The sequence below is a fragment of the Canis lupus genome, chromosome 20 (assembly GCF_003254725.2).
Source record: "Canis lupus dingo isolate Sandy chromosome 20, ASM325472v2, whole genome shotgun sequence".
NCBI lineage: Eukaryota > Metazoa > Chordata > Mammalia > Carnivora > Canidae > Canis > Canis lupus.
The window spans coordinates 41705745-41965744 of record NC_064262.1 but is presented as its reverse complement, the minus strand read 5'-3'; the positions used below and the strand labels follow the sequence as shown (position 1 = coordinate 41965744).

At 45.4% G+C, this 260000-nt stretch overlaps 5 protein-coding genes and 1 non-coding gene across 34 annotated transcripts in view; 2 read left to right on the top strand and 4 right to left on the bottom strand.

The window, feature by feature from the left end:
• Positions 1-25711, bottom strand: part of SETD2 (SET domain containing 2, histone lysine methyltransferase) — a 125261-nt gene extending 99550 nt beyond the window's left edge. For 5 of the 10 annotated variants that reach the window (XR_007404257.1, XR_003140985.3, XR_007404259.1 and 2 more), the window contains exon 1: positions 25487-25711. Coding sequence is in view for 3 of the 10 variants with exons in the window: in XM_049098041.1 (XP_048953998.1) it covers positions 25487-25557 (71 nt within the window). In the remaining 7 variants the exon portion in view is untranslated. The remainder of the gene's footprint in view (positions 1-25486) is intronic. The other 5 variants (XR_003140981.3, XR_003140982.3, XM_025458317.3 and 2 more) reach the window with 3 other exon arrangements.
• On the bottom strand, positions 9238-9310 carry TRNAK-CUU (transfer RNA lysine (anticodon CUU)). The gene has a single exon. It is a non-coding gene; the product is annotated as a tRNA-Lys (tRNA).
• A 33901-nt stretch (positions 25712-59612) lies between the features above and the next one.
• Positions 59613-113545, bottom strand: KIF9 (kinesin family member 9). Of its 12 annotated transcripts, none has more exons than XM_049098044.1 (22): positions 113406-113545; positions 109173-109266; positions 106905-107070; positions 104649-104755; positions 101842-102066; positions 95421-95504; positions 95218-95310; positions 93915-94062; positions 92784-92848; positions 90181-90258; positions 83553-83621; positions 82683-82787; positions 81134-81189; positions 80308-80398; positions 79681-79814; positions 78173-78364; positions 76123-76337; positions 72280-72456; positions 71866-71981; positions 71361-71465; positions 70626-70754; positions 59613-63670 (listed from the first exon to the last, which is right to left on the bottom strand). In XM_049098044.1, exons 2-22 carry the CDS (start codon positions 109263-109265, stop codon positions 63620-63622), a joined length of 2499 nt encoding a protein of 832 aa, XP_048954001.1. In that variant the 5' UTR covers position 109266; positions 113406-113545; the 3' UTR covers positions 59613-63619. The 12 variants fall into 12 exon arrangements, with proteins under 12 accessions (XP_048954001.1, XP_048954000.1, XP_048953999.1 ...); XM_049098043.1 differs by having other exon boundaries at positions 109173-109270; positions 113406-113540; XM_049098042.1 differs by lacking the exon at positions 113406-113545 and adding an exon at positions 112633-112767 and having other exon boundaries at positions 109173-109270.
• Positions 113546-114159: 614 nt separating this feature from the next.
• KLHL18 (kelch like family member 18) lies at positions 114160-169807 on the top strand. 6 transcript variants are annotated; one of them, XM_025458332.3, is made up of 11 exons: positions 114412-114441; positions 120753-120857; positions 147901-148031; positions 150741-150881; positions 155428-155626; positions 157402-157562; positions 158777-158913; positions 160342-160579; positions 163943-164047; positions 165535-165646; positions 166606-169807. In XM_025458332.3, the coding sequence occupies exons 3-11, from the start codon at positions 147967-147969 to the stop codon at positions 166990-166992; spliced, it is 1545 nt and encodes a 514-aa protein (XP_025314117.1). In that variant the 5' UTR covers positions 114412-114441; positions 120753-120857; positions 147901-147966; the 3' UTR covers positions 166993-169807. The 6 variants fall into 6 exon arrangements, with proteins under 6 accessions (XP_025314116.1, XP_025314115.1, XP_048954006.1 ...); XM_025458331.3 differs by lacking the exon at positions 120753-120857 and having other exon boundaries at positions 114160-114441; positions 160357-160579; XM_025458330.3 differs by lacking the exon at positions 120753-120857 and having other exon boundaries at positions 114160-114441.
• A 19940-nt stretch (positions 169808-189747) lies between these two features.
• On the top strand, positions 189748-214930 carry PTPN23 (protein tyrosine phosphatase non-receptor type 23). Of its 4 annotated transcripts, XM_049097453.1 has the most exons (26): positions 189788-189921; positions 190540-190619; positions 197191-197265; positions 206058-206185; positions 206449-206525; positions 207196-207245; positions 207409-207540; positions 207803-207883; positions 207984-208115; positions 208203-208250; positions 208655-208711; positions 208804-208862; positions 209001-209080; positions 209197-209311; positions 209405-209470; positions 209837-209982; positions 210251-210562; positions 210649-210803; positions 210902-211053; positions 211142-211321; positions 211416-213204; positions 213299-213483; positions 213573-213677; positions 213764-213902; positions 214016-214129; positions 214215-214930. In XM_049097453.1, exons 4-26 carry the CDS (start codon positions 206148-206150, stop codon positions 214692-214694), a joined length of 4692 nt encoding a protein of 1563 aa, XP_048953410.1. In that variant the 5' UTR covers positions 189788-189921; positions 190540-190619; positions 197191-197265; positions 206058-206147; the 3' UTR covers positions 214695-214930. The 4 variants fall into 4 exon arrangements, with proteins under 4 accessions (XP_025314123.1, XP_025314122.1, XP_048953410.1 ...); XM_025458338.3 differs by lacking the exon at positions 190540-190619 and having other exon boundaries at positions 189748-189921; positions 210905-211053; XM_025458337.3 differs by lacking the exon at positions 190540-190619 and having other exon boundaries at positions 189748-189921.
• Positions 214931-215209: 279 nt separating this feature from the next.
• Positions 215210-260000, bottom strand: part of LOC112666858 (SREBF chaperone) — a 67116-nt gene continuing 22325 nt past the window's right edge. The window contains exons 2-23 of the mRNA XM_025458340.3: positions 249575-249784; positions 236898-237027; positions 228064-228221; positions 227045-227265; positions 226756-226861; positions 225974-226146; positions 225448-225574; positions 223991-224103; positions 222907-223001; positions 221618-221716; positions 221278-221496; positions 219874-220250; positions 219260-219448; positions 218984-219185; positions 218789-218904; positions 218180-218696; positions 218007-218092; positions 216553-216635; positions 216288-216454; positions 216050-216130; positions 215641-215847; positions 215210-215556 (exon numbers count right to left, since the gene is read on the bottom strand). Of these exons, the coding sequence (XP_025314125.1) occupies positions 215311-215556; positions 215641-215847; positions 216050-216130; positions 216288-216454; positions 216553-216635; positions 218007-218092; positions 218180-218696; positions 218789-218904; positions 218984-219185; positions 219260-219448; positions 219874-220250; positions 221278-221496; positions 221618-221716; positions 222907-223001; positions 223991-224103; positions 225448-225574; positions 225974-226146; positions 226756-226861; positions 227045-227265; positions 228064-228221; positions 236898-237027; positions 249575-249696 (3834 nt within the window). The 5' untranslated portion in view covers positions 249697-249784 and the 3' untranslated portion in view covers positions 215210-215310. The remainder of the gene's footprint in view (positions 215557-215640; positions 215848-216049; positions 216131-216287; positions 216455-216552; positions 216636-218006; positions 218093-218179; positions 218697-218788; positions 218905-218983; positions 219186-219259; positions 219449-219873; positions 220251-221277; positions 221497-221617; positions 221717-222906; positions 223002-223990; positions 224104-225447; positions 225575-225973; positions 226147-226755; positions 226862-227044; positions 227266-228063; positions 228222-236897; positions 237028-249574; positions 249785-260000) is intronic.

The window sequence follows — 260000 nt, the reverse complement described above, 5'->3', positions numbered from 1 at the left end:
AAGGTCAAGGTTTTTGTAGGAAATAGGTATCCTAGCTAACTACCATGAGTTAGGTAAACTTACGGCAAAAGTGGAGACCACATCATGTTTTTCAACAGCTTACAACCACATTGATGGATTGCCCAATGACTTATTTTAGAAAGGCAACAGTATTAATAACATATATCAGAACTTGTATCAATCACAAGACTATTTGTTCAACAATTATTTAAGGTTCTACCCTTCTGAAGCAGTATTAACTCTATTAGGGCAAGATGTCAAGTTCACTGAATTTCTCCCTTTGCTTGAGGTAAGATGGCACAGAGGTATACCAAATAACCACAATACAAGGTAATAAGTAATAATTGCCATAAATGGGAAAGCTAATGAGGGTCTTTCTTTTTCTTTTCTTTTTTTTTTTTTTTTTTGGTTCAACCTCATCCTACTTTCCTGACTGTCCATGAAAGCACACCTTTAGCATTTATAATTTTATTAGGATGGCAATATAACACAGCAAAAAGATCAAACTTCGATGATTTCTACATTGAAATCCTGCCATGTCTCTACTACTCACTCGTACTCTATGACTTGTGCCACTCAATTCCCTTTCTTACTCTCCGAGATGCCTGTTTCACAAATCTTCCTACCCATAATCTTTAACACTATCATCACCCTGACCAATCTCAATTGATCCCATCACTTTACTCAGTGCCCTATCCTCTTGCCTTCTCATAGACTTCCATTTCCTATTTCTTTCCTTTCCTCTATTATCAGTGTCTGTTTCTCTTTATCTTCATTCTCAAACAGCTTTAAAGATACTTTATCTTAAAAAAAAAAAAAAAAAAAGGCAAGAGTGGAGGTGGGCTGTTATTAGGGACCAACATCTTTTTTTTTTTTTTTAAGATGTTATTTATTCATTCATGAAAGACACAGAGAGGCAGAGACATAGGCAGAGGGAAAACCCTCCTTCTTTCCCACAGGAAGCCTGATGTGGGTGGGACTCCACTCCAAGACCCCAGGATCATGACCTGAGCCAAAGGCAGATACTCAACCACTGAGCCACCCAGGCGTCCCACTAGAGACCAATATCTTAAAAGCCAATGGTCAATTTCATTCCAGGGACCACATTCTCCTGTTTTCCTCCTACCCTTACTGGCTATTCCCTCCTTAATCTTATTGCTCTTTCTATTCTACTGGATGTCTTCAAGTTGGAATACCCCAAAATCTGATCCCTGCTTGGCTCTCCTTCTTCTCTTCTCCATCTTATCTTTTCCCTCTTCCCTTATCTCATCCAGATTCATGGCTTTCAGTATCATCTATACTGGTAACTCCCCCATCTCCAAATCCAACCACTATGTACATACTTACCCAAGTACTCAATGGACAAATGGACATCTCTACTTGAATATCTCCTATATATCTCAAATATAACATGGTCAAAATGGAGCTAATGATGATTATTACATACATGTGTATACACCAATTATAATGATCATTATACACATTATAAATTTACTGAACAGCCAGATGATCTTTCAAAACCATAAATCAGATCATGGCACATACCTGCCTACTCTCTCTCTCTAACCTCTTTTCACAGTCCTTCCTCATTCCCTAGGTTCTAGCCCACATAAGCCCTCTTTCTGTACCTCAAACATTCCAAACTAATTTCTGACCTTTTCACCTGAAGGTGTCTTCTTAGAATACCATTTCCTCTAGATCTTCAACAGATTGCTCCTTCTCAGTAACAGGATGACAGCTCAAATGTTATCTCCAAGATTCTCCCATCACTCTATCGCATTTTAGTCCTTAGTTTATTCCTAGTATTATCAATATGGGATTTTTTTACTTTCCTTTTTCTTCTTAATCTTTTTTTATAATGTAGTGCCTATTTCCTTTCACTAGAAACAAGCTCCTTTTGAGCACGAGTTTGTTTTATCTTGCTGCCAGCAGCATTTAAGTGCCAAAAACAGGGACACCTAGCTGGCTCAGAGGTTGAGCATCTATCTGCCTTTGGATCAGGTTGTGATCCCAGATTCCTGGGATCAAGTCCCGCAGGGAGTCTGCTTCTCCCTCTGCCTATGTCTCTGCCTTTTTATCTTATGAATAAATAAAATCCTTTACAAAAAAATGCCAAAAACACTACTCAGAACAAAGGGAAGTACTCAGTAAATGTCTGACACCATCATTCCCACTTTCCTATCTAGCTAAACTTGCTTTACACTACTCCCCAGAAGAATTTCAATGGTTAAGATGGTCTCCAAATTCAAACATAGATAGTCTCAACCTCAAGTCATTTTTCATACTGCTTTTTTAAAAAAGATTTATTTATTCATGAGAAACACACAGAGAGAAAGGCAGAGGTATAGGCAGAGGGAGAAGCAGGCTCCCCACAAGGACCTCAATGTGGGACTCAATCCTAGAACCTGGGATCATGCCCTGGGCCGAAGGCAGAAGCTCAACCGCTGAGCCACCCAGGCGTCCCCATACTGCTCTTCATTCTACCATCCTCCTCCCTCTCTCCCAGCCTCCTCCATACACACATTTCATCCCCCCTAAACCCATCTTAATCTCCTCAGCTACTTTGGTCTTTCATTTATTTGGCAATTACCTAGTAATGCACTCAGTACCATATTGTCTTTTCCTATCCCCTTCCTTACTATTCCAGGCACTACTACTAAACTCAACCCCTACACCATGTACTTTCCAGACTGACAATCACTTACAACCTTGACCTTCTATTTACTGTTTCAGCCTCCCAGCTAGGGTTTCAGTACAAAGAGACAAAGGCAACATTTAGCCCTTATTGTATAATCTCCCTGGCTTTACCATTTCCATTCCTAGCATAAATTCTCATCACTTTTTGAATTAAAAAAATCCTTAATAATAGTACCATGTTTTAACTTTCTCATTTCAAGCAATTCTCAAAGAAAAAGACACACCTAAAAAGTGACTTGAGAAAAAAAAAAAAAAAAAGCCATTCAGAATGACCATAAATTAATTTATAACATCTGCCATACTTTCTCATACAAAACACAGGACCCAGGAGGACAAGTGAATTAAAACATCCATGAGAAATATATGTGATTTATGTAGACAATGAAGCCATGAATACCACCCCGCTTTTTATGAAAGGCCTGGAAACTTTAGGCAAAGCACTTTGAATGAATTCGCTAACCTGAACCAGTGCCAATGGACCTGATAAACAGAAGCACTGTTACTCATTTGCTTAAGTCCACATCTTCAACTAGCATAGTATCTAAAATATACAGAGAGCTCTTAATAGAGGCTTATATATACAGATTAAATCTAGAAAAAAATTAATGAAATGTTATTAAATTTCAGGCAAGAATATTCTCACAGGAAATAATTTGATCCAAACACTATCTTATATATGTATATATACACATACATACATAAATATGTATATATATATAGTGTGTGTGTATACACACACACACACACACACACACACACACATCAAAATAACAGCTCTCTCCCCCAACGTCACATCCATCAACCATTCTCAGGCCCCAAGAGTTGAAACTTTAACATAGTATCCACATATGATACTGAGTAAAACTAAGTTATTTTCTTTAAACAAGCAATCACTTTGTAAACAAACACAGATGATCTCAAATGTAACCCTGTAGAGTTCCACAGTCAGTGAGGAAAGGTAAGAATATCATTCCAAATGTTAACAATTGTATATTTACCTGACATGGCTAAATTTGTCTTCTAACCTGGTTTGCAGGCACACCTACATGAAGTGAATTGCGTTCTCCTCTTCAAGCAATCTGCTTTTTCCAAAAGTATGTGGTGATCTAATTTGAACATTTTAGGGCCTGTTATATACAAATGAGTTTCACTACTTTTATTCACTATTGTAAGTTAAGTCTCTTAAGTTTTATCTGTTTTATTTATTTATTTATTTATTTATTTTATCTGTTTTATTTTCCTCATTGGGTAGATGTGGGAGGGGGATCCCCATAAACAAATAACCTTCAAAAGACAGAAATGTGTTAATGCTGAAATCCAATTTTAGTACCAGCCAATGAATCACCGCAGAAGGAATTGAGTATAAGTTCTTAGTGAGCTGGTCACATTGTACTACCGTCGTATAGCCCCCATTACAAGACTACCATCCCCACTATAAGCAGCTACCAGAATATTTTCTATTTGTGGGTTACTAGAATAAATGCTTTACATACAACTAGTCCTTCTGCAATCCTCAAACCTATAAAGGGTATACTATTTGTATTCCCATTTTGTAAATGAAGAAACCTAACATTGCTAACAAAGTGACAGAGCCAAGTATCCAGGCTTTTTGGTTGCAGAGCCCTTGCTCTTTAAATCAAATATTAGCTATTACACAGAACTAGGAGCAAAGGGCAAAAAAGTTCCAGAGAAACATATTTTGACTCAGTGTACTAGTAAATTATCTGCTTAGCAACAGAAGGGGCTGTATAATGAAATAAAGAGTAACAGTCCTGATGGTCATGTGTCTCAAGAAACTCCTAGTCTGTATGCAAGAAATCTAGTCCACTGCGTATCTAAAGAAACTCCTAAACTGTATGCAAGAAATCACTAGGTTTTTTGGTCTCCCTCACTGCCACAACTTCACAGAGTAGACTCTTCTATGAGGAAATACTCTACTGAAATCAGTGAGGAATACTGAGTCTGAGGGAGATGGCTTGCTATAGATAAATTGTAGGATATAAAGTAGTGAGTGTTTAAAAGCTGCACCAACCCTGTATTTTATCAGACTGAATACTTATACCAACCAACCTTCTAGTCCTACTCTTAGCCACATTAAACAGAAACATGAAAATAGATGGTGGTCACTTCCTTCATGTGGTTATAGACTCTGATGCAAATTAGCTCTTTAAAACTCACCTTCAAAATTAAAACAATGAAAGTAAAACACGTGATGTGATTAAACCTACACACATGAGATAGAAGACGATTCTCTTTTTATACGCAAAGATAATAATTCAGAATCTTTCTCTTTCATAAATACCTGCTTTCTTTGGTGTTAATATTAAAAACGCTTCTGAAAATAACTTCATTCTTTCATGTTTCACAAGCAAGTTTTTTTCTGTTATATTTTAAAAAATCTACATGGGCTGCATTTAAATTTTGGTAACACAATGAATACAGCAACTCAGAATGTTCCTAGAATAAATCACCTCCAGACCCAAATCAAAACACACAGAAAAGGAATGAAACTCAGTTTAAAAAGAGAGAGAGAAAGAGAAAGAAAAATTCAGTTTTCTTCAGGAGCAACAGCTAAAACACAATAAAATAGCCATCATTTACTTTCTAGTTATTAAGCATTTTCCAAAAATAGCAAATTAATGTTTGAGGTGTGAAAGAGAAAGGTTTCAAGTCAACTAATAAAAGGACAGTATGATAAAGATAACCATGCCTCAAAACAAACCAACCCTGAAACACTTACTCTTACAAGGCAGAGCCAATGATAATATAAGATCACTGTGAATCACAATGCACTGAACACACCACCCCTCACCATTTCGTGCACGGAAAAATGAAGGTTAAAATAAAATGCAAAGGTTATCCACGTGATAGCAAAAGACTGGAACTAGCCTAAATGTTCATCAAAAGAGTGGCTGAATAACTCTGGTACATCCATTCAATAAAGCAGTATACCGCAAAATAAAGCAATGATGAGGAGCTCTGTATACTGCTCTGGTAGGATCTCCAGAATATATTGATAAGTGAAACAGCAAGACACAAAACAGTGGAAAACAGGAGACTCAACCAAAATTAAACATAATGAGTATATATTAAAGGAAATGGTGACAGGAGATCAAGGATGAAAAGTTATTCCTCTTCCCTCAACCGCTGAGCCACCCAGGCATCCCAAAGTTATTCCTCTTCAAACATTCTTTTATTCCAGTAACTTTTTTTTTAAATGAGAAAGTTAAAAAAAATAATAATTTCTAGAAATTCAAACTATAAAAACTATACCAAATTGATGATTGGCATAAACACAAAAACTAAAGTATTTTGACTACAAATACCTTACTGAACTATATCCTGGGGGAGGGGGGGGAACAAATCTTAAACTGTTGGTGGTCTTACTATAATAATACTGGTATCATTACCGAAACTGTCACATATAAATAGATTAAGTTATTCCATGAATGTCATTAGGAACTAAGATTTTCTACATAAAAGTGATATAAGTTTCAACACAGGGACGCCTGGGTGGCTCAGTGGTTGAGTGCCTGCCTTTGGCTCAAGGTGTGATCCTGGATTCCGAGGTTCAAGTCCCACATCAGGCTCCTTGCATGCAGCCTGCTTCTCTGTCTGCCTGTGTCTCTGCCTCTCTCTCTCATGAATAAACAAAATCTAAAAAAAAAAAAAAAAAATAGTTTCAACATAAAAACTCTTAAATAGGGCAGCCCGGGTGGTTCAGCAGTTTAGCACTGCCTTCAGCCCAGGACCTGATCCTGGAGACCAAGGATCAAGCCCTGCTTGGGGCTCCCTGCATGGAGCCTGCTTCTCCCTCTGCCTGTGTCTCTGCCTCTGTGTATGTGTGTCTGTCTCTAATAAATAAATAAAATAAATAAATAAAATCTTAAAAAAAAAAAACCTTAAATACGAATTGGAAAAATCAGTATGATTTTCTTTTTCTAAAAAATACATATATCTTAACTATCCAATGAAAAGGCCTAAGCATTGACAACCCAGTAGCCATGAGTACCACGACTAGTATATAGATTATGGTATCTAAATACTATTTTCACTAGAAGGAACCAAGACTCACAGAAGAAATGGCTGACTCTAGACTGCGATAAAAAGTGTATAAATGAGCTGGGGCCAAGGAAGTTATCAAAGATTACCAGGATCATACAAAAGATCACAGAAGCCAATCTGAAAAGGCTTCCACTGGACAACAATGAGGCAATCTGAGCAACAATAAGAACAAAAAATGAGTGCAATGTACTGAAGTACAACACCTAAAGATAAACTCATAAAAAAATAAGTCCCCATTGATCATCTTTGGAGATTAGATTACCAATAAGATACCCACTCATTACCTGAAAATTGACAAAGAATTCTGTATTTTTCCTATCTTTCCATATGAACTGTATTTCAGCACAGTCAGTAGGAGAATTCGATCTAGTAAACTCAACAATCATCAACAGCAACTAAAATCAGTAGGTGAAAGGTTGATGGGGAACTTTGTAACAGACGGATCAGGATGACTATACCAAAATCCACTGGTTAATTTTGCCATCACTAAAATAAGTGATACAATAGGTAATCAATAAAAAGCTGCGGTGGGGAGTCTGATGTAACTACCAGTCTCTAAAAAATACAGGTAATAGAAAAACATGTTAAAGGATACCACAAGGACGCACAGAGCCAATAAACGTAACAGGCTACTATTACTTATTGAGAGATCTGAAATCTGGTAATCACATGCTTATTTAGATCCTAACTTCAAAAAAAATGAAATTAAGTAACATTAAAGAATTACTGCCAATTGTACTAGGCATGATAATGCTATTGTGGTTACTTTTTTTTTTTAAGATTTTATTTGAGAGAGAGGAGAGCAAACACAAAACAGAGCAAGCACCAGTGAGGACAGAGGCAGAGGTAGAAGGAGAAGGAGGCTCCCCACTGAGCAGGGAGCCCAACTCAGAACTTGATCCCAGGACCCTGAGAAATCAGATGCCCAGGTGGTTACTTTTTAAAAAGCCTTTATCTCAGGGTGCCTGGGTGGCTCAGTCAGTTAAGCACCCAGCTCTTGGTTTCAGCTCAGGTCATTATCTCATGGTTGTAGGACTGAGCCCTGGGTAGGGCTCTACACTCAGAGCAGAGTCTGCTTCAGAGACTCTCTCCCTATCCTCCTCCTTCCTGCTCATTCACACACATTCTCTCTCTCTCTCAAATAAATAACATCTTTAAAAATAAATAAAAATAAAAAGGCTTTATCTCGTAAAGATACAAAAGCATGAAAAAAAATACCTGGAGTGCTTCAAAGTATTCCAGTAACAACAACAACAACAAAAATGGGAGACAGATAAAAACCAAAATGGCAAAGTATTAGTAACTGTTAAAGCTGGATGAGTATACTGGGCAGGGAGGGCATTCATTGTACTATATATTCTCTCCCGTATGAATATTTGAAATTTTTCATAATAAAAAAGTTAATGTTTAATTGCAATACAAGGGAGGATAACCAATCCCCAAACAAGTAAACCTCAAGGGACCATGTGTCCACATGCAGCAAGTGAAGGTGGGTGGTTAGAAGTGTTCTGGCAAAACTTATATATTCCGGTTACCATTCAATCACGCATCTACCCACAATCAGAGCTCATTCACCTGGCTATGGCTGAGCATTAATCCATTTACCCAAGCAGAAACAATCCAGGATTTACCATCTGATTTAAACTTTATTTAGAATTTCACTCCCCAACAGTAATAAAAAACACACAGATCACAAATATGTAACGACAGTGAACATTATGCCATGATGGGAAATATATTCTATAAATTAACTTCTGATAAGTAGCATCAACACACAGTTCTACTTTAGGGATCATTTAATTAAAAAAGACTCATGGTTGAGAAAATTTTTTAAAAAAGCAAAAATTCAGTAACAGTAGATATTTTGTTTGGGAAGGAGATCATTAATATTCTTAATACCTAAATCTATTTTTTACCAATCTGCCAATCTTTTAGGGTAAGTCACCAGAGTGCTGTATTTCCATTTCTTGAGAAAAATCTTGTGTTCTTAAGGTAAACATAAAAACAACAGGGTATTTTGTACATCATTTTGCAAATTAGAAATCTGGTTACAATTTTCACTTCCAGATACCAAATTCCAGATGTGTAAGATTTATAAAATAATGCAGAATATAAAGTTGGTTCATCTATAAAACAGAAATGTATCAAAACTCCTATCCTATGGGATTTTTTGTTTATGTCTCAAATGTCAAGTTATACTACACAAGAATTTAAGAAAATGCAGTTGGTCCACAGACCTAGCCAACAAGCCCCTAGCCACTTAAAAATATTCCAGTAATCACAAAGAGATGTGAAGTACCATCAAAAGCTCACTAGAAGAGGTCAAATCTTATTCTCTATGACAGAAAAATATTACAAACTGACAAGGTAGATGCATCCCTCATGGAAACAACCAAGGGTAAAATGATAGGACTAGGACTTGAAATTAACAACATTAGCCAGTATCTTTTTATTTATTTTTTAAAATATGCTCTATGCCCAACATGGGGTTTGAACTCATGACCATGAGATCAAGAGTCACATGCTCTACCAACTGAGCCAGCCAGGCACCCCAACAACAGCTAATATCGTAAAGAAGAGTCAAAGTAGGCAGTTGGTTTTCATATCTACATCTATACTGATGAGAGCACTGAAAACCAAAATGGACACTTGTAAACACCGTAACTAGTATGATGAAAAAGATGTAAGAATGCCTGGGCAGCTCAGTCCATTGCGCATCCGACTCTTGGTTCTGGCTCAGGGTCCTGTGATCAAGACCCACTCAGGGGATCCCTGGGTGGCGCAGCGGTTTGGCGCCTGCCTTTGGCCCAGGGCGCGATCCTGGAGACCCGGGATCGAATCCCACATCGGGCTCCCGGTGCATGGAGCCTGTTTCTCCCTCTGCCTGTGTCTCTGCCTCTCTCGCTCTCTCTGTGTGACTATCATAAATAATTAAAAATTAAAAAAAAAAAAAAAAAAAGACCCACTCAGGCTCCACACTCAGCAGAATCTGCTTGCCCCTCCCCCTCCGTTCCCCTTCCCCCCTGCTCACTTGGTTCACTCTAATAAATAAAATCTTAAATAGATAAAATCTTAAAGAAAGAAAGAAAGAAAAGAGAAAAAAAGAAAAGAAAAAAAGAAAAAGAAAAAGAAACCTACATAGTTTAGCATAAGTTTTCCACTCTAGGGCCTTTCTAGTGCCTACGAACTAAAAGGCATGCCCCTATCCCTTTACTCCTCCCATTATGTGTTTTCAAAATACAAGATGGAGAGGCATTTTAGTATAAAAGGTTAAAGCAAAACCCTGAAAGTCAGTCAACCTGGATTTGAATATCAACTGCAGTACTTTTTAACACTTAAGAAAAATAGTGGCCAGAGAGTTTATCTATAAAACTGAAATAGTAGTACTATATTTACTTCAAAGAGAGGATCAAAGGAGAGTATCTATTTAAAATCCTCCATATAGTGCCTGGCACATAGTACTCAATATATGGGAACTGTAAGCAATATGAATTACATATTTGTAAGATTCTTTCACTAGCAACAGTCTTTACTCATAATGTATAAATATATGAATCACTATGAAATACCTAAAAGATATTGTGTATCGATTATACCTCAATTTTAAAAAGTCTCCACTTCTAGAAAATAAGCATAAATAGTGAGGACTTTGCTCATTTTTATATCCCCAGGTCTTGGCACTAAAAAGGTGCACAATAAAAAATTTTGAACAGGGACACCTGGGTGGCTCAGCAGTTGAACATCTGCCTTCAGCTCAGGGTGTGGTCCCGCGGTTCCGGGATCGAGTCCCACATCGGGCTCCCTAAATGGAACCTGCTTCTCCCTCTATGTCTCTGCCTCTCTTGTGTGTCACTCATGAATAAATAAAATATTTTTAAAAAATTTTTTGAACAAATGAGTACAGAAGTAGAGGTAGAAGATGAAAGGTAGAGATTGAAGAAAATGGTAAAAATACAGAGTAGCTGCAGAAGGAAAAGGGAGTTAACACTTATCTGTAGTCTTTTGGCCAGCGCCAATTGGCTAAGTATGTTACATATCCACAAGTACAGAAATTGAGACTAGAGTTTGCAAACTTTTATAGCAATTTGACCTTGATCAGTAATCAGTGGGCTTATAGTTTTTTAAGCTTTTTATTTTGAAATAATTACAGATTGACAGGAAGTTGCAAAAATAGTACAAAGAGTCTCTGTACACCTCACCCAGCCCCTTCCGCTGGTGACATCTCATATAGCTGGAGTCCAATATCAAAACTAGGAAATTCACATTGGTACATTACTATTAACCAGACTAGACCTAATTCACTTTTCACCATTCTTCTCAACCTGCATTCATATTCATTTACGTGTGCATGTAGTTCTAGGCAAAATTATTCCATACATAGATTCACATAACTACTACCACAATGAATACACGTAACTGTTTAACCAGTGGTACTGGATTCTGAATGTCTAGCTTTTCACTTCATTTTTCTAGGACTTAATTTTTAGTGTATGTTTAAAATATATCAATCCATGACAGACTAGCAGGTAGTTTAAAAAGAACTAGAAGAGGGATCCCTGGGTGCCTCCGTGGTTGAGTATCTGCCTTTGGCCCAGGGTGTGATCCTGGAGTCTGGGATCGAGTTCCACATCAGGCTCCCTGCATGGAGCCTGGTTCTCCCTCTGCCTGTGTCTCTGTCTGTCTCTCTGTGTGTGTCTCTCATGAATAAATAAAATATTTTTTAAAAAAAGGAACTAGAAGTTCAAATTTGCTTTCTCCTATTTGGAACCCCTTATTTCCTAAATAACTGATAACTGGATTTATTTTTCTCCTGTTGGATAGTAGAAAATCCAAAATGAAACATATAAAGTCCCCACTTTTTATATATTGGGGTTTTACTGCTATCTAACATAGTTCAGATATTCTTCACTTCTCAATCTTTTACTCTAATTGGTCTGTTGGATACAAGGTAAACAAAAGCCAGGATCTCACCTTAAAACAATTCCTCCAAAAGAATGCATAGGAAACATTATCATATAGGAAACATTATGAACTAAAAAAAAAAAAAAAAAAGGAAGAAGAAGAAGAAAGGTCTCCAGACGCTTCACAATGCTCATCCAAAAATCTTCCTTTTGGATTTTTTTACCTTCCCAGATTCCTGAAAATACACTAGAATCATTTCCTATCTAGAGCTTAGAGAAATATTTCAGTATGTTTAGACCACCAGTCCTTTATTAAGATACTTTCCTTCAGCTCCCAGCATACACTTTCTACACTCTCTTGTTTGTGACAGTATGATTAAGACCCTGTAAACTACTTTTTCCTTTGGCACAAATAGCATGTGCTATGGCACAAATAGCATGTGCTAGCCAGAAGACTAAAAGGCTGGAAGACTAGGAGGGAATCTGTTCCTTCCTGTTGGTCGCAGTTCCTACACATACTGACCTACCAATACAGTTCACCCTGGTGATTCCAGTTTCCACCTCCCCGCCCTCCCCCCCACACCCCACAATCCCAGACCAGTCTGACTGCAACCCCTCAGACACCAGCACCAGTTGTCACATACCCCTTCCTCAGAGGTCTCAGCTCCAGAGGGCCTCTACTTTAAGGTCCTGGGTTGTGGGAACCACATCCTCTTCCCTTTTTCCTCCAGCCCTAGGATGGGCAGCTACTTCCTGCCTTTCCGTTCCTGTTACCTTCAGCATCCCCTTTTCATTTTCTTAATTCTCCAGGAGCCCTTTCAACCCATTGTTTACATTTAATTTTACTTTCTGATAGAGAAAAACAGCCTGAAAGCTTAAGCTCCTTTCTTAAAAGTCAATAAAATAGAAGTAATTATTCTAATGTAACTGTGAGATTCACCAAATGCCAGACTGGGGTACAGTGAGCTTCTTACCAAGAAACTCTAAAAAGCATGAAACTTTGCACCATGCCTTCCTGAAAATTTAACACATTTTAAAACTGTACATAAGCAATCTTGGAAATTAGACAATATATTTTTCATCAGTGCCCTGGGGCAAGCACAAGCAAATTTCTTTTCTATAAAGAGCCACAAAATAAATATTTCAGGCTTCCAGGCCATGCAGTCTCTGTTAGAACTACTCAACACCAATGTTTTTGTGTGAAAGCAGCCATATACAATAAATATGTCTGTGCTCCAGTAACTATCTACAGACACAAAAACTTCAATGTCATATCACTTTCACATGTCACAAAATACTATTCTTTCAATTTTTTTAACCATTTAAAGGATATAAAATCATACTTAATTCACAGGCTATACTAAAACATCCAAGCACGCTGGGTCTGACCCATTGGCTAGTTTGTCAACCCCCACCCTACACGATACCTATTACAAAAATCAAAGTATGTTATTCATTGATAGGCTCAAAAAAAGTTCATTTTAAACCTAGGTTTAAACCATAACCAACCTGAAAACTTCAATGAGACAAAACAATGTTGTAACATTCATCAAACTTTCTTTTGATGAAGACAAAAAAATTAGGAAATTTACTAACCAAGAAATTTCAAAGTATGAACTAGGCTCAATTTAAGCATTCATCAATCTTTTACATCTTCTTTCTACTTCTATAATACTATAAAAATAAGCATTAGCTTTTATTTTTATTTGGTTTGTGTTCCACTAAAACTTCACTTATGAGTAGTGAAATTTCAATTTCATATAATTTTCATGTCATGAAGTAGTCTTCTTCTGATTTTATCCCCCACCATTAAAAAATGTAAAAACCACTCTTAGCTCATAGGTACAAAACAGGTGGTCAGTCAGATTTGGCCTGTAGGCCATAGTTAACCAACCCATTTTATTTGTTTATTTTTTACTATTCATCTCCAAGACTTAAGCATTGTTGTTGGTTGTTGTTTTCTGAGACAGGAGCTTGAGGAAGAAGTAGGGGAAGAATCTTAAGCAGGTTCCATGCCCAGTGCAAGCCAGACACAGGGCTCAATTCTGATGACCCTGAGATCATGACCTGAATCAAAATCGAGTCTTATGCTTAAGCAACTGAGCCACCCAGGCACCCTCAAGCATTGGTTTTTAAATTAACATTGAGGGGATCCCTGGGTGGCTCAGCGGTTTGGCGCCTGCCTTTGGCCCAGGGCACGATCCTGGAGTCCCGGGATCGAATCCCACGTCGGGCTCCAGGCATGGAGCCTGCTTCTCCCTCCTCCTGTGTCTCTGCCTCTCTCTCTCTCTCTCTCTCTCTCTCTCTCTCTCTCTTTCTCTATCATAAATAAGTAAATAAATCTTTAAAAAAAAAAAACTTAAAATAAAATACAAAATAAATTAACATTGAGTAATATAAATTTCCGAATCAGAGAATCATTAAGTTAGGGTCTTGATGTTCAACTTAGAACAAGTTAGAGCAATAATGATCTCATTTCCCAAACAATTCAAATAGGAAAAATATCTACAGACATCCAAGCAAGTTAGGTACAAGTTTATTTCAAAGTAACCATGATTACATAGCCTTTCCTATTAATCTACAACTACTTTGATTCCCTAGTATCAGTATGGAGGAGTGATGTCTCTGGCATCTTATGCTCTCACACATTATGTTCATTATTACTTGTGAGCTCTGTCCATTTGTCCAAAATCCAGGATTAGAACCCTTGAACTAGAACTACTTCATCATGTGGACAGAACATGAACCAGTAAGACAGAAGGAACACAAGCAGCAATGCAATTTTATGCAGGACATGAATTAAAGCAAAAATAAACATTAGCCCTCCTAACAAAAGGCAAGTTATCTACCTATGTACCTCTCCTGGTTTTCCTTAATATATGGAATGACAACAAACCGAGGCTGGAGTCTCATATGGGATCAAAAATTCCTAGAAGTTCATTTCCAATGAAGATTTCAGACTATTTAAGGTATCTGGCCAAAGGAGCAGATCTGGATGCTCCACACATCCAGGGTAGCTTTTGCTGCAATGATGTTCAGCCATCTAATCCTCTAGCATACATATATGCAAAGTCAGAGAAAAGAGTTTTCTCTGCATCCTCCAAATTAAACTATTGTAAGCAACTCAAAACTAATCCAGAAGATCCCTAGGAAAACAAGTTAACTCAGAATACAGGAATCCAGCTGATTATAAATGGCAGCTATCATGTTATTCCTTAGTATCATTAAAAAGTTAGTCCTGGGCCACTCGAGTGGCTCAGTTGGTTAAGTGCCTGCCTCTTGATTTCAGCTCAGGTCATGATCTCAGGGTCATGAAAAAGAGCTCCTCCTAGGGCTCCATGCTGGGCATGGGGCCTACTTGAGATTCTCTTCCTCTGCCCCACCCCCACCCCACTTTTTTTTTTTTTTTTTAAAAGGCAGTCTTTCACAAATTGGGTACTCAAAAGACCCTTGGCTCAGGTTGTGGTACTGTCACTAAACTAGCTAGTGAGCATAGCTTGAACTTCTCTGGGTCTTCTTTTCCTCCCTTATTCATAAAATCAGAGGCACTATCTTCCATTCCCTATAAATCACAGCCATGGTAAACCATGGTAATGATTGAGAGGAAAGAAAGTGGGAAGCCACAGGAATGAGAAGTCATTAGGTAAAGTAATAAGGCCTTCCTCCATGAAATAAGTCTTATGCTGCTCAGCAATTCACACTGGAGCAAATACAGGGGAATCTAACTGGAAATGGACATAGGGACAATTTTCCCTATGTACCCTACCCTTCAGTGTGGCCCTTGAGTATCCTCCATCCACCCTTTCTGCCTAACTCCCATTCTTTTAGCCTAAGTATACATCCTCCGGGCAGCCCTCCCTGACTCCCCACCCCTCTACTCCACCAGTCTGGGATAAGTGCCCCTGCTATAGCTCCCTGTACTTACTTCTGTATCCTTATCACAAGGTAGGAATTCAACAAATGTTAATTGATTAGTCAAAAGTTCAATTCAGCTAGTTTTTCTTAACATCAGGTTTAAAAGTTTTGATTATGAAAAAAAAAAACTTTGAATATAATTTTATAATTGCTTCATAGAGTTTAAGGTTTAGCATGTAAGTTTTTTTACGTTTCCTAGGTATAAAAAGCATCAGCTACCTAGAGAACAAAAGCCTCAATTTTAGAATATCAAGTTTTCTACCATTTTTCAGTGTCACAGCCTTATGGTATACCTCCAAACATCCCTTGATTTACCACTGCATCTGTATTTGCCTTACTTCCTTTTGGCCCTTAATATCCATAAAGAGATAAATGAAGCTACTGATTGAAGGATCTGAACAGAAAGACAATTAACAAGGGTGAACAGGTATAATTTAAAGAGGATTCTGGAAAAAACACAAATACAAAGCAACTAAAAACTGGTCTAGCACTGGGGGAAAACTGGTCTAGCACAAAATACTTCCTACCTTAGGAAGCACTCATGTTCTCTCTCAGACCACCATTATGAGGTCTCCAATTTTCTTCAGTTTGTCTCCAGAAGGACCAACAGAAGAAGCATAAAAACTTTTCTCAGCACCAATCACATTCATTAGCCCAATTCATATCACTCAATTCTCTTTCTCTATCCTAATGTAATATTTAAGAATGTCTTATGATAGATGCCAATAATTATTAATGCTGCTATTCACTATCAAAAAATCAAAATGACAGTTAAGAAGGATCAAGTCAACTTAAACATTTCTTAAGCACATACTACTATGTACCCAACTGCTAGTGACTGGGATTCCTCCATCTAAAAGAATAAGGCTCTATAAAATATTCATCGTGTTCCTTGGATTTGCTAGTACATGGGACAAAATCCCTTAGGTCCTAGCAATATATAGAACCAAACAAGTTTAAATGGTGCAAGATGATGATGGATAAATGCTCAGACAGACAGGGTCCAAGGAAATGGTTAGCCATTCTTCAATACGTCATATTAGTAACCACCTAAGGGATCTTAGAAGTTGGAGAATTATAAAAATACACATGCATGCAAATATATCATATAAAATAATAATGTGGAAAAATAGTAATGATGGAAATAAAAGTTTTAAGCAACAGGTACATTTCACAAAAGCACAGAGGTAACAAATTTTACAGCTATCATATGCACAGACAAAAAAAAAATGTCCTATCACAGCCAGGTTCCAATTCCTGTCCCAATTTTTTATCTTCTAACACTATCATTATCTTCTCTAATAAATAAGAAAAGTAGTCAAAGAAAGATAGATGGACATCAAGTATTTCTTGGTAGTCTGTCTAATGACATAAACAACATTATAAATGGGGAGAACGATTTTATATTTAACTACCATTGTTTCAATGTGTTGATATTCAGTTATTAACATTACTTTCTTAGACAAATTGCTATCAATATGCCAGAAAGACTATATTTTTCATGATTCCGGCAACTGGTTTTTATTTCTTAATGGACATGGTAAATTTAACCTAAAGAGTGTACCTGCTAAGGTTGTCTTGGTGAAAACTTCAGTAGTACATATTCACCTATTTCTAACAAAACGAATTTTGTTGAGGTACAATAAAACATCTCTCTATAGTTAATTTTTAGCACAGAAGCAGTACCATAAGGCAGCGCTTCTCCCTCTGTCTGTGTCTATCTCTCATAAGCAAATAAATAAAATCTTAAAAAAAAAAAAAAGCAGTACCATAAAACGTGTAGCTTGTGTTTTAGAGTTGATACAGATATAAAATAATGGAAGAGGTAGATCTTTAACCAAGTAAGTTTAGAAAATCTGTGTGTGCTCCAGGATCAGAATAAATGGACTTCCATAAAAAGGGTCTGCAGGGACGCCTGGGTGGCTCAGCAGTTGGGCGCCTGCCTTCGGCCCAGGGCGTGATCCTGGAGTCCCGGGATCGAGTCCCACATTGGGCTCCCTGCATGGAGCCTGCTTCTTTCTCTGCCTGTGTCTCTGCCTCTCTGTCTCTCATGAATAAATAAAATCTTTAAAAAAAAAAGGGGGGGGGGGCGCCCTGCAGCCAAATACATAATTTATGAAAAACAATGTTAGCTCTACTTTACATTCACACAAAATTCATAAAAATTTTAAGCTTGACATCATCTGCCTACTAAAGTAGACAGTATGTAATTAATAACTATTCACTAAGAGGCCAAATATCAAAGACTCAAAGTACAAGTTACTCCGTGAGCTAATCATGAAGCAAATATTGGTGATTACTATGCAACCAACCCTTCCCAAAGAGACGATTTAAATGCATATGGTAGGAAGTGGGCAGCAGGAAGAGCTACTGTCAGAAACCACCACTTGCTCCAGGATCTTGCAAGCCCATAAGCAATGCTCCCAGTATGCAGACCTCCCAGCAGCCTGCCAACATGATCACACTCCTATCAACTCCCACACCATCCCAAGGATATTTTTCACTTGTGAGATGTTAGCATCTGACAGAAAAAGCACTCTAAAATAAAAAGCATCTACAAGAATTTAGACCAACTTTAAACTCCCAGCTCAATGACCAATATATTCACTTAGCTGGAAAAGACACTAAAGTAACCACAAGTTTGATTTAAAAAACCCAAAACTATCAAATTAAAATACATTATACTTGAGGGGTGGTGCCTGGGTGGCTTAGTCGGTTGGATATCTGCCTTCAGCTCAGGTCATGACCCCAGGGTCCTGAAATGGAGTCCAGCACTGGGCTCTGTGCCCGGTAGGGAGCCTGCTTTTCCCTCTCCTTCTGCTCCTGTTGTCTCTTGGTATTTCTGTCACTATCTCTCTCAAATAATAAATAAAACCTTTTTAAAAAAATACATTACACTTGAATTCCAAACCTAAAAGACTCAAATACAACAATTTTACTAGCATATAATAACCAAAAGTTACATAAGGTAAACTGCTTCCCATCTGAATTCATGAAAGTAAACTTCCAAATATAGATCTTATTATGAAAAACAACAAACCTATTGAATTTTCACTTGGCCAGCTTGTCGGCCAGCGTCAAACCAAGTATTTTCAAAAAAACTATACTTAAATGCCTTGAGTTTTCTTTTCAAAATAACTAAGCAACTAATCAAAGTAGGGCAGGAATAAAAACTACTTAATCCAGGGTGCCCGACTGGCTCAGTCAATGGAGCATGTGATTGAGTCTTGATCTCTGGGTTGTAAGTTCAAGCCCCATGTTGGGTGTAGAAATTACTTAAAATCTTAAAAATAAAAAAAAAACAAAATCTACTTAATCCACCTGACAGGACAAACAGAAATAAATACATATACAATATATTTTTAAAAGGAAAAAAAAGTACAGGAGTCAAAGTCCAAACAAAATCGTGAAAACACAATCATAAATTACCAAATATACTCACCCTGTGTGGAAACATATTTGTAAAGAGACACCTTCCACACAGCACATGTCCTAAGGTCTGTTTAAACTGTTTAACATGACAACCAGACACCTTAAGAAAATAAAGCAACTCAATAGTGTCTGTTAAAAAAGATGAGTACCTCATATAATATATATATATATGCAAATATGCAGAGAACACAATTTATAGAAAAAAGGTAGAATGATATATGTAGTATGACTCCACTTATATAAAAATAAAAAAGGAAAAGTTCTGGAAGGTCTACACTAAATTGTTAGTAGTAGTTACCCTCTTGGATGTGGGATTTAGAGAGGTAGAGCAGGGAAAAGATGTTAAGGGTGGATTACTTTTAATTCTATAAATATCTGCATTATCTTACCCTTCTGCAATAAGCATTTATTGTTTTGGTAATTAAAAAAAGAAACCATTTAAAACATACTACCAGACACTTATTATTCTTAAAATATCACAATTGTGGTAAATCCAAAGACAATAGTAAAGTAATGATCCAACACTTGAATTTAAAGCTCTATCCTCAGGGACTAAAGAGGTCTAAGAGACATCACAATTAAATGCAACGTGTAATCCTAGACCAAAAAGAGGACATTTTTGAGACAACTGGCAAAATTTAAATATGACAGTCTAAGAGTTAACAGTACCATTACAAATGTTAAATTGCCTGAATTTGATTATTATACGTTGGTTATCCAAGAGAATGCCTTCTCTTAGGTAATACTATGAAATATTTAGGGGTAAAGGGGTAAAGTTGATGTCTGCAACTTGATTCAGTCAAAAATAAAAGATGTATTTTTTTTATATATAGAAAGATAAACCAAATGTGACAAAATTTCAATTAAGTCGTTAATGTGGATAAATAGTATTGTGGACATTCTATTATACTATTCTTGCAAATTCTCTGCAAGTTATTTTTTCAAAATAAAATGCCTCCCCTGCTCCTACTCTGGCTCCCCACCCCTGGCTCTCTCAAAGGAAGGAAGGATTCTAAACCTAATGTTTGGTGACTCCAGATGTAATGGTTCAGTTTCTAATATGAATGGTCTCTCAGGGCCTTACAAAAGCTCTTAGTGCATTACAAAATAAGGTACTCTACAGTACTCTGGAAAAATTAGCAGAAATTAAGCTGGATGCTGGTCACCTTTTGATTCTGTAACCTAGGCTAGTCATCCTTTACCATCTCACATATGACTATTCTAGCTTCTCTGCAAAAACTGACAATACTCACAGAATACCATCAATTATCAAGTCAAGAAAAATTATAAATCTGTCAAAGAGTACACTATAATACATTTCAATTTTTTAAAAAAGGAATAGATTAAATCAATTAGTCAGTACAGTAAAAAGTGGCAGAAAAGATTTGGGAATACCAAAGTTCCACTGAGGAAACTAAGTAGGTATGACTGGTAGATAATCTTACATGTAAAAGTATGTCTTGGCAGTTTAAAGGTTTCTTAGTAAAACACAACGTATCAACAGTTGCTTGATACCTTTCTAAAGACATAATGTGTCAGTAGAGGAATGCTCGGCCTGAAATCTAGAAAAGAGCAAAGAGAAATATGAATACTGGAAAGGTATACTCTCTCTTAAGTACTAGGATAGTCCATTATGCTTTCTAGTCAGGAAACCCTCCCAGCAGTATTTTCTCTTAGTTGGCTTCATACACTGTAACTAAGGTGAATTATGAGAATTTTATGAGAACTCGACTAACATCACTGCTTTATATTTTATTAGAATATGTACAAATATTTTTTCCCAGTCAATAACTTTATTTTGGCCAAATTCACTGCCTTTCCTATCATGGTGCCTTGTACTCTTCTAACTGCAGCTTTCCAACCAATACTAATAATAAAAGAGCTAACACGGTCCTAATTCTTAAATCCTCATAAAACTCTTTGCAGAAAATACTATTATGATCCCCACTTTATAAATAATGACACAAAAGCACATCGTAATTACAAAACCTGCTCAGGTTCATAAAGCTATTAAGTAAAAAAGAGGTGAGATTCTAAACCCTAGCTACAGAGCCCAGGATTTAACTTTTGTGTGCGTGTGTGTGTGCGCGCGCGCGCACTTTGGACAAAAAATTTTTGACATTCTGATGAAGCCTGTGGATTTCTTCTCAGCTTAATATTTTTAAATGCATAAAATACAAAGATTACAAATGAGACCAATTATATCGAGGACAAAAATACCAAATGTGAGATACAGTAATACATATGCTTAACAATGTGGTGGTAGATCTCTTCTGTACTATAATTTTGATGTAATGATACACATAAATAATATTTTGAGATATCTACAAGCACAGCATATTATAAAAAATATTTGACTTGTACTAATAGTAAAATCACAATTACTGTTAGTAGTACTATAGTTTGCTATTTACATTGGTAATTAAAAGAAATGCTAACTTACAATTAGAGAATAGTGAAGTTATTTTCCCCTCTAAGTTTATGGATACCATCCATGTTAAGACCCCTACACTGCACACTATAATAAAAGCCTCTTAATACTGTAATTTAAAGGGACCACTCCCAAGTCCTTATCTCTTTCTACACAGGCTCCCTTGGTGATCTCTTCCAGTGATGTGGTTCTAATACTAAGATGACCATAAAATATATCTCTAGTCCAGACCTTTCCCCTGAACTCCAGAGGATTGAATTAGATATCAATTTAACCTCAATGTCTAACAAGCATCTCAAATTTAACCATGTCTAAAACTGAACTCCTAATCTATTTCTCAAACTTGCTCTTGTCACAGTCATACCTACTACCTTGGTTGATGGCAACTCCACGTTTCTAATTACTCAGACAAAAAACCTTGGACTTCTCCTTGGCTCCTCTTACATGGCAATTTGACCTATCAACAAATCATATTGGTTTATTCTTCAGTGTATATCCAGAATCCAATCATTTCTCACCATTTCCTGGTTAACACCTTTACAAGTCACCAGCAACTCTCTCCCAGATTGTTAATTTCCTTTTAAGTCTCCCTGCTTCTTCTGTCCTCCCCTGCACAGAAGGTGATCCTTCTGAAGCTAAAAGAGTATCATGTCATTCCTCTGTTGAAAACTCTGAGCAAGGTCCTTATAATGACTCTACAAAGCACTGTGAAATCTGCACCCCATCCCTACCCAAGTTACTATTTATTGCTCTTTTTTGTTCATTCCATTTTAGCCATAACAGGCAGAATTCACTAGGTCTGCCTCGGCACCTTGGAACTATTCCCTCTACTTGGAAAGCTTTCACCTCAGATATTAAAATGGCTAACTCCCTCCCCTTTAAGTCTTTATATCTATATGTAAGTCTAAATATCATTCTCAGAAAGGTTCACTCAGTCTATTTTAAATTGTCACATCATCCCCAGAAATTCTGGATCCCCCTTACCTTGCTCTATTTTTCAAAGCACGTACCTTTGAACATTCTATATTATGCATTACTACCCATTACTAGGAGTACCACCCTGAAGGGCAAATTTTGTTTATTTTGTACACCACTTACCTCTAGTGCAACTATGTTTGCCACAAAATAGACGTGCATATGTTCCAAGAACAGCACTTCTATGGCTGTTAAGTACTTCTCTCATTAGAAGAGTTCCTTAAAGACTTTAACTGGATCTAATTTGCAGTGTCCTCAACACCTGGCCCCAATAGCAGACACCTAATGCACAGATACTCAGGTGATTACAGCTATTTTCACCTGAAACACAATCCTATATGCCACAGGAAAAAAAAGCCAGGTCTCACAGCTGTGACTCATTAAAAGAGTGAGTACAAGACAAACAGAACATCAGGTTCAAACTGTTACTTCAATCAAACTGAATTTATGTTTCGTGCCTCAATTTCTTCATGTGTCTAAGAACCATTCCAAAGTACCTAAGTCTAAAAGGGCACTTGGTCATTCTTTCCCCCAGTCTGGTCGCCCTCTCAAGCCCACCTAATCTTTCCAAGCTTCACTTAAAAGCCTACCTCTTAAGTTTTCCCTGATGACTCCAGCTAGAAGCATTTATATATGCTACATTCTGCGCCAAGTGCTTTTCACCCATTCTCATTCAATCCTCCCCCAAAGCCCTATGAGGTTGCTACCATCATAATCCCTATTTCCAAGATGTTTGGAAAACCCAGGCTTAGAGAGATGAAGAAGACACTTGTCCAAGGTTCAACTAGTGTTCAAACCTTGGGATGTCTGACTCTGAAATCCAAGTTCTTTAAATCCTTTAAACACTGTACTGCTTTTCCTTCTCCAGTAGTATAATGACTAGCATCTACATAGTACCTCAGAGTGTCTCCTGTCACTTCATTTCTCTTGGCTTCAGTTTCTGCATTGAAAAACTGGTGATGTTGTCCAGGATGCCTACTAAATTCCTTCTAGTTCTTACAGTATTATCAGAAAATATTTCATAATTCTATACTCCATGCAGGTTAATATACACACAACACACACACACATACTTTGGAACTTAGTCACTTAGAAATGCAAAGCAGTGGTGACAGAAAAGCAGTAGAAATAACTTCAAGACCTTGTGTAAAACAAGCATTCTTAATTCCTCCCCACTCCGTCCCATCAAAGATGCACTTCTGAGTCCATTTTCCCACAATATGAAAAATTATGTTTTCCCCAAGAAGTGTGATCCTTAAGGCTCTGGACTTCACCACACAACCTGGTAAAAAGAACCATATGCAAGCACTTAGTCCAGCCAGGGGGCTAGCTTGTTATTTTGTACAGGACAACTGTTCAATGTTCATTGGATCAGGATACAGAATTGTCTGAGGTTCTCCAAGTCTCTCATCAAAACCCTACACAACATGAGCTTTCTAACTGCACTGATGATTGTGCAGTAAATAAAAAACAATCTAATCAAGGTAATGTAAACTTAAAAGCAAAGAACCTATGAAAGGATAAAGCCATGTTGAGAGAACTTACATCAAAAATAAGAATCAGGTTTTGTCTACAAAGGTAGAATAATTATTTCTCTTTGTGTGCGGAAACAACCATCAATACCCCAACGGAATCCTTCTGTCTTGCAACTGAATCTGATAACTATCAAAAAAGATCCAGATATTTCTGGACCAAGTTGAAAAGCTTTGCCAAAGGGCTTAAAAAAAAAAAAAAAAAAAAAGAGCACTAGCAGAGCTAAGATAAAATGTATCAAAAGAGCAAATCCTTGGAATCATTCTGCTCATAAAAAGTGACAGTTTCATCTGAAATCCCTACCAACCGTTAAGTTTGAAATGAGTCGTGTATTCGTAGGTCTAGACTTCAACCAACACCAGCAAATGGAGTTTCAGAATAGTTTTTTAAAACAATAGTCTTGTGAGGGCATAGAGAAAGAAGTGAATCCAGGCTCTGGAGTGGAAGCTCTCGGAGGTAGCAGATACAGTAGCAGATACAGCTCTCTCCACAGAAATGTTAAAAAAAGAAAAAAGAAAAAAAAGAAAAAGAAAAAGAAAAAAGAAAGAAAGAAGAAAAAAAAAAAAATGTCCAAGGCTGAAAAAAATACTACCGGGAAAAACTCTATTTCACTTTTCTAGAATGCTGTCTCTTTAGAGAATCCTCAAACGATCCTTGATTTTTAAGTAAGTATGAGAAGTAGAAAGTCATCCATTTAGGGTAAAAGGTTCCTGTTACCAAGGAAGTAGTGTCCGAAAGTGTGCAAATCCCACAATCTGGAAGAGAACGTCTGCCCCTCCGAAGGCTTTCATTTTCAGGCGTTAAAACAAACCCGGTGTCACCTCAACATCGGGGCCACACAAACCTCGCCACCATTACAAAACCGAAGTGCCAAAGGTGCAGAATCTGAAGCCGGAAGCACTACGAGGCCAGGATCGAGTTCCAGGAGAAAAGAAAAAAGAAAAAAAAAAAAAAAAAAATCAAACCCGAGAGTGCAGCGCGGACCCAACGCGGCCCCGGGCTGAGGGAGGCACGCTAGGCCCTTCCGGTCCGAGCCGCCGTCGCCGGGAAGCCGGGCGACAGGCCGGGCGACGGGCCGGGCTTCCACCCGAGCCCGGGGATTCGCGGCCTACCCTCGCCGGTGCCGTCTCGCTAACTCCGACACCAGCGGCTCCTCCGCTTCGGCCCCTTCGCCTGCGGTGCGGGCTCCGCGGGCCGCGGGGAGCCGGAGGAGCCGGCCGAGCCTCGGGCGGGCCGGGTCGGTGCGGACGCGGCGGCGGCGGCGGAGGCCGTGGCCGCCCCTCCCCCACCGGCCCGGCCCAACCGCCGCTGCGACGCGAGCGGCCGCGCCAACGCCGGGCCCAACCGCCGACCGGCCGCGGCCCGGGCGAAGCGGCGGCGGCGGCGCGGGCCTGCTCCTCACGCCGCCCGCGCGAGTCCACCGCGGGCCCGTTACTCCTCGCGCCGGCCCGCGCCGCCGCCCGTCAGGACGCGCCACCCTCGGGGCTCCGGGCTCGGGCCGAGGGCGGCCGCGGGGAGCCGCGGAGCAGATACTTACTCAGGGGTCGGGTGCTCGGGGTCGTAGAAATCCCCCATTTTCGGAGGTGGCTGCGGCGGCAGCTGCTTCATCGGGAGCGGCTGGAGGCGGCGACGCGAGCCCCCTCCCCGCGGCAGGGCGACGCGCGCGGGAGGGGAGGGGAGGGGAGGGGAGGGGAGGAGGCCGCTGGTCCGACCGCGGCGGCGGCGGCGGCGGCGGCAGGGGCGGCCCGCGTCGCTCGCTCGCTCGCTCGCTGGTTCCCTCCCTCCCTCCCTCCGGCGCCCGCCCGCCCGCCGCTCTCTCCCCCACACACTCACACGGGGAGCGACGCGCACCCCGCCAGCCCCTCCGCCGCACAGGCCCGGCCCCTTAAAGGGACACGCACGGGCCGCGCGTCCGCCGCCAGTCGGCGCTCCCGCAGCTGCGGGGCGACCCCAGGCGGGGGCGAGTCGGCTGGCCCGAGTCCGCCCGCCGCCTCCCGGAACAATGAGCGCGGGACCCCTCCGTCGGGCCCACCGGGGCGGCCGGGGGCCGCGGGCAGGCGCCGTCGGGGAGCGGCCCGAGCCCGCGGGGACTCTACCCTCCCGGCGGGCAGCGGCGTCCCGGGCCTCGGAGCTCGGAGGTGCCGCGGCCGCCCCTCTTTATTTCGACTCCTCGCTGTCTCTCCCCCCTCGGCAGGTACGGAGACAGGGCCCGGCCGGGGAACCGCCGGGACGCCCCCTCCTCCCCCGCCTCCCCCTCCTCCCCCGCCTCCCTCTGGGTCTAGTGCCCCCGCCCCGCCCCCCCCGCCCCCCCCCCAGGCTGCCGGGCGCCGGCCTTCCGCGGGGCTCCTAAGGCCTGGGAGCAGACGTCCTTGTCGGAAGGCTGTGAATCCCTCTCCTGCGAAAATGAGGTGAGAGTAAATAGGACAACCCGAAAGGGCTACGGTTTTTAGTTATCTTTGGAAGGAGAAACAAGAATGCCTAAGGCCTTCTTGCTAAACGCTCAGGACGTTTAAGGTGTTTATAGCAATTGATCGTTTCGAAACTGGGAGTCCACAGGATCAGCTTGGGGACGGAGGTGGGGGGGGGGGTCACTATAATTTTAAAGAGGATTTTACCAGCCAACAGTGGCATATTAGTCTGTGTTGCGGCCTGGATGTTTGTGTGCCTCCCACCCACCCGGTTTAGGTTAAAAGTCCTTACCTCCCGGGTATTAGAAGGTAGGGCCTTAGGGTGATTAAGTCATGAGGGTGGAGCCCTCCTGAATGGGATTAGTGCCCTTATAAAAGAGACCCCTTTGAGGAAGAGACCTAGAGAAAAGGGCGGGCTACGCTCCAGAAGAGCTCTCCCACCAGATCTCAGTCTTGCCTGCACCCTGCTCTCGGATTTCCAGCCTCCAGAACTGTCCGAAATAAATTTCAGTTGTTTATAGCCACCCAGTCTACATGGTATTCTGTTACAGCAGCCTAAACCAAGACAGTATGTGTCCTGATTACTGAAATGTGATCTAAGTGAGCAGACGTCCTTTACTAGCTATTTTTTATATCCTGTAAGTGTATATGCGTGTGTGCATGCACATATGCCTCCGCCTGCAGTGTCTATTAGCATTTTATCATCATTGTTTTTCATTTGGGGATTTTTTTTTTTTTTTGGCGGGGGGGGGGGGGTTCTGTTGCCTTTAGGCATAGAATCTAGGTACAGGGCCCATCTGATTCCCTAGGTTCAAGTCTCCCTTGATGGCTTCTTTAAGGACCATGAATGTTACATAATTTCTCTGTGCTTTTTTTCTCATTGTAATGTGGATGGGACCTCTTACTGTTGTAAGGATTAAAAGAGAGAATATCTGTAAAGCTCTAAACTTTGACTAAATGTCAGCAGTTAATCAGACATTTTAGAGCAGTGGTTAAGAGCTGTCTCTACTAGCCCTGCCACTTTCTAGTATGTGACACTGGGCATGGTTACTTTTCATGAAATGAAAGTTGGAAGATTGAATACTACTAAATGCCCTCATCCGTTATTGTACTAGGGTTTCTTGTGCACATATTTTAAAGTCAAAGAGAATGCATCCTCCAAACATATTCTTGGGCCTGGCCTCTTGAGCAAAGCTGTGGAATAATTTGGTCTTTAGCATTATTGGATATTGGCTGTCTCCTACTTTGTTACATAAGCTTCCTGCAAATGTGTATGAAGTCAGAAAGTCTTAAGGTGAAACATAAGAGGCATTCATTCCTACCTAGAGTGCCGAAAACCATAAAAAAACTTCATAATTGCTCCTGCCATTACTGCTTCCTGTTGACCCACACCACCCCATTTCATGGGACCCCAGAGTAGCCTTTAGTGACTTTGAAACAAAGTTGATTCGGGCATCTCTTGCCTTAGGGGAGATAAAAGGCCAAAAGCTGAAGAGTTGATCTCTTGAGCACAATCTCCAAACTACTCTTTGTAAACATTTTTAAGGTAATATATTGGCAAGACAGTTTCTAGAACTGACACACACAAAAGCAATACAATCAATAGTGAGATACTCTAAAGTGCCACTGGATGTATCTTTTTTTTTCTTTCTTTTTTTTTTTTTTCTTTTTTCTAATGTACCCAGGCCAAGGCTCTGCTACCTCATATGGGAACCTGGCGAAAGCTCTAGGAAAGAGGGAAATGGTCATTCTTCCTTGAACCCAAACCTGGAGATGAATGGGAAAGCCACTCCTACCCACTTACTCTTGCCTCTTCCCATTCCACTCCTCCTTAACCAAATTTCTTCTCTCCTCATGAGGATTATCAGAGGACTGGCTGCACTCCTCAAGACATGCCAATTTGTTTTTGTTTTTGTGTTTTTTTTTTTAAGATTTTTTATTTATTTATTTATTTATTCATGAGAGAGAGAGAGAGAGGCAGAGACACAGGCAGAGGGAGAAGCAGGCTCCATGCAGGGAGCCTGACGTGGGACTCTATCCCTGGTCTCCAGGATCACGCCCCGGGCTGTAGGCAGCACTAAACCGCTAAACCGCTGCGCCACCTGGGCTGCCCAAGACATGCCAATTTGGAAGAGACAAGCAAGCTCTAGGCCTCTAGTGCTAGGACTCCTCAAAGTTCCTTGCTTTGCCAAGCGGGGGCAGAGTGGCAACAAGGCCAACGTTGGAAGTGTGAGCGTGAGTGGGGCAGTGTGGGAAATTGTATCTCTACCCACAAAAAAAATTGTATACTCCCACAAAAACTCTCACCTTGGCAGAGTCAGGCCTATTCCTGGCAGCCATAGCCTGGAATTAATAGTCATCTGCTGATATATGAAAGTATATATCAGAGAGCCAGTTTGGGAGTACACGTGAATAATATACTGCAAGGCTGGGTTATATCAGGATCAAATGTTTTAAAGTTCAAGCTTGCCAGTACAAGACTCATGTAAATCACAACAGTTTGTGAGATACTTACTCAATCTACTTGATTATTTAAACACTATCTTGAATGTATTCCCACCTGTCAATGATCCTTAACAGCTATTTGTTCTTTTCTCCCCTAGTGTACTTTTGAATAGAGCAATGGTCTGTATTACATATTCCAAAAATGTATTTTTCTTTATTTGGTCTCTAGGAACCCAAAATTGCCTGTTGCTATAACTGTATATTAACCATAAAATCATAAATACATGCAAGTCCGTTCTAGCATTAGAATAGAAACATGATTAGTCACAGAGCCTACTTAAGATTCTCTTTCTCCCTCTGCTCCTCCTCACGCTCACACTTGTGTGCACGCTCAAAAAACAAAAGAAAGAAAGAAAGAACAAAAGAAAGATAAATGATTTAGGTATTTAAAAGCTGTTTATATACAGTTTTTAATGGTGATTTACTGCTTAGTTTTAAGAGACCAACAAATTATTCTAACTAAAATGAATTTCTTTCCATTAATTAAAAATACAAGATAGTTTTTAGAACAGTGTGTATTACTCTACAAATGAAAAACTTGGATCTAGTGGTTTAAATATGTATTTACTTCTTTGTAGGATAGAAATATATCCAACCAACATATTAGCATTTAGGAAACATGACATGTGATAATGTCTGAGAAAGTACCTAGTACATGTAAACTAATAGCCATGCACTAAAAAATTAGCTACCTTACAAATATGTAGCTACATGTGGCACAATATACTTGAAAGCTATTTTAGATTTAATCAATATACAAAAGAATGGTAGTATCATTTAGAATAATGGTTATTGTAACTGTTTTACACTAATCTGTTACACTCTTTGGCTCTGGAATACCTTAGAGAAAAAAAAGTATAATTACAATTGATTTTTAATCATGTTCAATCTGCATACCTCAACACAAGTTAAGAAAAATCTAGAAAACAATGACCAAATTGAACCCCATAACATATTATTTGTATCAAGTCAGCACCCTCCTATAGAGTAGTAATATACTCTGTAGTTGTCTTTTCTCTTCCACACTTCTTTGTTAACTGACTTTCATTACTTAAGTCTATCTTCCCAACTCTAAGTTCATTGTAGGCAGAAGCATTATTGTCTTTAGTATTTTATAGTGTTTGGCCCTGTATGTGCCGGGTGTTTAATGAATACTTACTTTGCTACTCTTTTGAAAACCTTTTCTTTTTATGCCTTTTCTTTTAGAAACTCTAAAGAATTCACATTGGATTTTTCTGTCAAGACTAGATGATTGAGCAGCTAATAAGCTACTGACATCCAGGTAAGCCCTGTCTTCTGTGAGGACTCCTTCATAATCTACTAGGAGCCAAACATTTCATTGGGCTTGAAATGCTGACTCAAAAGAACCATACGCTTAACCCTCAAGTACGCAGGAATATTATTAATTTCTTTTCAATATGTGTTAATCTTGTCTTCCCTACGAGAGTATCAAACACTCAGGGGAGTGATTATAGGGTTGGTTTTGTTGTGTTTTGGATCTTGGCACCCTTCCAGACAATTCATCTCAGGAGCTGCTTATTGCATCTTCCTTCCAAGCCTTGGCTCTCCCAGCAAAGGATGAAACTCCGTTTTACAGATTAATAAACCAAAGATCCCAGAGGTTAAAGTACTTATTTAGAGTCACATGACTAAGGAAAGGTAGAGTCAGGATTTGAACCAGGCTATCTGATTCAAGACATTTCAGACAAAAAAATATGGAGTTTACCACCAACAGAAAATATTCTCTGATACAAGAAGGAACAATGAGCAAAGAAATTGGTAAATAGGTGGTTAAAACTAAAAGTAATAAAGTACTAATACATAATTTGTTGGTTAATAAAATAATGCAAGAAAGAACTAATATCTTGGATTTTTAAAAAATCATAATTTGGAGTGGGAAGGATGGAGTGATGACTGGAGTTAAATTTTCCAACATTCTTATATTATTTGGAAGAGGGTAAAAATATAGATTAAGCTTTATTATTTTAAGTATCCGAGTTAAAATATCTCAAGTAACTACTAAGAGATCTTTAATTTCTAAGTTCATAGGAGAAAATAAAATAAAATTACAAAAAAATCAACATATGGAATAGAAAAAAGACAAGGCAATAGTGAAACAAATAGAAATTACAAATAATATGGTAGGGATCCCTGGGTGGCACAGCGGTTTGGCGCCTGCCTTTGGCCCAGGGCGTGATCCTGGAGACCCAGGATCAAATCCCACGTTGGGCTCCCGGTGCATGGAGCCTGCTTCTCCCTCTGCCTATGTCTCTGCCTCTCTCTCTCTGTGTGTGTGACTATCATAAAAAAAATAAATAAATAAAAATTTAAAAAAAACAAATAATATGGTAAAAAATAAATGCAAATATTTCAGTAACTATAGTAAGTGTAAATTAAAGTCTCCAGTTTTAAAAAAAAATGTAAGATAGACAAGGAAACAAAATCCAACCATATACTATTTTTGAGACATTCTTAAAACCAAGAACATAAAAAAATGTAAAAGGATAGAAAAACATGTCAGGCTAATATATCAGTAGAAAGCTGGTAACATCAGAAGGTTACTAAATAATGGTAAGTTCAGATCCCTAGGACTTCAGAATTCTAAACATGTATGCACATAATCACATGTCCTTAAAATACAGAAAACAAAATAAAATTTGACAGAACTATAAGAAAAATGTATAAATTTCCCACTATAGTGGAAATTTTAACACACCTCAAAATAACGGATAGATCTTATATACAAGAATCAGAAGATATGAACAACATAATTTAAAAGATTGAATTAATAGACATATATAGGGATGCCTGGGTGGCTCAGTGGTTGAGCGTCTACCTTCAGCCCAGGGCATGATCCTGGAGTCCTGGGATCGAGTCTCAAGTTGGGCTTCCTGCATGGAGCCTGCTTCTCTCTCTGCCTGTGTCTCTGCCTCTCTCTGTCTCTAATGAATAAATAAATAAAATCTTTTAAAAAAAATAGACATATATAAAGTGTTGCACTCAACACAGCACTCATAGCCTTCTAATGTGCATTTGTGGAATATTTATGAAAATGGACCATATGTATGTGCATGTGGTAATTTTCTTTCTTTTTTTTTTGCATGTAGTAATTTCAACAAATTTCAGATGATTTGATGATGCATAAGTCATGCTCTCTGACAAATATGCAAAACATTTATTTTTTTTACAAATATGCAATTAAGTTAGAAATTGCTAAGGGGGGAAACATTTTATTTATTTATTAAAGATTTTATTTATTCATGAGAAACACAGAGAGAGAGAGGCAGAGACACAGGCAGAGGGAGAAGCAGGCTCCATGCAGGGAGCCTGACATGGGACTCGATCCCAGGTCTCCAGGATCAGGCCCTGGACTGAATGCAGTGCTAAACTGCTGAGCCACCCAGGCTGCCAGGGGGTGGGGGGTGGGGGGGTGGGCAACATTTTAATATTCAAAAGCACGCTTCTAAATAACTCCTTGGTCAGAAAAAAAAATAATGTCAGTCTCAAAATAATTGGAACTAAAGAACAATGAAATGTAAATGCTAGATTCTCATGACTAGGAAAAAATTTTTTCCTTTTTTGTATCTATATGAGAAGATGAATGTTAGCAGAACCTACTGTGGTAATCACAATATATGTAAATGAAACCATCATGCTGTATGCCTTAAACTCGTACAGTGATTTATATCAATTATTTCTTAATAAAACTGGAGAAAAATAGTGAAATAACTACCAAAATTGTAGAATATAGCTAAAGCAGTAAGTAGAGGGAAGTTAGGAATTTTTTTTTTAATTTTACCTATTTATTCATGAGAGACACAGAGAGAGAGAGGCAGAGACATAGGCAGAGTGAGAAACAGGCTCCCCCTGGGGAGCCTGTTGCAGGACTCTGATCCCAGGACCCTAGGATCACAACCTGAGCCAAAGGCATACACTCAACCACTGAGCCTAACCAGGTGCCCCAGAAATTAGGAATTTAAGCATGTATGCACATAATTATGTTACAGGGGGAAAAAAGACAAAATTAACAGATGATATGTCAAACTTAAAAACTAAAGTAGAGATAAATAAAAAGACCAGAATATAATATTAATGAAAGAGAAAGCATGCAATGGAGAAGATATACAAAGCCAACAATTATTTTATTTAAAAAAATCTATTGACCAACTTAAGACAAACTGGGGAAAAAATAGAAGATACAAATGAATAATGTAAAGAAAATACAAATAAGGAAAAGAGGGACAGAATTATGGATCATGGAAACTACAAAGATTATAAAATTAACCTAAAAAGAACAGTTTGATACCAACAAATTTGAAAATTTAGATCAACTTGGACAACTTTCTAAGACAATAAAAATTAGCAAAACTGACTCAATGAGAAATGGAAAACCTGTCTGGTCCTAAAACCATTAAAAAAATGAATCAGTAGTCAATTTTCCCTCAAAAAGAAAGGAAGGATGAACAGATGGACAGACAGACCCAGACAATCAAGGGTAAGCTAAGAAAGGAAAAGTTACAAGCTGTTCTCCTTCTTGAACAAAGATGGAATAATCCTCAACAAAAAAATCCAGCAATTTGCTAAAAAGATAAAAATCAGGGTCAAGTTGAATTTATTTCAGAAATGAAAGTTAAAGTTCAATATTGCAAACTTTTTAAAGTAACTCACTGTATTAAATTATGATGGTGTGGTAAGCAGAATAGCTCCCCAAAGATGTCCACTTCCTAATCCCTGGAACCTGCGAATGTTTCTTTTGGCAAAGACCTTGGGAGGGAGAGGTTATCTTGGATTATCTGGGCCCAGTCTAATCACAAATCCTTAAAAAAATGGAAGAGGAAGGCAAAAGACTTGGTCAGAGAGATGCTAAAGAAAAAAGACTCAGGGCACTTTGATGGCTCAGTGGTTAAGAGACTGCCTTTGGCTTGGGTCATGATCCCAGGGTTGTGGGATCCCAGGCTCCCTGTGGGAGCCTGCTTCTCCCTTTGCCTATGTCTCTGCCTCTCTCTGTGTGTCTCTCATGAATAAATTAATAAAATCTTAAAAAAAAAAAAAAAGTCTCTAGCTGCCTGTTGCTGGCTTTGAAAATGGAGGAAAAGGGCCATGAGCCAAGGAACGTGGCTGCCTCTGCAAGATGAGAATGACCCTCTCTCATTTTACAGCCAGCAAGAAAACAGGGACTGTGGTCCTACAACTTCTAGGAACTGAATCCTGCTAGTAACCCAAATGACCAAGAAATAGATTTTCTCCCAGAGCCTCCAGAATGGAATGTGGCCTGCCAACACTGTTTTCAGTTTAATTAGACCCATACTGGACTTCTGATGTGCAGAACTGTAAAAAATAAATGTGCTGTGGGTACATTACTAAGGTTGTAGTAATTTGTTACAGTAGCAATTGAAAGCTAATACAGGGGATCCCTGGGTGGCCGGGTGGTTGTGCATCTGCATTTGGCTCAGGTTGTAATCCCAGGGTCCTGGGATCAAGTCCTGAATTGGGTTCCCCTCAGGGAGCCTGCTTCTGCCTATTCTCTGCCTGTGTCTCTCTCATGAATAAATAAATAAAATCTTAAAAAAATAAATAAATAAAATAAAATAGGGATCCCTGGGTGGCGCAGCGGTTTAGTGCCTGCCTTTGGCCCAGGGCACGATCCTGGAGACCTGGGATCGAATCCCACGTCAGGCTCCCGGTGCATGGAGCCTGCTTCTCCCTCTGCCTGTGTCTCTGCCTCTCCCTCTGCCTGTGTCTCTGCCCCTCTCTCTCTCTGTGTGACTATCATAAATAAATAAAAATTAAAAAAAATAAAAAATAAAATAAATAAAATAAAATAAAATTCAGTAACCAGGGGCACCTGGGTGACTCAGTCAGTTGAGTGTCTACCTTTAGGTCCTGGGATTGTGCCCTGCAGCAGGCTCCCTGCTCAGTGGGGAGTCTGCTTCTTTCTCTCCGTCTGCCCCTCATGCTGGCTCTCTCTCCTTCTCTCTCATAAATAAAAATCTTTTAAAAAATAAAATTCAGGGCAGCCCTGGTGGCTCAGTGCTTTAGCGCCGCCTTCAGTCCAGGGTGTGATCCCAGAGACCTGGGATCGAGTCCCACGTCGGGCTCCCTGCATGGAGCCTGCTTCTCCCGCTGCCTGTGTTTCTGCCTCTCTCTCTCTCTGTCTCTATGAATAAATAAATAAAATGTTTAAAAAAATAAAATAAAAAAAATTTAGTAACCATTCTTAATTTTAAAAAAAGAAAAGAAAGAAGAAAACCTTTAACAAATCAGGAATAGAAGAAAACTTCTTTAATCTGATAAAGACCTAGAGCAAACATTATATATAAGTGTGAAATAAAGCATTTCTTTTGAAATTATAAATAAAACAAAATATTTGCTATCACCATTTCTATTCAACATCGTATTTGAATCCTCGCCAGCCAAATAAAACAATGAAAGAAATAAAACATGTAATGGGCTACTGGGTGGCTCAATCAGTTAAGCCTCCAACTCTTGGTTTGCTCAGGTCATGACCTCAGGTCATAAGATTGAGCCCAGCTCTGTGCTCAGTGTGGAGTCTGCTGGAGATTATCTCCCTCTCCCTCCCCCTCTGCTCCTCCTCTCTTCCTTCTATCAAATAAGTAAATAATAAAATCTTACAAAAAAAAAAAAAAAGGGCAGCCCTGGTGGCACAACAGTTTAGCGCTGCCTGCAGCCCGGGGTGTGATCCTGGGGACCTGGGATCGAGTCCCGCGTCAGGCTCCCTGCATGGAGCCTGCTTCTCCCTCTGCCTGTGTCTCTGCCTCTCTCTCTCTCTCTCTCTCTCTCTGAATAAATAAATAAGAAGAAGAAGAAGAAGAAGAAGAAGAAGAAGAAGAAGAAGAAGAAGAAGAAGAAGAAGGAGAAGAAGAAATGTAAGGAATGAAAAGGACAGTTGTTATTTACAGGTAATGTGATTGTCTATTTAGAAAACCCAAAATAATTTACAGAATAATACAACTAATGACAATTCTTCAAGTTTTTCAGATAAAAAATCAACTGCATTTCTATAATACAGCAGTTAGAATGCACAAACAAAACATACCATTAGCAGAAACAACATCAACACCAAACTATTATAGGTGGGTTATCTTATCCATCTGGAGAGAAAGTAAAAATGGATCCTTATTTCATATTGAAAAGTCAATTCCAGATGGATTAACGACTTCAATATAAAAGGCAAATCATGAAAAGATTTAGAATAAAATATAGAGGGCAGCCCGGGTGGCTCGGCGGTTTAGCGCCACCTTCAGCCCAGGGCCTGATCCTGGAGATCCAGGATCGAGTCCCATGTCAGGCTCCCTGCATGGAGCCTGCTTCTCCCTCTGCCTGTGTCTCTCATGAATAAATAAATAAAATCTTAAAAAAAAAAAAAAAAAAAAAAAGAATAAGGACAGCCGAGATGGCTCAGTGGTTTAGCACCGCCTTCAGCCCAGGTGTAATCCTGGAGACCCAGGATCGAGTCCCACGTCGGGCTCCTGCATGAAGCCTGCTTCTCCCTCTGCCTGTGTCTCTGCCTCTCTCTCTGTGAGTGTGTCTCTCATGAATAAATAAATAAAATCTTTTTTAAAGGCTTAAAAAAGAATAAAATATAGAATAATACAATATCTTTGGGACATGCCCATGTGATAGAAAAAAATGTTCTTAAATTCAAAGTGCAGGGCAGCCCTTGTGGCGCAGCAGTTTAGCACTGCCTGCAGCCCAGGTCGTGATCCTGGAGACCCTGAATCGAGTCCCGCATCAGGCTCTCTGCATGGAGCCTGCTTCTCCCTCTGCCTGTGTCTCTGCTACTCTCTCTCTCTCTGCATCTCTATGAATGAATAAATAAATAAAATCTTTAAAAAAATAAAAAAAGAATATTTAAAATAAATAAATTCAAAGTGCAAACCAAAGAAGTCAAAATTCAGCTTCCTTGAAACTTTGTAATCAAAAGACAAAAAGTGAAAGGAAGAATCATAAATTAGAAGGAAAGATGTGCAACACACATAACTAAAAACAATAACAAAAGTATCTAGAGCTATATACCCCAGTACAGTAGGTACTAAACACCTGTGTCTGTTGAGTACTTAAAATGTAACTAGGCCAGGGCAGCCCGGGTGGCTCAAAGGTTTAGCTCCACCTTCAGCCCAGGGCATGATCCTGGTGACCCGGAATCAAGTCCTGTGTCGGACTCCCTGCATGAAGCCTCCTTCTCTCTCTGCATATCAAAATGATTAACTCTTAGGAACATGATGATCGGGTGAAAAGGACATAAAAGAATATATAATTGTGGGGATCCCTGGGTGGTGCAGCGGTTTGGCGCCTGTCTTTGGCCTGGGGCGCGATCCTGGAGACCCGGGATCGAATCCCATGTTGGGCTCCCGGTGCATGGAGCCTGCTTCTCCCTCTGCCTGTGTCTCTGGCTCTGTCTCTCCTTCTCTCTCTCAAGAATAAATAAATAAAATCTTTTAAAAAAAAAAGAATATATAATTGTTTTCCATTTATGTGAAGTTTTATAAGTCTCTCTCAGTGAGTTTCCATTTATGTGAAGTTTTATAAGTCTCTCTCAGCAAATTAACAGATTATGCAGGGAATTAAGCATGACAAAACTCAAAGGGAAAAGTAAAAAAAGTCAGGATTTTTTTTCTAAAGGGGGAAAGGAATCATGTGGAAGCACCGAGGAGGCTTCAGAGGATCACTAAAGCTCTATTTCTTAAACTAGGTGGTAAATCCACAGGTATTTGTTTTATTGTTATTTTGTCTACCCTCTATTTGATTAATAATTATATCTATTTACTATTTAATAAAAACTTGTGTGTATCCTTTGACAAGCAAATTCTATTTCTCAAATTCTAGTTTATAGAAATAAAAGTACTTGTACAGGGACTCCTGCGTGGCTCAGCAATTGAATGTGTGTCTGCCTTTGGCTCGGGGAGTGATCCCAGAGTCCCAGGATAAAGTCCTGCATCGGGCTCCCTGCATGGAGCCTGCTTCTCCCTCTGCCTGTGTCTCTGCCTCTCTCTCTCTCTCTCTCTCCCTCTCCCTCTCCCTCTCCCTGTCTCATGAATAAATAAATAAAATCTTTAAAAAAAAATAAAAGTACATGTACATAGAATAAATATACAAAGATATTAATTGTATCATTACCTTTACCTGTGTGGGGGAAATAATGAGAATTCTGCTCATAAATGAATGGAGGAAGGCATTTTATAATATCCATAGGAATATTACACTGTCATTTAAAAGAATGAATTTTCACTATACTAAAAGTTCTGGAGGACTTCCCATGAAATTTTGGGGTTTGTTGAATGGGAAAAGCAAGACACTTAAACTTGTATGTACATGCATATATTTGTTTGACTTTAGGAATATGGGGCAAGATATGAGTGGGTATACACCATTTAGTTGAGTTATCAACTAAATGATTTGAGAGTGGGGAGAAATGAAGGAAGAAGTGACAGAAAAAAAGAAGGGGAGGGACACCTTGGTGGCTCAGTCCGTTAAGCATCCAACTTTGGCTCAAGTCATGATGTCAGGTCCTGGGATTGAGCCCCTTGTCAGGCTCCGCCCTCATTGGGGAGTCTGCCTCTCACCCTCTACCTCTCCCTCTGCCCTCCTCCCAACTCATGTGTACATATCCACGCTCTCTCTCAAATCTTTTTTTTTTTTTTTTTTTGATGATTCTGGGGACACCTTGGTGGCTCAGCGGTTGAGCATCTGCCTTCAGCTCAGGGCACGATCCTGGTTGGGGGATTGAGTCCCACATCGAGCTCTCTGTGAGGAGCCTGCTTTTCCCTCTGTCTATGTCTCTGCCTCTCTGTGTCTTTTTTTTTTTTTTTTCTCTGTGTCTTTCATGAATAAATAAATAAATCTGGTTTGAACATATTAAGTTAGAGTATGCTGTGGTGCCTGAGTGGCTCAGTTGGTTAAGTGTCTCCCTTTGACTCAGGTCATGCTCTCCAGGTCCTGGGATCAAGCCCCATGTCAGGCTCCCTGTTCCATGGGAAGTTGGCAGGATTAAGCATTTGGGAACATTAGTATTTACAGGTCATAAAGAATGATAAGCCAGCAAAGGGACAAAGGTGAAGTTGAAAACAAACAAGAGAGTGTGGTCTGTGGAAGGCATGAGAAGAAAGCTTTTAAATGAATGGAGAAATTCAGAAGCAGTATGCTTCCCACTCAACTACTTTTCAGATTTATCTTTGTATCAGTTAACAATTGCTGCATAACAAAACAGTGACTTAGAACAGAAATAGTCATTTATTGTGCTCACAAATTTTCAATCTGGTCAGGACTCAGGCAGGAAGGTTCATCTCTGTTCCACATGGAATCAGCTGGGACACCTCTACTGAGAGCCAGCAGATTTGTTTTCAAGGTGGCTCACACATGTTTCTGGCAAGTTGCTATAGACTGTTGGCTGGCAGCTCAGCCAGGGCTGAGGACTAAGGTCCTTAGTTCTTTCTGTTAGACCTCTTCATGTGGCCTGGGCTTTTTCATAGTATAGTGGTTATTTCTATTAGAAATAGCCAGTGAGCCTCCTAAGAAAGAGCCAAGTGAAAATTGCATTGACTTTTATGACCTAGCCTTTGAAGTCACATTGCATTTACTTCCACTGTACTCTATTATTTGAAGCAATCACAAGGCCCACCAAAGCTCAAGGGGAAGGAACATAACTCCACCTCTTAATGGGAGAGTGGCAAGATTTTGGAAGAGCACTTTGGATAGGAAAAACTGTTGTTACCATTTGGGGAAAATATCTACCTAAATTTGGTCAGACTTGATAGCTAAAAAGCAAAGCCTAGAGATGTCTGCACAGATGGGTACCAAATTTATGGACAGAGTATTTTAGAAAGAAATGTTGCAACCAAGTGTATAAGAATCACATTTAATGCAGTACCTCAGGGTTCTGGGCAATATATATTTCATAATTGAGGAAAAGCCTGGATATATGAGGAGACATAGATGGAACTTTGACCAACACCCAGCAATAATGAGCTACAATTACTATTATGTAATTGTCGTACCTAACAAGTCACCCCCACCTTCCCAACGAAGATACTGTCAAGCATAGTAGGAGCCAAGATATCCAACTTTCATACAAAGGAACAAGGCACCAATGTATTGCTTCCCTCTGAAGTGTCAAGAAGGTCAAATGGAAAGTCCAGAATTTCACCCTCATCTGGTAGAAAGGAGGTGAATATCCCATTCCTCTTTGGCATGGTGTCAGAAAGAATGTGCTAAAGTAGAAGACTTATATATAAGACCCAGAGTCTTGTGTCTCTTAAGTGTCTAGGATACAATTTTAACATTTTATTTATTTATTTATTTATTTATTTATTTGTTTGTTTGTTTGTTTATTTAAGAGAGCGAGTGCAAGAGCAAGCAAGGGGAGGGAGAAAGACAAGCAGACTGCACTGAGCATATAGCTTAATGCAGAGCTTTGATCTCAGGACCCTGAAATCATGACCTGAGCTGAAATCAAGAGTCAGACACTAAACCAACTGAGCCACCCAGGCACCCTTGTCCGGGATACAATTAAAAAAGAAAAATCACTCATCATACCAAGAACCAGGAAAATTTCAACTTGAATGACAAAATGCATTTTTAATAATGCTGACGCTGAAATGAATTAGGTATCAGAATTATCTGAGAAGGATTTTAAAACAACCATCATAAAACTGCTTCACCAAGCATTTATGAGCACATTTGAAACATACATAAAGTATCAGCAAAGAAATAGAATATAAAGTAGAACTAAAAAGAAATGTTCTTTTCAGTGGGTGAGTTCAACAACTGAATGGAGAAGACAGAGGAAAGAACCAGTGAACATGAAGATAAGACAAAGTTACCCAATCTGAACCACAAAGAGAAAATAAACTGAAAAAAAGAATGAACTGGTCCTCAGGAACCAGTGGAACTATAACGAAAGATATCCATTTATGTAATCAGAGCCCCAAAAGAAGAGAAAGAGTGAGATGGAAAAAGTATTCAAAGAAATGATGGCTGAAATTTTTCAAATTTGTCAAAATACATAAACCTATAGAGTCAAGAAGCTGGACAAATCACAAATAGGAGAGACCCAAAGAAATCACTCCAAGGTACATCATACTTCTTAAAACTAAAAGAAAAAAATCTTGAAAGCAATGACAGAAATAACACCTATAGGGGAATTTTTTTTAATGACATCAGATTTCTCATGAAAAACCATGGATTTCAAAAGAAAGTGGCATGTTTTCCAAGTACTCAAGGGAAAGAACTATCAATCCCAAATTCTACATCTAGTGAAATTATCCTTCAAAAATGAAGGGAAACTACAGAAAACTTAGAAGAACTAAGAATTTGTCACCACTAGACCTACTCTAAAAATTGCTAAAGAATGTTCTTAAAATATAAAGAAGATGATAAAAGATGAAAACTTAGAATATCAGGAAGAATTAAAACATAACAAATAGTGAAAATGTTGGCAAATTCTTTCTAGTTTTTAAAATTATGTTTGACAGTTGAAGCTCAAAATACAACATTGTCTGATGTTCTCAGTGTATATAGGAGAAACATTTAAGACAATTATAAATAGGGGAGAGTAAAGGAGTTAAAGGGAGGTAAGGTTTTTATACTTCACTTGAACTAGCAAAATATTAAAACCAGTAGACTGTAGGGGCACTTGGGTGCCTCAGTGGTTGAGCATCTGCCTTTGGCTCAGGTCCTGGTCCCAAGGTCTGGGATCGAGTCCCATATCAGGCTCTTTTCAGGGAGCCTGGTTCTCCCTCTGCCTATGTTTTTGCCTCTCTCTCTCTCTGTGTCTCTCATGAATAAAAACATTGTTTTAAATGAGGGAATCCCACCACAACTACATATTATATGATCATATTCATGTGAAATCTGTGAATGGACAATCTATGGAGACTATCTAAAAATGTTTTTTATAGAAGAAGCCACAGGGAAAAATGTCAATTGTATTTTTATATGCTAGCAATGAATAATTGGATATTGAAATTTAAAATATAATTTCACTAATAACAAATATGAACTACTTAGGAATAAACTTACAAAGGATATGAAAGATCTGCTGAGAAAAAGAAAACCTTATAAATGGAAAGATATACCTTCTTTATGGTTAAAAGACTCATTATTGTTAAGGTGTCAATTTTTTCCAAACTTATCTATAGAGTCAGTGCAATACCAATCAAAATCCCAGCAAGCTTTTTGGAAAACGTTGACTTACCAATTCTAAAATTCACAGAAATAGAACCATCAAAACAACTCAGAAAAAGAAAAAACAATGTTGGAAGGCTAATAATATGTAAAATCACAACAGTTATTATAAAGGTACAATAAAACAGTTGGTTTTATCATAAAGCTAAGAACACATATATCAAAGGAATAGAGGAATCCTTGCTCTTCAAATGACATTGTTAAGAAAATGAAAAGATAAAGCATGAACTAGGAGAAAATCTTTGCAAGGCATTTGTCTGATAAAGGACTTGAATCCAGAATATGTCAACAACTCTCAAAAATCAACAATAAAAAACAACACAATTTTAATCATTAAAATATTTGAACAGGCACTTCATCAAAGAAGATATCTAGATGGCAAGTGAGAACATGAAAAGATGTTCAACGTCATGCAAATTAATTATTGCAAATTCAAAATGGAACAAAAAACCACCACACAACTATTACAATAACTGAAGTTAAAGAGACTGACCATACTAAATATTGGCAAGGATGTATTCTGCTTTCTTATTGGTGGTAGGAGGTGCAAGATGCAATAATTTGTCTTTCATTCTAGAGGTGATGGCCCAGACTACTAGACTCCTAAAAAAATTACTGAATGTGATGGACCCCTGAATCTTCATAGGATTTATCCCTCAGCCAGTGTAGCACATGAGTCTTACCAAGGACTTTACAATGCTATCCATTTATTGCTTATTTGGTTCAATTAGCATGATGTCATCAACATGGCACCAATGTGATATTCTAGCAGATATCTAGATTGTTTCATCTCTCCATTTTGTAATTCAGCAGAAGTCAGGAGAGTTAAGACAGCTTTGGGCCAAACTATAAATGTATACTGTTGTATACATTTATAGTCCGTTCCAAATCAATGTGAATTATTTTTGAGATTAGAGATTAGTTAATATTTATAAATGCTATCTTTTAACACTATTGTAATATGCACAGCTTTTGTCTGTTTAGTTCACATTATGTAACCCTAGCATATGACTGAACATAATTCAAGTCCCCCACATGGTAGGGACAATTTTGTGTCCTTTTATCCCTCTGATACTCTAATTTCTGCCTCCGTAGACAGAGGCAACTATTTGTATCTCAGAATGAAAAATGATATGTATACTCTAAGGAAGTACAGTAATGTCCCATACTTTTTTTTTAATTGAGAAATTGGTTTCTCTAGAGGAATGGTGCTCAGATCTTACTGAAAGTTTGAGGCTAATTTTCATTGTTACATAAATGTTATCTTTTTTTTTTTTTTTTTTTTTTTTTTTTACTCTTCTATCTGATGCAGGTTCTTTCATCCTTACCATGAAAACCCCAAGCAAATCCCAAGCTTGGAGCAGTAAATTAGTAGATTTCTGCTTCTCTCAGTGAACATCTTTTATTTTTATTTTTTGGTTTGCCTGTTATAGTACCTGCCAGTAGAACTTTTCCAAAAAATTGTTCTCTCACAGCAATTTATTGAACACTTTATACATGCCAACTCCTGTGGGTAGAAATAGAGGATATGGAGATAAATGAGATCATTTCTGCCTTTGGGAAGCTCTCAAACATTGGGGAAAACACTTTTAAACAGCTAACATTTCCAGGCAGTGAATGTCAGCTCCAGTGAGTTTGTTAGTAACTGGACCATACTTGAAGCCAAGAGGGCTGTTCTCTCCTTTTCTACAGACAACCAAAACAGTAGTCAGTTTTATGTGCTAAGTTACAAGCATCTGATTGTCTTAACATGGACTTTCAACAATGGAGCAGCAGGTAGCCCAGGCAGGGGCCGAGATGCAATATTGCCTAAAATCATTCTTAGACACATGCTTATGTGAGAATGTCTGGCTTACTGGCATGTCAGGTCCCCTAGGGTTTGTACTATGATATAATGTTACAGCCATCAGGAAAGAGCCTCCCATTCCCTTGGAATACAATTTTTTTTTCATATTTTCACTTAATCCTTTACAAACCCACAGAGAATGAGGACTCCAATGGCAATTTAGAGTTGAACTCATTGTTGCAGTGAGGGCTGATTTTTTTTTTCCTCAGAGGACACTTAACAACTCTTGGTCAGAGAGTCACCACAGTTGAATCCTGGCAAAGTATGATTTTCAAAAAATTGAAAATGTGACTTACACAAATATAAAGGAGCTAGTGAGATATTAAAGCTGGTTCAAAGAGCATGTTGAGGAACTGGGTATTCACAGACATTTATAAAGGAATATTGGGAGAAAAAAAAAGGAATGTTAGAATTAAAATGCTGGATAAGATGTAAAACTGGTTTGTGTCAAGCAGAGCAATCAAACTGTAAGTTTTAGGGCTATCTTTTCCACTGGATAATATTTAGCATATAACTTTAGAGTAATTGATAGTAAATAACAAAGGCATATTCCTTTAAGATAGGTAATTAAATAATTATTGGATGAAACCATCATCCTCCTTAATTCCCTAATTCCCAGTATAACACTGAAAGTAAATGCTAACTGCTTTTTGCCTTTTTTGCAAGTAATTTTTCTTTTTTTAAAGATTTTATTTATTTGAGAGAGGTTCTGAGCACAAGTAGGGGAGGGGCAGGGAGAGAGGGAGAAGCAGACTCCCCACTGAGCAGGGAGCCCAACTGGAGGCTCAATCCCAGGACCTCAGCCAGGATCATGACCTGAGTCAAAGGCAGATGCTTAACTAAGCCACCCAGATGCCCCCCCCCCCAAGTAATGTTTCTTAACATCTTCATATTTCTTCAGCCAAGTATCTGAGCCCTCTCTCAGCCATCTATCCATCCCAGCATGCCTTTATAAGTCCAATTTCCCTCTACACTTTTCCCACACTCGCCTATACTGCCCACCTTCCTATGTATCTGAGACCCCATGGTTCATTTCCAGAGGTCAGGCACCACTTAATCTTCAAAGGCAATGCAGCTGGCACACCCCTCCCCCTCAAGCTGAATCAGTGCTATAAGAAATTGAGTCCTCCTTGACACTATTCCAAATTACTTAGTACCGATCTTTCTTGGCTGATATAAAAAATAAAAAAAAAGAAAAGAAAAGAAAAAAGAAAGAAAGAAAGAAAAAAGGGTTCATGGGATTTTACTATCTTATTTGCTTGGAACCTCTCTAGAGCTAGCCTGATGAAAAACTAAGTCTTCAACTATTAGGCATTTGATCCTATTAAATTGGATTTGACAGCTTGGGCACACCTGCACAAAAGCTTTCAAATGAAATGTGCATTTTGTTGCATGAGCCTAATTTAGAACTAATCCAGGGGGATATTTTGTACAGTTGGTGGGAAATTTGTAATATCATGTTGAACTTAACGAGACTAAATTCAGCTTTAACAATTTTGATGAAAAAATAAATCACAATACCTTGGAAACTGGATCACAAAAAGAAGGATATAGACTGTTAACTCTGGCAGTCAGTAATAAGACAATCACATATCCACATGCAAAAGAATGAATCTGGACTACTACTTCACAAAATCAACTCAAAAGAATGAAAACTGGGATCCCTGGGTGGCGCAGCGGTTTGGCGCCTGCCTTTGGCCCAGGGCGCGATCCTGGAGACCCGGGATCGAATCCCACATCGGGCTCCCGATGCATGGAGCCTGCTTCTCCCTCGGCCTGTGTCTCTGCCTCTCTCTCTCTCTCTCTGTGACTATCATAAATAAATAAAAGTTGAAAAAAAATATTAAAAAAAAAAAAAAAAAAAAAAAAAAAGAATGAAAACTGTAAAACTCTTGGAAGAAAACATAGGGGTAGGGGATTCTTGGGTGGCTCAGTGGTTTAGCGCCTGCCTTTGGCCAGGGGCATGGTCCTGGAGTCCCAAGATCGAGTCCCAGGATCGAGTCCCACATCAAACTCCCTGCATGGAGCCTGCTTCTCCCTCTGCCTGTGTCTCTGCCTCTCTGTGCCTCATGAATAAATAAATAAAAATATTTAAGAAAAAAAAAACACGTAGGGGTAAATCTCCATGAGTATGGATATGGTAATGGTTTCTTAGATATAATACCAAAAGCTCAAGTAACAAAAGAAAAAACAAGTGAATTGGACTTCATCAAAATAAAAACTTTTTGTGGTTTAAAGGACAACATGAAGAAAGTGAGCCCACATATGGGAGAAAATATTTGCAAATTATGTATCTGACAAGGAACATAGAAAGAACTCTTAGGGGATGCCTGGGTGGTTCAGCAGTTGAGCATCTGCCTTTGACTCAGGGCATGATCCCAGGGTCCTGGGATTGAGTCCAGCATCCGGGTTCTGCGGGGAGCCTGCTTCTCCCTCTGCCAATGTCTCTGCCTCTCTCGGAGTCTCTCATGAATAAACAAAACATTAAAAAAAAAAAAACTCTTACAACTCAATAATAAAAAGTTAAATAACCCATTAAAAATGGACAAAGGATGAGATAGATATTTCTCCAAAGAAACATACAAATGGCCAATAAGCAATGAAAAGATGCTCAACATCATTTGTCATCGAGATGCAAATCAAAACCGCATTGAGATAGCACTTCACACACACTGGGATGGCTATAATAAAAAAGATAATAAGTGTTGTTTAACATGTAAAGAAATTGGAAACATTAAACACTGCTTGGGAAAAATAAAATGGTACAGCCACTTTAAAAAAAACTGGCAAATACTCAGAGAGCTACAATATGGGGATCCCTGGGTGGCTCAGCAGTTTAGCGCCTGCCTTCCGCCCAGGGCATGATCTTGGAGTCCCAGTATAGAGGCCCACATCAGGATCCCTGCATGGAGCCTGCTTCTCCCTCTGCCTGTGTCTCTACCTCTCTGTCTCTCATGAATAAATAAATAAATCTTAAAAACAAAACAGAACTACAACATGAACCAGCAGTTCCACTCCTAGGTATATAACCAAAGAAATGAAAACATACGTCCACACAAAAACTTGTACTTGATTCATAACAGCACAATTCATAATACCTCACAAATGTAAACAATCCAGATATCCATCACCTGATGAGTAGATAAGCAATTGTGGTATGTTCATACAATGGACTATAATTCAGTTATAAAAACGAATGAAATACTGACACACGCTATAACATAGATTAACCTTGAAAACATAATGCTAAGTGAAAGAAGCCATCATATATTATGTAATTCCATTTATTTGAAATGTCACAAACAGGCAAATCTATAGGCAGAACATAGATTGAGTGGTTGTCTATGGCTGCAAAGGTGACATGAGAAAATGAGAAGTGATTGTTAATAGATACAAGGTTTTTTAAGATGTGACAAAATGTTCTAAAATTAGATTGTGAGGATGATTGCACAACACTGAATATACTAAAAACGGAGTTGATAGTTGTGACAGTGTACAGTCCACAAAGCCTAACATACTTACTATCTAGCCCTTTACAGAAAAGTTTGCCAATCTCTTCATTTTAGTAAGTTTTGGATTAGGAAATGTGGGTCCTCCAACTTTTCGCAAATTGTTTTGGCTATCCTGGGTGCTTTGCATCTCCATATAAATTTTAGGACTGGCTTGCCAATTTTTGCAAAAAAAAAAAAAAAAAACAAAAAAGAAACAAAAAACAAATGCCACTGGATTTTGATAGTAATTGTGTTATATTTACAAATCAAATTAGGAAACCATTTTTAAAAATTACTCTCAAATTGTCTCAGATTTAACTAGTAAGAGCCTCTTCAACTGTCTTCTAAGTCCTTTTGATCAAACCATATCATTCTTTGAGCATTTCCTTGTTTTCTGGCATAAATTATTCCAACCTCATCTCATAATTTTTCTTGTCACGGCCAAGGAATTCTGGTTCTTTGAGAGGAAGGTGGTATTTAGAAGCCAAGATCTTGGTAATTGGTATTAGATCTGGTACATTGCTATTGAAGGTGTTACTGCTCCAAGGCCTCTCAGTGCCCAGAGCTAAGGAATATTTGCATGTGAATACATACATACATACTATATTAGTCTATATTATGTATATATATGGTAGGATTGGACTTTGCACCACCTCTATGACTAGCAGAGACAGCTTGTCTTCTTTCCTCATGTACTAATTAGGAACTCAAGAGGTCAAGGAGCACTCCCAAGATCACCCTAATAGTGATGGACACAGGCCTGGCTGAACACCAACCTCTCTACCCTCTGATGGGTTTGCTTGTTTCCTGTGACTTTACAACAAGCATAGTCCCAACTCCCAGTAGGTGGATATCTTACATTGGCTTCCCTTTAAACAGAGTCTAAGCTGCAGAGCATTTGTTCAGCAAACTTGTACAGCCAGTTTGTTAGAGAATGTAGTCAGTAGACAACTGTAAGGAGGTGAAGGAGGCAGAACTGGGCAAAGGGAGAAGCTGACCCCCAGTGAGGTTGCAAATAGGGCCTCAGATAATCCAACAAGCAGATAAGAAGCTGGAAAAGTCCCTCAGAGTTGACATTGTGAGATGAGGAGCAGGCTTTTAAATTTTCGACATCCTTGCCTAAGAGCCTGGAAGGGGGCATAGCCTGTACAGGCAGTTCCCTATAGCTGAGGGCAGTTTCTGGTGAGGAGTGTAACAATGAACCATCAGCAACTATTATTTCCAGCAGGGGAGGGGTGGGTGCATCAGTTCTGAAGAGGAAATGGAACAGACCCCCCCACCCCAATCCACTAGAGGGAAAGCGGTCCAGCCTGTAGGCAGAAATGTCAGACAAGCATCCAGCATTGTGGGTAGAGCTCAAAGAGCTGAATTAGAACGGGCCAGAGCTGCTGGCATTTTGGCTCTCAAGATGGACTGGGCATGAAGAGGCCACACAGTGTGAGGAAGCTCTAAGCTAGAACTTTTACCTTTGGCCTGTGTGTTCAGGGGCTGGATGGTCTAAGTTAAAAAAAAAAAAAAAAAAAAAAATCAGTGTAGCCCCGGTGGCTCAGTGGTTTAGCGCCGCCTTCAGCCCAGGCATGATCCTAGGGACCTGGGATCGAGTCCCACGTCGGGCTCCCTGTGTGGGGCCTGCTTCTCCCTCCACCTGTGTCTCTGCCTCTCTCTCTCTCTGTCTCTCATGAATAAATAAATAAAATCTTAAAAAAAAAATCACAGGATCTCTGAATTCCTTCCTTCTAATCCATCAACTTCAAGTGGCAATTGTGATTTAGTGTTCAGTGTTGCCTTCCTCCTTTTGTAATCAAACAGAAGACAATTGATAAATTGAGCTCATAAAACATAAGAATCATCAGAAAAATCCTGATTCTTACAATGGAGTCTTAGTCTGAGATGGGTTATGACCCTTGGATACTCCTACCAGCCACGTAATGATAGCCTAAAATTGTCCTGATGCTGCCCTGTAGTCGGCTCAGCCCACAGGGAAAGCCTGGAAGGAGGTACTTTTTGCTCCAGCCCAGAGACTGGGGTCTGGGACTATGGGATTTGTGCCTGTTCTCCCCCTCCTACTGTTAGCCCCCACCTACAAAGCCCAGTCACCACCACGCTTTCTGCATGCTTACTGAGTGCTGCTCAGGCTTTCTAAATGGCTGCTCCAGAGAACCCAGGATTAACTGCCCACTCTGGGATTTCTTACCCAACCCCAGAACTCTGGGTCCTTAAAACACATTGTCCTCTCAAGTTCAACCCTGAGAAAAGTGTAGAAGAAGAGTTTCACATTGGATTTCTTTTCTTCCTTTTCCTCTCTTCCAAAAACTCATAAGCAAGTAAAAGTCACCCATTACCCCACCCTACAGAAATAGCTACTGATGATATTTGCATTATTTTTATTTGTATATGCATGTGTATTTGAAATGGAACACATAATATCTGTTTTATGATATTTTAATTCAATAGCATATTTGTTTCTCTTATTTTTAATGGCTGCGTACTCTTCCAGAGTATAAATGTATAACTCATTTCATCCATTCCCTTCTTATTTTGGGTGCTCGAACAATTGTTCATTCTTAAACAATGGTACGTATCTTTGCAGATAAATTTCTGTTCATTGCCATGAGGTTTTCCTTAGTAAATTCCTAGAATTAGAATTTCTGAGTCAAGGGATGAACAAAAGGGATGCATCTTCATCATAAAAATCTAGACAACACAGTAGTTTATATTGCTAACAGGTGTGCATCCTTCCAGCCCTTTTTCTCTGCATGTTCATTCACATTTGTGCATATACAGACACAACTTTATAAAAGATAAAGTGGTTTCATACTATACATTTTGTTTAACAGCTTGCTCTTTTATAAAAACTACAGCACATGGGACACCTGGGTGACTCAGTGGTTGAGCATCTGCCTCTGGCTCAGGTTGTGATCCCGGGGTCCTGGGATTGAGTCCTGCATCAGGAGCCTGCTTCTCCCTCTGCCTGTGTCTCTGTCTCTGTCTCTCTCTCTGTGTGTCTCTCATGAATAAATAAATAAAATCTTTAAAAAAAAAAACTACAGCACACCATGAACATCCTCTTATCTTAGTCTGTAATTGTAATTTTACCTCATTTTATGTAAGTTGCAAAGTATTCCAGAATAAAGGTGTACTATATTTCATAAACTTTTCCCCAATGGACAATTATCTATAGCTTTTCTCTCAACCTAATCATGCCGCAGTAAGTATACTTATTTGTATAAATTTGCACAGTTGTATGAGTAATTTGGTAGGATAAGTTTCTAGAAGTGGATTGCTGGGTCAAAGGGTGTTAGGAATGTAATAAAGTTCAGTCTCAGCCTTGGTATCCTACCAAAATCTAATATTTGAGATTGGCTTTACTCAAATAGCAAAGTGCCTACCTCATAATTACTTCTGACTTCCTTGACCTTGTCATCAGTGATCACATGGTAGCCCTGGACATCAGCAAGTCCATCTAGTCAGCCAAGCTCCTTCTTCCCATGATAACTGTGGTAGGTAGAATAATGCCCCTCTCCCTAAAGACATCCATGTCCTAAGTCCTAATACGTGGAACCTGTGAAGATGTTAGATTAATGGCAAAGGTGAATTAAGGTTCCAGATAGAATCAAGTTTGCTAATCAGCTGGTTTTAAATTAAAGAAATTATCCTAGATTACCCAGATGGGGACAATGTAATAACAATGGTCCTTAAAAGTGGAAGGAGAGTCAGGATGAGGGCAGCCCTGGTGGTGCAGCGGTTTAGCACCGCCTGCAGCCCAGGGTGTGATCCTGGCAGACCTGGGATCGAGTCCCATGTCGGGCTCCCTGCATGGAGCCTGCTTCTCCCTCTGCCTGTGTCTCTGCCTCCCTCTCTCTCTCTGCATCTCTATGAATAAATAAATAAAATCTTTAAAAAGGAAAAAAAAAGGAGAGTCAGGGTGAGACATGACTATGAGGAACTGTCAGAGAGATGATTTTGAAGATGAAAGGAAGAGGGGCTGTAAAAATCAGTAAGTGTAAACTTCCTTTACAATGGAGTCAAGAGGCAGGCAGAGGAGCTTTTCATGCTGAGTCGCTCATTGGCCATTGCAGACCAACAGGAAGAGATGCATCTTGCAAGTACATACTACCATAGCTACTACTTTATTACCCCAGAAGAAAGGCTTTCCTCCTCACCTGACAACAGTCCAGCCAATGAGTGAGTGTCACAACTCAGCCAATGAAAAGCCACTTTACTTTGGACTCTTAGTTTAGTCCAGTGGACTTTCTGTTTAAAACATCTTTCCCAGGACACATGGGTGGCTCAGTGGTTGAGGGTCTACTTTCAGCTCAGGGAGGGATCCCTGGTCCAGGGATGGAGTCCTGCATCAGGCTTCCTGTGAGGAGCCTGCTTCTCCCTCTGCCTAGGACTCTGCCTCTCTCTGTCTCTCATGAATAAATAAAATCTTTAAAATAAAATAAGACAGCTTTCCCAAATTCCCTCTTTTCTCTATAAAAGAGAATTCCCCTCCTTTGTTCTGCAGGAATTGCCTAGGGTTTTGCCTACAGCCTGCCTGTGCCAGATTGAAATTCTCTTGTCATTTTTGCCAGCAAAATAACTGGCCATTTTATTTTTTTTAAAGATTTATTTATTTATTCATTCAGAGAGAGAGAGAGAGGCAGAGACACAGGCAGAGGGAGAAGCAGGCTCCACGCAGGAAGCCCGACATGGGACTCAATCCCAGGTCTCCAGGATCCCACCCCAGGCTGCAGGCAACACGAAACCGCTGCGCCACTGGGGCTGCCCTGGCCGTTTTATTTTTTTATTATTATTTTTTATTTTTATTTTTTAATTTATTTATGATAGTCACAGAGAGAGGGAGAGAAAGAGAGACAGGCAGAGGGAGAAGCAGGCTCCATGCACCGGGAGCCCGACGTGGGATTCGATCCCGGGTCTCCAGGATCGCGCCCTGGGCCAAAGGCAGGCGCCAAACCGCTGCGCCACCCAGGGATCCCTGGCCGTTTTATTTTTAAGGTTAATAGGGCCATGAGCCAAGGAAAGTAGGCACCCTGCAGAATCTGGAAAAGGCCCCTACAATCACTTTGGTTTCAGCCCCATGTCAGACTTCAGACTGTAAAATAGTAAATTTGTATTGTTTCAAGCTACTAATAATAGCAACAATAGAAAACTAATACAGTCACAAGGTATTTCCAGGTCTAACAACAGAGTGAATCTGGCTAAGTATTTAGGGGATAGAAAATCATGGTAAAGACCATGAGTGTTTTTGGAATCATACAAAGTTTTGTTCACACCTTTCACATGTTTGTTCAGACAGTCCCTTTGGTGCAGCAGGCTGTAACAGAATTACTGGTCAAAGGCAGAGAGTGGGCTGCTTTCACCATTTTTCTTCAGGCAAAGACATTACCGGACTTGTCAGAGATTTGGGAACTGCCTTGTCAAGTTTATACAAGTTCCTCAAGCAAGATGAAATGGTGGCCATTAGGTGTTAAGTATAAGACTTGTCACTATTTTTTAATAATAATACCAGCATAGGACTTACTAGCAACCAATGGTTGCTTACAACAAAAGTAGTTTGCAGGAACCTGATAAAGAGAACTAAAACCAACTTAGTTTCCTGTCTCTGGGTCAAAAAATACCAGGCATGCTTTCCTGTCTGTATATTAAATAATATTCGGAATAAGCAAAAATGGCTTAGCTATGTTTTCAAAGAAATACTTGATCCCAGAAGACTATGAACTAACAAAAAGAGCTTACTTATTGAAACTAGCATTTTACTCAAGATTTGCTTAAAGATTGTTGCCTCACCAGGTGTTGTATGGAAGTGTAGAATCACTGAACTCTGCACATAAAACTAATATACTGTATGTTAACTGGAATTTAAAAAAAATTGTTGCCTCTCTGTACCTACCAATCCAAAATTGTTGCTTTGCAAGACCCCCCTTAAAAATCACCCAGTTTAGGGATCCCTGGGTGGCGCAGCGGTTTGGCACCTGCCTTTGGCCCAGGGCGCGATCCTGGAGACCCGAAATCGAATCCCACGTCGGGCTTCCGGTACATGGAGCCTGCTTCTCCCTCTGCCTGTGTCTCTGCCTCTCTCTCTCTCTCTCTGTGACTATCATAAATAAATTTAAAAAAATTTTTAAAAATCACCCAGTTTAGGCCCTAAAACCCTATTAATATCCTCCCCTGAATTTCCCCTTCTGAGAAATTATTATGACTTTGTCCAGTTGGCATTCTTAATGCAGCAAGTTTAATAAATTTAGCTCTACTTGATAAATAGCTTTTCAGGCAGTCTTTTGGAGTCTATACTCAATAGAAATAACCTTGAAAGTGCTAGTATATCTCCTGTGAAACCTTCTGTAGAGATTCTCCTATATTCCCACTCCAGAGAAGATGCTAAAATTGGTGTGTATGCACTAGAAGCTGAGTACCACATGGATACTCAAGGACAATTTTCATACCGTGAAAACGTCTTACCCGGCTCCACAGCCACAGTTCGAGGTCCAAGGTCAAAGGATGGTATAATGGGAAACTATTAGAAATAAAAATACGTAAGCGGAAGTAGCAATGTTGCACCTGATATTCAGTATGTGACCTCTCCAAGTAAAGCAAAACTCTGCAGTTTGTGTGTTTGCTTCAAAGAAATTGTATCCTCACCCTAACCTCAAGTCCGGGAATTATAGAGGAAATAAATCTGCCCAAATACTATTAGAGAGGAAGGAAACTTTAGTGCTTTTTTTTTTTAATTTTTTTTATTTATTTATGATAGTCACACAGAGAGAGAGAGAAGAGGCAGAGACACAGGCAGAGGGAGAAGCAGGCTCCATGTACCGGGAGCCCGATGTGGGATTCGATCCCGGGTCTCCAGGATCGCGCCCTGGGCCAAAGGCAGGCGCCAAACCGCTGCGCCACCCAGGGATCCCGAAACTTTAGTACTTTGATGGCATCACTGTTAGCTGAACCCTTTACTGCAGAACGTATGGAAATAAATCTGGCTCCTCCACTCACCTTTGCTGAAAGCTGTGAAAAAACAATATTCGGCTGCATAAATTTGAATATCTCATTGGCTTTATTCATTGATTCATGAATCAGGCAGCAGTACATTTAGTAAGTAGAAAGGCACTCCAAGGAGCTGTGTAAAATGGAAGGCTTTTGTTGACAGAGGGACTGGAAAGGAAGTTTACTAACAAAGAGTGGCTTGTCTCAGACAAGGTTTCTTCAGGGGGTTTTCATGCAGATGACCTCACTGGTGCTGACCAGGTAATCCCAGATGGATTGGTTACAGGTCACATTCTGGCAGTGGCTGAAACTGCAATTCAGTCTTCGTTTGCTCTTGGAGGCAAGTGACTGGGTTTCTGTTGTTCCTTTTTGAACAACGTGAATGGGAGCCCCGGTGGCACAGCGGTTTAGCACCGCCTGCAGCCCAGGGCATGATCCTGGAGACCCTGGATTGAGTCCCACATCAGGCTCTCTGTATGATGCCTGCTTCTCCCTCTGCCTGTGTCTCTGCCTCTCTCTCTGTCTCTATGAATAAATTTAAAAAAAGAAGATTTTAAAAAAAATGAACAACGTGAATGTCTTTTTAGTATCTCGGAAGTACACAGAGGAGTTGAGCAGCCAAAGGTGCTTGGAAATTATAATGCTCATAAGTATTAAAATGTTAAATTTTTAAAACTTGGGAAGAAGTCTTGGTGGCTCAGCGGTTTAGTGCCACCTTCAGCCCAGGGCATGATCCTGGAGTTCCCAGGGTTGAGTCCCACGTTGGGCTCCCTGCATGGAGCCTGCTTCTCCCTCAGCCTGTGTCTCTGCCTCTCTGTTTCTCTCCTGAATAAATCAGGATTTTAAAATAAAATCATTTAAAAAGAATAAATCTTTAATACTTGGTTACTAAAATAAAATAATTATAATTATTATGTAGTATAATTAAACTATACAATTAAATTATATAATATTTAATCACATAATCTATATTATTATATAATATGCTATATGCAAGTATATATAATATACACTTATATATAAGTATATTAAGTTGTGGGCAGCCCGGGTGGCTCAGCGGTTTAGCACTGCCTTCAGCCCAGGGCCTGATCCTGGAGACCTGGGATCAAGTCCCACGTCGGGCTCCCTGCATGAAGCCTGCTTCTCCCTCTGCCTGTGTCTCTGCCTCTCTCTCTCTCTGTGTCTCTCATGAATAAATAAATATTTTTTAAAAAGCACTCTAGGTGATTATAACGTGCAGCCAGGGATAAGAACAGCTGTGTCAGAACTCAAAAAAAGGCACTCCTCTCTCTTTATTGGCTAATTTTTTTTTGTATGTACATAACATGTTTTTTTCTTTTGCAGTTTAGAGTCCAATCTTAAAATACTGTTTGAGGTAATAATTTGCATCTTTTTTTGCCCTTGGATTCTTGGTTTGCTTTATTTATTGTGTGTGTGTAGGACTGACCTAGAATCACAGGCCCCCAGGACCGCAGTATTGCCAACCATCAAGGGAAGGGCTCTTAATCTTAATCCATCTTCTGCCTCTAGAGCTTTTCAAGAAAGTGGCATTGGCAGAAGACCACAAGGCTTGATACAGGAGCTAATTATACATTTTGACTAATATTAGAATATTCAAACAGATGGTAACAAAATTTAGATGAAAAGAATGGAAACACCTAAATACCATTTAGATGTTCCTCTCACTAACATCCAGTCATCCATCCATGCTTCAGGAGATCCTGGTTTCTTGTCAGGCTTGAATAAACTCACAATTCGAGTCCAAAATCTTTCTTAGATTTGGACACCACTGCCACGACAGTGGCATTTTTATAAGATATTTATGGGGCACCTGGGTGGCTTAGTCAGTTGAGCTTCTGCCTCAGCAGCTCAGGTCGTGATCTCGGGGTCCTGGGATTGAGCCCTACATGGAGCTCCCTGCTCAGTGGGGAGTCTGCTTCTCCCTCTCCCTGTGACCCTCCCTGCTTGTGCTTTCTCTCTCTCTCAAATAAATAAAATCTTTAAAAAAAGATATTTATGTAAGGCTTTAGATATTGTGAGGTCTTCATTGACATTTTCTCCTGTGATCCTTTTAGCATCCCTGTGGTAGAGAAGGCAGTGATAGCTGCTGCCTCCACTTTACAGATGCAGAGATTGAGACTCAAAGAAGAGCAGCATCTGGACTTGGGAGTTCTCAGATCCTGTGTTCCTTTCTCATATATACCTGTCCACATATATGGCTGTGTTCTCTGTCCTCTTCCAGGTCCCTCCTTTAGCTTTCCCACCTTCTGCAGAAAGCCAGAGCACAGCCCCACAGCAAATCTCCAAATTTAAGAATAGCAGTTGTCTACTACACACACACACACACACACACACACACACACACAGCCTCATAATCCATTTTACAGCTTTTCTGGACAGAGTAGATTCTCCTTCAGGGGACTTATAACAGGAAAATCCCACCTGCATTCAGACATCCCTTCCTTTCTTCCTTCCTTCCTTCCTTCCTTCCTTCCTTCCTTCCTTCCTTCCTTCCTTCCTTCCTTCCTTCCTTCCTTCCTTCCCTCCCTCCTTTCTTTTTATATTTTTAAAGGTTTATTTATGATAGAGAGAGAGAGAGAGAGGCAGAGACACAGGAGGAGGAAGAAGCAGGAGCCCGACGTGGGACTTGATCCCGGGACTCCAGGATCACGCCTTGGGCCAAAGGCAGGGGCTAAACCGCTGAGCCACCCAGGGATCCCCTCTTCCTTTCTTTTTAAAAATGCATTTCTGGGCAGCCCTGGTGGCTCAGTGGTTTAGCGTCACCTTCAGCCCGGGGTGTGATCCTGGAGACCTGGAATTGAGTCCCATGTCAGGTTCCCTGCATGGAGCCTGCTTCTCCCTCTGCCTGTGTCTCTGCCTCTCTCTCTGTATCTCTCAGGAATAAATAAAATCTTTTTTAAAAAATGCATTTCTTAGCAAGGCACTTAGTCATCAGATCACACAATCATGGCCAGCCTCGAAGTAAATCCCTTCCCTACTTGTAAGACCCCTGTTTTCCTTCCAGCCTCTGTGGATACATTTATGCAAACATGAACTAGCAGAAGGATCTTTCACCTGCTCATAGAAAGACTGTTTTTTCTACATTAAAATACTTTCTAAATTTGATATTTTTGTTAATAAAAGCAATTAATATTTAATAAATTAAAAATTCAAAAGGGAAAAAAGTCACCTCTAGTTTTATCCAGAAACTACCGACCTTTTGACATTTTAGTCTTTATTATTCAAATATAAGTATATCTACATATATGGCATGATTTTTTTTTAAAGATCTTATTTATTTAGAGAGTGAGAGCATAAGAGCAGGGGGAGGGAGAGAGGGAGAAACAGCCTCCCCGCTAAGCACAGATTGATGCAGGGCTCAATCCTGGGATTCCAGGGTCATGACCCAAGCCACAGGCAGATGCCCAACTGACTGAGCCATCCAGGCACCCCTGTGGTGTGATTTTCAACTAATATATTAAATAACTTTCCACTGTTACTTTTCTAGAATCACTGAATTTAGATTTAGAAGGAACCTGGGGACTTCGAAGTCCTCACGTCCTAGCTTGAGGATTTCTTTCACAAGAACCTTGACTGGGGCTGCCCAGACACTGCTTGTCTCCTCCAGGGACTAGGGGCCCAGTTTGCACCAAGACCATCCATTCCAGGTTCGAAAAACTCATCTGCCCCCCGCTTGGACTTCACTTCTCACATTAAATGTCTCTAATTTCTGTGGCTATTCCTTGCTTGACAGTCTCTTCAGAGCCTCTCATGATGCTGGTCACTTCCCCCAGGGCAGTCTGTCCAGCTAGAACGCTGCCCCCAGCCCCCAGCATGAAGTTCCAACGGCAGCCTGGCCCTGTGGTATAGTGGGACTACTACTTCCCTGACCCAAGACACTTGACCTCCAGTAACCTGCCCAGGATGACACTGGGGATATTTTTAGCAGCTACTTCTCTGTACTTCAGCTTTTGGATCGGTCTTTAAAAGCCATTGCAGTCAGGATTAACTAGAGAAAGATAATGCCAGTCTGAATGCTGCCTTTTCAAATTCAAAATCCATTCTGGGGAATGGAAAGGGAGTCTAACATTGGGGTGGGTGTGTGTATGTTTACCATCTATCAGACATAATGCTGGGCACTTTATTATTGTTATAGTTATTAATATTGTGGCAGTTTCAGTTGGTTGAGACCCTGCTGTGCACCAGACATACACAGTCCCAGGGTTATTAATCATTGTCTTATACATGAAAAAAGGCTGAGGAAATGGAACAACTTGCCCAAAGTCCCACGCCAGTTAAGATATGGAGTCCGAATTTAAACTGTGTTGGGGCATCTGGGTGGCTCAGTGGTTGAGCGTCTGCCTTTGGCTGGTCGTGGTCCCAGGGTCCTAGGATGGAGTCCCACATCACGCACCCAGCAGGGAGCCTGATCCTCCCTCCGCCTATGTCTCTGCCTCTCTCAAATAAAAAAAGTCTTGGGCAGCCCAGGTGGCTCAGTGGTTTAGCGCCACCTTTAGCCCAGGGCGTGGTCCTGGAGACCCGGGATCGAGTCCCACGTCAGGCTCCCTGCATGGAGCCTGCTTCTCCCCCTGCTTCTCCTTCTGCCTGTCTCTGCCTCTCTCTCTCTCATAAATAAAATCTAAAAAAATAAAAAATAAAAATAAATAAATAAAATCTTAAAAATAAATAAACTCCTGTGTCTTGGCCCAAAGCCTGTGCTCTACCACTACCTCGTATTGCCTCAGGAAAATGTAGCCCACTATCAAGAGTCAAGTCCAGAGGAGACTCTTCGGCCCTAGCTGATAGCAGTGGGGGGGTGGGGAGGGTGGTGGCCCACAGGTGGATTGGAATCTCCATAGGATGCCAGAGGAAATAGTAACGGAGGTGTCTGAACCCTCCAGATTAAAGATCAGGACTACCCAGTTCTTTGTCTTATCTTGAATCTCTGAACTTTAGAAAGAAACCTTGGATGCTATATTGGTCCAATATTATCATTATATTGTTATTATATGATTAAAAATCAGGGATCCCTGGGTGGCGCAGCGGTTTAGCGCCTGCCTTTGGCCCAGGGCGCGATCCTGGAGACCCAGGATTGAATCCCACGTCGGGCTCCCAGTGCATGGAGCCTGCTTCTCCCTCTGCCTGTGTCTCTGCCTCTCTCTCTCTCTCACTGTGTGCCTATCATAAATAAATAAATAAATAAAAAATTATACCATTAACCACTTTAGATATTTTGTGATATTATTTTACTGATAATTTCACTAATTACACCAACCATCTTTTTTTATGTTGGTTCCATTTATCTATGTGTGCATTTGTATTCTTTCGGGGAAGCCCCAGGATACAGTGGACAACATGCCTCAGAGATGTCCCATCCAAGGGAAAGGAGGTTAGGGTACTCAACCACCAACTTATACATTGAGGGTTGCTCCTCAGTGTGTTAACTCCCTGGCATTTGGGCCCCCTTTGCAGCAAATAAGCACCTACCGTTGAGAAAGCCTTTATGTAAAATGTGGCAGATGCTTTTGGTAGGAACCCACTAGCAGGAATGGCAAGTGCAAGGTCTATGATCAAGGCATGACAGTATCTGCTCCAGAAGGTGACATTTAAGCAGACTTGAAGGAAGTCAGAGTGAGCCATGTGGACATCTGAGAGATTTCAGGAAGAAGTAGCCAATATGTCTGAGGAACAGTGAGGAGGCCCACATGGCTGGAGCAGAGTGAGCAAGGGGGCAGAAGAGAGAAAAGAGTAAAGTCACAGGAGGCAAGATCATGTAGGACCTTCCAGCTGTTTTAAAGAATTGGATGGGATTCACTCTTGAGAGAAACAGGAACCGTTTCAGGTTTGAAAAGACGAGTGATGTGGTCGAACTTTCAAAAGGATCGACCAGGCAGCTGTTTTGGAAATGGACTATAGAAGAGCAGAGGAAGGAGAGGACAAAGGAAGTTGCCACAATATCCAGGCAAGACAGGACGGTGTCTTAGATCAGAGTCAGGGTAATAGAAGTAGGGAGGAGTGGTCAGATTTTTAATGCAGTAGGAAGATAAGGTCTATTGAATTTCTTGACAGATCTGATGGGGACTGTGAGAGGAAAAGAGGAGTTTAGTATAAAACTAAGTATTTAGCCTGAGCAATTGAGCTGAGCTAAGGCAGGTTGTGAGTGGGGCATATTTGGGGGACAATTAGGCATTTAGCTTTAAACATGCTGCTTTGTAGACGTCTTAATAGACATTCAAATGGAGATGCCAAATTAGCTGTTGGCTGTAGAGGTTTGGAAGTTCCAGAGAGCAGTCTAGGCTAGATGTATAAGATTGAGAATTAGTATATGAACGATGCCTAAAGCCAGGAGACTGGATGTGCTCACCAAGACAGTAATCATCCTGGGATCTCCTCTGCATCTGTGATTTCATGTATACTGGAGCTTCTCATTCTGTCTACATCTCTTAGCCACACTTTCAGTTTTAATCTTGCCATCCCTCTGTTTCATTCCAAGCAAATTCTTCAGATCCAACATCCAGGTCACTCACTCACTCTTTTGCTGTTTCTAGTCCGCCATTTTAACTTTTAAAACATTTTTTCACTTCTAAAAGTTCTGCTTTTTATTTTTTATTTTAAAGTTCTGCTTTTAAAAAAAAAAAATCTGTGACCTATTTGGAGAGCCTTTATCATATTCCTACTTTTGTCTTTATTTAAAACATACATATATGTTGTATAATCTTTATTCAATAATTTGTTATCTGATCACACTCTCATTTTGCCTCCGCTATGACAGGTTGTTTCTGCATGTGCATGGGCACACATGTGCATGCACATATGTGTGTGTTTAGTCTTTGGAACTCGTGTTTACTAGGGAATGCTGTGTGGCTTGGTAAAGAGCAGGTGTAGATTTTTTTTATTTGATTCTACTAGGTGTTTCAGCCTTGGGCTAATTTTTATGCTAATTTCTCAGCCTAGTGGTTCCTGGACCACACTGTAAATCTGAATCTAAACCTATACATGGTTACAAATTCTCATAGGACCTGTTCCCCCTTATCTCTGGGAACATCTTCCCCAAAAGTGGGGAAACTTTCTAGCTTACCTCTTCATCAAGGATGAAGCCTTCAAGGTGTCAGCTTTATGCAGAGGGTCCCATTTCCAACTTCCTATGGGGCATGGGCCAAAGTCTTATTTCTCATGCTTTTGTGGACATTACATCATGGGCAACAATCCACTCACACATTTCTATCGCCAGCGGCCACATCCAGTTCACATGCTGACCACTCTGAGTTTTCATTTCTCCAGCTCCTAGCAGTTCCCTTTCTTTCCTTCAAATTTAGCTTTGCGTTTAAAAGAATTTCTACTTGAGCCAGAATTTCTGTAGCAGGAGTGTTCTCAGGTTATCTTATCTGTTATATGATGGAATTGGAAGTCCCCTCGGGTGATTTTGTGGTTAGATTAGGTCGGCAGGAACTATTTTCTAGAACAACAGGCCCATTTGAGTGGACATGATGCTCCCTAGCTCCCTATCATGTTGGAAGCATCTGCTCCTGCAAGGAGTTTGTGTGGAGTGATCTACCAAGCACCATCCTGGCTTATTCCTGTGGCCCTGCCCACGTTGATGATTACTTGTTTCACATTGTGCCAGAGAGGCCTCTGTGGTAATGAATTAGCTAAAGACAAATGTGCCCAACTGCCATGACAGAGGCCCAGCTTGCCCTGGCCAGCAGGCCCCAAGACTGGCTGTCCAGGAATCCTGTGGAGCAATGTCCCGCAAGGCCATGCCATTCCAGCCTGTGGCAGGGAATGAAGGGAAGGGGGATTGGTAATGCCACAGTTTCTTCCTGTAGCTCGAACATGATGATAACCTGTTTGCTATGCTCTATTTCCTGAGGTGTCCCAAAGACCTAGGAACCCCAAACAAGTCTTGGTAAGAGCAGGAGCAGCCAAGAAAGGAAAGAATCAGAACTCTCTGCCTAAGGTCTCCACTAACTGGGAGGGTAGACAGAGCTCAGGCAGGCTTGTCTATTTGGCCACAATCACAGGAAACACAAGGACTGACCAACAGGGCTATGTGCACATTGTTAGTGCTGATCAGTGACAGTCCCTGTGTGTGGCAGCCAGGGGGGTGAAGTTGGGGCACTTCAAATCTGCTCTGCAAAGCCTTGGCAAGGTAGGAGTCTCTGAAAGCTGTTTTAGAATCATTGTGTGTCAGTCAGTGAAAGAGAAAGCAGCTGAAAAGGAAGAAGACAGGGACCCCACAGATGCCTTTCTACTTCCTCTTTTCCACAAACCCCCATCCATTTGCTCACTGATGGGCTGAAGGTCAGAATCACTGAAGTCATCCAGTCCAACCTTCTATCCAGTGCATGTTCTGCAGCCTCCTTGCCAGAGAGCCTCCCACTATGGGGCTCTTCTGCTAATTTCATGGCAGGACTGCTCTCATTTTAAGCCTCTTATTTTGAAATAAAAATCTGCCTTTCAGGGGATCCCTGGGTGGCTCAGTGGTTTAGCGCCTGCCTTTGGCCCAGGGCACGATCCTGGAGTCCCGGGATCGAGTCCCACGTCGCGCTCCCGGCATGGAGCCTGCTTCTCCCTCCTCCTGTGTCTCTGCCTCTCTCTTTCTCTATCATAAATACATAAATAAATAAATCTTTAAAAAAAAATCTGCCTTTCAGCCATTTCCACCTAGACTCATTCCTCTTCTGGTTGCTGAGGAAGGAGGGCCTCCAGTGAACTGGCTTAGGAGCACAGGATGCCCTAACAGAACCTAAAGTGTGAAGGAGCTGCGAGAACCAGGGCTCCTCAGACCCAGTTCACCCCCAGGATGTCCATCTGGGGAAGGAAAGGGGCCGACCAGTGGGACAAAGCTGTTCTAGGAGTGTAGCTGAGCTTTCTCACTTTCTCATGGGAGACTCCATTCTGACCCCACCTGAACAAAGGGAAGACATCCTTCTGAACAGGAAATAAAAAGCAAGTTCTTGAGTGAGCATCAAAAGTCCAGACTAGGAAGTTATTTTATCCTGTCTCTGCATATAAGACAATGAGTTGAAACCCAAAGTGTTCTGTGAAGGTGAGCAAGGGTATCCTGTGAAGGATGTTCCTGTTGGGAGGCAGGTCACTGTGAGTTCCCCGGACTGGGCCCCAGCCTTGGAGCAGAGGGCCTGGAACTCTGGGCAGGTGGTGTAGCAGCTCCACTAAAGCAGGTGGGAGTTACTGGGGGTCTTGTCCTTCAAGGCACTGATGATGAAGCCTTATTTTCTGTGTGCCTGCTGGAAGCCCATCATGGTTTTCAAGTAATTGTGCTAGACACAGAAAAGGAGAGAAAACAGGAATTGATTAGGAGGTATGGACTTAAGACTCAGAAGTCTTGCCACTTATATCCACCCCATTAATTCTTCCTGCAAACATCACAGTTTGAGGATAAGAATGCCCTCTGACCAGCCCCAATTCTGTGAGAAATAATGTTCCAACCCCTTTCATTTTTTTGTCCTAAAGAAAGTGTGTAAAACTGTTTTAAAATGGTGTGGCAAGTATGTCTGTTTTTTTTTTTTTTTAAGATTTTATTTATTAGAGACAGAGAGAGAATGAGGTGAGGGGAAGGACAGAGGGAGAGGGAGAAGTAGACTCCCTGCTGAGCAGAGAGCCCAATGTGGGGCTTGATCCCAGGACCCTGGGATCTGCCCAAAGGTAGATGCTTAACTAACTGACTGAGCCACCCAGAGGCCCCCAAAAATGGTGTTGAAGGCCTGTTTAAAAGGAAGCATGTATGTTTCAAGGGCCCAATTGAAAGTTTTTGGCAAGAATTAGATACAAAAAGTAAAGAGGTTTCTGTCTTCAGAGGGGTGGGCACACATGTACCCTGAAGGGCCCTCCCTCCACAAACCAACTCAGGGTTCATAAATTCTTCCCTTCTAAGGCACTGCTTGGCTCTCAGAAAGCAGGTCGGACTAGAAACACTGGGCAGTAGGCAAGTGAATGCAAAATTCAATCTGAAATGTGGGTATGAATTCAGATCCCCCACAGCATAGGGAACTGAAACTGAAGCTTCCATATTAAACTGGAATTCCTGGGATGCCTGGGTGGCTCAGTGGTTGAGCATCTGCCTTTGGCCCAGGATGTGATCCTGGCATCCAGGATCAAGTCCCACATCAGGCTCCTTGCAGGGAGCCTGCTTCTCCCTCTGCCTGTGTCTCTGCCTCTCTCTCTTGCTGTATCTCTCATGAATAAATAAATACAAATCTTTAAAAAAATAAAAATAAAAAATAAACTGGAATTCTTTTTCTCCCTCCAGTGTTTTTATTCTGGTAAAATAGATATTACATAAAACTTACAAAAAACAAACAACTTACCATCTTAGGGAGCCCCTAGGTGGCTCAGTTGGGTCAGGCTCCCTGCTCAGCAGGAGTCGGCTTTTCCCTCCCCCTGCTCTTATACTCTTGGTCACTTTGTCTCCCTCTCAAATAAACAAAATCTTAAAAACAAAACAAAACAAAACAAAACCCACAACCCTTACTATTTTAAGTGTTTTAAGTGTACAGCCCAGTGGTATTAGATACATTCCCTTTTTTTTTTTTTTAAGATTTTTTTATTCATGAGAGACACACAGAGAGAGAGAGAGACAGGCAGAAGGAGAAGCAGGCTCCCTGCAGGGAGCTCAATGTAGGACTTGATCCTGGGACTCCAGGATCAAGCAGACGCTCAACCACTGAGCTACCTAGGGATCCCTATTAGATACATTCCTAATGTGCAACCATCACCACCATCCATCCCCCTCTTTTCATTTTGCAACACTGAAACTCTGTACCCATTAAGCACTAACTCCCTACTCCCTCCTTCCCCCAGGCTTGGCAACCACTATTCTCCTTCTGGTCTCTGATTTTGGCTACTCCAAGTACCTCATCTCATGTAAGTGGATCCTATAGTGTTTGCCATTAAGTGACTGGTGTGTTTCACTTAATGGCTGTACCATTTTACATTCCCACCCATAGCACACACATAAGGGCTCCAATGTCTCCACGTCCTCACCAACACTTTTATTCTCTGGTTTTTGGATAGTTGCCATCCTAATGGTATGAAGTGGTATCTTGTGGTTTTGATTTGCCTTTCCCTAATGATTCGTGATGGTGAGCATCTTTTCATGTGCATACCGTCCATCTATATATTTTCTTTTGAAAAATGTCTATTCTTTGCCCATTTTTGAGTTTTAAAAGTTCTCTATATATTCTGGATATTAATCACTTCTCAAGTTGTCATTTTTTTAAGTAAATTGTACACCACACATGGGGCTCAAACTCATGACCCATCTGGGGAAGGAAAGGGGCCTTTCCTTCCCCAGAGTTGCAAGAGTTGCATGCTCTACTGACTGATCCAGCTAGACACCCCTCAAGTTGGAATTTTTTTTAAGGTTTTATTTATTTATTAATGAGAGACACAGAGAGAGAGATAGAGAGAGAGAGAGAGAGAGAGAGAGAGATAGGCAGAGACACAGCAGAGGGAGAAGCAGGCTCCATGCAGGGAGCCCGACTCGATCCCGGGTCTCCAGGATCACACCCTGGGCTAAAGGCGGCACTAAACTGCTGAGCCACCTGGGCTGTCCTCAAGTTGGAATTTTTGAAGGAGGATAAAATGGTCCTGTGTTGGCAATGTCCCATGGCTAACTGCAAAAGCAAGGGCAAACACTGTCAGGAGGAGAGAATGTACTTATGCACTCAGGACTCCTACAGCTTCAGTTCAATCAAATATGAGCTTATTATTTAAACACACACACAATGGATAAAAGCCACTGTGACAGAAATTCAGCAAAATGGAAAACATTTTGACCTTAAAAAAATCCAATCCTATGTATTTTAGGTATAAAAATATATGTGAAAGGTTTAAATAAATGTAAGATGGAATGGTTCAAGTGTGACACCTACATATAAAGCGTGTGCATGGGCATGTCGTAAACATGATATATCTAATGCAAAGAGTTCTCCTAGAGATTCCAGGGGAGTGGGAGAATATAACATTGACCTATAGAAATGCAAGATTCCTCTGTTGAATGATTTAGAATTTAAATGTTTATCTGAGACTTTGGAAGTAATTAAAGAAAATACAAGGTTTGTCTGGAATATCAAGAGAGAAATTCATGATGGCAACCATGCAAATCACTTTAGTTCACCTTTTCTATGATCTTGAAATAATTTATGCCAGTCAAAACAAGTTTACAACAATATACAATAATGAATAAAATTTTGTAAGTTCTTTCTCCAAAACCAAAGACCTTTTTTGATCCTCTTATTCAACATACAGGGTGACTTTAACCAACTGATCAAAATTAACTTCATCAGTAATGGAAAAAAGCAACATCTTATGCCTTCTGTTATAGACTGCATGTTTATATTCTCTCAAAATACAGTTGTTGAAGCCTTAATCCCCACTGTAATGGTATTAAGGGATGGGAAATTTGGGGAGGTAATTAAATTTAGGTGAAATCATAAGGGTAGAGGTCCTCATGATGGTTTAGTGTCCTTATAAAAAGAGGAAGAGAGAGGGGCACTTAGGTGGCTCAGTGGTTGAAAATCTGCCTTTGGCTTAGGTTGTGATCCTGGGGTTCTGGGATTGAGTCCCACATCAGGATCCCTGAGGGGGGCCTGCTTTTGTCTCTGCCTCTGTCTCTGCCTCTCTCATGAATAAATAAAATCTTAAAAAAAAAAAAAACTTATACTCTGAAAAGTACAAAATTCCACTGAAAGAAATGAAAGATCTAAATAAATAGAAAGACAGCCTATGTTCATAGATTTGAAAACTTAATATTGTGGGGTTTTTTTTTTTTTTGAGATGTTATTCATTTATTCATGAGAGACACACAGAGAGAGAGAGAGAGAGAGAGAGGCAGAGACACAGGCAGAGGGAGAAGCAGACTCCATGCAGGGAGCCCGACATGGGACTCGATCCCAGGACTCCAAGATCACACCCTAGGCTGAAGGCAGGTGCTTAAACCGCTGAGCCATCCAGGGATCCCTATTGTGGGGCTTTTAAAAAAGATTTTATTTATTTATCCAGGAGAGACACACAGAGAGAGGCAAAGACACAGGCAGAGGGAGAAGCAGGTTCTTCGCAGGGAGCCCAATGTGGGACTTGATCTCAGGACTCCAGGACCACACCTTGAATCGAAGGCAGATGCTTAACCACTGAGCCACCCAGGTGTCCCGAAAACTTAATATTGTTAAGATGGCAATGTTCCCCAAAGCAATCTCTATATTCAACACAACCCCTGTCCCTGGTGGCTTTTTTGCATGGATATAACAAGGAGCCTAGAATAGTCAAAACAATCTTGAAAAAGAAGAACAAAGATGAGGAATTGTACTTTGTAATTTCAAAACTAACTACAAATCTACAGTAACCAAGACATTATAGGACTAGCATAAAGACAGACATAAAAATCAATGGAATAGAATTGAGAGTCCAAATATTAAACCCTCACATTTATGGCTAATTGAATTTCAATAAGGGTAACAAGATAATTCAATGAAGTATCTTTTTTTTTTTTTTCAATAATTAGTACTGGGAAAACAGGATATCTATCTGCAAAAGAATAAAGTTGGACCACTACTTTATACCATGTGCTTCCTCCACTGAGCCCAGCAGGTGCAGGCCTCTGTAGGCAGAGAAGGAAGCCCTACATGGCAGTCACAGTCATGATTTCTGAGGCTGGGCTATCTAGGCCTACTTGCACCTACTCCATTCTTTCCCAAATGCTCTGAAAGAGCTCTGTCTTCCCACAGAGGGATTTTCACGTACAACTCTGAGCAAGCTCTTTGGAGTCAGCCAGTAGGGTCCATGGGAGCAGCTTGGCCAGGGTTGCCTTCTTCAGCCAAAGTGATTGGGGTCCAGCAAACCTTTCCAGAGAGACAGGCAGGGCCCTATCCACTGATCTGGTCTCCCTGCAGCCACTAGGTTTAATAAAGCTTGATGCTTGCAGCATAAGGCTAATGGCTGCCTGGTAAAGCCATCCTCTGTCCTGCTGAAGGGCCAGGTAGCTGGGGTGGGCAGGTGCTCTTGCTTTGTGCCACCACATATTGGACCAGGAATGTACACTTAATCCAAGAAGAGTTAACTAGGCTTTCCCTCTGGAGAGACACAAAATAGTCAGATGATAATAGGCATTGGGGCTGGGAAGTCTTGGAAAATAGGAACATGCCAGGGCCAAGACTAGGGCAAAAAATTGAGAAGTGAGGTGAGTAGAACAAATAGGGGAAGGAGCAGACCTCAGGGGGAAGCTAAGTCCATGTCTGGAAAGAAAAAAGCCTGAAGGGAAAAGAACTCTGTGGCCTGCTACTCAAAGTGTGGTCCCAGATGAGCACCATGAGCATCATCTAAGCCTAATTAAAAATGCAGAATTTTGGGGTGTCTGAGTGGCTCAGTAAGTAAAATCCGAATCTTGATTTCAACTCAGATCATGATCTTGGGGTCCTCAGGGCTTGCCCTGAGTCAGGCTCCCTGGTGAGTGTGGAGCCTGCCTAAGAGTCCCTCTCTCCGTTTCCTTCTGTCCCTCTCCTTCCACTCTCATGCAAGTGCGGCATGCACGCACACACCTTCTCTCAAATAAATACATAAATACACACATACGTAGGAAATGAAGAATCTCAGGCTCCCTAGACCTGCTAGACCTGAATCTGCAATCTAACAAGTCATTAAACATGTCAGCTTAACTATACATGTAAGGAAGAATGAATTCAGTCAGGGGAAGGTCTTTCTAATTATGACACACAATCCATAAGCCAAGAGAGAAAAGACTATTACACTTGATTTCAAAAAATCAAAATGGGGCACCAGGGTGGCTCAAGTCAGTAAAGCATCTGCCTTCCACTAGGTCGTGATCCCAGAGTCCTGGGATCTAGGTCCCAGTTGGAAATCCCTGCTCAGCAGGGAGCCTGCTTCTCCTTCTCCCTCTCCACTCATTCATGCAAGCTCTCTCTCTCTCTCTCTCTCAAATATAATCTTTAAAAAAAAATCAACAGAATAACTACAAAAACCAGAAGTGAATACAAAAAACAAATGACAAACAGGGAAAAATACCTGCAACTCATATCATAAAGAGCCAGTCCCCCCAGTATATCAAGACTTCCTACAAATTAATAAGAATAAAGACCAAAAAATAATAGAAAAATAGGCAAAAATACAAATAGGCAATTTACAGGAAAAGAAGTTAAAATGGCACTTAAACATATGAGAAGCTCAACTTCAATCCTAAGAGAAATGCAAATTAAAGCTCCCCTGAGAGACCATTTTTCACCTTTCAGATTGGGAAAAAACAAACAAACAAACAAACAAACAAACAGGTAATACATCTTGTGGTGAGGCTGTGGGGGTATAGATGGGTTCAGCTCTATGCAGGCAATTTAGTACCATCCATTAAAAATACACTATCCATTAGTCCTGGTGACCAAGAATTCAATTCTACAAAACTTAACTTTCACATATATTCATTCATGTGTGAATTCACATTTGTACAAGGTTAATTATCACAATATTTGTACTGTAAACAAATGGAACTGACCAAATGTTTCTCAGTATGAGATGGGTTAAGCACATTTTGATACACCTCACAATGGAGTGCTGATATACAGCTATAACAAAAAAGAAAATAGTAGCAACTATGGGTTGACATGGAATGACCTTCAGGATACACCGTTTAGTGGGAAAAGCAAGATACAGCCAATACGCAATGGGTTCCCCATCAGGGAGGTTGGGGCCTGGGTATTTGTAATTTATATTTATATTTTGTATTTATATTTTTAAATGATGTGCTCTCTTGGGCAGTCTCCCCATGTGCACCTACTAACTGCTGTATAAGAACAGCCTGTGGAGTATGCTTGGGTGGCTCAGTTGGTTAAGTGTCAGCCTTCAGCTCAGGTCATGATCTCAGGGTCCTGGGACTGAGTCCTACTGGGCTCCCTGCTCAGTGGGGAGTCTGCTTCTCCTTTTCCCTCCCACCCCGCCCCCATCCCCACTTGTGCTTGCTCATGCTCTCTCTCTCTAATAAATAAAATCGTTGAAAGAAAGAAAGAAAGAGAAGAAAGAAAGAAAGAAAGAAAGAGAAGAAAGAAAGAAAGAAAGAAAGAGAAAGAAGAAAGAAAGAAAGAAAAAGAAAGAAAGAAAGAAAGAAAGAAAAGAAAGAAAGAAAGAAAGAAAAGAAAGAAAAGAAAGAAAGAAAGGAAGGAAGGAAGGAAGGAAGGAAGGAAGGGCAGCCCCGGTGGCCCAGCAATTTAGCACCGCTTTCAGCCTGGGGTGTGATCCTGGAAGCCTGGGATCGAGTCCCACGTCGGGCTCCCTGCATGGAGCCGGCTTCTCCCTCTGCCTGTGTCTCTGCCTCTCTGCCTCTCTCTCTCTCTCTCTCTTTCTCTGTCATGAATAAATAAATAAAATCTTAAAAAAAAAAAAAAAAAGAAGAAGAATAGCCTATGGGTACAGAGAGGTTCACACCACAGGCCCTGTGTGTCTTGGCTCCAGATTGAGCCTCAGCAGAGTGAGCCCCTCTGCTCCAGCCCAACCCACTCAGGGAGAAGAGTACAGGCCCAGCCCATGGCCAACACCCTGTCTAGCTTTGCCTCAATTGCAAGTGGTACAAGTGGTCCTCTGTCCCCTGCCTCTTGGTCATGGTGGCCCCCATTGGAGAGGTTGTCCCCAACAGGCAGTGGTCTCAGAAGATTCCCAGACCCCGCCCTGGGCTGTGAACCACACATGGGCCAGCTTAGCTCCCAATAACTGTCTCCAGGCCTGGCCATGGCCTGTGGGACCCCTGCTGGGTTTCACCCAATCCAGGACTCTAGAGTTTACAGAAGATACCCACTGACTCTGGGTGCCTCTGTGTTTCCCTTGGCTCACATGTTCCTTCTTGGCTTGTCCAAAATGGGAAGTGTGATCTTGGGTGTCCTAATAATGTGGTCCCTGAAGCCCCCCTTTCCTGGAGACCTAAACCCGCCCACCACCGCCCCCCTCCCAAGCTACCTTCTGTTCTGTCTTGACTTTGGCATTGTAGAAGGAGAAGGAGTCAGGGCCCTCAGGCAGCTCCGTCTGTTGCAGCTGGCTGAACTTGTCCTGGTCATCTTCTCCCTAGGGGAGGCTCAACTCAGCACAGTCCCTTCAGTCTGTCATTGTTAGGTCTACCCTGACAAGGCTTGTGGGGGGCATCAGGGCAGCCCCCCGCAGGGTTTGCAAACCCCACGCAGGGTAGTTCAGAACCCCCGGCCCTGTATTTGCCAGACACCCTGTAGCTGCCACCTGGGCAGGATGAGCCACCCCAAAAGGTGGCAGCAGCAAGTGATGTTTTCTGTGTCCCCATCCTCCATAACAGGGGAGAGACCTGTACCTGTCCATTTGCCTCAGCCAACCGTGGGAGAGGCTGGGAGCAGCCTATACACTACCATGTTTGTGGAGAAGATAGAGAACAAGGGGTACTGCCCACCACCCTGTGTTCATCCGCTGTCCCCACTCCTGCCCTCATGCCACTCACCAGAGACATGATCCTGCTGATAGGCACCATGCCCGGTCGGATGCTACTACCTGGTTTCAGTGACACTTGTATATCCTCGGGGATGAAGAAGGACTCATTGTACCAGATATCAAATTCTGCAGGGAGGCAGGAAGACAGCACTGTGAAGTGTTGTTGGGGAGTCCATGGGGAAGCAGGTAAAGCCTGAGTGGGCCCGGCACAGGCTTACCCTCTGGTCACTTCCTGCTCTGGGGTCTCACCCTTTCCTGTCTCCCTCTTCTGCTCTGAGAGTCCTGGAAACACCCCTGAAGCCCCAGTCCAGACCCAGCCTCTGTCAGAGAAAAACTCTGAAGCCATTTTTAGAACCCAGATGGCAGCCTTGCCCTCTGCCTCTCGGGACCTCAGGGGGCCAGCCAACTTTCCCGAATGGCACACCCATGAGCAGACGGTGACGACACTGATCCACCAGGTGCTGGCAGTACTGGATCTCAGCCTTGAGGTCACGCAGGTCTTGATACTCAGTACGGTACTGCTTCTTGAGGTCTTTGAGCTTCAGGATCAGCAGGAATTCCTCCTCATCGATGATCATCAGCCCCTTGTTTTCGTACTCGCCTGCAGGGACAGAGGCGGCCAGAGAATGAGGTGCTCACTAGGGGCGCGGGGAGGAAGGCATTCTGGAAAGAGGGAACAAAGTGCTGGCAAAGCTCCAAGACGGGGGAATAGAGGAAGGGCAGGGGTGTGGGGCAGAGATAGGCAAAGCACAAGGAGGCCAAGCCACCAGAACACATCTCACCATAAGAGGGAGTTCAGCTCAGAGGGACCATGCTGGCCACCTTATGAACAGGACTGGGGGGAGGGAAGGTGTCAGGGGAGAGGGTAGAGATGGCACATACTTCACCCTTATTTTGTTTGTTTTGTTTTTTAAAGATTTTATTTATTCATGAGAGGCACAGAGAGAGAGAGAGGCAGAGACACACACAGAGGGCTCCAAGCAGGGAGCCCGATGTGGGACTCAATCTCAGGACCCCAGGATCATGTCCCGGACCGAAGGCAGGCGCTAAACTGCTGAGCCACCCAGGGATCCCCCTTCACACTTTTTTTTTTTTTTTTGGGCTCTTCACACTTATTTTGATCTTAAACCTCACTAGCCAGAGATAGTTCAGCAGTCACCTCAATTAGACGGATGTTTACCTTTTTTGTAAGTTATATACACGAACTGCCACCACTGGCTCGTACCACAAGGTACTTCGGCAAAGTTCCTTATTCAGAACAGTGTGTGTAAATCTGTGTCATGTCAAGAGGATGTCAGAGGCTCCAGGAGGACAGGGGTCAGTTGTGCTATTTCTCATCTCACTTACGGTCTCTGCATGAGCTTTTAAGGTCTGTCAGTTGAGGGTTGCTGGATTAAGACAAAATAACATGGTCTGTGGAGCCATTTACTCAGCCGGCCACTGCCCACAGCACCTTAAAAGCTAAGCATAGGTATCATGTCAACCCAACCAGAGGTGTGGGGCTTCCACCCCCAGGAACCCTAGAGAGTGAGTCCTACAAGTGCCTGAGGTGTGTGGCAGGGGTGTGTGAGGCAGTCTCCAGGTGCCCTTCCACTGACATTTACTGGGGGAAAATTAAGGTGCATTGTCACTGACACCATTTATGGAGAGGCAATTAGGAATCTTGAATTGGTCCCAATTCAAGAAATCTGGAGTGTGTGTGTGTGTGTTGGGGGGGGCAGTGGAGTGGCCTTTATCAGGTCCCTCTCCTTCAGTGCTGTGCGAGCTGGTCTGTGTGCTATGGGCAATCTCCACTGTGATCACTGTGACAGACACAAGTCCTTCACAGGGTAGTCTTTCCAGTATTCTGTTGACACGGGAAGGGACTGTGAATACCTTGTATCCTACCTGGTGGGGTGTAGGGGGGGCAATAATTCTTTGATTATTGCCAAGGAAAAAACTTCAAACAGTTTAACCTAAAATGATTTTTCATTTTTCTTTCACAAAACACTAATTAACATGCTAAATTTGCTGACTTTACCGGGCTGGTAAGTGGCTATCAATTAAAATGAACCAAAAAAATGAATTTACTTGATCTATTTCCTCAAGAAAGAAGTATTTTTTGGTATTTTAACAACCAATTGGGAAACAACTGATTTTAAAGGGAAAGAGCAAAAAAAAAATTTTTTAAAGATTTTTATCTACCATTCATGAGAGACAGAGAGAGGCAGAGACAGAGGCAGAGGGAGAAGCAGGCTCCTCACAGGGAGCCCAATGTGGGACTCAATCCCAGGACCCCAGGATCATGCCCTGAATCAAAGGCAGATGCTTAACCACTGAGCCACCTGGGTGCCCTGAGCAAAAAAATGTTTTAGGGCACCTGAGTGGCTCAGTGAGTTAAATATCTGCCTTCGGCTCCGGTCATAATCCCAGGGTCCTGGGATCCAATCCAGCATCAGGTCCCTGCTCCATGCTTCTTTCTGTGCGTGCTCTCTCCCTCAAACATAAATAAAATATTTTTAAATGTTTTTTATATTGAGAGATAAAATTTTATATATTTTACTTTACGTTTTTATTTGAGTAATTTCTACACTGAACATGGGGCTTGAACTCATAGTCCTGAGTTCAAGAATCATGCTTTTCCAACTGAGCCAGCCAGGCATCCCCAAATGTTAACTATTTTATTTTTTATTTTTTAATTTTTTAAAAAAGATTTTATTTATTTATTCATAAGAGACACACACACAGAGGCAGAGACACAGGCAGAGAGAGAAGCAGGCTCCATGCAGAGAGCCCGATGTGGAACTCGATCCCAGGACTCCAGAATCACACTCTGGACCAAAGGCAGGCGCGCAACTGCTGAGCCACCTAGGCGTCCCAAATGTTAGTTATTTTAAAAACAGTATTTAATCTTCATCTCATCCTTTAAAATACCCATTTTCAGGTATATTTTGGCACAACTGATATGTCAGCATAGTATAAATATATATTGCTTAAGACATACAGATATGTAGGGGATCCCTGGGTGGCTCAGCGGTTTAGCGCCTGCCTTTGGCCTAGGGCGCAATCCTGGAGTCCCGGGATCGAGTGCCACGTTGGGCTCCCGGCATGGAGCCTGCTTCTCCCTCCTCCTGTGTCTCTGCCTCTCTCTCTCTCTCTCTCTCTGATAAATAAATAAATAAACCTTAAAAAAAAAGACATACAGATATGTAATAAGTTGCATATTCAAAGAAGGTATGGGTAGGAGAGACAAAGAAATCCTTGGTCCTGTAAGATCTTCACCCTAGAGGTTCTGGGTGGGGGCATGTTTGGAGCTACCATCACCAGCCCTCCTCCATGCTGAGACCCTGGAGGCTTAGCCGTCCGAATAGTGAGTCACGGTGGGTCTGTAAGGTATGAAGAGAGTGGCCTCAAGAATTTGGAGTTGCCCTATGAGAAGTAAATGAATAAAATGCACATCTCTGACATATCCACCTGGCCTGCAGAAATAAAACAAATGACATCCGGAGATTCCCCAACGGATCGCTGTCTGGAAAGCCTGCCTGAACAGGGCTGTGATTTAGCAGGGAAAAGCCTAGTAACCTCCAGTGTCCAGTCGGGAGGACAGTGGGACCAGGAATGTGAACAAGATTGTGGCCTCTGAACCTCTGGCCTCAGAGTTGGGATAGTTACTCATTAAAATGCAGGTTCTGGGCCTTGCTCCCAATCTCCTGAGTTAGAGCCAGTAGTCAGGGCCTGGAATCTCCCAGATGTGTTTGGCCAGCCCTCCCAGATGAGTCCTCTGCATACTCAAGCTTGAGGGTCCTTAGCCCACAGGGCAGGTGTGAGCACTGTCTGCTACTGGGACAAGGACACCAGGGTAACCAGATGAGTACCCTCCCCACACTGAGGTCCCCACTTTCTGAGCCTGAGGGCCCTCACACCACCTGCCTTAGAAGACAAGACTTTGCCAGGCCAGCAGTTGTTGAGGGTTTGGCATAAGGAACGGTCTCAGTGACGATGATTACTGAGGCCCTCTGGTACCCATATTCTCTTTCCCTCCTCCAGCAGCTAGGTCTGAGATAACAAAATAATGGGGGAATCCACAGCCAAAGGCTGACTTACAGGGAAGGACCCTGTGGCTCCCCAGGGCTGACTAGAGCCACATGATGACCCAGGTGTGAAGACCACACCCCAACAGGCCCTGCCAGCCTCTTCCATCTCAGTACTCCAAGGCCCAAGACTGCCCCCCTTTAGAGCAAGGTGACTCAGCTGGCACAGCCCCAGGCTGCCTTCCCAATGCATTCACCTTGCTTCTCACGGAGTGACTTCTGAAAATTTAGTGCCTCCTTGGTCACGTCCATCTCCCGCTTGATGGCATTGATGCGTTGTGTGGTCTCGCTGGCCCTCTTCCTCCGCTCATTCAAGATGGATTTGTTCTCTTTGAAGATGCGGTTGATCTCACTGCCCCGCTCGTTCTTAAAGTCCTCGAAGGCCACAGGTTTGGGGGGTGGGGTACTGGGCCTAAAGCCAGAGCGGGAGGGGAAAATAGGGCAGCACTTCACTGACCTTCCATCTCCCATGAGCAGAAGGCCAGAACTCCCAGGCACCACCCATCCTGCACTGGAGCCACCCTGTGCATGAACCACTCCCCCGTTTCTGTCTGTCTGTCTCTATTTCTCTCTCTCTCTCTCTCTCTCTCTCTCTCTCTCTCTCTCGGCATGCAGAGGGCATGTGACCATTGCAGAAAGAGAGGACAGCAAGGAAAAGTGTAAAAAAACAGAAAAAAAAGCAAAAAACCCCACTCGCTACCTACTGGCAACCATGCTTCAGCGAATCTCCTTCAGGTATTTCTTTGATAAATTTTTTAATGTTTGAGGTCATGCAGTAGGTATAATTTTACATCTTAGTTTTTCACAGAGGTATTCCTTCATGCTATAAGGAGCTCAGAACTCTGGTTAAGGAGATGTAAGATGAAGTGTAGGGCAGGGGAATGTGGCCTGTCTGCAACTTCCTTTGAAATGCATCAAAGGGTGCCCGGATGGCTCAGACTGTTGAGCGGCTGGTTCTTGGTTTTGGCCCAGGTCATGATCTCAGGGTCATGGGATCAAGCCCTCTGCTCAGTGGGGAGTCTGCCTCAGGATTCTTTCTCTCCATCTCCCACCTCCCACTCACTCATGAGCATGCTCTCTCTAAAATAAATGAATCTTAAAAAAAAAAAAAAAAAAAAGAAAAGAAATGCATCAAAAAAAAACTAAAAAAGAGGGATGGAGAGAAAGATGGATGTGTGATGAAGTAAGCATAGTAATGTGTTAAATGTAGAATCAGGAAGGTGTTTGCTGGGCAGCCCCGGTGGCTCAGCAGTTTAGCGCCGCCTGAAGCCCGGGGTGTGATCCTGGAGACCCAGGATCGAGTCCCACGTCGGGCTACCTGCATGGAGCTTGCTTCTCCCTCTGCCTGTGTCTCTGCCTCTCTCTCTGGGTGTGTCTCTCATGAATAAATAAAATTCTTTTTTTTTTTTTAAAAAAAAGGAAGGTGTTTGCTGTACAGTACTTTCAACTTCTCTTGAGTGCTTGGAAATGTTCACTTGCTGGAGAAAAAAATTCTTCATGTACATCCTTGTACATCCCAAGGGCGGAGATGATAATTCACTTAGTGCCTTTTCCGTAATGTTAGCTACTGAAGGTGTTTCCAAAAAATCATTCTTGGCTTTTTAAATTAATGATGGAATGAACATCTGTTTGCATAAATCTCTGTCCACATCTCTAATTATTTCCTTGGGATACATTACTGAACACTCAGTTACTGGCTCATCAGGGAGAGGAAGGGAGTAGCTAGAGGAAGGGGTATCATACTTTGAGAATTTAGGGCCTTTTGAATCCGTTAGTTATTTTTAAAAATGTAAATGTATTTATTTAAATAATTGCTATTTGAAGGGTCTAAAAACAATTCCATGTATAGCTGCATATCTTGGAGGACTCCTGAGGTGGGACTATTTTACATGTGTATAAGCCATCCTGTTGCTTCTTTTTGGATTGTGTTCCTCATCTTTGCCTATTATCCCCTACTTTATTTATTTTTTTAAAAGACTTTATTTATTTACCCATGAGAGACACAGAAAGAGAGAGAGAAACAGAGACAGGCAGAGGGAGAAGCAGGCTCCACGCAGGGAGCCTGATGTGGGACTTGATCTTAGGTCTCCAGGATCATACCCTGGGCTGAAGGAGGCGCTAAACTGCTGAGCCACCTGAGCTGTCCCTATCCCTACTTTATTTCTCATCTCTCTGTAGGCACTCTTGACATGTTGAGGATCCTACTCTGGTTTTGAATGATCTGGTGAACTAGCATTAGCTGGTTACCTGGGTGGGCGTAGTTCCTCCTTTGGGGAGTCTAAGGGAAGCGGCTCAATGCTGGAGGTCTCCCGGTCCCGCATAAGCATGTCTTTGACATCCCCTTCCTTGGAGGATGGGGTCAGCTGGGTCTTAGAGGTGGAGAAATCCAAATCCTTGCCACCCACAGGGCTGCTGGCACCTTCCTTTCTTGCTGAGGTGCTGGGAGGAGAAGGCAGGGAGGCCCCAGGGCTCAGTTATGGGCAGTGAGGTGTCTCTGGTACTTAGGATAGTGACATTTCCAAACCATGGTACATCAGAAGCCCTACCCCACTCAGTCCGACCTGGCTCACACACCTAGGCCAAAGGCCAAAGAGTATGACCGTAAGCCATGCAGATTGGGAAGGAAGAGAAGAGCATTCTTCTCCCCTGCATCAGAATAAGGAGCTCTCCTTTTGCAGTCCCTGGCAGGAGACACCTGGGAAAACCCGGCAGTCTCCAGGTCTGAAAGCAGGTAGACCTGTGGGGTGGGCCACAGGCTCCGGGAGCATCCAGGCTGAGGGGGACCTTCATCACACAGGCATCCCCGGGAACAAGTGGCAGAGTCCCCACCCAGCAAGACATGTCTGCCCTGCTGCCTTGACCAGCTCGAGTGCCCACACCAGCTCCCAGGAAAGTAGCTGTCCTCTCTCTCCATGTGACGGCGTCCAGGTTCCTCCTTCTCAGAGAGGCAGATTGGACCAGGCCTGAACCATCAGGAGGAGGCCAGGGGCCTCGGCAACCCCTGCTACCTGACTCCTGTCCCTCATGGGATAGTTTTGGCCTGTGTCCTTTAACAAACGATAATAACAGCAACACCACATTCCTATTTCATACTTTCTAGGTAGAGGAATGGCATTCGCCTGTTTATTTTCCCAATACCCCCCCAACTTTGATGCTACTATTATGATTCCCAATTTAGGGAGGTGGAAATACAAGCACAGAGAGGCTGTCATGCCTCATACAAGGTGACCCCTTTGATGAAAGGAGCATCTTAGAGCCTGTGTTCTAGTCCACCGCTACCAGCACCTCCCAGGAAGGGTGTTGTATTAAGCGAGGCTTGACACTCCTCTCACCTGGCACACACAAATGATTCTTGCCTGAATGGTGAACTGGGGGTTTTAGGTGACATGAGTACCAGGCAGTTGGGTCACAGAAGGACTCTGGTTAGGGGTGGTTTCCACATGAAGTACCAGAGGGGGAGTGCTAGCCTGGTTTCTCTCTTCTACTCTACCATTCGTCAGTGGTGTGACCTTGGAAATAACTTCCCCTCTCTGAACCTTGGTTTCTATGTCAGTAAAATAGAGACCTCCTATCTCATGGGGTTTCTGTGTGGTTAAGAGGTAACCAGCACAGCCTGGACCCCACAAATGTTGCCAGTATTGACAGCAATATGATCAACTGGAACCACCCAGTAGCTAAGATGCTAGGTTGTGTCCTCTTTCACTAGCCAAGGAGGGCCAGGACTGAGCAGGTAAAGCAACAGGAAGGTCACTCACCTTAGCTGTTCTTTGAACATCTTCTTGGACTTGGCTTTCTTCCCAGGTTTGGCAGAGAAAGGGGTGACCCCAAGTCCAAAGCCTTGTCCATCAGGCTCACCCACTAGGTGGCCGTCAACATCCATAAGCCCTGCCTGGATAGAGGCCAGCCATAGGGTCAAGGGTTAGATTAAGGGTTTTAGCCTGTGGGGGACCCAAGTATACATGTACTCAGGTGGGCATGTTCACCCCATACACCAGGATGGCAGGCCCAGGCTGCTGGCTTCAGGCTGTCCCCAGCAGCATTATCTCTGACCACCCTACCAAATGCCCACTTTGCACATCAATTCCATCAATGGTCTGATGTCTTGTCTCATGACATACCCTGAGGATCTTAAGACCTGTTTCCAACCTAACTCCAGGAATCGGTCTTATTTATGGTCATGTTTATGGTCATGCCTCCAATTTTGGAGATCATTTTGAATTTATATACAGTTTACTCTTGCATGGGTCACACTCATCCTGATGTTACCTTTATCTGTTGCAATCCTGGATCTGCTTTAATGTGGAACACCTGCTGCTTCTGGAAAGGTCTGGGGATGGAAAAATCTGACATGAATGCTGTCAACAAGAAGCAACCATACATACCTTCTGGACTGCAGAAATGGCTGCAAAGTCATTCTTGTCTATAAGGGTGTACTTCCTGCGCAAAGTCAATTCCACTTCCTGTTCCTGTTGGCTTGAGAGAGAGAATGAGAGAACACCTCACACCTGATGCTACACTGAACCCTCCAGAGCAAGAACCAAGTATGGGAGTTAGAAGTCATTTGGGTGTGGCCCCGTGTGATGGAGCCACACCCTCATTATGAACCAAACCAGACAAAACAAGCCCATTGCACACCCCAATTCCTCAGTGTACACACCCACTGTCGAGCCATAAAATCTGCAGTGGCCTCCCTCAGGTGCCAGGCACTTCTGCTCTAAGATAACTTTAATGAGGATTATAAGCCTCATTATAAGCCTTAGGACCATGCTTTCCCACCTAGGTTCCATCATGTGACCCACTTTTGTGATATCACACAGCATGAGCCACTCAGTCTACAGGTATGTCTGTACCCAGCTAAACTACAAATGCCTCCTGAGGTTGGGGTGAGGAGTAGGGAGTAGTCAGGATGCACTGCTCTGACTGGGGTTGGCACTCCACAGGACTTCTTGTCTAATCAATGAACTCAGGAAACATCTACCAATGGACCACTTCCCGAGTTGTCCTTGAATGGAGGGCTATCCAGTTCCCCCAGGGGAGGGGAAGGGCTGGAGGATCTGAGAGCTCAGGGGCCTGGGAAGACCCCAAGGACTCTGATCTGGCTTCTCACCCATGAGAGACAAGGTGTGCGCTGAGAGATCACACCCTGACCATGAGAAATGAAAATGGCAGCCTGTTGTAGGAGTTAGATGGGCAGGGAGGGTCCCTCACCTCAGAACCACCCGGAACTGGTTGAACACCTCCTGAATCTGTCTGAGGTTGATGATCTGGAAAGAAGAGAATAAGGCAGAGGTAGGGCCTCAGGCAGCACAGGACTGACGGTGTGTCTATGTGAGTAGAGAAACCAGACTCCATGGCTAACCCTTTGATCATCTGTCTTAAGAATGGAACATCTGAAACCTCCTCAAGAACAGAAAAACAACTGATTCAGTTTTCAGACCAAGAATTTACTGAAGGCTCTAAAAATGGCCTTTCCTAGGGTGCCTGGATGGTCAGTTAAGTTGCCAACTCTTGGTTTTGGGTCAGATCTGATCTCGGTCATGAGATTGAGCCTTGAATCAGGCTCCGTGCTCAGTGGGGAGTCTGCTTGAGGATTCTCTCTCCTTCTCCCTCTGCCCCTCCCTCCACCATGCCTGCATGCTCATACACTCTCTCTCTCAAATAAATCTTTAAAAATTAACTTTTCTAAGTGAAAATCTCTATAAAATTAAAATGACTCTAGTTCTTGAAAACACTAAGAAAAATTTTTAATAAAATTTACTGTGTTCAGCTCTCCTATTTCTACAAAGTTCCGTTATGAACTTTCACATCTGTGGCTGTTGGTTTCCCTCTTGGCCCTACAGACACAGCATTACCCTTGATGGAGGGTCAGTCTGGGACTAACCCTACTACAAGGCCAGAAGAGCCCACCCCTCAGCTGTTGTAGGCCTGCCAGTTATAGCTGCCATAGTGACAGGCCCAGATGGGGTTCTGCAATCCGGATGAGGGGTTTGCTGGCCTACACTGTAAAAACAGAATGCATCCTCACCCTTCCCTGTATGGCTGCTGTCTTCCTCCTTGGCTTACTCCAACACAGGCCATGGGTATCTGCCTTGTAAAACAGCATGACTATTATCCTTGAATGGCCTTACTCCCCCTGGCACCACTGAGTCCCTGAGTTGCCACAGCTCAGTTAATTCCAGTCTGGTTGAACCTGGGTGGCTCAGTGGTTGAGCATCTGCCTTTGGCTCAAATCATGATTTGATTTGATTGAGGTTGAGTTCTGCATCAGGCACCTTGCAGGGAGCCTGCTTCTCCCTCTGCCTATGTCTCTGCCTCTTTGTGTCTCTCATGAACAAATAAAATCTTTTTTAAAAAATCCAGTTTGGTTTCCCTCCTCACTATACAGGTGTGGCCACCAAAGTACATGAGGTTGAGCATTTCGCTGAAGTAGCTCAGCAAGGAGACAAGTGAGCTAGGATATGATCTAGGGCAGCCTGGCTCCAGGGCCTGCACTTACACCTGCAGTGATGGACCACTCCCTGTGTGGCCAAGGCTGTTCAAGACTGCTGGCCACTCTCTGGGGGCATACTCATCCTTATAACCCTAAACATGGATGTTGAGGCCTCAATGGGCTGCAGGGCTTGAGGCCAGGGGCCCAGCACCACCCACCCCACACCCACTGCACCCACTCATTGTGAGGTTCCAAGGCCAGCACAGCACAAGTGAGAGTATGCTCAGGATAGGGAGGGGATGTTGGTCCCCAGGAGAGGCTCCTTACGTCAATCTCGTCCAGTGTCCCCTCCAGGTACCTCCGCACCTGGGAGTTGATCTCAGCAATCTGGATTTCATCCATGGGATCGTAGTTCACAAGGGTGCGGTTGGCCTTGGAGGAGGATGAGTAACAGGTCAATAAGCTCCAAACACCTGAGCCCAACAGGGGCAGCAGGGGTCATTCTGAGAGCCAAGGTGGGAAGGTTGGACACAGGCCCTGGCCACCTAAGCCAGCTCCATTCTCTTCACCACTGGAGCTTGGCCAGGTGCTCGAGTCAAAGAGGGACAACTGGGTCTTGAGAGCCACCTGACATGGGCTTGCCACTCTGAGCAAGGGGGCTCTGCTGGCTGAGTCTCAGCAGACCTGGTAGCATTAGGGCCATGGGAGAGAGGTGGTTGCCTCTGCCTTGAGACCTCACCCCAACCGCCAGACCATGAGCAGACCCAGGCAAGCCACCCTCTGGTGGCTCTGGTAGCCTCCTGTTCCCACCTTCTGCCCTCAAGGCCCTCTGCTGCTTCCCCTTCTTCACTATCCAATCTGCCCCACCTCCCCTGACCTTGACCATCCTCATGCCGTCTGCCCCTGCCCTAACTACCTGGCACCTGGCCCCTTGCCCCTCATTCTCCTATCAACTGCCTGCCTCCCCTCCCTGATATTGCACACCCCTGTTCACATCCTCCTACTCTTCCAGTATTCCTGCCCACCCAGTATCCCTGCTCCCCAGCCCCTCTGACCCCCAAGTCTCCCTGCCTACTTGGCCCTCCTATTCATCTGGCCCCTGTCCACCCAGTCCCTCTGCCCACCTGGTACCTTTACCCCAGTCCCTCTAGCAGTCTGGCCAGCCCCTCACCCAGACTCCTGCCTCTAGCCTCTTACCAAGCTGTCATGGATAGCCAGCTCCTGCTTGAGCAATGCCAGCTCCTTCTCCAGGTTCTTGACCATTCGCTGTCAGGACACAGAGTTTGGGGTAAGGCAGAGAGGCCACCCTGCCTCTTCCACATCAAGCCTACAATTCCCCAAACTATGGCTGGACATCTAGCCCCCACCCCCCAGGGGAAATCCAGGTGGTGTGATGCCAGCATCTGGACACAGTTCCCTCCCCACTAGTGACTTTGCTCCAACTGGGGTAAATTTAGGGTCACTGGGGGCCTCAATGGTCCCCTGGCCTCTGCTTCTTATAGCAGAAGAAATAGAACAAAGTAAGCACAGGCACCCAGAGGGCACACACCACCAATTCCCAGGAGCTTCAGGATATTTCCAGTCTACCAGGGTGATGGTCCCCTCTGCCTCCAGGATGTTTTCCATGCACAGGTGTACCTTTTACCCTCCTCCTTCCCAACTGCTGCACAAACACATTACTGTTCCCCGCTGATGATCATGTACATCACCTCCAATTTTTTTGATGCTACAAACAACACTGCACAGCACTTTTTTCCTTATACTTTGTTGTCTTTCTAGGTTTCTGTAGGATAACACAGCTCTTTGTGATCTGCTCCTACTCTTCCCCCTCAGCTCATTCTAGTCCTATCAAATTGGCACACGCCCACCTCTGCACAGCCTGTCCCCTCCGCCTGGGATACTCTTCCCCCAGGTATTGCCTTGGCTTATCTCCTGTACCTCCTTCAAGTCTTTGTTCAGAAGCTTCTAAATCAGGCACATTTCAGTCACCCCAGGTAAAACTGCAATCCCCTCCCCACCCCCACACCACTCTTTTCTCAAATCTTGCTCTAATTTTTTCATGGCACCTATCACCAACATTCCCTAGAGCAGTGCTATTTCATAGAACTTCCTGCAATGATGGAAATATTCTGTATCTGTGCCATGAGTTACATGTAGCTACTGAACGCTTGGAATGTCACTGGTGTGACCAAGGAAGTGAACTTTTAATTTCATTTAACTAATTTAAATAGCCCCAAGCAAGTAGCAGCTACTGTACTAGACAGTGGAGCTCTAGAACTTAACCCATTTCTTTATCTTTTTCTTTAATAAAAAATATTTTATGTATTTATTCATGAGAGGTACAGAGAGAGGCAGAGACACAGGCAGAGGGAGGAGAAGCAGGCTCCATGCAGGAGACCGATGCGGGACTCGATCCTGGAACTCTGGGACCAAGACCCGAGCCGAAGGTAGACGCTCAACTGCTGTGCCACCCAGGCGTCCCATTTTTCTTTAATGTTTAAAAAAAAATCTTTCAAGTGAAGTTATGCAGGCATGCCTCATTTCATTGCACTTTGCTTTACTGAACTTCCCAGATACTGCCTTTTTTTTTTTTTTTTTTTTTACAAGTTAAAGTTTTATGGCAACCCTGTGTCAGGCAAGTCTGTTGGTACCATTTTTCCAACAGCATTTGCTCACCTCATATCTCTGCATCATATCTGGGTCATTCTTGCAATATTTCAAACTTTTTCGTTATTATTATATTTGTTATGTAATCTGTGATCAGTGATTACGACTTGCTGAAAGCTCAGGTGACAGCATTTTTTTAGCGCTAAAGTATTATTTAAGCTTTTTATTCATTATTGTTATTTTTTGGCTCCCCAGTGTGGAGCACAACGTGGGGCTTGATCTCATGACCCTGAGACCAAGACTGGAGCTGAGATCAAGAATTGCTGGATGGTCAACCAACTGAGCCACCCAAGTGCTCCACTGATATTTTTTAAATTAAGGTATATACATGTTTTTTTTAGATACAATGCTACTGCACACTTCATAGACCACAGTATAGAGTAAATAGAACTTTTATAGGCACTGGGAAACCACAAAATTAATTTGACTCACATTGTGATAGTCACTATATTCTAGTGGTCTGGAACCGAATCCACAATATCTCTGGAGGTATGCCTGGATATTTAAAGTGTACAACACGATAATATGTATATATATATAGTGAAATGATTCAGTCAAGTTAATTAACATAGCTATTGCCTCACCTAGTAACCGTTTTTTTTTTATGTATGGTAAGAGTCGCTGAGATCTACTCTTCTAGCTATGTTATTAACTATAGTCACCATGTTGTACATTAGATCCCCAGAATTTATCTATCCTATAAATGAGAATTTGTACCCTTTGATCAACATCTCCCTTTCCTCAGTCCCTGTCCCCTCTCCTGGTAACCATGGCTCTACTCCCTGCTTCTATGATCTTTTAGTTTCCATGTATAAGTGAGATCATGTGGTATTTTTCTTTCTCTATCTGGTTCATTTCACTTGGCATAATGTCCCCCAGGTTCATTCATGTTGTTGCAAATAGCAAGATCTAGACTCACTTTTTTTTTAAGTTTATTTATTTAAATAACCTCTACCCAAAGTGGGCCTTGAACTCACAACCCCAAGATCAAGAGTCACATGCTTTCCCGACTAAGCCAGTCAGGTGCCCTAGACTCACTTATTTCTCATATTCATTCTCTCTCTCTCTGTCTCTCTCTCTGTGTCTCTCTCTCTCCCCCCAGCAGACTGTCAGCTCTTTGAGGACAGAAATGTTTATTTGTGTACTAACACTCCAAGTGCTTCAAAAAGTGTCCAGCACATGATAAGTGCTCTATAGACATTAGGTGAATGGATAAATGATATATTTCTAGAAACAGAATTGCTGAGTCATTTTACAGTTGAGAGATACTGCCCTAGAGTCTTTAAGATGAGAGGCACAAGGGATTTTATGTCGAGAACCTCTGTGAACAGGGCTTCCTTCAGGTGTCCAAACATGGCCACTGGAGGGAGCCCCTGACAATTGGATCCTGGAACTGGTGACCAAAGCTGTGACCAGTCTGCAGCAAAGATTGACAGAGAACCCTGGCAAGCAGGTGACTCTGTGGCAATTCAGGGACTAGGCCTGAGACTCAGATAACCAGGGTCCAAATCCTGGTTCTACCACTCTGGAAGCCCCTATGGTCTCTTTCAGGTAGGCCTCCTATGAAGTCTAAGGGAGAGTCTTGGTGGCTGGCCCCTCCTCCTCTCAGCTGAAGTATTTCCACTTTGAAAAATACATCATGCCCCAGATAAAAAAAAGTCTGGTTGCACTGTTGAGGACCTCTAGCTAGATGACTGTCCAGTGTGGTGCGGGGAGCCAGACTGAGATTTCTGTGCCAGTCAAGTGATGTGGGGAAACGTGCCATCAGCTCCCAGGGTAACCAGCCTCCATATCAGTAGGAGCTGCTTCTCCTAATGCCTGGCAGACTTAGTGGCCTCCAACTTGCTCCCCTGTACTGACTGGAGAGAAGCTGCTCAGAAACAAAGGGCTGGAGCAGCAGAGCCCCCCCCCCCCCCGGTCTTCCCCGCCACACACACAGAACAATCCTGCCTTACGGAGTCTTTTTCAGGGATAGGGGCACCTGGTGGCTCAGTGGTTGAGTGTCTGCCTTTGGCTCTGGTCATGATCCCAGGGTCCTGGGATTGAGACCCACATCACGCTCCCTGTGGGAAGCCTGCTTTTCCCTCTGCCTATGTCTCTGCTTCTCTGTCTCTCATGAATAAGTAAATCTAAAAAATAAAATAAAATAAAGATCAGAGACATTTTCTGGATGGAACCAATGCCTTGGAAACAGCACAGACTCAGGTCTAAGTTCCCTGATGGTCAGAGGTTTTCAGCATAAACAAAATGAGGATAATTCAGAAAGTTCTGTTTAAGAAGCCCACCAGGGGATCCCTGGGTGGCGCAGCGGTTTGGCGCCTGCCTTTGGCCCAGGGCGCGATCCTGGAGACCCAGGATCGGATCCCACGTCGGGCTCCCGGTGCATGGAGCCTGCTTCTCCCTCTGCCTGTGTCTCTGCCTCATTCTCTCTCTCTCTCTGTGACTATCACAAATAAATAAAAAAAATTAAAAAAAAAAAAAAAAAGAAGAAGCCCACCAGGCTAGAAGCAGCTCTCCATCCAGGAAGCTTCTCTAGTTGACACCCCCACCCCCCACCCTGTGGCCTGTAGGTGATACCTTCTCTCAGCAGAGAAGAATATCAAGTGTCTCTCTCTGCTGCCTCTTTGGGCACTAGGCTTGCAACTTTCACACCCCCTCACAGAATCGCAGACCACAGAGCAGGAGGGGCACTGGAGTTCATCAGTCCAACTTCCTAGTTCAAAGGTAAAAACTTCAAGAGTCTGAGGCTCAGAGTCTGAACAACTCACTACAGACAGCCGGTGGCAGAGGCGGATGGGAACCCAGTCTCCCCATCTTACAGTCAGCCCCACTGCCAAGGAAATTCCATGGAAGCTACCCCACTGCCTTGAACACAGGCATCTAGGCTGAAGATGACACTAGAAATAACAGAGGCGGCCTGGCTATAGTCTAGGGAAATTACCAAAGTAATTTCTCAGGTCTCTCTCAAGAACACACATTCATAAATGCTTATCATAAAGATAAACACAGTCACATCGGATGACATGGAGACTTGTTCGGCCAGGACTGACAATGCAGATTTCAGAACAAAAATTAAATGGAAGAGCATGGAAATCCTTGCTGTTTGGCACAATTCCTACCCAGCCTGGTTCACATGTGGCAATATGGTGGTCCCGAGCTCAGAGAACACCGAATAAGAAAATTATTTTTTTTAAAGATTTTATTTATTTATTCATAGAGATGCAGAGAGAGAGGCAGAGGGAGAAGCAGGCTCCATACAGAGAGCCTGAGGTGGGACTGGATCCAGGGTCCCCAGGATCAGGCCCTGGGCTGCAGGTGGCGCTAAACCGCTGCGCCACAGGGGCTGCCCCGAATAAGAAAATTAACAAAAATAAATAAAAGCTCCAAGCTACAGAAAAGCATAGCAAATAATGCCATGAAACCTGGGAAGACCACCCCCAAATCCAACTTTAAAAGCATGCTGCTGTATTGGCTTCAGGGTTTTTTTGTTTGTTTTCTGTTTTAAGAAATAAAACAAAACAAAAAAAAAAAGAAATAAAACACAGTAGATAAACATGAAGCCCCACTTTACTTCACTCCAAGTCCATTCCCCCTGACATCCCAGAGGGAACCCCCAGCTTTGGTTTGGTCTGTACTCCCATATATCCATTAATGATATTCAGCTTTGCTTTGCACTGTTTTAGACTCAGTGTAAATGACAGAGGCTATCATTTGGCCGGCTACAATCCCACTGGAGATCATCCATGCCCGCAGCTCGAGCCCTGGCTCCTGCCCTCCGTAACTCACTCAGCTACTCTCCTGTTAAAGGCTATTCATCACGGTTCCAACTTCTCACTACATACTAAGCAGTGTGAGCCCTGTTCTGCCCCAGGGGTGTTCACAACAAATATGAAGAATGCCTCCAAGCTGTCCACCCAGAAAGGGACACTGCTGACCTATACAAGTGAGTAGAGGACTAGCTAACAGCACCGTGTTAAGGGGTTTCTCTCCATTATCTTATTCTTCATGACATCTCTTTGAGAGTAGCTTCTGCTACTTCCCCAATTTATAGGCAAAGAAACAGGCTTAGAAAGAATAAGCATCTGGCTGAGGCTAGATAGCAGATGGAAGGAAAGAGCTCGTTTCCAGGTCAGCCTAATGTGGGGACCATAGCCCATAACTACTGTGCCAGTGGTTCTCAGTATGGCCCCAGCACAGCAGCAGCAGTAGCACTGGGGAACTTATTAGAAATGTCAATCCTTAAGCTTCACCACTCAACCAATGGAATCAGGAACTCTGCAAATGGGTCCAGTGACCTTTTCGAGAAGCCCACTTGTGGTTCTGATACCTGCTCATGTTTGAGAGCCACGGCTCTAACTTACTCCCCTCCTCAGGCTCCAAGCCATGGGTTAGCTCCATGGAGCCATAGGGACCATTAATTTTCCTCCAGGATTTAGAATCTGGAAAGTTTAACTGCTTTATCGTGAGCTTAAGACACACATATGCTCCTATCTCTGGTAACCGTGATTCTACAAGCATCCTAAAGGAAAGCCAAATTATTGGTAAATGAGTTTTGATTTTGTAAGATGTTGCCAAAATGCTCTCCAAACCAATTGTATCGATGGCACTCTGGCCAGAAACAGACAAGTGCTCCCGTCTCTGCACATTCTCACCGTCATTCTCCATTGTCGGAACAATTCTAATTTTTGCCAGTCTGAGGGTGGAATTTCACTAAGGGTTCAACTGCATTTCCCTGGTTGATGGTGATGCTAAGCATGCCTTCTGATTCAGCAGCTGTGCTTGCTTAGAGGGATCATACAGGCTGGGAGGAAAGAGGTTTTGTAGTGATAAAACCAGATGAATATGAGAGGTGGTCCTTACTTGCGTCTGGAACAGTTAGCTCTAAGGAACTCTCATATAGAAGCCCTGGGTAATCAGAAGCCCTGAAGCCTCACACATGAACTGGGTGGTAACCTGACCTAGCCCTCTCACCTGGGTGGCCCCCTAGGGGGTCTTCAGGGACCCTGGAGACTCTGGCCTGTCCAGGACTAAAACCACTGACAGAGGATTGCATGCGTATCTTTAGTTGAGGTGGCAAGGGAAGCCAGTCTTGTCTCCTCGGCAGCAAACCCACACACTTTCTCTACAGTGAGACTCTTGCCCACAAGCCCCTAAGTACCTCAGCATCATACTTCTCATTGATGGCAGGCTCAGTGGTGACCAGCTTCATCCTGCTGGCGAACCGCAGTGAAGACAGCTGAAAAACAGATCACAGACCTCTATGTCTTTGGCCAATTGCTGTGAATAGAGACATTTGCAAAGCAGGTCAAAGGAGTCTACCGGGAAAGATAAATCTCTGCATGTAGACATATTCCAAAGTGAAGTATGGGGTCTCCTTCTTGGGGGTTCCTCCCAAGTCCCTCTGGAGGGGCAGCCAGGCAGGGGTAATTATGGCTAGAAGCCCATGAGGCAGTCACATGAGTAGGCACTTGAGAAACAGCCCCAATGCTGTGCCCCTCTGCACTGTTGTTACATGAGAGGTGGAGGGCTGCTCCCTGGCAGCGGGGAACAGCCAGTGGTAGCACAAGGGGGCCCTGAGATCCCAGCCTCACATCATACTGGGCTGGCTTGGGGCCCTGAAAGGACTCTTCCTTCAAGCAGTCTGGTTTAGTGGTTAAGAACTCTGCTGTTGACCAACTTCTTCTAACTCCTCTGTAAGATTGGGGAAACCTGCCTCCCAGAGCCTGGGAGGCTAATGAAGAGGTCTGTGACATGTTTTTTTTTTTTTTTTTCCTTAAAGATTGTATTTATTTGACAGAGAGAGAAAGAGAGCACAAGCAGGGGTTGCAGGAGAGGGGGAGGTAGGTACCCCGCTGAGCAGGGAGCACAATATAGGGCTCAATCCCAGGTCCCTGGCATCATGATATGAGCAGAAGGCAGACGATTAGCCGACTGAGCCACCCGGGCGCCCCAGTCTGTGACATGTTCTATACAGAAATGGCTCACAGCAAGCCCTCAGGAGGAGACAGCTGCTTCTGTATGAGACTGGAATCAAGCTGTCTTGCTCCACACTCACCAGAAGTGTGGCCAGGACTCCCTCACTGTGTTTACTCCCACATATACATGCACTGTCAAGGAGTAAAGCAATATGATCCTTTCACAGGAACAGTGTTAACGGTTTAAAGCATTTGAAAAAGAGAAGCATTAGCTTCCACACTCCATTATGCCTTTGTCTCAAACCCCTGCGGCAACTCTGGGCTCTGCGGGCTCCTTCCTGGGTCACAAACCCCCCAGGAAGGCAGGTACCAGGAGACCTGCTTCCTGTGTGGTGACGACCTCAGAGGTGGGGACAAGGAGAGAGAGAGAGGGGGGCCTTCCACTGTCTTGGAGGACATTTTTCAACAAGGCAGTCGGAGGCCCAATTTTCATATGGTTCCTCTTGGGGTTCACATGTGCTTTGTTATGCTATGAGACTGGGAGGTTCCTGGAGCCTCCCTCTGGGGATGTTGCCTGTGCGTCAGCAGGAGCTCCCTCCTTGGCCTTCCAAGTCCCAGGACACACTCTCTGGACACAGGGATGGTCCCTAATGCAAGAAACTGGGAGGCCCTGCAGGAACATCTTGCCTTGCAGTGTGCCTGGAAAGGACCTATTTCACCGAAGTGGATTCTCCTGATGACTGCAGCTTGCCCTGAACATCTGCACTTGACAAAACAAAATATCTATGGAGAGCTTTCCAAATCTGCTTTATATATGATGTGTGGCCCTTCTGAGGAAGAAGGGAACCACTGCCAGGGTGCCCAGCTGTGTGAGCTCATGTGTGTCACTGCCTTGGCCATTAGCGCCAATCTGACTACCTCTGATTCTCATAAGCTTGTACCCTCCCAGGTCACCTGGGTCCTGCAGCTTGGTTAATCGCCCTGAGTCATAACTCTGGCCATAGCCCTCCCCTATCCAAACCCCAGGACACCCCAGCAACCAGCCAGAGCCAACCAGAGCCAAGGCGTCAGCCTGGCCACCGGGGCCCACGCAGCCTCCACAGTTTTTCTCTCCCCTTTTTTCCCGTGGCCTCCCCTGTGGTGGCCAGAGATTCCTGGCATGGCTCACACCTTCAGGCCCACAGTCCCCTCTGCCAGGAGCATCTTTGCTTTCTGTACTGCCTTTAACCCCAGACGGTTCAGGGCCCACCCTCCTCACCCCAGTTTGAGGAAGAGTCCCTCTTCCTCTGAAGGACTCCTTCATCTGGGCCGCTCACGTTCCTTAGGGCCATGGCAAGGAACCCTGAAGCCTAGGGCCACAGATAACTCACCTCTACTGAGCTGCTCTTCCCACCACCCCTCACCACCCTATACACAGCACATGCTTAGCACCTGTCAGCTCCTACTGGCCTTATAACCACAGCCTGGAACTCTGGTGCTTCTAAGATTTTTAATTGTATAATTATGAAGGACAAGAAATCAGCTATCCTTGGTCCCAATTCACAGGAACAGCACCCCAGGAAGCCTGGCCCTTGCCCTCTGTGTAACTCCTCACACAGGCCCCCACACTGTGCCTGCTTCCTGCCTTGTCTTTTCCTCAACACAGCCTCTGCCCCTTAGTACTTGGTATTTGGATTCTGCCCAGGCCTCCAGCAGCAAGTTTGGCTGATTCATCCCCTGGATCCTTTTCCTCCTGACAATGTCTATGGCTGATATGCCGGCTTAGCCAGCCTGGAGCCAGCCTTACCCAGCCCTGGAACATATGAGAAGGGATTCCAACTAGGTTGCATGGGCAGTCTTGACGTACCGTCTCTTCTAATTGGGAGGCTTCTCCATAGATGTTCGTCAAGAGGACCATATTGCAATTTCCTCCTGTGGAAAGCAGGACACGGAAAGGCCATAAACCATGTGGGTTTTCTGCCAAGAGATTCCTTCGAGGCTGGTGGAGGTCTGTTATGGATTGAGTGTTTGTGTCCTGTCAAACTTCTTACGTTGAAGTTCTACCCTCCTAAGTGATGGCATCTGGAGATGAGGCTTGGGGGAGGTAATCATGTTTAGATGAGGTCCGGAGAGGGTGAAGCCCCCATAATGGGATTAGTGGCCCTAAAAAAGAGAGAGAGAGAGAGACCAGAACTCTCTTTCTGGTCCCTCTCTCTTTCTTTCTTTCTCTCTGCTGTGTGAAAGCACCGCAGGAAAGCAGCCATCTATGAGCCAGAATCTTCACCAGGAACCATCCATGCTGAACTCCAATCTGGGGTCTCCAGCCTCCAGGGCTATGAGAGATAAATGTCTCTTGTTCGAGCCCCCCCATCAATGGTGTTTTGTTCTGGCCACTTGAGCTGACTCAGATAGGGTCAGAGGAGACACACCCCAGCATGTATAAGGCTGGAGAAGGGAAGGGAAGGGGAAAAGCCACTGGACATACCTAAAAGAGAAGCGAGGGCAAGAACTTGGAGCAGGGAGGGGCAGGGAGAGGGCTGTGGGCCAGGGCTTTGCTACTGGCAGCACTCAATTAATAAGCAGACACCCAAGACTGTGCCATCAGTCCCAACATGAAAACCTGGAGATACAAGGATGAAAAGACACAGCCTGCTCCTCTGTCAGGGAGGCTACAGGAGAAGAGAAGGCGGCATGGGTGAGGCCCACCACCTGGTCGTAAGGGCCGTGAAGGGTTCTGCCAGGTTTAGGGATGGGGGAAATAAGAAGGTATTCCCAGCAGTGGCAAAAGTTTAGGCAAAGGTTCTGAAGGACCAGCACAGCAGGCCGTGGGTGATGGAAGAGGGTACCACACATGCTTCTGCCTCTCCAGCTGTGTCTGGCGTCACTGTGAAAAGGCCGCCGGGAAGTGCATGCAACCGGAAGGGAGCCATTCTGTGATCACCAGCAGCAGCTATGCCAGGCCTGTCCCTCCTCCCTGGGGAACCAACCGCACCCTCACCTAACGAGTCCTTTAGGGCGTGGGTGAGCTTGCACTGCCGGAAGGGGATGTGGTCCCGCTTCTGGTCCCCGAGGGCAATGATGGCCTGCTCCAGGAATGACAGCGACTTGTTGATGTAGGTGGCTTCCTTCAGGACTCGGCCCTCAGACTACAAACCAAAGGTCAGTTCCACTCATCACATGGGGAAGCTGCCCCACCGAGAACACTGCAGGTGGGTGGCCAGGCCAGAACCTCCTAGAGCCAGCTCTTCTTCTCAGTGTCATGGAAATGTATTCCATCTCCCGCTAATACTAATACTCCCAGGAATGCCCATGCAAATATTCATGGGAGCCTTCACGTGAACATGAATACTTATGTGATTATTCATATGAATGCTCACTTAAGAGTGAATATGCAGGGATCCCTGGGTGGGCGTAGCGGTTTGGCGCCTGCCTTTGGCCCAGGGCACGATCCTCGAGACCCAGGATCAAATCCCACATCGGGCTCCCAGTACATGGAGCCTGCTTCTCCCTCTGCCTATGTCTCTGCCTCTCTCTTTCTCTCTGTATAACTATCATAAATAAATAAGATTTAAAAAAAAAAGAGTGAATATGCATAGGAATATTTGTGCAGATACTTGATAAATCATTCTGTGACTATCATACAGTTAAAAACACTTATATAAATGTACATAGGAGGGATGCCTGGGTGGCTCAGACACTTAAGTGTCTGACTCTTGATTTCAGCTCAGGTCATGATCTCAGGGGGGTGGGATCAAGCCCCTTGTTGGGCTCTGTGCTCAGTAAGGAGTCTGTCCCTCTCCCTCTGTTCCTCCCCACCTTCCTTCTCCCTCTCTCTCTAAAATAAATAAAATCTTTTTAAAAAATGCACATAGGAATGCTCACTGCATACTCCTGTGACTATGTATGCTACTACTTACACTCATATGAATATCTGAGATGAAATACTCACCAAAAGACTCATGTGAACACTCACCTGCATACACAGAGAAAGGCTAATACTAGCACAAAGCATTTTCTGAGCACTTACTGAGGGTTGAGTACCTTGCTAAGAATTTAGGGGCCATCATCTCATTTAATGTTTACAAAACACCCATTAGGTAGGAACTGCAACTGTGTTGCTGCTGGTTCATCTCTACAAATTCCGTCCCTCCAGCTCCACAGAGTCAAGCCTGTGTGCTCTACTGTGCTGAGCTGAGGACTGGGCTCTCAAATGCCCCACGAGGTACAGCCCATGTACACAGGCGCTATGCCGGCAACAGGGTTATGACTTGTTAAGGAGAATCCTCCTGCTACCCACTTACCCCAGACTTCTTTAGCCTTTCCGAGCCTGCTAGATCCACCAGGTTAATTTTGGAAGTGATATACTTTTCATCTGATAAAGTCCGTGAATGGGCCTATGAAACATTCAAACAGAGGTCAGATGTCACAGGGAGAAACTTCTGACAGAGCAGGCCCCATGGAATTCGGCCGCCCCTCCCAGGCTATTCAAGGAGCTCACACTCACCTCCACATAGATGGTAAAAATGCAGTGTGACCTGGATGAGTTTTTGTTCATCGTGTGGGAGGCTATAATCCTGTTGGTCTCTCCCTGAAGAGGAGGGAAAACATAGACATTTTGAAAAATTAAAATAATGAGGTGTTTGGTTGATTTTCATTTTTTAAAAAAGATTTTATTTATTTATTTGAGACAGAGAAAAGCACAAACAGGGGGAGGGGCAGAAAGAGAGGGAGAAGCTGCTCCCCTCTGAGCAGGGAGCCTAATGTGAGGCTCAATCCCAGGACTCTGGAATCATGACCTGAACTAAAGGCAGACGTTTAACCAACTGAGCCACCCAGGCGCCCATGTTTGGGTCATTTTCAACTACACCCAAAAGCTACACAAGTGATCTCATGTTACTGCAATCAGACCTTCCAGAGAAATCTCATTTATAAATTAGTAGAGGGGATCCCTGGGTGGCTCAGCGGTTTGATGCTTGCCTTCGGCCCAGGGCACGATCCTGAAGACCCAGGATCAAGTCCCGCGTCGGGCTCCCTGCATGGAGCCTGCTTCTCCCTCTGCCTGTGTCTCTGCCTCTCTCTTTCTGTGTTTCTCATGAATAAATAAATAAAATCTTTTTTAAAAATTGTTTATAAATTAGTAGAATGGCAGACCAACTGGGGGTCCAGACCTAGACCATCACCCTCCGCTTCGGATATGAGAATTTATAGATCTTTCTGTAAAGCAAAGTAGCAGTAAGAATGAAGAGTTCTAGAAATGTTCATGAATACCAATTCACAATCAATCTACATATTCAGTGATTAGGGGATGGTCTATACAATGGAATGTTATACAGCCAGGAAAATGTTGACAAATATTTTCTAATAATAGAGAAACACAGAATCCAAAATCATAGCAAACTAACTTCGACAGCACATTAAAAGGATCATATACCAGGGTGATGTGGGACTAACCCCTGGGATGAAAAGACAGTGCACCATTTGCAAATCAATCGATGTGGTGGGTAAAATCATATGATAGGACCACCTAAGGAATGCAAAAGCATTCACATAAGAAAGCATTCATACACAAGATGCTCAGAATGGTCACTTCTAGGTTCGGGCTTAGAGGTCATTTCTTTATTTTTTTCATTTTTAAAAAACATTTTATTTTTAAGTAATTTCCACACCCAATGTGGGGCTGAACTCATAATCCAGAGATCAAGAGCCCTGTGCTCCACCAACTTAGCCTGCCAGGTGCCCCCATTTGTTCTTTTTATATAGGTGTATGTTTTCATATTTTTACAGTGAACATGTTATTACTTTTTAAAAAATATTTTATTTATTTGAGAGAGAATGCATGTGTATGCATAGTAGGGGGAGGGGCAGAGGGAGAAGGAGAAGCAGACTCCCCACTGAGCAGGGAGTCCAACGTGGGGCTTGATCCCAGGACTCCGAGATGGTGACCAGAGCCAAAGGCAGATGCTTAACTGACTGAGCCACCTAGACATTCCAGTGAACATGTTATTACTTTTAAAATTTATGAAAAATGAATAATTTGTAGTTTTTTTTTTTAAAGATTTTATTTATTTATTCATGAGAGACAGAAAGAGAGAGAGAGAGAGAGGCAGAGACACAGGCAGAGGCAGAAGCAGGCTCCATGCAGGGAGCCGAATATGGGACTCAATCTGGGTCTCCAGGATCAGGCCCTGGGCTGAAGGCTGCACTAAAACTGCTGAGTCACCCAGGCTGCCCAATTATTTGTAGTTTTAAAGGGACAGCAGGCCCTGGTCTCTAATTCACAGGATTGGGTGCTATGACCAAAATACACTTTAAAATGGTGGAAATGGCTGTTCTTAAGAGAAAAAGGTCCTTGTGGGAGGGACTCCAGTCTCCTTAAAGGCGCCAGAGAAATGCTCTGAACAAGTCCCAAAATGGTGACAACAGGGCCCCTTGGGGAGAGTGGAACACCTGAAGAGGAGGGAAAGCCCTAAGCTATGGAGCAGACCTGGCTGCCCCCCTTGCTCACCCCTGTGGCCATGTCTCCTACAGCTTCTCACTATCACTTGTCCTATAAATTCAGTGACATTGTGAAGGGTATATGGGTCCCCTCTTTGTGAACTGCCCTCTCCCCTTGTCTTTTTGGCTTCCACTAGGCAATCTCTGGTGGCCTGAGAAGTGCAATCCCCTCCACGAAGAGTTCTTTGCTAACTCGTCTTACGTGGCATAGCAGTCTAGGAGACATCTATGTGACCTTTCTTCCCTTTACCTGAGGTAGGACTTGCATGGTGGCTTGACAGCTATGCAGCTTACCCCAGATCCCTTCCTGGTTTGTTGACACAGGAACTTCCCTTCATAAAATCTTTGCACATTTAATCCCATCTCAGCAACTGCTTCTCAGACAATGCAGACTAACATACATTGAAAAGCCTGCTGAATAATAGACTGACGATTGACTTCTCACTACTAACAATGGAAACCGTAACTTTGCAGTAATATCTTTAATATGGTAGAAGCAAATGCCGAAATAGAATTTTACAGCCAGCAAAAATATCTCAATAAACAAGAAACTTGGTATCAACTTGCTCACTATAAAGAATGTATAACAGAAAAAAAGGAAAACATTCTCCAGAGGAAGGTTATGGAGAAAAAAAAGAAAACGCAATGAAAGTGGTAAATATGAGGGTACATATAAAAGAATATAGACTATATAAAACAATAATGATGCCTCTGTGGAGTCAAAAACCAAAAACATAACAGACAAGGCAACAATCCTAAGATTCCTATGGAATCCAGGAGGAGGGGAAAGGTTTTTATGAATTTTACATTTTGAGAAGTCTTATTTTTAAATATTTGACTTTATTTTATTCTTAAAAATATTTTATTTATTTATTCATGAGAGACACAGAGAGGGCCAGAGACACAGGCAGAGGGAGAAGCAGGCTCTATGCAGGAAGCTCAATGTGGGACTCGATCCCAGACCCCAGGATCACACCCTGAGCCAAAGGCAGACACTCAACCACTGAGCCACCCAGGTGCCCTGTGTTGTAATTATTTTAAAATTGAATATTTAGGGACACCTAAATAGTGGCGTCCCAAGTGGAAGGAAAGGTTTCAGGTAAAAAATAAATACTGTCAGATCACCAAGACGGAGTTATGATGAAATAGAAAATATGTACAGAACAATTATTAGTATGGAGATTGAATCAGTAATCAAAAATCTTTCAACAAAGTCCAGGATCGGATGACTTCGATGATGAATTCTATCCATGGATTTTTAAAAGAAAATTCTTTTATATACTCTTTACATGAAAAGGCAAAACAAGGGCACCTGGGTGGTTCAGTCCATTAAGTATCTGCCTTTGGCTCAGTTGTGATTCCAGGGTCCTGGGATGGAGCTCCGCATCAGGCTCCCTGCTCAGCCAGGAGTCTGCTTGCCCCTCTGCAACTTCCCCTCTTCCTCCCTGCTGCTTGTGCTCTCTCTCATTCTTACTCCCTCTCTTGCTCTCAAATAAATAAATTTATTTTTTTAAAAAAGTAAGCCAAAACAAAAAATTTACACAGTTAACCTAAAATCTAGAATTTTTGTTCATCATATAACACAGAGAGAAAAAAAAGCCACAAGAAATATAAGATATTTGCAATAGATATAATTGAAAAATAATTAGTTTTCAGAGTATATAAAGAATTCACGCAGACAGGTAAGAGAAAGAAAGAAAGGACATCTGTAAAGAAAACAAAAGACAGGAAAAGGGAAACCCAAATGGTCAATAAACACACGAAAAGGTCCTTAATTCGATTAGTAATCAAAGATGATAACAGAAGACCATAGTGGGAAACACCACACACCAGACCCAGACAGATTGGTCAAAATTTTAAGATCAATATACTCAGGATTCTGATAACCTGCTGTGGGAATGTACTGTTACGGAAAAGAGTTGGCATTACCTGAGAAAACTTAAGACACACATACTCAACCACCCAAAATTTCAGTCCTAGAAAAATTTGTGCTGTGTGCACCAAAAGATAAACAAGAATCTTCCCCGTGGCATTGTTTGAAATATCCCCCAAATTAGGAAAACCCAAATGTCCATCAGTAGTAGGGAGGATAACTAACTCGTGATATATTCACCCAATGTAATACAATGATGATGACAATTAAAAATATACAGCAAGAATGCAGATGAATTTCACATAAAAAGTAGATAAAAGGAAAAAGTAATAAGAATTCATCTTATGTGATTTCTTTCATATAACAAATTTCAAAAAAAATAAATAAAGCTGTTGGAGGAAACAAAGGTGGTAAAGCTAGAAAGAAAACCAATGAAATGATCACAAGAGAGTGGTTACTACTAAGGGTATGAATATTAATTCATGATAAAAATTCTTCCCGAACTTGGACCTTCTTTAACCTGAAGCCACCAAAAGTCTATAGCAAACATCATTAGTCATGGTGAAATGTTAGGAGCAACAATAAAACAAGAATACCCTACTGCTGCCTCCTGGGACACTCTCCTGCCTGCAGATGCAAGGGCTCTGGGTGTAAATCACTCCTGAGGACATTTATGTGACTTTTCTTTTTTTTTTTTTTCTTTTTTTTATTTATGATAGCCACACAGAGAGAGAGAGAGAGAGGCGGAGACATAGGCAGAAGGGAGAAGCAGGCTCCATGCACCGGGAGCCTGATGTGGGATTCGATCCCGGGTCTCGAGGATCGCGCCCTGGGCCAAAGGCAGGCGCTAAACCGCTGCGCCACCCAGGGATCCCGACTTTTCTTTTTTTAAGATCTTATTTATTTATTCAAGAGAGAGAGAGAAAGAGAGGCAGAGACATAGGCAGACGGAGAAGCAGGCTCCCTGTGGGGAGCTCAATGTGGGACTCAATCCTAGGACCCTGGGATCACACACTGAGCCAAAGGCAGATGTTCAACCACTGTGCCCCCCATGTGACTTTTAAAAAAAAAACTTTTATAGGGACGCCTGGGTGGCTCAGTGGTTGAGCATCTGCCTTTGGCTCAGGGTGTGATCCCGCAGTCTCAGGATCAGGTCTCACATCGGGCTCCCTGCATGGAGCCTGCTTCTCCCTCTACCTCTGTCTCTGCCTGCCTCTCTGTGTCTCTCATGAATAAATAAATAAATGCTTTAAAATTAAAATAAAAATAAAGAAGTTTTATTGACATATAATTTAAATAGCATAAAATTCTCTGCTTTAAGTATACAATTCAGTAAACAAAAAAGTATAATTCAGTGATTGTTTTTAGTAGATGTATAGATTTGTGCAACCATCACCACAATCCTTTTTTTTTTAAGATTGTATTCATTCATTCACGAGAGACACACAGAGAGAGAAGCAGAGACACAGGCAGAGGGAGAAGCAGGCTCCACGCAGGGAGCCCGATGCGGGACTTGATCCTGGGACTGTGGGATCACACCCTAAGCCAAAGTCAGCCGCTCAACTGCTGAGCCAGCCAGGTGTCCCCATCACCACAATCCTATTTTAGAAATGTGGAAACATCACTCCAAGAAGTTCCCTGGGCCCAACTACAACCATTTCCCATTCCTTCCCCTGGGCAACCACTAACCTGCTTTCTCTAAAGATGTGTCTACTGGGACATTTCAAATGAATGGAATCATACGTATGGATCTTTTGTGTTTCTTTTACTTACCCTTTTAAAGATTCATCCATATTGTAGCATATATCAGTACTCCATTTCTTTTTATTGCTGAATAGTTTCCCATTGTATGGATGTACATTTTGTTTATCCATTCACTAGGTGATTTTTTTTCACTAGGTGATTGATATTTTGATTATTTCCAGTCTGGCTATTATGAATAATGCTGCTATAATATTTGCCTAGAAGTCTTTGTGTCAACCTATGCTTTTGTTTCTCTTGGGTAAATAGGGATAGAATTGCTAGGTCCTATGATAAAATTAGTATTTAACTTATTAGGAAACTGCCAAAATGGCTGCACCATTGTACATTTCAACAACAATGTGTAAGAGTTCCAACCTATATGACTTTTAAAAGAATAGCATATGCTGGGGAATTTTTGGATTTGTAAGAGCTCTTATACACTAAGGATGTTAATCCTTATTTTTTCCTATACTACACATGTTTACAATTTCATGTTAACTGAAAAAAAGGACAATTTCAACTATGTTAAAAAATTGTGTAGATGGGGGTGGTGGTGGTAAGACAGGAAGGAAATAAGCCAAGATATACATTATTGTTGCTGTTTGTAGGAAACAGGCAAGTGAATTCTTTTTCTGTTTCAGTATTTTTTTCTTTACTATCTGAACTTGCTAAATGAGCAAATATTAATATTCATTCTGATTATCAAAGTAAGTAAAAAACTAAGAAAGAGGAAGGGAGGAAAAGAAAAAAAGAGAAGGAAGGAGGGAGCGTAGGAGAGAAAGAAGGAAGGAGCCCTTAGACTTGCTCATCTCACCTCAAAAAGGAGGCTGAAGGCATCTTCCTCCTGACTTGTAAGGTGGACTGATAAGCCCTTAATGAAGACCCCTTGAGGGTTTTCCACAATGGTCATTGGTGTGACTGATGGTCCAACACAGGGCAGAGTAGACAGGAGATCAAATAGACTTTCATTGTAGATTTCCAGGTAGGAAACACGCACAGTGATGGCATGTGTGGGGCGTTCTTCGATCATCCTAAAAACCTAGATGGGATATTGGATGGCAGTCACCAAGAGCAAAACTCCAATGACCAGCCAGTGTTAGGAGAGTTCTGACTTCAGCAGAGAACAAGATGTACAATGAAAAAAATCTTTGCCCTGAGACACCACCTGGGTGGCTCAGTCAGTTAACTGTCTGACTTTGGTTCAAGTCATGGTCTCAGGGCCCTGGGATGAGCTCCACATCAGGCTCCTTGCTCAGTGGGGCATCTGCTTCTCCCTCTCCCCCTGGCTCTCCCGGACCTTGCTCACGTTTTCTCTCTCTCTCTCTCTTTCTCTCTCAAATAAATAAATAAAATCTTAAAAAAGAAAAAAATCGGGACACCTGGGTGGCTCAGTGGTTGAGCGTCTGCCTTTGGCTCAGTGCATGATCCCGCAGTCCTGGGATCGAGTCCTGCATCAGGCTTCCTGCATGGAGCCTGCTTCTCCCTCTGCCTGTGTCTCTGTCTGCCTCTCTCTGTTTCTCATGAATAAATAAAATCTTTAAAAAATCTTTGTCATAAAAGAATTTGTAGTCTAGCTGGCATGATGGTCATCATCATCAACAATTACTAGTATTAAGTCCATTGAGTGATACTTACGGTCATGTAGTTTTTTAAGGCCTGACTTAACAGGTTGCACAGTCCCCTGACATGATGAATGGAAAGGACTCTGGGGTGCAGATCCCTTATTTTATGGGGTCTCACTATATATAAGCCTCTTTCACAACTATTATTTAATTCCATTCTCAAAATTCCTCTGTGATTGAAGCAGGGCAGGGGGCTATGCCCATCTGTTAGAAAGCTCCATGAAATGAAATTGTTTGCCTGTGGTCACTCAGCTAGTAAGAGAAGCCAAGACCAAACTCAGCCTTCCCAACTGTTAATACCCTCCCTGGTACTTATGGCCAGGTGACTTTGGACTGGTCTTTCCCCTTCTCTGGACCTTAACTTTCTTAACTGTCAAATGCAGGGGAAGGTTGGGCTGGATGATCCCCTGAGGCTCCCACCTGGCTCTAACAGTCCAGGTATGTGCTGTCCAACATGGTAGACACTAGCCACAGGTGGCTGCAGAGCACTTGAAATGTGGCTGATGCAACTGAGGAACTGAATTTTAAATTTTATTTAATTGTAATTAATTTGAATTTAAATTTCAAAGTGGCTCCAAAATTCAGTTACTGGTAAACTTTTCAGTATGTTTGGAATAACTTGGGTTTATACTTTTTCAATGGTAAATTTTATGAAATCTTTTTTTTTTTTTTAAAGATTTTATTTATTTATTCATAGACACAGAGAGAGAGGCAGAGACACAGGGAGAGGGAGAAGCAGGTTCTATGCAGGGAGCCCGATGCGGGACTTGATCCCGGGTCTCCAGGATCACACCCCAGGCTGCAGGCGGCGCCAAACCGCTGCGCCACTGGGGCTGCCCAATTTTATGAAATCTAAATACAGATCCAGTATGCCTGGTATGTATTTAGTGTCTAACTTGAAATGGGCCATAAGTGTAAAATACACACTGCAAAGACTTAGTATGAGAAAAATAATGTAAAATACCTCAAGGATTTTCATATCGACCACATGTGGAAATTATATTTTGCATATATGGAGTTACATAAAATACATTCTTAAAATCAACTTCACCTGTTTTTCTTCTTAAACTGTGGTCATGACAAAACTCAAAATTGCAAGTCTGACTTCCATTATATTTCTACTGGGCAGCACTGGGCTTGACTATTGAAGTCTAAGATGCTGAGATCCTGAAGCTCTAACAGTGGGGCACAAAGGATATTGCTTCACAAATTAGAGCATGAGTGGTTTATTCACTAGAGGGTCATCTCCATTTCTTATAAGACACAGCTCTAAAATCTCAAAACGCTTTTGGGGAAAAGCCCTTTGCCTCCTACATCCTAAAAGAGGGTCCTCCCAGAACTCCAAAGGAAGGCCCCTCTGTCCTGTCTTCAGAGTTCCCAGACCCCCAGGGCTGACAGCCCTGAAAGCTCACATTGTGCCCTTCTTCTTCCGTTTGCTCTTTCTGGGGCTGAGGTGGTAGAAGAAGCCAGAGCAGGCCAGTAGGGAAATTCTGCAGGAGTCTATATCCCCCTCATTAAAACAAGGAAGGGGGGATCCCTGGGTGGCGCAGCGGTTTGGCGCCTGCCTTTGGCCCAGGGCGCGATCCTGGAGACCCGGGATCGGGTCCCACGTCGGGCTCCCGGTGCATGGAGCCTGCTTCTCCCTCTGCCTGTGTCTCTGCCTCTCTCTCTCTCACTGTGTGCCTATCATAAATAAATAAAAAAAATAAAACAAGGAAGGAACACGATTAGGACCTCCAAATTTTCTGTGATCCAAACTATAGGATCACAGATCAGCGCAGCAGCAAGAGGTCAGTTGGCGTGTCCAAATCCCTCCTTCACAAATGAAGAAACTGGCTCCACATAAGCTTGGGTCAGACTTTGAAACTTCGGTTTCCTGAGGCCCCTGTACCCTCACCCCTGCAATGCTTATCCTGTCTTCAATAGCAGGCCTGAGGTCGGCAGCAGCTGTGGTAGAGAGGGGACCTTCTGTGGCACCCCACCTGTGGGCCCGCTCTACCTGCTGTAGGGCACGAGGAAGGATCCCCCGGTGCTTGTAATTCTCGGTTGTCCCTGTCATGGTGTATGTCTTGCCAGCTCCTGTCTGCCCGTAACACATGATGGTACCTGCAAATATTTGGAAGCACGTCTTGGTAATGTCCAGGAAAATAGCTCCAAGGATAGCTCTCTTATTCCCCAGTATGTCTGGTGCCAGCCTGACCCCTGGTGTGAAGGTGGCCATCAGAAGCAGCCATGGACCTGAGGAATTCCTGCCATTGGAGGTGGGTGGGCAGGGAAACAGATATAAGTGGTCAAAACAGAGACTGCTGCTCTGAATTTGTGCCCCATGTAATGCTCTACTGCTCCCTGTGCCAAGAGAAGATCTGACCCTAGAGCTTCCGAGCAGAGCAGGGAATCCCAGGGAGCAGAACTGGCCATTTTCCTAATCAGGTGAGGTGGGAGATAGGAACACTGAACTGCAGCTCTTCTTTAGCAAAGCCATGAACTGCCAGAGTCTCGGGTGGAAGCCTCACTGGAGCTGGCCAAGCAGGAGGCCAGAAGAGCTTTCAAAATCCCTGGAGGCGGGGGGGGGGGGGGGGGGATCCCTGGGGAAGAAATGGGCATGGGAAGGAAACTTCCTGTTAATGGGGAAAATCCTCTGTAGAATGCAAGCTCCCACAGGATTAAACAGGGCTGCTAGTTGGTCCCATGCCACTTTTGAAACATCATCATGATGGGTCCTGATCTGGTCCCACCACCCTCTTCAGGAAGACTTCCTCTTGCACCTCTAACATCTATGGGGTCTACTCTACCATCACCACTAGGCTCTGGGACATGAACTATGCTATCATCCTGGGCTCCCATTCCCCTCTGCCCTTCCTCCTGGTTTGGCCATCCTGAGCCAGACCCATCCCAAACGCTGCTTCGGGGCAATGCTGGACCGTGGAAATCAGCATTTGCCTTCACCACACCAATCCTCTAGTTCCTGGGGTTGGTTGGTAGGTTTTACACAAGGGGCTCTAACTCAGCATGTAAGCTGAGGTCAGAAACAGTGTCTACTGGGGTGCCTGGGTGGCTCAGTTGGTTAAGTGCCTGCCTTCAGCTCAGATCATGGATCTTAGATTTAGCCCTCTGCTCAGCAGGGAGTCTGCTTCTCCCTTTTCTGCTGCCCCTCCCCCAGCCCTTATTCGCAAGCATGCTCTCTCTCAAATAAATAAATAAAATCTTTTTTTCAAAAAGAAAGTGTCCACTAACACAAACGTGTAGGAAGAAGTCACTGCATTTGGGACTCAAAGCCCATTTATGATTCCACAGCACCCAGGGCCCAAGACTCTCAACCTTCTAGGCCTTCTCAGTTGCTCTGTCTTTACCTCCTCGGGGACATATGCCTTCAGGGTCAATGAAGACCACAGCTATGTATCTCAAGCGGGATACATTACAATGTGTGGGCATCAACCCTAAACAGATTTTTTTTTTTTTTTAAAGATTTCATTCATTTGAGAAAGAGCGCAAGTAGGGGGAGCAGCAGAGGGAGAGGGAGAAGCAGGCTCCCCATTGAGTAGGAAACCTGATGCGGGGCTCGATCCTGGGACTGCCTTCTGCCAACCTGACTGAGCCACCCAGGTGCCTCCCTACACAGACTTTTTAACAGAAGACCTAAAACTTGCAGATAGGGAGCATTCTAGTCACATTGGCAAAGTTTACAAATTGTGATATATCTTTTCTACAGACTTTCAAATTTTCAAGCAATCTTAGACTGAATTAGTTTGTAAAAATTTCCCAATAAAGCTGCTTGTAATTTGTTAAGGCAATCCAACTCTACTCCATTTTTCTGTGCTATATGTAAATAACCCCATACTGGAATAGGAAGAGTGACTGATTTCGCCAGTAGAATGAATGAAGTAGCTCCTACCAGGTAGCCAAGAGAAAACTATTTGAATTCAATCAAATTCATAAGGAAACTATCCTCAAAGCTAATATTTGAGAGATTTGGAACAGGATAATAGTTCAATCCCCATGACCTATGGAGAGCCACAGCCTTCCTATCTTCCTAAGAAGGCAGGATCCCAGAACTTTGGATCAAGTCATGGCCACAATATCACCAAGCAAATAATCAGTTTTCCACCATAAGAATATGGAGATAGACAAATAAGCAATCAGAAGTTAGCATGTGAGGTTATCTTTTATTCTAGTCACCATAAAACACTTGCATCTCTTCCTCCAGGAAGGGTTCTGCGGGTTCTTACGTAAAACAACTATCAATTAACTAAATTACCATTGTATCCATCGAGAGCCTGAGCAACCACGTCCTTTGCCACTGTCTCATACACCAAGTCCTGGGAGGCATTGTGGAGAACTCCATCCAGCTTGAATGACCAGTCTGTCTGCTTGTTATTGACAACTCCTTTCTGAAGATCTTTTTTTATATGAATATCAATGCTCTAAAAAGAGAGGAAAAGAGAGAGTGAGCTAGTTTTTAGGAAACCAGTATGAAAAACTCACTGCCAGCTGAGGCCTGACTTGGAAAAGAGAGAGGAAGTGAACTTTAGGAAGAATAGGTACTTCCACAAATGGGCCAATAGTCTAATGATTTCTTTGAGATGGGAGAGGGAAGATCCTGCAGGGAAGCCACACAACCCTCAAGGCGGAAGGATCAGGAGACCGAAGCACCTCCTAGTTTCAGGACTTGTCACCTTAGATTAGAGGGTACTATTTGTCTCTGTTCCCCCATGTATGAAATAGGGGGAGTGGGTGTCAAGAACATTCACCATGTTTCTACTAAACAAGCTTTAGACACATTCATTAAGCACAGTGAGGTCTTGAATTAGGCCAGAGAGAACAGTGGGGACACAGGTCTGGGATTGAGCCACATCTTTAACATACTATAGCCCACTGTGAATAATGATGAATTAATAGCCACAGAAGAGGCTCTTCTTGGCTTCTCAGACTTAGTTCCTCACTGGTACTACAGCAAATTAAGGGTGCCTACCCATTTGTAATTTAGATGAACAGATTAAAAAAAAAATTTAGGGATCCTTGGGTGGCTCAGCGGTTTGGCGCCTGCCTTTGGCCTAGGGCACGATCTTGGAGTCCAGGGATCGAGTCCCACGCCGTGCTCCCGGCATGGAGCCTGTTTCTCACTCCTCCTGTGTCTCTGCCTCTCTCTCTCTATGTCTATCACAAATAAATAAATAAATAAATCTTAAAAAATATATTTTTTTAGAACCCTCCAGAGCAAGCCATTATGGCAGTAGCTGGTTTAGGAACACATTATGTTAGGTCAGTGGTAGGTTTCAGTCTTCACAATGGGGACTTCTGATGTAAAGAGAGTCTTCTTGGAACTTTATACTAGATGCCCTAATTCAGGAGCCAAGACACAGCCATATGCAGAAAAAGTAAGATCAAGAAAAAGAGGCTTGGTCCATCCACACATTAAATGCTCTGTGCTTCTGTGTTCATTGAAAATGTGTCCAGCAAGATATACTTCACAGGGCTATACGTGAGTTTTTTTCTGACTGCCAGGACTTGGAAAGCCTGGGTAGTTTGCTATTGAATTCTTCCCTTAAAGAATGTCTCCATGTTGCCCGGAGGAGATTCACAGCTGTTTGCTGAATGAAAACATAGGGCTTTCTCAACCTGTCCCAAGCCTGTCATGGGCTTCAAAAAGTTTGTCAGGATAGTGATAAAGGCAAGGGGATGGATCAATCTTCCCAGTTTTTCAGATAAGAGTTTTTCCCACTGGTTTGGCAACTTTAACAGTTATCGACTTAGGACATTCTTACTGGATGCCCCCCTGCCCCCCCCCCCAGGGGAGTGGTGGTTATATAAAAGCAGATCTGATCACCAGAAAGTTTTGTGTGGACAAATGTCAGTTTTTATGTATCAGATATGAGGATGAAGGTAAATCTATTAATCAAAAATACAATTAAAAATGGGAACTTCAGGAGTTTCCTCATCAGAAGCAATTCAGAGGGAGGGGTTTGGACTTGTTGGGACTCTGAAGTCCATCTCAACTTTTATCAATTCTGTCTCAGTTCTTTTTTTTTTTTTTTTTTTTTTAGATTTTACTTATTTATTCATGAGAGGCACACACACAGAGAGAGAGAGAGGCAGAGACACAGGCAGAGGGAGAAGCAGACTCCATGCAGGGAGCCCAATGTGGGACTCAATCCTGGGTCTCCAGAATCATGCCCTGGGCCGAAGGCAGGTGCTAAACCGCTGAGCCACCCAGGGATCCCCAACTTGGTTCTTTTTTTTTTTTTTAAGATTTATTTATTTATTTACTTACTTACTTACTTACTTATTCATGATAAATAGACATAGAGAGAGAGAGAGAGAAGAAGGCTCCATGCTGGGAGCCCGACGGGGGACTCAATCCCGGGACTCCAGGATCATGCCCTGGGCCAAAGGCAGGCGCTAAACAGCTGAGCCACCCAGGGATCTCCCCGTCTTGGTTCCTAAAGGATGTTTAGAGACAGGGTCAAGTTGTAGCAAGGTGGGACAGAGAGGGGCAGGCCAGTGAAGACAAGCATGTTCCACTTACTTTGTTGTCATCTCCGTATTTGATCATCTCATGAGCAAAGTCATCGGTGGGTTTGACACGGACGAATGCGTGAACTTTTTTCCTAGTACCCATTCTAGCTAAAAAGAAGAGAACAGTGCAACTTTCAGTGGTCATCATCAAGTGACAAGGGGAGATATCATACATTAAGATCAGAACAGAGTGAGATGCAGTCTGTGTTTTCCTATCCCACAGACAGCCAGTCTTCCTTTTTACCCCTTAGCATGTCAGTGCTCTATCCACAGGACACTGCTCTCAACATGTATAGGCACTTCCTACTTTACAGGCTGACTCATCAATTCCCACCAATGGCTCCCTAAGAGACAAATATACAAGACAAAAAGAATGCTCCCTTTAGTGGTCTATATAATCTTAGATGTATTATTCCCTAAAAATGTTCTGTAACTGAGTCCATTCATGCTTTGCCTCATTCGTTATATTTTTCTCAAAAATTTTAAAAATTGGAGGTGCCTGGGCAGCTCAGTCGGTTAAAGGTCTGACTCTTGGTTTTGGCTCAGGTCATGATTTCAGGGTCATGAGGAGCCCCATGACTGCCTACACAGCTCAGAGTCTGCTTGAAATTCTTTCCCTCTCCCTCTGCTTGCATGCTTGCTCACTCTCTCAAATAAATAAAATCAGGGCAGCCCGGGTGGCTCAGGGGTTTAGCACCACATTTGGTCCAGGGCGTGGTCCTAGGGACCTGGGATTGAGTCCCACATCGGGCTCCCTGCATGGAGCCTGCTTCTCCCTCTCTGTGTCTCTGCCTCTCTCTGTGTGTGTCTCTCATGAGTAAACAAGTAAAATATTTTTTTAAAAATCATTTAACAGGGGATCCCTGGGTGGCTCAGCGCTTTGGCGCCTGCCTTTGGTCCAGGGCGCAATCCTGGAGTCCCGGGATCGAGTCCTGCATGGGTCTCCCAGCGTGGAGCCTGCTTCTCCCTCCTCCTGTGTCTCTGCCTCTTTCTCTCTCTCTCTATGTCTATCATAAATAAGTAGATCTTTTAAAATAAAAAAAAATCATTTAACATTCTTTTTAAAAATTGAATTGCATAACCAAATGATAATAAATCTCATATTTTATTGGATATTAGTCTCATTGGTGAAATCATAAGAGGCCCTCTCCTAAGAGAGCCTGTGTAAAAATATTTAATACTAATTAGACAGAAAATTTTGGTTCCAGCACTGACATAGAGTGGAGAAGCAAAGAGGGTTATTAAACAGAAGGAATGACTATGCTATGTTTATTGCTTTGAGGGGAATTTAAAACTAAGCTCTTCAGGTGCCTTTTATACAATGAGAATAAAAAAATTAAGTATTGAGAGAGAATGTCAAGAGCTCTAAGGAAAGCTAAGGGAAAAAATCAATCTGTAATCATCATCAATTGTATTAAACCTATTTAAGTATACTAGAAAACAAGAAAAAGTCTATGAAAATATATTTAACCTCATTGTTTGAAACTATTGGGGAAATACAAAACGTATTTGTATTTAACAAAATACAATTTTAAATTGTTCAGAGAGGAAACATTTCTAATTTTACATATAAGTTTCCCTAATATCCTATATATTGGCAAATTGAATTTAAATAAAATATTTTTAAAAATAAGTTTCCCAAATATCAATCTAATATTTTTTCTTTCCTTTTCTTTTTTTAAGATTTTATTTATTTATTTATTCGTGAGAGACAGAGAGAGAGAGAGAGAGAGAGAGGCAGAGACACAAGGTAGACAGGGAAGCAGGCTCCATGCTCCAGGATCCCGCAAAATATTTTTAAAAAACTAATTGTTAAGACATTTACTGTAAAGAAAAAGTCATGCATGACAGGGATTTCTTCTCCAAATTACAGTTAATTATTTTACTTTTTAAAAAAGCACATTAAACAAAGAATATTAACATTTTACGTGTTATTATCTAACAACATTACATGAATGTTACCTCATAAAAATGACTGCAGATTTCAAAAATATTAATGTTCCTCTACGTCTAAATACAACTTGCAATGACCATTAGATTTCCTATTATAATCATATTGTCATCAATCGTATTAAGTATCTCTATAGAAACAAATTAAAGGGATCCCTGGGTGGCGCAGCGGTTTAGCGCCTGCCTTTGGCCCAGGGCGTGATCCTGGAGACCCGGGATCGAATCCCACATCAGGCTTCCAGTGCATGGAGCCTGCTTCTCCCTCTGCCTGTGTCTCTGCCTCTCTCTCTCTCTCTCTGTGACTATCATACATAAATAAATTAAAAAAAAATTAAAAAAAAAGAAACAAATTAAATAGACAGTTCCTGCCCTTTATTTACAGTTTCAATGACATTGACAAGTGAAACCCTAACCATTACAAGCCCTTCAGATGTCAAATCAAATAAGCAAACATGTCACTTTCATATTTGTCTACTGTAGAGCTGTGTCCACTTGTTACATTCCCTAAGTAATTATTTCACGAAGTCTTTTCACAGCCATTATGGGAACATTCAGACTTTTTGATTTTTAGAAAAATGAGTCTGAAAGGTATTCAGGTGATCAAGGATGATGGCTTATCCAATTTCAGTTCTAAAATTTTTGTCTGCAAAATTGAACTTAAATACAAAGCCACAGATAGCTCTAACATGGATCCCAAACTGAGGAAATTGAAGAGAAAATCTTAATTCCAAATTCACTTTGATCTAGGCTATTGGGAAGTTGCGAGTGGCGGAAGGTGTGTTTTGACTCAAGCAAATTTACCATCAATCTCTAAAGTTCTGGGAACCATTGCTCACACCAGTCTGAGGGCCCAACCTCCCACCCTAGATGCCCTCCAAAAGAAATCAGCCCAGATGGCAGGTGCCCAGGCCTCACTCCTGGAAGCCCCCATCCACTCAGCACAGGAATGGTACAGAAAAGCTCAAGCATTGCCCTCCCCTCCAGAGTGGGGCCTGCAATTTGCCAGCACACACATGCAGACCCCTATCTTCCCAAGGCCCACCCCATGCTCACATCCATGGCTCCAAGTATGCCAGGAGCTATACCCACTAAGGCAAGCCTTCTCTAATTTTTTTTAAGATTTTTTTAAAAGATTTTATGTATTTATTCATGATAGAGAGAGAGAGAGAGAGAGAGAGAGAGAGGCAGAGACACAGGCAGAGGGAGAAAGAAGCGGTTCCATGCAGGGAGCCCGATGAGGGCCTCGACCCTGGGACTCCAGGATCGCACCCTGGGCCAAAGGCAGGCGCCAAACCGCTGAGCCACCCAGGGATCCCCAAGATTTTATTTTTTTAAGTAATCTCTACACCCAACATGGGGCTTGAGCTCACAACCCTAATATCAAAAGTCACACGCTCTACCAACTGAGCAAGCCAGGCGCTCCCCCGCAAGCCTTCACTATTAAGTCCTCCTGTAAGGCTGCGATTCAGCAGGCACTAAACACCCAGACATTTAGAGACCCCATGCCATCTTGCACTTACTGAAATAACGCTTGTTATCATTCTTACGCCGCATCATTTGAGTGGGTTTCCGCTCCCAAATTAAATTACAAGTTGCTTGAGGGATACAACTGTGCTTTATCTCTTTTGAATCCCCGCTCAATGTCAAGAACAGTACCCAGCACAGAGCAGGAACTCTGGAAATGGTGGTTGGTAGTGATGGTCATGGCTGGAAGTCAGAGGGTGGCTGAATCTCCACATGAGGGTCCATCTTCGGTCACTACTGAGAGAGTCCCAAGGGGCATATGTCACTCCCTGTCACATCACCTCCAGTCCCTGAGTCCACAGCCCTTCCAAGAGGACACTAAGTTTCCAGGTACCACTTGCAAAAAAGCCATATTCAGTCCCTCACCATGCCCTCTCTTTTAGCACGGTTTTTCCCTGCCAGGACCTTGGGGGGAATGCTCTTCTCTCATGGCCGCCGCCCTTATATAGTTCTGCTGTAAGTAAGTGGACGTCTGAGTGGCCACCAGGAGACTTCTCTGAGAGGCTCGTGGTTTCCTTATTGTTTGAAGGGTGAGAATGAACAGAATTGCTACCAAGTACCTCTGAGGGCTGGATAAAAGGAGAAGGAGCATCTGCTGGGACAAGTCCCTCCCTACCTTGCAGCGCTCCTGCCCAGGCCAGGTGCTCTCATAGGGAATCCTCACAGCTATCAGAGCGGCGGCAGCGTCTGAACCCCAAACAGAGTTCAAACGCAGCCGGCCTCGATTCCAGGCAGAACTGGCCTTCTCCCCTTTCCTCACCCAACATACCGGACCCTTGCGTGGAGCGCGGGAGGCAATGGGCCTTGGGGCCATTCTTGTCCTTCTCTGGTGCGGTTTCTTCATCTGCAAAGCGAGTGGCTCGACCTGGCGATCCCCAAGCCCCCTCCAGTTCGAAAACTGACGAGTACGGAAGGGTCCAGAAGACCTCCGGTCCCCCACTTCGCGCCCTCTCAACCTCCGCACCGACGCAGAGCCCTCGTGGGACCGAAGAACGTTAGATTCGAAGACCCTACGCCCCAGGCAGCCCGCAAGCGCGCCCACGATGCCGCGCCCTCTCCTCCGCTCCAGTTTCCCGGGTCAGCGAGCCAAGCAGGGGGACTTGATGGAGCGGTGTTCGGATGGCAGCCGCTGCCCGCCGCCTCGGCGTAAACTCCCTCTCCAGCCTCGCTTCTCCCCACCCGGGCGGCGCGTGGCCCAGGATCCCCGGTGTGGAGGCAGTGGCCCGCCAGCTGCTGGACCGCTACCTGTGCAGCGACCGCAACCCCGCACTCGCGGCTGCAGAACTGTGTACAGAGGCGCCATGGCAACCGGACGTTTCCGCCGATGCCGGAAGTGTCAGGGTAGTGGCGGAAATGAAGTCCGCGGCCCTGAGTCGGGATACGAGTACGGTCAGGTCTGGATCGGGAAGACGGGAGATGGGACCGGCTAATCCAGAAAGACTGAGGCAGCTGCAGGCGCAAAAGCACGGTCGGGAAAGCGAGGGAACGAAGGCTGCGCTCGCACCAGGAAGCGGGGCAGCGGCACTTCCGGCGCAGAGCGGTAGGAGACTACGGCGGCCGCGCAGGGCCCCCCGCGTCCAGCCGGGCGTTCCTGGCGCGCTCCGCGCGGCCTCGTCCTGCCCCGTTTAGTATCGAGCCGGCCGGCCACGCCTGCGCAGTCGCGGCGGCCGGGGAAGATGGTGGAGGACGGCGCGGAGGAGCTGGAGGACCTGGTGCACTTCTCCGTGTCCGAGTTGCCTAGTCGGGGCTACGGCGTCATGGAGGAGATCCGGCGGCAAGGCAAGCTGTGCGACGTGACGCTCAAGGTACGGAGCGCTGGGCAGCGTGGGGCTGAGGGATAAGGAAAGAGGGGCGGGGGGAGAGGGGGGGGAGAGAGGTCTAGCGGGCAGAGCGATGGGGCGAGGAGGTTGGAGGGAGACCAAGTAGGGGAGAGACAGGTGCCAAGTGGGAGCGGGGGATTGGGGCTGAGTGGGGCGACGGGCGGGGACAGCCTCTCCGCCCTTAGAAGGACAGGCTGGGAGGTGCGCGGCTCAGGCCCTCGGGGTGGGAGACGTCGAGGTGCCCGCCTGCCTTTCCTATCACACAGACGGTAGAAAATGGACTTACAGCCCCTCTGGAGAGGAGGGGACGGTGGCCGCCTCTACATTCTGATGGGCACCCGTGAAGCACCTTCTCTTGTCACCGTAGACATTTCTTTGTGCCCCTCCAAGTTAGCTGTGCCGTTGTAAGGCGCAGGCTTCTCCTTAGGTCATTGCTTGCCCTTGCTAGTTAGATTACTACCTTGTCTCTTAAGAGCTTTTAAAATCAGACCTGGATGTCTCTGCAGGTGGGCATCCACTCTGCCCCGCAGTGGAAGGTGCACCATCCTCACTACCTCCGCAAAGGTCTTCTGCGTGGGGAGAGGCATCCCTTAACCACCTGTTCCCTACTGGCATCCTGGGCCCAGGAGCCAGCCTTGCTCCCCTGCTTTGCATCCATTCCTGCCGGAGAGACATACTGTGCTGCTCCTTGGCCCAACTCCTGAGCCCTCAGGGGCCCTCCAGGTGGAAAGGTGCTGCTGTGAACTGTGTGTTGCCTATTGGGCTTTGGCTGGAAGGCTCTCAGCATCTGTGGAGGACCACGTATAATATATGTGCACATGCAGAGATCTTTTTGCCCTGCTTATTTTCTACAGAATTAAGGAACGCCCCCCCCCCCCCCCGCCTTGAGTCAGACCTCTGGATACAGGAGAGTAGAATGGCTAAGAGTGTGAAGATAGAAGGATTTGGATTAAAATCCTGGTTGTAACCTTGGGCAAGTTACTTAATCTCTCTAAGCATCAGTCCTCCAAAGGTAAAAACAGGGGTGATTTCTAACTCCTGGTATTAGTGTGAGAATTCAGTGAGGAAATTTGTGGTATTCTTTGCATGATGCCTGGCTTAGGTTTTTCATCCTCCGAAGGAGGTTGGGTTTTCCAAGAGAGGAGTGAAGTGGCCTGAGAGGAAAAAGGATGGAAAAAAGGATCTTTAGCGGGGGACCAAGGGGTTTGAGATAGATGAACTAAATAAAGGACGCAGAGGAGGTAAATGTAAATGAGAGATTTTCATCTGTGTTGATTACATGGTAGAAGATGTCGAGGCTGCTAGAGGTTTGTAAGAAGAATGATCTGCTTGTGGCAATAAGACTTGGGGTGAGTAGAGACTGGTGAAAAGCAGTAATAGGGGAGAATTTGGAGGTTAAGATTTAGGCTGTAAGGGTGAGCCGGGTAAAGCTCGTGAGACACAGAAGCAAGAGGGTATAATGGAGTGGGACAGGTACAGATATCGCTATATAAATTGAAGCAATGTGTTTTGTCTCTGCATTTAATGCAATACAGAATATAACAACTCTTCATCATAACAGTGCTTTTTTTTCATTCATAGGGACAAGAAAGTTATCAGAGGTAGTTCCATCGATAATGTCAGTCTAAATTGCTGTGTTAGTTTCAAGCATCTGGGACATAAGGACTAGCACGAAGGCACAGGGCAGAGCTGGAGAGGACCTAGAGTGTTTGTTTCATTGGTTTTCTAGCTCTTTCAAGGTACAGCCTGAGGAGTAGCTCTTGGCCGTGTGATGGTGAGGGCCGGGGAGAAGCCCAACAAACCAGGCTTTCCTTCATTTCACTCCCCTGCACTAGAGCTGCTCTGTGATATCTGTTTTGGTCTTTCTCAGGATGGAGTCTTTCCTGAAACTTCTGATGTTTCTGGACTGTCTTCCAAATACATACTGAAAAATCAGTTGGACGCTTTTTGTTGTGGGATGGATTTATTGACTAGTGGGCCTCCTTGCAGGGCAGGGCTTCTCAGTCTTAAGCAGCTATTAAAATTACCTGGTGGCCTGTTCGCACACCAGGTAATGGTGGACCTCACCCCAGAATTTTTTTATTCAGTGCGTCTGGCATGGGCCCGAGAATTTACATTTCTGACAAATTTTCCAGGGGTGCTACTACTCCTGGCCTGGCGTTACATTCTGAGAGCCAAAGCTGTAGGGTGATGGACCTGCCCTTTTCAATGCAATATGTGCAGAGTCCATGGACCTTCATTCAGGCTTCTGCGTGAGTAGAATGAGCTTGGCTGTTATTCTAGGAACCTCCTGATGGGAGGAGCCTGGGGGCTCTTGCTTCCACCTGCAGACTTTCACTTAATCCCCCAAAATGGTGCCACTTCTTTGTCTTCAGTGGTTGGTTCCCTTTATGCCCAAGTCTGGAGTCTCTAATTCATCCTGTCCAGATGATAAACCTCCAGTCTTCTGCTGGAGTGGTGACGGAAAAGTTGCCTACCTAGGGGAGGGGGCCAGTACTGCTTGATTTCAGCCTCCCTTATGCTCACATCTTCAGAGGAAACCTGAATCTCCAGCAGTTGAGATTTAGCAGAGACTCTGCAGTGGCTTGCCATGTGCAGCACTCAGTGTTCAGTTGAGCCAGTTTATTCATCTTCCAAAGTTTGCTGATATTTTTTATCTGCTCTCTCTCTCTTTCAGCTTTTTTTTTCCTTGGGAGCTTTGCTGTTCCTTGATTGTCAGTTTGAGAGATGATATAGCACAGATTCAAGCCAGACTGCCTGGGTTTGAATCCTGACTCTGCCACTTACTAGTTTTGGAAACTTGGGCAAGTTACTTAAACTACCTGGGGACTCAGTTCCTTCATCTGTAAAATGGACATCATCACCTACCTAATAAGAGTGTTAGGGATTCCATTAGTTAATGCGCTTAAAGTAATCATGTTGTAAATGCTCAGCTTACAGCAGAGATTTATGAACAGTGATGTCATTATGAATGATAACGATGGGGTTTCTAGAGAGGAGAAATAAATGAGTATGTTTAACCTGCCATTTTGAATTTGTTTTAGCTTCTAATGAATTCTGGATGATTTTATCTAAACATAATGTTCATTGTCTTAACAGAGTTTGCAGACCACTACTCTGTTTCAGTAGCCTGCATTTTACAGATGAGAACCCAAACCCAGAGGACGGGACTTGTTCAAAGTCACAGATTGAGTTAGGCAGAGCTAGAATTAGAGACTGAACTTCTGGTTTCTGTTTTCCTGGTTAAAATGTTCTTTCGTGCTCTCCTGGTGCCTCTTCTATCACTGACAGTGACGCACCCGATTCTATCTGCTACCATGTGATTTAATCTACCTCAAGTCACTTGTACTCATTCTTACCAACAGGTCATCTTTTCTATCTTCCCGAGCTTTAGGGAGTGTGTGATAGTGTTAGCAGGTATGATGCATTCTCAAAATTCACTTCCAACTCTCCAACCTTACTTAATTTTGTTTTTGGAAATAATTGAAATTTAAATTTCTTGGCACCTATTGGATTATTAAGAAGAGGTAGAACAGAAAGGGTAATGATATTGGATTTTTAAAATCCTATTCTATGTCTGTGTTGACTCGAACCTTTTTTTAAAAACTGAAAATGATGAACCCCCTCCCCAGAAAAATGCAACATATTTAACATACACGTAAAATTTTGCACTCAGGCAATTCCCCTGGGGCCCATCTCTGGCTCATAGGTTATGAATCCAGCTGGGTATTGTTCTTCTAACAGAAAAAGCCCAAAAAAGCCTTGGTCTGGGTAGAGAGGTTTGCATCTGTTGAGACTCTCATCCCCTTTTGCCAACAGCCAGTTTCCTCTCCTTTCCTGTGGGCTACCAGTTGCCCAGTGCTCAGGCCGCATCTGTCAGGTTCCCCTGGGTCCAGTGAGTTGAGCAGACTCCCCAGATTCAGTGAGTGTTCACCATAGTTTGTTATTCATAAGATCTAGATCCAGCGCTTAAACATTGTTCTGTTCTCTCCTTACCTACTCCTTTTTCTTTATTTGTGAGAGCAAAATGGGATCACCAGACTTGCATATTATTCACTGACCCATAAGCTTAGGAGAGGAGCTTCCTTCTCGCTCTGTTTTGCAACCACTAATGAATGGTTTTTCATTGATTTGCTGGCATCAATCTTCTACCATTTTCCTAAGGCCCCTGCTAAGGTTTGAACCCAGATCTGAGAATTTATCCTCCAGAAGGAAACGTCTTTTCCATGGGTAAAAGGCACAGTATTCGAATATTTCCTTTTGACCCACTAAATCCAGGTACACAGTTCTCATTGAAGCTGGCTTCAAGAGCCACACATTTGAGTCTGAAATATTGCCTCATTTGCTCCCACACTGATTTGGTGACGAAAGAGTGTGTGGAAAGGATATCAGGAAGTGAAGTAAGGACTTGTTGATGCATGCCTTTTTTATGTTATATGTGGCATAGTGAGTTACACAGGTTAATTATAGAGCTAGGAGAATCCTATGAAAAGGAGCCATAGAGGTTGTCTATCAGAGCGATTCATTTTAAATATTAAAAAAACCCTGAGGCTTAGGGATATTAAGGGATTGCCCAAGGCACAAAGCTATATTTTCTGGGATCCAGCATTGCTTTTTATTGGTGGTGGAAGGAATGCTTTTGCATCCTCTTTCAGATTACTCACCTGCTCTGCTGCTGTTATGAAGCAGAATAGGGAATGCCATATGCAGTCTCATTTTCTTTTTCTTTTTAAAGATTTTATTTATTTATATGATAGCAGCACGCAAGCCCAAGCAGGGGGAGCAGTAGAGAGGGGGGAGAAACAGAGTTCCTGCTGAGCAGGGAGCTAAGCGTGGGGCTCAATCCCAGGATCCTGGGATCATGACCTGAGCTGAAGGCAGATGCTTAGTGGACTGAGCCACCCAGGTGCCCCCGCAGTGTCATTTTCGAGTATGGAGGACAGCGATGTATATGTCCGGTTGCAACACCATTGCTCTATTTCAGGAGAGAAAAAAGATATGGGTTTAAAATAAAAAAAAAAAAAGATGCCAGTTTTATTTGCTAGCCTTTTGAATTCTGGACTCTTGATTTTGAAATGGCACTGCATTGAAAAACTTGTGCTTCTGAATATTGTTCATTCTCAGAGTTTTCTACTGACTTTTCTGAGGCATTTGTGTTTGTTTCCAGGCTTGCCTCTTTTGAGTGAACAATTAGACCCAAGAGGAAGAATGTGCTTCTTGAGAGCACGTGAGCACTTGCACTTGGGATATGAATTCATGTTCATCAAACAGTTAGTTTTGCTCTTTCTTCTTCAAGTTATGTTGTGGGTAATGCTGTTACATTTGAACACCAGTCAGAGGATGAAAGAGCTTGTGGCTGCCCGATGTGTGGGTAGGGAAAGGGAGTTGGGAGCATCCTGAAAAATCAGTTACCACCCAAGCAGCATTCATGGGGTTCGCCGTGATGCTTCTGCATGAGTTTAAGAAGCCTGTGTTCAGGGATGATTCCTATAGCAGGCAGTTCGATGGAAAATGGGATCACATTTGTCTAAAGGTGTGTTCCTCGCCTCTTCTAAATTATCAGTCTGGTACCTCCCGTCCTACTTTTGATTTGCTGAGTGTGGGCATTCCTATTGTCTCTTTGGTAGAGAGCCAGCCAGTTTCCCCACAGTTTAGGAAGGCCTCTTCCACATGAACAGCTGACCAAATCACCACTCATTTCCAGCTTGGGAGAAGAGAAGGAACCAAGATGTGTGAACCAGGAGTTGGCAAGCATTTTCTGTAAAGAGCCAGATAGTAAATATTTTAGGGTTTGTGGGTCATACAGTTTCAGTTGCAACTGCTCAACTCTGATGTTGTGGCACCAAAGCAGCCGTACATAACTCATACATGAATGAGTATGGCTTTGTCCCATTAAAACTTGATCTACAAAAATAAGTTTAGGCCAAACCCGTTGGCTGTGGCTGGCAGACCCCTGTTGTATAGTGATATGGCCTTTGTAAAGTTCAAGGCTTTTGTTGTAGGTTACACTTCTTTTACAGCCCCAGCATATACTTCTGTTGTTCCAATACAGTATCTAGCAGGTGGAAGCATCTCTTGTTAAAGAGTACAGATGGACCAGAAGTGAAGAACTTTCTTTTTCCAGCTCACTGCAGGTGATCATAGGACTATCCTGGTTGATGACTGAATAACTGACAAAGGAGAAGTTACTGTTAAATTTTGCATCTCATCTTTAAAGTCTTTTAGCTCTGCTGGAGCTTGAAGGAGACTATTTCCAAAACGTTAACTAAAGACACCATGCTCCCTTTCTGTCTCAGTTGAAGCTGAGGATGCTTAGCTGCTTGCAGAATGGCAGGCCAGAGGAGACCGTGTTGGCTCCTGTGTTCCAGTGGACCTGACTGGCTGTGTTCAGGGCCGTGAAGGTAAGGGCCAGAATTGGGGCTTATGGCAGGCACGGTAGATAGTTCACAAATGGCCCAATATCTCTGGGCAGAGTGTGCAGCAATTCTGATCAGAACACAAAAATGTTTTTCAAAAAATGAGCTCAAGGGTAGATATTTATATATATTCATAGGAGAATTACTCACAACAGCCAAAAGATGGAAGCAACCCAAGGTGTACCAATTTTGACTGGATGAACAAAATAGTACCCCATTTTGTTGAAATACATATAATAGAATATTATGCAGTCTTAAAAATGAAAGAAATTTGGGGTGCCTGGCTGGCTCAGTCAGTAGAGCATGTGACACTTGATCTCAGGGTCATGAGTTCAAGCCCCACATTGGGTGAGGAGCCTACTTAATTGAAAAAAAAAAAAAGAAAAAGGAAATTCTGACACCTGCTACAACATGGATAAACCTTAAAGACTTTATATATTGAGTGAAATAAGCCAGTCACAAAGGAACAGATGGTATGTGATTCCACTGAAATGAAGTAACCAGAGTACACAAAGAAAGTAGAATGGTGGTTACTCAGGGACTGGGAGGAGGAGGGAATGGGCAGTTAGTGTTTAGTGGGGATGGAGTTTTAGTTTGGGAAGATAAAAAAGTTCTGGAGATAGATAGTGGGGATAATGGTACAGCAATGTGTGGGATCCCTGGGTGGCGCAGCGGTTTGGCGCCTGCCTTTGGCCCAGGGCGCGATTCTGGAGACCCGGGATCGAATCCCACATCGGGCTCCCGGTGCATGGAGCCTGCTTCTCCCTCTGCCTGTGTCTCTGCCTCTCTCTCTCTCTGTAACTATCATAAATAAATAAAAATTAAAAAAAAATTTTTAAAAAAATGGTACAGCAATGTGAATATACTTAATGCCACTGAACTATACACTTAAAAATGGTTAAAATGGTAAATTTTATGTTACATATGTTACCACAATTTTTTTAAAAAGCTAATAAGCTCAAGATGGGCAAGCGAGATTGCTCATAGTGCTTTGATTGCAAAGACCCTAAAAACAGAAGCTGGCTCTGTGTCCAAACCCACTGATGAGAAACATGGGATACCAAGGAGTAATCTTCCCCTGTTCTTTCGCTTTTGTAGTGTGCTGCTTCAGCTGTTGAGAGCCAAATTTTGTCAGCTCAGCCCTGTAGCCGCACTTCTAATGATCACTTAAAAGGAATTGATTTCTAAGAGTCACATAATATTTAAACGATGGACACATGTCATGAGCTTATTTTTCCTGTGCTGATTTGTAAAATCTAAACGTCCTGTAACCTTGACAGAGCTGTCCTGAGGACCAGCAAAACACACTAATGCTAAAATGTCTTTCAAGTAAAAGTTTGTTGGTGTATTCTGTGAATTATAAATGGCTTTCAAAAATCTATTTGTTTTGCTTATTTTGCTCCTAAATACTAGAGCTGCATTTCATGTTGATCCTTACGCTAAATAGTGTCTCAAATGAAAGCTCTTTCCCTCCTAAACCATCACTGCTTTTGTTCATAGATGGCACACCATCCATGTATTCAGGATGGAAACTCTGGAATTGGCTTCAGTTCATCCTGTATTTTGTGACATTTATCACAATGACAATGATGTAATTATTTACACTATCATAACTCCATGAGAGCAGGAACTATGACTGATTTATTCACTGACATGTCTATATAACAGGCACTTACTTAGTAAGCCGCTGTTGTAATTTGGATCCTCTTAATCTTTTTCCTAACCCAGGATTTCTTGAATAGTATATTGAGAGAATTCTTATAGACACTTGAGGGGATGGTCCTTGTACAGCTATTGGACTGTTTTTCCCCAGGCTCAGGTCCAACCCTGTAGTTCTCTGGTTCTGAGTGGCTTCCCATTTCATGCTTATTCAACAATATCCTCAGCAGATAGGTCAGCACCTTCCTCATGCCAAGCACTATTCCATGTGCTGGACACACGGCCGTGAGCAGGGTAAGGCACCCCCTCTGAGTAGAGGGGTAGGGGGTACAGAGGCAGACAATAAACAAATATGTATAAAATGTCCAGTGATGATAAGTGCTAGGAAGGAAAATAAAGCAGGACAAGAAGACTGATAGAGTGTTGTTTTTGTTAGACCAGAACCAGCCTCTGTACATAGAGATCTGAATGAAATGAGAGAATGACCCATGAGCGTATCTGAGGGAAAGTATTGTAGGTAGAGGGAATAGTAAGCACAGAACCTTGAGGCAGGAGCATGCTTGGTATTTTGGGAAGCACCACAGAGCTGGTGTGATAAGAACAGAGTGACCTAGGAGAAAAATGGAAGGACATGAGGTTGGAGGGATCCACTCCCAGGCCCAGCACAGTTTGAGTGGCCCAGTGAATACTTGTTGAATGAGTGAATGAATGAATGAATGAAGGTAGACAGTTATTACTCGTGTATTTGTTTATGAGTGGACAATCAGGGCACAGTGTTCAGGACACACATGAGAAAGGTAGGGTGCGTTTTCCGGAGTTCGTGAAGAGAGCACAGGATTTCACCTGGACTTTTCACAGGAGACATGATGCTAATGCCCAGAGCAAGAGAGGCCAGTTCTGGCTTGTCCTTGAAACGACTTTTATTTTTCTGCACTACAGAGAGTAGAGACTTGCCGGGGAAGCAGGAAGTAGACCAGGGCTGTTCAGCTCTTGGTGGTTTAAGAGGTGCTCCTACTCGTGTTGGAAAAAAGCTTGGAAAAAAGCTTGTCTTTTTTCCCCTTTTGTAGGCTCTCCCTTTAAGTCAGCAAGACATCTGGGGAGAGCCACCTGAATGGTGGGAGTGCAGGAGCAGCAGCAGGTGGTGGCTGGTTTTCAGGAAGGATTAAAGGAAAGGCCTATGATTTAACTGCATCTCTGATTATTCTAAGCTGCTCACAGAAATCCGTCACTGCATCTGTGAGACGTGAGACAGCTTAAGCCTGTCCTGGTGGTGCTGACTACCAGTCCTGGTGGACTTTTCTAGGACCACCAGCAGTGTTCTTGATAATCAGGATCCTGCAGACGAGGCACCTCTCTGTTCTCCCCTAGTTGCCTCCAGGATCCTCCTGCTGGCTGTCTTCATGACCTGTGTTCTCTTTTGAGCCTTTGCTGTAGCATTCCTTTGGCTTGGAGTATTGCTCACATCTGCCAGCAATCTTACCCGTGCTCCAAGGCTCCTTTCATATATATTTGTTTTCTCAGAGGGAAAGAAGTGGCCAGACACTCCTTCCTCTGTTCTCCTAAGGCACTTTGCACTGTGTCTGTTCAGCATTGTCTTGTCACAAGCTGCACGCCTGTATGTTTCTACGAAGCGGACCCGAGCCATCTTTTGCTGCCCTGTTAACGAACGGTGTGGGGTGTGTGAAATCCATCTCTCTGAGTCTTCTCATATCCCTCCTGGTTTAGTCAATCTTTCCCTCTTCCTTTGTACCTTACCCCTCATTACTGAGAATTACTTAGAATATTTTAGAATATCCTTAAAAAAAAAAGGATATTGTCCTTGCTTCCATGTAGCCTGAGAGCCTGTTTGGAATACAGACTCTCTGGACCCACGTTAGACCCACTGAACCAGAATCTGTTGATTTTTACACTTTGTGCACATGAAGATTCCAGAAACATTGCCTTCACACTTTGCACCTACTCCCCTTACCATACTGAACACAGTATAGATAGCTTGCGTGTTCATTCTTCCCATCCAGATGTTAATCTCCTGTGACTTGTGAAGCATCCATTCATTATCCAGCACAGTTCTTGGCGTATTTCAGGTGTTCAAAAGTGCTTGCTGTATTGTCCAAAAGGGCCCCTGATATTGTGTGTGAGACGCTCTTTCAGTCAGCATAATAATGAGGTGTATAACTGTGCGTGGAGCATTGCTAGGTCATGAGGCACCCTGTTGTGCAGTGGGGATCAGCCCCTATCTTTGGCCTTTAAAGATCGGTGGAGGAGATGGATACCCATAATTAATTATGAGAGAAAGCAGGGTGTGATAAATTCTGTAACAGCACAGCTATGACCAGAGGTCTAAGGGAACACTAGAGGAATGGCAGTTATTTCCAGTTCACAGGATTTGTGATGGTTTCATGGAGAGGCTAGTGTCTGATTGGTGCCTTGAAGGATGAATAGGACTTTGACAGGCAGACACTGTGGGAGGAGGCATTCCAGGCTGAGGAGAGCCTGTTCAAGGGCCCAAGCATGAAAGTGCACAGACAGGATGTTTCTGGAACAAGTAAGAGATTGAGGTGGGAGGTATGACTGGAGAGGTGGGTAAATGTACCCTGAACTCTCTGAGTTCTCATGGTGTGGAGTCTGGACTGGTAAGGAACATCTGAAAGTCACATGTTGTTGGTACAGTTAGATGTTCAGTGGTTTCGGTGGAATCTGCCCTCCTGTCGTCTTCCTTTCTTCTCACATTCTACCTTGCTGGACATGGATGAGAGGTAGGGGGAGGCCTTAGTGTGGGCTGGGACAGGCCTTGAATGTTCTCGCTGGCTCTTCACTGGCTCTTTATGAGACCATGACCCACATCTTTTTTTAGTCCTGGCTGGTCAGCCACTTCCTCCCTCTCCCCCTTCCGGAGTCACTTACGCAGCAGGGCCCCCTAAAGCAGAGAGATCTAAAGCTCCATCAATAGAAGGTTTCACACAGCGTGCTTTAAAATGCCATCAAAACTCCAGACTGAACCCAGTATGTTTTATTATACTTGCTGTCTGCTTCTCAACCCCATGGGTTTGTGAGACTAATCATTTCTGCTTTTGGAGGGATGGACTAGCTTTCCTCAGCCCATGTTGTGGGCCGGGGGCAGGCCATCCAAAATTCAAGATGAAAGAACACTCCACTTTCCTTACACGCCATCTTGATGGAAATGCACCTGAACAAGGCAACCACAATGTGGCTTATTTCTTCTACTGTTGGGAATGCACAGTTAGCCTGGACACCAAGTCCTTCTCAAGACATCCCTAAGCCTTACCATCTTTTTCTTGAGTCTCTTACTTCAGCTAACTGAATTTCCAGAGAAGGTTAGATAGTAGCTCTCTTGATGCTTTCAGTGTCTTCCCCCTACCAGCTCTAGCAGTACTGAGCCAGAAGATCAAGCTTAAAAAAAAGAGATGGAACTCATCAGAAGTTGTTAATTTGTTTGTATCTCAGATGAAAGACTGAGAGCTATCTCTTAGATGAAATGGGCTCTAGGTTTCATTAAATAGACTTGGCAATGACGTACTGTGTTAAGTGCTAGGACATATCCTTTCCTTTCTGTAGGAAAAACATACATTCTGGTTGGGGAGGCATTCATTAGGGACAGTATAATATATGCTACAAAGTATGCTGGAGTCTTGTACCAGGTGCTACAGGATGGCAAGCAGACTGCCTGGAAGTCTGGGAAGCCCCTCAGAAGAGGAGCATTTGAGCTGGGTTTACATGGATAAGCAGTAAATCACCAGGCAGAAAAATAAGATATAAGGATCCAAGGAGAGGAAATAGGGTGATTTGGGGGAATTGACCAACAACCAAAAAGAAAGGCATGGTAGGGGATAAAGCTGATTGGGGTAGATAGAAGCCAGTTTAGGTTTTGGATCTGACTTGTAGGCAGTGGGGAAGCCCATCAAGGTGGGGACTGATGTGAGAGACTCAATTATATTTTGGGTTGATTCATTCAACAAATACTGTTTATTGCTCGACTACTGGGGATCCCTGGGTGGCTCAGCGGTTTAGCGCCTGCCTTCAGCCCAGGGCGTGATCCTGGAGTCCTGGGATCAAGACCCACATTAGGCTCCCTGCATGAAGCCTACTTCTCCCTCTGCCTGTGTTTCTGCCTCTCTCTGTGTGTGTCTCTCATGAATGAATAAATAAAATCTTAAAAAAAAAGAAAGTTATTGCTCGACTATTCCAGGAAACATACAAAGGTGGCTCCCTCTGCAGAACTCCTGTTTTAGTAAGATAGGTAAATTAGTTATGTCAGGCTGCCACCCTTTGCACTTTTCAAGGTTACCTGTGACCTCCACACCCAGAATGACCTCTGTAATATAGAACTATTCCATAACCGTGAAGATTTCTCTTATGCTGTCCCTTTATGGTCACACCCATCCCCCTCCCACCCTCCGTCCTTCCTCTCTGGCAGCCACTGATTTTTTCTCCATCTCTCATTTCAAGAATGCTATATAAATGGAATTGTAAAGTATGTGACCTTTTGAGATTAACTTTCTCTACTCAGCATAATGCCTTTGAGAGCCATCCAAGTTATTAAATGTTACTGATAATTTTTCCTTAATATTCCCGACTAGTATGCTGTGGTATGGATGTACCACATTTTGTTTAACCATTAAATCATTGAAAGACATTAAGGTTCTTGCCAGTCTGGGGCTACAAATAAGACTGCTATGAACATTCATTTACTGAATTTTGCATGAAGGTAGGTTTTCCTTTTTTGGGATAAATGCCCAAGAGTACAATTGCTAGGTCATCCAGTAAATTGATTTTCAGTTTTAGCAGACAGTGCCAAACTGGTTTCTAGAGTGGCAGTCCCATTTTATGTTCCTACCAACATGTATAAATACAATGGTTAATTTTAGGGATCAAATTGACTAAGCAGTGGTGCCCAGTTGTTTGGTCAAACACCAATCTAGAAGGTGATTGTGAAGGTATTTTTCAGATGTGGTTAACATTTAAATTAGTTTGGGCAGAGTAGATTACCTTTCATAATGTGGGTGGGCCTCCTATAATTATTGAAGGCCTCATCTGCAAAAATGGAGGTTTCTTGAAGAAGAAACAATTCTTCGAGATTGTAACACAGACACCCTGTCTGATTTTTCCACCTGGGGAGACTTGCTTGCAGATTTCAGACTGTAGAATGCAACATCAAATCTTACCTATATCTCCATCCTGTAAGTCCACTCTAGATATTGAACTTGCCAGCCCCCATGATTGTGTGAGCCTGTTCCTTAAAATCAGTCTCCCTTCTTCTCCCTCCTTTCCTCCTTTCTCTCACTCCCTCCCCATATATGCACACACATGCACACACAACACTTCTGTTTATCTGGAGAACCCTGATATAATGAGTGACTCAGTTCTGCATCCTCACCAGCAATTGCTATTACCATTGTTTTTTATTGTAGCCATTTTGTTGAATGTATAGTGATATCTAAGTGTGATTTTAATTTGCATTTTCCTAGTGGGTAGTGTTGTTGAACATCCTGTGTGTTTATTTACCATCTGTATATCCTTTATTTTTTTTAAAGAGATTTTATTTATTTATTCATGAGAGAGAGAGAGAGAGAGACATAGGCAGAGGGAGAAGCAGGCTACCTGCAAGGAGCCTGATGTGGGACTCGATCCCAGACCCCAGGATCATGCCCTGAGCCAAAGGCAGACGCTCAACCACTGCACCACCCAGGCATCCCTGTATATCCTTTGGAAGTCCTTTGTCAAATGGACTCATATTTAGCAAATAAGAATATAGTACTGATTAGTATCAAGTCCTGTTACTAAATAATATTATTTGCAAGAAATAGTACAAATATACAAGTGTAATTTGCAAATAATACTTTCATTTTTATTTCATCATACACCTCTCAGAGTGTGTAATGGAGGATTTCTACGCCAGCATGGTTTTCCATTGTGATGGATCTGGGAATCTGACACTTATTCAGTTCTGGAGAAGCCTGTTCCTACCATACAGAAAACATACTCTGCTGATCCCCTGTCCTTGGATTCCTGCAGAGAAGGGATAAGATCTAAGATCTGAGCTCTAGAGATCCTGCTGAGTGTCTCGTTAGTTTAAAAGAGCTTTTCATTTCTTTTGTATCATTTAATCTTGAAAAAAATATTTTCTTTTTATTCTTTTGAAAAAAAGATTTTCTTAAGGTCAATATAATTCTCCCCATTTCACAGCAAATATGATTGAAAGCCCAGGGAAATCGCACCTGTATTTAATTTGAAAATAAAATTTAATTATTTATATTGCAAGTTTGCAAATATTTCTCCCAGTCTGTGGATTGTCTTTTAATTCCCTTAACAGGGTTTTTTACCAAGCAAAAGTCTTAAATTGTGATTTAGTTGAATTGATCAAATCTTTTCCTTATAAACTGTAGTTTTGATCTCATATCTGAGAACTCTTTACCAAGCCCTGGGTCTTGAAGATTTTCTCCTGTGTTTTCTTGTAAAAGTTCTATTTTTTTTTTTAAGATTTATTTATTCATGAGAGAGAGTGCATGCATGTGTGTGGGAGGGGGGAGAGATGAAAGGAGAAAATCCCCCAGCAGACTCCACACTGAGTGTGGAATCCAAGGTGGGGCTGGATTCCACAGCCCTGAGATCATGACCTGAGCTGAAACAGAGTTGGACGATCAACCTACCGAGTCACCCAGGCACCCCTCAAAGTTCTATATTTTTAATATTTGCACTTAAAAATCTATGATCCCTGTTGAGTTAATTTTTATATAAACTGAAGTGTAAGTTGAACTTCTTTTGCCTGTGGATATGCAGTTTCTCCAGCCCCATTTGCTCAAAAGACTTCCCCTTTCCTCCATTTGAGGTACAGATGCTTTTATATCTTTGTCAAGAATCAGTTGGCCATGTGTAGGGTTACTTTTGGATCCTTGGTTCTATTCTTTTGGTCAAGGTCCCTATCCCTACACCAGTACCATGCAGTTTTGCTTATTCTGGCCATGTAGTAAATCTTGAAATGAGGAGAGTGATTCCTCCCACTTTATTCTTCCATTACACTGTTTTTTTTTTGTTTTTTTTTTTAAGATATTATTTATTTATTCATGAAAGACACACAGAGAAGCAGGCTCCATGCAGGGAGCCTGACGTGGGACTCGATCCCGGGTCCCTAGGATCACACCCCGGGCTAAAGGTGGCGCTAAACCGCTGGGCCACCAGTGTTGCCCCGCATTACACTATTTTTATTTTTATTTTTATTTTTTTTACTATTTTTATTATTACGATTTTTACTTTTTAAACCATTTTTTAAAAGATTTTATTTATTTATTTATTTATTTATTTATTTATTTATTTATTTATTTATTTATTATTTATGAGAGCGCACAAGCAGGGGGAACAGCAGAGGGAGAGGGAAAGCAGACTCCCTGCTGACCAGGGAGCCCAAAGCAGGGCTGGATCCCAGGACCCCAGGATCATGACCCAAACTGAAGGCAGATGCTTACCTGACTGAGCCACCCAGGCACCCCCCCTTTTAAACCATTTTAAGTGTATAATTCAGTTGTCATTATGATGCCATGGGGACCCAGAGGATGGATGGAAATCAAATGCAAGCTAGCAAGAGGTGAAAGCAGAGTTTATTGAAGATATAGAGAGAATACAGGTACAGATAGAGTATCTGGGAAACCGATATTTGTTTGGAGTCTAGGGGTTTTTATTGAAGAAGGTGGTTTCATGTATGTGTCCCCTCAGGCATCTAGAAACTGGTTGGAACAAGGATGAGGGTCCAGGTGTTGTTCCTTGGAGCCATAGCTGCCTGGGTCATTGGAGTATCTAGACCCATATCGTCTGAAATGTGTATATGATAGCTTCTGGTCATTCTCACCTGATCCCTTCCTTAAATGTTATCTGTTCTAAAGAAATCATTAACTCCTTTAATCCTAATCATTAATCTATTCTAAAGAATAGAATATTCTAAAGAATAGATTAATAGATTAATAATAGAATCTATTCTAAAGAAATCATTAACCCTAATCTTTAATCAATTAAATGTATTTACAATGTTGTGTAACTATGCACAACGTCTATTATTACAAAACTTTTCATCACCCAAAGCAGAACCCTATAACCACTGAGCAATAATTCTCTATCACCTCTTCCCCTGGCCCCTTGTAGCCTCTTTTGTTTTTTAGATTTTATTTATTTATTTATGAGAGACACAGAGAGAGAGGCAGAGACATAGGCAGAGGGAGAAGCAGGCTCCCTGTGGGGAGCCTGATATGGGACTCAATCCCAGAACCCCAGGATCACTCCCTGAACCAAAGGCAGAGATGCTCAACCACTGAGCCACCCAGGTGCCCTCTAGTCTCTTTTCTGTCTCTGATTTTGCCTATTCTAAACCCTTCCTATAAATAGAATCATACAATGTTTGTCTTTTGGGTCTGGTTGATTTCACTTAGTATAATGTTTTCAAGGTTCATCCACATTGTAGTATGTATTAGAAATTCATTCCTTTAAAAAAAACAAAAAGGGCTTAAAGCACCCGGCTGGCTCAGTTGGTAGAACACGCGACTCTTGGAATGCCTGGGTGGCTCAGCGGTTGAGTGTCTGCCTTTGGTTCAGGTCATGATCCCAGAGACCCGGGATTGAGTCCCCACCTCAGGCTCCCTGCATGGAGTCTGCTTCTCCCTCTGCCTATGTCTCTGTGTCTCTCATGAATAAATGAATAAAAATCTTTTTAAAAATTAAAAAAGAACACGCGACTCTTGATCTTGGGGTCGTGAGTTCGAGCCCCACTCCCGAGTTGGGAGTACAGTTTACCGAAAAAAAAAAAAAAAAAGGTTTTATTTTTTAAAGTAGTTTTAGGGGCAGCCCCGGTAGCACAGCGGTTTAGCGCCACTTACAGCCTGGGGTGTGATCCTGGAGACCTGGGATCGAGTCCCATGTCAGGCTCCCTGCATGGAGCCTGCTTTCTGCCTGTGTCTCTGCCTCTCTTTCTCTCTCTGTGTGTGTGTCTCTCTTGAATAAATAAATAAAATCTTTAAAAAAAAAATTGTTTTAGGTTCACAGTAAAATTGAGCAGAAGATGCAGATTTCCCATATCCCCCTACCCCCGCAACATACAGAGGACCCCCCACTATCAATTCCTGAACCAGAGTGGTACATTTGTTATAATCAAACCCACATGAACACCTCATTATCACCCAAAGATTATAATTTACATTAGGGTTCACTCGTAGTGTCATATGTTCTGTAGTTCTTCACGTGTATAATGACATATATGCACCATTAAAGTATCATACAGAATAGTTTCCCTGCTTTAAAACTCATCTGTGCTCCACCTATTCATCCCTCCTTCCCCACAACCTCTGGCAACCACTGATCTTTTCATTGTCTTCATAGTTTGCCTTTTCTCGGATGTCAGGATCATTTTGTATGTAGCCTATTCATACTGGCTTCTTTCCCTTAGTAATATACATTTAAAGTTTCTCTATGTCTTCAAGGCTTAATAGCTCATTTCTTTCTGTGCTGAATAAGATTCCATTGTCTGATGGACCACAGCTTATTTTTCCGCTCAGCTCCTGAAGGACATCTTGGTTGCTTTTAACTTTTGGCAATTACAGATATAGCTGCTATAAACATTCATGTGCAGGTTTTTGTGTGGACATAGGTTTTTAAGTCCTTTGGGAAAATCTCAGGGAGTGTGATTGCTAGATTGTATGGTAAGAATATGTTTAGTTTGGGCAGCCGCCCCGGTGGCTCAGTGGTTTAGCGCCGCCTTCATCCCGGGGTGTGATCCTGGAGACCGGGGATCAAGTCCCATGTTGGGCTCCCTGCATGGAGCCTGCTTCTGTCTCTGCCTGTGACTCTGCGGGTCTCTCTCTCTCTCTCATAAATAAATAAATAAATAAATAAATAAATAAATAAATAAATAAATAAATATTTTTTTTAAAAAAAAGAATATGTTTAGTTTTATTTTTTTTTAAATGCCAAACTGTCTTCCAAAGTGGCTGTATCATTTTGCATTCCAACTAGCAGTCAATGAGAGTTCCCGATGCTGCACATCTTTGTCAGCATTTGATGTTATTGGTGTTCTGGATTTTGGCCATTCTAATGGATACATGGAGATAACTTGTTTTAATTTGCATTTCCCAATGACACGGTGTGGAACACCTTTTCATATACTTATTTGCCATCTGTGTATCTTCTTTGCTGAAATGGCTGTTATTAGCCTTTTGCCCATTTTTAAAATTCACTTGTCTTCTTATTGTTAGGTTTCAAGAGTTATTTGTATGTTTTGAGTAGCCCTTTATCAGATATGTCTTTTGCAAACGTTTCCTCCCCCTGTCTGTGGCTTATTTTCTCATTCTCTTGATTTCATTCCTTTTTTTTTTTTATTTCATTCCTTTTTAAGACTACATTATATTCTGTTGTATGCATATATCACATTTTGTATATCCATTCATCTGTTGATGGGCATCTGGGTTGTTTCCACATTTTGGTGATTGTGAATAATGCAGCTGTGAACATGTGAACACATGAATCTCTTTGAGACTGTGCTTTCAGTTCTTTTGGATATATACCTAGGAGCAGAATTGCTGTGTCATGTTATTATTCTATGTTTAACTTTTTGAGGAGCCTCCAGACTTAGCTGCAGTGGCTGCGCCATTTTATATTCCTACCAGCAGTAGGAAGTACACAAGACTTCTAGTTTGTTTTTTTTTTTTAAGATTTTATTTATTTATTAATGAGAGACACAGAGAAGGAGAGAGAGAGAGAGAGAGGCAGAGACACAGGCAGAGGGAGAAGCAGGCTCCATGCAGGGAACCTGGCGTGGGACTCAATCCTGGGTCTCCAGAATCAGGCCCTGGGCTGAAGGCGGCGCTAAATCTTTGAGCCACCTGGCTGCCCAAGACTTCTAGTTTCTCCACATCTTCATCAACACTTATTATCTGGATTTTTTTGTTTTGTTTTTTTGTATTGGTTTGGTTTTTTCGGTAGCCAGCTATCATTTGTATATAAGTAGTATCTTATGGTAGTTTTGATTTGCATTTCCCTGATGACTAATGATGTTGAACATCTTTTCATGTGCTTATAGGCCATTTACACTTTATTACTCAAAATTGTTTCAGCTATTTTAGTTCCTTTGCCTGAAGAATCTTGTCTATATCTATAAAAATAATCTTGCTGTGGTTTTGATAGGAGTTGCATCAGATCTGCACATCAGTTTGGGAAGAAATTGCATCTTTATTGTATAAGTGTTATAATCCTTTAAGACCTGACTGGTGAGCAGAATGGGGGCCTTGAGGCACCACAGAGACCTATTCAGAGCTAAAGCCACCTTTAGGTATAACCATCTACTAAATCCAGGAAGGTCCCCCTTTTCCGCTTTCTCCCAGGGCTTTCTCTGAACTGCCTTGCTCAGAACTCTGGCTCTTAATAACAGAATTACCCTCAGCAAGACCAGCCATTTATTGGTTCATGTAATCAAGCTGGAAAAAAGGACAGTGTTGATGATGGGCCAGGGACTGAATGCTGCCAAGACACTTCCCTCAATGGTCAACACCCTCCTCCCACTGCACAGTGGTTTCTCATACATGGAGGTGTTGGACCATCTGATGACTCCTTGCCTATCCTGGGAGGATTGTCCCTCTTCTTTCTCATTTGAGAAGTCCCAAGGCAGGGTCTCATTCATTGATAGGGCTTAGATCATATGCTATGTAGTGTGATTGGAATGAAGATAGAAGATCCCAGAAGAAGGTAAGGAGCACTGGACAGAGCCGACATGTGATGGAGTCTATAGCTAATCATGTTTTTGGAAGGTTTCTAGTCGCATGTGTTGAACCACAAGTATTTTCTGCTAACTTTCAAGTAACCTAAAATAGTTCAGTAATAGACTATTTTAATCATCATTATATTATGGATAATTAATAGTTAACGTACTATATGTTATTAACATTATAGTTAATAGCTTTATCTATTATATAGCTATTTAGATATCTGTAGTTAATGGTAAATAATAGATAATAGATTGTCATGATAGTAGCCCTCAAGTGCTACAATTGCGTGCAGATTTACTGTATCTATTTATATAAGAACAATTTGAAGGACATGAGTGGAAAATCATAAGGGTCCCTGCCTCATCTCTGATATGCTTTTCTAAGTTTAACTGAGAGAACCTGCTGTCCACTTTGACTATAACCTTCAGTGAAAGTGCTACGTCTTCTGTGGGGTTAATTTATTTTCACAGGGAATTGTTGACTTTCTGGGCTGCTGTTGAAGATAGAGTCAGTATTTTAATTTTAGTGACTATTTACTAAGCTATAAAAGTGATGTACAAGACCCTCAGGGAGTCTGAAGTCTACTACTGGAATGGGTAAGAACAGAAAAATACAGTGCCTGTGACTGAGGCTTGACATCTCCAATATGGAATAGCCCTACTCATCTAACATCTGAATAAGACTTTGTTTGGTGGCAGAGTGCTGCCCTGAGCTGGCTTTGTGCTTTGCAGTTGCTGAATAAGGTGGGGACTTGGTTGACATCTGAGGTAGGAAAGCAGATGCTTCAAGGCATCTCCATGCAGGCTGCCTCCCTCTTATATTTCTGATGGATAAGGCTACATTATTACTGAGCCTAATTAGCATTTACACTCCATGGGGGCAAGGGGCAAAAAGAATAATTGTATAACTATGGTTAAAAAACTGAAGTTAAAAAAAAATGACATTGGTGGTAGGCAGGCCCATACAGGTCATTAATGGCTCCAGGGTGAATGCCTTTATTTCAGGCTTAGCTCATTTCCTTTAAAAAGGAGCATTTTGTATAAGACACTATTGGATTCCACAAAGTTCATACTAGTTCAGCAAGAGGAGTCGTGACTACTAGCAGATCAGGTGTGATGTGGGGTGAGGGGTCTTAAATAAGTGATCAGTATCTTCTTTCTAAAGAATGTATTCAATCCCTCTTCGTAATATATGTTCCCTATGACTCTAGAGCAGAGGGTAGGAAACTTTTTCTGTAAAGAGGCAGATAGTAAATATTTTTTACTTTGCAGGCCATTGAATCACTGTCACAGCTTTGCCAACTTTGCCATGGTATGGACATGTCTGTGTTCCAATAAAATTTTGTATGTGGACACCGAAATTTGGATTTCATATAATTTTGACATGTCATGAAATACTAGTCTTTTTTCAATATTTTTTCCCCCAAATAAATAAAAATGTGAAAACTAGACTCAGGTAATGGGCCACATAAAAACAAGGCAGGGCAGATTTGGGTCCATAGACTATAGTTTGCTGACCCCTTCTCTAAAGGTCTTAAAAATAATATCTATAACGTTTTAAATTTGAGGACATTTTATTCATTTAACAAGCTATTGTATCACACTTAATATATGCCATGCACTATTTTAAATGCCTTATAGATGTTAGCTAACTTAACCCTCACAGTAACCCCGTGAGGGAGGTACTTTTTAGCCTTATCTTGCAGTTGTGTGAATTGAGGCACAGAGAGATTGAATAAATAGCCCATAATCACGCAGCTAGCATACCTAGTTTTGAACCTAGGTGATTTAGCTCCAGATACTTGTTCTTATCTACCATGATATGCTGTCTTAAAGGATTTATAATTACTGATTTTCTAGGCTAAAGGAATTTTAGAGATTAATCCATCCTTAGTACATCTCTATTTCTTAAACACATTCTTACCAGCTTCATGGCCTTTATGATTCAAATTTGTGCCTCAATAAAATTATGGATTACCATTATGCACTTTCAGCATCTCATGTGACTGCCTGAAAGCTTAGTCTTAAATCCCACTTATCCCAAGTGTAATCTGTCTGCACAGGCTGGGCACTTAAGTGTTCACTTCGTGTTTTATTTATGTTCATTGTGAGATGCTTGAAGGTAGGAGCAATAACATCAAAATGTTTTCCATCAAAGAGAAATCTATTCTGGGCATATCTTTTGCTTCCTTTGTTTCAGATTACTCCCAACTCAGATTTTGCCGTGCTGCTTTTCCTGCTTGAATAAGCAGCTGGTTGAATCTTGAGCCCCACCTGCCTTTTGATAGGGAACAGAATTTGTGGTATCATGCTACACTATCCCTGTTGATCTAAAGATACCACCAAAGCAGGGCTGTGAATGGAAAATTTCCCAGTCTTTCCAAGGAAAAACATGGAAGCTAGGTGTGCATGCATGTGTGCACATACGAGTATGTGTTAAAGCAAGTCAAAACTTAAGTGGATGATGAGGTGCTCAGGATTTTTCATTCCTTTTGCTTATAGTCTCAGACTCTACTAACCAGGAGGGACCTTGGAGAACCTCTGGTACAGAGTTTTCTGTGCCCCAGGGCTTCTGCAGGGTTATCGCCAGGGGCCCTCATCCACACGTGCTCCAATCTGTTGGGCAGAGAAATGATGCCTTTAAGATGTGTGTATAATTACTTTTCAGATGTGTGTAGATGCCATCATGATCAAAAAGAAAAGCTTTACCGAATTCATGTTAGGCTAGTGTTTTGTTTTTTTTGTGTGTGTGTGTTTTTTTAAGATTTTATTTATTTATTCATGAGAGACACAGAGACAGGCAGAGACATAGGCAGAAGGAGGAGAAGCAGGCTCGGGACTCAATCCCGGAACTCCAGGATCACAACCCAAGTAGAAGGCATACACTCAACCACTGAGCCACATAGGCGTCCCAGGAGAGGCGTCACCAGTTGAGAAACCTGTTCTAGTTAGAGCCCCTTATTTGCAGATGAAGAAACTGAGACTCAGGGGTGGAGGGAAGAGATTTGCCTGTATCATTAGAGAAAGAATAGCTGCCCTGGAAACTGGCACGATTTGTATGTACCATATGGCTTGTGCTCTCTGTCTCCCCTGGGATGAGCAGATAAAGGAGATGGGCACATATTTTGACCTTTAATGCTGTGTTTTCTCATATTGTCTAATAGCGTGGTGGATCACAGTGACTTTACCAGTATTTATAGTGCTTTTCTTGAGAATCTTACTTTTTTTTTTTTTAAGCTATATTCCTTGCTATACTACCGTAAGTAATAATTCTACCTGGAAATCCAAGCCAACCTGGAACAAAGTATAGTAAAATTGGGTAGCTTGCTTATATATCTGTAGTAGAGCGTGGGCTCTGAAACTCAAGAGTTTTAATCTCTCTAAATCAGACTGGACTTGTGAGGATTTCAGTTATTTATATCTTAGTCTTCTATGACTGTGTCTCTCAGCTGGGTGCAAAACAATAACTTTTGTTAAATCTTTGCTAAATGCCTGACACTGTGCTAGGGTATTTTTCTGTGTATCATATATCACTTAATTTAATAAGCCCAACTTTGCAATTCTGAGGCCCTGCTCAGAAAAAGCTAACTAGCTTCAGTCTCTTCCAGAGCCCATCCATCCAGTTATTTATTCATCTTGTGGAGATTATATCCTTGTGGAGAACCTCTGACAGGTTTGTAAATGTGCCCTTGAGTCCCACCCCATTGGTGGCCAAGCTGGGACAAATTAGTGCAGATGCATCCGTCCAAATGACCCAGGATTGGCAGCAACATCAGCATGGTCTGCACAGGACAACACTTCTTTCCCCCTGGGAACTTAGGAATTTGGAGTGGCTGAGGTGATTTGGTCAAATGACGTATCAACTATTTTCTTGCACCTTTATATTTTTTTTTAATTTTTAAAAAAAAATTTATTTATGATAGTCACACACAGAGAGAGAGAGAGAGAGAAGCAGAGACATAGGCAGAGGGAGAAGCAGGCTCCATGCACCGGGAGCCTGACGTGGGATTCGATCCCGGGTCTCCAGGATCACGCCCTGGGCCAAAGGCAGGCGCTAGGAAACTGGCACGATTTGTATGTACCACCAGGGATCCCACACCTTTTTATTTGATCTTAAAAACTCTTGAGGGGCACCTGGATGGCTCAGTCAGTTGCTTTGGCTCAGGTCGTGATCTCAGGGTCCTGGGATCAAGCCCTGTGTCAGGCTCCCTGCTCAGCGTGGATTTTGCTTCTCTCTCTCCCTCTGCCCCTTCCTCCTGCTCATGGTGTCTGTCTGTCTGTCTGTCTCTCTCTCTCTCTCAAATAAATAAAATCTTAAAAAAAAAAAAAAAGCCTCTTGAGAAGTCAGAGGAATAGGAATGATCTATCTCATAAGTTGGGAAGCCAAGGGTGGAGGAAGCCTGCATGAGGTGACCTTGCTGGTGAGGGCCTTCTAGCTTCTGTGTTTACCATACAGCCTGTCTGGTGGCATTGATGCCACCGCTGATCTCACGCTCTTCTCTTCCTCTAGGCGTGTCCTTGCTTTTCTTCTCCTTTTCTCTTCCTTTCTGTACTTTCCTTCTATTGCCTTGTAGATGCATCCTCTACTAGGTGAGCTTTAAATGTTAGACTTCCTCCAGGCTGTCTTAAACCCTCTTTGTGCTCCAAGTTCTCTCCCTCAGTGACTGCTTCTCATCTCTACACTGACACATCCTGAAAGTGTCATTTGAGCCTAGACTCCATCTCTTTGTGTTCCAGACGTACCATCAACTTCCTACACAGTATCTCTGCTTGGATGCCTCCCAGGCACTCCGTGACAACTTGTCTAAAACTTGACTCAATCTTCTACCCCCCAACATAGCCCCTCTCTCTTGTTTCTGATTTAAGTGAATGGCAACTCCCAGCTCATGCTCTCCCTGCAGAGTGGCCCTGTTGCCTTAGAGACTCTTCCTGGTTTCCTAACGCTCTTAAAGCAAAATGTAGAATTCCTAAGTACCATATCTACTTTTCCAGCTTCATATCATATCGTTTTCCTATCTATACTTGCAGCATGGAGGCCACTTTGATTTTTAATATTTATCAAAGGAATAGTGTGTTCCATGATTTTTAAAACTGAGTAGAGGAGTTGCAGCACATGTGGATTTAAGTTACCCATTGACTTGTTTTTAAACTTTATCTTCCTCCCCTTATAGCTCTATTAGCTCTTAATTTTCCAAACAAAACTGTTAATGGGCATTAAAGCTACAGGGGCTTCATAATTTAAAAAATACATGGAGGAACGCTATAGGTGAGGAGAAATGTTTCAGTCTCCTCTTCAGATCATACTGCGCCAAGCCTCTGCTCAGACAGAGGTTATACATCCACTCTTTGTAGAAGCCAAGTGGCACAAGTGCTAAGTCTTTGCTGCAGTTTTAGTGGAAGTTGTTTGGGTTCTCAGTTGGAATTTCTTTCTTTTTTCTTCGAAGTAAATTTGGAGATGTTTATGTACCCAGGAGGTCCTGTGATTGCCCCTAATTTGTTTTTTAGATGCTAGTCATTGTATATCATCCCACAGTGGTTACGTGGCTGGTGCTCATACACATGCTTATTAAGTGGTAGTGTGAGCGCAGGCATTAGGTGTGTGCTGTGTGCACAGAGACCTGATATCCTGAACCAGCCCAGGCAGCTTCCATATGTGATCATGAGTTTAATTCTTTCAGTTCAGAGTGTTTCATTATCCCACAGATTCACTTCTTTCTTCTGCCCTTGCCCTGACTCTTTCCAATACCTTAAATTAAGTCTGATTCCATTCTATTGGTATATTTTTATAACAAGTATTGCCTGAGAGTGGGCATTGCAAAATGTGATTAAAAGTAGGGATGTATACCAAATAGTATTGCCCTTTCTGACCAACCAATTATATGTTGCTCACTGATTATTTTTTTGTAAATTCTGTTCTACCATTTCACATTTCTTTGCCATCGTAGGAATGGATAGGTGGGAAAGATTTGAGGTAACAGTATAATTGCAGATCAGTGGAGAAAGTGGCCTTTGCATGGGCCTGAATAATTCAAGATGTTAAAATAGGAAACACACTTGTCCTCCCATGTAGGCCATAGCTTATCAATAATAAAAGAATATTTTTATTTCCCATTTGCTTTGTCCCTTTTTAATTGATTATGTTTTTTTAAATAAAAAGATGTATTTAGGGATCCCTGGGTGGTGCAGCGGTTTGGCGCCTGCCTTTGGCTCAGGGCGCGATCCTGGAGACCCGGGATCGAGTCCCACGTCGGGCTCCTGGTGCATGGAGCCTGCTTCTCTCTCTGCCTGTGTCTCTGCCTCTCTCTCTCTCTCTGAGTGTGACCATCGTAAATAAATAAATTAAAAAAAAAAAAGATGTATTTATTTATTTTAGAGAGAGAGCATGCACGAGTGGGAGGGGCAGAAGGGGAGAGAGAGACTCTCAAGCAGACTCTGTGCTGATTGCAGAGCCTGATGCAGGGCTCAATCTTAAGACCCTAAAATCACTATCTGAGCTTCAACCAAAAGGCTGGACACTTAACTAACTGCACCACCCAGGTGCCCTGTCCCCTTTTTTAAATGAACTTTTTATTTTGAGATAATTGTAGATTCACATGTAGTTATTTGAAATAATAGCAGTGAGATCCTATATACCCTTTGCCCAATTTCCCATATGGTCATAACTTACAAAACTGGTACAACATCACAACTAGGATATTGATAGTGATATAATCTACCACTCTTACTTAGATTTCCCCAGCTTTACTTTTATTCACTGGTGTGTATGTGTGTGTTTAATTTGATATAATTTTTATCACGTGTAGGCTTTTTATTATTTCAAAAATTTCCCAATTGGCTGAGAACTTGAGCTGGGAGGAGGTGTGTTATTTACTGGATCCCTCTCAAGCTCCACTAATAAACAGCTCGAGCATAATTCTTTCTCTTTTATATACATAGCTACTTAATTTTGGGGCAAGTTACGTGACTTCTAAATCTTGGTTTCCTCTTCTACAAAATGAAATTTGCAGCAGCTACTTAATGTAGAAGGTTGCCATGAGGACTAAAATGAGAAAAGAATGTATAGTGGGTACTCAGCAAAAAGGAACTCAATAAATGATCATCTCTTTTTTTGAGTGACTTTTTTCAACTGAGATTATAAATGAGAGTATTTGCATTTTTTAAAGCTTTTCACAAAAATGAAGTGTCCTAGGATTGTAGTATTGAAAGGTCCCTTAATAGTTCTGGAACTAGTGCAGGACTCCCCTAAACATTCTTAGGTGATAGGCTCTTATTCTTTATAATAAACTAAAGTCTGCCTCCCTGTCACTTTTAGATCTGCCTTCATCCATGTCATGGCCCTTCTAGGGCTTGAGGACAGCTACTGTATCCCACCTCTCTCCCCAAATTATCTTTTACAAATGAGCTATCCTTAACCATTTCTCTTAAGGTGCAACTTCCAGACCCTTTCCCATCTTGGTCTCCCTCTTGTAGATAAAGACAAATTTGTTCTTCCCTTTAATTAACAGACCACAGAATTCAGTTGTAATCTGGCTAGCATATCCCAAGATAGGCCTGCCTTCTCTTTAGTTGAGCTTTTGGGGGGAATCCAGGTCACCTTCTTTATGCACGTACAGTTTGTTCTTTTGTCTTCTATTTACTTTCCAGATGAAAAATAAATGCATGGCAATTTAACACAACTAATTGAACATATATTTTAACCCCTCTGCCCTGCTGTAATACCATTAATATAATAGAGAAGAGATATCAGCCAATGAGAGATCAATGGAATATTGAAGCCAGAAAGTATGAAGTGTGCTGAACTTGACCAGAGGAACTGAAAGTGCCTGCTGGAGGAGAAATTAGGAAGAAAGAGGATTTGTAATGCAGAACTCTGGAATAGTTCCAAAATTGGAGAAGCAAAATACTGAAAACAGGAAGATTAGTTGAAAATCTGTGTGAAAAACAATTAGTTGCCTACAGCTCCTCCTCTACTCTCCCAGGAGACAGGAGTTTTAGTCTTACATATTGAACCTGAGGCATACCAAGCATAGAAGAGGGGATGGAATATGGAGCAAAACTGAAAATAAGGGCTATAAGGCAAAGGTCTAAGCAGTGAATGATAGAACCATCCCCCTCTCTCACTCAGATTCAGAATACCTGCAGGCAGGCACTCTCATGCAAGAGATTGGAAGATCCATCTCTGATAAAGTGTGCCCCAGAGGAAAAAGTCGTAAAGGTACTTCTTTTAGGAGTCCCCAGTAAAATGGTAGGTTCTTGCTTGATCTCCCTGATAAGAAGTCCACAAGTTATTGAGCCTAGCCACCCCCACACAGAACTTTCAAACAGCTTCTAAAAGTATGAGCAGAGAGCCAAGTGTCAGGAGGCATTTAAAGCAAGCCTCTAGCATAAAAGACAGAGACCAAAACCCCTTTTCCCCAAATGAGGGGGAAAGAACTCAGAGGAAACAGTAAAAGCGGAGAGGAGGAAGAGAAAGAGAAGAAAAAATGTAACTATATTTTGAGAGAGTTTAGAGAAAATACTGCATTCATGAAAGATGAATAAGATTCTTTCAATAAGGGATGCCTGGGTGGCTTAGCGGTTGAGCATCTGCCTTCCGCCCAGGGTGTGATCCTGGAGTCCCGAGATCCAGTCCCACATCGGGCTCCCTGCATGGAGCCTGCTTCTCCCTCTGCCTGTGTCTCTGCCTCTCTCTCTCTCTCTCTCTCTCTCTCTCTCTCTCCCCCTCCCTCTCCCTCTCTCCCTGTCTCTCATGAATAAGTAAATAAAATATTTTTTTGGGCAGCCCAGGTGACTCAGCGGTTTAATGCCACCTTTGGCCCAGGGCGTGATCCTGGAGACCTGGGATCAAGTCCCATGTCGGGCTCCATGCATGGAGCCTGCTTCTGCCTCTCTCTCTCTGTGTCTCTCATGAATAAATAAATAAAATCTTTTTTTAAAAGAAGATTCTTTCAATAAAAAGTGGGACAGGGAACCTTCAGAAAACAAGAAAGACCTTTTGGAAATTAAAAATACCATAACCACAGAAATATTGAAAGATAAAATTGAAGAAGATTCCTAAGAGAAAGACCAAATGAAAGAGGTGCAAAATGAGGAACAGGTGAAAAAATGCAGGATCATTCCAAGAGACCTAACACCTGACTCATGGAAATCTCATGAGAGAAAAAAATAGGCAGTAAGAGGAGGAAATTATCAAAGAAATAGAATGGAAAGATATCTCCAGAACTAAAAGTCTGTAGATTGAGATAGCACTGTGAATGAAAGGACCCAACACCAAGGTGTAACCCTGTAAGAGTTCAGAACTCTGAGGATAAAGAGAAAGTACTAAAAGCTTCTAGAGAAAATAGTTATGTACTAAGGGTTAGTGTTGAGAAGGGCATTAAATTTCTCAAAAGCGACAAAAGTAGAAGACAATGGAGCAATACCTTCAGAATTCTAATAGGAAAAAAAATATTCCCAACTTAGAATTTTATAGCCAGCTGAACTATCACCCAGGTTGAAAGCTAATAAAGACATTTTCAGACATTTTGTGCATATGCCCTATGATATTGTGATATAATAAGAATATGAATTTGGACGGGTACCTGGGTGGCTCCATCAGTTAAACCCTGCTGTTAGCTCAGGTCATGATCCCAGGGTTGTGGGATTGAGTCTCATATCTGGCTCCCTGCTCAGGGGGAGCCTGCTTCTCCCTCTGCCCCTCTCACCTGTCATATACTCACTCTCTCTCTCAAATGAATAAAATATTAAAAAAAAAAAAAAACAGTTCTTTAAAAAAAAAAAAAAGAATGCATATTTGGTCTTTTTCCCTGGTTCCTGGCACAGAGCTCCTAAAACCCTTGGAATTTCCTGAGTGGTAGGGATGATAAGAGCATCCTTTATTATAATATTTGCTCTTCCATTCCCAGTTCCTGACACAAAAGCTTCTAAACCCTTGGAATTTCCTGAGTGAGAGGAGTGTCCATTGTTATTTATAACAAACCTCTTTCAACCACACCTGAGTTTATGCTAATAAGATGACTCTCTGTGGACCCCTGGATAGCTTCAGGATGAGGCTGGTTGCCAGAGAGGGCAACCATATGATTAGAGGGTTTGAACTTCCAGTCCCACCCTTTGACCATTGGGGAGCTTCCAGGTTGGTGAACATAGCCACGTGTGGGGAAGGTGGCACCCCTCAATTCCCCAGGGACAGAAGTTCCTGTGCTCAGGACCTTTCTAGACCTTGCCCTCTGTACCTCTTCAGCAGGCTGTTCTTTGCATCCTTTGTGATAAACCAGTAATAGTAAATTGTTTTCCCTGAGTTCAGTGAGCCATTTTAGCAAATTATCACACCTGAGGAGAAGGTTGTAGGGAACATTCCCACCCCCCACTCCCACCCCAACTTTATAGCCAGTTGCCCAGAAGTACAGTTGGCATCTGAAGCAGAGGTCGTCTTGTGGGACTCAGCCCTTAACCTGCACCAGCCCTAGGGAGTTCATGTCAGGTTTGAAGTATATTAGAGGATACCAGTTGGTGTCTGGAGAGTTGGAAAATTGGTTTGTGTGAGGGGAAAAAAAAAACCCACACATTTGGTGTCAGAGTGCTATGAGTAAAAAAAAACAAAAACAGTTTATAGAATACCCTTTCTCAAGCAACTCTGCTAGAAGATGCTTTTCATCAGAACAAGGGGATAAATCAGGAAGAGGACTCAACGGACTTCAGGAAATGGGTTCCAATGTAGGTGAAGTGAAAGGGATTCCTGTGAGGACAGAGTTCCAGTAGGGAATACCTCAAGAGTATGCAGGAGCAAGCTGCTAGGGTACCTGATTGAACATATTAAAAGGAGTTTTACACTTTATTGTTATCACGGGGGGGGGGGGGGTGTGATTCTGTAAGAAAGGAAATGTAATCATTGCATACATCATGGCTTGGCTGCAAGTAATATTCACATAGACCTAATAATGCAACTCTTAATTTAACTAAAAGTGGACATAATTATATTGGAAAGATGGGGAGACTAAGTGGGTTTGTATGTGAAGAGAATGTCAGAACAAAATCCTGCTCTTCCATCACAGGGCTTAAGTAGGTAATGTAATGGTTCTCTTTTGCTGCCTAACAAATTACCCCAAAACTTAGTGACTTAAAATAATAAATACCTATTATCACACAGCTTCTGTGGGTCAGGAATTCAAAAGCAGTTTAGAGATCTCTCATGAGGTTGCAGGCATCTGAAGGCTTGACTGGAGCTAGAGGCTCCTCTCCCAGGCTCATTCAGATAGCGGTAGAAAGAAGCCTTAGTTCTTTTTGTACAGCTCTCCCCAGGATATGTCGTTCCTTTACTCAGCTCCCAAGAGCAAGTGATCCGGGAGAGACGGTAAAAGGAATGTACAGTGCTTTTTATGACCCAGCCATGAATGTGGCATGCATTCAGATGACACCGTCACTTCTGTTGTACTGTGTCAGCCACACAGACCAGTCCTGAGACAGTGTGGGAGAGGGTTGCACAAGGGTATGAATGCCAGGAGGCAGGGATTGTGGGGGGCTGTTGGGAGACATGATATTACAAGTAATAACTAGAAATGAAAATTCAAGAATTATTACTAGAGGCACATTACTTAGGAGGGTGGAAAATAGGACGCCTGGGTAGCTCAATCGGTTAAGAATGCAATTCTTGATGTTGGCTCAGGTCCTGATCTCAGGATCATGGGATCAAGCCCTGCATCCTCAGGTGCCCCACTCAGCAGGGAGTCTGCTTGAGGATTCTCTCCCTCTGCCTTTCCTCTCATGCCCACTCACTCATCTTCACTGTCTCTCTCTAAAATAAACAAATGAATCTTAAAAAGAAGGAAAGATAGAGATAAGTACCAGAAGAAAGAGATGGCTCCTGAGAGCAGGAATAAGGGAACCAGAAACTGCCAGTTTAAAAACTTTATAGGCAGCCCCGGTGGCACAGGTTTGGCGCCGCATGCAGCCCAGGGTGTGATCCTGGGAGTCACAGGATCGAGTCCTACATCGGGCTCCCTGCATGGAGCCTGCTTCTCCCTCTGCCTGTGTCTCTACCTCTGCCTCTCTCTCTCTCTCTCTCTCCATGAATAAATAAAAAATGAAATCTTAAAAAAAAAAAACTTTATAGAACAACTTTAAGAAATACTTCCATGTTGGGATCCCTGGGTGGCTCAGCGGTTTAGCGCCTGCCTTTGGCCCAGGGTGTGATCCTGGAGTCCCGGGATCAAGTCCCGCATCAGGCTTCCAGCATGGAGCCTGCTTCTCCCTCTGCCTGTGTCTCTGCCTCTCTCTCTCTCTATGTCTATCATGAATAAATAAATAAATAAATAAATCTTTAAAAAAATAAAAAAGAAATACTTCCATGTTTTACTGATATATATGTTTTTTAAGTATGAAAACCCCCAAAGCACACAGCCACTTACCGTCTTCAACACCAATAGCAGAGCCACATGTGGATTAGGTGAGAAGCTCATAGCCTCTGAATCAATCCTCATCAATCCTTTGGTATTTGGAAGATTATATGATCTTTTTTTTTTTTTAAAGCAGTTTTTTTTTTTTTAAGATTGTATGATCTTGAAGGACAACTTACAGATAATAAATCTAAAGTGGCAAAGAGGCTGAAGTGACAGAACCTGAACTAGAATATCTAAATAAATGTGAAAGAAAAGAGCATCAGGTAGTGAGATTGCTCTGGCATTTCACTAATATGGAATTTAGGGGGCGGGATGGGGAGACTATTTTGTTCTTTCCGAAGACTAGAAAGTTCTTAAGTGGAAATGTTTATGGCTAGAAGCTATAAATGGCAAGGCTTGTTAAAAAGACTATCCTTTTGGCAGATAGTTGGAAAGCACTTTATAGGACTCCCCAGGCTAAAGATGTGTCTGTCGGGAGGGTGCAATACAAGTTGGAGAGAGTTGGCCTCTGTCCCCATGTGGCCTGAGCCCTGTGCGCCCTGTGGGGCACCAGCCAGTACACAGTACCAGTTGTCTGATCTGGTTGCTGCCAGGGTCATTTTCCTGAGAGGAGCTCTGGGCTCCATGTGGCCTACCACAGCCCGGTTGTTGCCCCAAGACCCCCCCTCCCCACCATCTGTACCCCCCATCCCTGCTCTGTCCTTCCACCCTACATGAGCCCCTGTTCAAGTCTGGTCTTGTTTCTCCCTATCTCTTCCTGCCACTGTGTGTGTATTCTTCTTGAGGAGCCTACTATCAGGAGTTCCAGGGTTCTTGGACAGTTTGTCTCTTCTAATCTGCCTTTAATAAAACTGGGATTAGGAGAACATGTTAAAGAAATCAGGTCTCTGAGTTGGCGAGGAGTTAGGAGCAGTGCACTGAGACTGCCATATAAGTAAAAACTACTACTAGAAGCATTCGGGCTTTTTTTTTTTTTTTTTTTTTTTTTAACCATTTTAATGCCTCATGAAAATGTATTGTTTACATTCTTCTACCGCAACTAAGTATGTGGAATTGAAAATCTCTGGGGCTCTGTGATAAGCTCAGCTGTCATGTACTGGGATGCCTTCAGTACCTCTGCAATGGGCAGAGGCTGAAACCAGGGAAGGGGCCAGTTGGCCAGCTGTGTTTTGTATTGGCATTCCTCAGAGTCTCTCTTTGTATTTCACTTTGTCTGCAGATTGGGGACCACAAATTCAGTGCCCACCGGATCGTCTTAGCAGCCTCAATCCCGTACTTCCACGCTATGTTTACAAATGACATGATGGAATGCAAGCAGGATGAGATTGTAATGCAAGGAATGGACCCCAGGTACTCAATTTCTCCCCTAGGTCTCTCAGTCCGTAGCTTCCCAGGCACAGCTTCAGCCCTTGTATGTGGCGCCATTGGGGAACCCACGGTGGGACACAGCATCTCGCACAGCTCCATGCACACAGTGGGTGATTAGGAAACCAGTTAGAACCTCAGTCGGTGGCCTGAGACAGGGTTAAATCAAGGAGCGATTTCTTTTCTTTTTTTTTTTTTTTTTTTTAATTTTTATTTATTTATGATAGTCACACACACACACAGAGAGAGAGAGAGAGAGAGAGAGGCAGAGACACAGGCAGAGGGAGAAGCAGGCTCCATGCACCGACGTGGGATTCGATCCTGGGTCTCCAGGATCGCGCCCTGGGCCAAAGGCAGGCGCCAAACCGCTGCGCCACCCAGGGATCCCCAAGGAGCAATTTCGATGTGTTTTTACTCTATTAGAGAACCACATTTAATAGGACACCTGTCATGTGTGCTACTGTAAGCACTGAGATATAGCATCCAAGATACTTGTTATAATTAGAATTGGGTATAAAGCTGGTTGAATGTTCTATGCACTTTCCTGTGCTAACCATTATAGCTGGCAAAATAGTTTATCAACTAAGTGTCTTCATTCAGTGCTCTTCCCATCAATCTAGAACAGTGTTGTCTGTTAGAACTTCCTGCACTGATGGAAACATTGTATTTGTACCCTCTAGAATGGTAGCCACTAGCCATATGTATATGTAGCTGCTGAGCACCAGAATTTTAACTAGTGGGACTAAGGAACTGAATTCTAAATTTTGCTTAATTTAAAAATAATTTTAAATAGCCATGTGTGGCTGGTGGCTACTATATGTATATGGGACAACACAGACTCAGAAGATGGCAAAATCGTGGTTATTTGATGGATGAGAAAAATAGAAGCCCAAAGAGGTCAAGCCCAAAAGTTATCCCACCTAAATGCCTTTCAGCGTCCAAGACAGCCCTCCCTAACAAATTGTTATTGGCCACAAATACTAGTCCTGCCAAGACTAAGAAATTCTGCTCTAGATGAATTTTAGGGGCAAGAGGCAGTACCATAACCACTGAAATCATGTCATTTAGGTATTTACTTAAAGTTGTCCTGACATGTAGAAGTCGCTTACTACTGAACCCTCTTCATGGGAATACTTTCCTGATTACTGTATGAAGACTTTATATAAACATATTTCATAGTATGCCTTTTTGGGCTTTGAAAAGGAGAAGGATGTTTATGTGACTGATTCTGTGTTTGATTTTGCTGCAAGTCTATGAACTGAGGCTGTATGTTTATAACATAGGCTATATCCAAGGCTCCACTGTGCACCTACTATGTGCGTGGCACTATTCTGAAGTCTGGGAATGTAGTAGCAAACGAGACACACAGGGTGATTCAGAGCAATGACATTCTTGTTAGAGGAGAAACAATAAACCAGTGACTCTAAAACATCAGCCAATAACCTGTCATCTGTTGCTTACCTTCTTAATGTCATAGTGGTGGAAACTAGGGGTAAAGGAGCCAAGAAACTGTAGTACCCTCTGGATGATTGAAAGTGATCTGCCCCAGCACATGGAGAGGATTTATATACCCACTCCAAGGCCAGCTACTTATAAGGAAAGACACAGAAGTGGGTCTGCAAGGGCAGTTGTACACACTCTTCTCTGAGGTCTGTATCTGAAGGAGCTATGCTCCTCACCATGCACAGTCCAAGTGCTTCATTTAGCAGAAGTAGACTGGACACCTGTCATGTGTGCTACTGTAAGCACTGAGATATAGCCCTGAGAAAACTGTGCCTCTAATTGTGCCAACTTTCTAGTTGGGGGGATCTGGCAATAACTGCACACATGCACAATAAGGGAGGCAAGTAAAAGTGATGCAAGAAAAGTAAAGTGAGTGATGGTGGGGGTCTTTGCTGTTCTAGGGTGATCAGGGAAGGTGTCTGTGATGAGGTGACGTTTGAGCCAAGACCATAATCAAAGTGAGAGTGAGCTGTCTGGTGACAGAGCCCTCCAAACAGAGGGAGCAGGCAGTGCAAAGGCCCTGCGGTGAGAATGTGTTTGGCATGTTGGGATAGAGCAGGGGCTAAAAATGGAAGATGACAAGGTCAGAGAGCTGGAGAGGGGCCAGACCACATACAGCCCTGCGATGGAACTTGGAGTTCTTTCCTGGTGGAGTGCCTTTCCCAGAATTTTAAGGCAGAAAAATTTGTCGGCATCTCATTCTAGAAATATATCCCCCCAAAATAATAAAAACATTACTTATGAAGGCAATAAGATATTATTAGTTATTAGGTCTACCAATAAAGGAAATAAATTATAGCATATTTATGTGTTAAAATACTTTATAGCAACCCCTAAAAATGATAAACATGACGACATTATAGCAACATAGGAAAGGACTTGATAAGTATTTTGTGATTATTTCCATACTATTTATGCATGCAGGAAAATAGGAAGAAAGTGAACCCTCAAAAGTAACCACTGTTTGGCTCATTCAGTAGTGAGATTGTGGGTACTTGCTTTCTCTTTTTAGAATTTTCTATAATAAAATTATTTGGGCAATGAAGACAGCTTAAGAAGTACAATGAGTCTTCGCCTCTGGTGAAGATTCTTGAAGGGTATGGGCTAAATGGGTTTTAGACCATTCCCCAGGTAAGTGTGTCAACTCAGTGAGGGCCAGTCTCTGAAGCAAATCTTTCCTCCTTTCTCTAGCGCCCTGGAGGCTCTTATCAACTTTGCCTACAACGGCCACCTTGCCATTGACCAGCAGAACGTGCAGTCACTGCTGATGGGGGCGAGCTTCCTGCAGCTGCAGAGCATCAAGGACGCCTGCTGCACGTTCCTCCGAGAACGGTGAGGCCATGAACCTGGCCCATGGTGGGGTGTGCGCCGCTGTCATTCATGGAACCCCCTGCCAGTTTGCTCAGTCTTTAGGGCACACAGAGTTTTATGAAGGGAGTGAGCCAGGGGGCTGACTCTGCAGAAATTACCTTTCTTCAAATTGTGGTCAAGCAGTGGCCAGGTTTTTGGGAGTGAACCTTTGAGGAACGTATTCATGGACCCATACCTGTGTTCTCTCCTGGCCTGACATGTACCTCTTCTTCTTGTCTTCTAGTTTGACCAGTTACTGATTTAGCTGACGGTTCTCACCAAACCAACAGATTCCATGCTGCCTCACTATTCCATAGCCTGTCTCCATCTTGTGTAGATCCTTTTCCTGCCTTGAGGTCTTGACTTCTTTTTCCTTTAGCTCTTTAGGGCCCTCCTCCCCAAATTTCAGCTCCTGGAATGCTCTTTCCCCTTTAGTTTCCTAGAAGCAATCACTGTATTCTGTCTTAGGGTAAGGACCATGAAGTATATCCCTCCCTAGGTCTGACATTCAGCAATGACTTATTGATGACTGAGCAGATAACAAGGCTCTTTCTCCCCCTCAAGAGGAAGAACTCTTAGCCATAATGTAAAAGCTGCCTGTTACCCACTAGGGACTTGGGGGTGCAGGTTATAATGTGCAGGGCTCCACACAGTCTTTGTCTGTGGTACTCTCCAAGGCCTGGCCTCCACCTGAGCTACTGTGATCACAAGGTCCGTGGCCTGAAGACCAGCATTCTTTCCCATCTCAAATCTGCTCTCCTGAACCTCATTGCCTTTTAGAGTGACCTCTCCCTCTCCCATTCCTGTCCCACCAATCCACTTCACTCAGCACCTCTCTGGACCCCACCTGCTCTCCCCATCCTGCCCCTGTGATGATCATGGACATCACTGATGACTGCTGTGAGTGCAGCTAGTCTTAATAACCATGATAATGATGTTCAGCACACAGGGCACTCTTTGCTGGGTGCAGGGTGAGTGGTTTCATTGTGAGGCAGGTGGTCCTGTTTCAGGTTTTATAGATGAAGGCCACATAATGACAGTGTGTAGTCGCAGAGCCTGGTTTGACCCTGCCCTGGGATGCCTTCTGGTCAGGCTGGAGGGATGTGTGTGGCGGGTATGAGGCGCACTGTCTTTCCTCCTCATTTGTGAGCCGCTTAAGGACACAGACCAGACTCGGTTTATCTCTCTCTCCCCACAGAGCCCAGAATGATTAAGTAGGCATTCTGGAAAGGATTAAGTTGGCCACTCTCACAAGGGGACAACAGCTCCACCTAGGGGCTTTTGAGGTCATCACTCTCAATACTGTACCCAGCCTCTGTTTCAAAGCAGTTATCATCCAAAAGATGCTTGGAAGAGTGATTTTTAGACCTGTGGAGTTTTTACATGCACCAATGACATTTTAGGAAGACATACTAACACAAAGCCTGATATTATGAGTCTTTCCTTAACATTTTTCCATGCATTCCTGCAAAATCCCTTCTAAAGCCTCACTTCACACCTGATATCTGTCTTTATACCTTCCCACAGGCCCCGGAGGCTTGACCTGCTTTCTGTTTTCATTCCAGTAGTTACCATCACTGCCTCTCTTCCTTGGAGTGGCTTCTCCTTGAGCCTGGCTGCAGGGTGTTAGGGTGTCCCACCTGCTCCCTGCCCACTTACCCATATTTGAAGACAAGCACATGGGCCCTTGATTTTCAAGGTGTGATCACTAATGACTTGAGAGAACCCATTCTGAGCGGTAGTGGAAAAGACATGATTTTCCAGAGCACAGAGAAGTTGTAAAGCTGTCAGTTTTCCATGAGGTAGGGGTTGATTTTTTTTTTCTTGTGGCCCCTTTCCAGCCTTCAGATGTATGGGCTTCCTTGTTTTTAGGTGAGCACTGGCACTGTGTATTTTCCAAAACCCTTCTCTCAGAATTGAATCAGAACATTGGATGCATCCATGAACCAAGTCAGTAACTTATTTAATTCAAGTCACTGCTTCCTGCCTCTGATAAAGCATTACATCTTCACTATGGCCTCCTTGCACAGAGTCCAGCTGTGCTGGCAAGAAAGGTGGTTGCCCACTGGGTAGTGGCTACAGCTGTGTGTCTGTCTCTGCTCTTTGGGTTCATTTTCCCTCTTCCTCCTGTTCCTAAATGGGGCCCTCTCCTGCATGGCAGCTCTCCCTTCTCCTTCCTCACCAGTTGCCTCACAAGCAGCCTTCCCATATCCCATCCTCTTCTATGCAAAAGCCCAGTTCGCTTGAAGGTATATTTTGCCCTCCTTGTTATGCAATGCCAGTGAAAGATGGCCAAAGCTGAGGTATAGGAGTCCTAACCTGAGAGGGAGCTGGTGGAAGTGTGTGCCAGGCACACACATATTGATCATCCTTTTCCATGTCTTTGGCTTCTAATTCCCAGTCCATGGCACTGACTCCTCTTGAGTTGATGTCACAGCAATCAGTATCAGTAAGGCACCAGGTGTAGAGGCTCAGGGAAGGTGTAGCCTCCTCACTGCCACATGTACATAGAGGCCTTTTAACAAATCTTATTCGGTCATTGTAAATGCTCCAGGAAGAAGGTGGTATTTGAGAACTGAGCTGGCATTCTGACCTTGAGCCTGGTGTTCCTCACTGGCCACGGTGCCTTGCCTCATTGTTGGTGCTCATGCTTCCCTGTCCTTAGTGGAAATGCACGTAGGTCTCCAAGGCAATGGACAAAGCCAGTTCAGGCTAGAAGGGAAGCAACAACTTGTGGAATTTAGATTATCCCAAAGCCAGGATCCTGAGAGAGACTCTGCCCTTCAGCTGTGCTGCTGGGGGACAATGGGTAGCGAGTATAACTCTACCTGTAACTTTAAGCAACACAGCGTGGGAAAGAAAGCAAGCATTCGGGATCCCTGGGTGGCGCAGCGGTTTAGCACCTGCCTTTGGCCCAGGGCGCGATCCTGGAGACCCGGGATCGAATCCCACGTCGGGCTCCCGGTGTATGGAGCCTGCTTCTCCCTCTGCCTATGTCTCTGCCTCTCTTGCTCTCTCTGTGTGTGACTATCATAAATAAATAAAAATTAAAAAAAAAAAAAAGAAAGGAAGCATTCTAGTAAAACCTAGGCAGTTTCCATCTGATAAATACCCTCTCCCTCCAAGGAGTATCAGTCAAAAATCAAAATAAGAAAAGCCCCATCCCCAGGATCTCCTGCTGTCGCAAGATTTCAGAACCACATTGGGCTCACCTGAGATTTTGTCAGATGCAGTAGTAGTAAAAAAAAAAAAAACCTGTGATAAAAATTAAGACAGCAACCAACTTCATGCCAGGCATCATGTTGAGTGCTTTTGCTACATTCTTGCTTACACATGGCCACAGCTGTAGGAGCTGGATAGCTGTTTTCCTCACCTTTTTCCAGGTGAGACTGTTACAGACACCTGAGGAACCCTCCTGCCTCACCTGGTGCAATGCAGGGCCTGATTTACTCAGAGGGCCCCAGCGAGGGCCAATCTGCCTCTGGGTAATGGGAACACGCACAGGGTTCAGTCTTGGCACCACCACTTGCTTGTAGAGGGCTGTGAGCACATTGCTTCATTTCTCTGAGCCTCAGTTTTCCATCTAAAAATGGAAGTAGGGGATCCCTGGGTGGCTCAGCAGTTTGGTGCCTGCCTTTGGCCCAGGGTGCGATCCTGGAGTGTCGGGATCAAGTCCCGCATCGGGCTTCCGGCATGGAGCCTGCTTCTCCCTCTGCCTGTGTCTCTGCCTCTCTCTCTCTCTCTGTGTGTGTGTGTTTATCATAAATAAATAAATAAATCTTGAAAGAAAGAAAGAAAGAAAGAAAGAAAGAAAGAAAGAAAGAAAGAAAGAAAGAAAGAAAGAAAAGAAGGAAAGAAAGAAAGAAAGAAAGAAAGAAAGAAAGAAAGAAAGAAAGAAAGAAAGAAAGAAAGAAAGAAAAGAAAGAAAATAAAAATGGAAGTAATGACTGCTTTGCAGTGCTGTTGAAAAGATCCTGGCCTGGCAAAGTACTGGACACTGAGCAAGTGGTAGTTAGTTGCCGTCATTCCTGGGTGTCTGAACAATTAGACTCAGAGCTTTTTACTGTTTAAAAAAGAAGTGTAAGGGTCCTGATGTTAAGAAGTCATCTCTGCATGGTTTAAACTCTCATTCTACAACTTCAGTGCCCTCCTAAGGACCAGGTAGATGTCCCACCAGGAATGTCAATGGCTTAAGGCAAGCAAACAAGTTTTCTAGCACATGTTCTATGCTTCTGTCCTCAGAGCTGTTTCCTAGGACTTCCCAGAAAGCTCATTCCACCTAGATGCACTGAGCCATAGGCCCAAGAGGCAGGGACCTCTGAGGATAAACTGTCTTCATTTTAAACCTTTGTCGTTGAGTCCCTAAGCAACGCATCTGGGATCATGCAGTGAGTTTTCAGCCAAGCCAAGAGCAAAGCTGGGTTTTCTCCATTCCGTAGCTCTCCCCAGCACTAACCTGAGAATGACCAAAGATAACATACTTACTTCCTCTACATTTTCTTCTTTTCATCTTTTCTCATGCCAAAAGCCTTCACCCAAAAAATTGCCTGGGTGTCCGCCAGTTTGCTGAGACAATGATGTGTGCCGTGCTTTACGACGCAGCCAACAGCTTCATTCACCAGCACTTCGTGGATGTGTCCATGTCAGAAGAGTTCCTGGCCCTGCCCTTGGAAGATGTTCTGGAGCTGGTGTCTCGGGATGAGCTTAATGTGAAGTCAGAGGAGCAGGTTTGTAGAGTGTGGTAGCCATCTGCTGTTCTTTCTAATCTTCGTTTTCTATTAATATTTCTTTCACGAAGACCATGATACGTGTGCAGCTTTGTTTCATTATACTACGTGCATTTTTCACAAGAACTTTGTATTCATTTTATTTTTTTTAAGATTTTATTTATTTATTAGAGAGACAGAGAGCACAAGCAGGGGGAGTGACAGAGGGTGAAGGAGAAGCAGGCTCCCCACTGAGCAGGGAGCCCAATGCGGTGCTTGATCCCAGGACTCTGGGATCATGACCTGAGCCAAAGGCAGACACTTAACCAACTGAGCCACCCAGGCACCTGCTTTGTATCCATTTTAGTGTCTAACATTCAATTGATTTTGTCAGCATCACACCCCTTATTCATAAATGTTCGGGTTATTTCTAGTATTGAATATGAAGTTGGGAGGGTTGGTTGGTTTGTTTTTGAAGGTGAAAGAAATGGCAGTACATTTGACTCCTAGTGGGAATTTTCCAGAAGAGAGGGAAGAGTTGGTGATGCAGGAGGAAAGGGAGAATGGCTGCTGGCACATGCCCCTGGAGTAAATGAGAAGAGACTGAGTCGAGGTCACAAGGGGTGTCCCTGCTGGGAGCACCAGCCATGCCCATCCACCCCCACAGGAGGAGTACAGGGAGGCCAGGGTGGGAAGGGAGATGCTGGCCAATTCTGTTGATGTTCTCTTCTGGCATGTTTCTATTTTCTTAGCTGAGAATGAGGATCAGGAGGAGGGTGAGAAATGTAAGGAGAGATGAAACGGCATGAGCCATCCCTCTGGGAGCAGGAGAGGAAATAGATATGCCAGGGAAAGGAAGAGGGCTTGGTGGGAAGCAGGCCCTGATGAGATCAGCAGTCAAAATTTTAGAATAGACCTGCCAGGGGGTGGTTGGCTGGCTCAGTCAGAGGAGCAGGTGAGTCTTGATCTCAGGGTTGTGAGTTTGAACCCCACATTAGTTGTAGAAATTACTAAAAAGAATAGATTAAAAAAAAAAAAAAAAAAAGATGGGACCAAAACCCCAGGCAGAGCACCTTGGGATGTTTGCAGTGTGGAATCCTGGCCTGTCACAAAACTCTGGTTAGGAGCCTGAGGCTTCAAGAGGCAAGCTGTTGGGAGGTTAGTCCCAACTCAGCTTGTTTCCCTTATGTCCAAAGAGCAGTAGAAAAGTGGGCCCTGAGTGTGGCAGTGTGGGTGCTGTGATGTGCAGGGAAGAACCCCATCCCAAGAGCAAGCCCTGTCCCAAGCTCTTCCACCAATGAGTTCAACCTGGTGCAGCTCAGTCATCACTGATACATTTGATCAGGGGTTTTAGAGGGACATACCTGTTAGGGAAAGCTCGGAAAACATTCATCTGGAACCCGGCCTTAAGGAAAGTCGGTGTGGGGTGGGGTGAGTTTAGACAAAGAGGAGGAGATGAGGGGCCTTCGAGGTAAAGGGGACAGTGTGAACAGAGAACCAGCCAGCCTGGGAAAACAGAGGGTGGAGGCGACTGAGGTGAGATGCAGAAAGGAGTAAGGAACCATTGGCAACTTTTCTTTAGGAAGACAGAATGAAATCCAGGAAGCTGTTACAATCACTGAGGCTTGCCTTTCAAAAGACTGGGCCAAATGGGGCAGCTTGGGGAAGTAGAAAGCAGTGACTTCAGGAGACAAGTAGGAGGAAAGATGGATGGGCCCAAAGAGACTGGGGGGCCTGGGGATGTGGCCCCTGGGAGAGAAGAGTGACTACACAGGTTGAACTTTGTACCATGGCAGGTCTTTGAAGCTGCGTTGGCCTGGGTCAGATATGACCGGGAGCAGAGGGGGCCCTGCCTGCCTGAGCTGCTGTCCAACATCCGCCTGCCCCTATGCCGGCCCCAGTTCCTATCAGACCGTGTGCAGCAGGATGACCTGGTGCGTTGCTGCCACAAGTGCAGGTGAGCAAGGGCCAGCCTGCACAGGATACTGCGGGGGTCTGGGCAGAGAAGAGAACTTGGCCACCTAAGCTGTTTGTGTCCAGCTCAGGGGAGGAAGGATTTGGAGTTGTCAGCCCTAATTCATAGCACCTGCTCTGCCTTCCTCATCTAGAGCCTGGAAAAGCCCAAGTCTGAACCCTCAGTCAAAGAAATGTGCCAGGAGGGGCTTCAAGGCAGAAGGGGCTTCCTTCTCTATGCTCCCTGAGGATTTCCTAGCATCTCCAGGAACTGACTCAGTGGTGACTCCCTGGGGCTCCTCATCCTCTCCAAGAAACATTAGTGCTCTGGTCTCAGATGGGCTCGGACCTGTCTACAGTGATGGGCAAGCAGGGGGCATGTTTACCAGCACGTGAAACTTTTACGCAGGGTAAATCGGTGATGACATGGTGCAGCAGAGCTCCCAAAACAGCTCAGAAGGCAGTAGCCATATAAGAGGATCATTATAAAAGTAGAGCAGCAAAGGAAAATGTTCACCTTCCTCCAAACGGCTTGTCATATTCACAGCGGGTTCAGAGGAAGCCAGTGGCTGTGTGCAATTGGTATGAAGGTGTGTGGCAGGAGGGAGTGGAGGTGTGGCTGCCAACAGGTGGGGCCCCGTGACAAGCACTCTCAAGTATGCTGTTGAATTTGAACTTTATTCTGTAGGCCATGGGTAGCTCTTGAAGGTTCTTAGCGTGGGCTATAGTGTGGAGGGTGGAATGGAGAGGCAGGACTGGAGGCAGAGAAATCCATCAGGAGCAGTTGGCTTCTGCTACCAGTGTAGGTGAGAAATGGCACATTGCAGGGTGCAAGCAATAGGGATAGGAAGGAAGAGCTGGGTCTCAGTAGTTCAGTGGTGACAGGATGCAGGCTGCTTATTGACCCTTTCCAACGCCAGCTCTTGTAGCCCCTACCCTGCTCTTCTTCTGCCAGCTGTGTGCCTGTTAGAAGATGCTTGTTCTGATTACATTAGCTGAGGTGGGTGCTGCTCATCCCGCCCCTCCGATTTTGAGCATGTTTCAGTAGCTGTGTGTGGTTCCCCCTGGACTCACTTGGGTTCAAGACCAAACCTTCCAGAAGGCTTCTTCTCCCAGGTTTCCCCTCCAGTTGGGGGTGGGGCAACTAGGCTTGGAAATACAAATATAGACCACATGGGGAAAATACCTCCTGTCATAACATCCTGCACCTTATTCCAGGGACCTGGTAGACGAAGCAAAGGACTATCATCTCATGCCAGAGCGCCGGCCCCACCTGCCGGCTTTCAGAACTCGGCCTCGCTGCTGCACGTCCATCACAGGCCTTATCTATGCCGTGGGGGGCCTCAATTCAGCAGGTATCTTGCAGCTCCCCCTTGCAGGGCCCTGTTTTGCACCAAAAAAGCTGGCTTGGCCCTCTGGTTCCCCTCCTTTGTGTGTCACCACACGGGTCCTTCTTGATTTTATGCAGCTTTTAGATTACGCAGTTATGTTAATGTTATGCAGTGAAAGCACAGCAGGTATGAATACCATCAAATCAGAATATCAGCTACATACCAGCCCTGGATAGAATGCAGAGACCCATCTCTTTTACCAGGCTAATCACATTTGGTCATATGGATCTCTGGGATTAGACTGTGAGTCAGTCACCATGAGAAAGAAAATTCTGCAAATACACAGGGTCTGCCACTATCTGTAATATGTAATAATGCTTTCTCTCTACCTGCTGCCTCCCATGCAGTGCACACATGCTTTAGAGCTGATGTGTTACTGGCAGCTCTCATCCAGCCAAGTTTTCAGGCAAACTCCTGAGGCCCCTGGCCCTCCGGCCCACCCAAGGCACCACTGCAGGGCAGTGGAGATTTCATAGGAAGGGGAGTGTGGGCTCCTAAATCTTTGCAGCACAGAGGCAAAGGGAGGTGGCATCTCCCATGTAAAGACCAGATCTCTTCTCAGTGACAGCCTAGGCTCATGGAGGGGTGCAGATGGTGCGCAGTCCTGGGGAGTTTTGTTTTTAATTGAAGGTTAATGACAGGTGGGTGTCAGTCTGTTTACCATATGTCTGTTAACCATGTGTTCTGGAAGAGAGAAGTCCTCAACTAGTAAATGCTGGAGTGTGGTAGGTGTGAGGTACCCCACAGTAGAATAAGACAGGGAGGGGGGATTATTTTATTTGATTAAAAAAAAAAAAAAAGACCCTGTTGTAAATGGTAGGGTTGGAATCATCATCCCTGGCTACTATAACTACTATGTATTCAGCACTTAGTGTGTTCTAGAACTATGTAAGCAAGGTGCTTTGCCTATTCTGTCCTTTAATCCTGACAACATCCCTGCCATAGAGATGATCTCCATTTCACACGTGAGAACAGAAGATGGGGATACAAAGCACCTTGCCCAGGGTCACATGCTAGTAAGTGAAAGTCAGCAGGGGAACCCATGCCCTTCTCTCTGGGCATCCCTCCTGCACTGGGAAAGTAGTATGTCCATCTCCCTTTCACTTTGGCCTCAAGCAGGTGGAATACCTCGTTGCAGTTTAAAACTGTCCTCTCTAAAAATAATAATAATAATAAAACTGTCCTCTCTAGAAAGTACGTGCTTCCTGGCTGATTCTGATTTTCCTTGAAGAATTAGGTTTTTGGTTAGCACGGCTGAGGTGTCTTAGTGGGCCCATCTGGCTTGAGTATTTCTGTGGGAAGAACCAATAGAGTCAAGTCAAACATTCCGTGTAATCAATGCCCAACAGCTGTGATCTAAACACATGGTCTCATTTGTTTTAATTTGAGTAGCAAATTTTTATGCAGGTGATTCCCTGAATGTGGTGGAAGTGTTTGACCCCATCGCCAATCGCTGGGAGAAGTGCCATCCCATGACAACGGCCCGCAGCCGCGTTGGTGTGGCTGTGGTAAATGGGCTTCTCTATGCCATCGGGGGGTATGATGGCCAGCTCCGGCTGAGCACCGTGGAAGTCTACAACCCAGAGATGGACACATGGACCAGAGTGAGGAGCATGAATAGCAAGAGAAGGTATTGTGCAAGAGAAGGTAGCGCTGTGCTAGACAAGCAGGGGCACATAATAATAATATAATATAATAATAAAATAAAACCCGAGCTGGCCTGGGAGTTTCCTGCCGCCAGGCCAGCCACTGCCAGCACATCCCGGAAGCTAGCCTTATTCTGCTCAAAGTAAAATCCCTGCCCTGTACTCTGAGGAGCTTGGGGAGATGAGGCAGAGATGTGTGAAAGTTGTATTGTTATTTTAAGTGTGTCAGATAAGGACCGAAAGTGTATGTTATGAAAGATTCAAGAAGGGAAAGAAACTTGATGGAAACATCTGAAAGATTTCAGGGAAGAGGTTGAAACTTGAATAATAAGGAGGATTTAACTTTATTAGTGATAAAAGGACAGGAGAGGTATCGTCCTTTATACTCTCTTCCCCCTGCTACTCCCTAGATCTCTGCCACACAGGTGCTTCTGCCACCCTGGGAGTATGTGAGCCATAGCAATGCATTTCACTTCAGGGCTACCCACTTGCCCCCCAGGTGTGAGCACCTAGGTAGACCAAGTTTATATCTTTTTTTTTTTTTTAAGATTTTATTTATTTATTCATGAGAGACACAGAGAGAGAGGCAGAGACACAAGCAAAAGCAGGCTCTATGCAGGGAGCCTGACGCAGGACCCGATCCCAGGACTCCAGGATCACGCCCTGGGCTGAAGGCAGGCGCTAAACTGCTGAGCCACCTAGGGATCCCCCAAGTTTGTATCTCTTAAGACACTCTGGATATTTGTCTCCTCCATCACTGGCTTGCTCCAATTTCCTGAAGAGTTAGAGAGCATCCGAGTAGCACCTCTATCCCACCACCTTGGTGCTCAAGGGGAGGGCGGCCTCTTCCCTTATACCAGGCATGTATGGAGCATGTGCACGGCTGAGCTGTGGAGGAGGGATAACTAGACAGGTTCTTCTGTTCTTCTGCCCTCAGTGGGGCCACCCTGGATCAGTGGTTTCAAGAGGCACTCCGCTTTCTCTTCCGGGACTGACAGGAGAGGAAGTAGTCCCTACCCATATAACCAGAATACTTCTGCATTTCTTTCTCATGAATTGAGCTTCCCTGACAGATGCCCAACGTTAGGGAGAAAGTTACATGAATTATTTTCGAAACGGGTAGTTTGAAAGCCACCGGGGCAGATGTTCTCTAAGGGCTTCTCGGCTTTGTAAATTCTGTGGTTTATACATTTGCCCTACAGACCTCTTTATCTGGCCCCGCCCTGGGTTTTCTGTGTGTAAGATCAAGAGACTGCATGTGTGGTGAGGAAAAAGAATCAGAGTGACCTTTGCCACAAAGAAGTGTCAGGCCCAGAGACATATGTACCACGTTCTGTAGTGTTAGTGTGTGGCCTCAAGCCCGGAGAAATCTGCCTTTGTACCAACAAGACCAGGTTCACAAAGGGTCAAAATGGGTTCATTTGGGAAAAAGAAAATTTGTATAAGCCATCTGCTCCTCCGAAGGCCCTGAGCTAACACTCTTGTGGTTCCTTCCTCTCCCTTTCCCTACCTTGGGGCTTCCCTTTTCTACTTCTCGGGTACCTACCAGCCTTCTGGCCTTGAGTGATTCATTGCTCCATTTCCCCAGCCATGAGTGCCTTTTTTGCTTTCACTACAATCAGTTGCTCTTGCTTGTGTGTCTGCCCTGGGCAGCTTGCTTGCTTTGGTATCACAGAGTTTGGAGTGTTGTGTGGGAGGAAAGTCCTCTGGGCATCCCCTTCCCTGACTGTGGTTAATGCCCTGTTATTAGTAGCATGGACCCAGCTCCATTATATCCCTTTTAAATTATAGGCTGCCTAAAAATGTTCTGAGTCTCCTTTCTCCTGCCGTCCCACACGGCTTTCTTGTCTTGCCTGTTGGTGACAACCTCTTTTCTGCCATCATCCTTCCCCTCGCCTGCAGTGTTCCACAGTGTTTCCTCTGGTGGACCGTTCCAGTCCTCTTCCCTCTTCACACTGGCCTCTACCACTTGATTGATAGTTAATATTGCTCAGTTTATGAGACCTCTCATGTTGTTGTTGAATTCCTGTGTTGTTACTTCTGTCCTCTTCCGGAAGGATAGTGACACATCTAGTGAATTTGTGGTCTTCCCATAGTCCTTGCCTGAGGCAAAAGTCTTTTCCTGTTTTGAGCAGGTTTGGGGGATCTGTTACAATGTCCCTCAAAGGGACATTGCGTGGATCAGTTTGATTTGCTGTGTACTTTTGAAAGATGGCAGTAAACTTGATATATTTTATTTTCCTGTTTCTCAGCCACCCAGATTCATTCTTAATCTTCTCCAGCATCAGATTTGAAAACAGTGAATTGGCCAGCTTTGCACTCATGTTTAATTTCTCACAAGGCATTGTATAGAACAGAAGATTTTATGATTATGGCAGACCACTAGGTCTCTGATCTGAGGAGAGTGGGGCATGGTGGGCAGCATGGGAGTGGGCTTGTCTCATTTAAATCCGAGGCATGCCTTTCACTGGGCAGCCCGGAGAAGGCCCAACCTCCCCAGCTGTGGCTACTCATTTGTACAATGAAGATCATGCTACTTCCTTGTAGGTTGTGGTGAGGTGAGGGACAAATGGCAAAGCATAGAGTACATGCCACATGTCATCAGTGCACAATGGGAGCAGAGTATCACCCACTGAGACAAAAGTAGAGGCTGCCATGGCCATATCTGTCATGAAAAGACATCTGTCAAACTTCACAGGGAACTAAATAGGAAAATCAGGCTAACGCAACAAACACATATGGAAGGCCTTTCCTGTATAAAGCACTGCACTAAGCACTGTCAGAGTCACACAGAGGAAGACCCCTGTCTTCCAGGAGGTCCCCACTTATTAAGAGGTGACAGATGGCTTCCCATAACCCCAGGTGCCAGAATAAGCACCTTTGGGCAGGAGCTTTGACTTGGTCAGCACTGTGAATCTAGGGCCTGGAACAGCAAGCCTCCTGAGTGCCTCATGGAATCTGAGGGGTGAATGAGTGACCATACAGTGGTGTGGTAAAGGAGCTACTCCGGCAGCGTGGGGCCAGGAGGGCCAGATTCTTGCTGAGGGGTCCAGGATGGCTTTTTGAGCAGAAGAAAGAGGCCTGAGCCTTAAATGTAACTAGACCTTGATTGAACACAGCAGGGTAGAAGGTAAGCCTTTCAGACACATCCAGGGCTGAGAAGGGACCCCAGCAAGGGCCCCTGCAGGGCAGCTGCTTCCCCCTCAATTTTGTACTTAATCAAGCACATGGGGTTTGGGTCTGCTCTAGAAAGAGGCAGTTGGTGGTTAGGTGGATCTCCCAGGGAGTGTGAAAGGCTGGCCCAGGATGTCTGAGGCCCTTCTGCATGACAGCTCTGTCTTTTTCAGTGCCATGGGGACAGTCGTGCTGGATGGGCAGATCTATGTCTGTGGGGGCTATGATGGCAACTCTTCTCTCAACTCTGTGGAGACCTACTCACCCGAGACAGACAAGTAAGGACTCCAGCTCCCGTGGGAAAACTGGAACTGGTTAAACAGAGAGTTTGAAGAATTATGCAGTTTTTGATTTAAGCTTCTCAAGGATGGGAATATCTTACCATTTCAGCTTCTCTGGTACCTTGCATATAATAGGTATTTAATAACTTTTGGTTAAATGAATGAAGGATTGAATACATTTTAAAAACAAATGGTCTGCCTAGGTTGTTGGAGATGTTTATTTAATGATCTGCACCTCTTTGTTAAATCAGCCCATTTTAATGAAAATGCAGGTGAAAGGGGGTGAGAAAGAAGTGAATAACACTTTCCAAAGTAAGATAGGTATGATTTGGGTAGGACGTGATTCAGAGAAGCAAAAAATGTTACCTGGTCAGATAAGCTTGGAAGACATTGATGTCTGTATCACTAGAATGCTTAATCTTTTCATAAAACATAGTAACATTTTAAAGATTGAAAAATTCTGTAGTAAAGACATCTGTTTAATTTCATCTTACATAATGCCTGTCACCATCTTATTTTGTGGAATATACTCTTTGGAAAAGAGTTGGCAAGGTTAGCCTGAATTTTTCATTTCAGTATTTGAATCTTCTCATAAGCCAGTTAGTTGAATGGATTCATCAGAATGCTTTTCAGCCAATATTCCATTCACTTTACCAGCTTACTGTGTATTAAGCTGGGTGTCTAAGATCCTTAAGTAGCAGCCAGTCTGCTGGGGCAGACTGATTATCGTGATTATCCTATCCTGGAGACCTCTCTGGAGCTCTTGGGTGAAGGGTGGGGAGCACCTTCATCTTTACTATGGCTGGCAGGGAGAGGCAGGGTGGCAGGGATGACCTCTGAGAGCAGACCCATTGTGGATAGCAGTAGATGAGCATTATAGGCAGGGGGACAGCAAGAGGAGAGGTCCAGAGGAAGGAAAGTGCTCGATGTGGATGAGGACCCAGCATGGGTGGCACATGGCAGGATGTAAAAGTGAAGTGAGGCCTGAGAGATAAAGAACTGCATAGGGAACTCAGACTGCCTTGAGGAACCCGTGAGGAGCCACCCGAGGGGCGTGCTACATGGGGTCGGTATATAAGCCAGGCTGCCCATACGGAGCCTGCGATAGGTTGTCCCAGGAAGAGGCCAGAGCTGGGGCAGCAATAGTGGGGATAGGAAAAAGCAATGACTAGAATACAGATCACTGGGGACTTGGTGACCACAGGAATGTTGAGGATGAGGGGGGAGAGAAGCCATGTAAACAATCTGAGTAGGACTAGATGGTTAGTGGTCCCATTAACAAGACTGGGCAGTGCAGGGGAGGAGCACATCTGTAAGAGAGGGGCCTGGTGTGGGACATGTTAATTTTGAGTGCCTGCAGAAGTGGGGAGATAGTCCAGTGTGAGAGGAAATGCTATTCCCATTTGCCCCAACCCTAGTGAGCTGTCCTGGGAGGATAGCAACGCTAAATCTCATGGCTCCCCTCATCTGGCTGTCTCCTGAAGGTGGACGGTGGTGACCCCAATGAGCTCAAGTCGCAGCGCTGCTGGGGTGACGGTGTTTGAGGGCAGGATATATGTGTCGGGCGGCCACGACGGTCTGCAGATCTTCAACAGTGTGAGTCTGGGCTCCCCTGGGCTAAGGGCACTCACTCCTTCCATCTTTGAGAATAATTTATTTTTAAACATACATTTATTTTGGGGAGAGGGGCAGAGGGAAAGAGAAAAGGAGAGAAGCAGACTCCCTGCTGAGCATGGATCCTTGACGCAAGGCTCAATATCACAACCTTAAGATCATGCCCTGAGCCAAAATTAAAAGTTGGACTCAACCAACTGAGCCACCCAGGCGCCCCCCACCTTTGAGTATAATTTTGAAAGGCAGTTCTTTGGAAGAAACTTCAGCCTTGCTATAGCTGGGCAAAGCATCATCTAGTGAGGTTTCAGGCCATCTGCCACGTGCTCTGAGATTCTTCCAAGAATGGAGCCAGTGTGCACAAAGGAGGGGTAGAGGCTAGCCATGCCACCACCCCCACCCCCACCCCCGTTCAATTCTCCACTGGATCCTGCATGAGAGCTGGCTAAATCCCTATTCACAGTAAGCTCAATTACAGACAATGTGAATTTGCAAAGAGTTGTATTCTGGATACATTGTTTGAAATTGCATTTATTCTGTAAGGAAAAAACAAACAAAAAACCTTTAACTGCCATCTAGTGGTAGATCCGTGGAGTGAGTCAGTGCTGTGATGGAATGCACTCTGGACAAATTTCAGGAGACCCTGTTCTCCTCCTGGCTCTGTTCCTACACAGCAGTGCATCCTTGGCCACACCCTTTGTTTCCTGAGATGTAAAATAGGTGGGGTCAGAGCAGGAGATCTCTCTCTATAAGCCCAAGAGCAGGTGTACAGTTGAGGGGACTGGGCATTGCAGCCAGAGCACACGCTGGCCTTTCACTGGACTCTGCCACCACGTGGGTCACTATGCCCCAAGAGGCTCCCACCTCACCCTGCCCATGGACTGAGCTTTGGCTCTGACGCCTGGATCTGTGCCCCTCTCTCCCTGGTTCTCTCCCTGATGCAGGTGGAGCACTATAACCACCACACGGCCACCTGGCACCCAGCAGCCAGCATGCTCAACAAGCGCTGTCGGCATGGAGCCGCCTCCTTGGGAAGCAAGATGTTTGTTTGTGGGGGCTACGATGGCTCTGGCTTCCTCAGTATCGCTGAGGTGTACAGTTCTGTGGCGGACCAGTGGTGTCTGATCGTCCCCATGCTCACACGCCGGAGTCGCGTCTCCCTGGTGGCCAGCTGTGGGCGTCTCTATGCCGTGGGGGGCTACGATGGACAATCAAACCTCAGCTCAGTAGAGATGTATGACCCGGAGACGGACCGCTGGACATTCATGGCCCCCATGGCATGTCACGAGGGTGGGGTCGGTGTGGGCTGTATCCCGCTCCTCACCATTTAAGGCAGAGGGGGGAATGTGGTGGGGTAGGGATCTGGTACAAACATAGGCACTCCCTTCCGGGGACAGGCCCTCTTGGGAGAGGTGATAGACCAGAGGATGGGGTGAATGTGAGCTCACTGGAGGTGCAGCCTTTCCAGGTGCTTACATCCTCCCTCTCTGCGCTGCCCTTGGGACCTTCATGCCCAAGTCACCAAGGTGCACCACGTGGAACAGAGCCCCTCTTGGTTCCGCAACTGGTGACCACGGGACTGCTTTGCTGGTCCACACGTCCACAGGCTCCATCCAAGCCCAGCTCCCACCTGCCACTTGCAGAAGGCCTGCCATCAGACGCTCCTCCTCACCCGCTGTTCTCCAGCCATGCATGTTGTGGCCCGTCTGCAGTGGGGTGGCTGTAGTGCTGAGCCTGTTGGAAGCTAGGATACAGATGGGGGTGTCTTGGTTGGCTGTGGTGGTGCAGCCACAGCTATGTGCACATTGCACACAAGCACCTCCCTCTTCCATCTGGGAGCACAGAGGACTTAGTCCTCATTGCTAGGTAATCAGGGAGAACAGAAGCTTTTCCTCTGGAGTTTTGGGATTTCAGTGAGGTTTTTTCATCTTGTTGAGGAGTAACAGCAGAGGGGGAAAAAAAGATACTTGAAAGAAACCAGAAGAAATGGAAACAAACACTTGAAAGAAAACTGGAAAGAAAAGTACTTTTTTTTTTTTTTTAAGGGAACATTCTTTGGGAGAAGAAACCGTTAAAAGACATTAAAGGCGATGATGTGTTTCAGTGGAAAACTGCCCACCACGAAAATGGTGGCATCCGCTCCCATGTTCGGGTCCCAGGGTCCTGAGACCTCGCACAGCACTCGGGGTCGCCTCTGAGCCCTCTCGTGTCCAGGATCAGTGTGCTCTCGACTGGTCCTCTGGCAAGGTGCTCACGGGGTTTGTATTCACACCCACCATCAGAGGACTTTTTTTAACCATAGGTTTAGCGAGTGGGCTGAATTACGGCCAGCCGCTCTTCTAGGTGGGAGTTCCCAGCCGGTTGCCAGAGGCTCGAGGTGCCCCTGGGTTACCTCCCATGGCCACCATGGCGTTCACTCAGATTTCCCGCCCCCACTTTCATTCCTCATTCGACCAGCAAGGAAGATAGCAGGTCTGGCCAGATTCTCGCCCATCTATCATTCTTGGATCGTTTTCCTTGTTGTGATGCTTCTAGGGCACATTGACCATTTGTACCTCTAGAACCTAACCAGGGACTTGGTCCTTCCACCAGCCATGGCTGGCTTGGTCCAGTAACCTCGTCTACCCTGCCAGTCTACTGCTTCTCCATCCACTCGCCAATTCCAGGGGCCTGGCCTCCCTCCAGCCCTTGGCAGACCGACCAGCAAGGTGGACCTTTACATTCAAGCAAAGCTGACTTTATGGCAAAGAGCTAAAGGCCTAAAGAATCTCTTGCTGCTGCAAAGAACCAATTTTATATTTCTTCCTCTGATCTCAGCAAATGACCTCTTGAAGAGACTCCATGCTCCTTCCTCCTCCTCCCTGGACGGGACCTCAATGTTGCACAGCAGGACCCGAACAGGAGGACACTTCTGTTACCAGTGCACTGGGCAGTGGGGCTGTCTGTCAACTGCTGCTGCCAAAATCTGGTTTTCTAAAATGCTTCCAGTACAGACTAAAAAAGGATGCAGTCCCTTTAATGCAAGACTGCGTCTGAGGGCCCCATTCTCCACCTGGCTGGTCTCCTATCCCTTGCTGCCTGCCTGGGGTGGCCTGGAAGCGTGTTCAGAAAGGCCCAGTGTGGAGCCTGAGACATCTTTCCCACCCCGGCACTACAAGGTTTATGAGTGTGTGCAATCGCCATGTATCCAGAGGGAAGTACCTTAGGCCACTTAGGAGCTGGGCCTCTGCTGCAAGCACTTGAAAATGATGTTTTTATTTTAAAAGCCCCAACAACCTGATATAGCTTAGCCCCAGCATTTCTCCCTCCCTCTTGGTTTGCCTACAGAGGTAGACTCAGAAGGCAGTGGGTGGGTCTGTGTTTCCTGCCAGAGAGGAGTGTGTCAGTACCCATCTTATTATAACCCCTTTTGTGAACTAGAAGCAGACCTCGCCAGCCCAGATTGTGAAGGGGTTAAGGATCAGTCAGTGGGCTAACAAGTGGGCTTTCCAGGTTCTCAGGACGGTGGCATACATTTTGCCATTGAGGCTGATAGGTCATTCCCCATGATCTTCTGCTCTTGTATTAACCTTCCTAAGTCCACTCCCACCTCCTGGCGCAGAAGTTACACTGCTGCACCTGAGGCCAGTGTTTTGATCTGGGTGGGCTCTGAGCACAAAGGAGCCAACACCAACATTTTCACACTCTTCAGCAGTCAGCTCCTCAGTCTGAGGGGATGTTTGCAAATGGCTGGGCTGGCTCTTTGGTGTTGGAGCCTTTCCAGGAGCCCATGAAGAGAAGTCATCCCCCCAGGATATTGTGAAAAGGGTGTAACCAGCAGGTGGGAGAGATGCTGTGCTCAGTGGACCTAGGAATCTAGCCCAGCTCTGAGCATGGGACTGTGGCATCACTGTCCTTGGGCATTTCCCCTTCCCAGATAACATACAGAGCCTTGTCTTCCACATTTCACCTGAGATCAAAGCCAGGATGGGAGCTGAAGACCAGCCTTTTGACTCAGCCACAGAGATAGGAGTGGGTAGAAATTCTGCTCCCCCCCCCCATTGTCTCCCAGCAAATCTTATTCCTTTTATTTATAGAACGCATGTCTTTTGTGTTAAAAAAAAAAAAAAAAAAAACCAAAGAGAAATAAAGAGTACACTCCTAATACCTTCTTGTTCTTTCTTGTCTTATTTTTTAAATATTAGAAGTAAATCATATTTTTATTGCATTTCAGTGAAAAACTACATTGGACAAAGTAAAAATATTCCTGTGAAAATAAGAGCCAGATATATAGCAAAAGCAGTCTTTGGAGAAGCGTGTGTGTATTTTATAAGCATGGGTTCGGGTGAAAAATAACGCATGTTACATACTTACTGCTGTTCAGATCAGCACTCGTAGATTTCCCCGTTTCTTCACTCAGTGCCATAAAACACAAGTCCCCTGATGGAATGCGGCTGGCCTGTTGACTGTCTAGAACCAAAATATCCAGCTCCTTTTTAAAACTCTTGGCCAGAGGTGCTTAACTTTGGTACACATAAAAGTCACTAGCAAACTCTTAAACCACACGTTCACTCATAGGTCCCTCCTCAGGGACCTATGGCTAGGGTGCAGTGCGGGCACTCCAGTGCAGGCAAATTTCCCTGGTGGTTTGCTTCTCAAAGTGTGAGAGAACTGGACTCCTGTGTTTAGTTTCTACTTCTCCAAATGCAGCTGCATTCCAGAGCTGCCTTCTTGAGATTACACCCTGGTTACTGTGGTTGTGGATGTCAGGAAACTCTTCATTCACACTTTTCCAAAAGTCAGCTACTGACTGTCCATCAGGTAAATGATTATTTGTGAATGGCAACATTATTTTTTCAAGTCTTTGGAAGAGTAGGTCTCTCCCACATACATCCCACCAGCGCATGTTTCACACATAAGTGCTATTGATTCTCACCAGGACTTCGCAGGTAGTGTGGCTCATTTTAGTATAAGGAAACAGCCTCAGAAGGGCTGAATAACTGACCTATTCATCAGCTAACTGGTGGTGGTGTCAAGAATTGAGACCAGATTTCCACACTCAGTCTAGCTCACTGGATGGGAGCAGTGTCTGACCTTTGGAAGCAGCTGTTCCATCCAGCCTCATGCCCAGTGTGAAGGGGGCTGCTGCCTGGTACTGTGCAGACCTTAGATTATAGAAGCAACATCTCTATGCTGAAGCAGAGGGAGCCAGGTTATCTGGGGGCTCAGTGCTGCAGGAGAAAGATCACTGGTGGGGCAGCCTGGGTGGCTCAGCAGTTTAGTGCCGCCTTCGGCCCAGGGCCTGATCCTGGAGACCTGGGATTGAGTCCCATGTCGGGCTCCCTGCATGGAGCCTGCTTCTCCCTCTGCCTGTGTCTCTGCCCCTCTCTCTCTCTTTCTCTCTCTCTCTCTCTCATGAATAAATAAATAAATCTTAAAAAAAAAAAAAAAGAAAAAGAAAGATCACTGGCCCCTAAAGTAAGAGAAGTGCTTTCCATGGCATCTATACTCTCTTGCTCAGAACCAAAGAGCCTGTGGATGAAAAGTGGACTGTGAGCTTTATTCCTCTGCTTGACTTCCCAAGTCCTTTTGTTGTAGTTCCGTGGACTCTTCCCCTCACAACAAACAGCAGAAACCACTCCTCTGCCCCCAAAGGTGAGCACTGCTGTTTTCTGTTACTGCTCATGATCACATAACATTGTACAACCAGGAACTGACCAAGGGATCACACAGTTCTCGTGGCAATTAGCCCAGGCTTGCTGTTCCCAATTTCATCTTTTGTGGTACACAGATGTTTTTCTCTCTAATGGACCTGAGCCCCGTTCCGTATTCTCTTTTTCCAGCTTTGCAGTTAGGATAAAAACCCAAACTCCATAGCATGGCATAGAAGGCCACTGTGACCTGGCACTTTTCCCCACTCGGCCTCCCTGAAATAGTCCTTCAGGGTGTCCATTTGGATATCACCCCTGCAGGAAAGCAACTCTGGTCAGCCTGGTGCCCCTTCTCTATGCATGCTCCCTGTTCTTTATGCCATCAGGGCCATGACCTCTTTGCCTATCTTAACCTGGTAGATTGTGTCTTTTGTTGTGTACCCAGCAACCAGGCACATAGAGGAGGCCTAACAACTATGTTTCTTGAGCTTGAGGACACTTGGGTGTATCAGATCAGAAGGTTGCCTAATCATGCTTCTCTCCTCTTCCTCCATTTCACATCACTGGCTTTTTAATAGTTTTATTGAGGCATAGTTTGCAGACCTTAACATTCACCTGTTTGAAGTGCTCAAAATATTTTTGGTAAATAGAATTGCACAGCCACCGCTATCCCATCTTAGAATATTCTCACCATTTAAAAAAATTCCCTCATGCCTGTGGGCAGTGAAATCCCCGCTCTCACCCTCATCCTCAGGCCTTCTGTCTCTAGATTTGCCTGTTCTTGACATTTCATGTAAATGGAATCCTATAAAATGTGGTCTTTTGTGTCTGGCTTCTTAAGAATGTTTTTGAGGTTCATCTATGCTATGGCATGTTTTGTTCTTTCTGAATAGTATTCCACTGCATGGATATGCCACATTTTGTTTATCCAATTTTTTTCACTAACTGATGAATATTTAGATTGTTTCCAGTTTGTTTGTGGCTGTTACAAATAACACTGCTATGATGTACAAGCCTTTGTGGACATGTATCTTCATTCCTCTTGAGTAGATTCCTAGAAGGTTGCTATCACATGGTAAATGTTTGTTCAACTTTTTAAGGAACAGAAGAGCTTTCCCAAAGAAGCTGTACCATTCTACATTTCCATCAGAAGCAGGTGAGGGTGAGAGTTTCTCCACAGCCTTGACAAACCTTGCAATTGTCTCTATTTGAATATAGCCATTCTAGTGAATATGACGTGGCATCTCCGTGTAGTTTTTTGTTTGTTTGTTTGTTTGTTTGTTTGTTTTTTTATGATAGAGAGAGAGAGAGAGAAGCAGAGACACAGGCAGAGGGAGAAGCAGGCTCCATGCACCGGGAGCCCGACGTGGGACTTGATCCCGGGTCTCCAGGATCGCACCCTGGGCCAAAGGCAAGTGCCAAACTGCTGCGCCACCCAGGGTTCCCCTCCCTGTAGTTTTAATTTGTGTTTTCCTGACCACTAAAGATTTTGAGCATCTCTTCATGTCCTTGTTAGCTATATCTTTGATGAAATATCTTTTCAATTCTGGCCCATTTGGGGGGCCTGGTGGCTCAGTCTATTGAGTGTCTGCCTTCGGCTGAGGTCATGATCCTAGGGTCCTGGGATTGAGCCCTGTGTCAGGCTCTCTACTTGGCGGGGAGCCTGCTTATTCCTCTCCCTCTGCCTGCCACTCCTCCTGCTTTTGTTCTTTCTCTCTGTGTCAAATAAATAAGTAAAATCTTAAAAAAAATCTGGCCTTTTCTTTTTTTAAGATTTTTTTTGTTTATTCATGAGAGAGAGAGAAAGGCAGAGACACAGGCAGAGGGAGAAGCAGGTTCCATGCAAGGATCGCAATGTGGGACTCAATCCCGGGACTCTGGGATCACACCCTGAGCCAAAGGCAGATGCTCAACCGCTGAGCCACCAGGTGTCCCGAATCTGGCCATTTTTAATTTGGATTATATGTCTGATGAATAAACTGTAAGATTCTTTTACATTTCCTGGATACCAATCCTTTATCAGATACAGGATTTGTAAATATTATCTCCTAGTATATGGTGTTTCTTCATTTTGTCAGTGGTGTCTCTTGAATTGTACAAGTTTTTAATTTTGATGAAGTTTGGCTCATCAGTTATTTGTTTTATGGATTAGGCTTGGAGTCATGTCTTACGAACTTTTTGCATAAGCAAAAATCATGAAGAAATTCTAGAAGTTTTATAGTTTTAGCTCTTAGGTAGCTATAGGAACCATCTTGAGTTAATCTTTAAAATTTCATTATTGAGGGGCACCTGGGTGGCTCAGTCAGTTGAGCATCTGACTTGATATCAGTTCAGGTTGTGATTGCAGAGTCATGAGGTCAAGCCTTGCATTGGGCTCCATGCTCAGCAGTGTGTCTGCTTGAGATTCTCTCTCCTCCCTCTGCCCTCCTCCTGTCCATGCTGTCTCTCAAATAAATCCTGTTTTAAAATTCCGTTTTTTTGTGTACATGGATATCCATTTGTCTGAGTACATTTGTGGTAAAGACTATTCCTCCATTGAATTGCTTTGGCATCTTTGTTAGTCAGTTGACCATAAATAGAAGAGTTTATTTCTAGCTTCTCAGTTCTGTTCCATTGATCTTATATACTTGTCCATGAGCCAATACCACACTGATTGTATGGTATTGATTTCTTCATCTTTAAAGTAAGTCTTAAATAAGTCCTTAACCTTGTCTGCTCAAAATTCTTTTGACTATTTTAGATACTTTGCACTCTCATACCTTTTATAATCAGTTCATCAGTTTATACAGAAAAGCCTTCTGGGGATTTAATAGATATTATGTTGAATTTACAGATCAATTTGAGGAGAAAAGCCATTCTTACAATATAAGTTCTTCCAATCCATGAACATAAATGTTTGCCATTTGTTTGGATCTTTCTTGATTTCTCAGCAATATTTTGTCATTTTCAGTGTATAATTTTGTACTTCTTTGGTTAAAATATTCCTACATATTTTTGTTTTTATGCTATTGTCGATGGAATTGCTTTCTTTATTTTCAGATTTTTTTGGTGCTAGTTATTTAGAAATGATTTTTTAATATTGATCTTGTATCTTAGACCTTGCTAAACTCATGTATTTGTTTTTATTCTTAAAAAACATGTATATCCCTTGGGATTTATATACATTATATAATATATATGATATATATATGACATATCATTTGTTAATAAAGGCAGTTTTACTTTTTTCTTTCCAATCTGGATGACTTTAACTTTTTCCTGCTTAGCTATGCCTGGGTGGCTCAGCGGTTGGGTGTCTGCCTTTGGCTCAGGGCGTGATCCCAGAGTCTGGGATTGAGTCCCACATTGGGCTTCCTGAAAGGAATGTGCTTCTCCGTCTGCCTACGTTTCTGCCTCTCTCCATGTGTCTCTCGTTAGTAAATAAATAACATCTTAAAAAACAAACAAAACAACTTTTTCCTGCTTATTGCACTAGCTGGAACTTCCAATACAGTGTTGTGTAAAAGTGGCAAAAGTGAACCTCCTTGCCTTGTTCTCAGGAAAACATTCAGTCCTTTACCATTAAATATGTTAAGCTGTGGATTTTTTAAATTTTTAATTAATTTATTTTTATTCATGAGAGACACAGAAAGAGAGAGGCAGAGACATAAGCAGAGGGAGAAGCAGGCTCCATGCATCCAGACATCCCTGTGGATTTTTTTTAATAAAGATTTTATTTATATAACAGAGTGAGTGTAAGCCCGGTGGGGAGGGGCAAGGGGAGAAGAAGACTCCCCATTGAGCATGGAATCCAGTGCAGGGCTCTATCACAGGACCCTGAGATCATGATCTGAGTCAAAGTGAGGCGCTTAGCCAACTGAGCCACCCAGGTGCCCCAAAGCTATGGATTTTTCATTGACTTTTCAAGCTGATGAGGGCTTATTCTATTCTTAGTTTGCTGAAAGTTTTTGTCATCAAGGGGTATTAGATTCCATCAGATGCTTTTCCTGCATATATCACAGTGATCATGTGGGTTTTGTCCTTTAACCTATTAATATTGGATATAACACTGATTTTCAAGAAGAAACCACTAGGTTCCCTGAGTGAGCAACTAGGAAGATGAGAGATACACTATGAGGAGGGGGAAACTAGGGGGTGACCGGTTGAGGTTCCACTTTGGACGTGGTCATATAAGAGTCATTCATCTTTTTCTTTTTCTTTTTTAAAGATTTTATTTATTTATTCATGAGAGAGAGAGAGGCAGAGACACAGACAGAGGAAGAAGCAGGTTCCATGCAGGGAGCCCAATGTGGGACTCAATCCCGGATCTCCAGGATCAGGCCCCGGGCCGAAGGCGGCGCTAAACCGCTGAGCCACCAGGGCTGCCCTTCTTGGTTCGTTCTTTCTTTCTTTCTTTCTTTCTTTCTTTCTTTCTTTCTTTCTTTCTTTTTTTTTCAAGATTTTATTTATTCATTCATGAGAGACACAGATGAAGAGAGAGGCAGAGACACAGGCGGAGGGAAAAGCAGGCTCCATGCAGGAAGCCTGATGCAGAACTCAATCCCGGGTCCCCAGGATCCCGTTCTGGGCCAAAGGCGGCGCCAAACCGCTGAGCCACCCGGGCTGCCCCACCTTGGTCCTTTATAGAATATTTGTCCGACAAGTCTTGTAGGATCTCCCCAAAGAGATAGCAGGGATATCCACATTTTATAGATAAGCAAACAGGGTGAAAGAGGGGAGGAGACCCCCTGCCCAAGATCACTCTATAATAAGTGGCAAACAAAATCAACAGGTAGATAACAAATTGTGATGCGACCATACTTGGCAATAAGGAATGAACTATTGATACAACATGAATGAATCTCAAAATCCTTAGAAAAGCCAGACATGAAAATAATGTCTACTGTCTGATTCTTAGCCCATTCAGGCTGCTGTAACAAAATGCTGTAGACTGAGTGGCTTACAAACAACATAAATTTATTTCTCATGGTTGTGGAGGCTGCGAAGCCTAAAATCAAGGAACTGGCAGACTTGGTGTCTAGTGAGGTCCTGCTTCCTGGTTCACAGACAGCTAGCTTCTTGCTTTGTGTGCCATCACGTGGCAGAACTGGCAGGGCAGCTCTCCATCTCTTATAAAGGCACTAATGGATCCATTTGTGAAGTCCCCACCCTCATGACCTAATCACCTCCCAAAGGCACCACCTCCAAATACCTTCAGTTTAGAGCGTAGGGTTTCAACATACACATTTTGAAGAGACACAAACACCCAATCTAGAGAAGCTTCCTTTTATATAAAACTCTGGAAATTGCAAACTAATCCATACCAACAGAAAGCAGTGGTTACCTGAGAACAGCAGGACTGGGGAAGACGATGTTAGGGAAGAGGCAAGGGTTATAAAGAAATGTGAGGAAGTTTTTGGGGATGGTGAACATGTGTACTATTTTTACTTTGGTGATGACTTCAGGGGTATTTACTATGTCAAATGTATCTAAATGTACATTTTCAATACATATGGGCAGGTTAATTGTATGTATTTAATTCAATGTGTATTGTATGTCAATTATAGCTCAATAAACCTGTTTTGGTTTTTCTTTTTTTTTTTTTTTTTAAGATTTATTTTAGAGCATGAGTCAGAGGAGGGGCAGAAGAGAATCTTCAAGTAAGCAGACCCCTTGCCCAGTGGAGCCTGACTTGGGGCTCGATCTCACAACCCTGAAATCATGACTTGACCCGAAACCAAGAGTCAAATGCTTAACCGACTGAGCCACCCAGGCACCCCTGTTTTGTTTGTTTGTTTTTTAAGCAGAACACTGATTGTCAAAAACAAAACAAAACACTGATTCTCACTGCAGCTTCTGAGTCCCCTAAGATCTCCTGTCTCCTCTGGGGCTCGGGATCCTGCGATAGGGTGCAGATGGTAAGGGGGCCTGTGGGGCCTCAGGGCACTGTGGTCTCCATCACATGGGGACAAGCCCAGCTCAGCAGCTCCCGGGCTGAGGCCAGGTATGTCCTCCAATGTAGGTAAGCTTTGGAGTCCTGCTTTTACCATTTGACACAATTTCCTTGATGTTACATTGTCCTCAAGATTATCACTGTTTTGAATTGTTCAATTTCTTTATGCCTATACTCACCTCATACCTCCCTCTTCCTACTTCACATAAAGGAGAAGTGTCCCTCAGAGTTAGGCTTTGCTCCAGTGCAACTCCCACTTTTTTCCTTTCATTTCCTGCTTGACTCCCCCTCATTCTCCTACCACTTGTATCAGTAGCTCCCCCAACAAAGAGCCCCGCTAACACCCATGGATTTTCATCTCTGCTTTTCTCCATCTGCATGTCTGTATTAGGACTTTTTGTCTGTTTCACAGAAAACGGATTCTACTGTCCATAATGCTTGAGCTTTCTTTTTCCCACACCTTCTGCTGAAGCTCTAATCTAACCCATGTATTTGCCCCACCATTGATTCAGCCATTCCCCTCACCATTCCTGGTTTCCTCTTCATTCCCACATTTTGGCCACTTGGTTTTCTTGAAAGATGTTGTTTTATTTTGTATACCCTGTGTCTTTAATCCAGCTGGAATTATTAATAGATGTTATATGTTTCCTCCAAGTGGCCAGTTAGACCTACCTCATTTGAAAACTATCCTTTTCCCACTGACAGGCACTGCCATCATGATCAGCCATCATCACCCATCTCTTCTGATAAATCTCCCTTCCTAGACCATAGTCACTTTGTCCAAACACATTTTTAATATTCAATAATTTTTGTCTATTTTTTAAATAGATTTTATTTATTTATTCATGACAGACACAGACAGAGGTAGAGACATAGGCAGAGGGAGAAGCCGACCCCTGCGGGACTTGATCCCAGGTCCCCGGGATCATGACCTGAGCCAAAGGCAGATACTCAACCAGTGAGCCACCCAGGTGCCCCTATGTTCTGTAATTTTTGAAAGCATGCATTGCTTCTATAATAAGAATCATTAATCACTTACCAAAAAAAAGAAAGCAATTTGAGAAAAAACAATTCTTTAAAAGGCTTGCACAGTCAAACTTCACATGGCTAGATGAGGTGGGTGGAGGCAGAGGCTCAGCGCCCTTGAGGTGGGACAGTGGACAGGGCCTGCCGCTCCCCTGCCCCAGTGGTGGGAGATCCACGCCACTCTCCCTGAAGGCCCACCTCTTTAATCCTAAGGTTGAAGTGGGTGGTGGTGCTGGACTTCTAAAGAAGCCAGAGAAAACCAGTAGTTGACTCTGTTTTACAAATGAGGGAACTAGGGCGTGCAGAGGTCATAGTTACAGGTTTGAAGGGACTTAGCCCAGGTCTTCCCACCAAAACCTCTGAAAGGGGCCTCTCAGGTGACTTCCCCAAAGATTTAAGATGTTTGGGGCTTTTAGAAACTAGCTGAAGGATCTCACTTCATAGCTGTATCTGACCTTGAGGGGTCACTTCCTGTCTTTGCCCCTCCTCTCCATTTCTGTGAAGTCAGGAGAATACCTGCCTTGCCTGTTCAGCTGCCAGGAGAGGGGCAGTTGGGCCAGAAGGGGATGCCAGAAGCCTCCATCCACCACCATCACCGGGAGACACTAGTGAGACCAGTCCCCTTCCTGTCTGTCCTTTGAAACAGCTCTGTATATTCCTTTCTGCCCAGGGCCTGAATATAGGCTGAATTCCTAGACCCACATTTCATCCTTGGGCAAACCCCCAAATTTACCAGCTGTCCAGCTGTCAGGCCTTGAGATTAAAATCTTTGTCTTACCTTACCATGGAAGAAACATGATCACAAAAACAGCAGTAGCTAATGTTAACCAAGCACTTAGTACCTGTGCCAGGCATTCTTTCCCGCCCACTGACCTCACAGGCTGCCTTTTGGAGGCAGATGTTACGTGCTTCCCAGCCTGGGTGGGCCCTAGGACACCCATCAAGCTCAGTAGTGGGATGGCTTCCAGGCTGAAGAAGGGCCGTCCTCATGGCCTCTTATTAAAGAACCACAAGGCTTGGGTGACAATCTCCTCATAGCTTGGTCGGCGCTGGGCCACACAGGCCACCAATGCTAACTAAGCCTCTGGTTAGCACTGGTGTCCTCCAGGCCCCTACCGTTGTCCCTTCTCTGATCCTGCCACCCGCAATCCCTTTTGGGTGCTACTCTGGCTGCCTTGCCCAAGGGCTGCTGGTGACATGTAAGACTGGTGCCTTCCTGAAAGGGGTCTCTCCTTTGCTACAGATCAGACAACCAGTCCAAATGCCGACTGACATCCCCAATTTAAAATGGAGCCTCAGAAAGAATTTTGGGGTGAGCTTCCTCTACCCTAAAGGCTGTATGGGAGTTGGAAGACAGCCAGAATCCCAGGGACCTGGAACAGGTCAGCTATGGGGAAGAGGTCTGGTCACAGCAGCAGCCTAATTGGGGTAACTGGCATCTGCCTAATTCCAAGTCTTATTTATCCTATCCGATAAGAGACACCGAGTTTATTTTTTTACTTATTAAAAGATTTTGTTTATTTGAGAGAGAGAGAGTGCACGCTCATGTGCAAGACCTGGGGTGGGGGGAGATGGGGGGTGGGGGTGGAGGGATTGTGTGGGGTTGGGGAGAAGGAGAGGGAGAAAGAGAATCTCTCAAGCCGAATAAGCATGGACCCACGCAGGGCTCAGTCCCACAACCCTGGGATCATGACCTGAGCTGAAAGCAAGAGTTGGACACTCCACCAATTGAACCATCTAGGCACCCCAAGAGACATCAAGTTTGGGAGTATGCACCCTGCACCCTGAAGCCAGGCTGGTAGTTGGAGTCCAGCCAGAGATCCATGGGCTTAGACTGCCCCCTACAGGTGGAGGCGCACTAATAACATGAAGCCTGTGCCTGCTCAGGTGGCACAGGTCAGGGTGGCCAAGTGCTGCAGCAGGACAATGTGGTCAGGCAAGGCTGGTTCACGGCCACTTGAGGAGTCCCTGGCATCAGCCTAGCCGCAAGCCTTCACCTACACAAATGCGCATATTCACTGTGCAGGCAAAGCTGGAGGAACCTGTACTACCTCGCCAGGTTCAGCCCAGCACAGTGGCTGGGATATCTCCTCCAATAAAAGACACCTGTAAGTCTTGATTTCCGGAAGAAACCAGAGACCTCAAAGAGCAGTCAGTCCAAATAGGGACTGTCCCTCAAAGCTGACATCTCAGGAATATATTTTGGAGGTGGGCTTCCTCAGTCCTAGAAGCGTGTACCAACTCAAGCTCCACTTGACTAGAGGACCCTGGCTGACCTCGGCTGGCAGACCATGTGTGCGCTCTGCTTGTTTGAGGTGTGCAGGTCAGGTTGTCAGGGTCCTGGGACAGCAAAAAGTCAGTCGAGGCCTGTCACAGGAGGGGCACATAGATAGATCAGCCTGATCCCAACCCTTAACCTACACTGATGTGCGTTTTCCCACTGCAGGCAGAGCTGGAGAGATATAGACTCCCTTGCTGGGGCAGTGTCTGGAGGGATGGCTGGGGTACCTTCCAATAAGAGACACCTGGGAGCCCCAATTGCCACAGAAGCCCGGGACCCTATCAGGCAGCCCGTCATCTGTAGAGCAGAGATGACTCCTCTTACCTTGGAAGAGTGAGAAGATTAAAAGCTAATGTGGGTGGAGGACCTGGGTCAGCAAGTAAGGCAGAGGAAGCCTCAGGTGCGGTGGCTTCTAGGGCTGTGGTGATTTTTAGGGCAGTGATGGCCTAGAGGCGCAGCTGAGACCATTAGCAAGTATGGAGCTCTGACCCCTCCAGACTCTGACCAGGACCCGATTTTGCAGATGAAGAAAGTCAGGCCCGGGGTGGTTAAGAATGGGGTCCCGGGCACAGAGCTGGTAAGTGGAGGTGCTATGGTTTAGAACAAAAATATTTCACAAGGGCCAAGGAATTGTGAAGAAAGGGATCCCTGGGTGGCACAGCGGTTTAGCGCCTGCCTTTGGCCCAGGGCGCGATCCTGGAGACCCGGGATCGAATCCCATGTCGGGCTCCCGGTGCATGGAGCCTACTTCTCCCTCTGCTTGTGTCTCTGCCTCTCTGTGTGTGTGTGTGTGACTATCATAAATTTAAAAAAAAAAAGGAATTGTGAAGAAAGAAGCCCAGTGGCCCCTTGGGCCAGCCTCTGTCCTCTTGGGCCTCAGCTTCCCCCTTGCTCTAATGGGGTGATCAAGGAGGGGTACAAATTCTGGGAACCCTTAGCCCTTGCCCAGGTGGCCTGCACAAGCCAGATGGAGAAAGTGGTTGTGGCCATATTGGGCCCATGGGGACACACACTCAATGTTCCAGAACCAGCATTAGGGCCCCACTACCCACGGGCACTGAGACCTCAGCTAGAAAGAGCCTGACACTGAGAATCCCACAGGTTGGCCCCAGCCCTGACCCATCAGGTTTGGCACCCCCTTCCTCCATGCAGAGGGTGCTGCCCAGCCTCCAGACTCTCACTGCAAAGGCCAGGACGTCTCAAAGTTCTGCCACGGTTGGCTGTGCTACTGCTTAATGCTTAGCACCAGGCAATCCAGGAGGGTGAGTGTGGGCAATCCTGAAGGCTCCATCTATCCTGCAGTCTCTCCCTATCAATGACCTGAACTAGGGGGTTTGTCCTAGGTATGGGAGGGATAAATCCTCTGATGCTTCTTTTCTACCCACAAACACTGGTACAGGAGGGCCCCTCACCCAATATTTCAATCTGGTCCTGAGCAAAAAAAAAACATTGTTTCAGATCTGCTGGAGGTTGGTGTACCAGTGACCCCTGGGATTGTGGCTGTGTCGTTACAACACTGTGGCCTTGGCGCCATCTGCTGGCCAAGTGGCCTCTGGGAGATGAGGAGTTGAGGGGGAGTGTGGTTTCTTGGATGGGCCTCAGAGGCCCCTGACCTTCTTGCATATTTGCAAACCTGTTGTATGGGAGCCTTTCCTAGGAAGAAAGTAACCATTGCTCCAAGAGATCCTAGAGGGTCCAGGGCCTCTCTAGAGGGAAGAGGACCAGCCCTAAATCACTGAGCATCTGCTCCCTTGCTGGGTGCCTTTCTCTGGGTCAAAGAGAGGGGAGCTGCCTCAGAGTCCCCTCCCAAGCTCCAGTAAACTGGATGGTGGCTGGAAGGGAAGGAATTCCATGGGAACCCCTCTGGCTCTGGCTTCCAGTTTGTCAGGTGTGAGACCCAGAGAGTTCTCTCCCCACTCCCTTCCTTCTCTCCTCTCCTTCCCTCTTCTCTCTTCTTTTCTCCATTCCCCTGCCACACCAGACTGAGCCCCTGTCCTCCCTCAGAGCCCATGTGCTGTTCTAGGCAGGCTATTTCCCTTTCTATGCCTCAGTTTCTCCACCTGTCAGGCAGTGGTTCTCGATTCTCATCCAAGGAAGGTGGTAGGGGATGAGGACTCCCTGTCTCCTATTTGGATAGCTATGACCATTCTTCCTGGATACACCTCCTGGTGTGTGTGGGCAGGAGTCTTTCTAGGCTATGTAGATACCCAGCCATTGAATTGCTGGGACACAAGAGATATGTAGTGTCAACCCAACTAAATAATACAAACTGGTTTTCCAAAGTGATGGTGCCAATTTACCATCTGCAGTGGACGAGAGTTCCTGTTGGGGCACATCCTCACCAATACTACTTTTTGACTGATGTGTACTCATTCATCTGATTTGTATGAAGTGGACTTTCATCACTGTTTGGGTTTGCATTTCCCTGGGTATTGATGAGGTTCAACATCTTTCCATACATGACTGGCTGTTCCCCTACGAATCATATGCCCATTTTTCTGTTAGGCTATTTGTCTTTTTCTTCTTCCCCTCCTCCTTGTTCTTATTCTCCTTCTTCTACCTTTAAGATTTTATTCATTAGAGGGACACCTGAGTGGCTCAGCGGTTGAGCATCTGCCTTCAGCTCAGGATGTGATCCTGGAATTCCAGAATATCTCTGCCTTCTCTCTGTGTCTTTCATGAATAAATAAATAAAATCTTTTTTAAAAAAAGAGAAACTTCTTTTTTTAAAAAAATATTTTATTCATTATAAAGAGAGCAAGGAGTGAAGGCAGAGGGAGAGGGAGAACCAGACTCACTGCAGAGCAGGGAGTCCAATTTGGGGCTCAATCCCAGGACCCTGAGACAATGACTCTAGCCAAAGGCGGACGCTTAACTGACTGAGCCACGCAGGCACCCCTGTCCTTCTTGAGAACTCATGAGAGTTTTTTACACAGCCTATTTTTATTCATTTTTAAAAAGAAGTCTTCGTGCTTGACATGGGGATCAAACTCACAACCCCAAGATCAAGAGTTGTATGCTCTACCAACTGAGCCAGTCGGGTGCCCTGAGGTGGTGGTGGTTGTTTTTTTTTTTTTTTTTTTTACATATTCTGGATGATAATCTTTTACTGGTTATGGCTGACAAATATTTTCTCCCAGTTTGGTCATGTCCTTGCTTTATGGTGTCCTGTTATATGATTTCAGACTTATATAGAAAAGTTACAAAAGTAGTATAAAGAATTTCTTCATCCTCTTTTCCTAGATTCTCCAAGTGTTAATATTTTGCCACATTTGCACCCTCTTCCTCTCTTGCTCCCTGTATATAACATTATGGATATAACACAAGTACACACACACACATACTTATCCCTCACCCCTCCCCCTCCCAGCTTCCTGTGAGAGATTTGAGAATAAGGGAATAAGGGACAGGGGCAGAATGCTGCCTTTTTACATCTAAATAGTCAGATGTATATTTTCTAAAAACAACATTCTCTTCAGTAACAACATTCAGTAACAAGTCTCAAAATCAATAAATTAACACAAAAACACTACCATTATCTAATCTACAGACCTTATTCAGATTTCACCAATTTTCCTCGTGATGTCCTTTAGTGCAAAAGAAAACTTCATATCACGAATGTTTCATTCCATTGTTAGGCCTCTTCAGTGTGGGTCTCTCAAGCTCCTTCATCTGAAGTTATTTTTTCCCCTTGGTAATTAATAAGTATATTGCAGGAAGATACTATGGGAGTATAGAACTACCATGTTACTTTACTTCTTAAGTTCATTACTTTTATGTCCATTGATGATTTTGTCTAAATTATTAATATGATGGTTGCTGAAGAGTGGTTTCCTAATTTCCTCCTTCGTAATAAATCTAGTAGTTGGCTTTCTACTGTTTTCCCCATTATTTATTTATACCTGTATAAATTCATGTATCTTTTATTTGATAGGTTATAATCCCTTACTATCCTTATGTTATTTTGATTCTCAAATTGTGCCAGATTTGGCAGATAAAGCTTCTTAAGCTGGCTCCAGTGTTTTATGATGTCTTTTGCTCAACAGAATTTATTAACTCACATGAAGTTGAATTTACTGATCTTCCATCATGGCTGGTACTTTCTATACCTTAAGAAATCTTTCCCTGCTCAACTTTATATAAGATATTCTCCTATATCTACTTTGAAAAGTTAGAGATATTTGCCTTTCTCATTTCAGTCCTTAATATACCTGGAATTAACTTCTTATGTTAACTTTTTATTGAACTGTAACATGTATGCAAAAAGTGCTCAATAGAAAAGTGTACAGCTTGGTTTATTTACTTCTTACTGAAGTAAGTAAACAGATTCCTGTAACCAGTGCCCAGATCGATCAAGAGACAGAACATACATTCACAGGAGCCCACAAGTTCCTTGTGTGTCCTCCACTTGCTATCACTTCTCTTCTCCCATCCCTAAGGATGACCCCTCTCCTGACTCTCTGCAAGACTGGAAACATGATGTGAGGTTGAATCTGTATCAGTTAGGGTTTTCCAGAGAAAACAGAACCAATAGGAGACACATAGATAGTTTGTAGATAGACACATAGACAGATGGATTGATTTTAAGGAATTGGCTAACGTGACTGGGGGGTTTGCTATGACCAAAGTCTACAGGTAGAATTTCTTCTGTTAAGGACACCGGTTGCTGGTTTAGGGTCCACCCTAATCCAGTATGACTTTAATTTGACTATATCTGCAAAGACCCTATTTCTTCTCTTTCTCTTTTTTTTTTTTTTTTTTTAAGATTTTCTTTATTTATTCATGAGAGACACAGAGAGAGGCAGAAAGAAAAGCAGGCTTTCTGTGGGGAGCCAGATGTGGGACTCAATCCCCAGACCCCGAGATCACAACCTGAGCCACCCAGGCATTCTGGCCCTATTCCTAATTAAGGTCATGGTCACAGATACCTGGGGGTTAGGATTTTAACATATCTTCATGGGGATTACAATTCACCCCATAACAGACTCCAATTTATTATTTATTTTTTAAAATTTATTCATGAGAGACACAGAGACAGAGAGGCAGAGACACAGGCAGAGGGAGAAGCAGGCTTCATGCAGGGAGCCTGACGTGGGACTCGATCCTGGATCTCCAGGATCAGGCCCTGGGCTGAAGTCAGCGCTAAACCGCTAAGTCACCCAGGCTGCCCCAGACTCCAATTTAATTGTTTCCCTTTGGGGAACTAGTTGATCTGCATCATTTAGTCAGTCACCTTTCCACTCCTCTCTGGCCTGCAGTGCTAGAGTCCACTGAGTGGACATGGAAGGCTTCAGTCTTTTACTGGGTTTTCTACTCCATTCCGATGTCTAATGTTATATTCCTGAAGAAATACCCACCCTGTTCCAATTCCCCAGGTTTCTACCAGGACTAGACATCTGGTGAAATAGGTCTTCTCATTTTGTTTCTCTTCTTTAACACTCTTCTTTAAGGCTCTGGAGGCCTTTGCTTTTACATCTAAATTTGAGAAGCATCTTCTCAACTTCCACACACACACACACACACACACACACACACACACACACACACAAATTAGGAGTTTGACAGGAGTTGCACTGAGCCTAAGGATCACTTCTCTTCTTTTAGGAAGACTTCTCTCCTCACCAACCCCATTAGGCTCTCTCTGTCCCCCACAGATTCAGTTTCCCTACCCTGTTCTGTGGAGGTGATTGGGCCTGAGCACACCAAACCCCACCCCCGTTCTGCCCCTGTGGTACATTCTTTCCTCTAGTTCCCCCTCACACATTTCCTATGTGTGCCTATCCCAGACCTCTCTGTGAAGATCCTGAGGCAGCAGTTCTTCTGCCCCTACTGCTCTCTATAGGGCCCAGAACAGAGTCCTGGGAATCCATAATTCTTGGTATAGGTCCTTCCTCTGAGCACCACCCTCTACAGCCCATCAGTATACCAGCCAGTGTAACCCTTAAACCTAGGTCCGATCATATCCTTCCTCTGTTCCTGAGCCTCCCATGGTTCCGTCATCCAAAGAAAAGCCCAGATCCTCACCATGGCTTTTGAGACTCTGTACCACCTGCAAAACCCTACTTCACCTCTACCTAGTGCCTCTCTGACCCTGTCTCTTATGTTTTCCACACACCCTGGCCTCTTTGTTGTTCTCCAGACACAGCCTTGGCTCAGGGTCTTTGCCTTTGCTATGCTCTCTTTCTAGAACTCTCTTTCCCTAGCTATGTCTCTGGCTTGCTCCTTTACTTCCTCAAATTTCTGCTCAAATAGACATTATCAATGAAGCGTTTTCTCACCATCAATATAAAAGCTACAAAACTGCAGATGTCCCTTCCTCATGCTCCCATCCTCCTTTCTCTGCTGCTTTTTCATCTTAACCATAGCTGTTATCGCCATCAAACATACCATATATTCTTTGTTCTGTTAATGTCTGTGTCCCCTCACTAGATTATGACCTCATGATGGCAGAGATTTTGGCCTGTTTTATTCAACAGCACCTAGGACAGTGCATAGGACACAGGCAGTGTTGAGTAATTATTTGTTGTTTTTTTTTTAAGATTTTATTTATTTAAAATTTATTTATTCATGAGGCACACAGAGAGGCATTGACATAGGCAGAGGGAGAAGCAGGGTCCCTGCAGGGAGCCCAATACAGCACTTGATCCCAGGACCCAGGGATCATGCGCTGAGCCAAAGGCAGATGCTCAACCACTGAGCCACCCAGGTGCCCCAGTAATTATTTGTTGAATAGCTTAACTGAGAGGGAGGACACCCTGACCCAGCCTGGACTCTTCCATTCACTTGCAGGGAGACTTGAGGGATCCAGTCATCAATCCAGACCTCAGTTTCCGCTTCTGTAAAATGGGGAGGGTGTCTGAATCCTGGAGCCTAGTCAGAGTTCCCTTTTGCCACTGCAGTTCCACTCACTTGGAATGCCTGCCTCTATGTAGAGGTTCTCTGTCTTAGGAGACTTCCTACTCCTGACCTGTCCCTTTCTGACTGTCCCTGCCCATACTAACCTACAACTGCTTAATTTTGACCCCTTGCTGGTCTTAAGCTTGGGGCCTGAGCTGTCTATGTCCTGTGGCCAAACTGCTTCCTGTATCTGCCTGCTTCCCTAGGCCTATGTCCTGAATCTTGTCTTTTTTTCTTGCTCAGCAATGTTTTTTTTTTTTTTTTTTTTTCTCAGCAATGTTATGCTATAATTAGTCTCCCATCTCCCAGCCTGCTCTGGTTCTAGCTGCTGTATCCATGTCTAATGCTTCCCTGATGGCTGGCCACTACCTCACCATCAGAGAACCCCTAAATAAGCTGCTTTCTGCTTCTGCATTTCATTTACTATAAACTGTGTTGGGGCAACTTTCTCCTCTTTCTCGTGGTTGGGATTTTTCAGGGCATGGGCTTTATCCTCAAGGCCTCCACCTGTGACCAGGTGACCCCAAGATGCTCCTCCAGAAACAGGCTCTTTTAAGATATCAGTAAATTTTTCTCTTCTTTAAAAAAAAAAATTAACTGTAAGATCTTGCCTTTTCTTAAACAAATTTTTATTGTAGTAAAATGAACCTAACATAAAGTTCAGTATTTTAACCATACAATTTGGCATTAAGCACATTTACGCTGTTATGCAACCACCATCCATCCCTAGAACTATTTTATCATTTCATACTGAAACTCTATATCCATTAAACACTAACTCCCTCCCCTGGCTCTGGTAACCACCATTCCACTTTTAGCCTCTATGAATTTTTTTTTTAAGATTGATTTTATTTATTTATTTATTTATTCATTCATTCATTCATAGACACAGAATGAGAGGCAGAGACACAGGCAGAGGGAGAAGCAGGCTCCGTGAAGGGAGCTTGATGTGGGACTTGATCCCGGGTCTCCAGGATCACACCCCAGGCTGCAGGCGGCGCCAAACTGCTGCGCCACCGGGGCTGCCCTAAGTCTCTATGAATTTAACTATACTTAGGTACCTCATATAAGTGGAATCATACAATATTTGTCCTTTTTTTAAAAAACAGATTTGAGAGAGTGCGTGTGCAGGAGAGCACAAGGTGAGGAGGGGAGCAGAGGCAGAGGGAGAAGCTGAGCAGGGAGCCCCACCTGGGACTGGGTTCCAGGACTCCAGGGTCACGACCTGAGCTAAAGGCATGCTTAACCAACTGAGCCACCCAGGCGCCCCAATATTTATCCTTTTTGCTCTGGTTTACTTCACTCAGCATAATGTTTTCAAGTTCATTGATATTGCAACAGGTGTCAGAGTTCCCTTCTTTTTTTTTTTTTGACAGGTGAATAATAGCCCGTGGCATGCATTTGCCACATCTTGTTTATCCATTCATCCATGATACACATTTGTTTTGTTTCCACCTTTCGGCTGTTGTGAATGACATTGTTAGGAACACTGGTGTGCTCTCATTTTCTTTTCCATGAAGGTTGGCCCGTGACTGAGTCTTGCAAAGTCTGGGCCCAAACTGCGCTGTGGGTGAATCCTCTCTTGTGAGCCCCCATACCACATTCCAGGCTCTCCTTTGCATTTCTTGAATGGCTCAAAGCCATCCATATCCGGCTTCACACAAGACAGACCTGAACTCTTCGCTTCCCCTGGCTTTACACCCCACCCCATCTAGGCTTTCTTCTCCCATCCCTGCAAGGGGACACGTCAGTGTCTGAGTCCCCGGCCTTTCAGACCGAACCGAGGGTACCAGTCTCCAACCACTCACTTCTTTGCCCCAAAGCTCTGCACTTGGGATAAAAACCCTTCGCTGTCTTCTCAGCCCCATGTCCTACCCAGCCCGGGGGTCCCTCCTTCAGGGCTCAGTTTCCAAGTCACCTCTTTAGGGCGGCCCACCTGCCACGCTCTCTCTATCCGAGCACCTGCCTCTCCCCTCTCGGTCCTTCCGCTCCACTTGGGACTTCAAGCTTCTGGGTGAGTTCTCTAACGCCCTTCCCACGAGATAGGAGCGCCGAGGCGAGGCGGAAGGCAGGCCCGCAGGTCCCCCCGGCCGGCCGGGAAAGGAAAACCAGCTCGCGCCGGGTTCGCAGCTACGTGCAGGAAAACTATCACTCCCAGAAACCCTTTCTCCGGGGGCTGGACAGTCGCCCTCCGCGCCCTTCCTGCGGAGGAGACTGAGCATGCGCAACGGCCGCTGCGGTTAGCCCGCAAGGCTGCGCGGGCGGGGACTGCATCTCCCAGGAGGCCCTGCGTGCAATTTTCATCGCCGCGTGACGAGCGGCTTCCGGCGCGGAGGGGCGGGGCGCGCGGCCGAGGCAGCAGCTGGGGCAGCTAGGGGAGCGGCCGGGTGGCCGGCGGGCGCCAGCCGCCATGGAGGCCGTGCCCCGCATGCCCATGATCTGGCTGGACCTGAAGGAGGCCGGAGACTTCCTCTTCCAGCCGGCCGTGAAGAAAGTAAGTCCTTCCCCCCATCTCTCCCGCGTAGCGCCGTCTGCCAGCGCGTGACGCCCCCTGCGCGTCCATCATCTCCCTAGGCCCTGGTCGCGGGGTCGGGTGAGGCCGGGAGGGGCCTCCGCTGGATTTCCTCAGCCCGCCCTCCCCCCCGCCCCCGCAGACATTCCTGTCCCCTCCTCGCCCGCTCGGGGCTAGCACCCGCAGTCCGTCGAAACCTGCTTCCCGACTTCTGCTCCGGCCATCCACGGTTCCCACCGAGGCACCGCACTTCCTCCGAGTGACGCTCGGGACCTGGTTCTGCCCCGCCCGTCCTCCACGCCGGGACCGCCTCGCGGGGAGAGGTGGGCGGCCCTGGCCGTCTGCTCTGAACTGTGCCCTGCGTGCGCTGTCTGTCGTTCCAGGACCGGCCTGGGACGAGCGCCGGGGATGGCTCAGCATGTGTGTGTGTTAAGGCGGGAGCCAGAGGAATGCCTGACCTCTGCGATTGGGGTCTCTCTGACACTTGGTGCAGTTCTCTCTGGACTCTTAAGAAGAACCATATTCTGGAGCCCCCTTAGGCCAAAAGATACAATTCCTTGTCATTTTTTTGGGAGAGTTACTGCTTTTCTTAATTGCCAGGAGGGGGTAGACAGCGTTGTAGCTCCTGGAGAAGCCTTAGCAGTCGTGTTTGGACCTTCAGTTGGACGGAGGAGACCCAGGCAGGTTTGGTGGTGATGGAGGCAGGGGACCTGTGTGGTGAGATCAGGTGGGGCTGGTACAGAGAGGGGGGCCAGGTGTGTTGAATGAGCATCGGGTGCCCTCTGAGACTTCAGCCTTGGGAGGGCCACCTAAGAGCATTAGGTCAGAGCAGAAGTAAACAGGAACAACCAGGTCGTTACAGGTTGGCATCCTCGTGATTTTAGTAGTTTAGAAAGACAGGAAATTGGATTCATCTAAAACTTAAGAGTTTTGTTACCTCTTCCCCAGACTTTGGCCTTCTAGCCATCTGCTCTTTCATACAAGTACAGTTAGATGAGTTTTCCTGAAACACAACAAAACTTTGTTTTCTAGTTCAGCTCTAACCCATTTAGTTCTCCCCGACCAACCACAGTTCTTTCCGTAGTTTTTGAAGGCCCACTGTATGTTTGATGTGTGTGTGTGTGTGTGTGTGTGTTTTTAAGATTTTATTTATTTATTTGAGAGACTGGGTGAACTAGAGAGCACAAGCAGGGGGAGGGGCAGAGTGAGAGGGAGAAGCAGACTACTCCCTGATCAGGGAGCCCGATGAGGGGCTCGATGCCAGGGCCTCGAGATCATGACCCACGCGGAAGGCAGACCCTCAACCGTCTGAGCCACCCAGGCATCCCCTTGATCTATGTATTTCTGATATAGGTTCTGTTCACAGTCAGCCATTTGCTGTTCTCTTAACATTCTCTGTATATTTGCTCTTCTGTGCCTTTGGTTGTGGAATTCCTCCCACCCAGAAGTGCCCTATTCTTTGTCGTGTGGGATGGGCATGGGGCCCTTCTTTAATCTCTTAGGTTGATTCTCTCCATCTTTCAAGGTCCAGTTTAAGTTCTTTCTCTTCCAAAAGTGCTCTTTAATTCTTTGATTTGGGTTAAACTTCCCCTTCTCTGAATCCTTTTTTCCATTCTTCTCCTGGTGTTAGTATTGTGTGCTATGTTTTAACTCTCCTATTCAATTTTAAGTGACCTGAGAGGCATCTCCCTGCTCCTCGAAGCCTAGCGGGGTTGTCTCTACACAGTTGGCATTCAGGAAAATACTGCTCAAATAAGGACATTTGAGAGAGAATTTAGTCATGGTGACCATAAATTTATGGAAATCCAGTGGATAAAATCTCAGCCCAGAAAATCCTAGGAGATATTTTTGTTTAAACTTAGCCTTTGATATTCTGGTCACTCTTACCTAACCAACAAGGTTTTATGTGAGTAATGACTTCCCTGGAAGCCTTCCTGAGTCTCCATGAAAGTAGTTGCTCACTAGCCATTTAGCCTGAGGTGGTATTAAATACTGAAGAGACTATTCATTTCCTAGACTGCTGCTCTTTTTCTGTGTTTCCTCCTGGGGATTGGGGAAGATGCCGCCTGTGATTGTGGCATGTATTTGCATGAACCCATTGAAAAGGACTAACAACCTGTGGGTAGGCTGGGCTTGCAAATGGGTACCCTGGAGCTCTTCCTACAGGAGACTGCAGAAGCCACTGCAACCTGGGAACTCTTCCTGACCTGGACTCTTCCCCAGCCCTTGAGCCCTTGCTCTACCCTTGTCCTCTTCTATCCTTTCTCTTAACCATGGGAACCTTCACCAATGATTTGGAGTTGAGAGAATTTAAGTTAGGATACTGGGGTAAAAATTGATTCTGTTGAGGTCACCCTGTTGAACACATCTGTATTGGTAATACAGATGAATAACAGACAATTCTGTTTGTTTTTCTTTCATGGAGTTCAGTTTAGTAGAGGAAACTTAAAAATTAAATGGCAATATCAGTGGAAGAATATGTGTAGGGTACAGAAGTACCAGCCTAAGGAGGGGCCATCAGAGAAGCCTTGGTGGGATGACTAGCCTTTGCAGGATGAATTGAAGTTTTCCGGATAGCTGAAAGGGTTTGTTTCATTGTAAGGCCTGGGCTGTTGAAAGACCTTTAATAATGATTAGTATTGTTTTTTGCTGCTGATGGACATGCCTTCAATTATGAAATAATGTAAAATAAGAGCCAGGAGAACAGCAAGCTGGTTTTGAACTGCAGCGCCATGTTTTGGGTTGAATACCGCGGCCCATGTAATTTTTTAGTGGAAAAATGCTGCTGTTCCTGCACTTCCTTTTTTTTTTAAAGATTTTATTTATTTATTAATGAGAGACACAGAGGGAGAAGCAGGCTGCACGCAGGGAACCTGACGTGGGACTCGATCCCGGGACCCCAGGATCACGCCCCGAGCTGAAGGCAGGTGCTCAACTGCTAAGCCACCGTCATCCCGTCCCTGCACTTTCTTACCTGAGCCCAGATTGCTGACTCACTGGAAACTGATGAAGGCTGATTTGTACTTTTCATCATTGAGTGATTTGGTGACAAGTGTTGGTATTTGAAGTTGTTTTCTTTTCTGGTGCCAAACACCTTTCCCTAATCAATTGCACTGGAGCATAAATCAAACTGACTTGGACTTAGGTGTTAACATCATCTCTGACTCATTCATTGAGCAAGTGTTTATTGAGTGACTGTATGTGCCAACCCTGAGAATTCAGGGCTGTGTGTAATGATAAAAATTGTTGCTTTCAGGGAGCTTATCTTTTAATGATCCACATGGTAACCCATCCTCAAGGGAAGATGTATCATGTGGTAGCCACCCTGCCATCTGAGTGACTCCTTGGCCTTTCCCCCACTCCCACTCTGGCTGGATTGATCTCTAAATCTTCCGTTTTCCACCAGGTTCCTCCAAAGAAACTGCCTGCTATTCAAGGCCTGCCACCACTTGGCTTCAGCCTGCCTCTTTCTAATTCATTCCCTCAGGCCTCTCCTCTAGGAACTGTCAGCCTCTTTTCCTTCCACATCTGATCATTGCTCTTGCTCTGGTCCTTACTGGAATTCCTTTCCTCTTGTTCATTACTCTGGTTGAACCATACCTCCCCAGCTGCCTGGCTATTGAATGACACTCCAAATTCAGACAGGTCTTAGCACTCAGCTTGTCTGTACCACAGAGTGCACACTCTTCTTACCTCTTGTTACTGTTCCTCTTATTCACATGTAGGGAAAGTCTGGTTTTTAGGTTTGTGGAATTCCCCCGCCCCTTCCGTGTTTCTCATAGGATAGCTGCTGACTCCTTTGAATCACTTGCAACATACACAGAAAAGATTATGAGACAACTGGAGGCCTAAAAGGGGACCTGCCTCCTCAGCAGTGAGGAGCAAGGGACATTGCCAGTTACCTCTGGTGTTGGGTGACCTGTCTTTTCTCTTATCACAGATTTAGAGTTACCAAACCTGTCTGCCTACTTATGTTTTACACAGGATGACTTTAGGAACAAATGACGTGCATTGTCTAGTTCATTCTTCTCTGACTTTAGTCTTATACACCAAAAACCTGTATCCATTTCACTCCAGATTCTTCCCTTTACTCGGGAAGTAATAAATATCTGTATGTGGAGAATGCTTTACAAGTGTTGGTTGAATGACCTAGTCTAGTTCTAGCACCCACTGGGAGATGTAACATGAGTTGTCCTTGCTGATATTGTTTAGATGAGATGTGGAATAGGGGTTAGGCTAGGCAGGGACGAAGGTCTGTTCTCTTCCTCTGTGCAGTAGGGCTGTAATTTGGTTTTAGGCTTGCTGACATCAAGGGTGGGACTTGATCCCGGGACTCTGGGATCACACCCTGAGCCAAAGTCAGATGCTCAACCACTGAGCCACTCAGGCGTCCTAATAAAATTAATCTCATTTGAAATTCAGTAGCAAAGTATATATTGTATTTATTAACAGTCCTATATGTGGGACTTAGTTTTATGTGTGTTTCCATGGACCTGCCTAAGGAATGGGCTTCAGAGTGTGAACTAAAATTGTTTGCACATTTTTGGGTTTGTGCATAGTTGAATATTTCTAGGGAGATTTCTTTTATGGCTTTTGTAATCTCAAAGGACTCAGAAAAAGGCTAAGAACTATGGATATAGGGGAAAGTGTTTTTCAGGTACCGTTTAATTCTTCAGCAACTCTTAAATATTTGTTTTCCACATTTCCAACGTACAGAAAAGTTGAAAGAATAATAAATTTAATAAATAATAATAATAAAATTCTCTCTACCTAGTTTTGATAATTATATTTCACCATATTTGTGTGTTCTCTGTGTCTTTGTGTATGTATGTGCTTACGTGCATGTGTATGTATCTTGTGAACCTTTGAAAGTAAGTTGTACACATCTCAGCACATCGTAAGACTAAGGACATTCTCCTGTGTAACCATATTATCATCACACATAAGAAAATCCACAAAACTTTTCTACTATATGTTAAAACTTCACCTATTGTCCCCAAAGCATTTTTTAAAGATTTTTTTCATTTTTTAAAAGATTTTATTTTTAAGTCATCTCTACATCCAATGTGGGGCTCAGACTTATAACTCTGAGATCAAGAGTCACATGTTCTACTCACAGCCAGTCAGGTGCCCCTCCCCCCAATTTTTGTCCCCCCAAAGATTGTATTTGTTTATTCATGAGAGATAGAAAGAAAGAGGCAGAGACATAGGCAGAGGGAGAAGCAGGCTCCACACAGGGAGCCCGATGTGGGACTAGATCCCGGGACTCCAGGATCATGCCCTGACCTGATCATGCACCCAACCACTGAGCCACTCAGGCGTCCCCCCCCAAAAAAATATTTTTTATGACTTTTTCTTCCCCAAATTTGGATTCAGTCAAGGTTCTCATATTGAATTTAGTTCTCTTTCTTTAATGTTTTAAAATCTAGACTGGTCTCCTGTTTACCCCACCACCACCATGACATTGATTCTTTTCAGAGACTGGGTTAACTGTTGAGCAGAAGTCCCAGCTTTTGAATATTCTTGAGTGCCTCCTTTTAGTATTTTCAGTTTGTTCACCCATCCTCTGAATTTCCTGTAAGTGCCACCATTTGCAGACCATCTGACACATCTGATAAGGCTCCTACCATTCCCAATGCACTCATTGTTCGGTGCGTGTTAGAGGGGTGTCACTGGCACGACCCTGCCACGGTGCCAGGCACAGTCTGGTGAAGGCATGTTTAGAATGTAGAGAGAGCAGCAGTTAAAGTTTAAGGGATTGACATTTCAGCTGAGTCTTTTTTTTTTTTTTAAGATTTTATTTATTTATTCATGAGAGACACAGAGAGAAGCAGAGACATAGGCAGAGGGAGAAGCAGGTTTCCCGTAGGGAACCCAGTGCGGGACTCGATCCTGGGACCCCGGGATTATGCCCTGAGCTGAAGGCCGACACTCCATCGCTGAGCCACCCAGGCGTTCCTCAGCTGAGTTAATATTGGAGAGGGGACAACATGTGGGCAAGCATTGAGACCTGAAAGCAGCAGTTCCACAGGACTGTTGGCTGGGCGTCCCCAGGAGTCACTTGAAGACAGCCCTTGAAGGCAATTGGGAGCTGATTGTGAAGGGCCAGGAACTCTGTGCATAGGAGAGATTGGAGGCTTTGGAGAGCCATTGTTGCACATCCTTTTCAGATGATAATTTTTCTCTTTAGATTGCAACTCATTTCTCATAATCTCACTAACCTGAGAAAAGTGTTTGGGTTTATTTTTTCCCCCGGTGTGTGTGTGTTTCAGAAGGCTTTGAAGTTAGCAGTGACAGTGAAGTTTGCTAGAAAGAGAACTCTGGCCTCTAGGTAAGGGGCACATTTAAAGGGGTGGCAACAGGATAGAGAAGAGAGCTCATGGACACAGGGATTTGCAGGAGGTAAAACCAGCAGAAGAGGTGGGCATCACTGCCCTTTGTGTTTGTGGAATGGGTATATTTGGCTCCCCCTAGATTGGCAAGTCAGCCAATAGGAACCATAACGGGGTGGTTCCAGCTGCCTTAGTCTGTTGACCTTAGGTGAACAAGGGGTCTTTTGATGCAGGCTGTGCCTCCAGACTGATGAGTTTGCTCATTTTTGAGAGAGTCCGCTCCTGAGGTGGTGAGTGCTGTTGTGGCCAGGCATGCCAGTCCCCTATCTGATGTGGGCACTGACTTTTCCTTCTATCTTGATCATTCCCAACACACACCTGCAGGCCTTTCTTCAAGGTGAGGAAGATGTAAATTATTTATTCTGTGTTGCCATATCCTAGCCTGGAAAGCTGGCAAAGAAGGCTTTGCACTCCCACTCTTGTTTGGTATCTCTTGCCTGTGTTTGTGGTTGGATTAGGATTATGGTTGTAATCCCAGAACACAGCAAGGTCTAGTCCTTGAGGGAGGCTTGAATTTGTGGCCTATTGGGATGTTCAGTAGGATCCCTTTTCAGCCAGCTAAGTTCCCCTGCTTCCTGAGCTGCCAGAGTCCTGGACTTCACAGAGAGGGCTGCAGCATGATGAAGACCAGTCAGGGTGTTCACCTAAAGTCGCCCAGCATTATTTTCTATTTTGCTCAAAGGTAGAGGCATCTTAGCACTGCTCCATCTTTGAGGTAGAGTTCCTAGTGGTCCGGGAGATAGGCTCGTGATTGTGGATCTAGACTGGTGACTGCCAAGGACTCAGGACAGGAGTGAGAGCAGGGGAGTGTTCTGCATTCATGGTTTAAGTTGTTTTCTCTTTCTCTTTTTCTTTCTAGTTTGTCCTAAAAAATTATGGAGAGAACCCAGAAGCCTACAATGAGGAACTGAAGAAGCTGGAGTTGCTCAGACAGGTAGGAGGATAGTATTTTTATGCACTTGTAAACAGGACTGCTTGGTAGGGAGGTAAAGAAACCACCTGAAACTGTTGTTAATTTAATATTTTTTCCTCTTTAAGAGCAGCAAAGTTAATGGTAAAAAAATTTGAAAATGCTTAAGAAGGACAGTTTTTAAAAAATCCTCATTTTTGTATATATTTTATAATTTTTATATAGTCAATCCTTGAACAACAGGGATTTGAACTGTGTGGGTTCGCTTATATGCAGGTTTTGTATAGTACAGGCTTTACATGTATTTTCTTTATGATTTCTTTAGTATTTCCTTTTCTCTAGCTTACTTTATTATAAGAATACAATATATAATGTATATAACATACAAAACGTGTGTTAATTGACTGTGTTTCCAGTGGGGCTCTGGTCAACAGTAGGCTATTAGTAGTTAAGTTTTTGGGAAGTCAAAAATTATAGTAGATTTTTAACATGGGGGTCAGCACCCTTTAACCCACACTGTTCAAGTGTCAGCTGTGTATACTATATAAAAACACACTAGGATCCTACACTGCCTGTAGAGCTTATTTAGTCTGAGCTTTATTTATTTATTTATTTGTTTATTTGTTTGTTTATTTAAAGATTTTATTTATTCATGAGAGACACAGACAGAGAGGCAGAGATACAGGCAGAGGGAGAAGCAGGCTCCATGCAGGGAGCCCGATGTGGAACTCGATCCTGGGACTCCAGGATCACGCCCTAGGCCAAAGGCAGGCGTTCAGCTGCTGAGCCACCCAGTGGTCCCATGTGTTTTCATATAATGCGCATTGTAGATTTGTTTCTTTATCAATGAACATAGAACAGTAGTATTTTTCATGTCTTGTGATCATTACATTGCACTGTGATTTAATCCATCTGGTCTCATTGAACATTAGGTTATTTCGGTTTTCACCATTGTAAGTATAATCCATGTTTGTGCATACTTGGGCATTTACAGGATTGTTTCTGTAGGAATTAGTGGGTGAACAGGATGCATTTGCTTTCGTTTCCACCTCCAGCATGGTACATGCTTATTCCTGCTGTTACTTTTCAGTTCTGGCAATCTGGTAGGTGAAAGGGGTATTTAATTTTAATTTTCAGTTATTTGGCTAATAGTAAGGTTTCACTTTTTTTTTTTTTTTTTTTTTTTTTTAACTTATGATAGTCACACAGAGAGAGAGAGAAAGAGAGAGAGAGAGGCAGAGACATAGGCAGAGGGAGAAGCAGGCTCCATGCACCGGGAGCCCGACGTGGGATTCGATCCCGGGTCTCCAGGATTGCGCCCTGGGCCAAAGGCAGGCGCCAAACCACTGCGCCACCCAGGGATCCCGGTTTCAGAATTGTTAATGTGTTTGTTACATATCTTCTTTTAGAGCTTGCTAATATCTTTTGTCCATTTTTCTATTAGAGTGGTATAGGCATACCTTGTATTGCGCTTTGCTTTATTGCACTTCACAGATACTGTGTGTGTGCGTTCTTGAAGATTTTATTTTTAAGTAATCTCTGCACCCACTGTGGGGCTTGAACCCACAACGTCAAGATTAAGAATCACATGCTCCACCAACTGATCCAGCCAGGAGCCTCTAGATATACTGTGTTTTTTACAGATTGAAGGATTAGGCTGTCTTGCATGGAGCAAATCTATTGGTGCATTTTCCCGATAGTACTTTTTCACTTTGTGTCTCTGTGTCACATTTTGGTAATTCTCACAATATTACAAACTTTTTCATTATTGTATTTGTGAGGGTGATATGTGATCAGTGATTTTTGAGGTTACTGTTGCAATTGTTTTGGGGCACTGCAGACCCCGTTTAAGACCGAGAGCTTGGGGATCCCTGGGTGGCTCAGCGGTTTGGCGCCTGCCTTTGGCCCAGGGCGTGGTCCCAGAGTCCCGGCATCAAGTCCTGCGTTGGGCTCCTGGCATGGAGCCTGCTTCTCCCTCTGCCTGTGTCTCTGCCCCTCTCTCTCTCTCTCTCTCTGTGTCTATCATAATAAATAAATCTTAAAAAAAAAAAAAATACCAAGAGCTTGGGGCAGCTCGGGTGGCTCAGCGGTTTAGCGCCGCCTTCGGCCCAGGGCGTGATCCTGGAGACCCGGGATCGAGTCCCACATCAGGCTCCCTGCATGGAGCCTGCTTCTCCCTCTGCCTGTGTCTGTCTCTCTCTCTCTCTCTCTCTCTCATTAATAAATAAGTAAAATCTTAAAAAAAAAAAAGAAAAAAGACCGACTGCTTAATGGGTAAATGTTCGGTGTGTTCTGACTGCTCAATCAATCCACTGTTCCCCTTTCTCTCTCCTTGAGTTTCCCTGTTTCCTGAGACACAACAGTATTGATATTAGGGCAATCAATAACCTCGCAACAGCCTCTAAGTGTTCCAGTGAAAGGAAGAGTCTCACATTCTCATCTTAAATCAGAAGCTAGGGACGCCTGGGTGGCTCAGTGGTTGAGTGTCTGCCTTTTGCCCAGGGCGTGATCCTGGCGTCCTGAGATTGAGTCCCAAATCGGGCTCCCTGCATGGAGCCTGCTTTTCCCTCTGCCTGTGTCTCTGCCTCTCTCTTTCTCTCTGTCTCTCATGAATAAATAAAATCTTAAAAAAAAATAATTCAGAAGCTGGAAATGATTAAGCTTAGTGAGGAAGACAGGTTGAAAGCCAAGGTAGGCTGAAAGGTAGGCCACTTGCACCAGTTAGTCAGGTTGTGAATGCAAAGGAAAAGTTCTTTTTTTTTTTTTTTTTAAATTTTATTTATTCATTAGAGAGGCAGAGGCACAGGCCGAGGAAGAAGCAGGCTCCATGCAGGGAGCCCGACGTGGGACTCGATCCCGGGCCTCCAGGATCACGCCCTGGGCCGAAGGCGATGCTAAACTGCTGAGCCACCCGGGCTGCTCTGCAAAGGAAAGGTTCTTGAAGGAAATTAAAAGTGTTACTCCAGTGAGCACATGAATGATAATAAAACCACATCAGCAATGGCTGATGAGGAGAAAGTTTGAGTGGTGTGCATAGAAGATCAAAGCAGCCACAACAGTCCCTTAAGCCAAAACCTAGTCCAGAGCAAGGCCCTTACTCTCTTCAATTATATGAAGGCCCAGAGAGGTTGAGGAAGCTGCAGAAGGAAAGTTTCAAGCTAGCCGAAGTTGGGTTATGGTGTTTTTTTTTTTGTTTTTTTTTTTTTTAAGATTTTATTTATTCATGAGAGAGAGAGAGAGAGAGAGAGGCAGAGACACAGGCAGAGGGAGAAGCAGGCTCCATGCAGGGAGCCCAACGTGGGACTTAATCCCGGGTCTCCAGGATCAGGCCCTGGGCCGAAGGCGGTGCTAAACCGCTGAGCCACCCGGGCTGCCCGGGTTACAAGGTTTAAGAAAAGAAGCCATCTTCGTAACATAAAAGTGCAAGGTGAAGCACCAAGTGCTGATGGAGAGATCTGGAAGATAATTCATGAAAGTGGCTACACTAAACAACAGATTTTCAGTGGAGACAAAACAGCCTTCTGTTGGAAGAAGATTCCATCTAGAACTTTCACAGCTAGAGAGGATAAGTCAATGCCTGGCTTCAAAGCTTCAAAGGATAGGCTGACTCTCTTGTTGGGGGCTAGTGCAGCTTGTGACTGTAAGTTATAGCCAGTACTCATTTACCATTCTGAAAATCTGAGAGCCCTGAAGAATTATACTAAATCTACTTTGCCTGTGCTCTAGACATGGAACAACAAAGTCTAGATGGCAGTACATCTATTTACAATGTAGTTTACCAAATTTTTTAAGTCCCCTTTTAAGATCTGCTCAGAAAAAAAAAAGATTCCTTTCAGAATATTACTGCTCATTGACAATGCACATGGTCACCCAAGAGCACTGATGGAAATGTAGGAGGGCTTTTTATTTTGTTTCGTTTTTACCCCCGGAGTTCCTCAAAGTTTTCTTCATGTAGGTTTTACACATAACTTGTTGAGTTTATTTCCGGACTTTTTTTTGATTGTTGTTGCTATTATTGAATATTCCTCCCCTTTCTTCTTTTATATTTTCCACTTCTTACAGTAGAGAAAAGCAACTGAGCAATATATTTTGTTTTTTGTTTTTTGTTATTTATTTTTAATTAATCTCTACATCCACCATGGGGCTTCAGCTCATAACTCTGAGATCAAGATTTGCATGCTTATCCGACTAACCCAGTCAGGCACCCTGAGCAATTTATTTTAATTTTTTTCTTTATGAGTTCACTTTCTTTTTATTTTTATTTTTTTAAAATTTATTTATGATAGTCACACAGAGAGATAGAGAGAGGCAGAGACACAGGCAGAGGGAGAAGCAGGCCCCATGCACTGGGAGCCCGACATGGGACTCGATCCCGGGTCTCCAGGATCGCACCCTGGGCCAAAGGCAGGCGCCAAACCGCCGCGCCACCCAGGGATCCCTTGAGTTCACTTTCTTGGGTTTTCCAAGTTCTTGAGTCATAGCATAAACACATAATGATTTTGCTTTCTTTCTAGTGGTTGTACTCCTTATTTTCTTGGAATTAGGCATTTCCAGAGCATTGCTAATAATTGTGAAAATGACTTGTTTCTGGTGTTGAGGTATCAGCTTTGAGCACAGTGCTGGCTGCTGTACCCCGTGTCTGAGGGCTTGTTTCTGCATTTGGGGGTGCAGTGGCCCGTAGCAGTGGCTCTTAGCAGCTCATGTCTGTCTCATAGGGGCAGGGGTGTCTGCACATTTGCTCATTTGCTGTTCTGATTATTAACAGATCATAAAAACTATAGAAAGTTTTGAAAATAAGAGAAATATAAAGAACAAGACAGTCATTCCCACAGTCATTGTGATTTTACACATTTCATTTTTATTTAAAAAGCGAGAAGTTAAAATAACATTGCCAAAACACTATAGACTAAATTATTTTAATTGTTACAGTATTTGCTTAAATTTTATTATGTTTCTAACCTTTCTTAACCCTTGCTCCTTAGCAATAAACAATGACCAATAACCAAATGGTGTTTCTGCAATTAATATGAAGAAAGCATTTTTCCCAGTTTTTGAATAAGAATGACATAAAACTGAATAATTTCAGCTCAGCTCTTGCTGGGGGCAAAGCTTGATCACCCAATAGAGAACTAAGAGGAGCTCTTTATCTGTCCTATTTATATACTGGACTTCCAGTCATGCTTTTTATTTATTCCATTAGCAAACATTTGTTGAACGTTTTCTTAATTTCAGGTACTGATCTAGGTACTGTAGATCCAACAGTGAAGAAAGCAAAGTTCTTGTGGCGTTATGTGACATTCTTTTTTTTTAAGATTTTATTTATTTATTCATGAGAGACAGAGGTGCAGAGACACAGACAGAGGGAGAATCAGGCTTCATGCAGGAAGCCTGATGTGGGACTCGATTCCGGGTCTCCAGGATCACACCCTGGGCCAGAGGCAGCACTAAACCACTGAGCCACCCGGGCTGCCTGTTATGTGACATTCTAAATAAGATTCTTTGAGCACAGTGGCACTGGTGTGGCACCACTGGCAGTGGGCTAAGCTTCCAGTGGCAGGGAAGAGGACAGAGGAGCCAAATTCTTCTGAGGGTTAGGGGGAAAAAAAAAGGATGCCCAGTGAACGAGAGGCTTCATGAGGGATCCAGGAAGCGTGATGCTGGAGTGGTGGTTTCATTAGGCAGTCTTGGGTAAAGCCTTCATGCTTCCATAGGACTTATTAAATGCCTCCCTCAGCCTCCTGTGGTGTGGTCCCAACCATCCATATGGTGGTGCATCGGAGACACAGTTATGGAGCAACAAGTATGGGAACCAGATCTAGAAGATTTTTTTTTAAAGGTTTTATTTATTCATTCATGAAAGACACAGAGAAAGAGGCAGAGGGAGAAGCAGGCTCCATGCAGGGAGCCTGATGTGGGACTTGATCTCAGGACTCTGGGATCATGCCCTGAGCCAAAGGCAGACAATCAACCGCTAAGCCACTCAGGTTTCCCCAGATCTAGATTTGATGTAGGTGCAATTCTCAAGCAAGAAGTTGTTCTCCTGCCTACAGGATTGTGGAAACAGTGGTATCAAGGCCAAGTGCCAGTTTGCTTATTTTATTTTTGAAAAATTTACTCAAGAGTTTCAACAGTGAAAGGCTGCAATTAAGGAAGCTGCACATGAGTCCCCTTGCAGATCTTTTTTTTTTTTTTTTAAGATGTATTTATTTATTAGCAGGGAGTGAGGCAGAGGGAGAGAGAAAGCATGCGCACATTGGGGGGCAGGGGCAAAAGGAGCTTGAGATGGGGGAAGGACAGGGGGGAATCTCAAGCTGCCTCTGCACTGAGCATGGAGCCTCATGCAGGGCTCAATCCTATGATCCCGAGATCATGATCTGAGCTGAAACAAAGAATCCGATGCTTAACCAACTGAGCCAAGCAGGTGCCCCCTGGAAATGGAAGCTGGATACATCTTGGGGAGCTGTAGGCTCTGCTCACAATCTGGCCTGTTTCCTCATCGGTAAAGCAGAGGCTGGAAGAGTTGTCTCTAAGAACACCTTCCAGGTGCAACTCTGAGGTAAATTCTTGATTTATAGAGCATAAAGCTGGCAGGCATGGTGAGGGGCTTGCTGGGAATGGTAGGAGTGGCATGGTCTCAGAGCTTCCTTACCGACCCTCCTGCTCGCTTCAGCTTCTCCACGTGCAGGTATTAGAGAACAGGGCAAGTGGGACGAGGGGAGTTCCTGGCTGGATTAAAAGTGCCAGTGAAGGGGTGCCTGGGTGGCTCAGTGGTTGAGCATCTGCCTTTGGCTCAGGGCCTGATCCCAGTGTCCTGGAATAGAGTTCCTCATCAGGCTCCCCACGGAGCCTGCTCCTCTTCCTATGTCTCTGCCTCTTTCTCTGTATCTCTCATGAATGAATGAATGAATAAAATCTTTAAAAACAAAAAAGTGCCAGTGGAGTTGTGTGGCTTAGAGGGAGGGTTGCTTTCATTGTTTCCCAAAGATGATTTTAGGAAGTACAAAGACAAATCTTTTGTTTTAATCTTTTTGTATAGGCTTTATATTTAAAAAAAAAATGTAACTATAACATCAACCCTGTTGTTGCAAAGAGGTGACTGCTTAGGATGTGGCTCCACTTTGAAAAATGGCTCAGCCTAAAGGAAAATGTTAACTCTAGGTGGTATCTGATTATGGCAGAGAAAGATGGGGAGGGGGTAGTGACTGATTCCAGAAGTCCTGGTCTGAGGGACAAGTCACACCTTAGCAGTATACGTGGCTGTGGGCCTCATCTTTGCTCTGGGCCCTCTGGAGGCTGCTTCCTGAGGGAGCTTACATTCCTGTTCAGAGAGGAGACAGGTCCTAGGGAATGCTGTTGAGTGTAACTGGTGCTGGCTAGCCCTGCCCTGTTGTTCTTCTGAGAGCATCCCTGGCAGGGCCTTGGAGCCCAGCTCTGGAGGGTGGTATCCTCCAAGAAGGGTTTCTTCTAGCCAGTGCTGGCCAGCTCTCTGCTGGGCCCTCTGGCTGCTAAAGTCTTCTGGGAGTATGTGTGGGGGGATACTCTGGTTCCCTCCAGCAGGTGGGGGAGAGTGTTCACAGTGCTGCTAGCCTGTCCCTTTGTTTTGTGCTTCTTGGAGAGTAGGTTGTCTGCTCTTCTGTTTGTTTGAGCACGGGGTTCATCTGCTTTGATTTATTTCCCCAAAATGGGAAGAGCTTTATTGTTTTTAATAAAAAGTGAAAGTGGGGGCAGCCCAGGTGGCTCAGCGGTTTAGCGCCGCCTTCAGCCCAGGGCGTGATCATGGAGACCCAGGATCAAGTCCCGCGTCAGGCTCCCTGCATGGAGCCTGCTCCTCCCTCTGCCTGTGTCTCTGCCTCTGTGTGTGTGTGTGTGTCTCATGAATAAATAAATAAAATATTTAAATTAATTAATTAAAAAATATTTTTTTAAAAAAGTGGGGGAGGATCAAGGGGGATGGGGTAACTGAGTGTTGGGAGCACGTGATGTAATGGGCACTGGGTGTTATATGCAACTGATGAATCGCTGAACTCTACCTCTGAAACTAATAATATACTGTATGTTAATTGGATTTAAATGATAAAATAATAGGAAAAAGGTGAAAGTGTTTAATATGAAGAATAAGCAATACAAAGAAATATATGTCTCTACATGTGTATACAGAATAGGATAAGTTACTTAAACCCTGTTACCCAGTGGTAATCACTTAACATTTTGGTGTATACCCTAGAATCTTGTGTTTGTACCTAGTTGGCTATCAGTTTCTATACGATTTCACATAAATGAAATCATATTGCTCATCTGTTACTTTTTGTTTTTTTTTTTGACTCAATAAATATATCATGAACATTTAAACATAATACTCTCATCTTGGGTCCTTGTGGCTATAGGGTATTTTCTTTTGTGGGTAGTCTTGACATTATTTAAACAGTCTTGTTTAATGGAAATTTTGGTGGCATCCAGTATTTGACCCTGTTAATAATCTACTGTGATAAATATCCTTGTATGCTCACCAAGCATTTGGGTGTCTTTTACTGTATGTTTTAGATACAGAACTGTGGGTCAGGATCAAGTACATGAACATTTTTAATGCATGTTATAAAACTGCCTTTGGGAGAAGTGGGACTGACTCAGCCAGCCCTGGCTGGTGGGGTGGTTGTTGAACAGCTGCAGGCATAGCTATGGGCTGTCTCTGGATCCCTTGGAGTGTGCAGTTGCCTAGCTCAGATGCAGATTTCTTTCTTGGGTATCTATGGGCAGACAGACCTGCCTGTACTCTACCCCAAGTGATGGCAGGCCTGCTTCTCCCATCCACCCTCCAGAATGCTGTCCGTGTCCCACGGGACTTTGAGGGCTGCAGTGTCCTCCGCAAGTACCTAGGCCAGCTCCACTACCTGCAGAGTCGGGTCCCCATGGGCTCAGGCCAGGAGGCTGCTGTTCCTGTCACTTGGTGAGAGCTGGCAGGCAGGGCTGGGGGGAGCCTGAAGGGTGCCTCGGGCAGCCCAGGGTGTTTGGGTGATGGAGATGTCCCAAGCCCTCCCTTCCCTCCCCTCCCCTCCCTTCTTCCTCGCTGCAGAGGATGGGGAGTGGCTTGGTGTGGTTGGTCTCCTTAGGTATCCCTCTGACCTGCACTGGGGTGGCTGGTCCCCTCACCTGGCCTCAAGGCCCTAGCCGGCTCCTTTCCTTAAGATGATGTGGGTGGCATGTCTGCAGGACTGAGATCTTCTCTGGCAAGTCTGTGGCCCATGAGGATATCAAGTATGAGCAGGCCTGCATTCTCTACAACCTTGGTGAGCTGCCTACCACTTTCCCCATGGTCCTATCTCCCAGCCCTGCCAACCCAGGATCTCAGCTCAGCAGGTCACAAAGGTGGTGGGTTCATGGGCAGAGGATCCCTGGGTTCTGACCCCTTCACTGCCTTCCTCATAGCTCTGCCAGCACCTCTTTTATGGGCCAAGGGGAGCCACCATGCTGGGGAGGAGCTCCGCTGGGATGGCCACCATGTGGTGTTGCTGTGTACTCTGGCCAGGAGTGGTGGCCTCTGTTTGACCGGACACTCTGACCCCCGCTTATGGCTTTGGGCTGCACCAGTCAGGAGAACAAGGATGGCCTCAACTAACCCTGTTATCAACCCTGATGACTTAGCCTCAGTGTGGCTCAAGGGAGAATCCTGGGGAGCTCGAGTCCTATATAGGCATCCCTGGGGCTTCAAGACTGGACCTGTTGGCTGGGTGCTATGTATGGAAGTTCTTCCTTCCTTCACCCCCACATCAGCTTGGTGTAGAGCAAGGCAGAGGGGCTTGGGCTGGACTTGTGAGTTTTTCCTTCTGGGTGTCCTTGGACCAGCTCCCTGATCATGAGTGACAGCACTGCCCTTCCTGCCTTATGCTCAACAAAGGCGTGGGGCAACCTGAGAGCAGCCCCAGGCTAGTTCTGACATTGTGTCCTCTGACTTCCCAGGGGCGCTGCACTCCATGTTGGGGGCCATGGACAAGCGGGTGTCTGAGGAGGTGAGGAGAGGTGGGGCGATGGGCGGGACATAGGACATAACAGGGAGAGGTGCTGAGTGTTCTTCATCTCCAGAGCTCCAGAGTTTACATCCTGTCCCGTGGGAGTGGACCTGGGCAGCTCTCTGGCTCTGCCTTTGGCCATCTTCCTCCTCTCCCCTCCCAGGGCATGAAGGTCTCCTGTACCCACTTCCAGTGTGCAGCAGGCGCCTTCGCCTATCTGCGTGAGCACTTCCCTCATGCCTACAGCGTTGACATGAGCCGCCAGATCCTCACTCTCAATGTCAACCTCATGCTGGTGAGGCAGTGCCCTTGTTGGGTCCCAGTTCACTGCAGGGGAGGGGGCAGCTGGCACTGGAGTCTGGACCAGGCCCTGTGCACATAACAGTGGGGCCTTGGCTTTGAATTTTTAAGCCCCAGGTGGATCAGAGTAGGGCAGTATTTCTTGGAGTAGGAAGGCTAGAGGAGAGAGGACAGGGCAGGGTATCTCTCACTGGTTCCGATGGGGAGGGTAAGATCTCTGGGTGAATGAATGACTGCACCTGCATTTGTCCACCCAGGGCCAGGCCCAGGAGTGCCTTCTGGAGAAGTCAATGTTGGACAACAGGAAGAGCTTTCTGGTGGCCCGCATCAGTGCACAGGTAGGGACGGGGTAGATGGTGGCATGGCCCCCAAGGGACTGTGAGAATAGGCCTTTAGTTTACTCCTGATCCCCACTCTTGACCCCCTCCTGGTTCCCAGGTGGTGGATTACTACAAGGAAGCATGCCGGGCCTTGGAGAACCCTGACACCGCCTCACTGCTGGGCCGGATCCAGAAGGACTGGAAGAAGCTTGTCCAGATGAAGATCTACTACTTTGCAGCTGTGGCTCATGTGCGAGCACTGTGACCGCTGGGGTGGGGTGGGCTGGGGTGTCCACAGCTTGGGGAATAAGTAGTGGCCTCTCTTCTTTCTTGCCAGCTGCACATGGGAAAGCAAGCTGAGGAGCAGCAGAAGTTCGGTGAGCGGGTGAGTGAGCCGTGGCAGGGAAGGATTCAACTGATTCCAGCCTTTTCACGAGGTGCTAGAGGGGTCCCTTCTCTATAGCATAGAGGAGGCTCTCCTCACCGTCCCTCACCCCCACATGCTTGGCCACCCCCTGACTGTAGGCCTGGTGTTTTCTTTTGTGTTGTTCCATCTGCTTTACCCTCATCCCTAGGGGACTGCAGAGGTATAACAGGCTCCCGGCCAGTGGGGACTCCTGGTGGGAGGCGTAGCTGTAAGGTGGAGTGGGCTGTGTACTCTTGGCTGGGCTGGTGCCTGGCTCCTTCCTCAGCTTCTGGTCTCGTGGGTCACCTCATAGCCAGGCAGGGCTTAATGGGGTGGCATAAGGAGGGAAGGATGGACCAGGCTCTGCTTGTTGCTCCCCACAGGTCGCGTACTTCCAGAGTGCCCTGGACAAGCTCAATGAAGCCATCAAGTTGGCCAAGGTAAAGCTGAAGAAGAGTCTGGTGTGGGTCTGCGGGTTGTCCTCACTCTGGCTTTGATTGGTGTTGAGTCCCCTCCCATCTCTGTCCTACAGGGCCAGCCTGACACTGTGCAAGATGCATTGCGCTTTGCAATGGACGTCATTGGGGGCAAGTGAGTCTATGGGGCTGGGGATGGCCTTGGTTCCTTCCTGTTGGGAAGGGTCTTGGCCCTCTGCATTGTTGGGAGGAAGCCACTACCTGAGAGCAGTGGCCTGATTGCTCGACTTTCCACTTCCCTTTCTGACCCCAGGTACAATTCTGCCAAAAAGGACAATGACTTCATCTACCATGAGGCTGTCCCAGCACTGGACACCCTTCAGCCTGTAAAAGGTCTGGAGCTGAGGGGGGGCCAAGGATTGGGAAGGGGTGAAGATGGGAGTATAGAACAGAGGCAGACCAGAGGCTTGTGTGGGCCTGGTTTCTACAGTTGTTACTCTCCCTCCCAGGTGCCCCCTTGGTGAAGCCCTTACCAGTGAACCCCACAGACCCAGCTGTTACGGGCCCTGACATCTTTGCCAAACTGGTACCCATGGCTGCTCATGAAGCCTCATCACTGTACAGGTGGGTGGGAATGGCTAGCTCTGGTCTTAGCACAGATGGGGTTGGGATGTCTCAAGACTCAGGCTTCCAGCAACTGCTTTGTCACTTTGGCAGTGAGGAGAAGGCCAAGCTGCTTCGGGAGATGATGGCCAAGATTGAGGACAAGAATGAGGTCCTGGAGTGAGTTCAGGGCTGGAGGTGGGAGGCGTGGGAGGTACACAGCAGACCTCTGCGGGGTCCCCAGTGCTACTTGCACAGGGAGAGGAATAGCGAATGTCTTCTTGTACCAGGTTTCCTAGCTCAGCCCTTCCGGCTTATGGTCTTGGGTGCTAGATTTATAGGGGGCAGTCACTTGGCGTGGGAGGGCGATGTTCCCGTGGCCTGTTGTTTTTAGCAGTGCCCTGGGTGTGTTCTGTGGGGCCAGGCCAGACTCTGTTGGTGGAGGTCAAGAGGCTGATCTGCCTCTGCTAGGACCTCAGACTTAGTTTCAGTGGTGAGGGAGGGAGGAGTTGGGTCGGTGCCCACCTGGTTCTAACCCCCCTGCAGTCAGTTCATGGATTCAATGCAGTTGGACCCTGAGACTGTGGACAACCTTGATGCGTACAGCCACATCCCACCCCAGCTTATGGAGAAGTGTGCAGCTCTCAGTGTCCGGCCAGACACTGTCAGGAACCTTGTCCAGTCCATGCAAGGTGAGCAAGGGGGAGAAGCAAGTGAGTGGAGTCCTCTGTGGTGGCCTTCTCCATGGACCCTGTTCCTAAGGACAGAGGAGGTGCCAGCACCCGCCCTCATGCCTCTGTAGATCCCTGCACCCTGTATCTGTCCTGCTCGGCAAGTCTGGGGTCACACACAAGCCCTTGACCATGGGGGTGGTTCTGTCTCCCCGGGGACGGGCGCAAGTTGGGTGCCTGGTGTGCCTGCATCAGGAGCTGTTGTTCCCCTTCCACAAACACTCTCCAGTGCTGTCAGGTGTGTTCACGGATGTGGAGGCCTCCCTGAAGGACATCCGGGAGCTGCTGGAGGAGGACGAGCTGCTTGAGCAGAAGTTGCAGGAGGCCTTGGGGCAGGCTGGGGCCAGCCTGGCAGGCTCCAAGGCAGAGCTGGCTGAGGTGAGGCGCGACTGGGCTAAGTACATGGAGGTCCACGAGAAGGCCTCATTCACCAACAGCGAGCTGCACCGTGCCATGAATCTGCACGTCGGCAATCTGCGCCTGCTCAGCGGGCCACTGGACCAGGTCCGGGCTGCTCTGCCCACGCCAGCTCTCACCCCTGGTGAGCCACCCCACCCCCCATCCCATGCCCCTGAGAAGGGATGTGGAGCTGTGGCCTCGGGTCTCACCCACCCCTGCTGCACCCAGAGGACAAGGCTGTGCTGCAGAACCTGAAGCGCATCCTGGCCAAGGTGCAGGAGATGCGGGACCAGCGTGTGTCCCTAGAGCAGCAGCTGCGTGAGCTGATCCAGAAGGATGATATCACGGCCTCCCTGGTTACTACGGACCACTCAGAGATGAAGGTGGGATTGGTGGGCCAGGGACAGTCTCTGACTCTGGGATCCACCCCGAAGTAGTGAGGCCCTGAGTATCTGCTCTCCACCCCCCCCTTCCCCCCCAGAAGCTGTTTGAGGAGCAGCTGAAGAAGTACGACCAGCTGAGGGTATACCTGGAGCAGAACCTGGCGGCCCAGGACAATGTCCTGAGGGCGCTGACGGAGGCCAACGTGCAGTATGCAGCTGTGCGGCGGGTGCTCAGTGAACTGGACCAAAAGTCAGTGTCTGGCCCTGTGCTCCAGCCCAGACTCCCACCTGGAGCTCGGCCTGGCCACTCACCTCCTGCTGGCCCTTCTGCCTGCCAGGTGGAACTCCACACTCCAGACCCTGGTGGCCTCCTACGAAGCCTATGAGGACCTGATGAAGAAGTCGCAGGAGGGCAAGGACTTCTATGCGGACCTGGAGAGCAAGGTGGCTGCTCTCCTGGAACGGGCCCAGTCCACCTGCCAGGCCCGCGAGGCTGCCCGCCAGCAGCTCCTGGACAGGTGGGTGTGGCCTCGGGGCAGCTGCAGCCCAGCCCCAGCTTGGCTGGTGGGGGCCCGGCTCCACTCTCTGCTCCTTCCTGGCCTTGTTCTGTAGGGAGCTGAAGAAGAAGCCACCCCCTCGGCCCACAGCCCCAAAGCCACTGCTGCCCCGGAGGGAGGAGGGCGAGGTGCTGGAGACAGGAGACCTGCCTGAGGAGCTGCGCAGCCTGCCCCCTGAAATGGTGGCTGCTCCCCGGCCACCTGACGCCTACTTGGCCGCTGCTGCCATCCTCCGTTTTCCTCCTAGCCCCTTCCCCAGCTCTGCGGGCCCAGGACCCCACTATCTTTCAGGCCCCTTACCTCCAGGTGCCTACTCAGGCCCCACCCAGGGCTTGCAGCCCAGGCCCCCCCAGGCCCCAGGCCCCCCTGCTGTGGTCCTGGCCCCTGGTCCTGCTCTCTACCCTGCCCCTGCCTACACTCCAGAGTTGGGACTTGTGCCCCGGTCGTCCCCACAGCACGGTGTGGTAAGCAGTCCCTATGGGGGGGTAGGACCACCCCCGCCAGTTGCAGGTCTGCCCTCTGCCCCTCCTCCCCAGTTCTCAGGACCCGAGATGGCCCTGGGGGTTCGGCCAGCCACGACCACTGTGGATAGTGTCCAGGCCCCCATCTCCAGCCACACTGCTCCACGGCCAAACCCCAGCCCCGCTCCACCCCAGCCCTGCTTCCCAGTGCCCCCACCACAGCCGCAGCTGCTGCCCACACCCTACACCTACCCTATGGGGGCCAAGCCGCCCCTCACAGCTCCCCCTGCCCAGCACCACTTTGCTCCTGGGATTCCCCCAGCTTTTCCGGCCCCCAGGGTTGGGCCCCAGCCCCATCCCACAGGAGTGGCATTCACACCCCAGCCCCCCCAGCAGCCCCTTCCGCTCCAGCATCCGAACCTCTTCCCACCCCAGGCTCAGGGGCGGGTGCCCCCACAACCCCCCTACCCTTTTGCTCCTCAGCCTAGTGTCCTGGGACAGCCCACACCGCCTCTGCACACCCCTCTCTACCCAGGCCCCTCTCAGGACCCTCTGCCCCCCCACTCGGGGGCACTGCCCCCCCACTCAGGGGCTCTGCCCTTCCCTAGCGCCGGGCCACCTCCGTCTCCCCATCCCACCCTGGCATATGGTCCTGCCCCGGCCCCTAGGCCCCTGGGCCCTCAGGCTACCCCGCTCTCCATTAGAGGCCCTTCACCTGCCGGCCAGCCCGCCCCTACCCCCCACCCAGTGCCTTCACCTGCCCCGTCACCAGGGCCTGGCCCAGTGCCGCCTCGGGCCCCCGCAGCAGAGCCGCCCCCATGTGTGCGCCGGGGGCCTGCAGCTGCAGACCTGCTATCCTCCAGCCCGGAGAGTCAGCACGGGGGCACACAGCCTCCTGGGGGTGGGCAGCCCCTGCTGCAGCCCACAAAGGTGGATGCAGCTGAGGGCCGCCGGCCACAGGCCCTGCGGCTGATTGAGAGGGACCCCTACGAGCGCCCCGAGAGGCTGCAGCAGTTGCAGCGGGAGCTGGAGGCCTTTCGAGGCCAGCTGGGGGACACTGGGGCACTGGATGCCATGTGGCGGGAGCTGCAGGATGCACAGGAACATGACGCCCGTGGCCGCTCCATCGCTATCGCCCGCTGCTACTCGCTGAAGAACCGGCACCAGGACGTCATGCCCTACGATAGTAACCGCGTGGTGCTGCGCTCGGGCAAGGACGACTACATCAACGCCAGCCGCGTGGAGGGGCTCTCGCCCTACTGCCCGCCCTTGGTGGCCACCCAGGCCCCGCTGCCCGGTACTGCTGCCGACTTCTGGCTCATGGTGCACGAGCAGAAGGTGTCCGTCATTGTCATGTTGGTGTCGGAGGCTGAGATGGAGAAGGTGAGGGGGTGGGCAAGGAGGGCAGGGGAGGGGGTGCCCGGAAGGGGACCCAGAAGAAGAGCAGATCTCACCACCTTGCTTGTCTGTCCCTTAGCAAAAGGTGGCACGTTACTTCCCTGCTGAGCGGGGACAGCCCATGGTACATGGTGCCCTGAGTGTGGCACTGAGCAGCGTCCGTGCCACCGAGACCCATGTGGAGCGGGTGCTGAGCCTGCAGTTCCGGGACCAGAGCCTCAAGCGCTCACTTGTGCACCTCCACTTCCCCACCTGGCCTGAGTTGTGCGTCTGCTGCCCCCGGTGTGTGTGGGGGTGGTGGGTAAGGGTATCTATCTGGCCCTGCTCACAGCCCTCTGGCCTGCACCCTGCAGGGGCCTGCCGGACAGCCCTGGCAACCTGCTGCGCTTCATCCAGGAGGTGCACGCACACTGCCTACATCAGCGGCCCCTGCACACACCAGTCGTCGTGCACTGCAGGTGGGGCCCAGGCTGGTGGGTAAGGGGGGGGTGTCGGGGGGGGGGGGGGCCCTGGGCCCAGCTGACACCCCGCCTTCCCACCACAGCTCTGGGGTGGGCCGCACGGGAGCCTTTGCACTGCTCTATGCGGCGGTGCAGGAGGTGGAGGCCGGGAACGGGATCCCTGAGCTGCCTCGGCTGGTGCGGCGCATGCGGCAGCAGAGGAAGCACATGCTGCAGGAGAAAGTGAGGGGCGGGCTGGAGGGGTGGGGCTGGGGCTGGGGGCGGTGCAGGGGGACACCCTCAACCCTAGGGCAAGGAGGCCCTGTGCTGTTGACCAAACCGAGGGCCCTCTCCAGCTGCACTTGCGGTTCTGCCACGAGGCGGTGGTGAGACACGTGGAGCAGGTCTTGCAGCGCCATGGCATGCCCCCTCCAGGCAGATCATCAGCCGGCACAAGCATCAGTCAGAAGGTAGGGAGCCCTTGGGGCTTGCGGGGGGCAAGGGGGCACAGCCACAGCCTGGTGGACTCATGTACATCTACTTCTGTCTTCCCAGAATCACCTTCCTCAGGATTCCCAGGACCTGGTCCTCGGCGGGGATGTGCCCATTAGCTCCATCCAGGCCACCATCGCCAAACTCAGCATCCGGCCTCCTGGGGGCCTGGATTCCCCGGCTACCAGCCTCCCAGTCCCTGTAGAGCCCCCAGGCTTGCCACCAGCCAGCCTCCCAGAGTCCGCCCAGCTCCCATCCTCCTCCCCACCCCCTCTCCCTTCACCTCTGCCTGAAGCCCCCCAGCCTGAGGAGGAACAGCCAGTACCTGAGGCCCCCAGTGTGGGGCCCCCCTCCTCCTCCTTGGAGCTGTTGGCCTCCCTAACTCCCGAGGCCTTCTCTCTGGACAGCTCCTTGCGAGGGAAGCAGCGCATGAGTAAGCAGAACTTTCTGCAGGCCCATAATGGGCAGGGCCTACGGGCTGCCCGGCCCACTGATGACCCTCTCAGCCTTCTGGATCCGCTCTGGACGCTCAACAAGACCTGAAGAGGCTTTGCCTGCCCGGTCCTTACACTACATCTCCCCCGCCGGTCTGCCCACCCTAGCAGGGCCTCTCCAGCGGGCCTGGTCTCTTACTCCCATTCCTGCTGCCTTCAGCCCTGCCTGGCCCAGCCCGCACCCCTGTGGGGTGGAGATGCCTTGCGGGCCTTGGGTCAGGTTCTCCTTTGTGGGACCTGACATTTTTCAGCTCTTTGCTATTAAAGTAATCAACCTGTTCTGTGGCCAGTGTCTGCCCATTGCCTCAGCGAGGGAGCCTGGGCCTCGGTAGCACCGCCTGAACCATGGTGCCTTAGTGAGCCTGGATGTGGCCGCCCTGGCCTTCCACCCCTCTGAAAGGTTAAGAAAGCAGGCTCGTAGCCCGGGCTCACTGAGCTTCCCCGCCCCGTAACCTGCAGCTCACAAAAGCGTGTGAGCCAGTGCTGGCTTTTAGGCCCAGGGAGGGTGGGTGTGTAGCAGCTCTAGGGGAAGACTTAAGTGGCTCAAAAGGCCAGTGGCAGATGGGATTTAAAAAAAAAAAAAGTTTAATATTACAGTCACAAGGCAGAGACAGCTTCCAGAAGACTCAGCTCTGCACCACAGCTCCTGCCCGCCACGCCCCCACTCAGTCCAGCTTCTCCAGCACAGAGGGCACATACACCAGGCTGAGCTCGCTGCCAAAGTTGCAGACGATGGCAGCATTGTCGAGCACCAGGATCTGGCGGGTGGGCTGGGCCTCGCTGTTCTTCCCCAGGTAGACTGTCTGTAACAGGTCCCCGTAGTTTAGGTCCCAAAAGGAGACACAGCCCTGGCCGCCAGTCACCAGCAGGTTGTCGGAGATGACACCCAAGCTTGCACCACAGCCCAGGTCCTGGAGGCAGAGACACGATGAGCTCTAGGTCTCAAATCCCCCTCCCTAAAACACCAAGAATCCTGTGGCCCCCAGTCTGCCCACCTGCTGAATGGAGTAGAGTTTGATGCCCGTGCTACGGTCCCAGATGCTGATGAGGTCATCCAGGCCACTACTGATGACGCAGGAGGTGGTACAGGTGAGGGAGGTGACGTCCCCACGGTGAGCGAACATGTGGCTGACCCGGCTGCCGGTCAGCACGTCCCACAGGCAGATGGCCCCATCTTGTCCTCCACTGGCCAGCACCATGGTCTAGGGGAACAGGCCCAGGGGAGCCAGGTCACTGGTGGAATACCTTTGTCCACGGGGGTGTCTCTACCCTGGGGAGTGGGGGGGCTTCCCGCTCTGCTTCCCACACAGTTCTGGGGTCCAGCTGTCCAGAGTCAGAAACAAAGGCCATGGCTTGGTACCCCTGCAGCCCACCACAGCACCCCCCCTCCGCTGACCCCCTCACCTGGTCAATGTACACAGTTGTGATGGCCCCTGAGTGGCCCTGCAGGGTGAAGAGGCAACACGAGTCCTCCAGACGGAACACCTGGGGCAGGGGTGGGCATCAGGTTCTGGTCTCTGGGGGCTTCCCACTTACATTTTGGCCAGGAAATCCCTTCTGCATCCTCTCCCTGACTGACCCTGAATGCTTGCCCTCCTATGGCAGGCCACCCCAGCACCCACGAGATGGAACCAACTCTCACTCTCAGCGTGTGGTCTTGGCTCCCAGTCACAAGCCGCCCAGCTGCGGCCTTGAGGGCAGTGATGGGTTTCTGGTGTGCACAGGGCACGGTGTGGGTCAGGCGACAGGATACTGTGTCACTGCTGCTGTACACAGGGGACGTAGGGGAACTGCTCCGCCCTGGAGTCCCTGGGGACAACAGACCAAGTGAGATCTCAGAGAAAACACGCTGCAAGCAGTGACCGCCCTCCCCGCACCAGGTGCAGACACCTGCACAGGCCTCTGACCTCGGAACTGCAGGGGACTGAGGACGCTGTGGGTCTCCAAGGAGAAGAAGTCCAGGGAACCGTTGAGCCGGGCAGCCACAATCCTGCAAGAGAAGAGTGGCTGCTGGTGGCTCTCCCTCAGAACACCCGGGCTTGGGGCTGAGCACTGCGGCCACCTGAAGGGTCAGCTCCACTGGGCATATGGGAACAGACGGAGGAACCACGGCCAAGATGCAATCACAGGTGCTGGGAAACCTGCTGAAGCCAGGAACGTGGGGTGCAACTCTCCTTTGCCTTTATCCGTGAAATGGGGACAACTACCGACCTCACGGGATGAGCCTGAGGGTAAATGAGCTTGTGTGTTAAGAGGCACCTGGAGAATATCATGGAAGACTAGGGTTTAAGAGCCCTCACAGCCTGGAGATTAGGAGGGCCTTCTGAGGAGGGAGATGGGTCCCGGGGGCGGCTGTGTGGTGGAGCTCTGCTCTGCTCTCCGAAGCAGCTTTGATCCAAGCTCCACCCACTGCACTTCCTTTTTCCACAAAGAAAAGATTTCTTCACTGCCAGGGGGATTCCTAGGGAGAGACGGGGGGCATCTGCTCAGCGGCCCCAAAGCTTTGAAACGAGTGGAGTTCCAAATCTTCCTCCGGCACAAGGTGGTGCTTGCCTATGAGCCCTGAACAGGAAGGGCCCACCAGAGCCTTCGAAGGCAGGCGTGCGGGGAGGGGAGGGCGAAGGGAAGGGGGAGCACACATGGGCACCAGGAACTCAGGGCAGGGCTGACACCTGGGGGCTTTCCCTGAACCTGAAAAAACAAGCAGTAGGGAAGAATTTCCAAGTGTGGAGGAAGCCTACAAGCCTGGCCAGGCTGGAGGAGAGAGTGATCGCCAAGGCCCACGCAAGCAGCCTCTGCATCAGGGCAGAGATGACAGTGGCAGCCACCAGAACCGAGGGCCAAGTGTACCCCGCCCCAAGAAGAAAAAGGCTCCAATTTTAGCTTAGAGGCTGGTACCACTCGGGACCAGCAGGAGTCAGGCAGGTCAAGTGTTGAGCAGGAGGCACCAGGTCTCAGTGAGACCTGGGTTTATTGGCTAAGAATGAGGAGCAAAGAAAGCCCTGGTGGCTGGGCCCCCGGGGAGCACCCGCAGCCAAGCAGCAGGCCAGGGAGGGAGGCGAGAGCAGCGGACAGCACCAAACTTGAAGGAAAGTTTTAAAAAGGTTCTTCTGAGAAAGCCTCTTTCTGTCACAAAATGCAGCTGAGACCTGGTAAGGTCTGCACTGATGGGCTCGTCTGGGAAACCCTGACTGTGAAACAGAAGGGAAACCAAGGTGCAGTCGTTAAAGGCCCCAGGCCCTCGGCGGTCACCCCTGCGGTTCACAGGTGTGGGGCTGCAGTACTTAGAAGGGCCATCAAGCACGGTGGGAAAGGGGCGAGGACGTGGGCTTGGGGAGGGCAGGCGGCCCAGCGCGCTTACCTCTTGTCCAGGAAGACCAGGGCCGTGATGCCCGAGGACACCTCCTCGCTGCTGCAGCGCAGTGTACCCTCGATGGCATCCCAAACCTGCAGGCGCAGAGGCCATGAGCCCTGAGGCCAGGGAGGCTCCCAAGCCCACGCAGGGACGCCCTCCGCCCACCCGGCGCCGCCCACCTCCAGGCGGCCGCTGCTCCGCCCCACGACGATGAGGCTGCCCTGTAGCTCCAGGCTCCAGATGGAGCCGTCTGCGCTGGGGGCCCAGGCCAGGCAAGGGGAGCCCTTCTCGGGAGGACCCTCGTCCTCGGGGGTCAGGGGCGGCCCGGGCCCAGGGGAGGGCGGGCGCAGAGGGGGCGTGCAGCTGGGCGCGAGGCCGTCCTCCTGGTACACGCGCTGCACCAGGCGGCTGAAGTCGTAGCCCGGGCCGTCGCGCGCACGGCTGCAGCCCGCCCGGTGCCGGGGCTCGGGCTGCGTGGGCTCCGAGAGCCTCGGCTGTGCCGAGAAGTTGGTGTCGATCAGGCAGGTGAGGTCTGGCTGGTCCCCGAAGAGGGCAGGAGGCGGAGGGCCCCGGGGCCGGTGCCGCAGCGGAGGGCTGTCCCCAGGCTCCTCCGGGCCCCCCTTCCCGCTGTCGGACAACCGTTCCCAGCTCTCCTGCGCCTCGAACGCGATGCCAACGCCACTATCTCGGCGCTGCCTGCGGGGGTCGGGGGAGGCAACGGAGTGAGGGAGGGGGGTGGGGGGTGGGGGGGTGGGGCGTGGGGGGGTAGGGGCGGGCCGGGCACCTACCCCGGGCGCGGGATGCGCGTGAGACAGTCCCCGGTCTGCGCGTCCCACACGCACACGTGGCCCGCCAGGCAGCAGCTCACCAGCAGCATGCCGTCGCTGGCCAGACACTCGATGTCCTGCGGGCGGCGGCGGTCAGCACGTGGGCCCCGCCCCGCCCCGCCCCGCCGGCCCCCCGCCCCCGCGCCGCCCCCTCACCATGAGGTGTCCCCGCAGCACCAGCGGCACGATCTCCGTCTCGGGCGGCGCGTAGCCGTAGTCGTCGCAGGGCAGCTCCCCGCGCCGCCGCCGGCCGGGCCCGCTGCCGGGCTGCCCGTAGTTGCGCGGACACAGCACGCGGTAGAGGCAGAGCAGCAGCAGCACGAGCACCATGCCGGCCGCCAGGCCCAGCGCGGCCACCCTGCACGGGCGGGAGCGGTGAGCGGCGCCCCGGGCCCCTTCGCCCCCCGCCCACGCCCTCCTCACGGGCCTTACTTGTACAGGGTGACGTCGCCGTGGGCCGGCGCCACCCCCGGTGCCCTGGGGCCGGCCTCCCAGAGCCCACCGGGCCCGGGCCGCCGCTGGGGCCAGGCGCTGCGGCCGTCCTGGGGGTGCCGCCCCTCCAGGGCCTCCCTGGGGTTCAGGCGCAGCGTGACCGGGATGACGGGCAGCAGGCTGATGTACCTGGGGGCGGCCGCGGATCAGCCGAGAGCCTGCGGAAGGGCCCCTCCCCACTGCCCCCGCGCCGGCTCACCCGGCCAACTCCAAGCCCCCCTCCCTCTGGGGACAGGCTTCCCAGCAGTGGGGGGGGGGGGGGGGTGTGCTTTGCTCTGTTACAGCCATCACTGCGCGCGGGCTCCCTCCTCCGCCCATCCTGGCATGGGGGGGTGACGGCTGGGGGGCTGAGGGACTGGCAGCAGCACCCTGTTACTGTCCTGGGCTTGTGCTGCCTGGAGCGCTGGGTCCTACCTCACAGCCCTATGGGTGTTTCTTTGAAAGGAAATACAGAATTCAAAGCAATGGATCTCCCACCTGAGGGGGAAGGGATGCTCTGGGGGCAATGAGCCGACACCAAATGGGAAGGTGGCAGCTGGCACAGCCCAGCTCACCTCTTGGCCAGGGTGATGTTGTAGTAGCTGAAGAGCGTGGGCCAGTGGCGGAAGGACAGCTTCCTCCAGAGTTCCTCATCCTCAGGCCCCCACGTTACCTCGGGGACCAGGCTGTCATGGGCGCCCTCTGCTGGGCCCCCAGGCTCAGGCGGCTCTCCAGGCAGCGTCTGGTTCTCAGGTAACTTAGGGCCATCAGGTGGGAAGATGGAGAAGGCAGGGTCCGGGTGGCTGGCGGGCAGCACTCCACCAGGCACGGGCATGGGAGTCAGGGCACCCTCACCCAGTGGGCTCTGTTCTGTCACCTGGGCGGCAAGGTAGGTGCGCAGCCCTGCTGGGTCTGTGTACACCAGGATGCCGATCCAGACAACGGTGCCAGCCTGCAGTGGGGTAGTAGGGTGCTCTCAGCGGGGCCTTTGGGTGGCCCTGACCCCCAGCAGCCTTGGCCCTTGTGCCAGAAGGAAGCAGCACAGGGACCTCATGCCTGGTGGGGGGAGGACACAGGCCCCAATCTATCCTCCCTTCTGCCTCATGAAGTCCCACCACTACCATCTGGGCCAACTGCCATTGGAGGGACCTAGTTCCCTTTTCATGGTCATGGTTTTGGTTTCCTGGCCTAGAAATACAAAGAGTACTCTTAGAACTTCCCCAAACCCATCTCAGCTGGGGCCAAAAGGCAGGCACCATTCCCATGGTCAGCAGAGCAAGAGGGACCTGCTCAGAGATGCCATGGGTCCCCCCTAGTCCTCGGAGGGCCTCAGCCTTGCTTCCTCTCCCTGCAGCCCCCTGGGGGCGCCACTGCTGGCCAGCAGCCTGCCCTGCTCCTCTCCTGCCCAGCCCAGCAAGTGAATTATTCTGGCCAGCATCTTCTGATGCCTGTGCACTATATAGCAGGGGAGCCCTGGCTTGGGGAACCACGGTAGCTCCATTCCAGAGCACTCCATCTACCAGGTTCCGTCCTGGGTCCCTCTAAGGAGATGATGACTCTTCTACCCAATGCCCCAAGGGCTGCTTCTTCAAGGGATAGATTTATTGCCTTAGAAGCCCCGGTGGCTCAGCGGTTTGGCGCCGCCTTCAGCCCAGGGCGTGATCCTGGAGACCTGGGATCAAATCCCACATCAGGCTCCCTGCATGGGGCCTGCTTCTCCCTCTGCCTGTGTCTCTGCCTCTCTCTCTGTGTGTGTCTCTCATGAATAAATAAAATAGTTTTTTAAAAAATCTGTTTAAAATAAAAAAAAAAAGAAGCCTCTAGGATCTGGGCAAGACGGTATGGCAGGCAGCTTCCCAAAGCCAGGATTCATGGAGCCACGAGGGCCTGAGGAGCACCCCCCACCTCCAAGGCAAAGTGCAAAAGTCCAGAGGGAACGGAGCGCTGGCCCTCAGAGGGCAGGGAGGGGTGGCCAATACCATGATAAGGCGCTGTGCCAGGCGGGTGCGGGCCAGGAAGTAGATGACACGCAGCCTCTTGGGAAGCCGCAGGTTTCGGAAGGAGGATGGTTGCAGGGTGATGGTGTGGGGTGTGGATGGCCGTACGGCCAGCTGCCGCTCGAAGCGTGCTGGTCGCCCCACTGGTTTTGCTGGAGGCAGGCAGGCCTCAGAGGGCAGCCGCTTGTTCAGGTCCGCTAGCTGTTGGGGGCGCAATGGTCAGGGCTTGGGGCTGCCCAACAGGGTGGATGCCCCGGACAGGATGCCCTGAACGTGGCCAGGGCCAGAAAGGCAGGTAGGGCAGGGCCCAGCCCACTCCTACCTCCATCCGGCGAATGTCAATGGACAGGACAGTGGTGAAAAATAGCATCTGAAGGAAGAAGTCTGACACGAGGCCCACGACGGCAAAGAGACAAAACTCCTGGAATTAGAACAGATGAGGAGACACGATGACATCACAGCCCAGCACCTGAGAAGCAGCTCCCTGCCTGCAGGCCCCTCAGAATCTGTGGGGCAGCAGAGAGAAAAAGAGACGCTGGTTACATTCGGAGTCTGGGAGTGGCGGCGGAGGGGCAGTGCCAGCTGCCCCCCTCCCCACCAGGGGGCAGCAGAGAGAAGGCTGAAGGGGGCTGCTCTCCGGAAACCTTCCAGTCCGCCTTGAGAGGAGGGCCTGATCCAGCCTGGAAAGCACTGAGCCCCACCAGCCCGCTCCCCAAAAAGCCCTCCCCCACTGCTCCTCTGGCCCTGCTTAAGTCCCATGACCAATGCCTACCTAGAGCCCAGGCCTGACCCAATGTCAGGACGCTCAGAAAGCTTGTTGGCCGGTGACTGCCAAGGACCAAAGGAAAGAGGGCAGGAGGAAATTAATTTACGCTCTGAAACTTAAAACAGGTAGTCTCTGCTCCCCAAGCTCTGCCAAGAGATGAAATCTGCTCAGATTTCAGTTTTCCTTCCCTGCCCTTCACCACAGCTTCCACTCAATCTGCGGTAAGATGAAGGACCCAGCAGGTGGTGGCACAGTGGTCATGTCAGTTTCATGTCCCAAGATGGCACTGTGTCCCGCGGACACCCTCTGGGGAGAAGCCTACAGCCCTATGTTGTCTGCTCTCCCCCACAACTCAGTAGGCCTGCCAGCCATGGGGGCAAGTAGCGGGGAACAAGATCCAGTACTCCCTTCCTGCAACCCCTCAAGCAGTGGTCAGCAAGTCTGGGTTCTGACTCAGTGTAGGGCCCCCTCCCCCTGCTCACAGCCCCACAGCCAAGTGAGGGCACTGGGCCAAGAGCAGGAGCTACTCTGAGCAATGAGTGGTGGCCCTCCTGGTCTGGAGGCTGCAGATGTGGGTGAGGGCTAAACCTAGGAAGGAGGAGGGGCCCCACAGTGCTTCTGCCTGAGAAATGAGCAACAGGTCTGCCTGGAGCCGCGGGAGCACTTCTGAAGCAGACCTGCTGGGAGCACTCTGTGCGTGGAACACCATCCCTGGCAGTGAAGAGGTCCCATCTCCCAGGCGAGGGTTGCCTGCACTGAGAAGGGTACACCCTGCACGCTGCTGCACAGCTGGGGAGCTGAGCAGCTGGCTCCACACTCACCCGAGGAGAGCCTTAGGGCCTTACCTGGATGGCGGGCACCAGGGTGAAGTAGCCAATGAGGATGATGCCCAGCTCCGTGGCCATGTTCTTCATGATGGACCAGCTCTCACTGCTTAGGCCTGCGGAGGACGACAGGGCCATGGGGCCAGCACATGTCTGCACCCAGCCTCCTGTTCCCCAGAGGGCAGAGGCTTTGGAGGCTGAGTGCCCAGCTTTTTGAGGCAGCCGGCCCACCACAGCACCCAGGCTCCGGGTGCTGCCATCACTGCACAGGTGCTGCGGGGAGGGGCAGGAGGGTACAGAGGAGAGCTACAGCCACCATCAGAGCCAGGGAGAAGCAGGGTGCTGAGACGAGCAAATCCAAGAGGAAAGCCGAGCGCTACCCACTCTGCCACATCCAGCCTCCAAGTACTGCTCTGCCTGGTGCGCACGGGCCCCACACGGGCGGAAGACCCAAGCAAGGGAAGTGCTGGCTATGGTCTTCCTCCAGCCCTCCCCTATAGGAAGCCTCTGCTGGGTGAGGGGCCATGTCTCCTCCTGCCACCAGAGCCCCCCATCTAGTGCAGGGCCTGGCCTCTCACAGAATTTCACAAAGGTCTGTCCAACAAATGAACAGCCTGCCCTCAGCCCTGTTCCCACAGACTAGGGGTTAGAAAGAGGAAGCACAGAAGTTCAGACTTCCGGGTCTAGGCTCTCTGCCCACTTTCCTCAGAATCCTGATCCCCAACTCCTGGCACTGAGTCCACAAGGACCTTTTGCGGCAGCTGTGGAGGCAGTCTCTGAAGTGACCAGCCTCAGGAGTCTGGGCCTAGTGTGGTGGAGTGAGGCAGGAAGCAGCAGCACCAGGTGCCAGTCTGGACAAAAGGCCACCAAACACAAGCCCTGCAGAGTCCAGTCTGTGTTCTTAGGGACACATGAACCAGGACAAAGTAAAGTCGAGCAATTCCATGGTTCCTCAGGGCATGTGCTAACAAGCTGCCAGGGCCTGGTGGTCCACACCATGTTACACTAGAGGTCAGACCAAGGGCAATTTCTGGTCCTGTCTCCTCCACAGCAGAAAGCACAGCATAGGCCCTCCCCTGTGTACCCCCCCAACTGCCAGAATTACCTTGAGCGATACGCAGCTTCACCTCGAGGTCCACTGGGGTTGAGACCACTGACTTGGTGAGCACCAACACGTTCTCTAACCCAATAACCACCACAAGGTAGGGGAAAATCTCGCTGGGGACAAAGAGGGAGAGGGTGAGGACAGTACTGAGGAAGGCTTCTCAACAAGTCTGGGTCCCGGGAAGGCTGTGGGGTTTGCAGCCTGTAGTGGGAGGATGCTGAGCACAGGGCCTAGAAGCCCAGGGCCCAAGCCCTAACCTCCCCCACCTCGCCACACACATGCCTGTCTACCTCGCTTTCAGCTTTCAGGCAGCCCTGGAAGCCTGGCCAAGTGGCCAGCAAGCATCCCTGCCTCCATCTCTGCAGTATGGTGGCTCCCGGTGCACCCCTCTCCCTGTCCCTCCCACACCAGACTCTGCTGGCCAGAGCGAATGGCCAGGAGCCCTCAGCATTGCTGCCAGCCAAGCCGTCAGGATGAAGTAACGGCAGATGAGAGGGGTCTCAAGCCCTGCTCACCTCTACAGAGGGTGTTTGGAGAATGGGTCCTAAAGAAAACTACTAGCTCTCCAGGAGCTGAGGCTCACACTACTGGTGAGGGACTATGAGAAACTGGGCACACCAGCTAAGGTAAACCTGGTGGGACCCCTGCTGTGGGGCGGTGGGAAGGAGGGCTCTGAGGATGGCATGGCAGACAGCCATGAGGGAGGGGGTGTTAGCACCATCAGGTTCAGGAAGGAAGCAAGTGTTCCACGAGCAAAAGAAGTAACAGAAAACACAACATCACTGCTCCTGCAACCAGTATGACAAACCCCGGTAGGGGACAGGCCAGGTGGCCAGCAACCATGAGCAGACAGGGGGGCAGGGCCTAGCCAGAGCCATGCAGGCCCAAGACAAACATGGAAACGGGCTTCCAGCCCAAGAGTTGGAGAGAAATGGCAAGAGAAAGCACACATCAGTGGAAAGGTGGCAAATTAGTGTGTCTTTTAAAAACTTACTCTGAAATGACCTATTTTATTAGTCTTTTAAATGTTTTAGTGGTAAAAAAAGGGAAGAGATGTACCTTTCTTAACTTCCTACCCATCTATGCCTCAAACCATCATGAAGCAGTATGCGTGTTTGTGTATATAAATATATATAAATGAACACACACCCACATCCACTTACACACACAAGCAGGACAAGACCACACACGTGCAGAAATACACTTATATCTACATATATGAATGCATGTCGCCCCCCCCACACACACACCTATACATGTATTATATGTATATACAGATGCGCTATACATACATCAATATGAATACAGGCCAGGTAAGTCAAAGGTAAAAATGTACCTCTTAAATGTCAAAATAACAATGTGAAGATATGAGAGCAATCATCCGGTCCCAGGCATGCCCAGAGGCTCTCCGGCCCAAGGGCACCCCTGAAGCTCAGTGGAGCCTGGTGAGGACCTACCCGCCATTGAGGGTAGGGGTCAGGCCGAAGAGTGTGCAGAGCCCCACAGACATGAGCAGCGAGCTGAGCACTGTAACCACGGCAGCCAGAGCCAGCCCCCATTTGGACTTGACCATGTCGATCTTGCCTGGAGGGCAGAGAGGGCACATCAGGGCAACATCTTCCCCAGATCCTGACACACCCCGGGCCCTTCTGTGCTTATCTCCTAGGAGTAGAGAGTACCTTGACATCTGAGGAAGGGGAGGCCCCTGGTTTCACCAAAGAAAAGGACACCCACATATACTTCCCAGTCTCAGAAGCAGTGTGTCTTTTGGGAACCCTAACCGAGAAAGGGTCTTTTCTGGAGAAGCCAGAGAAGGCCTGGACCCACCCAAGCCCAAGACTATTGGGGGATGAAGCCCTGGCTTTTGTGACCACTGGGCATGTTTGTCATCTCTGCCTAAGCCACCTCCAGAGGCAGGGAAGCAGGTGGTGTGGAACGCCCATTTAGCTTGGAGGAAGCCCTGAGCCTCTGCACTGGACCTACGTGTGGAGAAATAGATGTAGGCAAACAAGATGATGTAGGTGGTCACGAGGGGGATGAGTTCGGCGATGCCAATCTCCTCCTTGAAGTGCACGTGGACCAGGCTCTCCGCCCGAAGGCTGCAGTTGGGGCTGGGGTGCAGGAGCATCAGGCGGGCCCGCAGGCTGCCCAGGAACCTGCTCATAGAAGGGGGTGATCGATGGACTGGCTCTCTTGCGCCCGGGGTAAAGACAATCCCTTGAAGGAAGGCCCATCGGGGCCAGGGCTTCCCTCCTCCCTGTGTTGGAAGGAGCTTTTCTGTGGTGTCTGAGTTTCCCAGTCTTCAAGGGGCCTTGGAAGAACTATAAAGTTGTCTTAGGAGCACCCCAGGCTCCTTCCTCAACACCCTTTTCCTGACCTGTCATACCACTCTGAGTGCCAAAGGCCCAGGACAGTCAGTTGGAGGCATCCCCAGTGCTCTCTGCCTAGGGAGGGAGCTGCCTGCAGCACTTGCTGGGAAGGCCTGAGGCCACATGCCTATGCCACCAGCCGGGCTCTACCAGAGGTTCAAGAAAGACCAGTGGGGGCACCAGGACCCTGAATTTGCCTTCGTCCCTTATTCTTGACCACGTGTCAGGTCACCCCCACTCAAATGTGAATCTAAGGGAGATAAACATTTTAACAGGAGGCCTAAAAACTCCAATTCCTGGGGGACATTCTGGATATCCTAAAACAGAACGGGGACTACTCCGAGCCTCGTGCCATTCCACAGCCCAGCCAGGAGCCCTGAGTGCCGACAGCCTTACTTGGCATGGTAGCGCTGGAAGACCAGGGTAATGGTATATGAGACCATCCTCTTTCTGGTGTAGAGGCTCACCCCGCTGTACTTCCCAGGAACACCAAACAGCAAGTCTGCAGACAGAAACCAGCAGGCACTGACAGAGGAAGACAGCCGCTGTAGAGCCAAGGACCCCTTCCCACCCCGAGCCAAAAAAACAAGGGGTAACCCTTGATCTGCCAGAGCGCCCATCAAAGAGGGCATGGTGACCAACAGACACCCTTTGCAGGTCCCTGGGGAACCTGCCCTGGGGGTACCTTTGAGCGTGGCTGAGGTCTGTAGGGTTTTGGGCTCATGCTGGTGGATAGTCCCGATGATGTCAGGATCAGCATGAAAGCGTTCCCGGTCATTCTGCCAGAAGTTCCCAGGGGATAATAGCAGGCATCCATGCTCAGGAAGTAGGTTCCGGAGCTTCCTGAGGCCTGGCAGCAGGTCGGTCACCTGCAGGCACACCTCCTCCAGACCCCTGGTCCCAGAACTGTGCAGGAGATAGCACAAGGCACCTGCTATGTCTGTGAGCACAAGGCAGGCCCACTGCATTTACGGGGGACCCTCTGTCATCAGGCTCCCAGATGCCTGCTATCTCAAAGAGCCTAAGGATGAGGACAGCAGGGAAAAGTTCTTCCAGGTGGTTGACAGCATGTGGCTGATGCACCTTCAAAGTACATGTGGGGTCCCAAGGCTGTGAGAAGTGAATTCTGGGACCATACGCAACCTCTCACCCACTAAGATATCTCGGCCAATTCAGTGGGCAGAGAGGCTAGGGTGAAAATTAGGGGCTTCATTTCATTCACCAAAATGCACTGTCAAAACCCTCAGCTAACTGAAAACCCAGCGGGTGAAGCAGCCTGTGAAGCCAGCACATTCCAGAGACCCACTGGGAGCCGGGGGGGCACCATCTTGGCTGGGACGTCCAAAGTGATCCCCAGGTGGAGTGTGCTCCTCCTCAGCTCGGCCACCATCATATCCACACCTAAGAACCACTGGGAAGTAAGCCATCTGAGGCGTGAGGCAAGCAGCTCCCCATCAGCTCAGCCCTAAGGACACCTACTCTGAGACCTGAGGACAAAACTGCCTGCGCCATCCACAGAGGTCCAGGGGGAGTGCAGCCATGCGGGCCCCACAGGATGCTGAGCCAGGAAGCTGGCTCACCCGTCACTCTTCTCACTTGTTCAAGTTCTGCAGAGCTGGCTGGCTCAGGAGAGTTATGCCAAGGACTGTCCCTCCCTTCATTCTGGGATGGATTCAGGGCGGCTGGGGTCCCTGGGAGGGGTACCTGTCTCTCAGCACGTGGTTCCGGATCTCTTCCACCAGCTGGAATGCCCGGGACAGAGGTGAGCGAAACACATCCACTGCCAAGAGGTTCTTGTGCCAGGGAGACACCGAGGACTTCACAAATATCTGCTGGATATAAGCCACAGGGGCACCCACATACTGCAGAAGAAATAGGGGAGGGGTGGAAAGGTTAGCTCACACAGGAGAGAGAAAAGCGGGCCCACATTTAGTAAGGGTTTACTGAGCAACTCTATGGGCAAAGCACGTGGGGCCCAAAGGACAGGCTTTCAGAAATGAAGATATCCACAAGGGGCTTTTTATCAGCTATCAACCACTTTCCTACACACTTCCCATTAGACCAGGGGTTGGCAGACTATGGCCACGGGCTAAATCAAGCCGGATACCTGCTTTTCTAAATACGGTCACCCCATTCTGTACTGTCCGTGGCAGCTCTCAAAACCAACAACAGCAGAGGTGGGTGTTTGCAACAGAAACTGTGTGAGCTGCAAAGCCTAAAGCATTTACCATCTAGGTCTCTACGGAACATACCTGCTGACCTCGCGGTGGACCATAAGCTCCCAACAGGGTGCAGCCTGTTTTATCAATCCTTCCACTTGTAGGTCAGTGGTTTTTAAAGATTAAAAGACCCAATTTTAAATCCCAGCTCTCCAACTGTATGGCCTTTGAAACACTTTGGATTTCAGTTTCCTGACTGTGAAGAGGGGATAACCGACATTCATCCTGCACCATTGAAGATGCACACACACTCACGCACACCTCACACCACCATGGACACTATTACACACATATGCATACAAACAACACATGCAGAGATTAAGTATTAATGGAAGTATTAGCAATAAACAGTTGTGGCACATCTCTTCATCAACTCCCCCATGACAGTCCTATGGGAAGCAAGGTGACGACGCAAGATTTCATGACTCATACAGGGTGGTGCAAGGACCCAAGCCCATGTCTCCTCACTGAACATCACGACTTTCTCTCTAGAACATGCCATCTGCTCCTGAAGAGCTAACAACAGGCACCTGACCAAAGCATTCAGACATGTAACAGGCAAGGAGTAACTCCCAGGAATGGAGAGGTCGGGGGGCACCCCCAAAATAAGGTACTGGATTAGCCGTGGCAGGATTATGGCCAAAGGAGAAACTGAGCAGAGCCACAAGGAATGGCAGGAGAGGGACAGGGAGGGTCTCTGAGAGCACAGCCAGTCTAGACAACACAAAGGAGTCTTGCCAATAAATAACAGAAATCACAGCTAGAACGATGAGGGGTGGGAAGGAGGACGCCTGACTGAGCTGTCTGGATTCTAACGAGCTGAAGTGAAAAGCCTCCAGGTGTCTCTGAGAGGAAGGGTGACCCCAGAATAAAGCAGTGCTCTGGAAGCCTACTCTGGAGTTACAGCGTCATCTAGCTGGAGGCCAGGAAAGACTGCCCACAGCCATGACACACGGTGGTACCAGCTGAAAGGGCTGTCCTCACGTCCATGCCACAATCAGGGACTCTCAAGGGGAGAGGAGGAGGTGAAGGAAGGCCACTTAGCCACTCAATGATGCCTGACTAGAGATTATTGCACAAGCAAGGGTCAGGAAGCTGAACACAAATACCAAGTCACGGCCTCCTGGGCATAAAGGAACAACCCAAGGCAGCCACCTGCACCTTTGTGAAGTTTACGTTTATGAAGCCATGTCTTACAAAGGCTCTGGGGAAACAAGGCCTCACCTGCTTTGTCATTTGCACTGGACTCGGCCTGCTAGAAGCTGTCCAGAGGAATCTGGATGGAGCTGGCTGCCGCAGGCTCTGACCTAAACAGCAGCTCAAGGGCTCAACTCATCACACAAGCCTGATTATGGGAGGAGCTGTCTGGAGATGAACAGCTCTACAAGGAGAGCCATCCCCATGGAATCATCCTCAAACCCTGTGAAGGACACAGTGTGTCACCCAGGGACAGCATGACACTGTGGAGCCTCCATCCTGGGTGGGTCTGTCTGTTGGCCACAAGGCGGTGTCGCACGTACCACCTCCTCTGCCCAGCGCCCTTATTGGGCCCTCCACCTCCGACCTCAGGCCCACCGGAGCCTCTGCAACTGAACCCTTAGTTTCCAGGCGTCAAACTCCTCCTCGTTCCTCGGCCCTCCAGCCCACTTCCCAACCAGGCACCTTCTCCCCAGCCAGGAGCACCATTTCAACAAAGTACTAATGAACACGACAACCGGAACTTTCTCCCTGGGCTCTGGGGATGGCTCTAAGAGTTCTGCCTATAAGCGAACATACGTACATATGGTTTTGTTTTTGTTTTTGTTTTTAATGTTTCTGCCTAAAAGTATACATATTGTCACTGCTATCGTCATTTTCGGGGGAGAGGATCCATGGCTTTCATCAGATTTTCACAGGAACATGTAACCCCTCTATCCCAGACATCTCTCCATTGTCCTTCCACCAGTGCTGGGCAAATCCACTACTCATTTGTTTGCATGCCTCGGCTGGCAGGCCCCGCCAGGCAAGAACCAGGGAATAGTGAATCCTACTGCAGAGCCCTGTTCCCTGGCATTGGCCAGGCCTCCCTCTGCTGGCAGGCTCTTGACTCACCCTCCCTGATTTCCAAATGAACTTTCTAAGCAGTTATTCCACATCTTTCCAACCCTTCAAAGGGCTTGGTCTGCTCATGTTTTAACATGATTGTAGCAAACTCGTTGCCCAACATATGTGCCCTCAACCCCCCTCTTCTGGGCATCGAAATTCCCTTACAGTGGTTTATTCAACAGGCATGGACCTGACTCTTGTCATCCACTACCTAGTCTGGGTTCCCTAGGAGTGGACCCTAAGATGGGTGCTTTACTTGGGAGGTACAGAAAGCACAGGGAGGGGAGTAGGGGCAGGAACAAGGGAGGGAAAGCAGCCAACAAAGGGTATTACTGGCCAAGTGACCTCTGTGGGTAATGGGGTTTAGCTGAGTCATCTCACCTAAGGGATTAGGGAGCTCAGGTACTACGTGTCAAGCCCTGCGGCTATTGCTTGAGGGCTGCTCATAGGGGCATGAACTCCCCAGCACCTCCGGCTGGCTGCACCAGAGGTCCTTTGACTTACGAGATGCAGGTACTGGTGGCTGGAAAGCATGTAGGCAGGCACTGAAATGGCAGTGAGGATTGGCAAGGGCCCCCCACTCCCCATCTGGGTGCTATCGTCATCACTACTAGATATTCAAGTGAGAAACAGACATGGAAACAGACACAACACATGGTATCTGAAGTGAGTGACAGAGGAGGCGTAAGGGCCAGTGGATCCAGATGCCAGTGGGCACAGGGTGCAGACTCCCCACGGGATGGAGGCTGTGGCAGGCAGTCTTCTAACAGGGCCCCGGTCACCCCCACCTCCCTGTGCTCATGCCCACGTGCAATACCCCGAGTGGGCTGCGCCTAGTGATTTGCTTCTAACAAACACATTAGAGCAAAAATAGTGAGATGTCATTCTGAGATTAGGTTACAAAAGACTATAGCCCTTGAGGACATTATGCTGAGTTAAAATAAGCCAGTCACAAAAAAAACAAGTACTGTACAATTCTACTTATATGAGGTACCTAAAGTAGTAGAGAGAAAGAACGGTGGTTGCCAGGGGCTGCAGGAGGAGGGCAGTTATTCATAGGTATATAGAGTCTCTGTTTTACAAGATGAAAAGTTATAGAGATGGATGATTGTACAACATGAATGTATTTAATACCAGTGAACTATACACTCTAAAGGGCTTCGATGGTAAATTTTATATTGTATTTTGATACACACACACACACACACACACACACACAATTGGAAGAAATAAAGATATAATTCTTCCTCTGTCCCCCTCTTCTGGAACCACAACTCTGATGAAGTCAGCCATTTTGTGAACTTCTCCGAAAGTCCACAAAGCAAAGAACTGAGGTGACCCTCAGCCGGGACATGATGAGGAATGGAGCCCCTCTGCTCAACAGCCTGCAAGGAGACTGTTGCCAGCTGGCCACTGAGTGAGCCTGGAAGCTGATTCTCCCCAGTTGGGCTTGGAGATGATGAATGCAGCCTTGGCTGCTCACCTTGAGTGCAGCCTCAGGAGACCCTGAGCCAGAAGACCCAGATAAGAAAACCAAGGCCCAGAGAGATAAGCTATGTGTCCAAGGACAGAACTGACAGGCAGCTGAGCCAGGATTAAAGCCAAGGCCGCCCAATTCTCCAACCTGTTTTTTCTCAACAGCCAACGTGTCTGGGTAGTTGGGAACCACGCGAGTTCCCACAGAGAATCGGAAACGGATGGGAAGGCCCAGAACAAGCCGTGCAGGAGGGGAGCTGAGGTTCTGGGGACCCCTGGGGTCTCCAGCCATCAGCATTCACAGCAAGAGGCCCTGACCAGGGCTTCTTGGAAATCCTGTGTCCAGGCCAGGCTCGGCCACCAGCACAAACACTGCAATGCTGGCCCTGGGAGCCCAGCCAGCTCTGAGGCCTGCCAGGTAGGCCTGATGACCTGGTCTAGAGAAGGAAGCCAGACCTGTGCAGATCTCAGGCTTGTTTTGGTTTTTTTAAACACGGTTGTTCCTCTACATTTGGATAGAGCAACCTAGAGCTCCAGGGATTTACCTTTACACTGACACACCCAAGGGCTCCCTTTAGAACATGACAGAGGACACTTGTTACTCAGCAATTCCAAAAACCAGGGCTCCTGGTTTCTTGTCATCCAGCCCTGGGCATGTACGGGGTGTAGCGTGGGGAAAGGGCAGGCTCAGGGGACCCACCTGGGTCCAACTTTTAGTGCTGGCCTCAGCTGTGTGCCTTGGCAATGGTGCCTATACTCTCCAAGCCCTAGTCCCTTCCTAGGGAGCAGGGATGGAACCCTAGAGCTCACATGTCACTGTGAGGACCAAACAAAACAACACACATAACCATCCAGCAAAGTGGCCAAAAACATGTCAGTTACGTGGAGCTACATCATCATGGCTTAAACCTACTGAAATTAGCTTTGCCATCCTCTGAAGATCAATCCCTCTGCTCCTTCCACACCCTAACCCTTCTCCTAAGCATGGGCACCTCCATCTCCAAGTTCAACATGACTGATCTCCTTACTGCCACTTTCCTCATGTCCTCACCTCTGGGGGACTGGCTTCCCACTGCCCAAAGTTGAAAGCCCACCGCCTCAGCTTCAACTAGGTCCCATCTACCTTATCACCTGTCATGCTCCAGGAAAAATACCTCACTTTACATTCCTGGCCTGCTAAATAAGTGGCACTGTTTCTCTGTTCAACAAGAAGCCTTTCTTCAGTATCTACTATGTGAAAATAGTGGGCTATGCACACTTGAATGGAACACGATTCCATTCGAACACAATTCCTATTAGGTGGAAATACAGAGCAGAGAGAAGCAGGGAGAAAGAGCTGGGGAAGGCTTCCTGGAAAGAATGGCATGTGAGCTCAGGCTAAAGGACTGCAGGCCTGGTGTGCCCCAGAGGTAATCCAAGCATATAAACTTTGGTCCTCCTCCAGAACTTTGGCCAGATCTGATCAATGACAATGACAACAGTGCCCAGGGACTACATGCCTTCATGTAATCCTCTGACAACTTATGATATAGATGTGATTATCATTTCCATTTTATGAATGCAGAAATGAGGGCACGAAAGTGTGAATTAACTTGCCTGAGGTTAAAGCTTGTGCAAAGTGGAAAGCCTCTACCATTTTTGCTTTGCTCTTCTCTTCCTCTGGGAAAAACATCCCTCTTTCCAGAAAGTTCCCCTCCCAACCCAACAAGGCCATTCGTTAGTGACTCCAACAGAAGGTGGGCCTGACTCAGAGCACCAGGACCCGGTAGAGAGGATCAGAGACCTCTCTGCAGGACCCACAAAGGTGAAACTGCACGGTATAGCTGGCATTCCACTGTGGGGACCCTATAGCAAAAGGGGAGGAAGAGATAGCCATCTCCAGCATATGAAATGACTTACAATTCCATAAAAACAAATCCACACAACTTCATTCAAAATGGGCAAAAACCTAAAGGAAGACATGCAAATACAATAAGCACTTGACATAATAAACCAAGGAAGGCAAATGAAGACCACAATGAGATTTCTCTATGTACCCATTAGAAAGCCCCCCTTTTTTTTTTTTTTTAAAGGTTTTATTTATTTATTCATCAGAGACAGAGAGAGAAAGGCAGAGGGAGAAGCAGGCTCCATGCAGGGAGCCTGGACATGGGACTCAATCCCGGGTCTCCAGGATCACACCCTGGGCTGAAGGCAGCGCTAAACCACTGAGCCACCCGGGCTGCCCTATCATATTTATTTTAAACTGACATCTTTGGGGTCCCTGGATGGCTCAGTGGTTGAGCGACTGCCTTTGGCTCAGGTCGTGATTCTGAGGTCCTGGGATTGAGTCCCGGATCGGCTCCCCACAGGAAGCCTACTTCTCTCTCTGCCTATGTCTCTGCCTCTCTCTGCATGTCTGTCTTGAATAAATAAAATCTTAAAAAAATAAAAATAGGGGGCACCTGGGTGGCTCAGCAGTTGGGCAGAGTGTGCCTTCAGCCCAGGGATCAAGTCCCACGTCGGGCTCCCTGAGGGAAGCCTGCTTCTCCCTCTATGTCTCTGCTTCTCTGTGTCTTTCATGAATAAATAAATACAATATTTAAAAACAAACAAACAGACATCTTTGTATTCTCTAACTAGACAGAGATCTCCCTGGAAGCTGTGGGGGTTCTAGGTGTCCTATCATCCTGCTAGGCACACGACACACATGCAATAAACATTTGATGAATACAGGAAGGAATGAGGGAATGAAGGATGTTCTGGTTCCGGGGTGGGCAGCAGGTACTTGTGTTGTGCTACCCAGTGCCTAAGCCTCCTGATTTTCCTTTGGAAATGGTCCTTTCTCATTCTCAGCCTCATGATGGAGACAACTAACTGATGAAGCCAGTCAACAAAGTACCCACCTTTGCCACAGGATTTGGGATGGAGACAGGCAAGTCACCTCACATAGCATCAACGTGGCACCCTCTCATCCTGCACCAGATTGAATACTGCAAGAATAAAGCACTGAAGCTGCTGAAGCTACTGTTAGGTAGGATCAAGAGGGGAGCTGACAGAGCGGAGAGGTGGGCTCCTTCTGAGACCCCAGCCATACTATGCCTGAGTTCTGGGACTTCCAAAGTTCCCTTCTGGCTTACTCTGGTTTGGGTGGAGTTTTCTGTTCCTTATAACTAAAGCAGTTCTTACCACTCCTGTTTTGCTGGCCTGAATTTTTATCATGGACTGTCAGTGGAGGTAAGATAATGGAACACCGACTGGATAACAGGTGGCCGCACTGAGGCCTTGAAGGGGTGGGGGCTCCAATGAGGAAGAGAGAAAACACAATCCTCTGACCACGGAGCCCTGAAGTTATTTGTACCCCTGCTCACTATCATCATCCCAGACCAAAGAAGGGCACTATGGAAGTTTAAAGAGCTTACAAACAAGTCTCCCCCCACTTGCCCCACCCCATAGCTGTATCACTAGACATCTCTCCTGTACTATCAGGCCCAATGAACTCCTGGAGTCATGAAACATCCACAAACACAGACTACCCTGCTGTGACCAGGAGCCATCAGTTTCACTATGTGGTATAACTGCATCAGGAAGTTAATGAAGATAAAAAGTGTGAACCAAGAAGGTCCCATGCTGAGCCAATGGTCAAGCTGGGACATGAAGTCACAGAGCTGGTTTCTGCCAGCAACAGATTGTGCTCCCTCTGACCTTCATGGACAGGGTCCTAGTAAGCCAATTAATGTACAGCTTAACACTCACCCAGCTTCCCAGCTAGGTCTCTCTCTGTTGAGCACCAGTTGGGCTAAGTTTATAACAAGGACCTGACCGTTACATTACCACAAAGAAAACAAAAAGGCTGTCAGAGAGAAGGCAAGAGAGGAAGAGCTCTGTTCTCTGAGCTTTGGTTTTCCTTCTCAACAATGGACTCAGCCCCAGCACAAATCCACAGGACCAAAGCACAGTGTGTGAAGGAAGGACACTTTACCCACTACCTGGCAGGTAAAAGCTTTAGAGATGGACTAATTGAGCTTTTAAGATTTCCAAATAATGAGTCCAGCATCACAGTGAGTGATATCTGAGACTCTGGATTGGAGCAACGGTTATTCCTTGGTGGACATCAGGGCTCAGCTCAGAGACAGTTAACTGAGAACAGTATGGTACAGAAGCAGCAGGGACCTGGGGTTCTGATGCAGCAATGACCCCATGTGTGCTAAAAAACAGAGGCCCTTCATCACTCTGGGCCCCACCTCCTTAACTGGAAAAGGAATTTAAAAAAACCCAAAACCTCAACACTTTTTACCTAACTGCACTCTGAGGAGAAAATCGGACCTAATCAATCTGAAAAAATTGGGTGCACACTGCAAACATTAGACAGTGTCAAGACTCCAATGACAGAACATTCTCTAGGGATGCTTCATGGTTCTCATGACCCACTGGGGCAAAAAGATGGCTTGTTTGCCAGAGCACTGCTTGGCCCTGGGCATGGTTGTGTGAGCAGCCCAGGTAGGCATCCAGACCCATGTGGCCACAGCTCTGACAACCAGAGATCCCACCCAGTTGTTGTAGGACAGTTGCACTTCTGTGTCATTTGGTGTTTCCCTTCAAAAAGGGTTACTCATTAGCTGTGTGACTAGGTATCTGTGGTGCCTTTGTAAAACCGGTTATGTATGTGTATTCACCAATCAGAAGCTGGCCACCTTCACTCTCACTCCCAGAACCCCTGCCTGGGCCCATCTCCACCCAACCCTTGGGGCTCTCCCCAGCCACACACTGAGCACCTACCCACTCTGGCCGCTCACTGGGCTCCCCTGGTTTGTGGTCAGGGGCCACAGGCGGGGGCGAGTAGTCCTTCACGGGAGTGGTGAACTCCACCGGTCCTGTCCCTGGCAGGGGCAGTTTCAGCAGTGGGCAGCTGGGATGAACAAGAAGGAGAGAAGGGTTAGGATATGGGCGGGAGCACCATCTGCGCCGAGATGAGTGATACAGGAGCCACCGCAGGTGCGCTGCGTTCTCCCTGCTGGGACTGTATGTGTGCGAAATACTGGAATCTGAAAACTGCAGAGCTAGAAAGACACTCAGAAGCCACCTAGATCAGAATTTTTCAAGCTCATTTTTAGTCACAGAAAGCTTACAAGGAAGTCCAATTCATAAAACAGACTGGTTGAGTATTTTTGAGATGTAACAAAGACAAGATGCAAAACAAAAACAAAAAACAAAAAAACAACGGAAAATAAAACTTCTCAAATTAGATGTAAGCAAGACTATAAAAAACAGGGGAAAAAATCTATAAAAATCCCAAGGATCCTGATGCATATTGCAGGGCAACAGCTCCGATTTAAAGAGACCACAAAAATCGTGTGTAACATGCTGAGGGTATGGTATGGTTTACACTCAGACCCACCATTTACAGGGGAAAAATATTGGCTTTATATCAAAAAGCTGGCAAACCAATATGCATTTTGTTTCATGTCTTACTTTTTAACAAAACTTGTTTTTGAGAATTAACTTTTATATAATACAATGCACAAATCTTAACTAATGAATTTTCCATATGCATACACCTGTGTAATTACTACCTATATCAAGCTATAGAACATTTTCCAGAATCTCGAAAGGCCTTTGTGAGCATCCCCCAAACTACTATCAGAACTTCTAGGGTCAGTCAAGTATCTGATTTCTTGATCTCAGCTCAGGTCTTGATCTCAGAGTTCTGAATTCAAGCCCTGCATTGGGCTCCACACTGGATGTGGAATCTACAATCAATCAATCGATCAATCTTGGGACACCTGGGTGGCTCAGCGGTTAAGCATCTGCTTTTGACTCAGGGCATGATCCTGGAGTCCTGGGATCAAGTCCCATATCAGGCTCCTGCATGGAACCTGCTTCTCCCTTTGCCTATGTCTCTGCCTCTCTCTCTGTGTCTCTCATGAATAAATAAAATCTTTGAAAAAAAATCCATCTTCTATCACCATAAATTAGTTTTGCTTTTTTTAATGGCTTATACGTGAAACCACCCATTCCATTTGTGTACTCTCTTATAACTGGCTTTTTTCACTTAAATTTTATCTGCTAGAACCATCCATACCAGTGGGTGCAGCAGATCACTCCCACAGATATGTGCTGTTCCACTGAATTATACTTTAGTGCATTTTTCCATTCTGCTGTCAAGGAATGTCTGGCTGTTTCCAGTTTCACTTATTAAGAATAAAGATATTATGGTCATTTTTACATGTGGCTTTGGTGGCCATAACCACTCATTTCTGTTGGGTGTGTTCCTAGAAGACAATTTCTGAACTGTAGGGTGTACATGTTCAGCTTCGTAAATACTACCAATTTTCCAAAGTACGTGTACAAATGTATGTTCCCACCAGTAGCATGACAGGAGTTTTAACTGCTCCAGATCCCACCTCTAGATACTGTCAGGCCAATTAATCGTAACTATGTAGAGGAGGAGGAGGCAGTGATGTCTCTCTATGGTTTCAATGTTCAACAATGTTGAAAATTCTTTTGCATACTTGTTGGCCATTTGGATGTATTCTGTCTCTTTTTTTTTTTTAAAGATTTATTTATTTATTTATGATAGGCATAGAGAGAAAGAGAGGCAGAAATTCAGGAGGGAGAAGCAGGCTCCATGCCGGGAGCCTGACACGGCACTCGATTCCGGGACTCCAGGATCGCGCCCTGGGCCAAAGGCAGGCGCCAAACCGCTGAGCCACCCAGGGATCCCCCTGGATGTATTCCCTTTTGTGAAGCCCCTCTTCAACTCTTTCGACCATTTTTCCCCCTAGATATGAGTACTGAGTCTTCTTCACAGCTACACATTTTCCTCCTAGTAGTACTACATTCACAGCACCCCATCAGACTTGGTGTATTGTGTTTCTGTTTCTGTCCTCAATTCAAGGTATTTCCTAATTTCCCTTCTGGTTTCTTGGCTCACTGGTTGTTTTAGAACGTATTATTTAACTTCCATTTATCTGTGGATTTTCCAGTTTTTCTCCTAGTATTTTTTGTTTCATCCTACTGTGATTGAGAAAGACATTTTATATGATTTTGGTCTTCTTTCATTTATTAAGACTTGCTTGTGGCCTAACACATGGTCTCTATCCTGGAGAATGTTCTATAAACACTTAGGAAGAATGTCAATCTCGGGCAGCCCGGGTGGCTCAGTGGTTTAGCGCCACCTTCAGCCCAGGGTGTGATCCTGGAGACCAGGGATCGAGTCCCACGTCGGGCTCCCTGCATGGAGCCTGCTTCTCCCTCTGCCTGTGTCTGTGCCTCTCTCTCTCTCTCATATGAATAAATAAAAACTAAAAAAAAAAAAAAAAAAAAAGAAGAAGAATGTCAATCTTGCCATTGCTGGGTGTTCTCTACATGTCTGTTAGGTCTAGCTAGTAGACAGTTTGTTCAAGTCCATCTTCTTATCATCTTTTTGGTTTTCGTAGCCAATACTGAAAGTGCAGTATTCAAATACCCAACTATAACTATGGATTTCTCAATTTCACATTTCAATTCTGCTCATTTTTGCTTCATATATTTTGGGGCTCTATTGTTAGGGGTGTGTGTGTGTGTGTGTGTGTGTGTGTGTGTGTGTTTATAACTGTCATGCATTCTTGCTGTATTAAAGCATTTTTTAAAATATTTAAAAAAATATTTAAGATTTTTTATTTATTTATTCGAGAGAGAGAGAGACAGAGACACAGGCAGAGGGAGAAGCAGGCTCCATGCAGGGAGGCCGACGTGGGACTCGATCCTGGGACTCCAGGATCATGCCCTGGACCAAAGGCAGGCGCTGAACCACTGACCCACCCAGGCATCCCAGTTTCAATACTATCTAAACACTGTCTCTATAGAACTCTGTCTCTCCTCTTTTGTACTGTTATTGCTACAGATTACAATTTATTTTTTTTAAGATTTATTTATTTACTTACGAGAGACACAGAAAGACAGAGGGAGAAACAGGCTCCTTGTAGGGAGCCCGATGTGGGACTCGATCCCAGATCCTGGGATCACGCCCTGAGCTGAAGGCAGATGCTCAACTGCTGAGCCACCTAGATGTCCTAAGGATTACAATTTGTACACTGAATGCCCATCACCAAATATTTAAAAATTATTGTTCAATGCACTTGCTTTTAACTCACAAAAGACAAAGATGTTACAAACCAAAGTATACAAGTCTGGTTACTTTTACTAGTGTTATTTTTAATGATGGTTTCAAAGTACTGTCTAGTATCCCTTTATTTCGGCCTGAAGGCTGAACAAATCCCCTCAGCTTTTATCTGGAAAGATCTCAATTTCTCCTTCATTACCAAAGAATCATTTTGTAGAATACAGGAATCTTGGTTGAGTTTTTTTTCATTCAAAACTTTAAATGTTATCCCATAGCCTTCTGGGCTCCATGGTTTCTGAGGAGAAGAAATAAGCTGTCACTCAAACTGACAGTCCCTTCTATATGAACAGTTGCTCTTCTCTTGCTGCTTTCAAAAGCTAAGGTTCAACTGTTTGAAGGCAGGTGTCAAGGGCTGACTCCAGACTTAGCTAAGGTTGTGCTATGGAAAGCTTTGTACAACACATGGGCTGAGCCCTGGGCTCTTGGTGTGCAGCACAGCCTTAGGACCCAGAGCTAATGCTGATGGGAAAGCAGGCAGTATTTTTACATCCACATTCACTTTCCACACTAGAGCTGCTCAAACACTGACTGAACTAAAGGCAGCTGGTTTCTCAAACGGTGATTTAAAACATCTGTGAAGGGCAGCCCGGGTGGCTCAGCAGTTTAGCGCCACCATCAGCCCAGGGCGTGATCCTGGAGACCCAGGATCAAGTCCCACGTAGGGCTTCCTGCATGGAGTCTGCTTCTCCCTCTGCCTGTGTCTCTGCCTCTCTCTCTCTCTCTGTGTGTCTCTCATGAATAAATAAATAAAATCTTAAAAAAAAAATCTGTGAATTCCAGGAATCTAAACACTGCAGCAGGAAAAGAAAGGACAGGATACTTCAGAGCATCCAACTTTCTTAGGATAAAGGCTCTTGGGAAAATGTCCACAGGCCTTGAAATCCTTCAAAAGGTTCCTAGTCCTTCTCCAACCTTGCCCTGGAGCCACACAATTGCTCTTTTGCTGCTGAGGCTCTGCTCCTACTGGAACATGCTTGCCCATGCTTTTCCTAGATAACTCATCTTTGAAGCCTCAGTTGTAGTACCACTTGCCCCCAGAAGTCTGTCCCTTTCCCCAAAGTGTGGTTTGGGAGCCCTCCTCCTGTGAGCTACCCAAGTGCCCCATACTCATCCCAACCTGGTTCTTATCACTGACAGTGAACCCGTTTCTGTCCCTGTACCAGTAATGGTTTCTCTCACTGAGTACCTATGGGCCAGGCACCAATCCCAATGCCTTCCATCTATTTGCACATTTAAAAGCCCTACCACAACCCAATGAAACACACAAAAACTATAGCTCACTAGGAAGTGACAAAACCAGTATGTCAACACAGGCAGTCTGGCACCAGAGTCTGTGCTCTTAACATCACACTCTAATACCTAGTATTGCATTTGTTTTGTTAAAAAAAAATTTAAACAACCATATATTCTTCTTAACATAGGCAAAGAAAAACACCAAAAAAAAAGACTCTACAAAATTACAAAATGCGAGGTCATAAACACCATCCATGGCTACCAAATTCTAGCCAAAAGGAAAGCTTGGAAGAAAAGTGTCAGGCAACTTTGAGAAGTAAAAACACTCACTTTTCCAAGGTTAGAAAACAGACTAGAGGAGCAGCCTAGGTGGCTTAGCGGTTTAGCGCCGCCTTCGGCCTAGGGTGTGATCCTGGAGTCCCAGGATCCAATCCCACGTCAGGCTCCCTGTATGGAGCCTGCTTCTCCCTCTGCCTGTGTCTCTGCCTCTCTCTCTCTCTCTCTCTCTCTCTGTCTCTCATGAATAAAAAAAAAAAAATCTTTAAAAAAAAAGAAAAAACAGACTAGAGACTTGTAAAGAATCTGGGGATTTCTACCACTACCCCCATGTTGCTTCCGCAAAACCCATTTCTAAGGCCAGATTATATCTTGGCTTACCCTGATCTTACAGGGGTAAAGGAAATTAACCAGGGCTCTAAACCTCCCCTGCCTTTCCTGTCTCAGCTCCACCCATCCAGCTGCTCAGGCCAAGCACTTTGATCTTGACTCCTTTTTTTCTCATACTCCACATCTGGTCCTCAGATAATCCTGAGGGTTCTACCTTCAAAATATAGCCAGACACTGCCACGTCTCACCTCCTCCAGGCCTTCTGCTTAAACTAAGCAATCATCAACTCTCACCTGGAGCAATGCACTAGCCCAGCAAGACTACTTCTACCTCTGGTATCACTTATCTCTTAATCAAGTATAGAACTGAAATCCCAGGGATCCCTGGGTGGCACAGCGGTTTAGCGCCTGCCTTTGGCCCAGGGCGCGATCCTGGAGACCCGGGATCGAATCCCACATCGGGCTCCCGGTGCATGGAGCCTGCTTCTCCTTCTGCCTATGTCTCTGCCTCTCTCTCTCTCTCTGTGTGTGACTATCATAAATAAATAAAAAATTAAAAAAAAAAAAAAAAAAAAAAAAGAACTGAAATCCCAAATCCCCACCACCACCCAGCCCACACACTTTCTGCTACCACACCTGTCCAGCCTGCTCCCCAAATGTGGCCATCCAACTCATCCCCAGAGAGGCTGCTGGTGCCCTCCCCTTACTTCCTCTGTTCTTCTGGGCATGCTGGCTCAATTTCCAACTGCTAGCACTTGCATCTCTTTCCCTGAAATTGTTCTATTGCTGTTGGAGGCCTCTCTCCCTAGGTTGTGGGAACTGATACTAGCTGGAGGCAGCCCTCAACCAGTGGTTGATGCTGTTGTATAGATCAGGGTTGGCAAACTACAGCCTATGGCCCATTTCTGTGTGGTCTGGGAGCTAAGAATGGTTTTTACATATTTAAAAGGCTATTTGTTTTTTTGATTGATTGTTTTTTTAAAATATTTTATTTATTTATTCATGAGAGACACAGAGAGAGAGAGAGGCAGAATCACAGGCAGAAGGAGAAGCAGGCTTCATGCAGGGAGCCCGACGTGGGACTCGATCCCAAGTCTCCAGGATCAGGCCCTGGGCTGAAGGCGGCGTTAAACCGCTGAACCACCCGGGCTGCCCCTTAAAAGGTTATTTGAAACAAATAAATGTGGGTGCCTGGGTGGCTCAGCCAGGTAAGTATCTGCCTTTGGCTCAGGTCATGATCCCAGGGTTCTGGGATGGAAACCCACATCAGCTACCTGCTCAGCAGGGAGCCTGCTTCTCCCTCTCCCTCTGCTCCTCCCTCCTGCTCGTGCTTTCTCTCTCTCTCTCAGATGGATAAATAAAATCTTAAAACAACAAAAAAAGGAATGCCTGGGTGGCTCAGTGGTTGAGCATCTCCCTTTAGCTCAGGTAGTGTTCTGCGGTCCTGGGATCAAGCCCTGCATCGGGCTCCGCAGAGGGAGCCTGCTTTTTCCTCCGCCTATGTCTTTGCATTTCTGTCTCTCATGAATAAATAAAATCTTTAAAAAACAAACAAACACAAAGAAAAATACATGACAGAGACCGTATGTGTCCTTACTATCTGGTGCTTAAGGGAAAGAGTCTGCTGATCCCCAGCACAGACTGTCCAACTCCCCCACATGCAGGTGGGGAGCTCTGAGATGGACGTCCTACATCGTTTCTCACCACTCCCCAGTGAGATTACACAGCTGCCTGCGGTGGGAACTTGCTGCCTGATACTCCTTCTTTCCCAGCTCACTGTTCCACCTTCTGCCAGTGCTCATTTCATCTCACACACAAGCTACATGTACTCAAATCCTTGTCTTAGGGGAGTACAAAACAAAACGCTCCCCCTGCCCTCCAAATGCCAACCAAATTCCTGCTTCTCCTTCAAGGCGATACTGCCTCTTTACTCCTCTGTCCTTAAGCAGGTAGGTACCTCTCCTCTGTGCTATGGCAGCAGGCTGATCCAGAGACCTGTACTCATCTGCATGATCAGATGAAAAATGTAGGTAGGGGACATGCCATTTTAGTTTCTGCATCCCCAATACTAGGCACGTGGAAGATGTTCAAGATTATTTATCTACCAGATGGTCCACACAAGGCTGCTTTCATGGGTATGCAATCCATATTGCCACACAGGACCCCATGCTGAGTCCCAGTGCTTGGGGTTTAATGTTCTTCAGTAGCAGTATGGAAATTCTTAATACATTTATCTTTAAACTTGTGTTTTGAAGTCCATTACAATGGAATGTGTGTTGAGGGTACAGGCTGTAGTTTCACCCATGGCCCCTCCTCCCTGGGACAGGTTCTTGACCACCACCAGCTCCTCTGCCCCCTCACATCCCAGGACCTGGCTTTGCCCTCCCTATACACATAGGGATATGCTGCTGCCCTCTGGTAGGCACCTGAATGTAAAAACGAGGAGGAGGGAGCTGGGGTCAGATGTGCACACTCTGTTGTGTCCTAGGGCAGGGTGAGGCATTGGCCATCCAGTAGCCCAGACTGGCAGCACCATAGCACATCTAGTGGGTTTTGGCTGGGGACTTTCACCCACTGACATGCAAGTATATTTAGGACCTTTAATGGTCCTTTCCCCTTCTTGACCAAGCAGCCCTGCACTGTCCTGTTGCTTGGGTCCCACAATTACGGGAATGCTCCTGGCTCTAGTCTTGTCCCTTTTCACTCCCAGTCATCAGGGACAGGGGTTCAGGAGATGCTGAAGACAAGATGGAAACAGCAGCCACAGAAATGACACTAGGAGATATCGCCTGAGGCACCTTTCTGGAGACATCAGGGTGGGAGAGGTTTTCTCTCTTCTCTTCTCAGGGGAAAATAGTACAAGACTAGGGATAGGGTAGTCAAACACTAGAAGGTGGTATTTCTGAAATCTCCTGCTTTCTTTTGTGTTTGAGGAAATCTTGGGTGGTAAAGGAGTCTTTGATCTCCCACAGGCATTTCAGAGCTTTTCCAGAGCTTGTTTGTGAAGCCAGGAGTAACTTTTGCTGGGGGGGCTCGGCTTTGGTATACTGGACAGGCCAGCATCCTGGAGCAGCTGTAGGAGCTGGTCCCTTGGGCTCTGAGGTGTAGGCTTCAGGGCAGAGCTCAGTAGTGCTTTGGGACTCATTCTCAGCTATCTAGCCTACCTCTTCAGAACACAGTTGCAGACAGGGCTTCAATTACTTAGATTTCTTTATTGTCCACGAAGAGAATATAAATGTGTTTAGAGCTGCCACACAGGCATAGAAAAAAGAAGCCTTTAACACAAGCCCCTGTGTGCACAACCCCCCAAGAAGCCATGGTGATCTGGGGAATTTCAAGATGTGGGCAGACTCGGGGAGAGGCTAACAGGCAGAAGTCACTGCACCAGAGATGTGCAGCCTTAGCCTGAAGGTACTGTCCCTCCAGAGAAAATGGAAGAGGAAAGGAGCCAAGCCTTCTCTGGAATACCCACACAGGCTGCATAATTACCATCCTTCATGAGGTTTAGAATGCCCTCGTTGTGATTTAACTTGCTCTCCAAGTTAAAATCATCGTCTTTGGCCATGAGCAACAGGTTGTAGAATCAAGAAGGGACCCAAAGACCTTCAGGCTAAGGTCTGACCTGCACACAGGCAGGCCAGTAGCCTGGCACCCAAGCAGTCTTTCTTCATCCCACGGTACACCCACCATACAACTCCGCCTGGGAGCAGCAGTGCCCTCCGCCTCACTGGGCTGCTGCTGGGGTGCACCTCAGGTGGCCTAACCTCTGGGAAATGTGAAGACACCTCTTGCCACAGTGCCTGTGTGCTACAAGTTTCATCAGCTCTCCCGAGGAAAGAGCATTCACTGACAAACAGAGCTGACAAACAGGTCTATGGCTCAGGTGGCTGCTAGGTCTGGACAGGGATATGGAGTGCAGGAATCCTTTGGGTTCAAGCTGCACAAGTACCTCATTCCAGGAACAATAAGATGTAAGCAACTAAGTAGAATGTGGATATCTAACAAAACTACTAAAAGCTGTCTGTGACCCACACTTGGTTTTCTGTAGGCAACCTGAGGTCTGAACAAAAGTGGGGAAGACCCTGCTCTGGACAGAGAACCTTCTCAGGTTAAAGAGGAGAGGAAGGCTTGTGCCCTAGGTCCCCAATATCTGGTCTCTTAGACAAAAAGGCCCAGAATCTGTGGATTCTCTGATATAAACTTTGTCATTTTAAGAGGCTGACAGGCTTCATTGATCTGGCCTTGGATAATTTTCCCTAAGCCAATCAGATTTTAAGAAAAGTTGTTAAAAAACTCCTTTGAGATGACACGACAAGATGCTGGTTTGAGAAAGTAAGCACACAGCACTAACGATGAGAGTACATAAGACTGGTTTTCCTCTTCAAAGAAAAACCTTGTGACTACAAAGACATGAGAAGACTGTAGTGCCATCAAAGAGGGCGGGACCAGAAGAGGCAGCAGGTTCTCAGTGGGGCTCCCCGGGACACTGCCCTCCCTGCCCCTCTGCTGAGTGAGCTGATGGCCATAGCCATATACAGGACAGGGGGAGAGGAAGATGGCACTTATTCTTCCTGCAGGGTTTGGCTCAGAGCTTCCCCCGCCACCACCCACCACCTCCCGCCGCCCTGAGAAGCCTCCCTGACATTGTCTCCTTTTGCACCAAGGCCAGGTCACAGCTGCTGGGCACAATATCCAATGGCCCTGCAACCGCCTGTTTCGGGCCCAGACCTGCTTCTGAGAAGGATGATATGTACACCACTGGTCTGGCACGGTGCCTGGCATAGATTATTGTCACCTTTATTAAAGTGCTATGAAACTCAACTTTGTGCTCTCTCAATTTCCATTACACAAAGCGACTGCCTCAAAAAGCCTCTATGCTCTCTGTCTAGGCACAGCCTGCTGGGCCCTGCTCCTGGCCCAAATCAGCTGAGACCATCTCTCTTAGGTTTCCTGTTCAGGGAGCAAACTCCTTGCAATTAAAGCTATTGGCACTATGTGGTATTCTTCAAAAAGTTCCCATCACTTTGCTGAAGTGGAGAAAGTACAGGGCTTTCCTCAAGGACCTGTTGGTTGAAACACCACTTACCACTTACCAGCTCTCCATGCTAGTTTCATCATCTTTAAAAAAACTAGGACATAACCACCCCCTCCAAGGATGTCAGGCATCAAACAGAACAGTATGTGTGAGGAGGAAGCACCTGAGGACCCAGGAAGCCAGGGGTCAGTGAAGACCTGTTTTCCGTGCCTTCCCAATGGCCCAGTCCTACCCTGAGCCTCGTCCACCCCTTTCCTGGGACTGATGTTCAGCCAGGAGCACCTGTGCGATATAAGGCAGGCTTGGCTGCATCTGGACTGTGCTGGAGGTTAAATATGGTTATCATCACATCTGTCTCTTCTTCCCTTCCAGCCCATTCTAATTCACCCTGAGTCAAGAAGGGATCCTCCAAACTTGAGACCTTAGCTATCTCCTAAGGTTTTCATACCAGAGGCCCTCACCAGAGGCCATTGGATGGTCATTAATCCAAGGACCATCTGTTCTGAAACACTTGTGTAACAGCAAATTATTCGTTCAAAGGTAAAGCCCAACTGCACCCAAGCAGCTGCTACATGTATCCCATATCCGAGGTTCAGGAAGCTGCCTGGTCTCAGCTGGCGACACCCACTCCCCAGAAGATGAATAGCAAACAGGAAACATCCTTTCCTTTTCCTGTAACTAGAGTTATCTTTGTGGAAGGAGAATCACAACTACCACCTCTCCAATTCAAACTGTCCACACAGCATACAAGTTTATTTCAAGGTACTCATCCATCAAGTATTTCTTACCACCTTCCCATGTGCTGAGGTGGGTACAAAGAGGCCACTGAGGAACTGAGAATGTAGTGGAGGGGAAGTTCAGTCCCCCCACCCTCAACAGAAGGCCATACCAGTGATAATAAACACGAGCATCTCCATGAGCTGCTGCTCTATAAATCAGAATAAAAGAGAAAACACTTTTAGCTGAGACACAGTAGAGTTTCAGGGATATTTTCAAGAAAGACAGTCTAGTGGTTCTGGGCACGTGATCCCAGGCCTGGAGACTCTGTTTGATATACAAATTCTTGGGCCTATCCCAGACCTAATGAATGAGAAACTCTGGGGGTAGGCCCAGCAGTCCGTGTTGTGCGGTGTCTCCAAGTGATTCTGTTGCTAGCTCAGGTTTGAGAACCACTGACTTATTACATATATCAGGCCTAGAAAAGTGTGATTTTGAAGGACAGAGATGACTTTTAAAAAGTATGATCTTGAGAGATTTTGAAAGATAATTAACTTAGAGAAAAAAACAAACGCAAGAGCAATATAATATATTATATTCTACTAATATATCTCCTATAGGATGTAGCCATGTCTTATCTTTTACAACACAATTTAGCAAAATTTAAACATCAGTACAAATACACTGAGCCAAAGCAAGGACGGTCAGGGTGACAGAGTGCCATGAGGGCAGGCACCAGAATCCCTAGGCCTAGACTGAAAGTCCAGTGTCCCTGCTTACTATGTAGATCACACAAGGCTCCAATCCTCCATTCTCCTTCAGTTAAATGGAAATATAACTGGACTGTTTCCCAAGATTATTATGAGGACTGATGAGATTAATTATATGCCTGAAGCACTCAGCAGGAAATTCTCGAGATACTCATCTTTCTTAGTCCTAATTAGAGAAGAACTTGGAAGTGTTAACAACTCAACAGTGAGCTCAGTCCTGAACCACCTCCTTCCAGCACTGAATACATCTAACAAACTTCAGATGTACAAAGAATGTGGAAACCAGAATGCTTTCCAGAGGCAAGGATAACACAGTGGGCTCTTTTCATGGCTGTTAGTGTTTTGGAGCCAAAAACGGCCGTCAGATAGCCTCTTACACCAAGCCTGCCCTTTTACAATGTCATCGTCGGCCATAGCCTCATGAAGTCCTCTAACAGACAGACAGACATGACCCAAAGGCAGCTACAGCAGGCACAACCACAGGCCCCAAGAATCAGCAAGAAGTCAGAAAGAGGCTCCTGGTGAACACAAGGAAATGACCAGAGAGCAGAGAACTTGGGTGAGCCTGCATGAGGGTGTCCAAAGAATTGTTCCAATGGATTTTGTTTTACAACACTTAAGTGCTGTCATCCAGGTACCAAAATGAAACTGTCAACTTTTGAGAAGGAATATTTAAAAATCATGCCTTTCAATTATCTTGCAGTTTCTTAGAAGCATCTAAACATTATTCTGAAATAGATTCCTAGTGACGTGGACAAATCTGCTGACTCTCTAAGTTGGGGGCAGCCTTGGCTCAGCAGCTCCAGTGAGCCTCCAGTTCCACTGTGTAAGAAGTATACACAGTCTGAGAGTTACAGAGTAGTCAGGATTAGGAAGCCTACTGTCCCAACACAGTGGCCCACCAAATCCAGGGCAACTCAGAAGAACCATACCAGCAGGCTAAGATGCAGAGCCCCGTGAAGAGGATGATAGGGATGGGGTAGGATGCGCAGAGCAGCCCATGGTTGTAGAAGGCCTGAGATATCTTCTCACGAAGCCTTTCAGTCAGGGTCATCCTCAGTTGAAGTCACCTTGCTGCCATCCCGGAAAGTGACCATGGATCAGCCTGGTGTGCGCTGGACAGCACCGACAGTGGACACCATCTGCAGGGAAAAAATTCAATGAGTGCTGGTTCTGCACCCTGGGGCTGCTGGGGAAGGCAGCTGTGATGTGTGGCTGGTGATGTGATTCAGGATGCCTACAGGCAAGATCTGGAGCCATCACACCCCCCCCCCAACACACACACACACACACACACACACACACACACACACACACCTCTCTGGTCAGCTCTTAGTTTCTGTGGGCAGTTTTTCAGTCTAACCAAAAAGGCCAAAAACTGCCCCTCCAGCACTGATAACACACTCTTAACCCTCTTCCATACAGACATTTTTTTTTCTTTTTTTCTTTTTAAGATTTGAGAGAGAGAGCAAGCATGCACATGAAAGAGAGAGAGCATGGGCGTGGGGAGGGATGGAGAGAGAAAAGCAGACTCCTCACCAAGCGGGGAGCCAGATGCAGGGCTCAATCCCTGTACCCCAGGATCGCAACCTGAGCTGAAGAGAGACACCTGATGAAGCCACCAGGCACCCCCATGCAGGCATTTTTCAAAGACCACTCCCTCAAGTGGGCACTGTTCCCACAGGTGGCACAAGAAAGCACACCTGAGTGACAGACATCCCTGTCAGCTGCTCCTTGATAGAGGGGCTTTCTGGGCCTCCTCCCCATCTTTCTCTGGGCACAGGCCAGATGGACAGAGATCCTTGGGGAAAGACTTTACACAGGGCTGATGCTTCAAAAAACACAGTCTTGCACAGTGTTTCATTGGTAAAGAATGTTCAGTGGAGTCAGCCTCTAACATACAAACAGCCAAAAAGCCCCGGCCTCTGACAGAAAACAAATTTCAGCATGGCAGCAGCATCAGGTGGAAGCTATTGTTCCTGAAGAGGTAGCTGTTCCAGGGACGCAACCATGCTGCAGCCTGCTCAGCACCTGTGTCCTTCATGGTGCAGAGGAGCCTCCTCTTTCCCTAGGATTGGGCCTGGACAGGCTGTCAGCCCAGATGCTCCTCCCTGACGTACACCAGGCCAGTTGGGCCTCTGTCCCTGGACTTGGACTTCTAAGAGAAAGAAGCAGGAAGTGGATGTAGTGGAGCTTATTCAACTCCAAGAGGTTCCTGCTCCCAAGATCATGGCTCCTCTGACGCCAGCCCTTTCTGAAGACAAGGCTCGGCAGCTTTTCCTTCAGCCTGTGAGCCATCCCATATCCTTCCAATAAATCCTCTTTCCGCTGGTGTCAGCCAAAAGTAACTTCTGTTGCTTCCAAGTAGAAAACCTTAAACCAATAAAATCAGAATAGAAAACTCTAGCAGAAGGCCCTGGAATCTAGAATTCCCTTCCTCACTGAACTTGCCAATATTACCCATATATAAACCCACTTTTCCTGCTCCATGTTGCTGTTTTCTTTGGTCTGTGTTACAGGGAACGTGCCGGGACTTTTGTCTTGGCTTGATCAGGCTCACTGATGGAAACCTAGGCCAAAGAAGAAACTCTTCAGCAGCATCAAGACCAGAAAGAAGCAAAAGGAGTCACAGCACAGCCAATTCACAGATGTATGTATGGCTACCACTCCTTCTACCACCTTCCTGGAAACACAAGCATTCAGTGCATATGCAATTTTCTGGTCCAGCAGCCTACTAAGGAAACACAAAGAACCCTCTGGGGGTCAACTCAACAGGCTACTGACAGAGGAGCCAGCAGGTGGCAGGTCCAGCCAGCATAGGAGTTTGTGGCAGCTCAACCATTCATAAGGCTTGCCCAGAGCATGGCAGGTTAAAGAGGTCTCTAGTAGAGCACCCACAGCGGGCAACCCGCAATAGTGCTCCACCCAAAGTACACAAGGACTCTGGGAGGCAATGTTTCTGCTCCTGTGCCCTGGCTCTCCATCCTGCCCCAGGGGTGTGGGTAGGGAAACAAACACTAATGAGATGTACACCTGCAGGGAGAGAGACACTATCACAAGGATCCCTGAAGACTGAGGCCATAAACCAACTGTGCCTCTTCCAAGCTCAGTCCTCTGACAAGTCTCACAACATTTCCTTTAAGTGTTGCAAAACTAAGCCCTCCAGAAAATTGATTTTGTAATCCCAATCTCCTTCTCTACCTCCTCTGCACACACACTGGCAATACAGGAGGGGGAGGAGCCCCACCTTTGTAGTCCAGCTCTTATAAGTGGAACTAAGGAGAGGAGAAAAGAACTAACTTGCGGTTTGCAGCAAGCACAACTTTTTCTGACATGATCTTAATTTCAGCTTCCTCTGATCTTAATATTATCAGTTATACTAATTAATATTAACAGCACCTGGAAAACAAAGCAAAAAAAAATCCCAAATTCTAGTTTATTACACAATCAACCCACCTGAACCGTCCAAAAGGAGACATTATTTATCTCTACTGTACACATTTTACTGCGAAGCTACTCCAAAGCAAAATTTACACAACTTAATCCAAAAACCTGTTTTTCTTACATTGCCCCATACTTATAGGTTTCTTCAGATCAAAATCTACAGCTCTGCTTCCTGAATTTAAAGAGACACAACAGGGCAGCCCAGGTGGCTCAGTGGTTTTAGCGCCACCTTCAGCCCAGGGTGTGATCCTGGAGACCCAGGATTGAGTCCCACGTCAGGCTCCCTGCATGGAGCCTGCTTCTTCCTCTGCCTGTGTCTCTGCCTCTCTCTCTGTCTCTCATGAATAAGTAAGAAAAATATTTAAAAAAAAAATAAAAAGACACAACATGTGAAAAGGATGAAGGCCTGGGAGGCCTAAGTGGACATTACATAAAAATGTAGATAATCCTGCCACCTGCCTTTGTGGGAGACCCCATTATAAGCAAAAGCAAAGAAGAGGGGATCCCTGGGTGGCTCAGCAGTTTAGCACCTGCCTTTGGCCCAGGGCACGATCCTGAAGTCCCGGGATAGAGTCCCACATTGGGCTCCCGGCATGGATCCTGCTTCTCCCTCTGCCTGTGACACACACTGCCTCTCTCTCTCTCTATGTCTATCATAAATAAATAAATAATTCTTAAAAAAAAAAAAAAAAGCAAAGAAGATTGTTACTAGACACCTAAATTATTGACCTGCCCACATAAAGAAAAAAACTCCTAGAACCAGTCAGAACAGCCTGAGGAATTCTATAGAGGACAAGCCCAGATCAAACCAGACACTCTGGCTCAGAAAATAAAGGGCACTAGGAATGGAATGTGTCTGTGAGGAGAAACTAAGGAGGCGGCTCATCCTACTTTGTCATCAGCTTGCTTGAGGTGCCCACAGTTCTGAATCAGCCTCAGATGAGAAAATACATAAAATACATACAAAACTTCAGAAAAATCCAAATATATACAACATATTATCATAAGACTTAAAAAAAAGAAAAAAAAAAGACTTAAAAAAAAAGAGATTATCTTTTTGTGCCTATATTCACCAAACATTCAACATTTAAAATCCTCTTCAACCGGATGCCTGGGCGGCTCAGTGGTTGAGCATCCGCCTTCAGCTCACGGCGGGAACCTGGAGTTCTGGAATCCTATGGAGCCTGCTTCTCTTCCCTTGCCTATGTCTTTGCTTCTCTCTCTGTCTCTCTCATAAATAAATAAAATCTTATAAAAATAAAATAAAATTCTCTTCAACCACCTCACACATATTAAGAATCAATCAAGAAAAATAAATGTGCCAAAGACACAACAGAGGTGGGGCGGGAACAGGAAAAAAGAGGTAAAAAAACTATATAGACTACAGGCTCTGTCCCACAGCTTTCCAGGATCATTTGTTGAAAATACTCACCATCTACCCCAAGGTTCAGCCGCAATGGACCTATCATGCTTGTTTTTTTTTTTTTTTTTTTTTAAGATTTTATTTATTTATTCATGAGAGACACAGAGTGACAAGAGAGGCAGAGACACAGGCATAGGGAGAAGCAGGCTCCATGCAGGGAGCCTGACGTGGGACTTGATCCCGGGTCTTCAGGATCATGCCCTGGGCCAAAGACGGTGCTAAACTGCTGAGCCACCTGGGCTGCCCTCATGCTTGTTTTTAACCACAAAGTTTACTGACTATCCCATTTCTTTGGAATAAATGCCTAGAAGTGAAACTGCTAAGTAGTATGGTATGTTGACGTTTTCTAAGAAACTGCCAAAATATTTTCTAGAGTGCCTGTACCATTTTATATTGCCATCAGCAGCATATGATGTTCTGTTTCTTCTCATCTGCCATCATTTGGTATTTCCACTATTTTTTATTTTGGCTGTGCTAACAGGTGTGTACTGATAATTAACAGGGTCTTAAACTGTACTTCCCTAATGACTAGTTGATACTGAACATGTGCATGTCTGCCACCTGTCTGTGTATGCCTTAACATGTTACATACATGAGATCATGTCATTTGGAAGTAGAGTTAGTTTAACTGCTTCTTTTCTAATCTGGATACTTCTTTTTGTTTTTCTTATAAAACTGTCTTGGCTAGAACTTCCAGTACAATGTTGAACTGCAGTGGTTAGAATGAATCCTCAACTTATTCCTGAGTTTAGGAAGAGAACATTCAGTCTTTCACCATTAAATATGGTATTACACGGAAGTTTTTCATAGATGCCTTTACCAAGCTAAGAGAGATCCCTTCTATTCCTAGTTAAAGGTTTGTTTGTTTGTATTTTGGAGAGTTTTTTGGGGGGAGGGGGCACACAAAGGGAGAGGGAGAGAGAGAATCTGACGCAGGTTCCATGCTCAGTGCAGAGCCCAATGTGGGGCTTGATCTCACAACCCCAGGATCATGACCTGAGCCGAAATCAAGAGTCAGATGCTTAACTGACTGATGCATCCAGGCATCCTAAGAGTTTTTATTTTTAATTAGTTTTACTTTTCAAGTGGGAAATTTTAAAATCAACTCAATTTCTTTCCCTGTTTCCTGCTATTCAGATTTTCTATTTCTTCTTGGGGCACCTGGGTAGCTCAGTCAGTTAAGTGTCCTACTCTTGTTTTCAACCCAGGTCATGATCTCAGGGTTGTGAAATCAAGCCCTGCATCAGGCTCTGTGCTGGGCGTGGAGCCTGCTGGGGATTCTCTCTCTTCCTTTCCCTCTGCTGCTCTTTGTTCAAGACCCCTCTTCTCTCTCCCTCCCTAAAAAAAGAGGGAAAAATTTCTAATTTTTTTTAAATTTTTTTTTTTAAATTTATGATAGGCACACAGTGAGAGAGAGAGAGAGGCAGAGACATAGGCAGAGGGAGAAGCAGGCTCCATGTACCGGGAGCCCGACGTGGGATTCGATCCCGGGTCTCCAGGATCGCGCCCTGGGCCAAAGGCAGGCGCTAAACCGCTGCGCCACCCAGGGATCCCGGAAAAATTTCTAATCTTATTTATTTTAGACAAAAAGATCAAGGGAGGGGGGGAGGCACCCCTCTAGATCTTCTCTAGTAAGTTTTCTTAGTTTGTATGTTTCTTAGTTTGTATGACCTGTCTGTTTCATCTAAGCTAATTTACCAGTATCATATTTACTGTTCATAGCATTTCTTTACAATCATTTCTGTTTAGGTAATTTCCCTACTTTCATCAATAATGCTAGCAATCTGGAGCACCTGGGTGGCTCAGTGGTTGAGTGTCTGCCTCTGGCTCAGGTCGTGATCCTGGAGTCCTGGGATCGAGTCCCTCTGCCTGTGTCTCTGCCTCTCTGTATCTCTCAAGAATAAATAAAGTCTTAAAAAAAATAATTCCAGTAATCTGAATCTTATTTTCTTGGTCATTCTGGCTAAAGGCTTGCCAATTTTGTTGATCTTTTAAAAGAATCAATTTTGGGTTTGTTTCTACTCTAGTCTTTATTCTTTTCTTCCTTCTGTTTGCCTTGGGTTTATTGTGTTCTTCCTGTTCTAGTTTCTGAAAGCAGTTAATCGCTGAGGTTACTGACTTGGTATCTTCCTTCTTTCTTCATACAAGCATTTACAGCTATAAATCTCTCTCCAAATACTTTAGCTGCATCCCATAAGTTGCCATATGTTGTGATTTTTGTTTTCTCGTTTCTCTTGTGCCTTCTTCTTTGATCCATGGGGTATTCAGGAATTGCTGAGACTTCCTTATATTCTTTTGATAGGAGTCTCTGTATGATATCTTTCTTAAAAAGATTTTTAGAATTTATTCATGAAAGACAGAGAGAGAGAGAGAGAGAGAGGCAGAGACACAGGCAGAGAGAGAAGCAGGCTCCATGCAGGGAGCCCGATGTGGGACTCGATCCCAGGTCTCCAGGATTAGGCCTCTGGCCGAAGGCGGCGCTAAACCACTGAGCCACCCAGGCGTCCCTGATATGTTGTTTAGAAATATTTTCTCCAACTCTGTAGCTTTTCCCACTCCCACTCTTTTTAATTCTTTCCACAAACACTTTGACAGAGTCAAAGTTTCTAATTTCGATGAAGTCTAATTTACCCATTTTTTTCTTTTATGGATCTTGCTTTACTTATCATCTATAAAATTCCTTTCACCAAGCTGTACTTCTGAAAATTTTCTGATGTTTTCCTCCTAACACTTTTTATACTTTTACATCTGAATCTATGACCATTTGAGTTACTTTTTGTATGAGATGTGAAGCATAGAAAAAAAAAAAAAAGTGTGAAGCATAGGCCTAGGTTTGTTCTTTTTCCACCCCCTCTATGGATATCGAATCGTTCCAGCACCAACTGTTGAAAGACCACCCTTCCTCCACTGAATTGCTTTGGCACATCTTAGTCTATTTGAGCTTCTGTAACAAAAATACCATGCACTGGGTGACTTAAACAACATAACATTTATCTTTCACAGTTCTGGAAGCTGGGAAATCAAAGATCAATGACCCTAGCTATTACATTTCTGGGGAGTGTCCACTTCCTGGTTCACAGATGGCCATATTCTCACTGTGTCCTCACATGGCAGAAAGGAGAATCAGAGCTCTCTGGGGTCCCTTTTATGAGGGCATGGATCCCATTCATGAGGGTCCAATCCCCATGGTCTAATCACCTCCCAAAGTTCCCCACTTTCTAGTAGCAGCCCACTGGGCTTAAGATTTTAACATGTGAATTTTGGGGAGTTACAAACATTCAGTCAAAAAGCAGTTGGCTCTACTTGCATGGATCTATTTCTGGGTTTCCTATTCTGTTCCTGTGATTTCCATGTCTATCTCTCCCCACCAATACTACAGTCTTGATTACTACAGCTATAAAATAAGCCCTGAAATAGGTACTGTGATTCCTCCCATTTAAAACTGTTTTATCTAAAGTTTTTTTTTTTGGTGGATTCCTTGGGATTTCTAAATGGATATGTCATCTGCAAATTTCTTCCTTTCCATAATTTCCTCCAACAGTTTTCTGTACCACTCCATCACCTCTCTTTTTGGGATTTCGGTAATATGAAAGCTAAGCTCTGTGTTATTGTTCCATAACTCCCTACAGCTCTGTGTACTCTTCTTCAGTTTAATTCCTGCTAGGTTGGATTGGTTCATTCTCACTGCTCTGTCTTCAAGTTAACAGACTCTTCAGTTACCTCCACTCTGTTACTGAGGCCATTTGATAAATTTTTAATTTAGCTTAAGTTGTAAATTTTCCAACCTTAAATATCTAATTTTCCATTTGTTTCAAGAGCGTTCACTCTTACTTCTTAAAAAGAGGTTTTAATTATATATATATATATATATTTTTTAAACATTTTTATTTATTTATGATAGTCACAGAGAGAGAGAGGCAGAGACATAGGCAGAGGGAGAAGCAGGCTCCATGCACTGAGAGCCCGACGTGGGATTCGATCCCGGGTCTCCAGGATCACGCCCTGGGGCAAAGGCAGGCGCCAAACCGCTGCGCCACCCAGGGATCCCATTTATTATATTTTAACTATACTTTCTACCTTAAAGTTTTTGATAATCCTAATACCTATATCGTGTCATAGTTACCATCTGTTGACTGTCCTTTCCCCTTAGGACACAGTAAGATTTTCCTCATTCTTCATATGTGGAGCAATTTTCAATTTCTGGATATTATGCTATGTTTATCTGAATCTTGTTTAGGTGAAATGGAAAATGTTGGATTTTTGTTCATTTTAACAATTATTAACTTGATTAGGTCCAATTCCACAAGTTCCTATCCATCTTTTGTAGGCTGTGATCCAATGTAAGTGTAGTTTTCACAGCTCTTGTAGTACTATTTTGATCTGTCCCAGGCACATCATGCAGTGGCAGCAGAGGACTTGGGCAGTAGTCTACTCCACAGTTGAGTCTTAAAGGCTCTTGGTATGCTGTTTAGGGTCAGATACATGCATGCTATTTCAGAGGAGATCCTAGGAGTTCATACATAATACTCTGGGTTTCCTTTGTTGAGTTACTTCCTCTCTGCAATCTTCCTGACACCTTCCAGTGCACAGGGGCTCCTTTCCCAGTCTTCTGGCTAGAAAGGAAAGCTTAGTTTCTCTGTTGAGCACCTCCCACAGCAGTGACTGCCTCTAGGGTAAAGTGGTGAGAGGAGAGAGAAAAAAAAAAAAATTAAGTGAATCTCTCCATGCTCTTGGGACCATAATCTCTCCAAATAAAAGGATTCCTCTCCCATCTGGCTGCCAATGTCACTACTGCCTCCACTGCTACAGAATTTCATGTGGGCCAGGGCAGGAGAAAGGGGAGAAGCATGGGGAAGCAATCAAAAAACAAGAGCTTCTCTTCCTCCATCTCTACTCCCTAACCCATAGGAATACCCTTTCCTACTCCCAAGACTAGAAAGAGAAGGGTTCTCTTGAACCTTCTTCTGTCTACACCCAGTGCCCAGTTCCCAGTATTTTGCTACCTTTGAGTCCATGCTCGAATGTCCATCTGCTATCATTTATCTTTCAGGGTACTCAGCTGATCCATGCAGTCAGTCCAGGGATTTTATTTGTATTCAGTCAGAGACAAAGGGTAGAATGTGCTTACCACATCTTGACCAGAATCAGAACCTTTTCATTTCTTGATGTAAATATTTTCCTAAATTCCTGGATTTTTTTGCCATTAAAGAAACTTAATGGCTATCCTACCCATTAGCACCTTTCTGTAATCATATCATCCTTCCATTGAGAGAAGTATACAATGCATATACTTTTTACAAGTTTAACAAGTTTTCCACACAGAATATGTGTTATTTTTACAGTCTGAAATAATGAAATAAGGGTTATAGGCAAAAAATGCACATCAGGAGAATGGAAGGAAATGTTAATACTGGTTGTTCATCTTCATGTGGTTATGAGATATGTGAAGAGATATTTTAAGTCAACTTTCTGTACTTTTACATTTTTTATGAGTACTGCCTTTTTTATTTTAAATAAAATCTTTAAATTTAGCATAAAATATTGCAGAAAAGTATACAAATTTTATAAGCATACAGTTCCATGAAATTAAACACAACCATTTAACCTAAACATCACTCACATCAAGAATTAAGAGCATTACCCCAAAGTTCTCCATTACCAGTCACAATAGTGATTGCTTTTCCGTTGTAAAAGTTGTACATGCGGATTTATATTTAAATAGTACCAGAATGTATTTCTGATTTTAGTTACTGTGATGCTTATCTCTTTATATATTGTCAACATTTATGTTTACTTCTTAAATTGTTTTTAAAAATCTGTACATTTTGTATAGGTTGCTTCTAAAACACAATAACCATTTAAAAAGCATTTGGAGGGGGTGTCTGGGTGACTCAGTAGGTTAAGCGGTTAAGTATCTGCCTTCAGCTCAGGTTATAATCACAGGGTCCTGGGATCAAGCCAAGAGTCTGTATCCCTGCTCATTGCGGAACCTGCTTCTACCTCTCCATCTGCCGTTCCCCTTGCTTATTCTCTCTTGCTCTCTCTCTCTGTCAAATAAATAAATAGCACTTAGAGGGGTGCCTGGATGGCTCAGCCAGTTAAGCATCTGACTCTTAAAAATTTTTTTAATTTAATTCAATTTAGTTAATGTATAGTCTATTATTAGACTCAGGGGTAGAATTCAATGATTCATCAATTGCATATAACACCCAGTGCTCATTATATCAGTGCCCTCCTTAATGTCCATCACCCGGTTACCCCATCCCCCCACCAACCTCTCCTCCAACAATCCTCAGTTTGTTTCCTAGATTAATACTCTCCTGGTTTGCCTCCCTCTCTGTTCTCAACTTATTTTACTTTTCCTTCCCTTCCCCTATGTTCATCTGTTTTATTTTTTTGATCTCAAAGTGTGAGTTGCTGGGTGTGGAGTCCACTTGAAAAAACAAAAAGATAAAAAGCATTTGGAATATCTGATGATACAATTGTCATTC

Coding starts and splice junctions, on each gene's coding strand:
- KIF9 (XM_049098042.1), bottom strand. CDS start 112,669: ATGATGCGGCGTAAGAATGATAACAAGCGTTATTTCA. Junction 95,311..95,420: donor TTTTTACCATCTATGTGGAG/GTGAGTGTGAGC, acceptor AATGTTTCATAG/GCCCATTCACGGACTTTATC. Junction 71,466..71,865: donor TCAGCAGGATCATGTCTCTG/GTGAGTGGCATG, acceptor AGCCTCCCCTAG/GGAGAAGATGACCAGGACAA.
- KLHL18 (XM_025458330.3), top strand. CDS start 114,313: ATGGTGGAGGACGGCGCGGAGGAGCTGGAGGACCTGGTGCACTTCTCC. Junction 155,627..157,401: donor ATGTGAAGTCAGAGGAGCAG/GTTTGTAGAGTG, acceptor GTACCATGGCAG/GTCTTTGAAGCTGCGTTGGC. Junction 165,647..166,605: donor GTCTGCAGATCTTCAACAGT/GTGAGTCTGGGC, acceptor TCCCTGATGCAG/GTGGAGCACTATAACCACCA.
- PTPN23 (XM_025458337.3), top strand. CDS start 189,838: ATGGAGGCCGTGCCCCGCATGCCCATGATCTGGCTGGACCTGAAGGAG. Junction 189,922..197,190: donor TCCAGCCGGCCGTGAAGAAA/GTAAGTCCTTCC, acceptor TTTTCTTTCTAG/TTTGTCCTAAAAAATTATGG. Junction 197,266..206,057: donor AGCTGGAGTTGCTCAGACAG/GTAGGAGGATAG, acceptor TCCACCCTCCAG/AATGCTGTCCGTGTCCCACG.